The 277,633-nt window shown below is 40.2% G+C and overlaps 4 protein-coding genes across 15 annotated transcripts; 3 read left to right on the top strand and 1 right to left on the bottom strand.

Annotated features, from left to right (window-relative positions):
• Nucleotides 33,101-63,198, top strand: CC2D2B (coiled-coil and C2 domain containing 2B). 3 transcript variants are annotated; one of them, XM_005698267.2, is made up of 10 exons: nucleotides 33,101-33,121; nucleotides 38,059-38,157; nucleotides 39,977-40,174; nucleotides 41,874-41,963; nucleotides 45,444-45,557; nucleotides 50,140-50,274; nucleotides 50,646-50,768; nucleotides 58,039-58,097; nucleotides 60,102-60,279; nucleotides 62,871-63,198. In XM_005698267.2, the coding sequence occupies exons 1-10, from the start codon at nucleotides 33,101-33,103 to the stop codon at nucleotides 63,057-63,059; spliced, it is 1,206 nt and encodes a 401-aa protein (XP_005698324.2). In that variant the 3' UTR covers nucleotides 63,060-63,198. The 3 variants fall into 3 exon arrangements, 2 of the variants coding, with proteins under 2 accessions (XP_005698324.2, XP_005698325.2); XM_005698268.2 differs by lacking the exons at nucleotides 58,039-58,097; nucleotides 60,102-60,279; XR_001917300.1 differs by lacking the exons at nucleotides 33,101-33,121; nucleotides 38,059-38,157; nucleotides 41,874-41,963; ... (4 more) ...; nucleotides 60,102-60,279; nucleotides 62,871-63,198 and adding an exon at nucleotides 39,660-39,838 and having other exon boundaries at nucleotides 39,977-40,078.
• CCNJ (cyclin J) lies at nucleotides 75,149-91,372 on the top strand. 3 transcript variants are annotated; one of them, XM_018041687.1, is made up of 6 exons: nucleotides 75,149-75,335; nucleotides 75,989-76,098; nucleotides 81,101-81,311; nucleotides 88,507-88,806; nucleotides 88,930-89,053; nucleotides 89,683-91,372. In XM_018041687.1, exons 2-6 carry the CDS (start codon nucleotides 76,030-76,032, stop codon nucleotides 90,092-90,094), a joined length of 1,116 nt encoding a protein of 371 aa, XP_017897176.1. In that variant the 5' UTR covers nucleotides 75,149-75,335; nucleotides 75,989-76,029; the 3' UTR covers nucleotides 90,095-91,372. The 3 variants fall into 3 exon arrangements, with proteins under 3 accessions (XP_017897176.1, XP_017897175.1, XP_017897174.1); XM_018041686.1 differs by having other exon boundaries at nucleotides 88,927-89,053; nucleotides 89,683-91,371; XM_018041685.1 differs by having other exon boundaries at nucleotides 75,153-75,335; nucleotides 88,894-89,053; nucleotides 89,683-91,370.
• ZNF518A (zinc finger protein 518A) lies at nucleotides 148,696-176,516 on the top strand. Of its 7 annotated transcripts, none has more exons than XM_013975149.2 (5): nucleotides 148,696-148,846; nucleotides 151,305-151,390; nucleotides 166,667-166,814; nucleotides 170,165-170,288; nucleotides 170,433-176,516. In XM_013975149.2, the coding sequence occupies exon 5, from the start codon at nucleotides 170,567-170,569 to the stop codon at nucleotides 175,019-175,021; it is 4,455 nt and encodes a 1,484-aa protein (XP_013830603.2). In that variant the 5' UTR covers nucleotides 148,696-148,846; nucleotides 151,305-151,390; nucleotides 166,667-166,814; nucleotides 170,165-170,288; nucleotides 170,433-170,566; the 3' UTR covers nucleotides 175,022-176,516. The 7 variants fall into 7 exon arrangements, with proteins under 7 accessions (XP_013830603.2, XP_013830606.2, XP_013830604.2 ...); XM_013975152.2 differs by lacking the exon at nucleotides 148,696-148,846 and adding an exon at nucleotides 148,882-149,355; XM_013975150.2 differs by lacking the exon at nucleotides 148,696-148,846 and adding an exon at nucleotides 148,882-149,400.
• Nucleotides 183,473-260,779, bottom strand: BLNK (B-cell linker). 2 transcript variants are annotated; one of them, XM_018041590.1, is made up of 18 exons: nucleotides 260,525-260,767; nucleotides 239,509-239,574; nucleotides 235,472-235,521; nucleotides 223,201-223,241; nucleotides 218,863-218,925; nucleotides 218,531-218,687; nucleotides 215,419-215,582; nucleotides 211,128-211,209; nucleotides 209,883-209,954; nucleotides 198,629-198,701; nucleotides 196,673-196,700; nucleotides 195,830-195,872; nucleotides 194,641-194,728; nucleotides 194,028-194,059; nucleotides 188,098-188,174; nucleotides 187,118-187,201; nucleotides 186,050-186,205; nucleotides 183,473-183,845 (listed from the first exon to the last, which is right to left on the bottom strand). In XM_018041590.1, the coding sequence occupies exons 1-18, from the start codon at nucleotides 260,569-260,571 to the stop codon at nucleotides 183,726-183,728; spliced, it is 1,443 nt and encodes a 480-aa protein (XP_017897079.1). In that variant the 5' UTR covers nucleotides 260,572-260,767; the 3' UTR covers nucleotides 183,473-183,725. The 2 variants fall into 2 exon arrangements, with proteins under 2 accessions (XP_017897079.1, XP_017897080.1); XM_018041591.1 differs by lacking the exon at nucleotides 218,863-218,925 and having other exon boundaries at nucleotides 260,525-260,779.

Raw genomic sequence — 277,633 nt, 5'->3', positions numbered from 1 at the left:
TTGGGAGGAAGGTAAAAAAAAGACCACCAGGGAGATAGGAAGAATAAGTAATCTTTTGTCCCATACCCCTTTGAGAAGATTGTAGAGAAGATGGGCAGCTATGCTGGATGATCAGGGTGGAGAACAGAAGGGAATTTTATGTTTCAGCCTATGGCTTATCTTCCAACTAGTCTTTTACCTTCTGAAAATCAAGGTCAAATCTTAACTATCATTAGGTCAATTGACTTGTATCTGAGAAGATAGTCAATAAGTGTTGGTTGAGAGAATGAATGAATGGATGCCTTAGGAGTTCATATTAGTGAATGGATCCATTTTTTTCCCCAACAAGTGTTGTCATAGTAGCCCCAAGAAGTTAACCTTTCTGGCTGGCCTCTGATCTTTGGGTTCAGAGAAACAATGTCCTAGAAGAAAATAATATATAACCTAAAGCCTAAAGAGATCCACAAAGATCTTTAAGAGGACACAGCAAGGCTGTTGTCTTAGAGTCACCTGCTTGAGGTTATTGAGAACATAATGTGTGTGTGTGTGTGTGTGTGTGTGTTTTAAAAGTTTGAAAATATTTTTGAATTCTTGATGCAAGCTCCCTCGCCCCCATTCCTAAGTCCCTCAGTTTTTTCCTCTCATAAAACATCTTATAATGGGTGTGTTATAATCTCTTTAAGTTCTAATTTAGTAAAATAAATAGTTGAATGATTTATGGTACTTTAATTTTAGTTCTTTTTCTGTTTTTGAGTTAACATCTTTTTAAGGAAATTTCTTGATAGGCGAAATTTCTTATCTGTAGATAAAGGATAGGCAAATGTTATTGGGCTTAAAAATAGCATTTGTCCTCTAAAATTACCATATTTTAATATATCGAGGTATATTTTGAAAAGAATAATATTTTAAATCTGGTTTGCTTTTCAAGGGTCTCTTAAAGGTTTATTTAATTTTTAGGTACGAACAAAAGAGGAGAGCCAAAATTCAAAAGCTTAAATATTTTATTAAAATCTTATACAACGATAAACAGGTTTCTTGCACTTCAGTATCTCCTCTACAGTTTGATTTTAAAGTCATGTTTCAGCAAATTTTCAATATTCAGTTAATATATTGGCCTGAAACAATTTGCTTGGAGGTATGCCATTGTCATTTGATTTTGTATATTATTTTATACAATACATAATTTAAAATTTCTTGTCAGTTACTATTATAATTTTTTATATTAAGATATTAATATTTATAAATAATATACTTAAAATTCATCAGTAGTCTTTTATGCTTTAAGTACAAAATTATTTGATTTGCAGTTGTTCTAAATACTTCTTTCCTGCTATAATTCTTGCCAACCCTAGACATGCAGCATTACTCATTTATTAGTGAGGTGCAAGAGGTGAAAGAAGGTTGTTTAAACTATGAGTAGTATAGCAATTGTTAGTGTTGAATAATTTCTTCAAATTGCCCCAACCTTGGCTTGGTGATTTCAGTCTTTTGATATATTTGTTCATCTTTTAAAAAATTTTTTTTAAAGAATCTGATGAAGAAACACACATGTAGCAGACCCCTGATCCCTTCCCAAAGACCCCATCATAAGAATCCTGGCACTAAAAGAGGAAAATATGATAATGAAGACAAATTAGAAACAGTAATGGAGTCTAGACAACAAGTCTTGATGGCTAATGGAAGAGTTAAACTTGAACCTAAACCTGAAAGAAAAGTTAGGAGGAGTAAAGATTTGTGTTATATGAGTATGGAGTAGAGTCTGAGACATGGGGAGATTATTATTACAAATCTAAAGCAGTTATTTTTCAATGCCTAAAATAACTTTGTGCTATCCTTGATCAAAAGCTGTATTCATTTTATTCATCTGTGCTATTAAGTTACTATCATTTTTAAATGTACCTCTGTTGAAATTTTTAAATTAATTAATTTTAATTGGAGGCTAATTACTTTACAATATTATAGTGGTTTTTGCCATACATTGACATGAATCAGCCATGGGTGTACATTGTTGAAATTTTTATTTTGAAAATATACTGACTACTCTTTCCTACTATTGTACCTAAAATAAATTGTGATATCATAATCGCCCCCTCTCCCAAAATAGGTAAGTGTAGATTTTGAATCCTTCATCGTCATCAATTAGTACATTATCCTAACAAACTAAGAGGCAGAAAAAGAAATGAATCTATCTAGGGACAATTCACACCATTAACAGCTGCATGAATAGCTAAATAAATCTACATGCCCTTGATGAACACATACAAACCTACATTTCTAATTTTATTATTATTTTTCTTTACTCCTTCACTTCAGCCAAACTGAACTGAACTTCTTTGATTCTTTTCCCATATATTTTTGCAATTCCCTACTTAGGCTTTTTTAATATTACAGTTTCTCCACTTATAATGCCTGTTTTCATTCTCGACACATCATCTCAACTACACAGGTCTTGATAGCTGCCACTGGGGACAGATCGTCTCCTGGGAGATTCCAGGTGTCATTCTCGACCTTTACATCTGCTGCTGTCCAGGATCTGGCCTCCAAAATGAATTTGACAGTTCCATGAGAATGCATGGACCTAAACCCTAAACAAGTCTGCAAGATTAATGTGTAAAATCAGAATGCCAACTGAACATTTGAATATATTTGTCAGTTCATTGTCTCTTTTTAGTTAGCCAGTTTACTAATTTACAATAAGAAAGTTTTTTCAGAGATGTAAATACTTAAAATCCATTAGCTATAATTAGCTATAACCGCTGCAAAACCCTTCTGTATTAGCTATGCCTTTGGCAAAGGGACCAGTGTGTTGGCTTAAATTCACTCTTATAGGAACAGCATTTAGATGACCAGAAAAATACTTGTCTCTTTGTCTGTGTTTCTCTCTGTCTTGGTTATCTACTGTCCTTTTGGTTGGTACATACTTTTTTATCTTTTAAGGGGCATTTACCCTCCTTGATTTTCTTTTCTTTAGAGCACATATCACTGTTTCCCGAGACAATGATAACAGAGTATAAGTCAAAATAAGATTTTGCTATTGAAAAAACTTGGGTTTGTAGTTATGGCAGTGATGGAATTCTAGTAGAAAACACAGCGTACAGAATCATAAGACCTAATCAGTAGATGTCTGTAGAACAGCATACTCAGCGCCTCCCTTATTCCTTCTTCTGGGACTTTTCCTCCCTTCCCTGCTACACAGCTTATTTAATCTGTCCTTGGACTCAATGAACCAACAACTCTCCCTTTTTCTTAGGCACTTCAACCTGAGTTTCTATCACTTTTAATAAGAATTAATAGAGTTTCATATAGAGATTTCATTTCTTCATTTATAAAATGGGAAGAGTAATGGTCATTTCCTGTAATTTTTATCAGGTTTAAATAAGATAAAGGACTTTTAAAGTGCTACACAAAAGTAAGTTCTTTGGTTATTGTGTTATATGTACTGAATTCCCAGAACTATATTTCTAATCCTTTTATTCAATTGATTTTCTTTGAAACCAGTGAAAGGCACTATACTTTTAAACACATAAGATTACCTAATTTTATCATGTGGATCAAAGGCTCTAGAGAAATACCTATTTTACATTCTAGTATTTTTAAAAGAATTATGTTAGTGATGATCTTTGTTTTAGTTTTTTTCTATTTTGTACTTTCAGTGAGTTATCAATCATTTCTTTTACATTTAGGTTTATGAAATAAGTAAAAGGACGTGCTTATTGGCAAAACTATATTTACCCTTACCTAACAGCACAGAGTTGAAAAGCAAAACTATTTTGGAATATCTAGAATTTAGCTCTGATAAACTGGTCATACCTGCATATGGAGAAGTGGGAAGCAGTAAGTTTATTAAAAATATGTCTTCCCTCCTATTTCCTTCATGAGTTCTATATCCTAAATGACCCTGGGTCATTCATATGAATAAAGAATCCTATTCATAGAGTCACAAAATATGTTGGTAGATCCCAGGGGCTGGAGGTGGTGGGTTATGGGGTGGGAAGGGAGAATGAGGATTTAGGGTTCAGTGGGGACAGAGATTGAGTTTAGGAAGGTGAAAAATTTGGGAGCTGGTGAGAATTGCACAGCAGTGTGAGTGTACTTAGTGCCACTGAAATGTACAGTCAGTGAAGTGAAGTCGCTCAGACGTGTCCGACTCTTTGCCACCCCGTGGACCGTAGGCCACCAGGCTCCTGCATCCATGGGATTTCCCAGGCAAGAATACTGGAGCGGGTTGCCATTTCCTTCTCCAGGGGATCTTCCCAACCCAGGGATCGAACCTGGGTCTCCCACATTGTGGGCAAACGCTTTAACCTCTGAGCCACCAGGGAAGCCCAATGTACAGTTAAATGTTGTTAAAATAGTACATTTTACATTATGTGACCTTTACCACAATTAAACATTAAAAAGGAATCCTGTATTTACAGTGTTAGTTTAAAACTAATTAAGTTCTTCCAGAGAGTAAAGTAATTTTTAAAACTTTGACTTGAATCAAATCTTTGGGAAATCTAAGCTTTGGGACAAGCTCCTTTGCTTTTCCTAGGGCATCTGGGACAAGAGCACTGTGCTTCATGTAATGTGAGCTCCACACCTAAGTGGGGAGATTGCTCTGCCCCTACCTGACCTTTGAAGTGAAGTGAAAGTCTCTCAGTCATGTCCGACTTTTTGCAACCCCATGGACTATACAATCCATGGAATTCTCCAGGCCATTCCATTCTACAGGGATCGAACCCGGGTCTCCCGCATGGCAGGTGGATTCCTTATCAGCTGAGCCACCAGGGAAGCCCGCCAGATGGTCTGACCTTTAGTAAAGCCTGAAGATGTTCCAGGACATGTTGATTCATCTTTGAACTGAAAAGGGGAGGAAGGAAGAGGAGAGAGAAGAGAAGAGCTAAGAGAGAGAGGAAAGAAGAAGGGACTTTTTTTACTGCCTTTCAATTGATTTTCCTCCTCCTGCAGTTTTAAGTTAGCATGTCTGCCGGAATGCTGTCCTTGCTCTTCTCCCACAGGTCCCTTCTCTCTCGCCTTCCTTGGGGTGTTGTAATTGCTTTGTCCATCTGGTGAAAAGAAAGGGAGTATGAATGAGTGAGCAAGGAGGAGAGAGAAGGAAATAAGCGGCAAAGGAACAAGGAAAGTAGAGAAAATGAGGGAGGGATGTCGTCTGCTTAGATAAAGTCCAGATGAAGCAGAGAAGCAGGTTGTGGAGACCCAGGAGAAAAGACTTGGAAAAATTTGGGATGCACTAAGTACTTGGCAGAAGTTTCAAGAAAGATCACTGAGCTCTCTGGAGACTGAGAAAGAAGATGAGGAGAGGGAAAATATGGAAGAATGTAGGAAAGGAGCCAAACAGCAGCTCTTTTTCTGCTAGCATGCACGCTCAGTTGCTAGTTGTGTCAGATTCTTTGTGACCCTATGGACTGCAGCCCACCACGGAGTTTCCCAGGCAAGAATACTGAAGTGTGTTGCCATTTCCTGCTGCAGGGGATCTTTCTCCCCAGCCCCGTTACCTCCTGTCGGGGATCAAACCCACATCTCCTGATCTTACATTGGCAGGCAGACTCTTTACTACTGAACCACATTGGAAAGCCTTTTTTTGCTGCCAGTGGTTTTTTCCTTGCTGGCAGCCACTCCCAGAAAGAATGGTTAGAAAACGCGTTCACATAAATTCTCTCCCCTCTTGTTTGTAGTCTGTTGGAAACAGTCTGCCTTGAGGGATTTCGGGTAGGAGTTGAGGGAGAGCTGTAAGAAAAGAGCCTGCAGTCAGCATAAACTTTGTATTTCTGGGGTTCCAGGAACACGTAAAAGGGGAAAAAACTGTAATGTGCTCAAATATTCATATGTTTTTAATGCCGTTTTTAAACAGATGTGCCCTTTCTTCTTGAGGAAAATGGGACTGAAGAACTTTGTCTTTTGACATCAGGAAAACTAAGCTATTCTCTGTCATGGGCCTTAGATGAAAAGGGTGTTCCTCTGACACCTCTGTCACAGTCGTTACGATCTGCTTTCTGCAGGTAATAAACTTTATGCTTGAAAAATAATGCCAGTCTTCAGCAAAGCATCACACAAAGCCTACCAAAGGGAAACTAGATAAATGGTAGGAACAGTTTAGTTTACTTGGATGTTGCTTTATTTTTATTTGTGTTTGTAAATATATAAAGTATTTATTTTGTTTATAATCACGTGTCTTTATGTGTAAGAGAATGTGTCTTTTCAATGTTTAGGATTACAGCTACATGGATGATGACAGAGGCAGTTCCACAGTCCTTAGACTGTGTAGGCAAAGGCCAAGACTCCCAAGGATTTGATTTCTGGGACCTTTATCTCTCCCAGTCATTCTGGATTATGTAAAAAAAAAAATGATTTTTTGCATTATCAATTTGCTGGAAGAAATTGCCGGAGATAGAAATTTCATCTATATCTCACAACTTCCTAGAGAAATTGGAGTTAACTTGTAGACCCTATCCGCAAACAGTATTACTAGAAGTACAGTAGAATTCTATAAAAATGGTGATAATGCTGGCTTATATACTGTGCTGTGTTTGAGTAAGATGACACATATGAAGGGCCAAAAGATCTCATCATTAAAGAAATTAATGAATGATAATAAAAGGATAGCCTTTTTCCTCCCCATCTGAACACATATTTTTATTTTTATTTATTTATTTTTTTAAACACATATTTTTTAAAAAACAGGCTAGATCCAACTATATGACATTATGGAAAAGGCAAAACTAGGGAGACAGTAAAAATGTCATTGTTCACCAGGAATTAGGAAAAGGGAGGGATGAATAGGCAGAGCACACAGGATTTTTAGGGCAGTGAAACTACTCTGTATGGTACTGCAATTGTGGATACGTGCCATTATATGTTTGACAAAAATCCGTATAACATAGGACACCAAGAGTAAACCTTAGTGTAAATTATGGATTTTGAGTGCTAATGATGGGCTAGTATAGGTCCATGGATTATAACAAGTACAACTCTTTTATTGGCAACAAACATAATAAATTATAACTCTGATGCAGGATGTTGATAGTGAGGTAGGCTGTGTATGTGGAAACTGTACTTTATACCAATTTTGCTGTGATCCTAAAACTCCTTTTAAAAAATTCCTATTTTTAAAGTAAAATAATAACATTAAAAAAATATTCCTATAAATAATGTGGATTAAATAGGAAATCAAAACTGAAATTAGAGACTATTTTTAAAATAACAATGAGAACACTATCTACAAAACTTGTGGCATATAGCCAGAATCATAGCAAAAGTTCATAAGTGGTCTTCTTGCATACATGAGTGCTAAGTTGCTTCAGTCTTGAAGGAGGGTTGCCTTGACCTCTTCCCGAGTGGTCTTCTTGGTAAATAATAAAGAGTTTTAGAGAAAAAACTAAACCAATGTCAGTAGTACTCAGCAATTGATGTTGAAGAAACAGTAAGTGGATGTAGATTACTCATCAAAAAGCTTGACAGTAAGAAGAGGCTGAAAATAGAGAGAACAGAATCAAAGTATGGAGTTCTTAAAAACTGGGGGCAGTACTTATCTTCTAAAAGGAAGTGATGAAATTCATAGGAAAAGAGCCAGAAGGTATTAGAAAGAATATGAGATAAAGAAGCCACCTGCCAATACAGGCAAGGCAAGAGACTTGGGTTTGATCCCTGGGTTAGGAAGATCCCCTGGAGGAGGAAATGGCAACCCACTCCAGTATTCTTGCCTGGAGAATCCCATGGACAGAGGAGCCTGGTGGGCTACAGTCCATGGAGTCCCAAAGAGTCGGACACAACTGAAGCAGTTAGCACATGAACTCCTTCAGAGTCAGGATGATATTGAACCAGAACATAAGACAATAGCTATGGTTCTAGAGAAGAGGAAATATCTTTCCAAAGCAGAGAATGAGACAGAAATCGCAGTATACACAGAAATGTAATTTTGATGGATATGCCTGTTTTGCTAAGTAAATCAGGTCATTTTAGAAACCTGGAGCCAGGGCATTTTAGGAGAAAAATGGGTTGTCATCAGTCAGTCACTCAGTCATGTCCAGCTCTTTGTGACCCCATGGACTGCAGCACGCAGTGAGGAAGAACTAAAAAGCCTTTCAGTGAAAGTGAAAGAGGAGAGTGAAAAAAGTTGGCTTAAAGCTCAACATTCCGAAAACGAAGATCATGGCATCCGGTCCCATCACTTCATGGAAAATAGATGGGGAAACAGTGTCAGACTTTATTTTTTGGGCTCCAAAATATAATGCTTACTTAGTATAGAGTTTAAGATGACTTGTTTTGTTGTGTTATCATTAGCTCTGGGCTTAAAGGAAAAAAAAAAAAAGGCTGTAATGGGATAAGTTTTATGTGACTAAGACTAAGGAATGTAGAAAAAAAAGTTTGTTCTTTTCTCCCCTTTGAGAACCCCAGACCCCTGTCTCCTCCTCGGGGACCCCAGACTTCTTATCAACCTACCCAACAATTGACTCTCTCAGATTAATCATAAAAAATATGAATAGATACTGATGGAAAGTGGACAGTGTAAAATGTGTGTCCATGTTTGGGCTGACATTGTGGAATCTGAGTCAGACTGTATTATTGAAATCCTAGTTTATAGACTGGAATTTTTCTTGCATACTACATAGAAAGGATCTTAGAAATCTTTCAGTCTGAAGCTTTCTAATTCCACAAGGTGAAATGAATTACCCATGAAGAGAGAGATTAAGTAACTGGGATAATTGATGGCTGAAAAGAAACCCTTTCTGTTTGGGTTGAATTTCCTCTGCACTTTGCCTGTAGTTGAGGTCACCAAGATTGCACTCCCAGGTGTGCTAGTGGTAAAGAACCTGCCTGCCAGCGCAGGTAGACATAAGAGGTCAATCAGGAAGATCCCCTGGAGGAGGGCATGGCAACCCATTCCAGTGTCTTGCCTGGAGAATCCCATGGACAGAGGAGCTTGGCAGGCTGCAGTCCATAGGGTTGCACAGAGTCGGACATGACTGAATCGACTTAAGAACGCACTTAAGAGTACACTCTAGCCTGTCTTTCATAGCTCTCCAACTTCTAAAGATATGGCCTCATAGGACCAAACAAAGATATTCTTCTGACTCATACTTCCCAGTTAATTGTATTACATACTCTGTATTGTGTTTCAGCTATAAAGATATAGCCTAAAGATTCAAAGACTTTGATGCTTGGAGGGATTGCGGGCAGGAGGAGAAGGGGACGACAGAGGATAAGATGTCTGGATGGCATCACTGACTCGATGGACGTGAATCTGAGTGAACTCTGGGAGTTCGTGATGGACAGGGAGGCCTGGCGTGCTGCGATTCATGGGGTCGCAGAGTCGGACACGACTGAGCGACTGAACTGAACTGAAAGATTCTTTTTATATTGTGTATTATAGATAGCAAAGAGGAATATTTATGGACTTTACCCTTAAGACCTTTGTCTCTTAAGGGAGAGGTAGACATTTATCAAAAAACTATCATACAGTTAGAATGTGAGAAGAACCAGAGAAGATAGCACATCTGAGCCTTCTGTTTTATCCTTAAATGCAGAGGATGGATAAGCTTAATCTTCAAATAACTGTAATGGGTCAGTTCTACCCCATATAACAGATGTATCACCTGTATATTACATACAAATTCACAACATATTTTTCCTTATGTTAGTGTGTTAAGGAATGTAGATGCAAGAGGTGTTCCTGAAATTCCATGGCTTATTAATGCACAGAAGCTTTTTGAATGGGCCAATGAGGTCAGAATTGACCCAAATAACCCAGAATGTTCTGATTTAATGGAATTTATTACGGTAAGTTGTAGCAAAATATCTGTACTGTAAATATATTTATTAAGCTCTATACTCTTATGCTCCTCCATAGTTTGCAGTGTATTTTTCTAGGCACTAAGAGTCATTAAAAGTAAAAAAGGACAGAGTTTTCAGCCAGTTTACAGTAGTATGAGGCAGTTAGAAATTCAACAACTGGGAAAATGATTGGTACTCCGCTCCACCACTATTTAGCAGCCCTTGCTTGGTGCGTCCAGCAGAATAATCTCCAGGTTGACATCAGTTGTACATCTACTGAGTACCAGCCATATTATTAATTGCTGAGGACTTTAAAGATGATTCAAAGACATCCTCCTTCCCTCAAAGACTCTATTCACTTCTCCTGCTCCTGCTCATAGCCGACTGAACTGCTCTGTGTGCTCCCAAAATGCGTTCTTCATACTTTTATCCATGCCATTCCCTCTGCTTAGAAGGACACCTATATCAGCTATCTTACCCACCCTGCAGGTCTGCTAAATACTTCCTTGGCAACCTTGTTACCGAGTCCAAGCTCCCTATGCTTCCGCACAGGATAGGCCAGTGAATCGGGCAGATAAGCTGTTGAGGCAAGGAATATGGCTTTATTTGGAAAGCCAACTGACGGAGAAGATGGCAGACTAACATCTCAAATTACCATCTTGTCAGCATCTGGATGCCAGTTTCTTTTATGGATCAGAGATGGGGGGGTGGACATAAGGAAACAAAGTAAAAAGGCCATTTAATCTTGCAAGTGTCTCCTGGAATGGCAAGCTTCAGGCAGGGGGAAGTGTTAATTTCTTTCTTCCTGCCAGCCAGGTGTTCAGGGTTATGAACAAAGGCAGTTTAGCTTAAGTCCAGCAAAGGGGCAGGGTTCTTTGAGGCAGGCCATTATGTGTGATTATAATAACAATATCAACGGAAAGCAAGTCAAAGAAACAGTTTCAACATGAAGTCAAAATTGACTTCTCCCTGCAACAACTTCAGTTAGATATGGGCTTTTCTTTTCTTGCCCTCCTATTCTTCTTCTTCTTCTTTTTTTTTTTTTAATAACTCTTATGGATCTATTTATAAGACAGAGTTTGAGCAAGCTCCCAGAGATGGTGAAAGACAGGGAAGCCTGGCATGCTGCAGTCCATGGGATCGAAAAGAGTCAGACACGACTGAACAGCAGCAAATCGATCTATCATTCTGCCTTTACTGTAGTCCTTTGCCCATGTGCTTTATCTTTCCCTGTGGAACTACAGCTAGTAAATCTGTCTCTCTTATGGCACTAGCACTTTGCCTCTCATGTACTGTGTACTCACGTTTGCATTTACTGAATAAAGCAGTGCATAGATTATTGCAGTTAAGTTTCCTCAGATCATAGCTTCCCAACTGACATGCTGAATTGATTACTTACATAAAACTATTGAACTCCTCTCAGCTCATACAGCAACCGGATATAAAAAGCATCATCTTTTAGCCCATTGTACAGTAACATGTTTTCATTTTCTATATAAATCATGACCAACCAGGAAAAGGCTGAGAATCTATGTAGGCTAGATTCTGCATTTATTTTTTTCAGATTTTCTATTACAGATTCAGTTGTTCCATTTCCTGTTTATATTGCAATTCTCATATCTCGCAGTTTCTACTGTTTTGAGGTCTTGAATTAAAAAAAAATTATTTTAAGTAAAGACTTTACATTATTTGTATTTTACAGTACATAAAACATAAAGGACAGGATATCCCAAAGTATTTTCGTCTTGAACAGTTGCAAGATGAATTTAACTTTGCTTCTGAAGAGGAAATGAAAAAGAGTAAACGTTTCCAGCTATTGCAACTTAGAAGTGCTGGTCAATTAGATGTTTTCCTTCTGCAGCAAATGCCCCTTTATGATACAGAGATTCCAGATTTAGTCTTCCAGGTACTTGGTTTCTATTTGAATATTGCATTTTCTATGATAAGTTAACGTTTTGCTGCTTTAAATCTGTCTTAATTTCTTTAAAACTGACTATCTGTAGACAAAAATTTTCCCCTTAATTTTTTTTTTTTACTTGAAGTATATTGGATATACAGTGTTTATAAAAGATTTACAGGTGTATAGTATAGTGATTTACAACTTTTAAAGGTCATGTTCCATTTATAGTTATTCTCCAGGCAAGAATACTGGAGTGGGTTGAAAAGGAAATGGTAACCCACTGCACAGCACAGCACACCAGTACTCTTGCTTGGAGAATCCCATGGACAAAGGAGCCTGGCAGGCTACAGTCCATGGGGTCGCAAAGACTTGGATACGACTGAGTGACTCTCACTCACTCGTAGTTATCATGAAATACTGACTATATTCCCTCGGTTGTACAACATATCCTTGTAGTTCATTTTATACATAATAGTCTGTACCTCTTAATTTTTTATCCCTCTATTACCCCCCAATAAAATTTCAATAAATCAAAAAAAGCAATATGTTATATATAAATATATAATTGCACATCATAATCTCGTAGGGTTTATTTCTAGGTAACGGAGATAATCTAATTAAGGAATCTATTAATATAATTTACCACATTAACAGAATTAAGGAAGGAAAAAATATGCTCCTCTTAATAAATGCCCAAAAGGCACTTAATAATTTCAGTGCTCATTCATGATGAAAGCTTTTCGCATCTTAGAATTAGAAGAGAACTTCTTTAAACTGATTTAAAATATTCAGTATTTTGGATTTTTCTGCTGATGCAAACTGCTTTGAAAAGAAGTGTTTCAGGTCAATTGTAGAATTGCGGGAATGGGAGGAGAGATGAGGACACCTACACACCCATTGGATAATTAGAGGGAGTTTCAGAGTTAATTAGCCAGGAATGCAGAAATATACAGAAGTCGGGCAGAGCACAGGGCAGGACAGTGAAGCAAATCTTGTGTTGGTTTTTCCTGGACTCTGGTACTATGGTGGAGGTTTGGGAATATTAAACTTCCTGTGACATGTCCACACAGAGTAGGATTTTGCAAGAGCTAAGAACAAAACAAAAAACAAACCAAACCAAAAAACCTGTACAAAATAGGCAAGGTTTACATTACCACCCCAGAAAAATTAATATGTTCATGGTAAATGCACTTCCATTTAAGGGAATGTTTACAAATGTTGGACTCCTCTAGTTTTTAAACCCAATTCAAGGTCAATAAGGCTATATCATCCTTCAAGAGAAGAAATAGAGCCAGTGCCTAGGTGTCCCTGAGCAAATTCTGTCTCCAGCTTTCCAACATTCTGGAAAACCAGTTCCTTATAAACTATCCCTTGATTTGATTCAGTGCCTGATTATCTGTGTGGCTCTGAAACTGTTTGGTATAATGATCACTATCAGAAATCAGTTTCCTCATAGACTCCTACACAAACGTTGTACTTAGTAGCTAAACATCAGTTTTCCCATTAATCTCAACAACTTGAAAATGCCTGCTATCATCTCTACCAGTAAGAGCCAAAGCCTTAAGCCAGAAAGAAGAAAGGAAAGAAGAAAATTAGAATTGGAATAGAAGAGACAAACTGTCCATGTTTGCAGGAAATTCATTTGTCTATGTGGAAAACATAAGAGAATCTACAGCTAACTGTTCATGCTGACCATGCTAAGTAGCTTCAGTCATGTTTGACTCTTTGCGCTCTTATGGACTATAGTCCTCTAGGCTCCTCTGTCCATGGGATTCTCCAGACAAGGATACTGGAGTGCGGTGCCGTGCCCTCCTCCAGGAGATCTTCCCAGCCCAGGGATTGAACCCATTCTCTTATGTCTCCTGCACTGGCAGGCAGATTCTTTACCGCTAGTGCCACCTGCACACGTAATAAATTTGCTGAAGATAATATCCACTTTTAAGAATAAATAGCTACTTTTTTTATTTTAAAAGGAAAATTGTACCTCTATAATAGAGAAATCTAGTTGTTACCACCTTGGCTTAGTGATCCAGCTTAATCTTATTAAGGGCGGTAGGCAGAATAATGGCTCCCTAAAGATGTCTACTTCCTAATGCCCAGAACCTATGAAAATGTAATGTACCTTGCTTAAAATGGGAAGATTTTGGTTGATTATCTGGATGGACCTAATTTAATTGTATGAGCCTTTACAAGCAGAGAAAACTTTCCAATTAAGAGCAAAAGAAAGATCGCTTTTGCAATAGCAGGAGAAATCAGAGGAATTCCAATCATGAGAGGGACTCAGCATGTAGTTGTTGGCTCTGTGATTTAGTGGTCCACCTGTGAAGATTGGAGAGCAATCTCTAGATGCCAAGAGTGGGCCCGAACTGACAGCCAGTGAGGAAACAAGACCTCAGTTCTGTAACCATGAGATATTAGATTCTGCCAACCATCTAGATGAGCTTAGAAACAGATTCTTCTCAGAGTCTGCTGGTAAGAACCCAGCTGGCCTAAACCTTGGTATTAGCCTTGTGAAACCTGGAATAAATAGCTACTGCTAAGTCGCTTCAGTCATGTCCAACTCTGTGCCACCCCATAGATGGCAGCCCACCAGGCTCCCCAAGTAGATTGCCATTTCCTTCTCCAATGCATGAAAGTGAAAAGTGAAAGTGAAGTCCCTTAGTCGTGTCCGACTCTTAGCAACCCCATAGATGGCAGCCTACCAGGCTCCTCTGCCCATGGGATTTTCCAGGCAAGAGTACTGGAGTGGGTTTCCATTGCCTTCTCCGATAAGCTAACACCACTGTAAATAAGTCCATTTGTATCATGAGACAAGCTAGGCTTCTAACCTACAAAACTCTGAGATAATAAATTTGTGTTGTCTGGAGGCACTAAATCTGCGATACTTTTTTCCAGCAGCAATAGGAAACTAAAACATTGATAAAGGACAGGCAGATATTATTGCCTCCTAATGTGATACAACATGAAATACACAGCACTATGTGTTTGAAATACCCTTGTCAAAAATGTATTACCTGAATCAAATTAAGACTTTGTTTTTTTTTTTTACGAGAAATATGAGGAATAGAGAAACAAGTTAAATAGCACCGCAAGAACCAGTCAGACAAATATGAAATGTGGGACTACTGGCAAGGAAGTGCAACTATTTTTCTGTTACATTTTGATCTCTTTAAAAAGCCATCATTTTTAGACTTAAATAGACATTTCTCCAAAGAAGACATGCAAGTGGCCAACAAGTACATGAAGAGACAGATGCTCAATATTGTTATATGTTCAGTTCAGTTCAGTTCAGTCGCTCAGTCGTGTCTGACTCTTTGTGACCCCACGAATCACAGCACACCAGGCCTCCCTGTCCATCACCAACTCCTGGAGTTCACTCAAACTCATGTCCATCAAGTCGATGATGCCATCCAGCCATCTCATCCTCTGTCGTCCCCTTCTCCTGCCCCCGATCCCTCCCAGCATCAGGGTCTTTTCCAATGAGTCAATTTTTCTCATGAGGTGGCCAAAGTATTGGAGTTTCAGCTTTAGCATCAGTCCTTCCAATGAACACCCAGGGCTGATCTCCTTTAGAATGGACTGATTGGATCTCCTTGCAGTCCAAGGGACTCTCAAGAGTCTTCTCCAACACCACAGTTCAAAAGCATCAATTCTTTGGTGCTCAGCTTTCTTTATATTCCAACTCTCACAACCATACATGACCACAGGAAAAACCATAGCCTTGACTAGACAGACCTTTGTTGGCAAAGTAATATCTCTGCTTTTGAATATGCTGTCTAGGTTGGTCATAAATTTCCTTCCAAAGAGTTAAGCGTCTTAATTTCATGGCTGTTATATGTTAGAGAAATGCAAATCAAAACTACTATGAAGTATCACCTCACTCCAATCAGAGTAGCCATCATTAACAAGTCTACAAATAGAAAATGCTGGAGAGGGTGTGGAGAAAAGGGAACCTTCCTACACTGTTGGTGGGAATGTAAATTGGTGTAGTCTCTATGAAGAACAGTATGGAAGTTCCTTAAAAAAACTAAAAGTAGTGTTACCATATGATCCAGCAATCGCACTGCTTGGCATATATCCAGAGAAAACTCTTAATTCAAAAAGATACATGTGTCCCAATGTTCATAGCAGCAGTATTTATAATAGCAAGGCATGGAAGGAACCTAAATATGCATCTAATGGATAAAGAAGATGTCGTAGTGTATGTATACACTCGGCCATAAAAAATAACGAAGTAATTCCATTTGCAGCAACATAGATGGACCAAGAGATTATCACACTACATGATAATCGTGTCATAAGTCAGAAGGAAAAAGGCAAATGATACCATCTTCAACTTAGGAAATGCATTTCAAAGTCTTAAAAAAGAGAGCTGTGCATTTATGTGCTCATGCACGTATATCCCTTGATTTGCTAGGAATTTCCAGGCTGTAATCAGTAGCAGTTTTCTAGAATTGCATAAAGCTATCATTTGGCCGTCTTATGTAAAACTTGTTCTCAGTAAAATAAGATGAAAAAAAGATCCCACTTACATGTGGGATCTGAAAAAAAAGATAGAAAGCAACTTATTTTAAAAACAGAAATAAGACTCATGGACAGAGAAAACAAATTTACCAATACCAAAGGGGAAAGGAAATGGAGGAGGAGTAAATTAGGCATTTGAGATTAGCAGATACAAGCTACTATATAGAAAATCAATAAACAACAGGTTCCTACTGTATAACACAGGGAACTTTATCTATATCTTGTAATAACTTATAATGGGAAGAAATCTGAAAAAATATGAACAGTGATTGGTGGAAAAACAGCAGCAGTTGGTAAAATTTGGATATTACAATATTAAGTATATTAATAATTGAATTATAGATATATTGGGAAATTGTTAATTTTGTGGTCTGTGATTATGGCACTGGGAATGTGTCCATAGTATTTGGAGATTCATGCTGTAGTACTTATTTAAGAGTGAAGTGTCATGGTGCTATAATTTACACTGAGATATTTTAGCTGAAAAAAGAAAAGAAATAGATTAAACAAATGTGGCAAAATGTTAATTACTTAATCTAGAGAGTAAGTACATAGATTTTAACAGTCTTTCTCATTTTCTGTATGTTTGAAAAACTTGAGGAAAAATTAGAGACAAAAAATAAATAGCATTCTATACACCAATGAAAACCCACTAAAAATGTAATTTAGCAAAGATACACCTTACAGTAGCAATAAAAACTCTTAAATACACAGGAATATGTTTAACAAAACATGTACATAACTTAATGGAGAGAATTGTAGAACATTTTGAATGATGTAAAATTAGATTCAGACTTCACAAAAGAAACAAATACCATGTGTAATGAAGATTACCCATGAAATGCAAAACTCTATTTTTAAAATTAATTTTTATTGGAGTATAGTTGCATTACAGTATTGTGTTTCTACTGTACTGCAAAGTGAATCAGCTGTATGTATACATATATCCCCTCTCTGTGGGATTTCCTTCCCATTCAGGTGACAACAGAGCATCAAGTAGAGTTCCCGGTGCTATACAGCAGAGTCTCATTAGTTATCTGTTTTATACATAGCATCCATAGCATACATACGTCAATCCCAATCTCCCAATTCCTCCTCCTGCCCCACTCCCCTCCTTGGTATCCATACATTTGCTCTCTACATCTGTGTCTCTACTTCTGCTTTGAAATGCAAAACTTTAAATGGATATCTTAATCTTGGATAGGAAAGTATTTCTTAAACAAAGCACAAAAAGTATAAATTATAAAGAAGTAGAATAATTAACTTGATAATATTAAAATTTAAACCCCACAAATTAGGAAAAGAGATTTATAAGTTACATATTAGTTGATAAAAATTAACATCCAGAGTATTTAAGTAAATCTTATAATTTAATACTTTTTAAAGAAAATAAAGTGATATGAAATAGTAATATAATATGTTGTTTGTTTAGTCACTCAGTCATGTCTGACTCTTTTGTGACACCATGGACTATAGCCTGCCCAGCTCCTCTGTCCATGGAATTTCCCAGGCAAGAATGCTGGAGTAGGTTGCCGTTTCTTTCTCCAGGGTATCTTCCTGACCCAGAGATGGAACCTGCATCTCCTACATTGGCAGGTGAATTCTTTGCCACTGGGTCACCTGGGAAATAATATAATGTTGTTCATTCACTCAGTCATGTTCGACTCTTTGCAACCCCATGGACTGCAGCATGCCAGGCCTCCCTGTCCTTTACCATCTCCCAGGGTCTGCTCAAACTCATATCCATTGAGTCTGTGATGCCATCCAACCATCTCATCCTCTGTTGTCCCTTTCTCCTCCTACCTTCAATTTTTCCCAGCATCAGGATCTTTTCTAATGAGTCAGCTCTTCACATCAGGTGGCCAAAGTATTGGAGCTTTAGTTTGAGCATCAGTCCTTCCAATGAATATTCAGGATTGATTTCCTTTAGGATTGACTGGTTGGATCTCCTTGCTGTGCAAGGGACTCTCAAGAGTCTTCTGCAACACCACAGTTCAAAAGCATCAATTTTTCAATGCTCAACCCTCTTTATGGTCCAACTCTCACATCCATATATATAATATAATATATCCTTAGGTAAAAGTGGTTACTTGCCAACAGAATTAATTTCATGGTTTCTTTGCATAATTAGAAAAGCAAATTACTTTCAGATAATTTGTCTACTTTAAAGATACTTCATAATTTTTGTGTTGTCTTTAATGTTCTCTATAATATAAAATGATTTTTGTGTGCTTTAGGAATGCATCCCAGAAATGCAGATGTAATAGATGTTGGTTTATTTTAAATTATATAAATGAGGCATCCTGACAAATAATCGTACCAACTGCTATATGTAAAGTTACTGATTATGGTCAACATATTTTGATTACTTACTACATGCCACACACATTATAAATATTGTTTTAGTTAAATCTCACAGCAATTCTGTGACATGTTAATAGTAGTAATATTATTACCAAAGAGGAAACTGAGATCTTCAGTAGTTAATCAACTTTTCCCCAAACCACGCAGTTAGTAAATGGCAGGGCCAACTTGAATCTAGGACTGTGACCTTCAAAGCCCACCAATTTGAACATTATACTTTAATGTTAATACTTCCCATTTCTTTTGTTTCTAATGATACTAGGTAAATGGACACATGAAGACTAGTTCTCAGTTGTCTTTATATCTTCTTACCATTTTCTCAGTTGCAGTTTTTTTTTTCCTCAATCATTACTTAGTTTTAAAAGATGAATGAAACTCCTCCTAGAATAAAACAAAATATAACGGTTCTTTGCTAATTCTCAGAGGGAAGAATCTTAAAGAAACATTCTGTCCTCCCAATTCCATTATGTTGCCAATATCTCTTACAGATAAACTGAAATGAGTAGTTACTATTTCATTGCAGCATATCATATCTAAACTTTGTTACATTCAAGAAGTGAAACTAGGATATTATCCTGGTGGTCCAGTGGTTTAAAATTCTGCACTTCCTGGGCAGGGGGCGCAGCTTTGATCCTTGGCTGAGGAACTAAGATCCTGCATGCTGCATGGCATGGCCAAAAAAAAAAAAAAAAAAGTGAAACTAGTTTAATTTCTCTACTTACAGGAATATGAAAGTCAGATAGAAAAGGATATGTCCATTTCAGATGTGAATTCTATTACTGCACAAAGGATTAATTCTGCCAATTTTCTGGAAAAGGTAAACAACAACAAAATAACATTGTCAGTGTGTTTGAATTTAGTTTTGTGAAAACGAGTCTGCTGGATGCATAGCATAGCACTATACTCTTCCCAGAGAGTCAAGCGGGCAGACCTGGTTGCTCCTCACCTCTTTCTGATCACTAAGGGGTTTTCTGTTCTGTTCAGACTTCTTTTTCAGAGTGAGTTATTGACCATCTGTGAGTGTACGCAGTTGACGTGTATTATTGATGCAACAGTTACTTCAGTTGACAGCAATCTCATTATTAGAGAATATTCCAACTCTTTCTGTTCACACCCATCTCTTCTTGACCCTGAAAATTCACTTTGAGAAGTACACCAGCATTTTGCTGGATTCCCTAGTTTTATGAACAACTCATAATGCCACACACCACAGCAGTTCAGCAGACAATGGATGGAGGACCTGCTGGGAGCCAGGAAACAGTAGAGAAAGACATGCTTCAGATATTTACAGAACACCCTGCCAAAGCCTAAACGAAGTTTGAGGTGGAATCCCTCAATCAAATTCACTCCTGATTTCTTTCCACTGACCCCTCATCCTTCCACCCTAAGCTTCCAGAGCACAGGGACTGTATCTATAGATCCGCGATGCCCGGCACTGTGCTCTTCACTCAGGAAGTGTTGAGACACGTTGAGCAGTTAATGAGGTTAGGAATAAAACCAAAAGGCTGAGGAGATTTCTAAGACTTCTGCAAGAGTAGAATTGATAGCCCTTGCTATAGAGCACCAGAGAAGCCTTTCAAGACAACTTGAAAGCAGAGAGCCATGGAAAGATCTAAGAGTACACACCAAGTACCTCGTAAAGACAGGAGAGAAGGGACCTTGTGTGGCTAGGTGAGCCCTAGGCAGGTATGTGCAGACCTGTTCTGACCACCCCGTTTGTCTTTGGGCAAGTTATCTCTGCACTGAGTCCTGCTTTATTGTTCTATAAAAACAGACCATCAAAATGCCCACCTTGCTTTTCTTCGGAAGTAAAATGATAAAACTGCGAGTGCTGTGCTAGTTTATACTCTGTCCCTCTGAGAGCATGGTGGAAATGCAGACCACTGTAGCTATCATAGTCTGCTTCAGCACTTCCTATTTATCATCGGCAGGTGTTTGTCCCCACTCACCCTTGCCCCTCCTACACCTTCTTTGTTAAGTCCATGTGTGTGTGCCAGGTCACTTCAGTTGTGTCCGACTCTTTGTGACCTTGTGGGGTTTAGCCCACCAGGCTCCTCTGTCCATGGGACTCTAGGCAAGAATACTCCAGTGGGTTGCCATGCCCTCCTCCAGGGGATCTTCCTGACCCAGGGGTTGAACCCGCATCTTTTATGTCTCCTGCATTGGCTGGCGGGTTCTTTACCATTAGCACCGCCCGGAAAGCCCTACTAGCTCCATATTTCTTTAAAAAAGAGTTGAGAGGTGATTTAATAATGAGATTTATGTCTTAGGAAATAAAGAGGAGTTCTTATAAGAAAAGGGAACACATACCCTACTCATCCCTGCTCTTCTTTTTGATGGATAAGGAAGCCCAGGAGGGAGGGTAGTGAGGATCAGGAAGATGGTAAGAGCGCAAGTGTCTGAGGATTCTGGAGCTTCATGCAGGATCCTGCAAAGGAGTGTCAAGAACATTTTGTGATTGTGTTTCAGCTCCTTGTGAAGACGTCTTTGTTATCCAGAGATAGTTTCACGCTACAGGTTGAAGGATACTGACTCTAATTTTAGGTGCTGGAATCCTGGTTTGACATTGGAGGCCTCAAAGGGCCATGGGTGTTTAAATCTGTGAGTTATGTGGGTTAAGCTCCCTGTTGTGTTACTGGGGTAAGTGGTACCTGAGACTAGGATTAGAGCATTAAAGTCCCAGCACTCTCATGGATTGCTAGATAAAGTTTTGCTGAAATATTTGTATCTAAGAGGCCTGCAGCTCTCCTCAATCTGTCCCTTCCATTAATTTACTCAATAAATACTTACTGAGCATCTGCTCTTAATCAAGCATTATACTAGAGATTGGAATTACAGCAGTAAACAAGAGAGACTAAAATCCTTGACCTCCTAGGCATTCTAGAAGTCAGATAATGAACAAAATATTAGTGTATTAGATTGTGATATGTGCTCTAACAAGTAAAGCTGGAAAAGAGCACAGGTGTGTGTGTGTGTTGGGATGTGGGGTACAGTTTTCAATAAGATAATCAAGGAAAGCCCCCCAGAAGGTAACACCAACAAAAGACCTGAAAGCTGAGGGAGCTGGAGTTGGAGCTCCAAAAAGTTGGAGTTGTTGTGGGAGAAGAACATTGCAGGCTGATGGAACCGCATGTGAAAACTGAGACAGGAAGATGCGGAACCTGTGGCAGGAACAGCAAGGAGCTCAGTCTTTGTGCTGCCAGGGGAGCAAAAGAGAGAGAGAGAATGAGAGAAGGGGTGGGAGAAGGGAAAGAAAGAAGGAAAGGGAGGGAGGGCTCAAGCACAATAATGAGGTCAGAGGGGACAGGGATGTGGTTCACCTTCAAGGCAAGCTGTTTGTTGCTCATACAGGCTTCCCTGGTGGCTTAGACGGGAAAGAACCTGTCTGTAATGGAGGAGACCTGTGTTCAGTCCCTGGGTTGGGAAGATCCCCTGAAGAAGGGAATGGCAAACTACTCCAGTATTCTTGCCTGGGAAATGCTATAGACAGAGGAGCCTGGTGAGCTACAGCCCATGGGTTCACAAAGAGAGTAACACACACACACACACACACACACACACACAGCAGAGTAATTCTTAGGAATTCTGTTTTTCCCATTCTCCTACCACCTCATTTTCCTATATAATTTAAGCAGATCACTAGTCTCTAGGTTGGGCTTCCCAGGTGGTGCTAGTGGTAAAGAACCCTTCTGCCAGTGCAGGAAAGGTAAGAGATGCAGGTTTGATCCCTGGGTCGGGAAGATCCCCTGGAGGAGAGCATGGCAGCCCACTCCAGTATTCCTGCCTAGAGAATCCTGTGGACACAGGAGCCTGGTGGGCTACAGTCCGTAGGGTCGTAAAGAGTCAGACACAAGTGAAGCGACTTAGCACACGTGCGCGTTACACAATGTCTAGGCTACATTATCTCCAGGATGATTTGTGGCAGGACGGAAAGCAGAAATTTGCCTCAAGACACGCTTCTTCCTGGTTTCATTTCTAAAAGTCTACACCTGATGTGAAGGATGGGATCAGAGTAGAAAGGGAGGAATTTCCTTAGACTATAGAGAATTTCAGAGTCCTCAGAGGAACCAATTTCTGTGGGTTCTGCAAGCAGCACAGGCTTAGGGGAATGGCTCTGCTGAAGCACTGAATATCTTACCAAGCAGACAGAATGAGAACTTAAGGTCAGAATAGGATGAACTCAAAGGACATACAGAATGCGATGACATTTCTTTGTGGATCAAGATCTTTGTGTATACAAATGACTTCTGTAAAAACACATTCACAGGTAGTCATCTTTGGTGAAGACTCATTCTGTCTATGTGAATACTCTGAGTTAGGTTGAAAAAGAGATGAGAGGGTCATAATGAGAGTGTTAGGAATGATTTCGATAATGGTAGAAAACAGAACCATACTTTTACTTATCTAATTCCCCTTCCCATTCCTGACTTACAAAAAGTAAGAGTAACAAAAAAAAAAGAGTGATACCAGTAGCATTGTGTATACTTAATCTTAAAATATGAACTCTTCATTTCTTAAAAATATTTTTTGTAGATGAGAAGGTTGGTAATGAGAAGAATTGTCAAAGTTAGCAAATTTAACTTATCAGATATTGTGGCTGATTATGAAGAAATTATATCTGCAAGGTATGTATTAAAATTATTATTATTTAAGTCTGAAATATAAAGCTATAAGCTAGTTCCTCCAGAGTTCTCTTTTTATATTAATGTCAAAATCCAGTTACAAAGCATAAAATGAAATATAGTGGTTTAAATATTTTTAATAATTTTAAAATTCCATTTTGGACATATCTGTATGATTTATATTTTCAATTATATAGTATTTTAGTTTTTAAGCCTCTCCTTGTGGCAAGAAAAAAAAAGAAAGCAAAACACCTTTGTCCAAAATCAGTTTTGCTCTCAGATCTCCCTGTCCTGGGATTGATTCTGGAAAAATCATTGGTGGTAGCACCAAGCACTAAGCCTATAATCTCCCCCTTTCAAAACTGAATCCTCAGCAAGGACTGATAAAAGGACTCTGTGATCCACAAGCAGCTGCGGGGGAGCCTTTTGCTGAAGGAACTCAATTCTCGTACTGTCTTATCTGCGAGATTTAAGGGTAGGATCAGGAATTAGGGATGTTACATATCTGGGAAACCACTCTGGGGCCACTTGCAGATCCTTCGTATTAACAGGAAGGTTTTAATTGGTTTAGGATGCTGAGATATATTTTGGGGGAGGGGTTTCTATTCTAAAATATACCTTGAAGTAATTCTTCTATGAGCAAATGTTTTTTTAATGAAAACTTATTTTAAAAAATTTTTATTGGGGTATAGTTGATTTACAATGTTATGCTAGTTTCTGCTGTACAGCAAAGTGAATCTGTTATACATATACGTATATCCACTCTTTTAGATTCTTTTCCCATATAGGCCATTACAGAGTATTTAGTGGAGTTCCCTGTACTATACATACGTCCTTATTAGTTATCTATTTCATGTTTAGTAGTCATATATAGTGGCGTGTGTGGTGATGGACCGGGAAGCCTGGCATGCTACAGTCCATGGGGACTGCAAAGAGTCAGGCATGACTGAGTGACTGAACCGAACTGACAGTGATGTGTGTGTGTGAATGATGAAACCTTATTTTTTAACTTTTCATTTTACATTGGAGTACAGGTGATTAACAATGTTGTGTTAGTTTCAGGTGTACAACAAAGTGATTCAGTTAGACACATACATGTATCTATTCTTTTTCAAATTCTCTTCCTAATTAGGTTGTTACAGAATACTGAGCAGAGTTCCCTTTGCTGTACAGAAGGTCCTTGTTGTTTATCCGTTTTAAATATAACAGTGTGTACATGTCAACCCCAAACTCCCTAACTGTCCCCCTCAACCCTTCCCCGCTGGTAACCATAAGTTTGTTCTCTAAGTCTATGCGTCTGTTTCTGTTTTGTAAATAAGTTCATTTGTATGTGTTTTTGGATTCCACATATAAATGATATTACACAACATTTCTTTCTCTGACTTACTTTCCTCAGTATGACAGTCTCTAAGTCCATCCATGTTGCTGCAAATGGCCTTATTTCATTCTTCAATAGCTGAGTAATATTCCACTATATATATATTAAGAAACATCTATATATGTATATATACACATATATATGTGTATATATGCTACACCTTCTTAATCCATTCTCCTGTATATGGACATTGTGGCTGCTTCCATGTCTTGTCTATTGTAAACACACTGCAGTGAATGCTGGGGTGCATGTTCCCTTTCAGACCATGTATTTCTCTGGATACATGCCCAGGAGTGAGGTTACAGGATGATATGGTAGCTCTGTTTTTAGTTTCTTAAGGAACCTCCATACTGTTCTCCATAGTGGCTTCACAAATTTACATTCCCACCAACAGTGTAGGAGGGTTCTCTTCTCTTTCTACCCTCTCCAATGTTTATAGTTTCTGGGTTTTTTGATGATAGCCATTTTGTCTGGTGTGAGGTGATATCTTCTTCCAGTTTTGATTTGCATTTCTCTAATAATTAGCAATGTTGAACATCTTTTCATGTGCCTCTTGACCATCTATATGTCTTCTTTGGTGAAAATGTCTGTTTAAGTCTTCTGCCTCTTTTTTGATAGAGTTGTTTGTTTTGATGATGTTAAGCATCATGAGCTGTTTATAAATTTTGGAGACTAATCCCTTGGTCACATCATTTGCAAATATTTTTCCCAGTCTGTGAGCTGTCTTTTCATTTAGTTTATTGTTTCCTCTGCTGTGCAAAAACTTTTGAGTGTAATTAGGTCTTATTTGTTTATTTTTGTTTTTCCATTTCTATTACTCTGAGAGAGGGATTGAAGAAGATGTTGGTGCAATTTATGTCAGAGAGTGTTCTGCCTATGTTTTCCTCTAAGAGTGTTACAGTGTACAGTCTTACATTTAGGTCTTTAATCCATTTTGAATTTATTTTTGTGTATGATGTCAAAGAATGTCTAATGTCATTTTTTGCATGTAGCTGTCCAGTTTTCCCAGCACCATTTATTGAAGAGACTGTCTTGCCTGCATTGTTTATAGTCTTTCCTCCTTAGATTAATTGACCATAAGTACATGCGTCTATTTCTGGGTTTTCTGTCCTGTTTCATTGATCTGCATTTCTATTTTTGTGCCAGTACTATGCTGTTTGTGTGTGCCATGCTGTTTTGATGACTGTAACTTTGTAGAGTAGTCTGAAGTTTTTATTTTCAGTCTTTAGAGGAAAACAAGTGTGACCATAAAGTTATAATTCCATATAACTTTGTGTTTCCATGTAGGTTCCATATAGGTTTGTGTTGCCAGGAGTTGCAGCACTTTTAACTAACTCCTACTCAGAACTATGTAGAAATGATCAAGAGAATAATTCCTAAGAAATGAATACTCTTTTGAAATAACATCTTGTTTCATGGGATTACCTCTCCATGCCTTATATCTTCTTGGACCATATACCTAAAGAAAAAGGGGCAATCAGATGCTCTCTTAAAACACAGAATCCCTTCTACACTCAGAAAAAGATTATTTTCTGGAGTCTAAGACAGCTCTGTCTCTCCTACACAGTAAAGAGAACATGGTTCAGAATAATGACCTTATTGATAATAAATTTTAAAAATCATTATCTTTCAAATCTTAAGTTATTTTATATCAATCTGATTGACCACTTTTTAGCCAGTTGACATATGCAGTTTGTAAACTTCTTGAACAACGAAGAAAGTTAAAGCCTCAGAGGAAAGAAAGGAAAAAAGTGGCAGCACAGACTATCTGTGATAGAGATATTAAGATTCTTATCAGAATACTGAGAGCTTATAATATTCCTACAAGGAGAACAACAGTTAATAGGTAAGGCAATTGTACCAATTTTTGGAGTTACAAAAAATGTCTTAAATGTAAATTTCTAAACTATCTTTTTAATAAAACTTTGTACTTTATTCATGTTCTACATACAAAAGCTGAATGAGAGTTGAAATCTTCATTTGAATAGTCAAACTTAACGTCATTGCTATGTAGTAAAAGTTTGCAGAAGTTTGAGATGCCCGAAGTATCTTTAACATGTGTATTTTTGGGTACTTTATTAAATAAATGCTTTCTGTCCATATTCCCTATTTTGAAAACTTAAGCAGCTATTGCCAATTAATTATACTGTCCACTCACAGTGTTGGAAGTAGAATAGTAGAATACAGGAGAGAATAGGCTCCATTATGGACTTGTCATTTTAGGTGACTTCTATAAAAATCAGATCTTACCATCTCTTTTGCAGGCACTCAGAATGATGTGTTTTATCGGTGTTGCTTGGGCAGAGGATATGTGGGGTCAGAATGGTCAAATGAAGTCATCCTGAATATTTAGTATATCCTCAATATCAAGTGTCATATATTTAATCTCATATATAATTTATATATTGTAAATATTTCATACCCAGGTACCTAAGGGATACTGAGTATCCCTATCTACATTTAACACAGGTGTGTTCTACTTGCTTATTTTATGTTTATCCTGTGAATTCTACCTATGAGAAACATTTTGCTTACTAGCTACTAACCTACAGTTAAAACCTCTTAAAGGTTTTGCCTGTGTTTTGTAAATATGACTTTATTTATGACACACTTGATATTCTCAAAACAAATGCACATTTCAAGGCTGTTTTGTGAAATAAGGACCTTTTAAAATTACTACCATTTTCTGCAATAATTGGGCTTATTGGGCTTCCCTTGTGGCTCAGCTAGTAAAGAATACACCTACAATGGGGAGACCTGGGTTCAATTCCTGAGTTGAGAAGATTCCCTGGAGACGGGAAAGGCTACCCACTCCAGTATTCTGGCCTGGAGAATTCCATGGACTGTATAGTCCATGGGGTTGCAAAGAGTTGGACATGACTGAGTGACTTTCACTTTCTGCAAAAATTAATCTCTAAAAGAAAGAATACTGTAACACCAAAAATAGGAATAATACAGCTCCAAGTATTACCTACCCTATTTTTCCCTTTTTGCTGAGGATCAGTGAAGACTTTACTGCAGACTGGTTCCCATCCATAGCTTAGCACTGAGGAGCTGCCCTTTCAGAGTAGTGATATGAAGACCCAAAGCAAACTGTAAGATCCAGGGTAACTGACTTATCTATCTCTATAAGCATAAGCAGAAACCCAACAACATAGCACAGAAGCATAAGCATAAACACACCTACTCACACCAAAACAAATACTGAAATTAATTAAAATGTATGTTCCTATATTAATTTTCCTGAAGGTCCTTGGATATGCCTACTTATTTGATATCATCCATGTCTCGCCTCAGACATAAAGAAACAATCAAATCATTAACCTCAGATGAACTCTTAAATGAGGTAAGTATTTAACACTTCTCTAAAGCGCAGTTTTGATCATGTTTTCCCTGAATTGCAACTGGCCCCTAACTGGACTATCCATCGCTACTCTCTTGGGCTTCTAGTTTACTCTCCATAACACAGTCATGGGTGCTGTTTACATAATGTAATTCTAACCATTTCATTCTCTACTACCCTGCCCTCAGGGTCTATAGAATAAAATGCAAGCTCCTTAGAAAGTCTACCAAAATCTGTATTTACCTGGTTCTTATCTACCAATCAGCCAGCCACATTTCCCTCCACCCCACAGCAGTATCATATCACACTCCTGCGTTCTAGAAGTCCTCCATTCTTGCCCTTTCCTTTGCCTGGAATGGCCACCATACTAAATGTGTATGTGTTACTGGCCACATGAACTACTATTTAATGTTTCAAAGCTCAAGCCCATGCAATGTGTTCTCTGTGAAGTTCTCTTTGTCCTCACCCCCAAAAGTTTAATCATTCTCTCTCCTGAGTAACTATTACATCCTGAATATATTTCTTATGTTTCATTGCCATTATTTGCTTAACTGTTTGTTTTCTCCAGACAGACTTAAGATAAAAATCTTTACTGATATCCATGTATTTTTGAATCCTAGCAAAATCGTACCTGATATTAAATAGAATGAAATCTTAATTGAACGAATGAATGAATACATAATGGTTGTTTGAAAAATGAGAAAAACCAAACCATCTAGTTATCAGCCAGTAACTAATCTCTACCTTTAATCAACTATATAAAATATTACAAAAATCTAGTCAGTGTTTATCATGTGTTTCAGGATATTGTACACCCCTTTGTGGAAGTTTCTTTTCAGCACACTGTATACCAAACCAGCATTGCCAGTGGATCTCATCCATGCTGGAATGAAGAAATTAAAGTAGATTTTATGTAAGTTGGAGTCCATTTTTCCTTGACTTCTAAAACAAACCAATAACAGAATTATTTTCTTGAGCCATTTATTTAAAATAATGATTGATACAGGCTTAATTTTTAAGTTTTTAAATTATGAAGTGTGTTTACATAGATAATATATGCGTGTGTGCTAAGTTGCTTCAGTCATGTCTGACTCTTTGCAACCCTGTGAACTGTAGCCCACGAGGCCCCTCTGTCCGTGGGATTCTCTAGGCAAGAATACTGGAATGGGTTGCCCTGCCCTCCTCCAGGGGCTCTTCCCGACTCAAGAATTGAGCTCGCGTCTCCTGTGGCTCCTGCATTGCAGGCGGATTCTTGAGTCAGCAGGGAAGCCCCTATATAATGTACATGTAAATATAAGTTCTGAGGGAAAATGAATATTTGTGTATCTACCATTTAGCTTTAAAAATGGAGTGTTACCAGTAACTTTGAAGGCTCCACTGTGCCAGTACCTAACTGTATCCCCTTCCTATCTCCCCAGAGATAGCAACCATATCACCCTTGTGTTTATCCTTCCTTCTCTTTCTTTATGATTTTAAATCATAGATATTCATCCTTAGCTATGTTTTATTTATTTATGGATGCCTTTCAACTGTATATAAATTGAATTATCTTTTGCAACCTGTTTCTTTACTCTTCATTATTTTGAGAGATTTATGCATATTCATAACTATTTCTTCCTTCATTTTCACTTCATTTTAGTATTCCACTGTGTTAAAATGCCATAATTTATTTATTCTTTATCCTGTTGATGCACATTTGCCTGGTTTTAGTGTTTTGCTATTATGAATAATGTTGCTCTGAACATTTTTGTACTTGTTATCTGGAACACACATCTAAGAGTTTCTTTTTAAGACAGTAGTTCTCAGGCTATTTTGTGCACAGAAATCACTTGTATGACTTCTTTAAACAAATTGCTGGGCCCAACTCCATAGTTTCTAATTCAATAGCTCTAAAGTAGGGCTGATTTTAGTTTTTACTTTTAGGTTTATGCCTTTTTGCATTCATTTGTGTGTGTTACAAAGTTACAGTCTTGTCTGATTATCTTAGTACCATTTGTTGAAAAGATTATCCTTTTCTCATTAAGTTGCTTTGACACTTTTGTCAAATATCAATTGACTGTAAATAAAAGAATCAGCTTATGGAAAAAAAAAAAATAAATAAAGTAGGGCTGATACATAATTCCATTTCTAACAAGTTCCGGGTGTTACTGATGCTACTAGTCAGGAGACACTTTGAAACCCTCTGCTCCAGGATCCATATCCAGGAGTGGAATTGCTTCAACTTTACTATGTAATGTCAATTTTTTTCCCAAAGTGATTGTGCCAATATACACTCTCAGTATATAAGTTCCTATTGTGCCACATATTCAATAATATTTAATATTTTTTAAATTAATTTTTCTAATATGGTGGATTTAAAGTGATATTCTTACTGTGATTTAATTTACATTCCTGGATTTCTAATGAGATTGAGTTTCTTTTTCTTCCATTTTAAACAAACTGATAGACTTTATCATTTTTAGAGAGTTTAAGTTCCTAGTAAAATTGAGCAGAAAGCAGAATTCTTACATATCCTCTCCCTTCAACACACACACACACACACACACAGAGCTTCCCTAAGTGCCAGTGTGATACATTTCTTATGAAACAGACCATATTATGAGACAAAGTCCACAATTCACGTTACAATTCATTCTTTGTGTTGTACATTCTATGCGTGTGTACTCAGTTGCTTCAGTCATGTCCAACTGTTTGTGATTCTATGGACTGTAGCCCACCAGGCTCCTCTGTCCATGGGATTTCTCCAGGCAAGAATACTGGAGTGAGTTGCCATGGCTTCCTTCAGGTGATCTTCCTGACGCAGGAGTCGAACCTGTATCTCCCACATCTCCTGCAGTACAGGTAGATTTTTTTTACCACTAGTGTCACCTGGGAAGCCTTGTATGTTCCATGGGTTTTGTCAAGAATAGCAAGGAGAGATAGGAAAACCTCCCTCAGTGATCAATGCAAAGAAATAGAGGAAAACAATAGAATGGGGAAGATTAGAGATCTCTTCAAGAAAATTAGAGATACCAAGGGAACATTTCATGCAAAGATGAGCACCATAAAGGACAGAAATGGTATGGACCTAACAGAAGCAGAAGATATTAAGAAGAGGTGGCAACAATACACGAAGAACTATACAAAAAAGATCTTCATGACCCCGATAACCACGATGGTGTGATCACTCACCAAAGCCAGACATCCTGGAATGCAAAGTCAAGTGAGCCTTAGGAAGCATCACTACGAACAAAGGTAGTGGGGGTGATGAAATTCCAGTTGAGCTATTTCAGATCGTAAAACATGATGCTGTGAAAGTGCTGCACACAATATGCCAGCAAATCTGGAAAACTCAGCAGTGGCCACAGGACTGGAAAAGGTCAGTTTTCATTCCAATCCCAAAGAAAGGCAATGCCAAAGAATGCTCAAACTACCACACAGTTGCACTCATCTCACCCACTATCAAAGTAATGCTCAAAATTCTCCAAGCTAGGCTTTAACTGTACATGAACCATGAACTTCTAGATGTTCAAACTCGATTTAGAAAAGGCATAGGAACCAGAGTTCAAATTGCCAACATCCGTTGGATCATCGAAAAAGCAAGAGAGTTCCAGAAAAACATCTACTTTTGCTTTATTGACTATGCCAAAGCTTTTGACTGTGTGGATTACAACAAACTGGAAAATTCTTCAAGACCTGGGAATACCAGACCACCTTACCTACCTTCTGAGAAATCTGTATGCAGGTCAAGAAGCAACAATTAGAACTGGACATGGAACAACAGACTGATTCCAAATAGGGAAAGGAGTACGTCAAGGCTGTATACTGTCACCCTGCTTATTTAACTTATATGCAGAGTACACCATGCAAAATGCCGGGCTGGATGAAGCACAAGTTGAAATCAAGATTTCTGAGAGAAATACCAACAACCTCAGATATACAGATACCACCCTTATGGCAGGAAACAAAGAAGAACTAAAGAGCCTCTTGATGAAAGTGAAAGAGGAGAGTGAAAAAGTTGGCTTAAAACTCAACATTCAGAAAATTAAGATCATGGCATCCAGTCCCATCACTTCATGGCAAATAGATGGGGAAACAATGGAAATGGTGAGAGACTTTATTTTGGGGGGCTCCACAATCACTACAGATGGTGACTACAGCCATGAAATTAAAGGACGCTTGCTCCTTGGAAGGAAAGTTATGACCAACCTAGACAGCATATTATAAAGCAGAGACATTACTTTGCCAAAAAAGGTCCGTCTAGTCAAAGCTATGGTTTTTTCAGTAGTCGTGTATGGATGTGAGAGTTGGACTATAAAGAAAGTTGAGCATTGGAGAATTGATGCATTTGAACTGTGGTGTTGGAGAAGACTCTTGAGAGTCCCTTGGACTGCAAGGAGATCCAACCAGTCCATCCTAAAGGAAATCAATCCTGAATATTCATTGTAAAGACTGATGCTCCAATGCTTTGGCCACCTGATGCGAAGAACTGACTCATTGGAAAAGACCCTGATGCTGGGAAAGATTGAAGGCAGGAGGAGAAGGGGACGACAGAGGATGAGATGGTTGGATGGCATCACCAACACAATAGACACAAGTTTGAGTAAACTCCAGGAGTTGGTGATGGACAGGGAGGCCCGGCGTGCTGGAGTCCATGGGGTTGCAAAGAGTCGGACACGACTGAAGAACTGAACTGAACTGAACTGATACTCACTCCAGTATTCTTGCCTGGAGAATCTCATGAACAGAGGAGCCTGGTGGGTTACATTCCATAGGGTCACAAAGAGTTGGACATGACTGAAGAAACTTCGCGTGTGCGCATACCTGGGTATGTGCCCATAAGTGGGATTGCTGGGTCATATACAAATCTATTTTTAGATTTTTAAGGAACCTCCATACCGTTCTCCATAGTAGCTGTACCAATTTACATTCCCACCAACAGTGTAGGAGGGTTCCTTTTTCTCTACATCCTTTCCAGGATTTATTGTCTGTAGATTTTTTGATATTGAGTCTAATGAAAGATAACAGTCATCTTGAAAACACATAGCTTTTCTTAGCTTACACTTTATAAAAGAAAATAACACAGGTAATTTTATAGTCCTTTATGAATAATGATTTTATAAAATCAATTAAGCATCTGAATTTGTTTTCTTATTTACAGCTTACCAGGACATGATTGTAACTTCTCAAGTTTATCTAAAATAAAAGATAATATATATGTCAACATTTTTGATGAAATGATTATTGAAAAGCATGAGGTAAAGTAGAAAAATTATAATAATCAATGTTGAAATAATTCTAGGTTCAGACTGAATGAAGTCTGTGAACATATTTGTTAATTTGCTTTTAGATGCAGTGTCTATTTACAACATTTTCTAAAAGGGATATGGAACAACATGAAATAAAATCAGACATGTGACAAGTCAGTTCAAAAATAACAGAGATCATAAACCACACATAGGAAGAGGAGGGATAAATATACCAAGAATTTGGGGAAAGTAGGTTTCTGCAGTTGAACCTTATATCTACATGTGAACTTCCTGGTAGCGAAGCTTTAGCATATTTTCAAGGTTTGCTGCATTAAGCATATTTGCTATGATATATACTATGATATATACTGAATGTATATACTACGGTAAAAGTATATACATTAAGGTGCTTTACATTGTTTACTGAGATGTAGGTAAATCTCAAAAGCAATGGCTATGAACTACAGACAGGAATCAGGTGTACTGGTAGCTTTTTTTAAACTTCAGTGCTTTCCCAGATTCAAGTAAATGGTAGCAACACATCCAGGGCTTAGAAACTGAATACCATGGCTTCCTAGCTGGCATGTGATCACTGGAATCTCAATATTGTCTATTATGACCCTGAACTCCCTGGCATTTGTTCTTCTTAGAAGAAAAGAGAGATCAGATTAAAATGGGAGCCAGAATATATTACATTTTCTTTTGCAAGGTTTTTACATTTCTAAACTGGACTGTCTGCAAGAGGACCATTCAGTGAATTTTCTTAGTCAAGAAATGGCCCATGTTAAACTTTGTTGTGGTGGCTGTTCAGTCAATAAGTTGTGTCTGACTCTTTGTGACCCCATGGACTCCAGCACACCAAGCTCCCCTGTCCTTCACTATCTCCCAGAGTTTGTTCAGATTCATGTCCACTGAGCTGGTGATGCTATCTAACTGATGCCATTATTTCTTGGCAGTAAGCCAACATGATCCATAATTATGACAGCAAGGGAAAGGTGGTTGATGGAAAAGCACAAAATGAAGAAGAAAGCAAGACAGTATATGGGGAAAACTACAATGAATTGTCCTTTTTATCTCCCTTCTTTTTTCCTAGCTCTTTACTTCAGCCCAGATTAATAGTGTATATCTGTAATATTAACAGAAATTTTGAGTTTATAGATTTAAAAGAAATCACATTAACATCAATAATTTAAGGTCTTATTCTTATTCTACCTTCTACTCACAAAACCTCCACCAGTCCCTCGCAAAATTTTCTGGAAGCCTCCGAGGAGTCCTCATAATTGTGCTTAGACATGACTGTTAGCTATAGTCGTCAGTATGTGTGTTCTTTTGACTCAGCCCCCAAAGCTCTCAAAGCCACCGAAAAGAATCTCACCACCAGCACTGTTGACACTGCCCCTGATTATGATGCCACCATCTGTGCCAAGGGTGTTATCCCTCCAGTTATCCTTGAGCCCAAAGCTATCAAACTTCTGAATACTCAAGAGGCACTGGATTCTGTACAAACATGGGCCTATTTTCTCTGAATCCATATCACATATTGTGTATCTAGACTTTAAAGCAATAGTGTTTGTACACAAAATCTCACAGTAGAAGAGCTTCTCCAGCCACTGACCCTAATCATCAGGGGCCAAACCAAGGACAAGGGACCTAGTGGGGTTCAGTGTGCACCAACCCTTTCCGTGTCTTCATTGTCCTTTCTCCTCTTCTTGATTCCTAAACTCAACCCAACTGCTCTCATCTTCCCTAATTACAAGTAAAAATCAGTGGATATAAGTATATACAAGTACTGTGGAGCAGTTTGTTGCCTATGTCAGTCTTAACTCAAACAAGCAACATGCCTATCCCAAGAACTATTCTCTAACACCTTTCCCATATTCCCCCTATTTCAGCACTTTGACTGATGAAATGAAAAATGTAAATGGCTAAAAGTGAAGTGAGTTACAGAGTAAATGCCAGTGGGGTTAGTGGTGTTGGCAGTAAATGCCAAACCTTTTTTTGCCCAATACCCCACTACACTGTCTCTAATGTTTAAAAATAGCATTACTGAGAAGTAGTTGGCATACAGTAAGCTGCACATAAAGTGTGTATTTTGACAAATTTTGACATATATATATATACATGAAACCATCATCAAAGTCAAGGCAATGAATATATGCATCACTCTCAAAGGTTTCCCTCTGTCCTGTTAGAATACCTCCATCTTTCCCTTCCTTCCTCCTACCCCAGGAAACGATTCATCTGCTTTCAGTAACTATAGTTTATATTTTCTGGAATTTGATAGAAATGGTATCATACAGTTTTCACTCTTTTTTCCTTGGCATGGCAGCTTTCCTTCAGGGAAAAAAATTATTTTTAGATTTGTCTATGTTGTGTTATTTATCAAATAGTTCTTTACTTTTTATTGTATAGTGGTAGTCTGTTGAAAACACGCATTGTATTGTATGTTTAAATATTCACCTGTTGATGGACAAGTGGATTTTCTATGGCAGGGGTGAGAGGGCTATTATAAATAAAACTACCATGAGGATTTGTGTAGAAGTCTTACATACAAATGCTTTAATTTGGGGGACGGTAAATACATAGGAGTGAAATGACTGGATCATATGGTAAGTGGACACTTAAGAAACAAACTGTTTTTTCAAAGTGATTGTACCATTTTTTATTTCTACCAGCACTGTATGAGACTTCTAGTTCTTTCACATTCTTACAAGCATGTAGTCAGACTTGAAAATTTTAGCCATTCTAAAAAGCCTGTGGTTGTACCTCATTATAGTTTTAATTTGCATTTCCTAATGACTAATGAAGAGGAACTAAAAAGCCTCTTGGTGAAAGTGAAAGAGGAGAGTGAAAAAGTTGGCATAAAGCTCAACATTCAGAAAACTAAGATCATGGTATCTGGTCCCATCACTTCATGGGGAATAGATGGGGAAACAGTGGAAACAGTGTCAGACTTTATTTTGGAGGGGGCTCCAAAATCACTGCAAATGGTGACTGCAGCCATGAAATTAAAAGACGTTTACTCCTTGGAAGAAAAGTTATGACCAACCTAGATAGCATATTCAAAAGCAGAGACATTACTTTGCCAACAAAGTTCCGTCTAGTCAAGGCTATGATTTTTCCTGTGGTCATGTATGGATGTGAGAGTTGGACTGTGAAGAAAGCTGAGTGCCGAAGAATCGATGCTTTTGAACTGTGGTGTTGGAGAAGACTCGAGAGTCCCTTGGACTGCAAGGAGATCCAGCCAGTCCATTCTGAAGGAGATCAGCCCTGGGATTTCTTTGGAAGGAATGATGCTAAAGCTGAAACTCCAGTACTTTGGCCACCTCATGAGAAGAGTTGACTCACTGGAAAAGACTCTGATGCTGGGAGGGATTGGGGGCAGGAGGAGAAGGGGACAACAGAGGATGAGATGGCTGGATGGCATCACTGACTCAATGGACGTGAGTGTGAGTGAACTCCGGGAGATGGTGAGGAACAGGGAGGCCTGGTGTGCTGCGATTCATGGGGTCACAAAGAGTCGGACACGACTGAGTGACTGAACTGAACTGAACTGAATGACTAATGATGTTGGATGGCTTCCCTGGTGGTTCAGATGGTAAAGAATCTGCCTGCAATGCAGGAGACCTGGGTTTGATCCCTGGGTTGGAGAGATCCCCTGAAGAAGGGAATGGGAACCCATTCTAGTATTCTTGCCTGGAAAATTCCATAGACGAAGGGGCCTGGCGAGTCGCAGTCAGACATGACTGAGCAAGTAACGACACACAATGATGTTGAGCATTTTTTAATGAATTGCTCTTGGTGTCATGTTTTTTAGCTCTGATTTTATAACTCTTTATTAGAGTTACAGGGCTTCCCAGGTGGCGCTGGGGGTAAAGAACCTGCCTGCGAATGCAGGAAACGTAAGAGACTCAAGTTTCATCCCTTGGTAGGGAAGATCCCCTGGAGGAGGGCATAGCAACCCACTGCACTATTCTTGCCTGAAGAATCCTCATGGACACAGGAGCTTGGAGGGCCACAGTCCATTGGGTCACGCAGAGTCAGACATAACTGAAACAACTTAGCACACACACACACACACACACACACACACACACACACACACACTGGTAAGATTATATTCCTTCTTCATGAATTGATTGCTCTATTATTATGAAATATTCCTCTTTATCCCTGGCTACATTTCTTAATTCTTAAATCTACTTTGTATGTTATAAGTATAGTCACTTCGGCTTTCTTTTCATTGGTGTTTGTATGTATGGTGTATCTTTTCCTTTCTTTTCTTCTTATTTTTTCTTTTAATCTGTGTCTTTATATGTAAAATGAGTTTACTTTAGACAGTGTATAGTCTTGGGTCTTCCTTTTTTACTCAGTTAACAACCTCTATCTTTCAATGAATGGGTATTTATGTTTTGTGTAATTATTGACTTGGCTGGGTTCCATCTTCCTGTTTGCTTTCTACTTGTCCCATCTGTTTTTTATTCTTTTTTTCTTCCCTTTTTTGGATTAATAAAGTACTTTTATTATTCTGCTTTATTTTCACTATTGGCTTATTAGCTGTACTTTTTAAATTTCTTAATTGTTACTCTAGGTTTTATTATATATTACTGCACTTATCACAGTCTATAATATTATGCCACTCCACATACAGTGTAAGGAGAGGATATTATTACACTTCTGTTTCTACTCCTATGCTTTGTGTTAGTATTATTTTATCATATATTTTGCTTTTACTTATGTCATAAACTCTGCAACAGGTCATTATTGTTGCTTTAAATAGTCAATTATCTTTTAAAGAAACTTTTGAAAGTGAGAAAAAAACTTTTCTATTTACTCTTTGGTTTCTTTTTAAAATGAAAGAGAATTTATTATACTTACCTGCAAGTTTGTGTGAAGTTATTCATCACATGATGTAGAATAGTAATAGAAAACATTTATTTTAATAGGATCGCTGTTTCAAGAGCTGCAGTGCTCATTCATATATAAGAAAGAATTGGCTTGGATCCATTGTCTTCCCTTTCTCTGCTCTCCTACAACAATCTGAGGTAATAGAAAATGATTCTTTGCTAACTCTAAATTTTTGTCTCTGGCTAATAGAAACACTTACTGTTTTCTTTGAGTCAGATTTTGATCGGCAGGTTGATAAGTCAGTTGAAATGATCCTGTATGCAAGTGCCTCTTAGGTGTTGGAGTATTTGAAGATTTTAGCCATCTCTAGGAGATACCCACAAATTTATTTCATATATTTTTAGTGTTCATTGATGAAGAAAAGGACAGCTAACCATAGGTCTTAAAGCAACATTCATATTTGTTTATAATAGTTACATAATTCAAGATTCATACATTTTCTGAATAATGACATTGCTTCGTAACCATGGATTCCAGGATTCTATGCAATCACAGCATGTCACGTGGGAGCACGTTACAAATACAGGTGCTGCAGATAAAGAGCAAGGGAGATTTTAAGTTGTCGGAGGTATAGGGCTTCCTGTTGTAATCCCTGCAGTTACTTCTCAGTCTCAGGCCAGATGCTAGGATAGAGAAGTGGTTAGGAACCTGAGCTTCAAAGGAAGACTCGCCTGCATTGCGATCCTGGCCCTGCTACTCATTGGCTCTGTGGCCTGTCACAATTTCCTCACATGCTCTGAACTCATTTCCTTCTCTATAAAATGGAGATTAGTGGTGTCTACCTCATTGAATAATGTGATCTGTATCAAGCACTTGGAAGAATGCCTTATACATGCTGCTGCTGCTGCTGAGTCGCTTCAGTCGTGTCCGACTCTGTGCGACCCCAGAGATGGCAGCCCACCGGGCTCCCCTGTCCCTGGGATTCTCCAGACAAGAACACTGGAGTGGGTTGCCATTTCCTTCTCCCGTGCATGAAATTGAAAAGTGAAAGTGAAGTCGCTCAGTAGTGTTCAACTCTTCACAACCCCATGGACTGCAGCCTACCAGGCTCCTCTGCCCATGGGATTTTCCAGGCAAGAGTACTGGAGCGGGGTGCCATCGCCTTCTCCGCCTTATACATAGTAGGTGCTTAATAACTATTAATATTAGTTATGTTGTTAGTAGTAGTAGTTATTATTTTAAATTATCTCCTCACACACACACAAACATACACACATATACACACACGGTCCCTCCTCCAGTGGACTTTGGGTCATCTCTGCTTCTGTTCCATTTTTTTTCTTTCCAGACCCAGTGCAAAATGTAACATGGTCTTTTAGCATTTTTCTCTGAGCTTAAATTTGATTCTCTAAGAGTTTCTATCACTCTGGTATGTTAACTTGCTTTCTCATTTCATCCCTTTCTTACTTCTGCCTTTTCCACATACTACATATTACAGAGGGACCCAGGGTGTCAAGGTTGCTTGTGAGCAGACCATCATGGAAAACTTTATCATTCTTTGCAAGTCCCTATTAGTCGAATCAGCATGAACCCATGCAAGCCCATTTCCTGCAATGGAGTAGACTGAACTGAGCTATCTTTGACTGATGTTTATTTCCATCATGCAGAATCCATTCTGTTCATATACTCTTTCAGATTAGCGGAACATTTCAAGTAAATATTCCACCCTTTTTGCTTGGGTATACTTGGAGTAAGACTTATGTGTCTCCTAAAGAAGATTATAATGGACAGAATTTAAAAGAATGTACCTTCTTAAACATTTTTGCTACTATTGAACCTCAAATATCATATGCCATCTGTAGTCCGGCACTAGACAAGGTAGGCTTTCCACTGAATTATTTTCAGATATACTATCAAAGGAGTGTTAATTTCAAAGATGACAAAAATAAATGTTGGTTCAATTTGTTGGTGGGAACAGTATGGTAGCAAGTTGAAATATTTTGAACTTGATTCTAGTTTTCAGATCAAATAGACGTTTTGGAGAGAGCACGGATTTTTACAAAAGCTTGTAAGGCGTTATTTCCTAAACGAAGAATCACCACTACTGTTTTTAATGATGAAGGGATACAGATCTTAGTGATAAGATACATCAAGGCATTGAATCCACCTCAACAACTCCTGGATATGTTTCTTCATGATTCTAATGCAAGACTTGTAAGTGATATTTATGTTAGTAACTTCACTGAGATATTCACAAACCATATAATTTGCCCTTCTAAAGTATATAATTCAGTGGTTTTCACTATATACACCAAGTTGTGCAGCCATCACCACAGTAAATTTTAGAACATTTTGATCACTCTAAATTTATATTTATTTTAATTGGTTTATTTTTTAATATTAACTTTGAGTAAAACTTTCTTATTAAAATTGCTTTATCTTCGGAGACAGTTTCCTGAGAGAGATACCATCTGTGTTGCAATGTGTGCTCCTGAGTGTCTGGTGGAAGAAAACATTTCCTCCTGTTGCCCTTCACTCTGCCCACGTGTACTGAAGGTCACTGTTGCCACATCACTTCATGCAACCATACCAACTTCAAAATCTTTCTGTCAGACTTTGAAAAATGATGCAGAAAAATTCCTTTGATTTTCAGGCAGAATTGAAAGTTGTATTTCTAAAGAGATTGTGTCCTTCTAAGGATTGCTTCTTGTTGTGAAGAGGCTATGTTATCTTTTGCTCTGTAAACGGCCAACATAACACTTCTCACCTTCTGTGGCTTTATGCATATCTGTTATTTAACAGCTGACAAAAGAGACATGTACAGGTGTTCATTATGAACTCAGAAGAGGAGATAGCTTCTTTCACTTTGAGAAAGTGAAATGTGAAAGCAGAAATCTAGTCTCCCCTTTAAGGAAAAAAAAAAGCTTTGATTAACAGACATCTATGAAAAATCATTTATACCTTTTATTTATTCAGGCCTGATTGACTCAATTGACTCTCCTTAGAATATTTATATTATTCTTCCAGGATGAAGCTCTCACCTGAATTCTTTAAGCCAAAATCAAAAGTCCTAATTTAGATCACATTTTACTGCACTCTGCTTTTGGGTTTCTTCTTTTCCTATTTCCTGATACCAAAAGTCCAAGGAGATAATGATGCTCTCAGATTTCTTTTAAAGACAGTCTTTGTCTTTTAAAAAAAAGTAGAAAAAAATCCTAGCTCTTTTGCTTATCAGAAATTGTGAGCCGTGTTTAATTAACTGCATGAAGTCAGAAACACGATTAGTGTAGGAGGTCATAGTAGTGCATATATGGTAGCTACTGTAAATCAGTGAAAATGTTGGTGAACTGCCTGTGTTAACTCTGAGTCCTTATCTCCAGCCCTATAGGGGTAGGAGGCCACAACAGAAGTTCTGTTGTTTGTAAAAATAGGCTGCACCAATATCTTCTTGCTTCAGCAACTTATAACTGGATTTTATTAATAAAAATAATTCTGATGGATTTTGAACCTGAAAGAAAATCAAACTTTTGCTACTCTTCTACACGTTTTTTTCAATTTTCTTAAACAGTTATATTTTAAAGTATACATGTAATGTATCACATTAAAATTTTTGATTTATTATAGTGAAATGTAATGATTATTATACATGGTCTGGAGTCATGCTAATGGGCTTATTCCCAGAGACCCATATGTTGTGTTAGTGTGTGACCCATATATTATGTTAGTGTGTTAGTGTGGGCAGGTTATCTAGCACTCTAAGCTTGTTTCTTCTTTTGTAAAATAAAATTAATAATAGTGTGTATTTCAAAGGCTTGTAGGATATACTAAATTTGGTGATAATGCATGTAAAGCACTATGCTTGGTGATGGGCATATAGTATGCTCTTAATAAATCTTAGTTAATATCATTTTAGGACCTTGTTGCTCACTTTGTATCTTTGATTCCCATTATGCCTGATGCACTGGATGAAAATGATGGTTTTGATATATGGATGACATCAGAGGTAACCAATTACAATTTACAAATTTAAATGTATAATGTTTGCTTTTCTTTTAAAGAAATATTTCAAAAATATTATGCACTTATGTAGTAGCTTTCCTGATGCAGTTTGAAGGCATTTAATAATTTAATACACTCTTTTCATTCAGCTCTATAACAACCCATAGAAATAATTCTTAAAGACCAAAAATCTTGTTCAACTCTTTAAGTAGCTCAGAATATTCAGATTCAGCAGGAATTCCAGGAGTACAACATTATGACATTCTCCAGAGAGAAATATGAAATATGCCTTGTTCGCTATAGAGCTGGTTAGACCCAGAAGTCTAGGGGGAAATACCACCACTTCCCAGAAGCTTTCCCTAGTTTTCCCATATCTGAATGAAGAGCTTCCTTGGCACTTGGATTAAAATTGTATTTAGACTGGTTCCCATGCAATATTTGGGACATACTTAAACTAAAAACTATTTATTTGAAATTTAAATTGCTTTAGGCATCCCATCCCTCTCCCCAAAATCTGCCAATCCTAATTAGAACACTTCTTCCATTTCACCTTAAATTATATTTCAGTTCAGTCAGTTCAGTTCAGTCAGTTCAGTTCAGTCGCTCAGTCATGTCCGACTCTTTGCGACCCCATGAATCGCAGCATGCCAGGCCTCCCTGTCCATCACCATCTCCTAGAGCTCACTCAGACTCACGTCCATCGAGTCCATGATGCCATCCAGCCATCTCATCCTGGGTCGTCCCCTTCTCCTCCTGCCCCCAATCCCTCCCAGCATCAGAGTCTTTTCCAATGAGTCAACTCTTCGCATGAGGTGGCCAAAGTACTGGAGCTTCAGCTTTAGCATCATTCCTTCCAAAGAAATCCCTGGGTTGATCTCCTTCAGAATGGACTGGTTGGATCTCCTTGCAGTCCAAGGGACTCTCAAGAGTCTTCTCCAACACCACAGTTCAAAAGCATCAATTCTTCGGTGCTCAGCCTTCTTCACAGTCCAACTCTCGCATTTAGTTGGCCTAAACTAAATATACACTGGCCCTATACCCACACACTATATATATACATCCCAAGTTTAATCTCCTTGAATGAAAAGGTAAATTTGCACTTATCTAGAATGCTTAGAGGCTGGATTTGAGCTGAAATGGATTTAGAGAGCACAGGACTAATTTAATAGGTTAGTTACCCTGCCTTCTGCTAAATGAGAATAAGAGAGACACAAGCATGTAGTTTGTTTTAGGACCCAGTGGGTCAAATCTGGTAAAACTCAAAGAGATGTATATTAACTCTAGACTCTTCTGAGAGTCTTCAAACTAATCAGAATGTGTTACAATCCTGCAGAACATTGAAAGATGGCCTCTAAAGTAGCTAAAAATAACTATAAAAATAACCATTCTGGCAAATACCAGTGCTTCCAAGTGCCCTCCAAGCCAAACGGTACTCATAATCAACAGGTCACAACCGGCACAGGCTTCCTTTTGGCTGGTGTCTTCCCATTGCCATGAACTCTGGACTTGGGAACTCCCTGAGTGATGACTAATTAAATCGTCACAGGAGTTATTTCCTCTACCCAACATACAGTCTTCAAGCAAACCTTGGTTCAAATCCTACTTCAACCACCTGATACCTGATACCTTAAGTTATTCAGCTTCATTAGACCTCACTTTCCTCATCTGTGTCATAGAGGGATTTTGAAAGGATAGGCAGCTAGAACACAGTATGTTAGTTACCTTGTTGTTGTTGTTTGGTCGCTAAGTTGTATCCGATTCTTTGCAGCCCCCTGGACTGCAGCAACCAGGCTTCTCTATCCTTCACGACCTCCTGAGTTTGCTCACATTCATGTCTTTTGAGCTGGTGATGCTATCGTGCTGTCTAACTACCTCGTCCTCTGCTGCTGTCTTCTCTTTTTGCCTTCCATCTTTCCCAGCTTCAGAGTCTTTTCCAATGTTAGTTACCTACTCATTCATTCCCTCCTCCTCTTATGAGATGCAGTCAGGGGAACCTCCTTAGCCTGACATTGAAGACTGCTCATGTTCTGCTATTCATTCTCCTGTTCATCACACGTATCTTTCAGAAGAGCCGTGTTACCATTCTTCTTAACCTCTATCCCTCACCATCACATCCAGCCAGTGTGTACTAATGTGGCCACATCTGTTGTTAAACCATTGAAACACTGCCCGACTGACTGGTAAATAGTCACTCTGAGAGCTCCTGAGCTCCCCCTCCCCAAGCTCCCTGGCCACCACAGCCCTTTCTCTGGGACTAAGGAAACGGAAGCACGTGTCCAGTCTAAATGGTGCAGCCGAGTCTGCGTGTTGCAGCTGCTACTAAGCAGCAACACAGTATTGCCGTATGCACATGTGGGCCCGTATATTTTGTTAGATCCTTTGATTCTTCAAGAGAATCCAGAAATTCAGAGTTGTATGTGTGATCTTCCAATTTTTAAAAGCATTTTGGGGCCAAGCAAAACACACCTATAGACTGGAGCTGAATCATAGGCCGCAGGTCTGCCACCTGTGCTGTGCTTTTTCTCCCCTGCTGCAACTGCCTTACTAGGCACTCCGCATTTGATTACACTTACCCCTGCTGTTCAGGTCTTTCGGTTAAGGAAGTTTCCATCACTTTTCTTGATTGGGCTCCAACTCAGATCTCTTCTTCTAAGTTGAGAGCATTATATTGGTACAGGGCAGAGAGTGACTCCATTGACCAAAGGATTCTTTCCTCCAAAAACAGGTGATTTCCTATCAGATGAAGTTCCTTAAAATATTAGCCAATTTTGTTATTCAGTCACTGAGTCATGTTCAACTCTTTGTAACCCCACAGACTGCAGCATGCCAGGCTTCCCTGTCCGTCACCATCTCCTAGAGTTTGCTTAAACGCACATCCATTGAGTCAATGATGCCATCCAACCATCTCATCCTCTTTTGTCCCCTTCTCCTCCTGACCTCAGTCTTTCCCAGCATCAGGGTCTCTTCCAGTGAGTCAGCTGTTCACATCAGGTAGCCAAAATATTGGAGCTTCGCTTCAAATCAGCCCTTCCAATGAATATCCAGGATTGATTTTCTTTAGGATTGATTGGTTTAATCTCCTTGCTGTCTAAGGGACTCTAAAGAGTCTTTTCCAGCACCACAGTTCAAAACCATTTATTCTTTGGTGCTCAGCCCTGTTTTCCCAGGGTATTTGTCCCCCAAAAAAGCTGCCTCATTTTGGATGATAAAATTATTGGGTCGCAAAGTATTCACATTAATTGTCCCATAATAAAGGTGACCCTTATGTTCCAGGTTAATGTTCTCTCTTTCTAATGCCCTAATGTTTTAACAGGAAAAGTGTGTCAGAGTTTTAGGCTTTGCAGTCATCTTAGTGACCTGGCAAAAATGTGTGTGTAAGGGCGTGGAGGGGCCCTGAATTTGCTGGATGCTTGCACTACTCAACTCTCTCTCCTCCCCTCCCTTCCCTTTTTTTTTTTTTTGTCTTTGTTTTGTTTCACCTTAGCGCTGCATCAGTTTAGCTATTGGAAATAAGGAGGAGCATGCCATACTTCTCTGTAATTTCTTCCTGTATTTTGGAAAGAAAGCTTTGGTCCTTCTAGGAACCTCAGTGTTGGAAGTAAGTGTTGGACTTAATATTTAAATAGTGTAAACAAAATTGGGAGAAGGCAATGGCACCCCACTCCAGTACTCTTGCCTGGAAAATCCCATGGACGGAGGAGCCTGGTAGGCTGCAGTCCATGGGGTCGCTAAGGGTCGGACACAACTGAGTGACTTCACTTTGACTTTTTCACTTTCATGCATTGGAGAAGGAAATGGCAACCTACTCCAGTATCGTTGCCTAGAGAATCCCAGGGACAGGGGATCCTGGTGGGCTGCCATCTATGGGGTCGCACAGAGTAGGACACGACTGAAGCGACTTAGCAGCAGCAGCAGCAGCAAACAAAATTAATTAGCTTTCAGTTGCAAGTTTTAAAGACTTCAACTCCAAGTTTCCATTTTTTCACAAATTAATTAGGAAATTTCATAGGCAAACAAATATTTACTTAGGAGAATAATGTTGCTTCATCAAAATTTCCACAATGTAAAGAATGACTTCCTTTTGTTTTTCTTCTTTGTAAAGTAGTACAAATAATAGTGCTACTTCATGGCAGCAAATTTGGAAAACTCAGCAATGACCGCAGGACTGGAAAAGGTCTGTTTTCATTCCAATCTCAAAGAGAGACAATGCCAAAGAATGTTCAAACTACTGTAAAATTGTGCTCATTTCACATGCTAGCAAGGTTATGCTCAAAATCCTTCAAGCTATGCTTCAGCATTATGTGAACTGAGAACTTCCAAATGTACAAGCTAGGTTTCAAAGAGGCAGAGGAACCAGAGATCAAATTGCCAACATTTGTTGGATCATGGAGAAAGCAAGGGAGTTCCAGGAAAACATTTACTTTGCTTCACTGACAATGCTAAAGCCTTTGCCTGTGTGGATCACAACAAAATGTGGAAAATTCTGAAAGAGATGGGAATACTAGATCACTTTACCTGTTTCCTGTGAAACCTGTATGCGGGTCAAGAAGCAGCATTAGAACTGGACATGGAACAATTGACTGGTCAAAACTGGGAAAGAAATATGACATGGCTGTATATTGTCCCCCTGCTTATTTAACTTCTGTGTGTGAGTACATCATGCAAAATGCCGGACTGGATGGATCACAAGCTGGATTCAAGATTACTGGGAGAAATATCAATAACCTCAGATATGCAAATGATGCCACTCTAATGGCAGAAAGTGAAGAGGAACTAAAGAGCCTCTTGATGATGCTGAAAGAGAAGAGTGAAAAAGCTGACCTGAAAGTCAGTGTTAAAAAGCTAAGATCATGGCATCCAGACCCATTACTTCATGGCAAATAGACGGCGAAAAAGTGGAAGCAGTGACAGATTTTCTTCCTTGGACTCCAAAATCATTATGGACAGTGACTGCAGCCATGAAATTAAAAGATGCTTGCTTCTTGGAAGGAAAGCTACGAGAGACCCAGACAGTGTATTAAAAAGCAGAGATATCGCTTTGCCGACAAAGGTCTGTATAGTCAAAGCTATGGTTTTTCCAGTAGTTACATACAGATGTGAGAGCTGGACCATAAAGAATACTGAGCGCGGAAGAACTCTTGCTTTTAAATTGTGCTGGAGAAGACTCTTGAGAGTCCCTTGGACTACAAGAAGATCAAACTAGTCAATCTTAAAAGAAATCAACCCTGAATATTAACTGGAAGGAATGATGCGAAAGCTGAAGCTCCCATCCTTTGGCAACCTGATGTGAAGAGCTGACTCATGGGAAAGACCCTGATGCTGGGGAAGATTGAGGGCAAAAGGAGAAGAGGGTGGCAGAGAATGAGATGGTTACATAGTGTCACTGATACAATGGACATGAGTTTGAGCAAACTCTGGAAGATAGTGGAGGACAGAGTAACCTGGCATGCTGTATGTAGTTCATGGGGTCACAAAGAGTTGTACATGACTTAGCGACTGAACAACATGGGGTTACTAGAAATACTAAATTATGTGGTAAATATATGACACTGAGAGCAGTATCTGGTTTATGGAAAATGCTCAATAAGTGATGGGGGTTGGTGATGTAGCAATAGTTACATAGTGGTTGTTAACCATCATCACCATCATCATCTTTATATGTTCCTAGAATTATATTTTAAGATAATTAAGATGTACCTCTCCCTATTTTTCACTGCTCAAATTTTAATTGTGCAAGAAATGGGCCAGAAACTCACTAATTTGTACAGCTTAATTATCTGTTCAGTTCAGTTCAGTCGCTCAGTCGTGTCCGACTCTCTGTGACCCCATGAGTCGCAGCATGCCAGGCCTCCCTGTCCATCACCATGTCCCGGAGTTCACTCACACTCACGTCCATCGAGTCAGTGATGCCATCCAGCCATCTCATCCTCTGTCGTCCCCTTCTCCTCCTGCCCCCAATCCCTCCCAGCATCAAAGTCTTTTCCAGTGAGTCAACTCTTCGCATGAGGTGGCCAAAGTACTGGAGTTTCAGCTTCAGCATCAGTCCTTTCAAAGAAATCCCTGGGTTGATCTGCTTTAGAATGGACTGGTTGGATCTCCTTGCAGTCCAAGGGACTCTCAAGAGTCTTCTCCAACACCACAGTTCAAAAGCATCAATTCTTCAGCGCTCAGCCTTCTTCACAGTCCAACTCTCACATCCATACATGACCACAAGAAAAACCATAGCCTTGACTAGATGGACCTTAGTCGGCAAAGTAATGTCTCTGCTTTTGAATATGCTATCTAGGTTGGTCATAACTTTCCTTCCAAGGAGTAAGCGTCTTTTAATTTCATGGCTGCAATCACCATCTGCAGTGATTTTGGAGCCCCCAAAATAAAGTCTGACACTGTTTCCACTGTTTCCCCATCTATTTCCCATCAAACCTCCAGAAAGCTGCCTTATTAGGACTCTATTTCTATTTAATAAAATGAACTATATTGTAAGCGTTTAAAAAGTCCAGATTTTTTTTTGTCACGATCATTTATTTCTCTGTATTTCCTTTGCAAAACTGATTATTTCTGTGTCCTGTTTGTTAGCTGAAAGTTCAGTTCAGTTCCCGACTCTTTGAGACCCCGTGAACTGCAGCACGCCAGGCCTCCCTGTCCAAAATCTATGGCCAATTTCCCCATGTGATCGCTCTGCTGTAGCTTTGAGCACCACTAGATGGCAGTAAACAGTGAACAGTATTTTAACAAACATTTGTATTTGTACCTGTGAGTCAACACTGGGTGTCAGCACTTACCTATACAGTTCACCTTGGCTGTGTGGTTGAGGTGAAGCCTCTTTACCTGGGAAATCCCAGGGACAGAGGAGCCTAGCGGGCTACATACAGTCCATAGGGTCACAAAGAGTCAGACACAGCTGAGCAACTTTCACTTCACTAATAATGTTTACTAGCTGTATGATCTCAGCCTTATTTATTTTCTGAGCCTCACTTATCTACCCCCTCAAAGTGAAAGTGAAAGTCGCTCAGTTGTGTCCAACTCTTTGCGAGCCCATGGACTATACATTCCATGGAATTCTCCAGGCCAGAATACTGGAGTGGGTAGCCTTTCCCTACTCCAGGGGATCTTCCCAACCCAGAGATTGAACCCAGGTCTCCCCACATTGCAGGAGGATTCTTTACCAGCTGAGCCACAAGGGAAGCCCCCGCTCAAAGGAATAATGCTATTTACTGTTACCCTAGACATGTGGTTAACCTCTTATTCTTCATGTGAAAGGTGGGCATGATAATCATACCTACCTCACAGAAATTGGAATTAATTAAAGTGAGAAATTAAGTAAAATTAGCATGAGCACTGAGTACAGAACCTGAGGTACGTAAATGATAAATGTTAAGCAGTTATTATTATCATTACCTGAGGTTTTTATTTTTTGCTAAATAAGAAAGGTTTACACTTCAAAAGTATGTGCAGAGCAAAATAGTAACATAGTGACTACTTTTATTCCTCAAATGGTTTTTTGTTTAATTTCTCTCTGGCCTCTAATTCTAGATCTTGTTCTCAAAATTAATTTGATGGCTTTTTAACTTCACCTAGCTTTTCAGAGCCTTGGACTAACACCATAACTCTACATGGTGTTCACCCTTGATCTCTAAATATATTCTGCTTAAAGCAGGGCTAATCCATATAGCACCTTTGTGTGAGTTATACAAAAGTACCCCTATGCATTAGCACTAACTATTAGGAAATGTTCTTCATATACTGATTTCATCAGAACAACATATTTTATTGCTATGAGGGCGGCAACACTGGCTCATAAGTTCTCTCATTTGAACCCTCATGATAGCTTGGGCCTGTGGATTTCTATTGCTTTGGCTTTTCCCTTTTCAAAGAAATTGTAAATATTCTAAAAAAGGCTTTTAAAAGATCAGAGATACCAGGGAGTTTCCTGATGACATAGGGGTTATGATTCTGGGCTTTCGCTGCTGTGGCCTGAGTTCAGTCCCTGGTCAGGGAAAAAAGCCGTGCAGCATGGCCAATAAATAGATAAATCATACAGAATAAAGAATCTATAAGGTGATTGATAATATTATCTGTAAAAAGTCAGAGATAGCATATGCTTACACTACAATTTCCAATACAAAAATGAGTTAAATCAATCATCCACCAGAAATAATTTTAACTCTTTCTTTGGACAGGGGCCCGTGGCGTATGTATTAACTCAGGAAACTGATGAATATTTGCTTTGGAATCCATTAACTGGACAGTGTCATAAGCAGTTTGACCCATTTTGTCCGTTACAAGGTGTAGATTGTTTGTTTGATGGTGAAAACGTAAGTGTATTGGGTGAGGAGGGAAGATTTTGAGTTCTCTCCTCAGGAGTCAAACTTGTGGCTCTCTACCCTGACTATACATTAGAATCATGTGGAGACACTGAAGAAACCGTAGATGTTCAGTTAGAATCCCTGGGGTGTGGGGCCAAGGAAATCTTCCATCCCCAAAGCTCCTTGAGGTGATTCCGTAGTGCCTCCGGGGCTGAGAACCAATGAGCAGGCTTATGTTCACATGCCCCTGCAATTCTCTGCACCTCCTGCCTCAGAGCTGTCCTTGGTTTCTGCCACTTCACTGGGTAGAAAGACTGTAACCCACTATGGGCTTTGTACTCCCATGGGCCTACGCTGATTCTGTGTTAATGTTTTAATAGGTATGGTTTAATCTTCAGCAGAATAATTCACCAATGGCTGTGTATTTTGACTATTCAAAGGAAAGTTTCTGGAAACAGTTGCTTCCAAAAAATTATCAAGGAACAAAAACACAAAGCATTCAGGTAAATCACACTTTTCCAGGTGTGTCTCTATGAAAGTTACCATTGGTTCTGACCTTAGAGTTGTGATAGCTCTTGTTAGATTTATATAGCTGATTGCTTATTGAATGGTTTAGCAATATCAATAAAATCCAGTTTTCTCTGCCATCCAGCCTGACTTTGGGCTATGCTGGTCCTTTTCCTCTACTTGCAAAAGAAGAATTGGAAGAAGGCATCATCTTAATTGTGAATTTAGGTTTTAGAGTAAAATTTTTTAAGTGTTCATCATGAAACAGAAAATATAACGTCCAGATGGTGTAATAAGTTCTTACTTTGACCTTGCACTTCTACTACACATCCATGACAATAATAAAGTATAAAAATTGAAAAACAAAAGGCTTATCTGGGCTCTGAACCATGATGGGTATCTCGTGGAATAGAAATAGGACAGAAACACCATCAGTGAACAGGGCCCAAAGAGGATGGGAGCAAAGTCTAAAAGTGAGTCATGAAATCCAGGGAACCAGAGCCAGTCTCAGTTTTTGAAGCCAGAACTGTGATGGAGCTTCCCTACTTTACTCCTCTTGAGAGAAGATGAGAAAGGTAAGCTGCAGACCCATTACCTGGAGCTCAGGAGTTATGAGACCTAAGTACAGATCAGAGCATTAGGAACCAATCTAACCACCAGACGACTTGGCCAGGGACTCTGCGGTGTGCTCAGTATCACTTTGGGAAGACACCCAAATTCCATTTCAACAGCCGTTTCTGGATTGGCAGCCATGGTATATCAATGTGCAGGCAATTGCAAAATTCAAAAACCGGGAGCTATGACCCAGAGGAAGAAAGAGAGGGGGGATAAGGGAAAGAACAATGGAAAAATAGGAAGAAGATAATTCACAGAAGCAGAAACTCCAGAGCTCAGCCTCACTTGTACTGAGGGAAATATTATTTAAAATAAAACATGATTTCACATGTATAAGATTGGGAAACATTTTTTTAAGTGTGATCATATCAAATATTGGCAAACAGGCTGAGAAATAGTGGGAGTGTAAATTGCCATGAACTCTTTGAAAATCAATATGGTAAGGTTGCTAAAGTTGAAAAAGCTCAACCTTTGATCCTCCAATTCAGCTTCTAAGAATGTACGCTATCACAGAGAGACTAGCACAACAATGGTCATTACTGAATTGCTTGAAATAGGAAAAAAAAAAAAAGGAGACAATTTATCAACCAGAAAATGGGCACATAAGTTGTCAAGAACCCATACTATGAAATCTTATACGTGTGTATGTGTAAGTCACTCAGTCATGTCCGACTCTGTGACCCCATACGCTATAGCCCACCAGGCTCCTCTGTCCATGGAATTCTCCAGGCAAGAATACTGGAGTGAAAAAAAAAAAAAATACTGGAGTGGGTTGCCATTCCCTTCTCCAGGGGCTCTTCCTGACCCAGGGATCAAACCCAGGTCTCCTGCATTGCAAGCAGATTCTTTACTGTCTAAGCCACCAGGGAAACCCAAAATCTTCTATACAGTAATAAAAAAGAATATATGGAACTAATTTACTGTAGCTCTCAACTTGACTGTACATCCATGACATCAGAATCCCTGAGTGAAGAGCCCACACATTGGTGTTACTTAAAGCTCCCCAAGTGATTCCTGCAGTTGAGAACCACTGACCTAGAGCTGTTGTATCAACATGAGTGAATATAAAAAATGTAATGTTGAGCAAAGTAAAGAAGATGTGAAATGACAGATATATATGAAGTTTGAAAAATGTGTGTTTATATATAGATATATAAGTGAAATTGCTAGTTGCTCAGTCATGTCCAACTCTTTGTGACCCAATGGACTGTAGCCTTGCAGGCTCCTCTGTCCATGGATTTCTCCAGGCAAGAATACTGGAGTGGGTTACCATTTCCTATTCCAGGTGGTCTTTCCAACCCAGGTATCGAACTAGTGTTTTCTGCTTGGCAGGCAGAAAGAATACCATCTGAACCATCAGGGAAGCCCACAGATACGTAGTGATAGTATAAAAACTAGCATGAGAATGATAAACATCAAATTTAGGGTAAAGATTACCTTTGGAGAGAGAAAAAAGGGAAATGAGATCAGGGAGCAGTATATAGAGTACTTTAAGTCTATCAGTAATGTTTTACATCTTAAAAAAAAAAACATTTATTTATTTGGCTGTGCATGTGGGATCTAGTTCCCTGGCCAGGGATCAATCCCATCCTCCCTGTGTTGGGAGGGCAGAGTCTTAGCCACTGGATCACCAAGGAAGTTCCTACATCTTTTTGAAAAATCTAAAACAAATGGAGGTCTGGTCATAGCAAACATCCTTTTCCAACAACACAAGAGAAGACTCTACACATGGACATCACCAGATGGTCAACACCAAAATCAAGATTGATTATATTTTCTGCAGCCAAAGATGGAGAAGCTCTATACAGTCAACAAAAACAAGACCAGGAACTGACTGTGGCTCAGATCATGAACTCCTTATTACCAAATTCAGACTTAAAGAAAGTAGGGAAAACCGCTAGACCATTCAGGTATGACCTGAATCAAATCCCTTATGATTATACAATGGAAGTGAGAAATAGATTTAAGGGCCTAGATCTGATGGATAGAGTGCCTGATGAACTATGGAATGAGGTTTGTGACATTGTACAGGAGACAGGGATCAAGACCATCCCCATGGAAAAGAAATGCAAAAAAGCAAAATGGCTGTCTGGGGAGGCCTTACATATAGCTGGGAAAAGGAGAGAGGCAAAAAGCAAAGGAGAAAAGGAAAGATATAAGCATCTGAATGCAGAGTTCCAAAGAATAGCAAGAAGAGATAAGAAAGCCTTCTTCAGCGATCAATGCAAAAAAATCGAGGAAAACAACAGAATGGGAAAGACTAGAGATCTCGTCAAGAAAATTAGAGATACCAAGGGAACATTTCATGCAAAGATGGGCTTGATAAAGGACAGAAATGGTCTGGACCTAACAGAAGCAGAAGATATTAAGAAGAGGTGGCAAGAATACACGGAAGAACTGTACAAAAAAGATCATGACCCAGATAATCATGATGGTGTGATCACTCATCTAGAGCCAGACATCCTGGAATGTGAAGTCAAGTGGGCCTTAGAAAGCATCACTATGAACAAAGCTAGTGGAGGTGATGGAATTCCAGTTAAGCTATTTCAAATCCTGAAAGATGATGCTGTGAAAGTGCTGCACTCAATATGCCAACAAATTTGGAAAACTCAACAGTGGCCACAGGACTGGAAAAGGTCAGTTTTCATTCCAATCCCAAAGAAAGGCAATGCCAAAGAATGCTCAAACTACCACACAATTGCACTCATCTCACATGCTAGTAAAGTAATGCTCAGAATTCTCCAAGCCAGGCTTCAGCAATATGTGAACCGTGAACTTCCTGATGTTCAAGGTGGTTTTAGAAAAGGCAGAGGAACCAGAGATCAAATTGCCAACATCTGCTGGATCATGGAAAAAGCAAGAGAGTTCCAGAAAAACATCTATTTCTGCTTTATTGACTATACCAAAGCCTTTGACTGTGTGGATCACAATAAACTATGGAAAATTCTGAAAGACATGGGAATACCAGACCACCTGACCTGCCTCTTGAGAAATCTGCATGCAGGTCAGGAAGCAACAGTTAGAAGTGGACATGGAACAACAGACTGGTTCCAAATAGGAAAAGGAGTACGTCAAGGCTGTATATTGTCACCCTGCTTATTTAACTTCTATGCAGAGTACATCATGAGAAATGCTGGGCTGGAAGAAACACAAGCTGGAATCAAGATTTCTGGGAGAAATATCAATCACCTCAGATATGCAGATGACACCACCCTTATGGCAGAAAGTGAAGAGGAGCTAAAAAGCCTCTTGATGAAAGTGAAAAAGGAGAGTGAAAAAGTTGGCTTAAAGCTCAACATTCAGAAAACGAAGATCATGGCATCTGGTCCCATCACTTCATGGGAAATAGACGGGGAAACAGTGGAAACAGTGTCAGACTTTATTTTTTTTGGCTCCAAAATCACCGCAGATGGTGACTGCAGCGATGAAATTAAAAGACGCTTACTCCTTGGAAGAAAAGTTACCACCAACCTAGATAGCATATTCAAAAGCAGGGACATTACTTTGCCGACTAAGGTCTGTCTAGTCAAGGCTATGGTTTTTCCTGTGGTCATGTATGGATGTGAGAGTTGGACTGTGAAGAAGGCTGAGCACCGAAGAATTGATGCTTTTGAACTGTGGTGTTGGAGAAGACTCTTAAGAGTCCCTTGGACTGCAAGGAGATCCAACCAGTCCGTTCTGAAGGAGATCAGCCCTGGGATTTCTTTGGAGGAAATGATGCTGAGGCTGAAACTCCAGTACTTTGGCCACCTCATGCAAAAATTTGACTCATTGTAAAAGACTCTGATGCTGGGAGGGATTGGGGGCAGGAGGAGAAGGGGACGACAGAGGATGAGATGGCTGGATGGCATCTCTGACTCGATGGACATGAATCTGAGTGAACTTCGGGAGTTGGTGATGAACAGGGAGGCCTGGCGTGCTACGATTCATGGGGTCGCAAAGAGTCGGACACGACTTTGCAGTCCGCGGGGGTGCAAAGAGTTGGACAAAACTGAGCAACTGAACAGCAACTGTGTTTTTGGAGCTTGTGTTCTAGAGGAGGGAACAGAAGGAAAAAGCGCTTGGAGTAGAGAGAGAGAAATACCACTAAGAAGAAACGAATGTGCTTTGGGGAGCACACAGCACGAAACATGAGGGGAAGGGGAGCTTCAGGGGCTTCCTGGGGAAAAAAGTGATGTCCAGCAGTACAGTGGAGAGGGGTGAGCAGCAGGAGCTGGTCTAGATGAAGATTAGTGAAGAGAGTAGTCCCAGCACAAAGCAGAAACAGCAGGCTTGAAGACCTGCTGTTTGTGTGTTAGTCGCTTAGTCATGTCTGACTCTTTGCAACCCTATGGACTGTAGTCTGCCAGGCTCCTCTGTCCATGGGATTCTCCAGGCAAGGATACTGGAGTGGGTTGCCATGACCTTCTCCAGGGGATCTTCCCGACCCAAGGATCGAACTCAGGTCTACTGCACTGCAGGCAGATGAAGACCTGCAGGGCCAAGTGTCTGTCACAGAGCTGAAAGGCCAGCTTGGCTGCTACCAGAGGGTGAGTGGAGGTGAGCTGTGGTCCGGGTCAGGATTTGGGCATTTATTCTTCATTCAGCATCACCAAGGAAAGGGCTGCCGTTATCAAAATTGTATTTTTAAAAGCCACTCTGACTGAGAGTGGAAACTAAACCTTTTGTCAAGTTGAGTAATTAAACAGAAAACTCATAGTTGCATTTGACTTTCATCTTTACTGATTTCTTCCCTGTGGGTCAGTGGCCCTTGATCTTCTGCCTTGTCACACACATAACAGAATAAACCGCCATTTGTAGTGAATGCTGTTTTTTTTTTCCTGTTAATCACAATTGAGGACATAAATTTGTGAGAGAGAAATGGAGTTACAGGGAAGTCCTCTTCAAGTTTCAAAGGTTATAAATTCCCTGAAAGGGGCCTTTGCCCAAATGGGAAATAAACACTCCATAAACGTATTGGGTCAACATAACCCAGGCCTCTTTTTCAGGCCTGAAGGTGGTCTAACTAATCCACAGGAGTTGCCAGGTTAGGAGCACAGGGCAGTATTTTGGAGGAGCAGACAGTAATTGAGGACAGCAGTCAGGATTTGTTTTACCTGCCCTGTCTGCAATAGTTGGTGACCTCTGCAAGATGATGCTGGGTTTTAAGCTTTACTTTCTCCAGTATCTCATCTTCTGCCATGTTCTACTCTGGGCAAATTCACTGTGTCTGAGCATATCCTCTAATCTAGTGGTTCTCCAACCATGGCAGGCATCATAACCCTCTGGAGGGCTTGTTAGAAAGCAGTGTGCTAGGCTGTACCCTCAGAGAAGGCGATGGCACCCCACTCCAGTACTCTTGCCTGGAAAATCCCGTGGGCAGAGGAGCCTGGTAGGCTGCAGTCCATGGGGTCGCGAAGAGTCGGACACGACTGAGCGACTTCACTTTCACTTTTCACTTTCACCCGTTGGAGAAGGAAATGGCAACACACTCCAGTGTTCTTGCCTGGAGAATCCCAGGGACGGGGGAGCCTGGTGGGCTGCCGTCTATGGGGTCACACAGAGTCGGACACGACTGAAGTGACTTAGCAGCAGCAGCAGGCTGTACTCTCATAGTTGCTGAGTCAGTAGGTCTGAGGCTGCTGACTCAGCAACATTTTACTGCGGGGGCATCCCATTTTGGGAGCCACTGACTTAGATCAGGACATGATAGACTGACCCTCCTCAAATCACCCCCGAAATTTTCTGAGACCTGGAGTCCTAGCAAATGTTTCCTCCCTTACACTCATGAGGGGGAAGCATCTGTCCCTGTCTCTACAGAGCCTCTATTTCTCAGCTCATAAATATTCAACGTAAAGACTCTAACCCAGTCCCACTCCTCCATTCTTGTCTATGTGAGCCCTGCAGGGTGTTTGGGTAGGAGGGAGGGGGTTGGAGAAGTCTGCTCCTTGTCCCAGAAAATCCAGCTCAGCGGAGCAACATGGGGAAACACAGTAGAGCCTTGCTCTCTGCTGTTGCTGGGGTGCCTGAAGCAAAGACTTGAAGACAGCAGAGACTGAAATGGACGCTGTGTGTATGCTTGCATGTGTGCGCATGCACACCTGGGAACATGGAGGCCTGGCTCCTGCCTGCTGACAGAAACGAAGGAGGAGGATGATAAGCCATGTTAGAAGAGTAATATCTGGCCTTATTGAGCAATATGTGCCAGGCTTTACATGTATGACTTTATTTTAAAATCTTTGCATGACCCCAGGGAAGTAGATGCTCTTATTGTCCCTCTTTAAAAGATGTGGTAACCAAGACTCAAAGCGGTTAAGTAATTTCTCCAAAGTCACAGTTAATAAGCGGATGAGACCAGTATAGCTTACAGAGATTGTCTGATGGAATGAATAAGTATGCCAGGTTCTTATTTGAATAAACAAACAGTAGAGCTGTCTCATGAGAAATATCTTTCGTAAATCCATTTCCTGTTCCCTGCCCTGGTGAAGTAGTATTAAAATCAAAGGAAACACTGTGATCTGTGTTAGCTTTGTGCCCCTATTATTGAGTGTTTCTGCCACATGAGACAGGTTTAGGTTGCCCTTCCCCATTATGATCAGCACTCCAAGGGGTGACTGATATCAAGATGGCCTCCCCAGAATCTTTTCTCACTTTCAGTTTTCTGTATTTCAGCCTGAAGAAATAATTTATTCTGATACTAATAAGAGCATGGTAGAAGATCTAAAGAACAGGTATGATCTATATTTGTATGCTATGATTATCATGTTTTCTCCCTAATCTCCCATTCAGCCACCCTTCAATTCTGTAACCCAGTCTCTCAAAATACCTATAGGCTCAGCAACAGAAGCATGAAATGGAGATTTAATAGTTCCATTGAGTTGTCTGCCTCTTTGCATAAAAAAATCAGCCCCTCTGCTATCCACAATACTCCTTGAAAAAACATGCCAAGTTAAATACAGTTGCATGTGGACAACTCTGTGGGCTGCTATTGGGAAGTTCTCAACACACACCTGTTGAGCTTTATAGTAATAATCAATAGCTAACACTTCTTGAAAGAACAACAGGGTGTGGTAAAAAATCCGAGCTGGGTAGTAGAAATATCAGTACTGTCCCTGGTAGCCACCCTCATATACGTACTCCACACACACAAACACACACACACACCCTGAGGAGTTGCTCAGTCAAGCCCAAAGTGTCACAGCCTTTGCAGCAGACCTTGCTCCTACTCCAGATATGTCAGGAGCTTCTAGATCTGACTACTTCCAGTGACTCATGCTGACACAGCAGGCTGGCATGTAAGCTGCTACCAACTAATCAAAACTGAAAAGGACAAAAAGCATTTTGCCGCTCCCTTTTCTCACTAGCACATGACCCCCACCTCTTACTCCCCTTCTTCTTCCCCAGCTCTTAACCAAAAAAAAAAAAAAAGGAAGAAATGCACTAGGGAAATTGTCTCCAACTTTTAGTTTTCATCAGAATTGCTTCTGGAACTAAATATAGGTGCCAGAGTCCAGGATCAGACCTGTTGAGCCACTATCTGGAGGATAGTGAAGTATTTTGATAGAGTCCTACAGGTGATTCTGGTGTGTAGCCATGACTGAGACTCTCTGCAAACTCAGTACTTTATTAGACCCAGCCAAAAGGAGAGGCTCAACACACAACAATCCTCTGCAGAGGAAAGGCTTCCCACCAACCAGCTCAGCTGGGCTTCACTTTCTCCCTCCCTGGAACAGTTCCTCAGCAGGCACTGTTTCAGAGGCGGGGTAGATAGGTGAAACTCCCTGCCAGCATAGAGCATACATGTGGGGGAAATGATCAGATCAGGAGAAACTGATCATCATACTGATCAGTCCAGTGTCTCATTTCCTCCCAATTCCACTTGCTGGATTAACTGATCTAATAACCCCATTCCTACTAACATTACCCCAGATAAGATACCTGGATTTTTATAGAGCATTTCTTGGAAACAAGACATCTTATCATCAGAGGAGGCTCTTGGAGAACAAGAATGCCAACCCAGTAATCAGACGGTAGCAAATCACACCTAGTAGGCAGCTGTCTACACACAGGGAACTGGAAGAAAGAAGTGCCTTTGAGAACTAATTGCTGGCTACCCCAGGAAGCATCTTGCTTCCTCAAGCCAAGCAAGAGCCTGATCTCTCTCAAACCAGATTAATATGGTTGATGGCAGATATCCCTCACCACAGAGGTCTGGTTTTCTCCTACATCAAAAATGTATCATTTTTGAAAATTGTGAATGACTACATATTTTTAAAATTTATTGTTTTTATTTGGCTGTGTGGGGTCCTAGTTGCACCGTGAGTTGGGTCATGCGGGGTCTTTGGTTGCAGCTCATGGCCTCTCTAGTTGTAGCACACGGGCTCCAGAGCGCTTGGGCATTTTACTCAGTGGGGGGGTCTTAGTTCCTTGACCAGGGATTGAACCTGCATCCCTTGCATTACGGGTAGATTCTTAATCACTGGACCACCAGGGAAATCCCCACAAAGTATCATTCTCATACTTGAGTATATGCGACAAAACTTTTTTTTCACATTTATTAAATGAGTTGCATTTTATCATAAAATGACCTTTGCATTCTTACTAATGCAAGAAATCCCCAGGGAATTACCCCAAAGTATTATTCTCACACTTGAGTAAATGTAACAAAACTTTTTTTCACATTTATTAAATGAGTCGTAATTTATCATAAAATGATCTTTGCATTCTTACCTTAGGATTGAAAGAACTCTGAAGTGTAAAATAATGGAATGGCGGCCTAAACAGCCAACACGTTGGAATAGACAGTGTACTTTCATTTTACGACAGATTCTTCCTAAACTAGAACTTGGTACTGGAAGCTTTGTTTCATCTGAAGAAGAGAGTGAATTTGAAAGACTACTGCAATTTTATTGGGTTTGTATATGATTTAATGCATTAATGACATTTGTTTTATCTATGATGTTAATTGCCAGATGATAGTAATCTTAAAAACCCCTGAGATATCTTTTATCTTAATCTCATTGGGCTTCCCTTGTAGCTCAGCTGCAATGAGGGAGGCCTGGGTTCGATCCCTGGGTTGGGAAGATCCCCTGGATCTGGTAGGAAAGGCTACCCACTCCAGTATTCTGGACTGGAGAATTCCATGGACGGTATAGCCCATGGGGTCCCAAAGAGTCGGGCACAACTGAGCAACTTTCACTTCAAATCCACTTATGTTTAGACCAAGACTTTTCAAATGTAGTGAATAACTAGTACTGTGACCAGATTGCATGACATTTTCTTGGAATCAGTTTTATGATACACAAACCACAAACTTTGGAAAGAGAGGCCCAAAAGGAAATGACTTGCAACTAAGAAACTAAGAAATGATCTCTAGATGGTAGTAATAGGATGGATTCCCTGTCCTTGGTTCTGGGCAAGAGGACTTCAGGTAAGCTTTAATTACCTTCCATAAGCAAATTATTCTCAAATTTATACATCATAGCCTGGACTTCTGTTTTAACCTCCTCTCGTATATTCACCAGTGCATTTGACATCATCCTGGATGGTAAAAAGGCCTATCAAACTCAAGTCCATAATCAAACATGGCAGGCATTTGGTGTATTTTAAAGTCCTTCTTTTCTTCCCCTGAGTTCTGAGAATCCTCTCACCTCCTCTTGCCTATGAATTGTTGCAGTAGTTTTTGGAAGCCCCAGCCTCTCAAGAATGATATTCCTTCCCCCTTCCATCCTGTAGATCAGAAAATGTCCCCTAGAGAAAGCCTTGGGAAGAGGAAAGGAAGCTATCTGTTGAAAGTTGATACTTAGGCTGCCAGGGAGGGGTCTGCAGGCACTATTCATGAATAGGGAGGTAGTTGTTTTGTTTTGCTTTCTTTGTAATTGAATTAGGGGGTAAATAGATAAGCAAAGTATTATTAAGTATAAGCCAAGGTTTTAAACTTAGAGTTCCTTTGTGAAATTATCTGCTGTTTAATAACACAGATTCATAAATCTAGACTGAATCCTGTGGCTTGGGTTCAAATCCTGGCTCAACCACTCACTAACTTTGACCAAATTACCCAACTTTTCTATACGTTCTTACCCCATTGCACAAGATAAACAAGGATAAAACTAGTTAGCTATTTTGTGGTTGTGGTGAGGATTAGGTGAGTTGCTTAACCATAGCACCCAACACTTACTAAATGTTAACTACTATTTGTATTCCATGTGGCAGTCATTGTGCCATTCACTTGGGGTCATGACAGTAAATGAGACAGACAACATCTTGAGCATTCACAGAAACAATGGGCTTGTTAGAACAGAAATCATGAAATTGCAGTGTAATTTATTAAGTAAGCTAAGGAAGGATAGTGTACTGTGCAGTCACAAGGGAGGAGCACGTGAAGAGATTTAAAGATCAGAAAAGTAAGCAATCTGAGGCTTGAAAGCAGCTTATGATTGTCCTTTGTAAATTCTTTAATAGATAATTTTACATGAGACCCATGTCCCATATCATTTAATCCTGTCATCGGGAAGAGATTTAAAGATCAGAAAAGTAAGCAATCTGAGGCTTGAAAGCAGCTTATGATTGTCCTTTGTAAATTCTTTAATAGATAATTTTACATGAGACCCATGTCCCATATCATTTAATCCTGTCATCGGAGGAAATGAAAGTGAAAGTCCCTCAGTCATGTCCAACACTTTGCAACCCCATGGACTATACTGTCCATGGAATTCTCCAGGCCAGAATACTGGACTGAGTAGCTGTTCCCTTCTCCAGGGACTCTTCCCAACCCAGGAATTGAACCCAGGTCTCCCCCATTGTAGGTGTATTCTTTACTAGCTGAGCCACAAGGGAAGCCCAATCCTGTCATAGATATCAATAAATATAAAGTAAATCAATGTGAAATAAATTCTTCTGAAATGCTCTTTCAAATCATTTATATGACAAAGAATTTTCCTTCTTGGCAGTTTGCCATTGCAGAAAAAGTACAAGTATGTGGAATGTTAAATGTATAGACTCTGGCATTAGACAGACCTGGCTCGCTGCTCTCTCTATAAAGTGGGGTTATAGCAAAATCTGCCTCAAAGGGTTGTTTGAGGGTTAATTATATATGTGAAGTATTTAGCACTGTGCCTAGAACATAGTACATGCTCAGTCACTTCAGTTGTGTCTGACTCTGTGTGACCCTATGAACTGGAGCCTGCCAGGCTCCTCTGCATGGGATTCTCCAAGGCAAGAACACTGGAGTGGGTTGCCATACCTTCCTCCAAGGGATTTTCCCAGCCGAGGGATAGAACCTGTGGTGTCTCCTGTGTCTTCTGCATCACAGGCAAAGTCTTTACCGCTGAGCCAACCAGCAAGTCCCCTAGAACTTGGTAAACACCCACAAAATGATTGATAACTATTATTATTATTTTATGACTTCCATTTCTTTGAGGCTTCTGTAATCTCTTTTCATACAGTAATTCCCAACCACCTATATGATTGTAATGTGGGTTTATGTATTATTGTCTTTGGTCCAGGTCACAGGATTTCCTATCCAGATGCCATACACTGATGTACAGTCAGTTATTGATGCTGTGTATCAAACTGGAATTCATTCTTCTGAATTTCCACAGACAGAATTTGCTCTAGCTGTGTACATTCACCCCTACCCAAACAACATATTATCTGTGTGGGTCTATTTGGCTTCATTAGCTCGACATCAGTGAAAAGGAAAAAGATAGAAGAAGATGGTACATGGGCCCCCAACCAGGAGACAGACTTTTCTGGTGCTTGGGATTTTTCTGTTTATCTTCAAGTCCAGACAAGCGTGAGCCCAATTTTTGGCTCACTTATAGAGTAGGGGACAAGACTCACCGCCTGAGTTTCTGGGGACAAGTATAAATGACCTCCTCATCAGAGACCACATCAAGGAGGACCCTTCGGAAAGTCTGGCACCTGGGGTCACTGTCTACAGTAGGTTTATTCTGGGAAAGAAGTAATTCTGGCCTCTCTCTAAAGCCAGTGTTGCTCTAACTGGGGGGCCCCACCACCTCCATCAAAATCACTTGGAAAGCCCTATTGAAAATGCAAGTTCCCACATCCTATCCAGGACCTACTGAATCAGGATCTCTGAGAGTACAGCTCCAGAACCTACATTATTTAAAACAAGCTTCCCAGGCAATTCTCTCAACCAGTTAAGAATGAGAACCCTGCCTTACAGAATGCTATCATTACTAAAGTGAGGCTGATAACTTTGATGATGGTTCTGATGGAATTCCAGGCAGGAGTTATTCAAATAGAAACCCATGAGGTAAAAGATTATTTCACAGGTTAAGAATAAGAAGGAAATATGCCATGTTGGGTTAAGGACAGCTTCCAGGGGCTTCTTCAAAGTTTTGTCTTTATATACTATTGACCTAACGTCATTTCACCTCCAGGTATTTAGAAGGGACTCTCAGGAAACACTACCTAAATTCTTTCCTAATTCTGTGAGAAAGGGAGATAAAAGTCTTACCCGAATTTCAGAGTCCTCTTTATCTTAATGAGGAGCTCCCCATTCTGCCTCTGGCACTTTCTGCTGCTTTTCTTTTACAATGGTGCCCCAAAGAGACCCATCCAGGGCCTCGAGAAAGAGCAGATAGGGATCTAAGTAGAAAACACTGTACTTTATTGTATTTGTTCTGTACTTCATCGAGAAAAGTGTTCAAATAGTTTATGTAAATGTTACATAACAACTTATTTTTTAATCAAAGGATAGATTTCCAAAGGTTTATGAGAGAAATTTTATGAGGTTAAAGTAGGAAAAAGAAGATTCACTTCTCCCACTGTAGCAGCACTGGGGCCCCTTGAATCACTCTCAGAGAAGCAGAGAGCAAACCCCCAAGTTCATCCTCAGGGAACCCTCAGCCTAGATCCCCTCTCCCAATATGCCTGCAGAGGCCAGAGAAGACCTCATTTATTTGCAGGATGTTAGTCTCAGACCAAACTCAAGATTACTAGAGAAAAAGGGTATGTAGGTAAAGAGAATGTTTTTTCTGCAAGGTTAAAACTTCGTTATGTATGTCTTCTGGCATGCATCAGAAAATGATCAGAATTGTTTTTATTTGAATGTTTGTGTTTAAATGCTGTCGGAGGTTTTGTTATTAACAAGTTTCCCACATCAACTGGGGTAGCACAAAATGATATCTATGGAAAGACAAGTTTGCCAAATAAAGGCTGAACTCATGCGATTCATTTCTGTGCCATACTGAATGTTTACATAGTTATTTTGTTAATTTTGTTTGTGGTTTTAGAATTGATAGACCGCTGAAGAGTGAGGTGGAAAATGTTCATAGGCAAGTGTGCATTATATTCTGTATTGTATTCATTTTGAAATAGGTGTATGTGTTTTTCAACTAAAAATTTCACCTAAAAATTATATGATTGTAATGAACCATGTTTTTTTATTTGACTGTTTTAAAAGTACATGATATTAGATGTAATGTATAATTTTAAATTTTTTTGTTGTTCAGTCACTCAGTTGTGTCTGACTCTTTGCAACCTCATCCACAAATAATTCCAAAGCATCCATTATGTACCAGACACTTCAGTATGTGCTAGAGGACAGCATGAAGACATTCTTACATGGAAAACAGATCATAAGCAAATAAACAGTAAGTAGGTGAGATAATTCCAGGGTATAATGAGTGCTATAAAGTAAAGAAAAATGTTGGTGTAATGGAGAAGGACTTTGATGGGGATGGAGGGTATAAGCAGAGTAGTGGGAGAAGGCATCTCCACAGAGATAATGTTTTGAGCTGAGATTTAAAAGATGATTTATCAATTAGAATTGCATTCAGTTGCAAGGAACAGAAACCTAATCACAGTAACATAATCAAATAGGGATTACAGCACCATCAAATGCAAAGGAAGCAGCCCAGTTCTAGTGCAATAGCTTTGTGATGTCAGAAGTACATTAGCCTTCATCCATCTTTGCCACCATCTCTAAGGAACCTTCTGTCTTCTTCCTCAGTGGCTCTCAAACTTCAGCATGCAGAAGAATCACCTGAAGAGTTTGTTGAAACACACTTCTCTGGGCCTGACCTTCAGAGTTACTGATTCCCTGGATCTGGAGTGGGGCCTGAGAATTTGCATTTCTAACAAGTTCCCACGTGATACTGAGTCTGCTGACCCGGGAACCACAGAGGCTCTAACCTTACAGTCATTTCATTAAGAAAACGCAGACAGGGAGGGAGGAGGTAGAAGAGGCAGCTGGTTTAGCTCTTTTAAAAAGTTTTCTAGAAGACTGTGCCCATTAACTTCTACTTACATCCCTTGGCCAAAATTGCATCACTCCTAGCCACAAAAGAGGCTGGAGATCAAGTATTTTAAATAGACCCATTTCTCTCCCAATAAAATCAGTGTTCTCGTGGTGAGGAAGAGGGGAGGATGGCTATTGGATTAGGCATCTGTGGCTTCCATAGTTAAGAGGAAGCCAATCATGCAAAGACTTTTAGCAAAAGCATTTCAGGCAGAGGAGACGGCCTATGATTACAAAGCCCTCCAGTCCAGAAAAAGACTCACATGGAGAAGAAGGAGTAGTAGCCCATAAGGCTGGAGAGGCAGACAAGGACCAGGTCACATAGGTCATGGTAAAGAGTTCATATTTTACTCAAAGTGCAATAACAAATCAATCAAGTAACAGAATAAAGTAGTAGTTTTTCTTTTTTATATTTTAGAATATAAGCCCCATTCAGATGCAGTGCCAGGTCCCAGCTCTGTTTTCCACAGCTCTGTTTTCCACAACTGCCCACTCACCTTAGTACAAGCAGCCTTCGCCCTAGTGGGCAGCTGCACTAGGGGTAGAGGTGCCAGAGCGGGCGCTTGGCATGCTAAGGTGGTCATGAGAAACTGACCAGGGTCCTGGATAGTTTCAATCTGCCTCTTCGCCATTTCCAGTAGTAAACAGTATGGGCGCACTTTTCTCAAGCAGAGTCTAGGTTTCTTAAAGCCCTCCTGTTAGTCCACTGGTTTTCAAACCAGCTAACGAGACTCTTCCTGGTGTCAGACCCAAGGACTGGGTTGCCCAATATGTGGTTCAGTCTGTTTCCTCCACAGGGAAGCTCTGTCTCTCTCAGCCCATGTAATCCCCTGCTTTTCTGTGTCCCCTTCTAGAGGGACAGGTCCTGATTCTCTTCACTTCTTACCTAACTGAGTAGGGACCCTTCTTTACAGCCTTGATTGTATACGAGACTTTCTGACACTCTTCAGGTGTTTTCAATGAGATTGCTCCACAGGTAAATGTATTTTCAATGTGTACATAAGGGGAGGTGAGCTCGTTGTCCTTCTATTACACCATCTTAACCTCAGGCCACCTTGATATGCTTTTAACTTAAAACATTTACACCTGGATAATGATTGGAGTACATCATGAGAAACACTGGGCTGGAAGAAGCACAAGCTGGAATCAAGATTGCCGGGAGAAATATCAGCAACCTCAGATATGCAGATAACACCACCCTTATGGCAGAAAATGAAGAAGAACTAAAGAGCCTCTTGATGAAAGAGGAGAGAGAAAAAGTTGGCTTAAAGCTCAACATTCAGAAAATGAAGATCCTGGCATCTGGTCCCATAACTTCATGGCAAATAGATGGGGAAGCAGTGGAAACAGTGGCTGACTTTATTTTGGGGGGCTCCAAAATCACTGCAGATGGTGACTGCAACCATGAAATTAAAAGACTTACTCCTTAGAAGGAAAGTTATGACCAAGTTAGACAGCATATTAAAAAGCAGAGACATTACTTTGTCAACAAAGGTCCGTCTAGTCAAGGCTATGGTTTTTCCAGTAGTCATGTATGGATGTGAGAGTTGGACTATAAAGAAAGCTGAGCGCCAAAGAATTGATGCTTTTGAATTGTGGTGTTGGAGAAGACTCTTGAGAGTCCCTTGGACTGCAAGGAGATCCAACCAGTCCATCCTAAAGGAGATCAGTCCTGGGTGTTCATTGGAAGGACTGATGCTGAAGCTGAAACTCCAATACTTTGGCCACCTGATACAAAGAGCTGACTCATTTGAAAAGACTGATGCTGGGAAAGATTGAGAGCAGGAGAAGGGGACGGCAGGGGATGAGATGGTTAGATGGCATCACTGACTCAATGGACATGAGTTTGGGTAAACTCTGGGAGTTGGTGATGGACAGGGAGGCCTGGCGTGCTGCAGTTCATGGGGTCACAAAGAGTCGGACACAACTGAGTGACTGAATTGAACTGAACTGAATGATCAGAGCTTTATGAGGAGTGTTGGGCCTCTTTCATTGTAGAGAACTTTGCAGAATATCAAGTAACAGTGGCCTGCTGCAGGGGCAGGGGCGCTGGGTGCAGCAGACCTGGGTATGGCATAAGCCCTCATGAGGGAGGCGGCCATTAACTCCACCACAGAGCTGCCAGAATTTACACAGGACTAGGGAAACAGACTCTCTGAGGGCACAAACAAAACCTTGTGCACACCAGGACCCAGGAGAAAGGAGCAGTGACCCCACAAAAGACTGACCCAGACCTGCCCCTGAATGTCCAGCAGTCTCCAGCAGAGGCATGGGTCAGCGATGGCCTGCTGCATGGTTGGGGGCACTGAGTGCAGCAGTGTGTATATGGGACCTTTTGAAGGAGATCGCCATTATCTTCATTACCTCCACTATAGTTTGGCCTCAGGTCAAACAACAAGTAGAGAACACAGCCCTGCCCATCAACAGAAAATTGGATTAAAGATTTACTGAGCATGGCCCCAGCCATCAGAACAAGACCCAGTTTTCCCCACAGTCAGTGTCTCCCATCGGGAAGCTTCCATAAGCCTCTTATCCTTATCCATCAGAGGACAGACAGAATGAAAACCACAATCACAGAAGACTAATTAAACTGATCACATGGACCACACCCTTATTTAACTCAATGAAACTATTAGCCGTGCCTGTGTAGGGCCACCCAAGACTGATGGGTCATGGTGGAGAGCTCTGACAAAACGTGGTCCACTGGAGAAGGGAATGGCAAACCACTTCAATATTCTTTCCTTGAGAACCCCATGAACAGTATGAAAAAGCAAAAAGGACACTGAAAGATGAACTTCCCAGATCAGTAGTTGCCCAATATGCTACTGGAGAACAGTGGAGAAATAATTCCAGAAAGAATGACGAGATGGAGCCAAAGCAAAAACAACACCCAGTTGTGGATGTGACTGGTGATGGTAGTAAAGTCTGATGCTATAAAGAACAATGTTACATAGGAACCTAGAATGTTAGGTCCATGAATCAAGGTAAATTGGAAGTGGTCAAACAGGAGATGGCAAGAGTGAACGTGGACATTTTAGGAATCAGTGAACTAACATGGACTGGAATGGGTGAATTGAACTCAGATGACCATTATGTCTACAACTGTGGGGAAGAATCCCTTAGAAGAAATGGAGTAGCCCTCATAGTCAACAAAAGAGTGTGAAATGCAGTACTTGGATACAGTTTCAAAAATGACAGAATGATCTCTGTTCATTTCCAAGGCAAACCATTCAATATTATAGTAACCCAAATCTATGCCCCAACCAGTAATGCTGAAGAAGCTGAAGTTGAATGGTTCTATGAAGACCTATAAGACCTTCTAGAACTAACACCCCCCAAAGATGTCCTTTTCACTATAGGGGACTGGAATGCAAAAGTAGGAACTCAAGAGATACTTGGAGTAACAGGAAAATTTGGCCTTGGAGTACAAAATGAAGCAGTGCAAAGGCTAACAGTTTTACCAAGAGAACACACTGGTCATAGCAAACACCCTCTTGGAACAACACAAGAGAAGACTCTACACATGGACATCACCAGATGGTGAATACCAAAATCAGACTGATTCTATTCTTTGCAGCCAAAGATGGAGAAGCGCTATATACAATCAGCAAAAACAAGAGCAGGAGCTGACTGTGTCTCAGACCATGAACTCTGTATTGCAAAATTCAGACTTAAATTGAAGAAACTAGGGAAAACCACTAGACCATTCAGGTATGACCTAAATCAAATCCCTAACAATTATACAGTGAAAGTGACAAACAGATTCAAGGGATTAGATCTGGTAGAGTACCTGAAGAACTATGGACGGAGGTTCGTGACATTGTACAAGAGGCAGTGATCAAGACCATCCCCAAGAAAAAGAAATGGAAAAAGGCAAAACAGTTGTCTTGAGGAGGCCTTACAAATAGCTGAGAAAAGAAGAGAAGCTAAAGGCAAAGGAGAAAGGGAAAGAAATTCCCATTTGAATGCAGAGTTCCAAAGAATAGCAAGGAGAGATAAGCAACCCTTCCTCAGTGATCGATGCAATGCAAAGAAATAGAGGAAAACAAAGAGATCTAGAGATCTCTTCAAGAAAATTAGAGATACCAAGGGAACATTTCATGCAAAGATGGGCACAATAAAGGACAGAAATGGTATGGACCTAATGAAGCAGAAAATATTAAGAGGTGGCAACAATACACAGAAGAACTATACAAAAAAGATCTTAGTGACCCAGATAACTACAATGATGTGATCACTCACCTAGAGCCAGACATCCTGGAATGCAAAGTCAAGTGGGCCTTAGGAAATAACACTACTAACAAAGCTAGCGGAGGTGATAGAATTCCAGTTAAGCTATTTCAAATCCTGAAAGATGATGCTGTGAAAGTGCTGCACTCAATATGCCAGCAAATTTGGAAAACTCAGCAGTGGCCACAGGACTGGAAACGGTCAGTTTTCATTCCAATCCCAAAGAAAGGCAATGCCAAAGAATGCTCAAACTACCACACAGTTGCACTCATCTCACACGCCAGTAAAGTAATGCTCAAAATTCTCCAAGCCAGGCTTCAACAGTACATGAACTATGAACTTCCAGATGTTCAAGATGGATTTAGAAAAGCCAGAGGAACCAGAGGATCAAACTGCCAACATCTGTTGATTCATCAAAAAAGCAAGAGAGTTTAAAAAAAAAAATGCTTTATTGACTATACCAAAGCCTTTGACTGTGTGGATTACAACAAACTGGAAAATTCTGAAAGAGTTGGGAATACCAGACCGCCTGACCTGCCTCCTGAGAAATCTGTATCCAGGTCAAGAAGCAACAGTTAGAACTCGACATGGAACATCAGACTGGTTCCAAATAGGGAAAGGGATACATCAAGGCTGTATATTGTCACCCTGATTATTTAACTTAAATGCAGAGTACATCACGCGAAGTGCTTGGCTGGATGGAGCACAAGCTGGAATCAAGATTGCCGGGAAAAATATCAATAACTTCAGATATACAGATGACACCACCCTTACAGCAGAAAGCAAGGAAATAAAAAGCCTCTTGATGAAAGTGAAAGAGAGTGAAAAAGTTGCCTTAAAACTCAACATTCAGAAAACGAAGATCATGGCATCCAGCCCCATCACTTCATGGCAAACAGATGGGGAAACAATGGAAACAGTGACAGACTTTATTTTTGGAGGCTCCAAAATCACTGCAGATGGTGACTGCAGCCATGAAATTAAAAGACACTTACTCCTTGGAAGAAAAGCTATGACCAACCTAGGCAGCATATTATAAAGCAGAGACATTACTTTGCCAACAAAGGTCCGTCCAGTCAAAGCTATGGTTTTTCCAGTAGTCATGTATGGATGTGAGAGTTGGACCATAAACAAAGCTGAGCACTGAAGAATTGATACTTTTGAACTGTGGTGTTGGAGAAGACTCTTGAGAGTCCCTTGGACTGCAAGGAGATCCAACCAGTCCATCCTAAAGGAGATCAGTCCTGAATATTAATTGGAAGGACTGATGCTGAAGCTGAAGTTCCAATACTTTCACAACCTGATGGGAAGAACTGATTCATTGGAAAAGACCCTGATGCTGGGAAAGTTTGAAGGTGGGAGGAGAAGGGGATGACAGAGGATGAGATGGTTGGATGCCATCACCAACTCGATGGACATGAGTTTGAGCAAGCTCTGGGAGCTGGTAATGGACAGGGAAGCCTGGTGTGCTGCAGTCCATGGGGTTGAAAAGAGTCGGACATGGCTGAGCAACTGGACTGAACTGAACTGAACTGTAAAATGTGTATGGCAAGAGCAAAGAACCTGAAGTGGTAAAGTCAGAAGCAGTCTCTGTCATCACTCAGTTCACTTTCTGGAGGAGGAAGGAACTGCCCTGCCTTAAGGCCACTCCAGTAAGAAATAACTAATCAACAGCCAAGAGCCAAAGCCCAGGGCTTCTGACTTTGCATCTTGTGGAACAGGATGTAGTCATTGAAAGGAATGCTGAGTGTTCCGTTATGGAAGGTCCACCAGTATGTGTTGAATGACAAAAACTAGGTACATAACAGAGTGTAGTGTGTTCCAGTTTGTGACAAAATGGAGCAAGGAGATTATGTGCATCAGTTCAGTAAAGTCATTTAGTTGTGTCTGACTCTTTGCAACCCCATGGACTGCAGCACACCAGGCTTCCCTGTCCATCACCAGCTCCCGGAGCTTGCTCAAGCTCATGTCCATCGAGTCGGTGGTACCATGCAACCATCTCATCTTCCGTCATCCCCTTCTCCTCTCATCTTCAATCTTTCCTAGCATCAGGTCTTTTCAGATGAGTCAGTTCTTCACATCAGGTGGCCAGAGTATTGCAGTTACAGCTTCAATGTCAGTCCTTCCAATGAATATTCAGGATTGATTTCCTTTAGGAGTGACTGATCTCCTTGCTGTCCAAGGGACTCTCAAGAGTCTTCTCCAACACCACAGTTCAAAAGCATCAATTTCTTTGGCACTCAGCTTCTTTATAGTCCAACTCTCACATCCATACATGACTACTGGAAAAAACATAGCTTTGACTGGACGGACCTTTGTTGGCAAAGTAATGTCTCTGCTTTATAATATGCTGTCTAGGTTGGTCATAACTTTTCTTCCAAGGAGCAAGCGTCTTTTAATTTCATGGTCGCCATCTGCAGTGATTTTGGAGCCCCCAAAAATAAAGTCTGTGACTTTACATTGTTTTCCAATCCATTTGCCATGAAGTGATGGGACTGGATACCATGATCTTCGTTTTCTGAATGTTGAGCTTTTAGTCAGCTTTTTCACTCTTCTTTCACCAAGAGGCTCTTTAGTTCCTTTTCACTTTCTGCCATAAGGGTGTTGTCATCTGCATATCTGAGGTTATTGATATTTCTCCCAACAATCTTGATTTCAGCTTGTGCTTCATTCAGTCCCGCATTTCGCATGGTGTACTCTGGATATAAGTTAAATAATCAGGGTGACAATATATAGCCTTGATGTACTCCTTTCCCAATTTGGAACCAATTTGGATTATGTAATTGGGATTATGTACATGCGTGGTTATAAATATATCTGGATATCCCTGGAAGGAAACAAAAGCAAATAGTAATAATGTTGCCTTGATGAAGAACTGGGATCAAGGCAGAGAGGGAGATCGGATAGTCACTGAATAGTCTTATACTGTTTGAATATATTACCGTTTGCATGCATTCATTTGAATGATGAATGAATTGTTTAAATAAATATATATAAATATAGTTGCTTTACAATGTTGTGTTAGTTTCTGCTAACAGTGAAGTGAATCAGCTATATGTATCCATATATCCCCTCGTTTTTAGATTTTCATAAGTTTTGCCATTTTAACTTCCATCCTCTTATACCCTTACTGATCACTGCTTTTGAGATTTATCTCCTCTTCATTCCAGGTATCCTCTGCCCTCCAAACGCATCTTCTTCTTACAGCCTTTGCATTTACTGTTTCCCCTGCCCAGAACACAGCCTCCAGAAATCTGCATGCTCCCTCACCTCACTCAGGACTTTGCATACCCTACTTGTCATAAAACAATGCCCACCCACTGTCATTTCCTAGTCTCTTTTTATGTTCATTTATCTTCACAGCACTTAGCACTATGTGACTTTGTTGTTGCTGTTCATTTATTCTCTCCCTATTGGAATATAAACTCTATATATTCTATACAGAGAGCAGACTTTTATTTAGGAATTAAGCAAATACCTAAATTGTGTCCAGCTTGCTCTAAATGAATTAATGAAGAAATATAATAGACTTGGATTTAGGATTTTAGGGACACATTGGGCAGGTTATATTTTCCACCCCCCACCCTCAACACACACACAAACACTAAAATCAATACACATACCAGTCCTTTCATCATATCCAGAAATCCAACAGAATGATTTCTGAAGAAATAGCTCCCAATGAATAACATCTTCAAAGGAGAAACCATGAGAGACAGCCTACTTATTAAACTGATGATTACAGTCTGTGACCCATTTTTCTGAAAGAGGTCTTAAGTAGGCTCTGGACATTTAAGTCATTGGGAAGCCAAATTATTGTCATAAAGTTGCTTAGTGCACAAGAATTGGAGCCTGAGGAGGTAGGTACTATTTAACTGCCATCATAAATGGCATGGCGCTTTCAGCCTGATGTGGCCATCTCCTGTCCAGGGAACTAAGATGGGCCAAGAACAGCCTCTCCTCCGATGATGCTGGGCTAGACTGGGCTCTGCCAACTTCTGCTTGAGTTTTCCTTATCTTGTTATTGGTTCCTGTAGCCTGTGTCACATGGCTTACATATTGTACCTATTTGTAGCTGTTCTTTAAGTATCTGAAGATGTTATTGTGATAGCTAAAACTCAGATTCATGCAACCTACATTCATCACTTAATTGTAGATCTTCATCATGTATCTTCTGGGGCAAAGGATTCTAAGTAAAAGAATTAAGGCTTCATGATCTATTTTTTAATATTTAAAGAGGTTGATGAACATGTTCAGAAGTGAGGATCACTATCCTGGGTTGACCATCTACTTCTGGTCTGATATTCCACTAAACAGATTAAAGCACAATTGACTAGATTTTTTTCTAATCACATTTCGGGGCTTATATTGTTTTATCTGATGTTGAGAGTGTTTTCATAGTTTTGTTGTTTTCCTGATTTACCACCACAGATGGTTAATTACATCCACTACAGACTCGACAAGCCAGGTTATTAAAGGTAATCTTGGGCTGCGTCGCTCAGTCGTGTCCGACTCTTTGCGACCCCATGGACTGCAGCCTGCCAGGCTCCTCTGTCCATGGGGATTCTCCAGGCAACGATAGTGGAGTGGGTGGCCATGCCTTCCTTCATGGGATCTTCCCAACTCAGGTCTCCCGCATTGCAGGCAGATTCTTTACAGACTGAGTCACCAAGCTTACCTCCTTTCATTTAAAGCTTTGGGAATTTCTAAAGCAAAGGAAGTAAGGCGGGGGAAGAGATTACTTGGGTTTCTACAGGAAGGAATAAGGTTTGATGTGGAACCTAAGAGGCAGAATTTCACAGAGAAAGCATTTTAGGGGTTTCGGAAACGGGTAAAGCACATATGGAGGGACTGATAAGCCTACTGAGCAGCCCCCTCAGAGCTATGGGTCTGTTGTAACGTGAGATGAGGCCGAATCAATCCTTGCTGAGCGGGTTTTAAACGCCAAACTGAAGCATCGGAACTTTCCTCCTCCGCCTGGAGAGCAAGCGGAGGTTCTCAGCAGGTGAGAGGCATGACCGGATTGGCCAACGGATGGATGATCCGCATTATAATTTCTCCGGCGCGCTCTTCCGACCTCTGCCCACAGCGCAGGCCGGCTTCGCGGTAGGTGGTGTTGGGGCTCTCCGGTAAAGCGAACCGCGGGGCCGGCCAGAGATGCTGCCCGGTCCCGCTGGGGCCCCCAAGCCACTGCCGGGCGCTGCACCTGGGCCCGGCCCGGCCGCCGATTGGACGACTCCGGGTGACCCGGCTGTATCGCGAGACGAGATTGGCAGCGGCGGGTCCGCATGTGCCCCCGCGCTGGCTTTGTACGCGGAGCCGCCTGCCGGTCCTTTAACAATGGGCGGCGCGAGCGCCCTGGCGTTGGGTCGGAGCTGAGGCCGGCGCTTTGCTGCCGACTGTCCGCAGCATGAGCGGGGCCGGCGTTCCCCGCGTGTCGGCGGGGCTGGGCCTGTGAGGGCCGCGGTTCCGGGTAAGGGAGGCCGCCGTGGGAACCGGCAGGCCTGGGTTGGTGGCGGGGCACTGGAGCCGCCCGGCCCGGCCTTTTGTTCGCCTTTCTGGGGCCGCGCGATCCCGTGCGCTCCTCCGGATGAGGAGGCGGAGGCTTGGGTGCGCGCTGGGCCCGGCCGGGCCGCGGGGAGGCTACGGAGGAGGAGCGCGCGCCCGATCGTCTGCAGCGGGCACCCGGAGCCGGGCTGGCGTTCGTCTTCGGGCTTCTCGGCGGGAGGTTTTTACCTCAAGGGGTCTGTGAGTGCTGTCAAGTCTCGCTTCTCGGGGCTGGAGAATTCGAACCCGGGGCGCGGGGAGTCCCGAAGCTGGGCCTCCGGTCTAGCTTTTCCGAGTACGCGCCCGGGTTCGCGCGTAGGGAACTCGGGCCCGAGTTGGTCCCCTTTTGCCTGGCACCCGGTCCGGCAGTTCATCAGACAAGCTGGCTTCTCCTGACCGGGTAGCGTGGGCCTTCCGTGAGGCGTCAGGGAGTTGGTTTGGTCGGTGCTGGTTTTCGGACGAGTCAGGTGAAGATGAACAGTCACTATGGGTGGCCTGAGGTCACACCCCTCGGGCGGGGGGTGCGAAGGGGCGCGTGGAGGGAGCTGGCAGTGACCGCGTCTGGGGTGTGTCTTACAGACTGAAGTTGCCTCGTCTAGCCAGGCACGCCGCCGGATCCCATGGAGCTGGAGGCGCAGTGGTGGCGGGGACAGCTGGCTGCCGACATCCATCAAGCTCTTCGGTACAAGGTAACCGCTATGCCCCGACCTTTCGGTTCGGTGCCTCAATGCCAGTTAGTATGAATCTCGGCTCCCTGGAAAGCCTGGTCAGGGTCTTGAACCACTAGTTTCCAAATCAGAAAGGGCGAGTTTGCTTATTTGCTCGAGGTTAATTAACTTCTTGGCTTCTTCCCTGGGGTGTATCAGAAGAACCTGAAACTTGAATGAGGAGGTGGGTGGGGCGTGGTAGTTGAGAGAGGGAAGATGTGAAGGGACAGTCTGATGTGCTTGTTCCCAGGTGGAACATGGATTTGATATTGTATTTTATAAGATATGTGTGCTGGCTTTTTATTAGGCAGAGCAACCCTGCTTTCTTCTATAGCTGCTGTTGCGTGCAGCTGTCTGTTATGTCACATTTGTACAAAAGTAAATCCCCCAGCCTTTCCACCAACTTACTGTGAAACTTTGGACAAGTTACTTAAATTTCTGATTCCCAATTTCCTTATCTGTAAAATGATTAATAATAGAACGTGCTCTATGAAACGACTGTGAAGATTAAAATGAGGTAATACTTCAGATGTGCTCAGAACAATGATTGGCAGATAGTACGTACGCACCAAGAAAGTGATAATTTTGTTATTTTCTTCCTTTGAAACCCCAAGACTTGGGGGGTGTTCAGAAAACCTTAAGATAGGAGTTAGCTGCTCTTTCAGCTAATAACAAACAGGAGTAGACCTAGTGTATTTAAAAGATATTGGGGGAAAAATACACCTTTCTAGCACAATGCAAAGTTTGTTTATTGTTGCTGTCACATCTGTTTAACATGTCACTTCTGAGTCTTTTATAACTTTAATAGAAAGAGCCCAGATCCAAAATTAACTCAAACTTGACTTAATTTCACTGTGGATAGAAAGAACCATTATTATGTATAGAAAATTGGAAAGAAGCAAAACAGCTGACTCTTTAATAAAAAGGCTGCTGACTGTTGGAGTTGAGAGGTCCTGGGATGAGTTGTATCTTGATTTTTTTTTTAAAGAAAAACAGGTTAAATAGATTAGAAAACCTAATTCTGACTTAAACTATTACAATTGTACCCTTTTCTAAAGTTTGAGATTTCTAAATGCTGGTTGTTAATTCTAACATTCAGTCTCTTAGACACATTAAATACACCTCAGCTCCCTAATTGTACCATAGAAAAGTCTCAAGTATGGAATGGTTCTTTGGAATGTTAAGAGAGTTGCAGGTTTTCCACCTTGGAAATTGTTGAAATACTTTTGATTTTTTTGTTGTTGTTGTTTTTTATTTAGATATTATCTTTCAGTTTTAAATGGTCCTGTTTTCTAAGTGACAGTTCTTTATTCCTCTGGTGTATGGGGAAATTAATATCTGATGTTTAATGATACATATATTTTTTAATGACATGAAACTTAAGATTTTTCATGGTGATTTCCATGGTTTTTGATTCTTATATTTTATGTGTAATTTTAATCCTGAGTGATGAATTAATTTTATTAACTGAAGTTGGAAGTGCATTTTTCCAGCAAATTTATTGATGTTTTTGTTTATTGGTCTCTGGGGAGGATGCAAGGAATAAGACACAACCTGTACTAAACTTATGTACAAACTATCAGAGGATGAGCTAGAACAGGGCCTGAAAAAATGCCACTGAAAGTTGTGATGGACCACCTACCCCCTGCGACTGTGGGTTGTCTTTATTTTATCTTTAAGCATTGTGTAAGCCACATTCTTGTGATTTGACACAATGGCCACACTTGATAAAGAATTTGTTAATCAGTAAAACTTGAACCTGTGAAACTGGGGAGACCACTCTTTGTAGTACACTAAAGTCAAGGAAAGTTAACATGAACTTTTCTCACAGAGGATACATGTCAATTCCGGGCTATTAATTAGGTAATTTAGTTGGGTAGTCATATGCTTATTTATTCAACATATTTGTATGCCTACAGTGTACAAGGTGCTGTCAGGCATTAAAAGGGTAGTATGAGATAGACATGATCCTTGCCTTTAAGTAGTCTAATTTCATCTGAATTTAGGTCTTCTGTTGGACAGTTGCCATTTAGGCAGAGCGGAAGGTATTCTGTTTAGACCCAAGGTTTGTGGAGGAATAATTGATGTGACCAGCATTGAATCTACTGCTGCTGCTGCTAAGTCGCTTCAGTCGTGTCTGAATAGAGTAAAAATTACAGCAAATGAAAATCCTCTTCAACCCCAAATGCCAGCTATACTGTTTCCATTAAATACAATCACTTTTTCCTCAACAAAGCAGCTGTCCTCTAATACCCTGTGTCTTCTCTTTCTTCTCATTGTTTTGCTGTGTATACTAGTGTCTTAGGATGCTTGGGGAAATATTTTTAGGAGCCTTTATGACAGATAGAAACGATGCTAACTTTGTGATAAACATCAAGAAAATATCCCACAGAGTTGTGAGTATTCCTTCTATGCCTTAATTTTCATCCCGGCTGGACAGTTAACCCAGTTTGGGAATGGGATGGCATTTAGGGTGGTGAACTAACAAGGACCTGTGATTGGAGATGGAGATGACATGTTTAGATCTTTCTGTGCTTTGGTCCTGTGGGATCCTGAGAAGCAGACAGGAATAAGAGTGTTCAATTCTAGGGAATCAGGAATAGACATTAGAAAAAACTCAAAAGCTGAAAGAAGCATAGGTCATTTTCTCATGTGTATAACTGTACTACATGGACAAAGAACTAAATCTGACAGCCATATGATAAGCCCATGTCCTTTACCATTTGCAGTAATATAAAGAGAACGTATTGGATACACTTAACAATCTCCTAGTGGTGGCCCTTAGAGTTCTTGCTTTTGTTTTGTCTTCTTTTAGCCAAGTTAACGTAAAGTCCACCAGTGTCTTCCAACTATGTTCCCCTGTCCATCTGGCAAAACTATGGTGCCATTACCACAGCTAGGATAGTATTGACATCGATACAGTCAAGATGTAAAACATTCTCTGTACATTTATCACCACAAAGATCTTTCATCTTAACCTTTTATAGGCACAGCCTCTTTCCTCCCATCGTCATTCTCCCTTAACCTCTGGCAACCACTCATCTGTTCTTTATTTTTATAATTTTGTAATTTCAGGAATGTTACATAAGTGGAATTATGTACTACATGATTTGGGGGGATTCATTTTACCCACTCAGAATAATTCCCTGGAGATCCATCCAGGTTTTTGACATTAAGCTTTTTTATTCCACTCTTTTGCTACTAAAAACAGTGCTGTAAAGGCCCTCCTTATATGTAGGATAAATTCCTAGACCTGGTGTTGCTAAGTTAAAGGGTATCTGCAGTCTGCATTTTCAAAAATGTGTATTATCTAATCGCCCTTCAGAAGGTTATATGAGTTGTCAACCTGACCAGGAATACACGAGTTTCTGTATCCACTCTTGATAACATAAGCAAAAATTAATGAAATATAAAAAAATGATTGTTGAAAAAACTATGTAGTCATCCTTCAGTATCCACGGGAATTGGTTCTAGGATCCCTGTAAATACTGAAATTTGAGGATGCTCAAGTCCCTTATGTAAAGTGGAGTAGTGTTTGCATATATCGCATATATCCTACACACATCCTCTTGTATATTTTAAATCATCTCCAGATGATTTAATCATCCATGTTGCAGCATATATCAGAATTTCATTTCTTTTTAAGGCTGAATAGTATTCCACTGTATGTATATACTACATTTTGTTTATCAGTTCATCTGTTGATGAACACTGGAGTTGTTTGTTTCCACTTTTTGGCTCTTGTGGATAATACTGCTCTGAATATGGTTGCACAAATATCTGTCTGAGTCCCCAGTTTAACTTCTTTTGGGTATATATCTAAAGGTGAAATTGCTGGATCATGGTAAATCTACATTAATTTTTGGGGGTGGAATACTGTTGTTCACAGGGGCTATACAACTTTATATTCCTACCACTACACAAGGGTTCCATTTACTCTATATCTTTGTCAATACTTGTTAGTTTCTGTTTTCTCCATTTTCTTTTGGGGGATTTTTTTTTTTACAGTAGCAATTCTAATTGGTATGAAATGGTATCTCATAATGGTTTTGATTTGCATTTTCCTGATCATTAGTGATTTTGAGCATCATTATAGGTGCTTATTGGCCATTTGTACATCTTTGGAGAAATGTTTAGTCAAGTCCTTTGCTCGTTTTTCACTCGAGGTGTTTTGGATTTTGTTGATTTGTATGTATAAGAATTCTTTATGATCTGGATATTAACACTTTACCAGATATATGATTTGCAAATATTTTCTCCCATTCTGTGGGTTGCTTTTTCACTCTGATGAAACTGTCCTTTGATGCATAAAAGTGTTTTTTGGATGAAGTCTTAGCGTTTTTTTTACCTGTGCTTTTAGGATCATATCCATGTTACTTCCTTCCATTGTAATACCTGTTGGGTTTACTGTGGCATTGTGCTGAGCTCATAAAATGAATTTAGAATTCTTCCATCTTTCTGGATATTCTTTAATAGTATAGGAATTTTCTTATTTTAAAAAAATGAGAAACCAGATTAGAAGATACTAGTGGATCTTCAACATCCCTACAAGTATAACACAGTATGTATTATACTAGAAGCATGTCCATTTATTCATTACTTTCTAACTAAAAGCTTTGAGCATCTTTAGGGGATGTGTATGTATGGTTTGGTTAGTATTTTGGTAATGATGTTTTTCTGAAAATACGTGGTAGGGAAAACAGGATTCCATTATTAAAAATCTTGCTAAAATACATCTATTCCATAATGTAAGAAATACCTATAACTGGTAATGTCAGATGTGGTTAAGAATAAGGAGAAATGTTTAGTTCTAAATTTGAAATGCCATTCATTATCCTTCCACTCAGCTTTTTCATTTTTGTTTTTTACTCAAGAAAATGTTTTAGACAATGGTAACATTAGTATATTGGGGGGAAAGTGTCATTGCATTGAGGGGATAATTCTTCTACAGCCTATATTAGACTAAATGTTCTTCTTGATTTAGGAGCTGAAGTTGCCTTCCTACAAAGGCCAGTCCCCTCAACTAAGTCTCAGAAGATATTTTGCTGACTTGATTGCCATTGTGAGCAATCGTTTCACACTCTGCCCTTCTGCCCGACATCTTGCTGTCTATTTGCTGGACCTGTTTATGGATCGTTATGACATCTCTATCCAGCAGCTGCATTTAGTTGCACTTTCCTGTCTGCTTCTAGCAAGTAAGTATGAGTACAATCTACATGACTGGAAAATTCTGGTTTATAATTAAATAAATTTACTTAGAACTCGGTGAAATACCACCAAATTCCTTTCATTCCAGTTTACTAGTTTTGGAAAGTTTATGTTGAAAGTGCTTTTTGGCATAGTAGTTCTTAACCAGATATATTAAAAAGTGGCTCTGAAATCTTTCAAAAACATGTGTACCTGAGCCCTACAGCCTGAAGATTCTGATACAGATGTCTAGGTCATTCTGGATCTACTGACTCAGAATCTGCATCATGGGACCTGGATATTTTTTAACTTCTTAAAAATTTCAAAGGTGATTCTCATGTATCTTCCCAGTTGGGAACCATTGCCTTAAAGCAGTAGTTCTTAACCAAGAGCAGTTGTTGTGTCCCACTGGGGGATATTTGGCAATATGTGGAGACAGTTTGGGTTGTCATTACAACCGGGGAGGAAGCTAAACATCTGCAACACACAGAACAGCCCACACAACAAAGAATTATCTAGCCCAACATGTCAGTGGAGCTTAGGCTGAAAAACTCTGATAGGTGTCACACTCTTGTGTTGTTAGAATACCTTCTACTGACTAAGTGGTGATTTAGATTAATGAACTGAAGGTTCACATGCAATAGCTATACATGTGAAAACACTTGCTTTTACAGTAGGCAAAACTGCATAGTAAGCTGTAGGGTAGAATCTGTTAATGGGCCTTTTGGTGCCTTTTTCTCTTAACATCTTCCTGTGACGTATTTCATTGTTTGTTAGTATCTTGACTGAAGAGAAAGAGGGTGAGTAAAAGCATTGAAACTGAGATTTTTCTTCTCTTAGTATTCTGAAAAGATTGTATTTGTTGTTGAATCCACTATGTAGTGTTTTTTGTTTTTAATTATTCATGTCATTATAATGGAAATTTAAGTCCCACTTAAAGTGACATGTAGAAATACCGACTGCCTTCACCTCTAACCCCCACTTGAGAATTTAGGATCCAGTGTGACTGCTATCTAAGAAACATTCCTTCTGTACCCTACCACCAGAATTCTTTCTAAAACACCTTTGCATTTGACTGCAAATAAACCTAAAACCAAATGCAGGCCTGTGTGGTATCATTTATGATACTAGTCTTTTCTGCTTTTCTTTTCCTGTCCTTATTTTTCCTCTGATGACTTCAGCTCCCTGTTTTATCTCCTGGAAGGTCTTTTTGTAAACTATTTCAAATCTTCTGTGGACCAGGTTGAATATATATAAACACAGCCCAGTGATAACTTTCCACTACCTGTGGGTTAAGGTAGAAACTCCTTAATGTAACATTCGGAACCGTTCATCTGGACTCAGCCATCTTACTAGACTTTTCTTTCAACTCTGTCCCCATGTAACTTGAGTCAGATTCTTACCAGAATGGTATATTTCCTGAGTATCTGTCTTTCTCCTTTAATCTGTTGTCCTCTAAGATCTGTTCGTATCACCTGCTCCTCTCGCCACCATCCAGAAAGCCAGAGGTAATGTTTGTACATTTATAATTAACCTTTAACTTTTAATTAAGGTCTTATCCTTATAAGCAGTCATGTGTACAGTTCTGTGTTTCATCACTATGATGATTTGTGATGTAGTAGTTTGCATAGGGTTGGAAAAGCCCATACTTGACATGTCAAAAATGTGTGAGAATCTACACGGAATGGCTTCCTGATATCCTGTACAATATTAGTATATTATAGGATCGGTTATAGCTGAGAGACACAGGAAATCAAACATGCAAGTTAGGTTATTTTAAAATCTTAGGATCGGTAATGAAAAATTTTTTGCCTGCTGTGGCCATCACTGTCCTTCAATCACTACCAAGCCCTACCTGGTCTGTGCCTATGGACTGTGAAATTATGAATGATGGATAGTCAGTTCATAGACTGACTTATGTTTGTGACTAAAATTTACTAGTACCTTACAAAATGACTTGGGGATTATAAACTAGACATTTATAAACTACATGTTACAATCAGAGTTCACCAAGGTCTCTAGCTGAATACTCTAAAAGGAACTCTGGCCACCATGCAGAGCTAGGCATTGGTGCCAGGTTTCTGCAGTTTACACAGTTTGGGGAAAGGATCTTCTGTTTATGCACCACTTTAGGTTGATTGGAATGGCACTGTCAGTTCTTCTTTCTAAATTTTCTATAACTGTCAGTTTAAGGTTGTGATCAATTTATTTTATTGATGATTATTTGACTTAATCTGTGGTAGTATATAGTTACTTTTGACTTATTTTCTAGGAACTAGGCTTTAGGATTTGTGTTTACTGAGTTCAGATGAGAATTGTTTACTACCTATTACTAAACGAGTCAGATACCTCCTCCCTTTGTTTTACTGACCCCACCCTATTGTCTCTCAGAGAGAATTGCTTTTACATTGTTCTTCATCCACTGGAGAGTGGGAAAATGTGAGATAGGTGCCCCTTAGGGTCTCAGCTCCTCCCAAGTAGTCGCTGGTCAAACGGAATTCAAGCTATCAGCTCTTCAGTGGGGTCAGGAATCAAAGATGCTGGCCCTTAGTAGCCCACTGAAATCTCTTCTTCCAGTTAGTGAAGTCTAACTTTACTCCAACAGAAATGCTTAGGATGCTTATAAACCAGTAGTCTGTTTTTAGTATATGACATATGTTTTAAATTTGTGGAGTTCTTTCTACTGTTTCTTACATTCTTATACTATATCTTCTTATATTTGAATTCCAGTGTCAAGTCTCCAGTTAGTTATCATAAACTTGACTCAAACGATGCTTCTCTTGTCTCAGAATGATTAAACTCTGAATGTCCCCCTCCCCCAGCTGCTCCCTGCTTTGGGTTGGGCAGTCTGTGGTATAGAAGTGAAGAACAACTTACAGCTGACAGGACTCAGCAACAGCTGTCTTTTAGTTATTAAATAGGTTGGAAGGCTTTGGTAGTTTGGTTAAAAATGGAGCACAGCTTGTAAGTTTCAGGTACTAATGCATATCCAGCTGCTTGGATGTACACTATTAGAGGTAGGAAGAAAGGGCCTACAAACTGGAGAGTGGCATGTAGTATTTTTACAGCAAGGATTATGGGAAATCTATATGGATATAGAATTGAATTTCTTGTCAGCAATATGAATTTCAACAACCCTTGAGTCTTAGGTTTAGACTTCCCTGGTGGCTCAAGACCGTAAAGTGTCTGCCTACAACGTGGGAGACCTGGGTTCGATCCTTGGGTCAGGAAGATCCTCTGGAGAAGGAAATGGCGACCCACTCCAGTATTCTTGCCTGGAAAATCCCATGGACAGAGGAGCCTGGCAGACTACAGTCCATGGGGTTGCAAAGAGTCAGATACGACTGAGGAAGAAAGGGCCTACAAACTGGAGAGTGGCATGTAGTATTTTTACAGCAGGGATTATGGGAAATCTATATGGATATAGAATTGAATTTGTCAGTAATATGAATTTCAACAACCCTTGAGTCTTAGGTTACTTCTTATAAAATGAAAATAAAGACACTTAACCTTACAAACTTGTTGTAAGGATCAAGTAGGGTAGTATGTTTAAAAGCACATATGAAATTGAAACATAAAGGTTAGCATTGTAATGATTAATTCCTCCATAAGTGTTCTATAATCTTTAGTCTGGCTCCCTAGCCCCAAAGATTTTGACTCATTCCAGAAAAGACTGATTTGTCCTGGGAAGTTCTCAAACTCTTAACTCCTTGACACTCTTAACTCCTGGCTCCCTTGGCTCTCTGTAGAGAGCATGGAAGTGGTCTTAAACCCGAGACTTTTGATAATCTGCTCAAGGTATTGTGTGTGCTTAGTTGCTCCGACTCTTTGTGACCCCATGGACTGCAGCATGCCAGGCTTCTCTGTCCATGGGGGTTCTCCAGGAAAGAATACTGGAGTGGGTTGCCATGCCTTCCTCTAGGGGATTTTCCCAACCCAGAGATCAAATCCAGGTCTCCTGCATTGCAGGCGGATTTTTTACCATCTGAGCCACCAGGAAGCCTGTTCAAGGTTTTGTGTAACTAAGAAAAGATCTTAAAGTCAAGATGAAGTCAAAAGTGAGATTATAGGCTTTTAATAGCAAAAATTTGTGACAAGTGCTTGTTTCTTCTTGCTCACCAGTACTGGGTTGACAAAGCTTTTTACTATTTGATAGGTGAAAAACTGTATGTCACAGATGATTCTATTTATATATCGATTTTTAGTGAGAATAGAACCTTTTTTTTTCCCCTCTATGAATTCTGTCTTCTGGTTCCTTATCCATTTTTTTCTTATTAGACTGGTAGTCTTATAAATTTGTGAGAATTCCTAGTAAATATTAAGGATGACTTTTTTCTCCTTAGTAATAAAAGACAAAATGTGGGTTGGCAGAGATCACAGTGACATCTATCTGATCCATGCCCTACTACCACATACCTGCCATTCCCTCCTGACTTTGAATATGTGCTGGTTTCCATGGCAGATCTGAGCATTTCCTATAAAGGAAAGACAACCTGATGTTTTGTTTCTGGGGCCCCTGATTCTGTATTTTCTGGGAAGCAGATGTGAATTTCCTGTGCCCTTATTTCCTGTTAGGGACCTTTATCAATATAATCACATGGCTTCTGGTATTTCCTTTCAATTGAAGAAACTGATCTTTGTGATCTGTATGTGGTATTACGGATAAGTAGATTTAAAATAGTCATGCACATAGCATTCAGCACGATAAAAACTGTACATGAATGCAAGGACTCATGACATTGTCTCACATTTTGAATTCTTTTAACATCCATGCATCTGAGTATATTACTATATATAATGAAAAGTTTCCCCAAAAAACTAAACCTCAATTTAAATATCAAATATGGTTATTTATGTAGTATGCAAGTTATTTTTAACTTTGCAAATCAAGATGCAAAGACCTTCATACTTTTAATAGCCAAGTACTTTATAAATATAGAAACCCCATGGATCCTTAATAATATAGAAGCCTGTCTATTCTAGGAGTCCCCATTTAGCTTTGGTCTGGAAGCAGATTTGGGAATTCAGGCATAAATCTTCCATTTTGGGTTTGACTCAACTTAATTGCCCTTACATGAATTGGCCAACCTTGCTAACTTGGTTTCTTGAGCTGTGAAATTGGTCATATACAATTTTGTTTTCTGTGTTGAAAGGTTCAAGGAGATAATATGAAATATTTTCTTAATCCTTGAATTAAATAGTGAATTGTGGTATATTAATTTCTTCAAAGGAGCTTTAAACTCATTAACTTTTACAATATTCCTTTGAAGTTCAATGCCAGTATTGCTGCTGCTACACAAATAGAGTACTTTGAAAGCCTTAATGATTCATCCAGAGGGATTGAACTAAATTCCTAAGTCATTCTCCTTCTGAAGAATTCCAGTTTGTTATATAGAGAACAGTGGGTTCCTCTCTTATATTTATGCAGTGATCATACTGGATGACTGTCATTAAGACCACTGTAGTGCTTTCAGCTCTGCTAATAAATGCCATTGGCAAAACTTGTGAAATTCATCTGTATGTGATTTGAACTGGGAAGCATTATCTAGATTATTGAAAAGTCTGAATTATGTAAGTTTTTTTGATCCATTCATACTTGCAGCAATATTAAGAGTGGTTTAAATCTAACAAAGTTCAAAATTTCTGGAGTGGGAGTGAAATTTTAAACTCTTTGGACCTAGACTCAAAGTCATGAGCTTAGAGTGCCTGGCATAGGAGACAAACCTTCTACCCTAGTTCCCCCTCCCTAAGCCAAGACCAGGGTAGTTAGCAGTGTTTTTTCGCAGCCCCTAAGGCTGGCAGACTTGAACAGACCTCTCTGACTCCAGTATACTGAGCATCTGAGCTGAGTGGTTCTGGCCACTACCATTTGTTGTCAGAATTTCAATATATGGTTCTGAAAGAGAACCATTCCCAGTTTTCACAGGGAAACTGGTTTGATTTCTTCTGGTTTGGCAGTCTTTCTGGTCTTCTACAAAAAATGTTTTTAAATGAATAAAATAAAATTGTAAGATTTCCAAAGAAAACAAATATATTGAAATAAATATCAAAATAGTCAAACAAAATTTTATATAGTAATATATAACATTCTAACAGCTATAATTATGAACAAGTATAAAAACTATTGTGAGAAATTATAATAATTGCAGTATAATATAATTTTATACCTTAATATGAAAAAGAACATAAGGCTAGGAAGTGGAAGCTTTTAGTTTTAATATCCCTTCTTCTTTGGACAGTCATGGAACAAAAACCCAAAGAAACTTGAAGATAATTCTTTTGGTTCTATTGCTGTATTTGAAGAATCATGATAGTACTTGATACTTGAACTTTCTCCAGCCGTGACTTTTAGAAATACCTAAAATGAATAATTTATATTTAGTAAAATACTTGAAGGAAGTTAAAGTGCAAGATGATATGTAATCAATAGAAAAATCATTCAGATTTAGAGGGGCCATTTTATTCCTCAGCTGTACATATGGGTGAGTTTCATGAAAAGAAGTTAATGCCTTCCGATAACCAGGTTCAATATTTATGCCTATTCTGCCTTGAGTAAGGGGATATAAAAGTGGTATAAAGTATTTTCCCCTTTTTTAAATAACAGACTTGGCTAGATTTTTGGTTTAATTCAGAAGAGGAGGATTAGGGGTTTTTTGTAGAGTGGTAATGTTTGTGTTAGATGGTCACCTGTTTGTTTTTTTCCTTTATTTATATCTCTCTGAGATTTTGCTGAAAATATGCTGAGATGAAACTCTTGAAGCTTAGCTATGTTTTATTTCAGATAATTTTATGACATTAAATACTTGAAACTTTGTCCTAAAATAGTTTTTTTTACCAACCATCATCTGCCCTCATAAAGAAATTTTCTGAGAAGACTGAGCTGTTGAGATGGAAGTTATATTTTCAGTGGCACATAGGACTGTTTTCCTTACACAGTAGGACATAGATCAAAATGTTTACACGTTCCTTTTTTTTTTTTTAGGAGAGGGTAAAGGGTGTGGAACGGAGGCATTGAAAGAGAAAACAAGATTTGAGAACCACAGAGTTCTAGCACAGTTGTATCTACCCAGAGTAGGGAGAAAATGTCTTTGGATCTAAATCTTTGTACTAAGATAGCAGGTCCCATTTAAGTAACTAGACTTAACTTTGATCATTTGGCCTAATATTTTCTTTCTCTTGCTTTTATTTCCCTTTGCATATAAGGTAAATTTGAAGAAAAAGAAGATAGTGTGCCTAAGCTGGAGCAGCTCAACAGCCTGGGTTGTATGACTAATATGAATCTAGTATTAACAAAACAAAATTTGCTACATATGGAACTATTATTATTAGAAACCTTTCAGTGGAACCTTTGCCTTCCAACAGCTGCCCATTTCATTGAGTATTATCTCTCCGAAGCAGTACATGAAACAGATCTTCATGATGGCTGGCCAATGATTTGCTTGGAAAAAACTAAACTCTACATGGCCAAGTATGCAGATTACTTCCTGGAAGTATCTTTGCAAGGTGAGTTGATGTAGATGCCAGTAAGTGACTTGTGAGCTTGTGACTTGTGTATTCTGTTGCTTAAGTTCATTTTTGATGTCTCCACAGATTATGCCTTTCTAAATTATGCACCTTCTTTAGTAGCTGCAGCATGTGTGGCTTCTTCAAGGATTATACTTCGTCTTTCTCCAACGTGGCCTCCAAGACTGCATCGTCTTACTGCTTACTCCTGGGATTTCCTAGTGCAGTGCATTGAACGGCTATTGATGTAAGCCTCTGTTCTTTTGTTTGTAATTTCTTATTAACATTCTTCATGTAAAAGGGGCCTTGGAAACAAGTTCTCAAAGGCCGAGAGCTTTTAGGATACTTGCTCTGACAGCTTCCTGCTGCCATAAGCAAGCCCCTGGCAAGCAGTACTCAGTGGAGTACTGAGTGAAAGGGGAGTTTCTTTTGGTTGTTATCCAGGTAGAGGCTGTCATTGCTAGTATGATTCTGGGTACATAATAAGGAAAGGAGCTGCTCTTGTGTGAGTCCACAACTGTGAGATCATCCAGGTAAATCTTGCTCCAGTCCCCGTTTCTATATCTTTGGGGATATCTTGGTGGCCTCACAATTCAAAGTGGCAGTCATATTTAAGTGCTCATTGTGAACATAGCTCGCAAGCTGAAAAGAGCCCTCAAAGCCACTAGCAGCCAGTCCTCAAGGGTTATACCATGGGAAGGAACTTTCAGAAGGCTAAGAGTGAGTGCTGTTGTTGAAATTATGGTTGCAGTGACTGCTACCTGGGCAGTGGGGCAGTCCAAGGAGCCAGCTGTAAAGGAGTTGGGGGTGATGTGTGACTTTCTTGCAGATTTTTCTCAAGTAACATTATTAACAAGTCTCCTTTCTATGTTGCAGCGCTCATGATAATGATGTGAAAGAAGCAAACAAACAGAGAGGACAGGCAGGACCTCAGCCAGCACAACTAAGTATGTTCCAGACAGCCTCCCAGCCCTCCCGGGCAGTTCACTTTCAGCAACCTCAGTATCTCCATCAGACTCATCAGACCTCACTGCAGTATCGCCATCCTGTATCGGAACAACCAAGCTGTCAGCAGATTGTATCTACTACACACACCTCATCTTACACACTACCAACATGTCCTGCTGGCTTCCAAACTAGTGTTCAGGGCCTTGGGCATGTGCCAACTGGTGTTGGGATGTCACTGGCAATACCGGTAGAAGTTAAACCCTGTCTGAATGTTTCTTATAACCGGAGTTATCAGATAAATGAACATTATCCTTGCATTACTCAATGCTTTGAAAGGTGATTTTATGTGAAGGTAAGACCTGACCCAGACTGTTTGTGACTTGAAGCTCTGGGGCAAGCTTTTTGTAAAACTTCTCTTCAAAAGGAAAGGGATCCAAATTTCATCAGAGCTCTTCAGATACCAGCACCAGGAAGACTGACTATCCCTTCCAACACACCGTGACTATCTGGGAGGACTAAGGTAACACTGCAAACACTTTAACAGTGTATATGTCAAATCCTGTTAAAACAAATTTCTATATGCCACATTTTAAAGCCCCAAATGATGGTCCCAATATTTCAAAAATATTCAACCCAACAGAAAATTTGGACAGACTCCAAATTTGCTGTTTTAAGATTTGACCTGTGGTGGGCTCTGGGCCTAATGTTGGCTTCTATGTCAGAGATTAATGTTTATCTGTGGACTTGCCAAACATTCTTTTTATGAAGGAAAGTTACAGTATTAATTTTTGAAGAGATCCTTTTTTTTAGTCTCCAGTTTTGATTTATATTTTTGATCTGCATCTGCAAATGAATTTCTGACTAAGTTTCAACTCATGAATTTCTTTGCTATACCAGTCAGTGTGGTTAAAAAAATTTTTTTTAGATATTCTAAATAACTCCCTATCACAGATAATATAGGTATCTGGATTTATGTACTAAAATTAAGATTGGAGTAGATGTCTTAAAATCATGGTCATACATTTTTCTTGTTTTTCCCCTGTGATCAACCTCAAGTCTTTAGAATTAAACACATTTAACTCAGGGAATTTGTACTACTTGGAAACACTTAACTGTAATGCAACATGTTTTGGGAATGTTATAGTATGACTACCTTAATAACATAGGTTAGTAGACTCCTGCTAGAGTGTGTTTTCAAATGAGAACATAATTGTAGCGTAGAATGAATGAAGTGGTGGTTCCTGTCATTCATAATACACATACAAGTTTTGCATTTCTCAGTGCAATCAATGATTTATACTCAGATTTGATATTATTCTAAAAAAGGTTTTCAAGTAAAGGTGTAACTGTAGAATGTCAGTACTAGAATAAAGTCCCATAAGTTTGTTTTGAGGTGGAATGTGGCCAGGGTAGTTCTCAGGTTGTGCTAGAGCAGCACTTTGTTACATGGAAGACAGGTTTTATAAATAGCCTTTGAATCCAGCTAGTCAAGTTTAACGGAGAAGGCAATGGCACCCCACTCCAGTACTCTTGCCTGGAAAATCCCATGGATGGAGCCTGGTAGGCTGCAGTCCATGGGGTCGCTAAGAGTCGGGCACGACTGAGCGACTTCACTTTCACTTTTCAGTTTCATGCATTGGAGAAGGAAATGGCAACCCACTCCAGTGTTCTTGCCTGGAGAATCCCAGGGACGGGGGAGCCTGGTGGGCTGCCGTCTATGGGGTTGCACAGAGTCGGACATGACTGAAGTGACTTAGCAGCAGCAGCAGTCAAGTGTAAGCAGGCAAAGGTGACTTTCATTGGATTGGCCCCAGAACTGCCCTGGGACATTTCAGTATATTGGTAATGAGTGAAAACAGCAATAGGTCCTTACAGCAAGGGCAATTTGGAGGTAAAGAGTTTGGAGGAAATAAACTGAAAAAAGTAAAAAGAAAAAAAAAACCATTGTAATAACTGAAACTATATACATTGTGCTCTTATCTGTGGGAGAAGAGATTTGGTGGAGGGAAGCTTTCTGATAGAAAAATTAGTAAAGTGTGTCATTTTGTTTGTGTGTTTTTTTTTAAAGATAGCACTTGAATAGAAGGGAAACTGCATGGCAGGTATGTGACTGCCGTAATATGCATTGAAGACAAGCTTCTTATTATAAAGACGTTATGGGTATGCAGCAGGAGTCTCAATAATCAAGCCAATGGCTTTTGTTACGAAGGGAAGGGACTCATCACAGCAATGGATTGATCCAGATGGCTCCAGTAGACGAATGTGGGTGGGTGGCTTCTTCAGTTCTTACAGAATATCCTTTCCTTAAATGAAAGGTAACTTTTATCATTAGAGTACATAGGGCATGATATGGATTTATTAGTCTGGTAGATAAAATGAAAAACTACTCAGGTAAGAACACTCACTCATGGCAGATTTTTCAAGTATGAAAATTGTTTTCTGAAAGTATCATCACTTTTCTCTTTATAGAAGGCTGCTTATTGGATTTTGGTAGTCCTTACCTCAAGAGAACTTGAATTATTTGGGGGAAAGTGGGTTCAAAAGAGAATATATCATTCACATTCAGAACCTAGCAACCTGGAGTCCAATTTTCAGTATTTTAACTACCTCAATAATACTATGAATGTAAGATATTGGGATAAAGATCCCAACTTGAAACAACAACTGGTGCCTATGGTAATTTAAATGTCTTGTCAAATGCTTTTACTGATTGGTTTAAATGTCATTCTTGTTATAGAAGAATATGCCTTTTTAAAAAGCCTGTAACACTTTCCCAGTTTATATTTTAAAAAACTAAAGAACACTGGACTAATTTGGGGGAGGGGGGGCAGAGAGTAAAATAAATAATTGGTTACTATTGCTGCATACCCAGGGTAGGGTGGGATGGGGTGGTTGGAGAAACCAGTACTATTTTTAAAACATTAGGTTTCAGTATAAATACAGCTCACAACTGCTAGCTTTGGGGGGCTGTGGGTGGGGGGAGTTGTGTGGGTTTTGTTTTGTTTAATTTATTGATTAGTCTTTAAAGCAGGTTTTTTGGTTTTTGAGATTACCGGACCACCATTAAATGTGTACTGTGAAGAAATTAATGATATGTATAAAGGGCTTTACCAAAGTCCACTAAACACTACTCAAATATAGACTGCAAACCAAAATGTATCTGTTATGACATTAATTGCAAATAGCAAGTATGGTGCTAAAGTCCACACCAATGGAATTAGATGAGTGCTATGCACTTAATTTTAAAATAAAACTAGTTTTCGTTAAAGTGGTTTTGGTGTTTTGTTTTAAATATAAATTTGTATATTTGCAGCTTCATTAAATCATGTCATCATGTAAGTCAGACTTGGAATCATAATTACACTTATGAAGTAAAAGCTATCCCAATGAAGAATATCACCATAGTGGTGGGAAACATTTATCCATTGATTATGTATTCCATACAGCGGAGACCAGAGCCCACAGAAGTGTATTTGATACTACCTTTCTGGCCTTTTGAACTCAAAATAGTTATTAGAATGTTAGAATTGCAGTGTATAATTTGCAAAAGAATAATGCAAGCTGTAGAAAATTTGACGTCTGATTTCAAAAGTAGGAACGTGTGAAATGGCCAAAGGTGTGAGAAGGCACAGGGCTGACAGTGAGTGAGAATGGTCTGTTCAGTTAAGTATCATTGCTACTTAATTCAATGTAAAATTTAACAGATAAAATTTGTTTTGAAGAGTAAAATTTTTAGCAGGGTTAGGAAGTTACATCGATCAAAAGTATTTCTTTAATTTGTTCTATGTAATGTCACTTACTCTGGCACAGTGGCATGGTTTAGCAACAGTTAATATACATTGTTTGTTGTTGTTTGCACATTGTTAATACACATACACATTGTTTTTTAAGGCTGAATTTAAGAAAAGCAACAAGCATTCCAAACCGGGGCAGGTAGCTTTGCATTAAGGTGATTCTGAGTCCCATGTGATAAGTTTATATTCATCGATAACTCAGCTTATTAAGCCCATAGTGAAAGACATCTCCCTAGCCTCAAGCAGCTTACATTTAACTTGCCACTTGAAGAATTAGAATGGTTTATCATCCACAACTCAGTTTAAAATTATCTTGGTTAAGGGATCATTCAACTTGGTTTTTAAAATCTCTTATATTAAGGGGAAAAAATAGTTAAAAGCATCAAAACCAGGCTCCTGCTTCCTACGAGAAGGATACCTTCTACCCTATTCCTAACCCCCACCACCCCTTTTTCAATTAAAAATTTTTATGACTCTTTTTAAGAGCAGTTTCGTGTTCACAGCAAAATTGAGAAGATAACTTCTTCCTGCCCCTACACATGCACGGTCTCCCCCATTATCAACATCCCCACTAGAATGGTATATTTGTTACAAGTGATGAACCGACATAGTCACCCATTATGAACATTTTGGTTTACTCTTGGTGGTGCACATTCCTACTATCACCATTGTAAACTTATGAAGGTGCAATGGCATACAGTTACAAATGTGTAAGGTAAGGTAAGGTGAAGTCACTCAGTCGTGTCCGACTCTGCGACCCCGTGGACTGTAGCCTACCAGGCTCCTCCGTCCATGGGATCCTCCAGGCAAGAATACTGGAGTGGGTTGCCATTTCCTTCTCCAGGGGATCTTCCCGACCCAGGGATTGAACCCAGGTCTCCCACGTTGGAGGCAGATGCGTTAACCTCTGAGCACCAGGGAAGCCCTACAAATGTGTAATAGTATCTGTTCCACCATGTAGTCTCACTACTGGAAGTCTGCTCCACCCACTGGTTCTTCCTCATGCAATCCCCACCCCTTACCCCTAGGTAACCACTGATTTTTTTCCTTGTCCCATACTTTGCATTTTCTGGAATGTCATAGTTGGGATCATACAGTATGTGGCCTTTTCTTTCACTTAGTAATTATGTATTGAAGTTTCCTTCATGTCTTTTCATGGCTTGATAGTTCATTTTAGTGTTGAATAATATTCCACTGTTTGGGTGGATCACAGTTATCCGCTCACTTAAAAGGACACTGTGGTTGATTCCAAGTTCAGAAATTATGAACAAAGCTGCTGTATACATTCATGTGCAGGTTTTACTATAGACACAAGTTTTCAGCTCCAAGGAGTGAAACTGCTGAATCTTAGGATAAGAGCATGTCTAGTTTGTAAGAAACTACCAAACTGTCTTCCAGAGTGGCTCTAGCATTTTGTGTTCCCACCAGCAATGAATGACTTTTGTTCCACATCCTTGCCAGCATTTGGTGTTGTCAATGCTACAAATTTTAGTCATTCTAATAGGTGGGGGTTAATTTACATTTTCCTGATGACAATTGATGTGGAATATCATTTCATGTGCTTATCTGACAACTATATAATCTTTAATGAATTATCTGTCAAGGTCTTTAGCCCATTTTTAAGTCAGATTGTTTGCTGTATATTTTGGGGAATAGTCCTTTATTAGATGTATTTTGCAAATATTTTCTTCCAGTCTGTGGCTTGTCTTCTTAATCTCATGACATTGTCTTTTGTAGAGCAGAAGTTTTTAATTTTAATGAAGTCTAGTTTATCAGTCTGTCAGCACTTAAGAGAATTACAGATGCTGAAAGGCTGGCTCAGAATTCGCTAGCAGTCCAGTGCTTAGGACTCCATGCTTCCAACACCGGTGGCCCAGGTTTGCTCCCTGGTTAGGGAGCTAAGATTCCCACAAGCCATGCAGCATGGCCAAAAAAGAGCAGTTTGACTAAATAAATAGGTAAATGGAGGATATTATAAAGTCAAGGTATTACAAATGTAAATAACCATGGGAACAAAAATACAAACCTCACAAAAACCTACACACAAAAGACAAAGCAATGAGTCTATAGTAAAATTCTTTAAAAGATATAAATATGGAGAGTATAACTATGGCATAACTAAGAGCAAATATATCAAACTAATAAATGTAAATGAGCTAAACTCAACTATTTAGAGAAAAAGAATTTCAGACTGAATCACAAAGGAAAACTCAAATCTATGCCATATGAAAGACCTACAACAACAAAATGATTCACAAGGGTTGAAGACAGAAGGATGAGTAAAGAGATAAAAACAACCAGCAACTTCTTAATAATAGATGTGGCTGGATTCAGGCCTAAATCAGCAGGAAATGGGGTGGAATGGGGGCATTTGTAATGCTAAAGGTTACAATTCAAAATAAGGGTGAACAGTTACGAACTCTGGATCAAATAACCTTGCAACAATATTAAGTAAAATCTATAAAGGATATAAGGAAAAATAAAACAGGAGGAAACATTCATCTTGGTCCATGAGAGATCAGTAATTAAACAAAAGATAGAAAATCTTAACATATTGTGGTAGACTTAATTGACAAGGGCTTCTCTGGTTGCTCAGACAGTAAAGAATCTCCCTGCAGTGCAAGAGATTTGGGTTTCATCTCTGGGTCGGAAACCTGCAGTGCAAGAGATTTGGGTTTCATCTCTGGGTCGGAAAGATCCCCTGGAGAACGGAATGGCTACCAACACCAGTATTCTTGCCTGGAGAATTCCATGGATAGAGGAGCCTGGGGGACTACAGTCCATGGGGTAGCAGAATTGGACACAGCTGAGCAACTTAAGAAAGAAATGCCTTTTGAGAAGGGAAATGGTACAAACCTGGCATAACTAAGATGGACAGTATAACAAAGGATACTGACAGAGCCTGGCACCCATGCTAACAGCAAAACTCAGTCTTCTGAAGAGGCCTTAAACAGCTGCAACTGTTCTTTTTGACACATCAAAGTGACTAAGGTCAGAATACCTTGACTGGTCTTTTTGCTGGGTGCCAGCTCATCTGCAGCTCACCCCCACCGCCAAATAAAACCCATGGTTTCCAAACTACACAAATTCTCATTTTTTCCCTTGCTAGATGAAACTGATTCATTACTGGTTTCTTGTGTGTACAATAGTGTACTAATAATTATCTATATCTAAGTTTTCTTTGATAATATTAAGGTCTAATGTGAACTTCTATAAAATTTGACTGAATTAATCTATAAAGAAAACAATCAATTCCAAAAAGTAAAGATAGAAAACATGACTTTTCTCATGAAAGAGAAATGAACAAAATATATATATAATAGGACCTCCCCCCAAATCTCAAACAATTCTTGGATTAAATAAGAAATCCAAACGAAAATTTCAGAGTATCTACAAAATTGCTATCATGAAAATTCTAGAAACCAGGAACATCAGAATAATGCTAGAACAGTGCTCAGAAAAGTAACATCCAACTGAAAAAGTATGAGATATAACAAGTAAACAAAAACAAGGAATGAAGTAAAAGCAGAAACTAATGAATTACAAAAATGGAAAACATATGCATGCATGCATTGCAACCAGACTATAGAAAATAGTTTAAAAATTGGAAAGGAGGAGGTAGAATTAGCACCATTTGTAAATATGATTAAACACCTGGCAACTCCAAGATCATCAACGGAGAAACTATGACAGAGAATAAGCGAATTCAGTACACTGTCTAGGTACATAAATAAAATAGCTTTCATGTATACAAACAACCAGCAGTGAGATTTAACGAAAGATATACTCAATTACAATGGCCACCAAAAGAAGGTAAATGCCTAGCAATAAATACAAGAAATGTGCAAGATTGATATGAAGAAAACTTTAAAATACTTGTGACACATGAATCAGCATCATAACGATGTCAATTCTCCTTAAGTTAAATTTAACAATCTCTCAGGCTTTTTTTTTTTTAATGAACTGAACAAATAAGAAAGTCAGGGAATTTCTGAAAAAGGATAACGAAGGGAGATAAGCCCTCTGGCACATTAAAACATAAACTTGCAATAGATAAAACACTATGGTGCTGGCAAATGAATTGGTAGATAATTCAATAAAACAATAGAAATTCCAAAAATAAACCTAAATATATATTGAATTGAATATGTGATAAACAGCACCTGAAATCAGTAGAGGAAAACATGATTATTCAATAAATTGAGTTGGGTCAGTGGGTTGCCACCTGGAAAAAAAAAAAAAAACTGATACCCATCTCAAAAAATATGTATAAGGAATCTAAAAGCAATAAAATTTAGCTATAGAAATTAAAATCTTTTCAGCATGGCAAAAATCACCATGTGTGCTATGTGCTAAGTCACTGCAGTCCTGTCCAACTCTTGCGACCCCACTGACTATAGCCCACCAGGTTCTTCTGTCCATAGGGATTCTCCAGGCAAGAATACTGGAGTGGGTTGCCGTGACCTTCTGCAGAGGATCTTCCTGACTCAGGGATCGAACCCAAGTCTTCCATCTCCTGAGTTGGCAGCCAGGTTCTTTACCACTAGCACCACGTGGGAAACCCCCAAATCACCATAGTTAAAAGACAAATAATCACACGCGTCAAATATTTGCAACTAATCTCTAGGCAAGGACTAATTTTCTTAACATGCAAAGAGGGAGAGACATGAAGAGGCAGTTACCAGAAAAAGAAATACAAATATCTCTGAAGGAAAGATCTCTAACCTTATTAAGTTTGATGACGGTGTTGGTAAGGGAATAGGCTTTGTCTTACATGACTTATGATAGTGTCTGATTAAATAAAATTCTATGAAGGGCAATTTGGCAATCTGCATCAAAATTACAAACAAAAAAATATTCTAACTCAGAAATTCCACTTCTAGGACTTTATAGGTAGAGTTACATACATGTGAAATGAGCTAGGCACAAATCATTTATTTTACTATGGTTGATAAGAGCGAAAGATTATAAACAAATATTCATCAATAAAGGATTTCATTTTACTATTATAACTGTATATAAAAGAACAAACTATTTTTCTACATAAACTAATGTGGACAATCTCCAAGATATATCAGTGTGGAGTATTCTACCATGACACCAGTTCTCACAGGATAACATGAGTTATCTTTTTGTTTATTAATGTTCACAGCTTTTTTTTTCCTGATTGATCAACATGGAAAATTTTAAAAACAAAAAATATAAAGCAAAATAGCATAATTAATCATCTCTTTGGGGTATCCTTCCTGTACACACATAAATATTTACATGGTTTGCATATTGAACATGTAATTTTTTATTTTTGTGTTTCATTATGTGTCAGCAATGATTTATGAAATTAACATATATTCAAGTTAAAGTATATCCAAATATATTTTAGAATTGTTGGGACTGAATCATGTGAATACAAAATATTTTAATCATTTCCCAATGCTTTGAAACAAAAAATGCTCTAATGAATACATACTTTACCACTTTGCCTACAATGGGTATTATTATCAAATTTTTCATCTTTGTAAATATAACAGATGATCTCATTTTTATTAGCATTTCTGAAATTCTGAATATAGTTCAACAGCTTTGAATAAGTTTATTGGCCACTTATAATTCTCCTACGAAACGCTTGATTTCTTTGCTGATTTCTCTTTGGTTGTTCTAATTTTATTCATATAGTCAGGAATTAGCCTGTTAGCTATTTTATCTATTACAAATATTTTTACCAGTTAAAATTCTCTTTCAACTTAGTGTATAGTGTTGAGGGTACATCTTCCTTCACACAGTAAGATACTGTACACCTTTCTAGGTACTAAAATCTTTGGTGACTCATTACAATTTTTGAAAGCTTTCTTCAGATAGATCCTACACATTTTTCATATTTACTTCTGAGTATCTTTAAAAAACATTATCACAACTGTGAACGGGAATCATGACCCTGCATTTTGGAGCTTCCTTGGTGGTCTGGTGGTTAAAAATCTGCCTGCCAGTGAAGGGGACATGGATTCGATCCTTGGTCCAGGAACTGAGATCCCACAGGCCTTGGGGCACCGCAACCACTGGGGCCCACACAGCCTAGAGTCTATGCTCTACAACAAGCTATCTCAGTGAGAAGCCTGCGCAGTGCAACTAGAGAAAGCCCGCTCAAAGCAAAGACAGCACCGTCAAATTAAAAAAAAAAAACAAACACATAGAACCCTGCATTTTTATAAGGCAATAAAGGGGATTCTGGTGCAGATAGTCTTGAGACTGCACTTTGAAAAACTATGCCTCATATAATACAGAAACAAAGTACTTTTCCTGTACATGTATTTCTTTTCTTGAAGGTTCCCAAGAGAGCAGGTGACATCCTTTGGCCATTAGAAGGACACCTCACGGTAGAAAGGGCAGAGTTAAGTGGCAAACGGCTGCACATTGCAGCCATGCCCTTGTATTGTCTATGGATTATTCTTATACCTACCTCCATTCCTAGTAGTTAGGTTATTGGGGCTAGCATCACATCCAGGAAGGATGACAATCACAGCTAAAAGTCTGGATTTCTTATATCTGATGCCACTGGTTATATCTTAACCAGTGGTATCAGAAATGAGCTAGTGTCAATATATGTCCTCAAGTGATCTTTGATGATTATTCTTAACACCACTTCCAATTCTCTTACTGTTGTTTAGTCGCTATATCACATCCAATTCTTTGCAACCCTATGAACTGTGGCCCGTGGGCTCCTCTGTCCATGGGATTTCCCAGGCAAGAATACTGGAGTGGGGTGCCATTTCAGAGGATCTTGAGGGGATCTTCCCAACTCAGGGATCAAACCCACATCTTCTGCATTGCAGGCAGATTCTTTACCACTGAGCCACCTGGGAAGCCCAATATTCTTATTAAATACAATTCAACTACTAGGCTTCAGGCACTGTGTGGTATTAGAGGGAATACAAAGATGATTGCCCCAGAAGCCTTCATGTCTTCATAAGCAAGTGAAGTGAAGTGAAGTCACTCAGTCGTGTCCGACTCTTTGCGACCCCATGGACGGTAACCTACCAGGCTCCGTGGTCCATAGGATTTTCCAGGCAAGAATACTGGAGTGGGTTGCCATTTCCTTCTCCAGGGGATCTTCCCAACCCAGGGATTGTACCCGGGTCTCCTGCATTGCAGACAGACGCTTTATCGTCTGAGCCACTAGGGAAGCTTCCCTTGTGGCTCAGCTAGTAAAGAATCTGCCTGCAATGCGGGGGACCTGGGTTCGATCCCTGGGCTGGGAAGATCCCCTGGAGAAGGGAAAGGCCACCCACTCCAGTATTCTGGCCTAGAGAATTCCATGGGTTCATGGGGTTGCAAAGAATCGGACACGACTGAGCGACTTTAATAAGCAAACATCACCACTAATGTCCATTCTGACACACCAAGGTAATAAAGTGGCTCAGCAAATGTTACATGTCTTTGCTTCTGGCATGGACCTCATGGATTTCAGAAAGCAGGGAAGTGGCTGCTATAATCTGAGATGATAGGACCATATCCTTCAATGTCACACCTCTCACACAGCAGAAGGAAACGTGTTCATATCTTTAAGGAAACAATGCCTCTACTGCTCCTATTATCGAGGCATCACAAAAATGTCATCCTAGAAACCAAATATCTCCAAAAAGTATTGACAAACACATACTGAAAGGATTGCTTGGGTATGTGCTGAAGATTAGCAATTAGTACATTTAGGAAGACTCATGTTTTACAGATGTTCCTTCCAGCAAAGTGTGAAGTGAGAGCAGTTGTTGGATAATAGTGAGGCTAAAGCCAGCCCTCCCTCTCCCCTGCAACAAGCCTATCCACAAATCACTTTAGGGTATCCCGCTGGGTATGTTTAACTAGTTCAAAGACAATTATAATTTAATTTGACCATCTCAAAGGATGTTTGTCAAAGGGTTTAACATTGTTATTGCTGGGGAGTGGGCCTATGGATGATTTTTATTTTTCCTTTGTAATTTTGTCTGTGTTCTAACTTTTTCTATAATAAATATGGATTACTTTTACAACTGGGGAAAATGCATTTTGTTTATCTATCTTTTTAGAGAGAATAAAAAGCCCCTCAGATCAAATAGACTGATTGCTTCATTATCCCTCAAAGAAGTTAGAGATGAAAGCCTTAGTAAGTATTTCTATAGGTTTCTTTTTAATATGATCCCATTCTCAAAGTCCAAAGATGCATTACTTAGCAGCAAAGAATCAGCAGGCATCCAAGAAAAGTCATTTATATATCAACTTCACAATAAATCAATTCATTCTATATAGATACTCTAGGTGACCCAAAACACATAAAACCCAGATGTCTCTGGTTAATGTGATAATAACATCATCAAATAAAGCCCTCAAGAAGATGATGGTTTTCCACTTTGGAGAGGATACGTTTCAGCATAAAACAGCTTTGAAGTAGGGAAGCCCATGGAGAAGGCGATGGCACCCCACTCCAGCGTTCTTGCCTGGAGAATCCCAGGGACAGGGGAGCCTGGTGGGCTGCCATCTATGGGGTCACACAGAGTCGGACACAACTGAAGTGACTTAGCAACAGCAGCAGCAGGAAAGCCCAACAGACAGACATGTACTCCCACTATTTCCACAAAAGCAAAATAGTTTTTGCCAACTGTCAGAAACACAAAACCATAGTGTATAAATAGTGTAAATAAAACATGTTCTTTTTGTTCCATAACAGTATAAAATCATGTCATTTCCATCCAGATAGAAAGTTTTACCCCTCTAAATTCAAATAATCTAAGACTCCCCATGCCACCCTAGTATTTTTTAATAATTCCTATTTATTCTAGTTTTTGCCTGCCCTCGGTCTTCATTGCTTCATGAGGGTTTTTCTCTATTTGAGGTGTGTGGGCTTCTTCTTGTGGTGGCTTCTTTCATTGTGGAGCACAGGCTCTAGAATGCGTGAGTAGTTGCAGCATGTAGGATCTTCCTGGACAAGGGATGTACCCTGCATTGCAAGGAAGATTCTTAACCACTGGACCACCAGGGAAGCCCCCACTCCATAATTTTTTGATGTGATACATATAATCTTTTGTAATGACCTATTTTCTGGGCATCTGTAAAGCAGTGTGTTCTGTGGATGCTTTTGAACTCTGGCGCTAGAGAAAACTCTTGAGAGTCCCTTGGACTGCAAGGAGATCACACCTGTCAATCCTAAAGGAAATCAACCCTGAATATTCATTGGAAGGACTGATGCTGAAGCTGAAGCTCCAATACTTTTGGCCACCTGATGGGAAGAACTGACTCATTGGAAAAGACCCTGGTGCTGGGAAAGATTGAAGTCAGGAGGAGAAGGGGATGGCAGAGGATAAGATGGTTGGATGGCATCACTGACTCGATGGACATGAGTTTGAGCAAGCTCCGGGAGTTGTTGATAGACAGGGAAGCCTCGTATGCTGCAGTCCATGGGATCTCAAAGAGTTGGACGCTGAGCAACTGAACTGAACTAAGTTTGGGGGGTGGGGCGGAAATCTGCTCTACAGCAATATAACCAGAGCTCTTGCTATCTGACCTGAATTTCTAAGTTGAAGAATATCCTCTGATCTTGCATTTTGATGTTTCTACCTTATGCTGAGCTAATGTGTGGCTTCCCTTATTCTTTAGTTCTGCTGAAGCTGAAGTTCTAATACTTTGGCCACCTGATGCAAAAAGCCAACTCACTGGAAAAGACCCTGATGCTTGAAGACTGAAGGCAAAAGGAGAAGAGGGTAGCAGAGGATGAGATGGTTACGTAGCACCACTGATTCAATGGACATGAATTTGAGCGAACTCTGGGAGATAGTGGAGGACAGAGGAGCCTGGCATGCTGCAATCCATGGGGCTGCAAAGAGTCAGATATGACTCAGTGACTGAGCAACAACTCCGAGTGCTCTGTAGAAACCATTTCTGCATGATTGTTTTTATGACTTTGGAAGACTTTCTCTTGTATCTAGATAAGTACTTTGATAACAGATGCTAAGACAGAGATCTTCAGTAAGATTCAGCCTATCAAGAATCCTTTGGAGATGGTCAACCAAGGCACCATTTACTCAAATATCACCATTATCAACTTTAAAACAGCCCAGGTACTGTGGAGACAAGCATTTAGAGGAGAAAAAAAAACCTAATGCAAAATATTTAAGATCATCATACCTATTTATTTTGAATTTTTACTATCATGGTAGAAAAAGTCCATGTTTACACTTCATTCTCCAAAGCACTGTCATCACCAGAAATGTGTTAATCTCAGAATCCTATCCATAATTTTGCCAGCCAAGCCACCAGGGAAGCTAAAATTTGATCCAGAACTTTGGAAGAATATGGAAAATCCAACATGACAAAAGAAATCTAAAATGGCAGTATCCTAAAACTTTGGGGGATGACACTTTTTGTCAGTGCTAACAGGAGTTTACACAGGCTGTACAGAGACTACTTTGACTTTAAAGTCTGGTTTCTCTCATATAAGTTTATCATCATTACTCCATGAGGCACGTTTCCAAGCAGGTAGCTGTGACTAAGTTCAGTGTCTGGTTTAAAGTAGTAGAACTTCAGCTTCAGCAGAACTAAATAATAAGTGGAGCTACACATTAGCTCAGCATAACGTAGAAACGTCAAAATGTTTCTACCTATTCAGCCTATTCCAGGGCTCAGAATATTCAGACAGGGCTGTAGATAAGAAATGTATGACAAATTGTGTTTTCTACCCCATCACCCATACCCTCCTGCAGCCTCAGTAACAAAACCCCAGTTTTCACCTGGGTACATATGGTCACCTAGCCTAACCTCCCAGCCTCCCTTTCAGTTAGGTAGACCGCTATCACTGAGTTTCAGCCAATGAAATATAAGTGGAAGCACTCTTTGAGGCTTCTAGAAAATCTCCTTTAAAAGGGAGGGGGGGAAAAAAGGAGAAGGGGGAGATACATGCCCAAGGCCACATAACCGGTAAGTACTAAAGCCGGGATTCGAATTCCTGTGTGACTCCACTATAACCTAAGGGCATAGCAAAATCTTGTGAAGCATCTAGAGCAGAGTTGGGCAAGCTTAGGCCTGAAAGCTAAGGATATTTTTACATTTTTTAAATGGTTGAAAATTTTGTGTTTCCTGGCTTAGCTGGAAAAGTGTCAAGAGAGTTACTGAACCCAGGGATGAGTTCTTTCTATACTCTCTGTCTAGCCAAACCTACTCTGTCCATAAAATGGCTCAGGGGGAGAAGACAACTGGTTTGGAAGACAGTCTAAAGCAGTAGTTAAGAGCTTGGGTTCTAGTGGAAAACTGCTTGGGTTCATATTCTAGAGATATTACTCAGTAGACAGAAACTTCACTTTAGTTTCCTCATTTGCAAAATGGAAATAATAAAAATACCTACCTCACAAGGCTATTATGAAGACTTAAAAAGACAATTCCTTAAACTTAGAAGAACATCTGGAATATTGTGTACTGTAAGCACACAGTCCACATTCAGTTCAGTTCAGTCTCTTAGTTGTGTCTGACTCTTTGTGACCCCATGGACTTCAGCACACCAGGCTTCCCTGTGCAACACCAACTCCTGGAGCATACTCAAACTCATGTCCATCAAGTGGGTAATAACCACTCAACCGTCTCATCCTCTGTCATCCCCTTCTCCTCCTAACTTCAATCTTTCCCAGCATCAGGGTCTTTTCTAATGAGTCAGTTCTACCCATCAGGTGGCCAAAAGTATTGGAGCTTCAGCTTCAGCATCAGTCCTTCCAATTAGCATTCAGGACTGATTTCCTTTAAGAGTGACTGGTGTGATCTCCTTGCAGTCGAAGGGACTCTTAAGAGTCTTCTTCAATACCACAGTTCAAAAGCATCAATTCTTCAGCACCTCAGCTTTCTTTATGGTCCAACTCTCACATCCATACACGACTACAGGAAAAATCTTAGCTTTGACTAGACGGAACTTTGTCAGTAAAATAATGTTTCTGCTTTTTAATATGCTGTCTAGGTTGGTCATGGCTTTTCTTCCAAGGAGCAAGCATCTTTTAATTTCAAGGCTGCAGTCACCATCCACTGTGATTTTGGAGTCCAAGAAAATAAAGTCTGTCACTGTTTCCCCATCTATTTGCCATGAAGTGATGGGACCGGATAACATGATCTTAGTTTTTTGAATGTTGAGTTTTAAGTCAGCTTCTTCACTCTCCTCTTTCACTTTCATCAAGACGCTCTTTAGTTCTTCTTTGATTTCTGCCATAAGGGTGGTGTCATCTGCATATCTGAGGTTATTGATATTTCTCCTGGCAATCTTGATTCCAGCTTGAGCTTCATCCATGTCTGGCATTTCACATGAGGTACTCTGCATACAAGTTAAATATGCAGGGTGACAATATACAACCTTGGTGTACTCCTTTTCCAATTTGGAACCAGTCTGTTGTTCCATGTTTGGTTCTAACTGTTGCTTCTTGACTTGCATACACATTTCTCAGGAGGCAGGTGAGGTGGTCTGGTATTCCCATCTCTTTCAGAATTTTCCAGTTTATTGTGATCCACACAGTCAAAGGCTTTAGTGTAGTCAATGAAGAAGAAGAAGATGTTTTCCTGGCAATCTCTTGCTTTTTCTACGATCCAATGGATGTTGACAATTTGATCTCTGGTTCCTCTGTCTTTTCTAAATTCAGCTTGAACATCTGGAAGTTCTTGGTTCACATATTGTTGAAGCCTAGCTTGGAGAATTTTGAGCATTTCTTTGCTAGCATGTGAGGTGAGTGCAATTGTGCGGTAGTATGAATATTCTTTGGCATTGCCTTTCTTTGGGATTGGGATGAAAACTGACTTTTTCCAGTCCTGTGACCACTGCTGAGTTTTCCAAATTTGCTGGCATGTTGAGTGCAACACTTTCACAGCAATCATCTTTTAGGATTTAAAATAACTCAACTGGAATTCTATCGCCTCCACTAGCTTTGTTCATAGTAATGCTTCTTAAGGCTCGCTTGACTTTGCACTCCAGGATGTCTGGCTCTAGGTGAGTGATCACACCATCGTGGTTATCTGGGTCATGAAGATCTTTTATGTATAGTTCTTCTCTGTGTTCTTGCCACCTCTTCTTAGTATCTTCTGCTTCTGTTGGGTCCATACTATATCTGTCCTTTATTGTGCCCATCTTTGCATGAATTGTTCCCATGATATCTCTAATTTTCTTGAAGAGATCTCTAGTCTTTCCCATTCTATTCTTTTCCTTTATTTCTTTGCATTGATCACTAAGGCTTTGTTATCTCTCCTTGCTATTTTTTGGAACTCTGCATTCAGGTGAATATATCTTTCATTTTCTTCTTTTCCTTTCTCTTCTCTTCTTTTCTTAGCTATTTGTAAGGACTCCTCTGACAACCATTTTGCATTTTTTCCCCTTTGGGGATGGTTTTTTGTTGTTGTTGTTGTTTTTAATTTAAATTTATTTATTTTAATTGGAGGCTAATTACTTTACAATATTGTATTGGTTTTGCCATACATCAACATGAATCTGCCAAGGGTGTACATGTGTTCCCCATCCTGAATCCCCCTCTCACCTCCCTCCCCGTACCATACCTCCGGGTCATCCCAGTGCACCAGCCCCAAGCATCCTATATCCTTCATTGAACCTAGACTGGTGATTCATCTCTTATATGATATTATACAAATTTTAATGCCATTCTCCCAAATCATCCCACCCTCTCCCTCTCCCACAGAGTCCAAAAGACTGTTCTATACATCTGTGTCCCTTTTGCTGTCTCGTATACAGGGTTATCATTACCATCTTTCTAAATTTCATATATATGCATTAGTATACTGTATTGGTGTTTTTCTTTAGGGCTTACTTCACTCTGTATAATAGGCTCCAGTTTCATCCACCTCATTAGAACTGATTCAAATGTATTCTTTTTAATGGCTGAGTAATACTCCATTGTGTATATGTACCACAGCTTTCTTATCCATTCATCTGCTGATGAACATCTAGGTTGTTTTCATGTCCTGGCTATTATAAGCAGTGCTGTGATGAACATTGGGGTACACGTGTCTCTTTCGATTCTGGTTTCCTTGGTGTGTATGCCCAGCAGTGGGATTGTTGGGTCATAAGGCAGTTCTATTTCCAGTTTTTTAAGGAATCTCCACACTGTTCTCCATAGTGGCTGTACTAGTTTGCATTCCCACCAACAGTGTAAGAGAGTTCCCTTTTCTCCACGCCCTCTCCAGCATTTATTGCTTGTAGACTTTTGGATGGCAGCCATTCTGACTGGCATGAAATGATACCTCATTGTGGTTTTGATTTGCATTTCTCTGATAATGAGTGATGTTGAGCATTTTTTCATGTGTTTGTTAGCCATCTGTATGTCTTCTTTGGAGAAATGTGGCCCATTTTTTGATTGGGTCGTTGATTTTTCTGGAATCAAGCTGTACGAGTTGCTTGTAGATTTTTGAGATTCTTTGTCAGTTGCTTCATTTGCTATTATTTTCTCCCATTTAGAAGCCTGTCTTTTCACCTTGCTTATAGTTTCCTTTGTTGTGCAGAAGCTTTTAATTTTAATTAGGTCCCATGTGTTTATTTTTGCTTTTATTTCCGATATTCTTGGAGGTGGGTCATAGATGATCCTGCTGTGATTTATGTCGGAGAGTGTTTTGCCTATGTTCTCCTCTAGGAGTTTTATAGTTTCTGGTCTTACATTTAGATCTTTAATCCATTTTGAGTTTATTTTTGTGTATGGTGTTAAAAAGTGTTCTAGTTTCATCCTTTTACAAGTGGTTGACCAGTTTTCCCAGCACCACTTGTTAAAGAGATTGTCTTTAATCCATTGTATATTCTTGCCTCCTTTGTCAAAGATAAGGTGTCCATAGGTGCATGGATTTATCTCTGGGCTTTCTATTTTGTTCCATTTATCTATATTTCTGTCTTTGTGCCAGTACCATACTGTCTTGATGACTGTGGCTTTGTAATAGAGCCTGAAGTCAGGCAGGTTGATTCCTCCATTTCCATTCTTTCTCAAGATTGCTTTGGCTATTCGAGGTTTTTTGTATTTCCATACAAATTGTGAAATTATTTGTTCTAGCTCTGTGAAGAATACTGTTGGTAGCTTGATAGGGATTGCATTGAATCTATAGATTGCTTTGGGTAGCATACTCATTTTCACTATACTGATTCTTCTGATCCATGAACATGGTATATTTCTCTACCTGTTAATGTCCTCTTTGATTTCTTTCACCAGTGTTTTATAGTTTTCTATATATAGGTCTTTAGTTTCTTTAGGCAGATATATTCCTAAGTATTTTATTATTTTCATTGCAATGGTAAATGGAATTGTTTCCTTAATCTCTCTATTTTCTCATTATTAGTGTATAGGAATGCAAGAGATATCTGTGTGTTGATTTTGCATCCTGCAACTTTACTATATTCATTGATTAGCTCTAGTAATTTTCTGGTGGAGTCTTTAAGGTTTTCTATGTAGATGATCATGTCATCTGCAAACAGTGAGAGTTTTCCTTCTTCTTTTCCAATTTGGATTCCTTTTATTTCTTTTTCTGCTCTGATTGCTGTGGCCAAAACTTCCAAAACTATGTTGAATAGTAGTAGTGAAAGTGGGCACCCTTGTCTTGTTCCTGACTTTAGGGGAAATGCTTTCAATTTTTCACCATTGAGGATAATGTTTGCTGTGGGTTTGTCATATATAGCTTTTATTATGTTGAGGTATGTTCCTTCTATTCCTGCTTTCTGGAGAGTTTCTTAATCATAAATGGATGTTGAATTTTGTCAAAGGCTTGCTCTGCATCTATTGAGATAATCATATGGTTTTTATTTTTCAATTTGTTAATGTGGTATATTATATTGATTGATTTGCAGATATTGAAGAATCCTTGCATCCCTGGGATAAAGCCCACTTGGTCATGGTGTATGATCTTTTTAATGTGTTGTTGGATTCTAATTGCTAGAATTTTGTTAAGGATTTTTGCATCTATGTTCATCAGTGATATTGGCCTGTAGTTTTCTTTTTCTGTGGCATCTTTGTCAGGTTTTGATATTAGGGTGATTGTGGCCTCCTAGAATGAGTTTGGAAGTTTACCTTCCTCTGCAATTTTCTGGAAGAGTTTGAGTAGGATAGGTGTTAGCTCTTCTCAAAATTTTTGGTAGAATTCAGCTGGGAAGCCGTCTGGACCTGGGCTTTTGTTTGCTGAAAGATTTCTGATTACAGTTTTAATTTCTGTGCTTGTGATGAGTCTGTTAAGATTTTCTATTTCTTCCTGGTTCAGTTTTGGAAAGTTGTACTTTTCTAAGAATTTGTCCATTTCTTCCACGTTGTCCATTTTATTGGTATATAATTGCTAATAGTAGTCTCTTATGATCCTTTGTATTTCTGTTTTGTCTGTTGTGATCTCTCCATTTTCATTTCTAATTTTATTGATTTGATTTTTCTCCCTTTGTTTCTTGATGAGTCTGGCTAATGGTTTGTCAATTTTATTTATCCTTTCAAAGAACCAGTTTTTGGCTTTGTTCATTTTTGCTATGGTCTCTTTTGTTTCTTTTGCATTTATTTCTGCCCCAATTTTTAAGATTTATTTCCTTTTACTAACCCTGGGATTCTTCATTTCTTCCTTTTTTAGTTGCTTTAGGTGTAGAGTTAGATCATTTATTTGACTTTTTCTTATTTCTTGAGGTATGCCTGTATTGCTATGAAGTTTCCCCTTAGCACTGCTTTTACAGTGTCCCATAGGTTTTGGGTTGTTATGTTTTCATTTTCATTCATTTCTATGCATATTTTGATTTCTTTTTTTTTTATTTCTTCTGTGATTTGTTGGTTATTCAGCAGCGTGTTGTTCAGCCTCCATATGTTGGAATTGTTAATAGTTTTTCTCCTGTAATTGAGATCTAATCTTACTGCATTGTGGTCAGAAAAGATGCTTGGAATGATTTCAATTTTTTTGAATTTACCAAGGCTAGATTTATGGCCCAGGATGTGATCTATCCTGGAGAAGGTTCCGTGTGTGCTTGAGAAAAAGGTGAAATTCATTGTTTTGTGGTGAAATGTCCTATAGACATCAATTAAGTCTAACTGGCCTATTGTATCATTTAAAGTTTGTGTTTCCTTGTTAATTTTCTGTTTAGTTGATCTATCCATAGGTGTGAGTGGGGTATTAAAGTCTCCCACTATTATTGTGTTATTGTTAACTTCCTTGGGGATGGTTTTGATCACAGTTTCCTGTACAACGTTACAAACCTCTGTCCATAGTTCTTCAGACATTCTGTCTATCAGATCTAATCACTTGAATCTATTTGTCACTTCCACATGATTTGATTATAAGGGATTTGATTTAGATCATACCTGAATGGTCTAGTGGTTTTTCCTACTTTCTTCAATTTAAGTCTGAATTTAGCAATAAGAAGTTCATGATCTGAACCACAGTCAGCTCCTGGTCTTGTTTTTGCTGACTGTATAGAGTCATGTTAGCTATTATTATTATTTCTGATGTTGGGTTGGGTTTTATTGTATAGGTGCCACAAAAGGACAAGAGTGCAAGACTGTAGTCTCTGAAGTGATGGGAAGTGGAAAGCAGAAGAAACTAGCAGGGAAAGAGTAGTGTAATCAAGGGCCTGGAGTCCTTGAACCTGAAGTATAGATGCACTGGAAGTTATTCAGTTAGAAAGTTGGGAAAAAGGGCAGAAAGTAGTGACTGGCTTCACAGAAAGGTAAAGGTCATTGAATTTAAAGAGGACAAGCAAGTGAGAGGCCAGAATATTGGCTGGGTTTGTTGTTATTTAGTAGCTAAGTCCTTTCTGACTCTTGCCATCCCACGGACTGTAGCATGCCAGGCTCCTCTCTTCATGGGATTTTCCAAGCAAGAATACTGGAGGAGTCCCACTTGTTTATTTTTGTTTTTAGTTTCATTACTCTAGTAGGTGGGTCATAGAGGATTTTTGCTCTGATTTATGCCATAGACTGTTCTGCCTATGTTTTCCTCCTAAGAGTTTTATAGTTTCTGGTCTTATATTTAGGTCTTTAATCCATTTTGAGTTTATCTTTGTATATGGTGTTAGGAAGTATTCCAATTTCATTCATTTACATGTAGCTTCCAGTTTTCCCAGCACCACTTATTGAAGAGACTATCTTTTCTCCGCTGTATATTCTTGCCCTTTTTGTCAAAGGTAAGGTGCCCCTAGGTTCGTCGGTTTATCTCTGGGCTTTCTATCTTGTTCCATTGGTCTATATTTCTGTTTAAACTTAAAAACTATTGCACAGGAAAGGAAACTTTAAACAAGGTGAAGCAACAACCCCCAGAATAGCAGAAAATAATAGCAAATGAAACAATTGACAAAGGATTAATTTCCAAACTTCACAAGCAGTTCATTCAACTTAATATCAGAAGAACAGTCCAATCAAAAAGTGAGCAAAAGACCTAAATAGACATGTCTCCAAAGAAGATATACAGATGGCAAATAAACATATGAAAAGATGGTCAACATCGCTCATTATTAGAGAAATGCAAGTCAAAACTACAATGAGATATCACCTCACACGGGTCAGAATGGCCATTATCAAAAAGTTCTACAAACAATAAATGCTGGAGAGGGTGTGGAGAAAAGGGAAGGAACTCTCTTGCACTGTTGGTGGGAATGTAAATTGATACAACCACTATGGAAGACAGTATGGAAATTCCTTTAAAAATTAGGAATAAAACTACCATGTGTGTGCATATGTGCTAAGTCACTTCAGTCATGTCTGACTTTTTATGACCCTATGGACTGTAGCCTGCCAGGCTCCTCTGCCTATGAGATTCTCAGGTAAGAATACTGGAGTGGGTTGCCATGCCCTCCTCCAGGGGATCTTCTTGATCCAATGCTCAAACCTGCAGCTCTTGTGGCTCCTGCACTGCAGGTGGATTCTTTACTGCTGAGGTACTGGGGAAGCCCTAAACCTACTATATGACCTAACAATACCACTACTGGGCACATACCCTGAGAAAACCATAACTTTTGAAACAGACACATGTATCCCAATGTTCATTGCAGCACTATTTACAATAGCTAGGACATGGAAGCAACCTAGATGTCCATTGACAGATGAATGAATAAAGAAGCTGTGGTATGTAAATGCAATGGAAAATTACTTGGCCATAAAAAAGAAAGCATTTGAGTAAGTGTTAATGAGGTGGATGAACCTAGACCCTATTATACACAGTGAAGTAAGTCAGAAAGAGAAAAGCAAATATTGTATATTAACAGATATGTATGGACTCTAGAAAGAAGCTACTGATGAACCTATTTTCAGGGCAGCAGTGGAGACACAGAGATAACGAACAGACTTGTGGACATGGGGAGGTAGTGTGGGCGGGGTAGAAGAAGGTGGGACAAATGGAGAGAATAGCATGGAAAAATAAGCACTACCATATATAACATAGATGGCCAGTGGGAATTTGCTATATGACTCAGGGAGCTCAAATAGGTGTTCTGTGGCAACCTAGAGGAGTGGGATGTGGTGGGAGGTGGGAGAGAGGTTCAAGAAGGAGAGGACATATGTACACCCAAGGCTGATTCATGTTGATGTATGGCAGAAGCCAACACAATACTGTAAAACAATTATCCTTCAATTAAAAATAAATAAATTGGGACTTCCCTGGTGGTCCAGCGGTTAAGTGTCTACCTTCCCAGGCAGGGGACACGGGTTCAATTCCTGGTCAGGGAACTCAGATCCCCAAGTCACAGGGCAACTGAGCCTGTGTGCCACAACTACAGAAAAGCCTGCATGCTGCAGCGAAGATCCTGCATGCCACAACTAAGGCCTGATACAGCTAAAGATAATAAATTAAAAAAATAAGTTTTTTGAAAAAGAAAACAGCAACAAATAAAGAATACTGGAGGGGGTTGTCATTTCCTTCTCCAGGGGATCTTCCCAACCCAGGGATCAAACCCACATCTCCTGCATTGGCAGGCGAATTCTTTACCACTGAGTCACCAGGGAAGCCCCATTGGCTGGGTAACATATATGGAATTTTCAGTCACCTGGCTTAAAGGTGGGCTTGGGGAAAGAAGGGAAACTGAAAAGCAGATAGCAAAATCTTTGGTTAATGAAAGGAAATGAATGAGAAAGACATAAACACATAGAGTTAGAAGGTGATAGCCAATGTGAGCACATATAAAGATGAGAACTGGGGAGGGAGGAAGCCATAGGTGCCTCCTGACCCCAGGGAGTTGGTGGGAAAAGACCACAGATACAAGGTTGCTAAATATCTTGCAATGCTGAGGACCCAGTAGTGATGACCTGTCCTCTCCTATGTTAACACTGTCCCTACTGAGAAACACAGCCACCATGTTGTTGTAGTGATGACCTGTCCTCTCCTATGTTAACACTGTCCCTACTGAGAAACACAGCCACCATGTTGTTTAGTGTCTCCTCAAAGGAGCCTGGCACTTCAAAGTAGCAAAGCTCTATGAAGCACCTCTCCCCCTGCCCCAAATTTTAATATGCTCTGGAACTTCTGGGAAGAATCATCGGTGTCTCTCTCTACTCCATGCACACCTTCATCACAGGATGGATCATCATCACACTTGGGTTTAAACATCACTCTTACATAGGTACTGCCAGGGTTGCCACAAGGTGTTTCATCTTTCATGTTTATCTCTTAACCCTGAGTAAGCACTTCATAAGTGTCATTTGTTAAACAATAGACTTCTCACAGTCACCAAATTAGGAGGCAGAGTATAAAAATAATGTTCTGCCAATTAAAATGGGCCATAAGCATTTGAGCAACTAACTATAAAGACTGATTAGGTTAGAAAGGAAGTGTAATATTTCTTCACTAACTTGTGGGATAAATTTATGAATACTCCATATTAAAAGAATTCATGGCTGAGACCTCAAAGGAAAAAAAAAACCGAATCTGAAGAATAAGGTATTAGGGAATTTGTAAAACCCTTTACCTTCAATATACTAAACTAAAACCAAGACTGTCTTAAATTAGCATTCCATTCCATTTATATCCCTTGTTCTCTAAAAACTTTTAAAGAATTTACTTGCCTTAGAGATTAAATGCAATGCTTATAAATTCACATTTGCTGAAGGTAAATAATATTAAAAGCCTTTAAATTTTTGTTTCTAGTCCTCTTTTCAAGTATCTTGTGCCTTTCTGATTTTATTATTTTGTGTCACCGAGATTCTTGCCAAATGCCAATTTTCCAAGTCATTTATATTTGATATAAATTCTTAAAGATATAGAAAATATGCAAAATAAAGGGAATATATCCTAGGATTTCAGACTAGATGAATTCACAGCTGGCAGGGTAAGGGAGAGAAGTTTACTGTGACTTATTTACAGGAAAACAGAAAGATGGAGAAAAAAAGGTTCTGGAAATAGTAGAGATTTTAAAGAAAAAACTTTGAGGTAGTACAAAGCAATCATTAGGTGTATGCTAAGTTGCTTCAGTCTTGTCAAACTCTTTGTGACCCCATGGACTATAGCCCGCCAGGCTCTTCTGTCCATAGTATTTTCCAGGCAAGAATACTGGTATGTTGCCATTTCCTACTCCAGGGGATCTTCCCAACCCAGGGATCAAACCTGGGCCTCTTTTATCTCCTGCATTGGCAGGCGAGTTCTTTACCAGTAGTGTCACCTGGGAAACAGAGGGTACTTAATAAATTCTTCAGTTACTAAAATCAAAGAACATATTTGCTCCAAACTTAAAATGATAAATATCACTCCTTAGAGATAGAGAACTTAGAGAACTTATCAAACCTTTAGAGGAATAAACCTTTAATCAATCACTTTTTTAAAAACCTCAAAAAATGAACGGTTCTATTTGGATTAACAAAACAACTTCCTGTGGGCCCTTGGGCTTATTCTTCTTTGGGCTTTCGGATTCAGGAAAGTATACATTGATACAGTCTGTGAAAGGAAAAAGGTACTAAGAGGGGTGAAAATTATTCCCTCCTCATTAGCACACAAGCAGTAACCTATAAAGGAATTTAAAAAGTATTTTCTGTTAAAAAGGGTCCTGTAAAAAGCAAACTGATTGTAGAAATTCAGAGAAGTTACTGGTTAATGTTTATTCAGTAATAATGTGCTTAATTATATACAAACAGTTTATTTTACTGAGAGGAATTTTACTAGCTATGTAAGTGACTTTATTCCTATTTAGGAATATCAGTATTCAGTCTTATAAGTTAGATATATAGGCATACAGGCTTTCCAGAATTCTGTGAGGAAAATTATAGCTATAGTCATATTTAAGAACTGAGGGAATTCCCTGGCAGTCCAGTGGTCCTAACCAACTCAACTCTGTCATTGCCCAAGGGCCCAGGTTCAATTCCCAGTCAGGAAACTAAGATCTCACAAGCTGTGCAGCCAAAAAAAAAAAAAAAAAAAAAAAAAACAAACAACAACTGAAAGAACTGAAAGGATTTTGAACATTCTGAATCTATCCATCATCAAAATAAAACAACTGCGTGTGTCTCATGTTTAGACAAACCACTTTGCTGTTTTCAGGTAAGATACTGTTTGCTGATTTTCCTAAATGCCTTTCATGATACCTCATACTTTGATGGCTTTTCTGGCCACAGCAGAACACTTAGCTGATCTCCAGAGAACAGTCTATACAATTCTATAATGATCCCTGCACCCCACTTCCTGGTTCTAACTGAAAAAACAGACATCCTTAGACATAGTATAAATATAGTTGGAGTAATTTCTTTAGTTACATTATTTTACACTTGCCCACCTCCAAACTTAAAAAAACACTTTTCTGCCCATTCAAAATACGGTGCAGTTATAGTTTATTTTCATCATTCATAACTCAGACATATTTGAACATTTGGAAGAATGGCATGCTTAATCACCTCTAGAATACTCATACAAAATTAATAAACACATCAAATACCATATTCCAACTTCTGTTAAAATGAAGATATCTATGATTCCTTGTTAATAAGCCTATATGTTGGCATCTCAATGTTCATCATCCTCTTCAAGAAACAAAACATACTCCAAATTAACACAACATTGTGAATCAACTATACTTCATTGAAATTAAAAAAAAAATACACCAGATTTGATGACAATCAACAACAGTAAACAGAAAAGATGTCTGGAAAGAAAGACCACTATTTTTCAACAGCGTACTTCTGCATTCAAAAAATGTTAGCAATATATATATATATTTATTTTATATATATATATATTTTTTTTACTGCTAATATTATTATATTTTAAAGCAACTTCAAGTAAAACACAATTTTTTAAAAGCTGCATTTGTAATATGAAAAGATGATTTGCTTAATTCATTCAGCAAATATTTATTGAGTATTTATTACATGCTAGGCATTGCTCTAGGTACTGGGGATTCAAATGTGAAAAAGACAAACTTGGTTCTTACTTTTTTACTACCAAGAAGTGTTTTGGTAGGCTTTATCTTGAATCATTTACATTAAAAAATACATAAACTAGTAATAAAATGTTACAAAGCCACAGATGTCATAGAACTGGGGTTGAAAAGGAGCTCAGAGATCATCTATTGTCATCAATTCCAAGATGCATGTTATTTTACATTTTGGCATCACTGGTATCAGTCACATATTATAGTGTGGTCAGACCAGGGAGCCAGAGAGTTGTCACTGCCTGCACATGTACATCAAAGCTTAGGGAATGAGTGTCAAGGGCTTAGAAGAACATCCAAGAGATGTTGGTGAAGTTACCCTTTTAAGGATTTTTGATGATTCAGGATTCAATAAAATATAATAGTTAGAAGTGCTCATTTATTGCAGCAGAGGAGAATGAAAGTCATAGAGGTTAAATGATTTGCCCTAATTCACAAAGCACAATGGGTAAAACTAGAGTCCAGGTCTGAGTTCCATTCTCAGTTTTCTTCTAAGGGTTTAGCTAATGAAAGGAAAGTCTCTAGAATATGGCTATAATTTTAGGACCACTGGCAAAGATCTTAATCCCTCTTTGCCTCATTTCTCCATCTGTAAAACAGCAAGTTTAATAGACCTAACTAATGTGTTACTGTTAAGTATTAAGTGAGATAATGCATGTATAGTACTTAACACAGAGATTAGCATATGGTAAGGGCTCAAAAAAAAGTTAACTATTTGAGATCAAACTTTACATTTGGTAGGAAATAAACTTATCATCAAATATCCCACAAATACTGCTCACTCTATGAAGCCCACATCTAGTTCAGTTCAGTTCAGTCACTCAGTCGTGTAACTCCATGGACTGCAGCATGCCAAGCTTCCCTGTCCATCGCCAACTCCAGGAGCTTACCCAAACTCATGTCCATCGAGTCAGTGATGCTATCCAACCATCTCATCCTCTGTCATCCCCTTCTCCTGCCCTCAATCTTTCCCAGCATCAGGGTCTTCTGAAATGAGTCAGCTCTTTGCATCAGGTGGCCAAAGTATTGGAGTTTCAGCTTCGGCATCAGTCCTTCCAATGAATATTTAGGACTGATTTCCTTTAGGATGGACTGGTTGGGTCTCCTTGCAGTCCAAGGACTCTCAAGAGTCTTCTCCAATACCACAGTTCAAAAGCATCAATTCTTCGGCACTCAGTTTTCGTTATAGTCCAACTCTCACATCCATACATGACTACTGGAAAATCACAGCCTCGACTAGACAGACCTTTGTCGGCAAAGTAATGTCTCTGCTTTTTAATATGCTGTCGAGGTTGGTCATAACTTTCCTTTCAAGGAGCAAGCGTCTTTTAATTTCACAGCTGCAGTCACCATCTGCAGTGATTTTGGAGCCCCCCAAAATAAAGTCAACCACTGTTTCCACTGCTTCCCCATCTATTTGCCATGAAGTGATAGGACCAGACGCCATGATCTTCATTTTCTGAATGTTGAGCTTTAAGCCAACTTTTTTACTCTCATCTTTCACTTTCACCAAGAGGCTCTTTAGTTCTTCTTCACTTTCTGCCATAAGGGTGGTGTCATCTCTGAGGTTATTGGTATTTCTACCAGCAATCTTGATTCCAGCTTGTGCTTCTTCCAGCCCTGCATTTCTCATGATGGAGTCTGCATATAACTTAAATAAACAGGGTGACAATATACAGCCTTGACATACTCCTTTTCCTATTTGGAACAAGTCTGCTGTTCCATGTCCAGTTCTAACTGTTGCTTCCTAACCTGCACACAGGTTTCTTAAGAGGCAGGTCAGGTGGTCTGGTATTCCCATCTCCTGCAGAATTTTCCACAGTTTATTGTGATCCACACAGTCAAAGGCTTTGGCATAGTCAATAATGCAGAAGTAGATGTTTTGCTGGAACTCTTGCTTTTTCGATGATCCAGCGGACGTTGGCAATTTGATCTCTGGTTCCTCTGCCTTTTCTAAAACCAGCTTGAACATGCTGAAGTTCATGGTTCACATATTGCTGAAGCCTGGCTTGGAAAATTTTGAACATTACTTTACTAGAGTGTTAGATGAGTGCAGTTGTGTGGTAGTGGAGGTGCTGGAATTCCAGCTGAGCTATTTCAAATCCTTTAAAAAAGATGCTGTTAAAGTGCTGCACTCAATATGCCAGCAAATCTGAAAAACTCAGCAGTGACCACAGGACTGGAAAAGGTCAGTTTTCATCCCAATCCCAAAGAAAGGCAATGTGAAAGAATGTTTAAACTACCACACAATTGCACTCATCCCATATCTAATTGCTTGATTAAAATATTGGAAAACTAAACAGATGGGTCAAATGTTTGAACTGATTAGTGTAATAAAAATTTCCATCTTAACAATGCTTTGTCCAATCCATGTGGCACTGTGCCAAGAACCCAGGAAACCTGCCTGTAAGAAATCACACAAAAAGCAAAAAGTAAGAATATACCCCCATCCATGACCATCAAACTACTCTAATGTGTATAAATGTGTTTATAAACAATCTCAGATAACACATAAACAAGGGAAAACATTTAAAATACATTAACAGAGCATTCATTTTCAGTTCCTTTAAAATACTATTACAACCATATCTATTAATACTAGTGTAAAAACAAAGGGATTCTGGAGCTTAAAATACAGCATAGGGAGACGTGACTTTGCCAGAAGAGTGACAGTAATAACTGTTCATGATTTATATATTACTTTATATATCACAAAGCACTTTCTCATCCAATATCAACTCAGTGCTTTGCACACAGTATGTAATCGTAAAAACAAATCTGAGGGGCTTTCTACTGTCATTTTATTTTCTGTTCAAATAACAGAATATTTAGAGAGGTGGTAGACATTCACATTTCTTTTCTTCTTCATTTTAAAGACTTTTCTAGGTCAGCTCTTCTAATTTTGACACTTTAAGTGAAAATTCAAATTATAACACATTCTCAAATAATCTTGTTGTTTTATTATTTCTGGAACCCTTCCAATTAAAATGTGTAAACTACAACCTGGGGTTTGATTTGGGCTGTAAGATTCAATTAAGACGAGTCATTTTATAAAAGATTTGGCAATGTTCTTTCCCTGAATGATGCTTCAGTAAAACTGCTTCACAATGAACACAGAAGACTGATTTGATTGTTGAAGAGTGAATTAAATCTGTATCAAATTGCTCCAAAAAAGAAAACCCACTGTGATACCTTATATTAGACTCAATCTGCTTTAAATATGTTTCCGTGTTTTTGTTTCTATAAAAATAGTAATATTCTGTGTTTACACATTATCAGCTCATTACGTATTTCAAACAAATAAAAGTGGTTTTAACTGAGATTCTGAATCCAATACATACACAGGTAAGCATTTAAAAAAATAATTTTAACTACTAGGAAATGTTTATCAACTCACATCTGTTCTTGTTTCACTCGATGACAAAACCTATAGGGCACTCTCTGAAAGAACTAACTCTAATATAGGTATATCACCTAGAATTATTGTTGCATTTTCTGAAGCTTTTAGCAATTAAAGCCTTATCTTGAGGTAGAATTCTGGTGTCCCCGTGTTTCATCATAACTGCGCAGCAGCAACTTTCAACAATTCTGAGTACTTTAAATATTAGCCTGTTTTCTCATACCGCTCATTTTAAAAGAATGCTTTCGGTAAAAAAATGTCACAAGCATTTGTTATCCAAATTTAAACGTTAAAAGAAAACCACCACGTGACTCAACATGCGAACTTTCCCTCTTAAACTTGCTTGTATTTGGGATGTTAAAAAAAAAATCACATTCTACATATCCTAGATATTTTCGAGGATCAAATTCTACTGTTGAATAAGACGGGTCAGCAGAGAACAGTCCTGTGGTTTATTCTGAGAACTCCTTGGTGAGGAGCATGTCGGCCTCTAGGAAACCAGGCTCCAGAGGGGGCGGCAGTTCGGGGCTGCACTCTGGAGCGTACCCAGCTTGGCCGCCTCGGAAGTCCCCAGAGCTTCCCACTTCTCTCTTCTAGCCTCCCGCTCGCCCTTTCCTCTCCGGCCAGCCACTGCACTATCCACTCAGCTCCTGGACAGCAGGGCGTTACCGGAACAAAATCCCGGCACACAAAGAAGCGCTGGGTAAGAAGCGAGGCCCCACCCTGCCAAGAGGAGCGACCCCTCTAGGAAAACTTTCGTGCGTGCTAATCTCTTCAGTCCTATGGGACTCTTTGGGACCCCCACAGACTATAGCCACCTAGGCTCCTCTGTCCATAGGATTCTCCAGGCAAGAATGTTGGAGTGGGTTGCCATGCCTTTCTCCAGAGGATCTTCCCCAGCCAGGGATCAAACCCGGCTCTCTTCTTAAATCTGCTTTGGCAGCCGGGTTTTTTACTGCTACCACCTGGGAAGCTAGAAAAACTTGGCGGCAAGTTAATGGGAATCGCAGAGGCGCAGTTTTTAGGACTGTTTAGGACATCCTGCTGCCCAGCGACCTCATCTTTTGTTCTTTGACTGACTTCCTTGAAGTCCCAAACTCTGAGCGCTTTCTTTGCGAGCAACTCTTGACTTGATCTCCACCGCGATTCCCTCACTGATGGCAGCCATGATAACTGCATCCGGGTGTTTCAAAGAGTCGCACGCACATTCCCCCGGAAGTGACGCGATCGCGGAGGGATCGCGTTCGGCTGAGAGGGACTGAGGTGAAGAGACTGCCGGGAGCTGGCGCGGTAGGGAAGCTGTTTGTGGCCGGGAAAGGTTGGGGACTTGGTGACGACCTACTACCTGTAATACAAGTCACGTGTCTGGCATTGTGCTTAACACCAGCATTGCCATACCAGTTAATGGCTTCTTCAACAGTCCCAGGAGAAAGAAATATTACCGTTTCCATTTTATATACGAGGAAGTTAAGGCTAAGAGAGGGGAAGTGATTTAAGATCATAGAGCTAGTATTCCGTGAAGCTGGTCTAACTCCATCAGTTTGGCAGCAGGACCTGTGTTTGAAATCTCTCGTGCTTCCATTTTAAAAAGTTCAAACCCGGGTGCTTGTTATCCTGGTAAGCCTCTTCTGCAAGTGCTCTTCACCTTCAGCTCAGCATCCTGTTGCCGTTGAAGTGGGGCCAAGTCACAGCTCTTGTGCATTTTACTGTGGGCAGGAAGCTGAATGTATGCTCGGGTCACCGTCACTCTCCCAATGACCTCGGGTTTCGCTTGGCCCCGTATCCTTGACCCTACACTTAACCTCACAGCACAGGTTAACTGAGGAAGCTCACACTGGCTACTCAACTCAGGGAAACATCTTAACTCCTGTCAGGTACTCGTAAATTCAGGACTGTTAAAACAACTGGAGGTCACCATCACTGAATAGTCTCTGGCCTTGACAAAGGGCTGACAAGTGTTATATTGAACTTTCCACCAAGTCAACTATTTCTTCTGGTTTCCATTTCTTTAGACTGTAACCGAGAATTTTAACCGAGAATCAGTCCTTTGACCTTATGTCTACGTTAACCAGCCTTCAAATAACAAAGTGTGAATAGCCACTAAGGTCACAATTATGCATAGAAAAAGGCGCTAACAAATATATAAAATTTAACAGTGATAATACTTGAAGAATGGCAATTCAATCATTTCATCTTTTTTATATTCTATTTCCATATCTGCTATATTATTTCTTTTAATATGTACAAATTTAATATAGACAAATAGTAAAACCTTTTTGATTGCCTGTTATTATAATGGAGACAAAGATATATTGTCACATTTTTGACAAATGACAGTCCTTGGTGGAAGTCACGGAGGGGAATCCTCTGTTCTTGGAAGAATGTTGAGGTTTTATTGGGGTAAAATACAGTTTGGGTCAACAAACCTCATAGGAAAAATGAGGCAAATGAGTAACAACTGCTGTTTTTCACACACAGTAGAACTTTTGTATAAAAAGATACTATAACCAGAAGTTTTTCTTCTAAAGAAAAATGGGTGGAGGGAATTTGGGGTATTTAACATTTTGGAGAAGAAATGTAGGAAGCTATTTTTATTCTGCCCTCTTTGGGGTACAGATTTAAGCAATTTATCCTTTTCAGACTAAGCAAAATAAGACTTCATTCTCTGTTCTCTCTCTAAATTCCATTTCCTAATATTGCTTTTTAGTGATCTCTAAAGCAGTGGCACACTTGGAAAGGTGGTGGAAAGAAGAGAAAAATGAGAAAGACTCAGGGGAAGAAGAAAAGGTTGAGGAATAAAAGAAGCTGATATTGGCATTGAGGTTACTTTGGAATTCCAAGGTGGCATGTAGCAACTGTCTCATCCAAGTCCTGGCACAAGCCCAGTTGTCCACCCAAAGGTAGATTCACATATATAGTATCTGCACTCACACATTCAGCACCTACCATGATAACTCTGGGCAAAAATCACTCTGTACTTCTACAGATTACACATATATTTTAACAATACTGGGCATTGTTGAACAACAAGAAATGGAAAATCCCATCATTTTCCCTAGTGCTCCCTGTTACCATACTATTTCATTCATGCTCAATAGCCTAAATGGATATTGAACTAGAAGTTTTGCATGTAGCATTATAGTGCAACAACTATGAAACACCAACGTGAGGTGCTGCCCAGATACATGTTTTTGAAGGAAATATCTTCATATTAGTCTGGGTCCTCTGAGGGATGGTTGTTACGATGAAATTAAATGTGCAAGATTTTATTAGAGGAAAACACTTGTGAGGGAGAATGGGGGAGGGAGCCAGGGGAGGCTGGAAGAGCCATCAGACTGTGATGAAGTCTGAAACTGACTGAAGGAGAGAGGGAAGGAAGGTTGGTGGAAGTATCCTAGACTTCTACACAATCTAAGAAAGATTTAGCAGGGCTGTTGAGAATCCTTAAGCCAAAATCACTGTCAGAGGGATCCTAGGAGAGAGCCTGCCTCATTGTCTATGCTGCAGTCAGTCACTGGCTGGAGTAGCCCATGAGAAGCTTGGCTCTTAGTGCAAGAATCTAGGGCTTGCAGCTTCTAGGGCTTCTGGTCAATCTTGCTTCCTGTATTTGGTCATCACAATCCAAGAACTGATTTTTCAGTGGTTGGAACTTTTCACCAGTTTCAGGCTTAAAAGAAGATTTTGAAAGAGAGGATTTCATGACAAGCAGTTTAGGAGAGAGCCATTGTTATGCTTTCCCTCGCCCCTTCAGGTCTGGTGAGTGAGGCTTCAGTGGCACTACTCAGAGAGTTTGGTATATGTCCCCTTGCTTTTGGGAAGTTTGGAGGTATATGACCACATCTGGGAAATCGTAAGGGTGGGAGAAATGGGTCAGTTAGAAGTTTCGGCAGAGGAGCAAAGGAAGTTGTAGTCCCTCCCATTAGGACAGATGATGTTTGAGTGTTTCTTTTGCACTACATGTGGGCCATGTGAAAGGGAGAGCTTGCCTGGAGACTTTTTGACTTTCTCAAGAGGACTGCGTAGAAGGGATATGAGACTTCAACAGAGAGAATCTGTGTAGTTTGGATTATTAGAAAATCTAGAGCTGTAAATGGAGCAGTTAACTGGGGGAGATAGAATACATTGCCCATTTAGGGTGATCAACTTGTCCAAGTTTGCCTAGAACTCTCCTTGTTTTAGCACCAAAAATCTTGAGTTCCAGGAACCCTTCAGTCCTGGGTAATTCAGGATGATTGGTCATTCTACATGTCATAGAAGGAGGTATAGTCAGAAGGCACCCTAGCAGGGTGTCTCCAAGAACCCAAAAAATTGCTCATGAGAGTAAGAGATATCTCTGGTGTCTCTTCATATAAGGACACTAATCAGATCAGGGTCCCACTCTTATGACCTTGTTTTTATTGATTAATGTGGCTGCAGTGGGTTTTTAAGTTGCAGCTCTCAGAATCTTTAGTTACAGCATGTGAACTCTTGGTTGCAGTATGTGGGATCTTAGTTCCCCAACCAGAGATTGAAATCACATCCCCCTCATTGGTCACACAGAGTCTTAGCCACTGGGCCACCAGGGAAGTCCCTTATGACCTTATTAACTTGAATGATTTCCTCAGAGGCCTCATCTCCAAATGTGACAACACTGGGGGTTGGGGCTTCAACATATAAATTTTAGGAGGACACATTTGTTTTATAACACAGAGATGTATTTTTTAGTGAGGAGCATAAGAATATTAGGTCTGTTCCATGCCTCACACCCTTATGGAGAAGATATACTATATAGTGTATCTGTACCTTTTTGTGAACGAAGGTCAACATTATATTTGGAAATCTTTTCTGACACTTTAAGAGCTCTTCAGACATTATTTTAATCTTGTCAAAGTAAAGCAGGGCCCACTCAGAGAACTGTTTTCTTCTGTCCTATAGAGCAGAGTAAGTCACAAGCTAATGCTAACGCTACCTGATGTGTAGAGAAACCCACAACAGACTGTATATATGGTGATCAAGACTTGGACTAAACAGGGATTTAGCAAACCCTGGGCCTGTTCTGTGTGGTGCTGCTTGTATTTGTGAAATTTGACATTTTTTAAAAAAGTTACACAGGAGGGAGAGAGTAAAAGAGAGGAAAAAAAAAAGAGAGAAAACGAGAGGCAGAGAATTGGACATCTGTGTTCATAGAATTGGATGTTGGATGTCCACAACATTCTCTTGAGCACCTCCAGAAAGTCTGGCTGTTTAATTCCTTAAGGGCTTTAGTAGCTGGAACTAGGCACAGCTGTGAGCACAGAGTAATGGAAGGCTCTAAAATAAAAGTTATTTAAACATGACATACATTTATTTTTTTCTTTCAAGAAATCTGGATGAAATCAGATTGGGATTAATATGGTGATTCATGGGGTGAGGAGTCCAGGCTCTTGCTGTCTGGTGGCCCACTGTGTGTGGCTTTCATTTTCCAAAGTCATTTCAGTGTCCAAGATGGCTGCTAGAACTCTGGCCATTCCAGTGAATAGGAAGGACAAAGGAATCAAAAAGCACACTGTTTCTACTTAAGAACAATTCCCAAAAGTTGTATGCAAGCTTTTGCAAGAGAAGCTGGAAGAGATAGCTTTTTTTTAAAATTGAAGGTTCTCTCACTCTAGAACAGAGGTCCCACTTGTTTTTATAAATACAATTTTATTAGAATACAGCCCTGCACATTTTACCTATTGTCTGTAGCTACAGATTTTTAAATATATTATTAATGTAATTCACATGCCATACAATTCACTCATTTAAAATGTACAATTCAGTGACTTCTAGTCTGGTCACAGAACCATGCATCTTGCACCAATTTAGAATATTTGCATCACCTTGAACAGAAACCCCACACCGTTTCACTATTGTCCCTGAATCTCCCATCTCCCTTTCCCCTCCAAGATCTAAGCAACCAATTATCTACTTTCTATCTCTATAGATTTGTCTATCTTAGACTTTTCATATAAACTGAATCATACAATATGCAGTCCTTTGTGACTGGCTTCTTTCACTTCGAATAATATTGTTAAGGTTCACCCTAGTCATAGCATGTATTAATGTTTCATTTCTTCTTGTGGTGAAATAATACTCCATTGTATCGATATGCTGAGTATTGTTTATCCTTTCATCAGTTGATGGAAATTTGAGTTGTTTCTATCTTTTGACTATTGTGAATAAACCATCTATAAACATTCATCTATAAGCTTTTGCGTTGATGTATGTTTTCAGTTCTCTTACTGTATCTATCTCTTACTATACTATATATCTAGGAGTGAAATTACTGACTAGTATGCTATTTGAGAAATGGCTAGATTATTTTCCAAAGTGTCTATACTGCTTTACATTCCCATCAGCAGTGTATAAAGGTTTTGATTTTTGCACAGGCTTGTCATGCTTATTATTTTTTAAAAATTATAGTCAACCTAGTAGTTATGAAATGATATCTTACTATGGCTTTGGTTTGCATTTGTCTAGTAACTAAAGATATTAAACATCTTTTCGTGAGCTTATTGGCCATTTGCATATTTGCTATGGAGAAAAGTCTATACAGATCCTTTTTCCATTTTTCACTTAGATTATTTGTATCTTTTATATTGGATTATAATAGTTCTTTATATATTATAGATATAAATGCCTTATCAGAAATATAATTTTCAGATCTTTTTTTCCATTCTGCTGATTTTTTTTTTAACTTTCTTTTTGGTGCCCTTTGAGTTACAGATATTTGTAATTTTGATGATGATAAATTTATCTGTTTTTCCTTTTGTTGCTTCTGCTTTTGGTGTTGTCTAAAGCTGCTTTTGTGCTATAATAGCAGAGTTGAGAGTAGTTGTGACAGAGATCCATAGAGTCCTATGACCATATAGCAAGCCTAAAATATTCACTTATCTGGTCCTATGACCATATAGCAAGCCTAAAATATTCAATATCTGGTCCTTTCAGAAAAATTTGCCAACTCCTTCTCTAGAAATGGAGGGGAATGAATATATTGGGGAACTGCTAACAGTCTCTGTTATGAGGGATAGATTTTGACTCTGTGAAAGCTTTACTAAAGCATTCTAGTATAGTAATGTGCTAAGTAAAGTACCTCTTTTAATCTTATAATAAAAAGCCCTATTTTGCTTCATTGCCATTGAGAGGGTGCCAGATGCAACCAAGATTGTAGATCTTCTGTAGCTTCACTCTTCTGCTAGACTTTTTATCTGTTTAAAGTATTCATAGAATCACTGTCTTTACCATGATAGCAGTAGAGAGAGATGAATGAACTGGTAAGTTACTTAGTACCAAAGTACCACATTTTCATTTCTGCTCATATGAGCACAACACCTGGTGAGCCCAAGCTCAAGGTTAAGAGAATCACACTGAATATTGTGAATGACTGCTGTACTCATTGTAGTCTATTCGAGCCACTTCTAGAACTAGGACTGGTTAGAGAGAGATTTGGATCTGAGTACGTGTCTCCCAACACATGGATGTACAGTTTTAAAGAAAAAAGCCTAAGAGAAAAGTGGAGAAAACCCTATTGTTATTCTGGTTGTCCCTAAGGTTGGCTCTATGCCTCTACTAAGGTTGACTCTATGCCTCTACCATCTGAGATTTGTTTATGTGAGCAAATAAATCCTTCTTTTAATTTACTTGTTTACTTTGGATTTCTGATATTTGCAACCAAGAGACCTTCAACTGATATATAATGGGAACCTGCTGATACAGTTGTATTATTCATGCTAATAAGAAGTAACTTTTAGAAATAAGCATCTGAAAAATACAATAAGCTGTTTAATGTCAACTGTTTTGGAAGTAAATATCAACTACCAATATCCATTTTCTTCTGTTCCTCCTGGGCACACAACCAGACTATATTTCCCAACATACCTTGTTTCTAGATGGCTTTATAAGTTACCAGTGGAATTGGAAAGAAGTAATGTGCATTATTTTTAGATTGTGATGATTAAGAATAGGTGTTGGCTTCTTTATTTTTCCTAGTTTTCTTTTTCTGAAGTCCAAATGTGGAGAATTTGGTGGACTCTGAGCCCCCTGGGGGAAGTGGAGACCCTAGTTATAGGAAACCTAGATCCCTAAGTGTCTGCATGGAACACTCCTCTCTCTTAACCCACATTGGACTGGGACACAAGAAAGCAATAATCCTTTGTTCTGTTAAGACACTGCAAGAAAACAAACAAACCTACTTTGACTAATACATCAACAGCTTTAAAATGCTTCTTTATGGATTTTGATCGAACTGACTGATTTGGGAAAAAATATTAAAGATATCAACCATCTAAATAAATGTGATTACGATTTAACCAAGATTTATGAGAAATAATATAGTACTACAGTTGGTGGTAGTCACTTCTGCTACAGGGTTTAAGGGCTTCCCTAGTGGCTCAGTTGGTAAAGACTGCCTGCAATGCAGGAGACCCAGGTTCAATCCCTAGGTTGGGAAGATCCCTTAGATAAGGGAATGGCAACCCACTCCAGTACTTTTGCCTGGAGAATCCCAGGGACAGAGGAGCCTGTCAGGCTACAGTCCATGGAGTCACAAAGAGTTGGACGCAACTGAGCGACTAAGAACCCATTCACAGTTACATGCTAGTTCCCAGTTTGTGGAATGATTCCCAGCAATGCTTAAAGATTAGTTGTTACCTATGGACTGTGTGAATATGAAGACATGGATGATTTAGAAAATATTCAATAACCTTGATGACAGTGCAAAAGTTTTCACTGTGGATGTCTGTTACTGGAATCTTTCATCATTTATCTTGTTCTAAACAGATTCTCTTGAGGCAGGAGAATTCAGAGTACCGATCTGAGTGCCACATATGTGGTTTTTTTAATAAACCATTTTCCTTACTACTTCCTTCTCCACCTAGAACAAACAGATAAGTTCTGTTTGGATAGTTCCATGAAATTTCTGATGAAGCTGCAGGGGTCAGCTTTCTCTAGCTTAACCACTATCACTAGCCCTAGACTTGGATAGCAGAAGCATAGCAGTGAAATAGTGTAAAGGTGACATGTAAATAGGAACCAAGATAAGAGATGGATAGAAAAAGTTATGAGAATTTTTATTTTTTTAATTTATTTTATTGGAATAGTTTTACAATATAATTTCTACTGTACAGCAAAGTGATTGTTATATATGTATTCTTTTTCATATTCTTTTCCATTATGGTTTACATTTGTCTCCTTTATCCTTTCATGTGTTGATGGACATTTAGGTTGTTTCTATATCTTGGCTAAATAGTGCTGCAATGTACAGTGGGGTGCATGTATCTTTTTGAATCAGGGTTTTCTCTGAATATATACTCAGGAGTGGGATTGCAGGATCATATGGCAACTCTGGAACCTCTATCCTGTTCTCTATAGGGGCTGCATCAGTTTACATTCCTCCCAACAGTGTAGGACAGTTTCCTTTTCTCCACACCGTCTCCAGCATTTGTTATGTGTAGGCTTTTTAATGATGGCCTTTCTGACTGGTGTGAGGTGGTACCTCATTGTAGTTTTGATTTGCATTTCAGATCTGAGAATTTTTATCTCTTGATTCTGAGAGTTTCTGAGACCCAGTAACATTCCTGCCCTTCCAGTAGTTGTATGTTTAACTCTTCCTTTCATTGCAAATATCATACCTTAGTTTTTTTTCCAATAAATGTATCTTTTTCAAACTAGCTTGTTTGTTTGAAATGAAAAAAGAGACAGTACATACATAATCACTGGGAAAAAAAACTATTATGCAAGAAGTGAGGGATTTCTCTTTCCATCTTAGTATTTCCGTTATACTGAGTAAACTACTCTTAATGTATTTGATTAATATCTTCTCATATTCTTTGTAGGCATGTTACACATATGAAATCATATCAATATACAATTACTTTCATTTGCATTTCACTGTTTTACTTAGAAATCTATTGTGGAATTCTTTCTATATTAAGATATATACTATTCGTGACCCTATAGACTGTAGCCCACTAGGCTCCTCTGTCCAGGGAATTTTCCAGTTAAGAATACTGGAGTGGGTTCCCATTTCCTCCTCCAGGGGATCTTCCCAGGGATCGAACCCACATCTCTTATGTCTCCTGCATAGGCAGGTGGGTTCTTTTCCACTAGCACCACCTGGGAAACCCCAAGATATATATAATATACTTCATATTTTTAATAGGTATATAATATTCTATTAGGTGGTTATACCCCCAGTTTATTTAATTTCCTATGAATATTCAAAAGATGTTAACAATTACATGGTATTACAAAACAAAGATATAAAATTCTTTCATTCATTTATTAATTCATCAAAAATTATGGTGTCCATACTAAGTGCCTGGCAACTTTCTAGGCACAGTAATTTCTATAGTTTCTATTTGTGGGAGGGGAAGAAATAAACAAGAGAACAGATAAATGTGAACTAAATAATTTCATCTAGTGATAAGTCTTGTGAAGACAATACAACATGGAGATTTGAAAGAGTGAAAAGTTTGGGTACAGAACTTACTGAGTTTGGGGGATCTGGGCCTTTTGCTCGTGGGTGACATTTGACCTAAATCCTGAGTGATATAAAGGAAGCAGCCCTGTGACATCCCAGCAGAGGGCACACCAACAGCACAGATCCTACTGGAGTTAAAATGAGAAGAAATGAGGCCAGAGTATCAGTTACAGTTCTCAGTTACAACTAGTAGAAACCAATGTAATTGTTAAAGGAGAAAAGGAATTTACTGAAAAAATATCTGGTAGCTCATAGAATCTTTAGGATTACCAGACTGACTCAGCAAGATAAACTCCCCCAAATCCTACCACAGAACTGGTCTAGTGGGGATGTGACCACTGTGACTGCTGGCTATGGACCAGCAGTGAGTGTATGGACCACCAAGACCATATGGTGTCTTGCACCAATGACAATAATTCTACTTCTGGCTCTGAAATTTCAATGTACCTGCCACCATTCCCCCCTGGCCCTGTCCCACTGCTGTCTTTATTTGCAATACTAGTTTCTAATTTAAAGCTTGTAGAAGTGATACACTCATGTAAATGCTAAATATGTTTCTTTCCACATTTGTAGTGATATTTCTATAGACTAAATTTCTAGAGCTGTTGGGTTTAAAGGGAAGCACATCTAGATTTTTGATAGGTACTGCTAAATCACCTCTCCCTAAAATGTTGTCATGATTTATACTATAAACAGTAGATGAGTATGTCAATTTCCTCAAAGCCATATCAATTCTAGATCTGTGTTTTACGGTAGTTTTGTTAATTTAGATCCACCTGGACATGATTCTGGCTGTATGACTTAGTAATTGTGTCATTGGGCAAGGTAGTCCATTCTCTGGGTTTCCATTACCTTGTAGATATGATATAGAAATAATGACCACATTGCTGAGACTTTTAGTTGTTCCTTGATATCAATTTCCCCTTCTGCACTCATACCCCAGATTTTTACTTAGATCTAGAGCCATCCAGAGTCAATACTAATTTGCTAGTTTCTTTTAGTCATAGCCAGCATTAAAACCTGCAGAATGGGTATCAGCTGTGTGCAATAATATCCTGCAGCTAATAGTGAATCACTTTTTAAAGAAATACTGCATCATAAACAGAGAATGTATTGTATTATATTGTAATGTAGTGTATTGTACAGAGAATGACACTTGATAGAAAAGCTCAGATATTTATGCCTCTGAGTTAAAGTGATCAAGAACAGATTCAATGTGAAGAAAATGTTTAAATACCTGGGATGATTTATTTTGCTTACATATTCCTTTTTATTTATGCACAGAAGTGATATGTAACTAAGTTCATATATAAGTAAATAATAAAAATTGTAAATGATAAGCGTTCAGTTCAGTCATTCAGTCGTGTCTAATGCTTTGCAACCACATGGACTGCACCATGCCAGCTCCTGGAGATTGCTCAAATTCATGTACATCAAGTTGGTGATGCCATTCAACCATCTCATCCTCGACTGTCCCCTTCTCTTCCTGCCTTCAATCCTTTCCAGCATCAGGGTCTTTTCTAATGAGTCAGTTCTTCCCATCAGGTGGCCAAAAGTATTGGAGCTTCAGCTTCAGCATGTCCTTCCAATTAATATTCAGGACTGATTTCCTTTAGGATTTATTGGTTTGATTTCCTTGCAGTGCAACGGACTCTCAAGAGTCTTTTCAACGACATAGTTCAAAAGCATAAGTTCTTCAGTGCTCAGCTTTCTTTATAGTCCAACTCTCACATCCATACATGACTACTGGAAAAACCTTAGCTTTGACTAGATGAACCTTTGTAGGTAAAGTAATGTTTCTGATTTTTAATATGCTGTCTAGTTTTGTCATAGCTTTTTTTTCAAGGAACAAGCATCTTTTAATTTCATGGCTGCAGTCACCATCCACAGTGATTTTGAAGCCCAAGAAAATAAAGTCTGTCACTGTTTCCATTGTTTCCCCATCTATTTGCCATAAAGTAATGGGACCAGATACCATGATCTTGGTTTTTTGAATGTTGAGTTTTAAGGCAACTTTTTCACTATCTTTCACTTTCATCAAGAGGCTCTTTAGTTCTTCTTTGCTTTCTGCCATAAGGGTGGTGTCATCTGCATATCTGAGGTTATTGATATTTCTCCTGGCAATCTTGATTCCAGCTCGTGTGTCATCCATCCCAGCATTTTGCATGATGTACTCTGCATTCTAAAGGATATCAGCGCTGGGTGTTCTTTGGAAGGAATGATGCTAAAGCTGAAACTCCAGTACTTTGGCCACCTCATGTGAAGAGTTGACTCACTGGAAAAGACTCTAATGCTGGGAGGGATTGGGGGCAGGAGGAAAAGGGGACAACAGAGGATGAGATGGCTGGATGGCATCATCGACTCGATGGACGTGAGTTTGAGTGAACTCCGGGAGATGGTGATGGACAGGGAGGCCCGGCGTGCTGCGATTCATGGGGTTGCAAAGAGTTGGATGTGACTGAACTGAACTGAACTGAACTGAACTCTGCATATAAGTTAAATAAGCAGGATGACAACATAGAGTCTTGATGTACTCCTTTCCCAATTTGCAACCAGTCTGTTGTTCCATGTCCGGTTCTAACTGTTGCTTCTATACAGATTTCTCAGGAGGCAGGTAAGGTGGTCTGGTATTCCCATCTCTTTCAGAATTTTCCACAGTTTATTGTGATCCACATAGTCAAAGGCTTTAGTGTAGTCAGTGAAGCAGAAGTAGATGTTTTCCTGGCAATCTCTTGATTTTTCTGTGATCCAATGGATGTTGACAGTTTGATTGCTGGTTCCTCTGCCTTTTCTAAATCCAACTTGAACATTTGGAACTTCTTGGTTCACGTACTGTTGAAGCCTAGCTTGGAGAATTTTGAGCATTACTTTGCTAGTGTGTGAGATGAGTGCAATTGTGTGGTAGTTTGAACATTCTTTGGCATTGCCTTTCTTTGGAATTTGAATGAAAACTGACCTTTTCCAGTCCTGTGGCCATTGCTGAATGTTCAGAATTTGCTGGCATATTGAGTGCAGCACTTTCACAGCATCATCTTTTAGGATTTGAAATAGCTCAGCTGGATTTCCATCACTTCCGCCAGCTTTGTTTGTAGTGATGACTCCTAAGGCCCTCTTGCCTTCACACTCCAGGATGTCTGGCTCTAGGTGAGTGATCACACTATCACGGTTTTCTGGGTCACGAAGATCTTTTTTGTATAGTTCTTCTGTGTATTCTTGCCACCTATTCTTAGTATCGTCTGCTTCTGTTAGGTCCATACTGTATCTGTCCTTTATTGTGCCCATCTTTGCATGAAATGTTCCCTTGGTATTTCTAATTTTCTTGAAGAGATCTCTATTCTTTCCCATTCTATTGTTTTCCTCTATTTCTTTGCATTGATCACTTAGGAAGGCTTTCTTATCTCTCTTTGCTATTTTTTGGAACTCTGCAAATAAGCATTGTCACAATTTAATTGGGAATTTTTAAAATATTCTTAGATTCAATTAAGAAATAAACAATAATGATCTCAAATGTCCATTCTTGCCACCTTCTACAGTAATTGAAAATATCCTGTGCCTGCACCAATTATTCTGTGTTGGTGTGGTGTGTCTAGCTCACATGCCTTCAAATTTAGAAAAACAATACTCAGGGAGCTTCATTAAGGACCTGCATTAAGGAGACTCACGCATACCTAGTCCTGATCAAGATATAAAGTTTTGGACTTTGAACTCATGCTGTAATGGGATGAATCTTTTGAGGGTGAGTGTGTTTTGCATATGAATGGGACAGAGGATGGAATGTAATAGCCAGCTAACAAGATGGCCTCCATTTGTTCTAGTCTCTTAGTATTAACACATTTAGGTAGCTCCCTCCCACACTGAATACTGTTGACCTCTATAACTTGCAGGATATTGCCAAAATGAGGGAGTATGACTTCTGAGACTTTGCCATAAAAGACAATAGCTTTCATCTTGTGTTCACTTGGATCAAATACTTTGGTAGAATCCAGCTGCCATGCCAGGAGGGCACTTAGCCATCCCTATGGACAGGATCACGTGGCATTGCTTGATTCATCTGATAATAATCAGCCCTATTTGTTAATACTTGCCAGCCATGCGAGAAAGGCAAAGGAGAAAAGGTAAGATATACCCAAAGAATAGCAAGGAGAGATAAGAAAGCCTTCTTAAGTGAACAATGCAAAGAAATAGAGGAAAACAGTAGGATGGAAAAGACTAGAGATCTCTTCAAGAACATTTCATGCAAAGATGAGCACAATAAAGGACAGAATGGTAAGGACCTAACAGAAGCAGAAGATATTAGGAAGAGGTGGCAAGAATAATAGGAATAATACACAGAACTATCCAAAAAAGATCTTAATGACCCAGATAATCATGATGGTGTGATCACTCACTTAGAGCCAGACTGGAGTGTGAAGTCAGGTGGGCCTTAGGAAGCACCGCTACAAACAAAGCTAGTGGAGGTGATGGAATTCCAGTTAAGCTATTTCAAATCCTAAAAGATGATGCTGTGAAAGTGCTGCACTCAATATGCCAGCAAATTTGGAAAACTCAGCAGTGGTCACAGGACTGGAAAAGGTCAGTTTTCATTCCAATTCCAAAGAAAGGCAATGCCAAAGAATGCTCAAACTACCACACAATTGCACTCATCTCACACGTTAGTAAAGTAATGCTCAAAATTCTCCAAGCCAGGCTTCAGCAATACGTGAACCGTGAACTTCAGCATGTTCAAGTTGGTTTTAGAAAAGGCAGAGGAACCAGAGATCAAATTGCCAACATCCGCTGGATCATGGAAAAAGCAAGAGAGTTCCAGAAAAAAATCTATTGCTGTTTTATTGACTATGCCAAAGCCTTTGACTGTGTGGATCACAATAAACTGTGGAAAATTCTGCAGGAGATGGGAATACCAGACCACCTGACCTACCTCTTGAGAAACCTGTATGCAGGTCAGGAAGGAACAGTTAGAACTGGACATGAAACAACAGACTGGTTCCAAATAGGAAAAGGAGTACATCAAGGCTGTATATTGTCACCCTGCTTATTTAACTTATATGCAGAGTACATCATGAGAAACACTGGATTGGAAGAAGCACAAGCTGGAATCAAGGTTGCCGAGAGAAATATCAATCACCTCAGATATGCAGATGGCACCACCCTTATGGCAGAAAGTGAAGAAGAACTAAAGAGCCTCTTGATGAAAGTGAAAGAGGAGAGTGAAAAAGTTGGCTTAAAGCTCAACATTCAGAAAACGAAGATCATGGCATCTGGTCCCATCACTTCATGGGAAATAGATGGGGAAACAGTGGGAACAGTGGCTGACTTTATTTTGGGGGACTCCAAAATCACTGCAGATGGTGGTTGCAGCCATGAAATTAAAAGACACTTCCTCTTTTAAGGAAAGTTATGACCAACCTAGACAGCATATTAAAAAGCAGAAACATTACTTTGTCAACAAAGATCTGTCTAGTCAAGGCTATGGTTTTTCCAGTAGTCATGTATGGATGTGAGAGTTGGACTATAAAGAAAGCTGAGCAATGAAGAATTGACCCTTTTGAATTGTGGTGTTGGAGAAGACTCTTGAGAGTCCCTTGGACTGGAAGGAGATCCAACCAGTCCATCATAAAGAAGATCAGTCCTGGGTGTTCATTGGAAGGATTGATGTTGAAGCTGAAACTCCAGTACTTTGGCCACCGGATGCACAGAGCTGACTCATTGGAAAAGACCCTGGTGCTGGGAAAGATTGAGGGCAGGAGGAGAAGGGTTCGAGAGGATGAGGTGGTTGGATGGCATCACTGACTCAATGGACATGAGTTTGCGTGAACTCCGGGAGATGGTGATGGACAGGGAGGCCTGGCGTGCTGTGGTTCATGGGGTCGCCGAGTCAGACACGACTGAGTGACTGAACTGAACTGAACTGAAGTATTTTTTATTTCTGCACCTTTCTCTGTGTCTCTCTGTCTTTCTTCTCTCTATATATATGTGTGTGTGTGTGTGTGTATTTTTTGAGAGACCATGCTGTGCAAAGCATGCAGGATTTTATTAATAGTCCCCCTACTAGGGACTGAAACCACACCCCCTGCAGTGGAAGAGAAGAGGATTCTTAATCATTGGACCTCCAGAGAAGTTCCTGTTTTTAAAAAGCATTTTGTTAAAAAAATTTTAATGAACTACTCACTCAGGACAACAGCTACATAAAAACACCAGTTCTTGGCAGCTGTGTTGTGACAGATGCACTGAAGACAGTTGCTGGGTTGGTACTTGTCTATCCCTGTGGAGTCATTTTTCTCTGCTCTCCATTTGGAATTGTTACCCCTCTCCCTTATCAGCAATACTTTTTAAAAATATAAAACATTTTTGAAATTTTAGGCAGCACTTTTCAGGATTTGATACTGGGAGATGTCTCTCTACACATAGACTCTACCCAGAATTTTTCAGGAGGCATTCAAATGTTTAAATTCTAAGTGTATTTTCTCTGAATTCAGATTCACTGTTACTTTTATGAAAACAGTGGTGTTTCTTCTAGAAAAGCTGGCCATTGAAGCATGCTTCTATAAAATACAACTCTTACTACAAAGACTATGTGACTATGAAGTTTACCGTGAGAACACTGATTCTGCAAAAAGTCATCTCTTTCCAGATAGATATACATATATGCCTCTTTAAGATGTTGGTTAAACAAATGTTTGTGAAATCTCCATATTCTTCAAGAGGAAGAGGGAACTACCAATCAACACAGCAAACTTTCTATTTTAAGGTTATTTATTACTCCAGGTCGAAGACTTTCCTAACAATTGGAATATGAACAGGGCAGCATTGAAATGGTTATAGATGACTTTCAGTGAAACCTCATTTACATGAGATGAAATTAAAGAATATTAAAACTTACTGGGGAACTTTCCCAGTGGTCCAGTGGTTAAGACTCTGCACTCCCAATGCAGGGGGCATGGGTTCAGTCCCTGGTCTGGGAATTAAGATCCTGCATGCCACAGGGTGTGGCCAAAAAATTTAAAAAAGAAACTTATTGGAAATGTTTTCTTTGAAACAAGACTACAGCAGTTTGCATATAATAAAAATTACAGACTCAGGGTTATCAAATAGAGATGGAATTATTTGACAGTGAAGGAGAAGAAAAGATTTGACATGACTTATAACTCACTTCTTACCGTTTTCCATCTTAGAATAATTTACCTTTCTAAAAATTACTAAGTGAAGTGAAGTTGCTCAGTCATGTCCGACTCTTTTGCAAACCCATGAACTGTAGCCTACCAGGCTCTTCAGTCCATGGAATTTTCCAGGCAAGAATACTGGAGTTGGTTGCCATTTCCTTCTCCAGGGGATCTTCCCAACCCAGGGATCGAACCCTGGTCTTCCACATTGTAGGCAGACACTTTACCATCTGAGCCATAAATGTTGCTTCATTTTTTGTTTTTCACTTTAAATTTTTATAAATTTTGAGGTAAGTGATGGGTATTTTTCAATAACTTATTTTTGGCTGCCACTCTATTTGTATTTAAATGATAGGTGTAATAATTATATTTTCTAAAAATTGTGTTTTGTATGCCATTTTTTGACATGTTTTTAGGTTATTATATTTGCAATGTATTTATATTTAGTTTCTCTATTTTAAAACTTTTGTTAAACTGGAAAATTTTAAAGAAAATACCCATCCTAATACCCATATTTCAATACTATGTGAAGTGAAATACACTCCTATTTATACTGTCATTTTATCCTAGTTTTGGAATCATTAGGTTTTAGGGTATTGATTCCAGGAAATGTGTTAGGACTTTCTTTATGTCTTAAAATATTTTCAAGTTTTCCATCCCATTTCTCTATTCTTAGCTTTTTAAGTGGAGGAGTATATAAATTAGATAAAGTTTGATTGTTTTATTTTCAAATATATATCCTTACTAATTTTCTTCTGCTTGCCCTATCAGTTTTTGATAAAGGAATTTAAATTTTTCTCTCTATGATTGTGGATTTCTCAGTTTTTTCTTAGTTTTTGCTTTAAAAATTCCAATTTTAGTTTGTTATGTGTAAGTTCAGGATTGTGACATCTTCTTGGTTGATTGTTCCTTGTATTGTTACTTATAGTGACTCTTTAAATGATATTTTGGACTCATGTTAATATTTTAAGCCTATCTTTTTTTAGTTTAATATTTTCTTGGTGTATCTTTATATTCTTTACTTTCAAACATTATAGTTTTTGTTTTAGGTTTTCTTTTGTCAGCAACATAAAGATGAAATTTATTTTTGTGACATATTCTGAGAATCTCTCTTTCTATATGCAAACAATATGTTGAAATGCTTATTGATATATTTAGACTTATTTTTTTACCATAGTACTTGCCTTTTTATTTACCACCATTTATCTTTGTATCTCTATATTTTCCTTCATTATGTTGTATTGAAAAATTTTACTGCCTTTTAATCCTTTCCTGATTTGGAAACTATGGACTGTATCGTATTCTTTTAATAGTAATGCTTAATTTTTCATGTAGTACATAGTATGTAATTTTTCTGACAATGCCTGTAATTACTCAGTATTTCTATCTTTCTTCCGAACACCTAATAACTTTTATCCACTGAACACCAATCTTGTAGTTGTTGCATAGGTTGTTTCAACTTTTTTCAAAGCTAAGATTTTTTTAAGAGTTATTAATTTGCAGAAATACATTGTAAATTTCAGAGCTCACCATTTTTATTAAATCTCACACCTTTCCTGTAGGTTTACTTATCTTCTGGCTAAAATTCATTCTTTTAATAGTATTTTTAGAGGGGACGTATGGTGAATAAATTTACTTAATCTTCATAGAATGATAAATATCTTTATTTTGCCTTTGTATAATAGTTTAGCTAGAATCCTAGGTTAACATTCACCATCTCTTAATATTTCAAAAAAGTTATGCCATTGTTTTTGGCATTTAGTATGCTATTGAAAAATTTGTCTTTAGGTTGTCATTCATTTGTATTTATTCTGTCTTTTCTCACTGAAAATTCTAAGCGATTTTCTCTCTTGATATTTAAAATTTTCAATATCTCCAGGTATCTTTTATTTATTCTATTGAGGGTTTGTGATACATTTTTAAATGAAGGGCTCATATTTGTTCAATTCACAAAAATGTTTAGATTTTATCCTTTTAAATACTGCTTTTCCACCATTAACACACTTGCATATTTTTTGTACTCCTCCAACAGATGTATGTGTTGGAGACACTCAATTTATTCTCCATGTCCATTATCTGTTTTTTCAGTGGCGAGTCCCTGAGACTCTTCACTGAGACTGATATCCTGACCACTCAGGGTACTTACGGACCAGCTTGCCAGCCGATGGGACCAGACCCCGCTGCTGCAACTGGGACCCTTTTGTCCCTGGTCTCCTCCTGGCATGGACAACTGGTCAGAGTATCCTGAGCAGGCAAAGAACAAGAGACATTACTGACCTCTCTCTCCTTCCTTTTCTCTTTCCTCTTCTTAACCCTTCCTGTCCTACCTTTTTTTCTTTTTCTCATCTCCGTCTCCTGGACTCAGGAGTCCAGTTGAAGGACCTCAGCCTGAGCTGAGAGTTGGAGGCCTATCACTTGCTTGGCAGAGAACTTGAATTCTGGTTCTGTTCTGGTCTGGTTTCTGGTTTGAATTCTGGTTCCATTCTGGTCTGGTCTGGTTTCTGGTAGGGCCGAGTTCCAATCCTTCCTTCCCTGGAGCTCCAGGGTAAAGTCTGGTAATGCCTGGGTATCTGCAGGTGGCAAGAGACATCTATAAGGCCGCCTCTTTTGACCACCACCACCCCCACCCCACACCCCGCCTTCCTCCCCCTCTTCTTTCAACCTGGCCTCCATTCCTCCCTTTGAAATCTTTGAATACCTGAGATATTTTCATTTACTCTGTTCATACTTGGATCTGAAGTTCTGCGTCTCTATAGGAGGTTTTCTGAGAGACTGCAATCTTGTATTTTAAGAGAGTGTCTGATTAGGATAGCTGGGCATGTGTGTGTGTTCTGTGTTGTGATTTGTGATGGCCATTTTGCTTTATGTGCCTGCCATTTTGTTTAGACCTGCTGCCATTTTTAAATTTTTTTATTTAATTATTTATTTTTTTTTTTGCCATTTTTTTAGAGCTTGATTTTCTCTCCCTGTGCCTTGAGACCAGGGCTCTCAGAAATACTAATCTAGACCATCTCTAATTCCTGAGACTAAGGGGAAAATGGGAAGAAGCTTCTAAACATTTTATTTATTCCAACTGTTATTTATAAACTGGTGAATTTTATATTGTAATACCTGATTCATGACTAAGTTTAGATGATGAAGTTAAATCTGGCATTGAGGCTGTCTGGATATGTGTGTGTCTCAGTGTGTGTCTTTGTCTCTGGATAATATTATTGAGATTAATTAGTAAATGTGCTCTATTTAATTGGCTTAAAGAAAAGTAAGTGCTTACAAATCAAACAATTGCAAATTAAACTAAATGAATTTCAAGTTCACGTGAACTGGAAAATGTTCAACAGTGAATTATTACCTGGTAATATAGACATGTCTTTAGAACCATCAATAGGTAAAATACTTCTGTTATACCTAGATTTACTAGAGGTCAAATAAGACTGTATTCTATTGATTGCAAATTTGTTAATAAAAAAAAGGAACACAATGTGGGAAAAACTTTTAAGGGAAGTGTTTTTGGTAAAAGAAGGTATGAAAAATGGAAAACTGCTGAAATAAGTGAGTTATGCATGATGAGGGGCTTCCCTGGTAGCTCAGCTGGTAAAGAATCCACCTGCAATGCAGGAGACTCTGGTTTGATTCCTGGGTTGGGAAGATCCCCTGGAGGAGGGCATGGCAACCCACTCCAGTATTCTTGTCTGGAGAATCCCCATGGACAGAGGAGCCTGGCGGGCTACAGTCCTTGGGGTTGCAAAGAATCAGACATGACTGAGCAACTAAACAAGCATATTTGCTGCATTTTGAGAAAATTCCTCAGAGCTATCTTCACATTTATTCTCTTTTCTATTGTAGCCGCTGTAGACCTTGCTGCTGCTGCGGCTAAGTCACTTCAGTCATGTCCGACTCTGTGCGACCCCATAGACAGCAGCCCACCAGGCTCCCCCGTCCCTGGGATTCTCCAGGCAAGAACACTGGAGTGGGTTGCTATTTCCTTCTCCAATGCATGAAAGTGAAAAGTGAAAGTGAAGTCGCTCAGTCGTGTCCGACTCTTAGTGACCCCGTGGACTGCAGCCAACCAGGCTCCTCTGCCCATGGATTTTCCAGGCAAGAGTACTGGAGTGGGGTGCCATTGCCTTCTCCAAGACCTTATCCTGTCTGTATTATGTTATTTCAGTGGCTATTCCAGGATTTTCCAATTGTATTTTAAAATGATTCTTTTAAAATATCAACTTGTTTATGTTTCATTTCTTTCTGCTTCATAATTCTTTGCCTGTTCTTAGTAACATCATTCCTTCATTAATTTTTGTGTGTGAGGCAGTTCATTTTCTTCCAGAGTGAATTTATGTACTGAAGTTTAATCTTATAGGCTACTTTTATAACATTTAGATGGAGTTTGGAATTTAATTCAGTGAGAAGGTTATCTTTTGTTTGTTCTCTCTCTTTTGCTCTTTGCTCACATTTTCCTGCCTAGTTATTTTGAAGCTGTCTTTTTCAGCCAGTCCTATCCCTGTGGAATGGAACAAGATTTTCTATTACAGATTACAAGCCTTTGGTTCCAGAGTAAATTGAGACTATCACAGTTCCTGCATAGAGCCACTGGAAGATTTTGTTTTCTCCCTGGAACTTTCTTTTATTATTATTTAGGATTTTCTTCTTTCTCCTGATTCACATCCACTATGTCCTGGTTTCCATGTCTTACTCTTTTTTGGTTTACTCCCTCATTTTAGTGAATCATTACCTTTTTGGGAAAGAGTACATGTTCTGAAAATGTATTGATTCTATTCATATGCTTAATTGATAGTTTGGTTGTAGAACCCTATGTTGGAAAAAAATTGAAAGGTATTTAGACTTTGAAGGTATTACTTCACTTTTAGTTAGCCATTTGTGTTATCATTGAGGAATCTGATTCTATTTTTATTTCCAATATTTTGTATGTGACCTACTTTTTCTCTTTGAAAGATTTTAGACTTTTTATATCCTGATTTTCTGGATTTCACCATGATTTATCTTGGTATAGTCATTTGGGTGAGCATTCAATGAGTAATTTCAGTGTAAATTCATGCCCTTCAACTCTGAGACATTTTCTTATATTTTTTATATAGTGATTTCTTCTCATTTCTCTTTTCTCATTTTCTGGAATTCCTATTAATTGGATATTAGATTTTAATTTTTAAATATTTTTCATTTTTTAATTCTAAATTTTTTTTCTGTTGGGGGACAGTTTGTACAATTTTATCTTCAAACTATTTATTAAATATTTAAGAGCATTCTTTTAATTGTCAAGAGTGCCTTCTTGGCCTTGGGATATTCCTTTTTGATAGTATTTCTGCTCTTCTTTCACTATCTTTTCTTATATATCTGAGTATAAAATACTGATTTTGTTTTGTTTTGCTTTCTTCTGCCTGCTGCATTGTCTCTATTCTGTTACTTTTTCTGTTCTTTTTTTTTACCAAAAAATATTTCTTTTTTAAAAAATCTGTATTTTGGGAGCTTTTTCTTAAATTTCTTGCTATCCTGGGCTCCCTAAAGTTTTTGTATTTAAAGGCAAGGCACTTGAATATTGATTGGATTGCTTATTGATTAGTGGGCTTTATTGAAAGAACTTAAACATCAATCTCGGTGAGCATTTTTCTTGAATTTTTCCATTTCTTTCAATCCCTGGGTAGGGAAGATCCCCTGGAGAAGGAAATGGCACTCCACTCAGTACTATTGCCTGGAAAATCCCATGTATGGAGGAGCCTGGTAGGCTACAGTCCATGGGGCTGCAAAGAGTCAGACACGACTGAGCAACTTCACTAGAGGGGAGAAAAGGCAATGGTGTAATTTCAATATACATCTGGGCATTCTTTCATTTAAGTCCATTGGATCTCCACCCTTTGTCCTAAGGACCAGTTCCTTTCGCATTTCTCTCGTTACTTATTTTTGAGTATCATTGGCCATGTTGGGGATAGGATCAATTGTGAAGACCTATGATCTATGATAGATATTTCTCACTCTCAGCTGATTTATTCAGTAAGTGGAAAACTGACTCTCAGAATAATACCTCCCTTTTCTTCTGTGGTCTAGTATTCCCTCCAGGTTTCTCCTACTGTTGGGAAATCAACGAAATTAAAAGTGTCTTGCTTCTAAACTCTCCTTCAGCTTCTCTTCTTTGCCTTTTTGCCTACTTAAAAAATATTTTACTATGGAAAATATAAAAATGTAATGCATATTCAAAAAGTAGACAGAATTTTATAATGGTTCCTTCTATGCCCATCTTCCAGGGTGAACAGTTATCAACTCAAGGCCAATCTTATCTCATCCATACCCTCACCTGTACCTCTACCTCTTTATTTTGAAGTAAACCTTCAATACATTATCAGTTTCATCTATAAATATTTCAGCGTGATAAACTTTTAAAACATAACAGTATGTACATTACACCTAAAAAATTAACAAGATAGTTCTTAATATCAAATACTCTCAGCTTCAAATTTCCAGTTGTCTCAAACATGTCTTAAGTGTATTTTGTCTTTTTGCTTGAATCCAATAAACCTCTCCTTGTATTTTATGTTTTTGAAGGGAGTATTTAGAGAAATTTTCAGGTTGATTTAGCTTGGAAATTGTAGAATAATGAGCCATGATAATCTACTCCTACAAGTTCTTATGTGTAATTTAGTGGTATTAACATGGTGCAGTGTCACTGGTCTCACAGAAATTAGGTTGATCCTATTAAAAAAAAAAACAACTTTCCAGGACTCCCCTTGGTGGCTCAGTGGTAACATGCAGGGGACATAGGTTCAATCTCTGGTGTGGAAAGATTCCACATAAGTCTGCATGCTGCAACTAAGATCTGATGCAGCCAAATAATTTTTTTTTAAAAGCTTTCCAAAAAACATCAAACTAATTCAGGTAGTATTGAATTTCCAACAACAACAACAAAAAAGGAAAATCCTATACTTTTATTCTTTTAAAATTTAAAATAGTGAAATGTACTATTCATATAAAAGAGTATACAGAGGAGTATATATAACATATGTATATACCAGGTTTGTTCTTAAATATAATTAGCTACCTTTCAGTTCCCTCTTTTAATTTTTCTAAGGCCTTTAGTTATCTGTACCCTCTGTTCTATTGCCCTCAGGATACAGAGGTTCTTAGAATTTTATATAACTGGGGACAAGGAAAGATGCCCTAAAATATTTATGTGAGGCCAATATAGTTTATATAGTTTAACTTTTCTTCACAGTCAAATATTCTATCCACTGAAACTAAGAAAGAGGGACTTTAATATCTTTAATAAAAACTTAATAAAAATAGCAGCATATCCAAAGTGTTGGTCATCTAGGAAGTCTGAGTTGCAAGAAAACTGACAGGGATGCCTACTCCAGCAAAATCTTTCTCATCACCTGTGATAGTGTCTGAAGTCCCACATTTGTCTTTGCTCTGTTTAATCATGGAATCTTTTAGATATTCAAGATTCTCCCTTCCTACTTGTCACTCCATGAGGGGTCATGTCTTTTTTTTTTTTTTTTTTAACATTCCAATACAACTTTATTTACACAGACAGGTAAACTAGATTTGATCGGTGGGTTTGCAGACCATGTGCACTTGGCTGTAAAGAACCTTGAAGCCATCAAAACTGGTTGCACCGGTGTCCCAAAGATTGATAAGGGCTCCATTCTGTCCCCTCCAAGAAGGACAAAAGTCAAGTTTTATTCAAATTATTTTGTATGGTGCTTTGGTGTTTTGATGTGCTTTTGAATGAGTGATCTCAATCCTCCCTTTTGTCCCTTCTCCCCTCTTTCTGTGTATATATCTCTAAATGCTTCCCATTCTTCTTCATCCTGTCCCTTGAACTCACCAAATTGGATGATTTTAGAGTGAGGCTCGGAGAAGGCAATGGCACCCCACTCCAGTACTCTTGCCTGGAAAATCCCATGGACGGAGGAGCCTGGTAGGCTGCAGTCCATGGGGTCGCTAAGAGTCGGACACGACTGAGCGACTTCACTTTCACTTTTCACTTTCATGCATTGGAGAAGGAAATGGCAACCTACTCCAGTGTTCTTGCCTGAAGAATCCCAGGGACAGGGGAGCCTTGTGGGCTGCCGTCTATGGGGTCGCACAGAGTCGGACATGACTGAAGTGACTTAGCAGCAGCAGCAGCAGCGGCAGAATGAGGCTCTTCCACATTCATCCTTGCTAAAATCTTGGCTTCCTTTTAGGGCCCTCATCTATACAAGGGTAAGAGGCAATGTGCACTAGTATAAAGAGCACTTGTCTAGGTCACTGGGCAGAGCATGCCACCAGATTGCTGTGTGACTTTGAGTAAATTACCTAACCTCTCTGAGCCTTCCTTTGCTCATCTGTCAAATGAAGGAGTTGGTTAGTAATCTCTAGAATCCTTCCAGCTCTAAGCTTGTGATTTTAGGAAGCTGCAGCTTAAACTCTTGACAACTGTTTGAGGTCATTAACTAGGATGTCACTTACAGACCTTAATGAAACTGCCAGGAGGCCACAGAAATTAGTCACATGATCTTCTGTAGTTGGCACCCTTCTGAAGCTGGGTGGGTAGGGTTACCAGCTAACTTCAAGAAATCTGAGAGCATATCCCACTAAGGGGAAAAAAGGAACACAAATGACTCCAGGAGGGGTCATGTCTTATCATTAGTACAGTTTCTGGCACATAGTAAGTGTTCAAGGAAATATCTGCTGAATCAATATTAAGTATCAAACTTTGCAAAGGACATTTGGGAAGCATAATACTTGAAGCTCATGTTCAACTAACACTTGTTTGATAATTGAAGAGAGTAATCAACCTATAATTTTTTAACCAAGAAATGTGAGCACTTGAAGCTAGATCACCCAGGCTCTTGGTATCTCTATTTTTCCAATTCTGGTTGCACTAGATTTTTGTAGGTAGGAGTTTGGACTTGAATTGAGAGATCAGCAAAAAGGGAGACAGTCATTTTAAAGAGAATTTTTCTCTTTAAATTAATACCATTTATATCTTTAATTATGAATGTAGTAATTATTTGTATAATGCTTATCAAACAATTACTAGAAGTGTGCATACGTTTTTGTAAGTGCATATATAACCTTGCTATCCCTAGAGTGAAATCGCTAGAGTGAAATGTAATTTCCACTATATATTAACTATCTTCGTGAGGTACAAAATATTCCAGAATCCTTTCTTAAGCTGTTTCAATATTCTCTATATTCTGTCTCACTCTTTTAACCATCGTTTTCCCTTCCTTTCTGTTTCCTTCCCTTTTTGTGTGCTAACCTTAATGTCCTAAAAAGAGGGCAAGAGTGGATGGTGGTTGTGTGATTCAGATAGAAGAAGAAAATATGGAAGAAACAAGTTTGGGATCATATAAATACACAATCTAATTCTTTCAAAACATGTAGGTTTGCAAGGATTTTTAGGTGAATATATAATGCAAGAGTGAAGTTGTAATGTGTGTACTTCAGAAAAGAGGGGTGAACTTTTTTAATGTGAAAAACAAAAAGCAAAAAATTACATCGAAACACAAAATAACTTCGTCTTCCCAATTATCATCTTTTTTGCTATTAGAAACCTAGCTTCTCATTCTTCTGTGATGTGTGCGCATGTCTGACGTGTATGAAAATGAAGACGGGTGAGAGGAGAACGATGTTTAACGCAAAATAAAATCCATGTTGTAAACATGTTCTTCATTCCATATTTGCATTCCTTTCTGTATCTATGGAAGACTTCTGTTTGTGTTTTATACAGGCATACTGGTAGAAGATATATAAACACGCCGATTGTGTACTACCACTCATTTGCTTTTTCCAAGAGGAATCATGTAGACTAGTAGAGAGTGATAAGAAAAGCCCTTAAAGGCAAAGGGAGGATTCCACAGAATACATTTTTTATTAAAGGATGGAGACAGTCTTGTGCTACGGTTACATGTCGATGTTTTCAAAAGCATACTCTAAGAGAATGAAAAATGTTTACAATAAACATTTTTAAAGTTCTTTTTCTTTTTTCAGTCATAAACAGCAAATGTACTTCCTAATAATGTATGGAACATAAAAGATACGAAGCAAAAATTCGATCGTAGTATCACTTTTACTATTTAGGCATATCCCTCCGCTCCAGTTGGGTTATTATTATTATTATTTTCATTTTTAAAAAGGCAGTTTCCGCCTCCACCCCCTCCCGAGGAAAGTAATTTATGTAAAAAAGTGAGGTCAATTAATAGGCTTAATTTCAGAAATCCACTAAAGGACAGAAGAGCGTACTGGCCCCTGGGGTAAACCTAATCATATTAATTGACTTCTTTGTCCAGCCCTATGTGAGGGAAGGATTCCTTTGATGGGGATGAGAGGCTTCCTTGTTGAACGCTGGTTTTCAGATACCTTATTAAATATGTCATGTTTGGGGTTGACTATGTCTTCCAGAGCTGCTTGTGGCAGCTTCCTTCATTGACCTGAGCTGCAATGGCTGCTACACCCTGCGTGCCAAAAGCAAAGGGTGGGGGAGACGCCATTTGCAAAGCCGGAAATGATTAAAATTTCAGGCTGAGACCATTCCCAGTAAGCAAAGGTTTGCCAAGAGCATAGTTCCTGCTTCTGGTGTCTTCTCTGAGGAGCACAGAGTGGACGTGTGTCTCTCACTCCATTGGCAGTAGGCTCTCCCCACCGCTTGGTAAGCCAGACGGGGAGCGAGCCACTACTGTGGCAGACACCCGGGAAGCGCGCTTAATTAGGAAGGTCAGCGGCAAGGCCAGCTCAGTGGCCTAGTCTAACCAGGGTGAGGGGCGGACCCTGCCGGCCTCCGTCCTCTTCCGCTCGACTCAGGTGCGGCGCGGATCCCTCCGCCGCAGTAAGCGCTCCCGGTAGCGCTCAGATCGGCTTTTCGGCAATACCCGGATGGAAGCATAATGGCCGCCATCAGGGACTCGCAGGCAATGGGGACCACGACAGGTATTCCCCGAGAGCGGGGCCGCTCAGGCCTGTTAGGATGCCGGGACTTGTAGAGAACCAGTCAGGGGGCAAAGGGCGAGTTTGTGGGGGCTGCAAAGCCCCCACGAACTCGCTCGGGGCTCCGCCTCTTGTGATAGGAAGCGTCTGTTAAATAGTCCCGGCCATTCAGCGCTTCCGCCTAACTTGTCGCAAAGTTTTTCTAGAGAAGTCAGTCCTTTGACTCGGCGCTCTAGCAGCCTGCCAGAGCTAATCTTCAGCGTTTTAGGCTGGGCTTGCTTTACGTCGGGGCTTTTTGAACTCCGCACTCTCCCACAGTCCAGGAGCTGGAGCGGGAACGCGGCTCAGTGTGCCTCCGCGCGCCCGAGGGGTAGCCGAGCCCCGGAGGAAGGGGCGGATCGGGCGCGGTGTTTGGGACGGAGCGGGGCGCGCGGCGCTCGAAGCACTTACTCGGCGCGTTCCGGGACTGGTGGAGACTGCATGGGTGCCCCTCAGACCGCACCCTTCGAGCTGTAGGTTCGCAGGCCCAAGGCAGCCCGACTCGACGGCTCCCCATTGTGGGTTCAGTTTGTGGTCTTTGGAGCTCTTTTTTTTTTCTTCCAGATATTCTCACCTCTCTGGCGCGCGTTCCCTTCTCCAGAGTTGGCCAAGGGCGCTCTTCCGTGCAGACCCCAACCACACCCAGTGGCAGATGGATTTCTTTGTAACTGGCTTTCTTACTCGTAGGGTCCATTTTGACTCTGTTCTTAACATAATGGTCCTCATTGTCAAGTAGACAGTCTTCTTAGAAGACTATGGTAATTGAAAATATATAAGGTGACTGTATATAAGGTAAATGTTGTAACTCTTAAGTAGACCTATGAAGCAGATACGGTAGCTTTAAGGGTCTGAGTGCAAAAATTAAGGTTCAGGTTTTTTTTAAGGTTTAAATTTGGGAGCATTTAGCGTTTGTGAGCTATTAGCGAAAACATTTGTTGGGTATGTTTGGCTATAAAAACTTAAAACTGTAGAAAAATAAATTAAGTCAGTGTTTAAAGAATACATAATAATATTGAACTTTACACGGTTGTCACAGTGATGAAACATGCCACCAAACTGTATATCAGGGAGAGAATTTTCTTAACTTTGAGCGTCTATGTTTTGGGCTTAGTGTATTGATAAGGTTGAATTGTTTTTCAAGCAGGAAGGGATCTGACTTCAGTGTATTCTAAAGTTTTTGTCTTCAAGTTGAACATTTAGCAACCACTTAAATTGATTCAATGAGATACCCTAACGTCTTTCAGAGTTTAACTGCAGAACAGTTGAAATGGATTCATTATCTTTCAGCAAAACAGAATTTTCTTGAAATTCAATAAGACATTGCCTTCTGTTAACATTTTCAGGGGGTTAGCATTTCACGAGGACGATAAGCATAGTAGACCACGTTGATTTTTGTTAAAATTCTTGTAAATACAAGTTCCAGATTTAGAAAATTAATAAGAGTGTGGAGAAGGAGAAAATGTAGCTATCAAACCTGTTTTGCATGTCCAACTTTTTCTTAATTGTTGCCATGGAAGTAAGTATAAATATCAGTTCAGAACGTTTTATGTCTTTTTAGGGAAGGATAAAAGGACAGCAACCAGAGTAAATAATCTGCTTTGCACATTGATAATGTATGAGCTTTTAAATGCTTGAGATTTTTATCATCACACTTCAGATCCTCTCCTGTCCTCTTTGGTAGCAGTAGCAGTATGGTGTATTGTGATCCCCAAAGTGTTTATATCTTGAAACATTCCAGATGAGATATATTTTAGAATAAGTCTGCAATTTGCCTTTGCTCTTTTAATTGACTTTTATTGTTTACTTTTCTGTTTGTAATTGTTCATGTTCAAGCATTGTGTACTGTAGATCACCTAATACAACTTTTTTTTTTAGTGGTGAAAGAATTGGACCTTTCCCAGTTTCCTTCAGTGATGCTACTAAAAGTTTTTGGCAAAACACTATAAACAAAAGAAAAGACTTAAAGTTGAAAATTTTCTTAATTATCTTATCCCAGGTGTGTAGGCTATGAGTATTTCGGTTCTGTGTTGGGTATTGACTTCACATGGTGAGCAATTTTCATGGACCTTAGAAATGAGAATTAAGAGGTAGCATTGTCATGGTAGGATATCTGGGTTGGAATCAGATCCAGATTCTAATTCTCGCTTTGTGAGTTGGGACAAGACATTTTCCCTATCGTGTAATAAGTGAAGATAATGAGGTTGATTTTAAGCTCCCTTCTAAGCTTTGAGTTTTGTGACTTTTGTAAATTTATGACATGTTATCACTGAATGTCAATGATAGGTTATTTAAGTGCAGAGATTTTTTTTCCCCCAAATTTATATACCTGTGTTGACTATGAAGCCTAATTGAATCAAAAGCGTAAGAACATTTTTTTGTGTTTTTGCAGTCAAAGTTTTAAAACTTTGGTCTTCATTTCCAGATATCATCTCTTCTTTTGATCACTGTTCCTGATTGTGGCTTTATCCAAGCATTAAATTGTGTGCCTTTTGTTCCTTGAAGAAAGAGGTATGGTGAAGATTGAAGTACTATAGTATACAATCTATTAAATAGTAAGTTAATATGTTCTAATATTAGACTGAATTGAATAATTATATGAGTTTTCCTAAGTTATAGTTTTGTTTTTGGCCTAAGTATAATATACACATGGGTTTTCATGTTAATGTAAGCAAAAAAAGTAGGTTTTTTCATAGTGGAAGTTTTAATACTTCATTAGAAATCTAAAGATGATTTTAACTCTTATCATCCTGCTAAATGTAAAGATGACATTACAGGGCTCCTGGATAGTGAATGATGAAGATAAATATGGTAGGAAGATGTTTTGAAGCTGTATAAATGGTCAGAAGAGTGTTTGTGTTTTGTTCTAGTAAGTGCAAAGTAATGCACCCAAAGAAAAATTATCTAATGTATATTTGTATTGTGATTAATGATATCAACATTCTGAGTCAGAAAAGGGACGCTATAGAGTTAAGACTGGTTTCCTGGAAACAGTCATCTGAGTATCCTGGTATGGACAAAAAGACGGAAAAATACCTACCAACAAATCCATGGTGATGTAAGGAACGTTTTGCACTCAGTGGAAAATACCGTACCTTGTACGAAAACATGGCTTGTCTCTCTGTTGAAACACAGGTGTCTCTGCTGTTTTGTATTCAGTAGGTTCTGGGATATCACAGTATCATACAGTTCATCTCACCAGATGTATACCCATAACTATAACTCTGGTATAAATGATACCAGGTTATCATTTATGTTCCTTTACCTGTGTCATTTCTTCTTATATGATATTTATTTGATCTCTTACCATTTGAGATTCACATGGATACTGTGCTGCTCCTGAGTAGAGAAAGTAAATACCAAGTGCCAGGAGTGTTCTTTACTAGGTGTGAGCCAAACTACTCAGAAAAAGTAACATGATGAACAATGAGAGCTTCAAATATAATGAATAAGAGATTGCTGTATGGTGACTGACCAAAATGATTTGAATTATTTGAACTTAAAAATTGTGAACAAAATCTGACTAAAATTTTAAGATCGTGATTGATATGATTGCTTGAAACAGATGTCGGAATGTTGGAATGCAGGGTCATGACTTGAAGCTTAGGAAAATTAAGTGGGTTTCACATGGGTCTCATTTCAAGAAGTACTAATAGCTGAAAACTTATATTGGCTCTTTGGAAAGTCAACTAGTTTCAGAATAATGGTAAAGTCATCACCAATTCCTAATTAATTGCTAGTTGTTGGAGGTTATGGCTGGCAGAAGATGTGTGTGTGTATATATATATATATATACACGTGTGTGTGTGTGTGTATGTGTATGTGTGTGCGCGCGCATGTATGTTGTTTCATTAGCTCAGTATCTCTTCATTTGGGAATCATCTATTCCCTGTTATGAGTAGTTGGTGGCTTACCATATCAGTCCGTCTTACACCTCGGCCCAGTCATCCTTGTTGCAACAATGATTACCTGTTACTCAAGTAGAGCCAATCAAAATCCTTTGAAATTGATGTATAAACGCTGTGAAAAAGGTGATCCCTTTTCTCAAACATTGTTAATCTGGGAGGATGCTAGTGACTTTCTTTCCCATGCATATGAGAATCCTATCTGTAGTAGGTGAAAGTGAAGCCATATTGAGATGGGTGATGGATGGAGATAGAGTACTACTTTTAGTCTCAGGAACGATGGTATCAGATATGTGCGGTTTTCTTTTGATTCTGTCTGCTAGCTTGCTGTCCTTTCCAGTCCCTGGGGCCAAAATTCTGCATATAAATTAGTTTGAATTGGATTGTAGCAGAAAACATCCTGGTGAATATATGGCCCTTAGGAATTTAAGATCTGTAACTTCAAGTTGGTCATTCGTATCCATCCACAGTTTGCCCTTTTCCTCTACCTTATAAGAGCTATTCTTTAGTCATACATGCATGCATTCATTCACGGTACATGTATTTAGTCCTTTGTTCAACCTACAAATATTTATTGAATACATAATAGTATGTACAAGTATGTGCACCTGCCTGTATAGGCGAGAATTATACATATTAGACTGAGTGGATGGTGGGCTTTCTGTAATACAGCACATTTTTATGTGTTACCTAGATCAACAAGCACGTGTTGAGAATAATCCATACTGTACTTAGCTTTTTAGTAATATATAAGAGGATGTCTTTGTCTTCAGAGTGCTTATAGTTCAGTTAAGGCATCCAGATTGATGTACGTGAAACATAAACAGCTTAAAAGGATAAATGAACTCACAGTTTTATGGGTTGTAAGTCTGAGTTCTGATAGAAGGTTAGTGAGGGCAGGCCCAGTCTAGGAAAGTTTTTTGAAGAAGGTATAATTTCAAATGGATTTTGACTTTAGAATTGGGTTTTGATAGACATAAAGAGTAATTGAAGAACAGATGGAATGATTGAGGGCTGATCCGAGATGGGTAGGAGATTGGTTTGACAGTAACAATTTGTATTTTGGGTAAATGAGAGATAATGGGGAATAAGGCTGGCTGTTTTAGGTAAACCTATATATGAGGTATTTGGAAAGCCAGGCAGAAATTTTGCTTCTTTTTACTGAAGTGGAGCTTTCTTTGAGTAAAATGCTTGTATTTCTTTCAGTGTGATGCCATTTTGTAATGCTAAGATATAAAATAAGTTTATTCAAGTGGGTGTACCTTTATTTGTCATGGAAAAGATCTTGCTGCTAATCCATCCATCTGCCTTGAAAATTTTTAAAAAAGTAATGAACCTGAAATACTGTTCTTTGTTTTTATGTGCAGCTAGTTTATTTCTTCTTACTGACTCCTTTTTGAAAGATGCCCTAGTACAGTGGCAAAACATACCCCATCCCTAGAGATAAAGCTAGTTCAAAACGAATGTAGCATTAGTTATAAAAACATTTGAAAAGAGATAAGGAGTGAAATTAAAGTAATGTTTGATTACTCCAGATATTAGGAATGATGTATAGGTTAATGTGTCATTCTCATTAAATGCTGTTGTATTCTAGTATACCAGGGTTGGCTGACTTTGGCTGTAAATGACTAGGTGGTATATACTTGAGGTTTTATGGGCCATACAGTTTCTGTTGCACCTGTCAGTTGTTGTGTAACACCAAAGCAGCCATAGGCAATATGTAAATGAATGTGGCTGTGTTCCAGTGAAACTGAATTTACAAAAACAGGCAGCAGGCCAGAACTGACTGTTGACTATAGTTTGCCAACCCCTGTCGTAGACTTAATGAGACATTTCATTCTACAACCTCTCACAATAACATCTACCCACCTGCTGACATCTTTTTCCTTCTCTCCGGTAACTGTAGATGAATTATCTTTATTCTTTTCTAAGTTCAACTCTCCCACTTGTTCACTAGATTACATTTCTTCTCACTTACTGAAGGACATTACTTTGTTCTTGTTCATTGTTCAGTTGCTCAGTTGTGTCCAACTCTTTGCTGCCCCATGGACTGCAGCATGCCAGGCTTCTCTGTCCGTCACCGTCTCCTAAAGTTTGCGCAAACTCATGTCCATCGAGTCAGTGATGCCATACAACTATCTCGTCCTCTGTCATCCCCTTCTCTTGCCTTCATTCTTTCCCAGCATCAGGGTCTTTTTTAATAAGTCAGCTCTTTGTATCAGGTGGCCTAAGTATTGGAGCTTGAAGGACATTGCCACTGCATTTCGTTTCTTTCTCTCTTCCATCAGTGATTTTAACAATTTTACTGGGTCATTTCTTATAAGCATGCAATCATACTATCATTTCTTTTACCTTTAAAAAACAAACAAAAAATTCCCAACTCCTCTGTTTCTTGGTCCGTTGTAGTAAAATTCCTTGAAAGAGTTATCTGTACTACATCTCTGCTTCTCTTAAATGCATCCCATTTTCTCTTAAATTAATACTTGTGAACCTTTCTCTATAACTCCACTTGAAACCATTCTAATCAGTGTCACCAGCACCCTTGACATAAAGTCCAGTGGTCAGTTCTCAGTGTTCATCTTATTTGACAGAGGTGATTCTGGAACCACTTTCTTCAGTTTGCTTTGAGGGTACCAGTCTCCTAATTTACCTTCATTCTCACTGGTCTTTTCTTTCAGTCATACCAGCTCATCTCTTTTTCCTCTAAATGTTACAACATCTCAAGGCTCGGGCCTTGGACTTCTTTCTTTTTTTTACTTATCCTTTGGTGATTTCATCCAGTTCTACCTATAAAAATAACACACACATGCACATTATACAGACACAGTAATAATTCTTCCAATTTTATCTTAGACCTAGAGCTCTATATTCAGTTACACATCCCATGTTTCCCCTTGGATGTCAACTAAATATCTCAGATTCTACATGGCCAAGACCAAACTCTTGATATACTTTCCAAACCTACCACCCTCACACCATCTTTCATTAGTAAATAACAACTCATTTCTTCCAGTTGGTGAGGTCAGAACTTTCAGAGTTATCCTTGATGTGTTTCTTTCTCTCGTGGACCAAATTTAGTCTGTTAGCAAATCCTGTAGTCTCAGTCTTCAAAGTATGTTCAAAATCTGACCATTGCATCATTGTCTTTACCAAGTTACCATCTCTTACCTGGGTAGTTGTAGTATAATAATCTCCAAGGTGATCTCCTTGCTTCTGTTTTTGTGTGTATGCTAAGTCACTTCAGTCATGTCCAACTCCATGTGACTGCAGCCTGCCAGGCTCCTCTGTCCATGAGATTCTCCAGGCCAGAGTACTGGAGTGGGTTGCCATTTCCTCCTCCAGGGGATCTTCCTGACCCAGGGATTGAACCTGCTTCTCTTACATCTATCTGCCTTGGCAGGCAAGTTCTTTACCAGTAGAACTACCTGAGAAGCTTCTGTTTTTAAGCTCCTTCTCAAATACCATGTTCTTAACATAGCAGCCAGAGTGATCTTTTTAAAAAACAACTTAGCTCATGTTACTTCTCTACCCAAAATGCTCCAGCAGCTTTCTTCATGGTTTCTTTGATCTCATCTTCCTCTGGTTGCTTTCCCTATGGTGCTTTCTGTTCCCATCGTACTGACTGTCTTCTTGCTATTCCTCAAACGTGTTAGGCATGCTGCATACTCAGGATGTTGGCACTTTTTCTTTTTTAGAATGCTGTCTGCTTCAACTCCTTAAGATCTTAGCTCAAATAAGACCTTTTCAAGTGAGGTCTCCCTGACTTTGTATTTAAAATTGGAATTCTCTGGTTCCGCCTCTCCTTCCCTGCTTTATTTTTCTCCACAGCACTTGTCACCTTTGACTATATTATATGATTTACCTACATTGTTTATTATCTAAATAATCAGAGTGTTAGCTCCATGACGGGAGGGATTTTTGTCTGTTTCATTCACTGCTGTATTCCCAGTGTTTAGAACAAAGACTGGCACATATTTGGTGCTAGCTGCAAGCCCAGCACTGTACAAGATGCTGGCCATATGGCCAAAAACCTGATAGATATAGTCCATATACTTACATAGCACTTATTCCAGTGGTGGAGACAGATGGGAAATAAATTGACAAATACATAAATATTTCCAGAGGGGAAAATGTGATAGAAAAATAAATATGAGGGGCTAAAAGAGAAAACAGTTTTTTTGTTTGTTTGAGGAAGGAATGGCTTATAGGTTGAGGAAAGCCTCTCTGAGATGATGACATTTGAACTGCCTAAAAAATAAGAGGAATCTACTCATTTGAGGAATGGAAGAGAGACTGTTTCAAGCAGGGAGTAGCAGGTGCAGAGAAAGCCCTGAGATAAGAAAGATAGGAGAGAAGTATTTGAGAAACTGAGAGACTCTATATATGGTGGCTTGTGCTGTGTGCTTAGTCGCTCAGTCATGTCCAACTCTTTGTGAATCCATGGACTGTAACCTGCCAGGCTCTTGTCCATGAGAATTCTCCAGGCAAGGATACTGGTGTGGCTTGCCATGCCCTCCTCCAGGGGATCTTCCCAATCCAAGGATTGAACCCAGGTCTCCCACATTGCAGGTGGATTCTTTACCATCTGAGCCACCAGGGAAGCCCTGGAGTATATTTACAGATGGGGAGAGTGGTGTGAGATGAAGTTGAAGACAGGTCCAGGACCATATGTCACTGTTCCTTGCAGGCCTTGGCCGAGAGATTGTATTTTAGTTGCTAAGTACTTTGGGAAGCCCCTAAGGAATTTTAAGTGGAGAACACTGTGATTTATTTTATATATTAAGATCACTTTTGCTCCATTGTGGAGAATGGATTCAGAGAAGGGTGATGGGCAAGGGGCAAGCATGAATGCCAGTTAGGAAGACTATCATTTTAATCCAAGTTAGAGATGACAGTGGGCTAAGATGATGCCAGTGGGGATGGAGAGAAGAAAATAATAAACGAATTAGAATGTGTTACCCAGTCTTGTTACACAGTCCTGTGTACCCAGTCTTCTTGGGTTTTGTGAGGGATAAATATGAAATAGAACTTGTCTTTAAGAAGCTTATAAGTTTTCTTGGGAGGTAAAACTTAAGGAAATGATAACTATAAAACAGTTTGTAGTAAAATGATGCACAGTGGCTGTCCTTTAAATGGGTATTCAGAGAAGGGAGAGATCAGTGTGTGTTGCAGAAGATTTCATGTCCGTATAGAAAGTAGAATTAGAAAAGAAGTTTGACCAGAGTTGAGTGAAGAGGCAGAGAAGTGGATGATAAGCCTGGTGAAAGGAAACAGTATGAACATAAAGTAAAGAAAAGTGGATATGTAGGAGAGCAGAAAGCATCATATATATTGGGCTGTGTGTGTATATTCAGTGAACAGTTGTAGTTTCAGAGAGTAATAAGGAATAAGATTCATCTGAACCAGAAACTGCTTCTGTGTTTTAATTTTTATTTTAAACTCCTTCATTGTATACATGTGTCCCCAGCCTACCTTAGTGGTATGTGGCTCATACGTACGCTAGCATTTTTAGTATTTCTGTATCTGTATTTGATCACATTTGCATACTTAACCTTTTTTTCTTTTCTCTTTTTTTGTGTTTAAGATGGTCATTAGGCCACAGTGATTTGAAGGGAGCCAACTTCAATATAAATTTCTATATAATTTAATCTTTTACTTTTTAAAAATATGATAGGCATTAGCTTCTGGGGTAAACTTTTGACAGTTTAAACAGCTACAAAAAGAGTAAGCCCAAAATGTTCTAAGTCATGAAAAGATAATAGTTATTATTTTGAAGACACTAAAATAGATCCTGCTTTGAAAATAAGAGTTTTCGTTTTTTTGTGTGTTCTTTACTTTTTTCAGTAAGCTCTTCCTGCTGCATGCTCTTGGTTTTATCTCTAGTTGCATATTTATATGACCATTCTGCACTCGGTTTTCTCTGCAGAAAAAAATTCAATTAAGTCAAGAAATACAATAGTTTTGAGAAATAATGACTAGTTAGTTTTCCTAACTGTGTAATGTGACAAGTTACAGAGCTATATGCTGAGTCACAAATAGGGTCAGTTAAACTCAAGAAGTTTTTAGTTCTTTGTTTAATGTTAAAGCAACTGGAATGTTGTAAGTAGCACATAGATTCTTCCTTTTTAATACATTTACACTAAAACTGAACACTGTAGAATGTCTTTGCTTTTTAATCTGTTAAAGAAAATAAACAAAACTCTTTAGAAATGGTTCTTTTGATTCGCTCAAGTCTTTATCCTTGGCATTTTACTTTGGGAATCATCTTTTTAAAAGTTTCTCTGTACCTACTGTGTGATTCCTAATGTATGCTAACACTGCCAGTTCTCTGGTTCCTCTCTTTTATTTGGATTGTCACTTAGTTCTCTTAGTTTTCTCCCTTCTGTTTTTACTCTCTTCCTCGAATATATCTTGCTTTCTGTTTTCTAGTAGCATTCTATACTATTTCTAAAATACTGCTTTTGTAACTCTGCTCATGAACTGACAAGAATGGCTCCTTGTTACCTTTCATTTCAAGTTCAGATTTGTCCTCTACGGTCCTCTTAATTAACCTTCCCATTTTCTCTATAATCTAGATTTTACAGTTCTTGCAGTGTTTCTTTTTTGTTTTTCTGAACTCAATAACCTTTGCTCCTTTCTTACGTGTTTAAGCCCCAGTACTCTCTAAAGGATTGTCATAAAATCTACCTTTCTGTGAAGTAGATACAGCCAACATTGATTTGTTAACTTAAAGTCTTGAGAACCTTTAGTTATAAGTAATACCTAGTAGCTTAAGTTATTACACTAGTGTCAGCTGAAAAGTGAAAGTCACTCAGTCATGTCCGACTCCTTCCGACCTCATGGGCCCATGGAATTCTCCAGTCCAGGATACTAGAGTGGGTAGCTGTTCCCTTCTCCAGGGGATCTTCCCAACCCAGGGATCGAACCCAGGTCTCCTGCATTGCCGGTGGATTCTTTACCAGTTGAGCCACAAGGGAAGCCCGCCAGCTGAAAAGGGGGAATGATATTGGGGTTGACCAAAATATTTGTTCAGGTTTTTCCAGAACATCTTACCGAAAAACCCAAATGAACTTGTTGGCCAACCCAATATTGAAAGTGAAAGTGAAGTCGTCTCCGACTCTTTGCGACCCCATGGAATGGAGCCTACCAGGATCCTCAGTCCATGGGATTTTCCAGGCAAGAATACTGGAGTGGGTTGCCATTTCCTTTTCCAGGGGACCTTCCCGACCCGGGGGTCTAATCCGGGTCTCCCACATTGTAGGAAGACACTTTACCATCTGAGCTACCAGGGAAGCCCATTACCTAGAATTCAAGGGCAGGAATATGGGCTCCTGCTGCTAAGTTGCTTCAGTTGTGTCTGACTCTGTGCGACCCCATAGACGGCAGCCCACCAGGCTTCCCCCGTCCCTGGGATTCTCCAGGTAAGAATACTGGAATGGGTTGCCTTTTCCTTCTCCAGTGCATGAAAATGAAAAGTGAAAATGAAGTCGCTCAGTCGTGCCCAACTCTTAGCAACCCCATGGACTGCAGCCTACCAGGATCCTCTATCCATGGGGTTTTCCAAGCAAAAGAATACTGGAGTGGGGTGGGAATATGGGCAGTTCAGTTCAGTCGCTCAGTCGTGTCCGACTCTTTGCGACCCCATGAATCGCAGCACGCCAGGCCTCCCTGTCCATCACCATCTCCCGGAGTTCACTCAAACTCAGGTCCATCGAGTCCGTGATGCCATCCAGCCATCTCATCTTCTGTCGTCCCCTTCTCCTCCTGCCCCCAATCCCTCCCAGCATCAGAATCTTCCAATGAGTCAACTCTTCGCATGAGGTGGCCAAAGTACTGGAGTTTCAGCTTTAGCATCATTCCTTCCAAAGAACACCGAGGGCTGATCTCCTTTAGGATGGACTGATTGGATCTCCTTGCAGTCCAAGGGACTCTCAAGAGTCTTCTCCAACACCACAGTTCAAAAGCATCAATTCTTTGGCACTCGGCTTTCTTCACAGTCCAACTCTCGTATTCATACACGACCGCTGGAAAAACCATGGCCTTGACTAAATGGACCTTAGTTGGCAAAGTAATGTCTCTGCTTTTGAATATGCTATCTAGGTTGGTCATGACTTTTCTTCCAAGGAGTAAGCGTCTTTTAATTTCATGGCTGCAGTCACCATCTGCAGTGATTATGGAGCCCAAAAAGATAAAATCTGACACTGTTTCCCCATCTGCTGCTGCTAAGTCACTTCAGTCGTGTCCGACTCTGTGCGACCCTGTAGACGGCAGCCCACCAGTCTCCGCCGTCCCTGGGATTCTCCAGGCAAGAACACTGGAGTGGGTTGCCATTTCCTTCTCCAATGCGTGAAAGTGAAAAGTGAACTCTGTCAGTCATGTCCGACTCTGAGACCCCTGGCTCCTCGGTCCATGGGATTTTCCAGGCAAGAGTATTGGAGTGGATGATGGGACTGGATGCCATGATCTTAGTTTTCTGAATGTTGAGCTTTAAGCCAATTTTTTCCACTATCCTCTTCACTTTCATCAAGAGGCTTTTTAGTTCCTCTTCACTTTCTGCCATAAGGGTGGTGTCATCTGCATGTCTGAGGTTATTGATATTTCTCCCAGCAATCTTTTTTTTTTCCCCTGGCAATCTTGATTCCAGCTTGTGCTTCCTCCAGCCTAGCGATTCTCATGATGTACTCTGCATGTAAGTTAAATAAGCAGGGTGACAATATACAGCCTTGACGTCCTCCTTTCCCTATTTGGAACCAGTCTGTTGTTCCATGTCCAGTTCTCACCGTTGCTTCCTGACCCGCATACAGATTTCTCAAGAGGCAGGTCAGGTGGTCTGGTATTCCCAACTCTTTCAGAATTTTCCACAGTTTATTGTGATCCACAGTCAATGGCTTTGGTATAGTCAATATAGCAGAAATCGATGTTGTTCTGAAACTTTCTTGCTTTTTCGATGATCCAGCGGATGTTGGCAATTTGATCTCTGGTTTTCTGCCTTTTCTAAAACCAGCTTGAACATGCTGAAGTTCACAGTTCACATATTGCTGAATCCTGGCTTGGAGAATTTTGAGCATTACTTTACTAGCGTGTGAGATGAGTGCAATTGTGTGGTAGTTTGAACATTCTTTGGCATTGCCTTTCTTTGGAATTGGAATGAAAACTGACCTTTTCCAGTCCTGTGGCCACTGCTGAGTTTTCCAAATTTGCTGGCATATTGAGTGCAGCGCTTTCACAGCATCATCTTTCAGGATTTGAAACAGCTCAAATGGAATTCCATCACCTCCACTAGCTTTGTTCGTAGTGATGCTTTCTAAGGCCCACTTGACTTCACATTCCAGGATGTCTGGCTCTAGGTGAGTGATCACATCATTGTAGTTATCTGGGTCACTAAGGTCTTTTTTGTATAATTCTTCTGTGTATCGTTGCCACCTCTTAATATTTTCTGCTTCGTTAGGTCCATACTGTTTCTGTCCTTTATTGTGCCCATCTTTGCATGAAATGTTCCCTTGGTGTCTCTAATTTTCTTGAAGAGATCTCTAGTTTTTCCCATTCTGTTGTTTTCCTCTATTTCTTTGCTTTGATCACTGGGGAAGGCTTTCTTATCTCTCCTTGCTATTCTTTGGAACTTTGCATTCAGATGCTTATATCTTTCCTTTTCTCCTTTGCTTTTCACTTCTCCTTTTCACAGCTATTTGTAAGGCCTCCCCAGCCAGCCATTTTGCTTTTTTGCATTTCTTTTCCATGGGGATGGTCTTGATTCCTGTCTCCTGTACAGTGTCACGAACCTCAGTCCATAGTTCATCAGGCACTCTATCAGATCTAGTCCCTTAAATCTATTTCTCACTTCCACTGTATAATCATAAGGGATTTGATTTAGGTCATACCTGAATGGTCTAGTGGTTTTCCCTACTTTCTTCAATATAAGTCTCAATTTGGCAATAAGGAGTTCATGATCTGAGCCACAGTCAGCTCCTGGTCTTGGGAATATGGGCAGGTCTCAGTAAAAACTTGTAGTCATATTACTCTCTAGGTTTTAGTCAAGGTTCTTAGGAGATCTGATGATTACTTTCCTTTTGTTTTGGTTTGTTTTGTTTTTGTGTTGTTTTATCTTGTTTTGCTTTGCTCTGCTGTCATTCCTTAAAAAAATTTTTTTAATCTGTTATCATTAGCTTAAAGGGTATCTTTACTATAGACTTCTTTGTTTACAAACATGTACTCATAGGATCTTTTCTTCTGATGTAAAAATGCGGATCTTCCCTGTTAATTTAAAAATATACTAAATGCCTTAATCTGCAACTTCCGTTTTTGAAAACTAAAAAAATTTCACAAGTCAATTCAATACATAAACTTCATTCTTTATGTTTTCATGTGGATATTCCATAATTTACTTAATCATTTTCCTATTCATGGACACTTAAGTGCTTAAGATAGGTATTTAAGATACATATCTATATGTTTTGCTTTTATTTCTGTAGGATAGATTGTTAAAAGTAAATTTCTGGGGGAGTATATTTTTAAAATGTGACCGAAGTTGGTTTTTTCCAAGGAAAACATAAACTGCCAAAAGTGATTCAAGCAGTAGAAAACTCAAAGATCCTAGAAACCAGAGAAGAACTTGCAAAGATTGTCATGTCTAAACTTTAAAGATGTCCCAGGCCCATATGGTATATTTGCACAGTCTGTGTAATTTTAAAGAGTGGGCATGTCCAGAGCAGATGAAATGATAGAAGGTATCCTCACTGATTTTACAAATTTCTCCATACCAAATCAAAACTTAATGAGAGGACTAAAAAAGAAAATAAAAATAGATAAAATTTTGTCAGATTAAAACCAGTGCTTTATTAAAGAATAATATTAAAGAATAATAACTAATGCAAAAACAGTTCAACATTATACTTATTTATTTCTTTGTACAGTATATAGAAAAAAATCAAATTTAGATTGATGTTATAATTTTTATTCTTTTAACAGTGTACCTAGATCAGGAATCATATTATTAACTAAATACCACTTGTTTTCTATATAAAATACAGACAACTTTTTTTGTATAACAACAGTGCATATATAACTGCTATTTTGGTGGTGCCGGTATTTTAGATAACTTTATGGCTCTCAAAATTAATTGTTAAAAGAAATTTCTTAGCATGAATTTATGAAGAACAGTGACTGTCTGATAGCATAGTTCTTCATTATCTGAGTATTGCATTTGCCGTTAGCTTTGTACCTGTTAACAGTCTTTTCTGAAGTGATGTGATCGGGCACTTCTGTGCTGATAAGAGGAGTGTGTTGAATATACCTGTTTGGTTTTAACTTCTTGTCCACCTTTAGTGTCAACATTCTTCAGTTTTTTTATTGGCGTCACGTTTACTATTTTGAGTTTGTTCAGGAAAACTTAGTTCATTTACCTCAAACTCACTTGCTATGAGAATTCCAAAAGTTTCATGGATTCATGCTGCTTTTTCTTAAAGTTTCATAATAGTGTGATTCTTGTTGCATGCAAATGTTAGGCTATTTGTTTGTGCTATGATAAGGAAGTATGCCAGTGTGGAGGCTATAGTAATCCAAGGACATTTTAAGAAACACTGACCCAAGGATAACCAGTGATCACTATAAATGTATTTTATGTATATATGCTTGACTACTAAGAGTTTTTAGGGCTCCATGTGTCTGTTTATTCATCTGTTCTCTACCATCTATTAACGGTTGAACAAATTAAATCCTGATATGGCTATTGTTTTGATTTTTTTTTTCGCTTAATGTGTCTTCCCTATTACTAAGTGTGGATTTACAGTGTTGTTTTAAAAATTGAAGAATATTCCATTGAATAGAAATACCATTATTTATTTATTGGTAGGCTTTTAATTATTTTTAATGTTGTGACTTTGTAAACAGTGCTCCCATGAACATCTGATTATTACTTTTAGGATAGATTTCTAGGGGTGAATCAGAAGTTAAAGTACTTTCTCCCCAGGCATATATGTAGATGTAGATATATTTTGTTTATATTATTTTATGAAATTATAATGTTTGTAATACGTATATTTTACAAACTGTTTTTATGAAAGTTCTGTCAGATTATTCCTATTGTTAGTATATCATAGTATGTCTCTTACCAGAAAATAAAATTTTAAAAAGAAAGCATACAAACAAGTTCAAATTTTTATTGTTGGATTCAACAGACAAACTTAACACTGTAAAATTGCTGTTTTAGTTTCTAAATGCTTATTATCAGTTTCTGTACAAATATTGTAATGGACTGGTGACAGATGGCTCTTGTATTATCAGCAGACCACATTTTTAGTAGCAGTGTTTTAGCCCTGTTTTAACTGGGGCATGGGATGGGGTTTGTGTCTCATATGTATATGGTCATTTAATCCTCTAGCTTTTGCTGTGGTGCCCACACTTTCTCAGCTGTGCTGGTATCCTGTATATCAGAAATTATGTTTTACTTTTCTGCAGAGAATACCTATGACTTCTGTGGTGGGGGAATAACAGTAACCTAGCATGACGGAGTGGGGAAGAGAATCTTAGCATCCAAGCAGAACTCAAGCAGCTTCTCCAGATTTCTGTTTTAGCTTCCTCTTCCTCTTTCTTCCCATCTCAGAGTTACTTGGTGCTGCCAGTTCCTACGTCTTTTGAAGATTCAGAGTATAAAATGGGTTAGCTCTTAGTTTCTCCCTCTCTCTGCCTGATTGTGTAAGGTCATTTACTATCTACTTACCTGCTTTCCAGTATCTAGAATTTTGTTGTTATTGTCACTTCTTCTGTTTCCCATTGTTATTTTTTAAGGGCTTCTTATATATTTGTCATTTTTCTTAACTGTATTTACAAAAAAATTATACTTTTGTAGATGTTACAGTTGACAGATACTTCTTCTGTATCACAATATTTATAGTTACTTTTCTGACTAAAATTTGATTTTTGCTGTATTAATATTTACTTAAAACTTCTTTCTAGAAAAAGTACATATATAGTATATTCTCTGAATCTTCCCATATCTGAAATTGTGTTTTTCTCCCATATGTGAGAGTTTTCCTGGGTGTAGAATTAATTCTTGAGTTAATTATTTTCCCTAGAACTCTAAAACTGTTACTTCATTGTCTTCTAGCATTTAGAATTGTGAGTAAAATGTCTGATTAATATTGTTGTCTGCTTTAAGTTGGTGTTGGGAATATCTTTTTAAAAAACTCCCTGTCCACCTTTTTTTGTTAAAACTTCATTTTTACCCTTTAAACTGAAACATTTTACTAGAATAAGTTTAGATATTGAGTTTTATTTTCTTATACACTAAAAATCTTGCCTGGCATTTGGGGAGCCTTTGATTTTGAAAATTCAAGGCTTTTTAAAAAAAGAAAGCAATAACTCAATGTAATTTTTTCCTCTTGTTTTCAAAACCGTTATTTCTCCCCCATCTACTTTGTTCTTTTTCCTGGCAGCACTTTTGTTGTTGTTGTGTTGTTTTCCCCTCGGTATCCTAGCTCAGGTCTTACTGAGATTGCCAATCATTACTTTATTTTTTTGGTAAACCTTTCTCCTTTTTCCTGCAGTAACTTTAACTGTAATTTTGCTTCTCATGCTGGATGAGAGAATGGGTGAGGTTCAATCATTTTCCCTTTTTTGAGCTGCTGCGTCCAGTGACGTTTCTACCGGCTATCTTTTTAGATGTCATCGGGAGCTGAGATGTATTGTTGGAGAATAAACCAAGATTTTCTTAGTGTTTTGGTTAGACAGAGTTGGGAAAGTTAACATAATTTTTTCTGACATCTTAGAGATACTAATTGACTTATAGGTAGGAAGAGCAGCACTTTTAAACAGAACAAGATGGTCATGGGTTTAGGAAGATGTATTTTTATTCAGAAATGATGCCTCTTTACATCTCTCCTGACAGCTGGTGCTAGCAACTCTCAATCCCGTCTCGTCTCTGGACCCAGCTCAAAGCTCTGGATTTGTTTCCTTCCCATACCTGAGCTGGAGCCTTCTGTCACCCCAAAGTGCTTCATGCAGTCTTCCTCTCAAGCCCTCACTTCTCTCCCAAGGTATGTATAAGAGACGGAGTGGCTGGAATCAATACTTCTCTACTTAGGACGTGATGGACCCTACCTGCATTTGGTTGAATGAATGTCCTTCATTCAACCAGGGAATTGTGCTTCCTCTTTGAAAGTGGTGCTATAAAAGGGTTGCTATATCAGCATTTGTTTTCATTCTTCTCTCTCTGGACCTTCCTTAACCTTCCAAACACCTTGTGGCATCTGTATGGAATATATTTTAGATTCTTGACATTTTCTAGAACCTTTAAAATTATGTTTTTTAGTTTATATTTAGCAGTTGGGAGAGGAAGACCATCAAATGGCTTGAGTTGCCATCTTGATGCAGCAAACACTCTGGGTTACTTTTTAAAGGGCCAGTCATACTTTAAACAAATAGTATTATTTTAAGGCTTGAGAAGATGTTGGTCATCTTATGAGATAATAATACATATATAGAAGGCGGTAATTTAAATAAAGGATTTAAAGTCAGTAATCCTTGTTAGTAAGATAGAGAGTGGTCTGTAGTGAAAGAGTATTAGCTAGTAGGTTGAATGATTAAAATTATAATAAAATTACTTTCCTTTTTAAAAAAATGGAACACATTTTTTCCCCATAGGTAGCAATCCTTAAAAATTTGGTACCAGGTGTTGTGTTTGATTGCTTTCACAGAAAACAGGTTGAACATAGTTGAAGACAAAAGAGATTCTCCAAACTTAAAATTTGAGGGCAAATAAACCCCAAGATACATAAAATACTAATCTCTATTGGTGCCTATACATGTCATATATTAAATATAAAAAATAGTCACATTCAACATTAATTTATTAGCATTTATCAGACTTAAGTAAAAGCTAAATGGATTTCTTAATAAGGTGGTTCCTTTTTTCAGTGTTGTTTTGTCTGTGAGGAAAGGACTTGCACTGTGATGGGTGAACTGTGTGACATCTGTTTTGGCTGCCATGCATCCTATTTATTTTCTGCTTTAAATTTTTTTAATTTTATTGCTGGATGGTCAAGTCTGAATAAGCCAAGTATTAACATAAGTATATGCTCCACCTCATCCTTTAGATTATAAGCTGCATTTAAGGGTGGCGACCATGTTTCTGGAATCTCTCAGTAGCACTCATCAAAATGTATCACATTTATAGTAGATTTTTTTTTAGTATTAGTTGATTGAATTATTTAAATCATACACTTGTTGTCAACCTTTGGGATATGTGTTTTCATGAGAAAAATTTTAAATTATATAGGTATTTTGAAATGAAGTTGATGATATTTAGAAATTTTATCAAAATATGTATTTTTTAGCATTACATATAAATTTTTGGACATGTAACATATACTATAAGAAGCAGTTTGCCTTTTGTAATGAAACCTGTGATACAGACTCCTCTTGATTATATATAGAAATAGAAAAGCCTGGGTATTGATAGTCTGGAATGACCACAATATGATATTCTGGCAAATGTGGAAGACTCATTACTCAATGTGCTTAAGAAGTTTCACATATTTGAGCCCCATGCTCAGAGTCTGGTGTAGTGAAAACACCATAGTTGATTATGATGCTTGTCACTGTTGAGAATGTGACACTCTGTAGAGAATTTTCTTAGTTGTTGTGAAGTATCCACAAGGTTATCACTGAACTTTTTTCTAGTCCTTTATTATTTTTCTCACTTTTAAAGAAAAAGTTTTACGTTTAGCTTTAAATAATATAGTAAAAAGTTTCACATTTTTTACTGTATTAGGAATAATATATTAAAAAAAAAATTTCAGGAAACTCAAACACTTCTAATGAATTCATTTTCAGGTTAGTATGTGTGTATATATATATATATATATATAAAAAATACTGAAGGTGTGCTTTTAGACAGAACCAAATTTTTAAGTTTGAGAAATATTCAAAGGGCCTCTTAATAGTAATGTAATGTAACTTTTAATTATATTCCCTCAGTGAAGGATTTTTAAAACAGTGAAGTTCCTAGTTACTTAGATTAATTGGAATTCAGAGGTGAGACCTTTGGATAGACATTATGGATGAAGCTTACTGTGATTTATACTTTAGTTTTTTAGCTTATCTAATTATTAGTTATATACATATTTAAGAACATGAAAGTAAGAAAATATTTCTTGTAATACACCATTTGATATTTTTGCTACTGAACCTTTGGTGCTCAGATTCCATTCTCAGCAATATATTGTCGTATCTATTTGTTTATTTTTTGGCTGTGTCATGCAACATATGGGATCCTAGTTCCCTGACAAGGGATTGAACCCACACCCTCTACATCAAAAGCTTGGAGTTTTAACCACTGAACCACTGAACATCTTTTTAATTCTATAGTTTTTTTGTCCTCTGCACCTTGTCATAATGTCTCATACATGGTAAGTACATATAGTAATGGTGGTAGCTACAGTTTATATGGTACCTTATAGGATGCTGTTACATAGTTAGGGGTAATTTTCTTTCTTCTTCTTTTTTTTTTTTTTTTTATTTTATAGGTGAAGAAACTAAAACACAGAGACTGAGATTTGCTTAGAGTAATGCAAACCAGTAATTTTTTAAATTAAGGGAGGCAAATGGTAATGAGTACATTCTAAAATGCCAAGGACTTTCCTTGCTGCCATCTGCCTTAGTTCTAGGGATAAAAAAAGAAAAAGCCAAAATGGTAGGGAACCAGAAAGGTAGTAAGTAGATTTAGAAGGCAATGGCAACCCACACCAGTACTCTTGCCTGGAAAATCCCATGGACGGAGGAGCCTGGTAGGCTGTGGTCTATGGGGTCGCTGAGAGTTGGACACAACTGAGCAACTTTACTTTCACTTTTCACTTTCATGCATTGGAGAAGGAGATGGCAACCCACTCCAGTGTTCTTGCCTGGAGAATCCCAGGAACGGAGGAGCCTGGTGGGTTGCCGTCTACAGGGTCGCACAGAGTCGGACACGACTGAAGTGACTTAGCAGTAGCAGCAGCAGGGAAATGTACTCCTCCTTTTAATGTCTTCTTTTTTTAACCAGTTAGTCATGATAACTTGAGAGGGTAGATAATATCTTTTTGTTATTGTTATTGTTAGATGAGGGAAACTTTTATTTTAAACATAAATTATCCCTGAGGCACTAGGAAAGTTGAAAATCCACAGAGAAGTCTGTTGAAATTCTCACAATGTAATAGCTATAGGGTCAACTAAGTAACTGAGAAAGTTAATGGTCTATGTGTATAATTGGAACCATGTGTGTAAGTAGAACTTAAGTTTATAGGGCTCTCTTATTGAGATTTTTTAAAAATTGTTTAAAAACTATAGTGTCAAGTTAACATAAAATCTTAGAGCTTAAAGGTGTTTATCCAATTGTGGTTTTCTTTAGATGAGAAAACTGAGGTGCAGAGAAGTCAAACCTTGCCCAGTGTCACAGAGCAGAGCCGAAAGTAACGCTTGTATTTCCTGAGGTCCAGATTAGTATTATTTCTACTTCAGACTATTACTTTTTGGTAAGCTACTCTTAAATTACTTAACAGGTCTTTTACATCTTTTATTTGTTTGATCAGCATTCTTGCTTTGTGTCAAAATGAACTTTAAAATGAATTTTACTGATACTTCTGTGATGAAAATTTCAGTTCTTTGTTTAATTTTAGGTGAGTTAATGTGGGGAAAATCCTGGTATTCTGAAGATGTTGCGGCACAGTATTGTTTCCTGTTCAAATTACAAGTAACTTCAAGAATTTTCAGGAAAAAAAGAATTGGGATTGTTTTGTTTTGTTATTAAATCATGCCATCTGAACAGAAACATTTATTTTTTGATGAAAAACAAAATACTTTAAAAAAAGATTATGACGTGAAAAATGAGGTAGTTGATAGTCTCAGATCAAAAACTTCGGAACCAAAATTTCAGAACCAACTTAAACCAAACATTTCAGAAAGTAGTTTTCATTATGGACTAAAAAATGTGAAAATTGTTTTGCCGAAGATAAATATTCCAAATGAAGTCCTATTGAAACATGAAGTTGACAAATACAGAAAATTATTTCAGCATAAGCCACAGACTGCAAGAAAATCTATCAATGTAAAGACTGTAAGCTCTGTGGAAGAGTGTATGTTGCTTCATCAGTCTGAGAGAGTTGACGAAGGTATAAAAATGTCTGCAAAAATACTCAATTTCAATTGTTTAAAGTGCCGAGATAGCACTCGGTATAGCCCAAATGATTTGCAGAAACACTTTCAAATGTGGCACCATGGTGAATTACCTTCCTATCCTTGTGAGATGTGCAGTTTTTCAGCAAATGACTTCCAGGTATTTAAACAACATAGACGGACTCATAGAATCACGTTAGTAAAATGTGACATTTGTAACAACGAGAATTTATATACTTTATTAGACTTAACAAAGCATTTTTCATCCACACATTGTGTAAATGGTACTTTTCAGTGTGAAAAGTGTGAGTTCTCCACCCAGGATGTTGGCACATTTGTTCAGCATATCCACAGACACAACGAAATCCTTTATAAGTGTGGTAAATGCCATTATATATGTCTAACCAAAGGAGAGCTTCAGAAGCACCTTTATATTCATTCTGGTACCTTTCCCTTCACTTGTCAATATTGTAGCTATGGTGCTACCAGGAGAGAGCACCTTGTAAGACATGTTATAACTTTGCACAAAGAACATTTATATGCGAAAGAAAAACTGGAAAAGGACAAATATGAAAAAAGGATGGCGAAGTCTTCTGCAGGACTTAAACTAATACTGAAAAGATACAAAATAGGTGCATCAAGGAAGACATTCTGGAAACGCAAGAAAGTCAACAATGCAAGTGACAGAAGTATAGAAAAAAATACTCAAGTGCTTAAAAAAGTGAACAGAACACAGGCTACATCTGAAGACCCAAGCCATCTTGTTCAGGAACATTTAAGTGAAGAAAAGCATGAAAGACTATACTGTGAGAATAATGATAAACCTGCTGAGTCAGAGTCAGAAAAACCAACTCTTCTGTCCACTGGACAATGTAATGGAGCTCAAGAGGGATCAAATTCTGCTTCAAGTTTCTTGAAGACTGCTGTACAAGGACCTACAGTGTTAATGATAAAAAACAACAGAATAACAATTCCTGCTAACTACAGTGCTAAGTTTATGGGCTTCAAGATGGTGGATGGAAAACAGCATATTGTAATAAAACTGTTGCCTACCAGTAAACAGAATTTATATTTACCAGGCTCACAGTCAGGTGCTGCAAGGGAAAGTACTGCAGTTATGCAGCCCCAGACTTTGGATACCACTGCATTTTTAACAGGAGTACCAACTGAGTTAAATGACACAGTTTGCATGAAAGCAGCTCCTTCATTTTCATCTTCATCTCCTGTACTTTCAGGGAAAGTAATTTCAGAAAAAGAAATGGCTTTGCTATCTCAGACAAGTAATAATATTCCAGCAGTGGATGATGAAAAAGGTGTATCTCCTTCACCAGTAGAGTCAGACTTGATTACAGCATCAGTGAATTTGACCACAAAAGTAGAAACAAGAGATAATGTTGACTTATGGGGCAGTCATATTACTCAATGTCACCCTGAGGTGTTAGGTACTACAGTTAAAAGTCCAGATAAAGTCAGATGTACTGCCAAACCAAATTCATACAACAGTGGAGATATGCATAATTATTGCATTAATTATATCAACTCTGAGTTACCTGTTGAATCTTCCAGTCAAGGATCATTACCTTTTCATAATTACTCAAAAGTGAATAATTCTAATAAACGTCGTAGGTTTTCAGGAACAGCAATGTGTGAAAACCCTCAAAGAGAATCTTCATCCAGCAAGACAGTTTTAACTGAGTCAGTTTTATCACTAGTGAGGAAGGAGAGCTCAAACCCAGATAGCCTGTTAGCATCTATTAGTCTTTTAAATAGTAAAGATGGAACTTTAAAAACACAAGCTGAAATAGAAGAACAGTGTGTTTTAGAAAAAGGACAGAACGTTGATGGACAAAACCTATACACTAATGAAAATAAAAGTTTAGAGAGCATGACTGAAAAGCCTAAATGGGATGGCATTTCTAATGTTGAGTCACCTATGATGCCTAGGATCACATCTGTTTTCTCACTCCAGAGCCAGCAGGCATCAGAATTTTTGCCACCTGAACTAAACCAGTTACTACTAGATGTATTAAAAGCAAAACCTGATGTAAAACAAGACTCTAGTAACAGTCCAGATAAAGATGTTCCACTTCAGTGTGCCCAGTCTTTTCAGGAACATGGGGGAGAAAACAAAATAGTTGAATCTTCAAAAGACTTGAAAGTACGAGGCCTTTTCCCGATTCCATCTGGTAGTATGGGAACTAATATGCCTACAAATGATCTGAATTTAAACTGTAGTGGAAAAGAAAAGCAAATGCTGTCACAGGATGTGAGAGATTCAGAGAAGACCCCTAGAAGTTATGGTTTTGGCACATTGCCTAAGACTCAGTCAGATGCAATAATTACACAGCAGCTCGTAAAAGACAAACTACGAGCCACAACACATTCTTTATATGTGCATAATCCACTAAATTCAGAACCAAGAAAGGCTATATTTGTTCAGACTCCAAAAGGCTTTTTTGTACCCTTGCACTTTGCTAGTAACCCTGGATTACATGTTTCAAGAAGACCATTGGTTAATACACAAGGTATCCCTGCCCCTCTCCTTTTAAACAAGAAACCGGGAATGATTTTAACATTTAATAATGGGAAACTTGAAGGTGTTTCTGCTGTCAAAACTGAGAGTGCTCAAGCTTGTGGAACTACAACTAAGGAACCTTGCAGAGCACCTTTCTTAAAAGTAGAACCAAACAGTAATTGTCTGACCCCTGCACTTTGTTCCAGCATTGGCAGCTGTGTGAGCATGAAAAGTAGCCCAGAAAATACTTTGTCATTAAAAGGCCCTTATATTATTAAAACGCCAGCAAATTCTTCAGTGAAAGCTGTTCCTACTCATAATATAATTCCTGAGCATCAGGGCACTAAGTTGAATATCTCCACTTCAATAAAACCACAGAACAAGATTTTTCCAAAACCACCTCTTTATACCTTTTTGCCTGATGGCAAACAAGCTGTTTTTTTAAAGTGTGTGATGCCAAATAAGACTGAGCTGCTTAAACCTAAATTAGTCCAAAATAGTACTTGCTTGAAAAATATACAGCCAAAGAAACCTGAAGGAACACCACAAAAAATATTGCTGAAAATTTTTAACCCTGTTTTAAATGTGACTGCTGCTAGTAATCTGTCAGTAAGCAACACTGGATCCTCATTGCAGAAAGACAGTGTACCATCTAACCAGACTACAGGACAGCAGAAAGAGCCAGAATCTTCTAGAGATGCCTTACCTTTCTTACTAGATGATATGATGCCAGCAAACGAAATTGTGATAACTTCTACTGCAACATGCCCAGAATCTTCTGAGGAGCCAATATGTATCAGCAACCATTCAGATGCCAGGGTATTAAGGTGTAAAACAAATTGTACAATTGAGAGAAACTTCAATAAGAAAAAGACTTCGAAAAGAAAAGTTTCAAGAATAAAAAGTCATGTAAGAAGTCAGGATTCTGAAACTGCCTTTGTATCTAGAAACAGAAACTGTAAACGCAAGTGTAGAGATAGTTACCAAGAACCTCCAAGAAAAAAAGCCTTACACAGAAAGTGTAAAGAAAAAGCAAAGCCTGAAAGTATCCCTGAATCATTTGAATTCAACAGACCTAGGCTTTCAAAAGATACAGTCAGAACTCTGCGGCTTTTCCCCTTTAGTTCCAAACAGCTTGTGAAATGTCCTAGGAGAAACCAACCAGTTGTAGTTTTGAATCATCCTGATGCAGATTCCCCAGAAGTAGTAAATGTAATGAAAACTGTTGCTAAATTTAATGGACGTGTTCTTAAGGTTTCATTGTCGAAAAGAACTATCGATGCTTTACTGAAGCCGGTTTGTTGTAACCCTTCTGAAATAACTTACGACGATTTTCCTAAGAGGCACAAAACATTTAAACCTGTTAGTTCTGTGAAGGAAAGATTTGTGCTAAAGTTAACTCTCAAAAAGACAAGCAAAAACAATTATCAGATTGTGAAAACTACCTCTGAAAATATTCTGAAAGCTAAATTTAACTGTTGGTTTTGTGGTAGAGTGTTTGACAATCAGGATGCTTGGGCTGGTCATGGACAGAGGCATTTAATGGAAGCTACTCGTGATTGGAACATGTTAGAATGATTACCAAGGAAAAGTAAAATTACCTTACAAGAAAATAGTGAGTTGGGTTACTCCATGCAGACATTTTTTACTTCAATATAGCACCAAAGTTAAACATTTAAAAGTTAGCTGTATTTCATGGATGAGCAAAAGTTTCAGTGTTGCATTTGAAAATGCACATTAGTTGCATCAGTGCACATTAGTTTTGAAAGAAACTAATCACAGATTTACTTTGATTTAATTTTTTTAAATATGTGTTTTTGGGAAGTTAAGGCTAAAGAAAACTATGATGAAACAGTTTTCCCAGTTTAGTGACTGTTAGTAAAGAGAGTAGCAGCTGACAGCCCCATTCCCTCTCTTCCACTATCCTTATGAATCTTGATAACTATAGCTCCTCTGAAAAGGTTGAGAGCTCTTTCACTAAGCAACCGAAGGAGTTTCTCGTCATTCATGAAGATACTCTAAGAGAGCTTAGGTAAAGAACTTACTCTCCTGCAAGATGTAGTTCTTTTGAAGGTAACTAGGCTCCATTGAGAGTACATTTAACTCACTACAATTACACCTCATATGATGGTTGGTAAAAGTTTTTGATGAGTAGGTCTTTTTTCCTTGTAAGCTGTCTGGCTCATCATTGAGTGGAACACCTTTCCAAGGAGATTTTCTAAATGGCTCTCGTGTTGCAGTAGATGGGCAGTCTTGAGAGAAGAATTAATCTCTCCATCTAGTTTGAAGTTCATTTAAAGAACTTAAATATTTTTCTGAATTTGATTATACTCACCCTGCATTCCTTTTATTTAAGTTGTTTGTTCCATCATAAACCAAGTGGCCAATTTTTTTCTTGGTTGCCATCCCTTTAAAAAGAGTGAAACGTAGAAGCACTTCCAAGGGAATGGCTTTTCTCGAAAATTAAAAATTACTCCTCAGAAACAATATTTTGAAGCAAGATTAACAAAGTGAATCATACTTTTGTGTTTATTATTAGTGTCTGAATATGTCCAGTTGGGACAAACCATTTTTTGTTAGCAACGTTTCAGTATGACTGACAACCCAAAGCAGATTATGTACTGGTTGTTTGCAGTTGGAAATGAAGAAGCATTAATAGTGGACTCAGTGACAATGCATAAAACTTCAGGACAGATTCTGAAGGGATATGCCCAACAGGTAGAATTTTAAAAAGGAATGTTTCCATGACAACAGAATCATTGATTTAAACTTCTCACTTTGTAAGTTTGGGTCAAATTTTGTTGGATCATTGGGTAATGGGGTTCTTATATTAAAAAATTACTATATAATTTTTGTTACATTGTTACTACAAGTGTTATGATGTTTTTCATTGATTGAATGAAAACTTCAGGGCTTCTCTTCTGTATATAACAAAGAATTTAAACCTGTACATATTTTTGTACCTTTCAGTTATGTAAATTTTGCACAGAAAGTTTTTGAGATAAAAAGTTTATTTTCTTTCAATTTAGTTCTGTGCATGCACTAATAAAACTCATTGTTTAATTTAAAAGGAGTATATAAGACTTTACCCATGTTATTTTGGGGGGTTTTATTTCAGATGTATAATTTTTTTTTTATATATATAAATTCAGTTTTCAGGGATTGAACACTATTGTTAGCAAGTGCCTAAAAGATGTGAAACAGTTTACATACGTCAACTGTATAGGTCCCAAATGGGCCTTTTCCCCCAATAGTTTTATTTTAAAGAAAGCCATACATAGACGCTTCAAGCTATCTTGCTATGCACATTATACATGTACTGTTTTTGTGCAGTTTGTCTACTTTCTTAGAAGTGAAGTATTTTTTGTATAAAACCTGTTACAATTGTGTTTCTTAAATTGAGCCTAAGAATGGAGTTGATTGGAAATATACAATATATATTAATAATGTGTATGGTGTTTGAAGACTGGTAAGCATTGTTAATTTCTGTAACAAACATTTTCTTCCATTAAATTTATCTTGTTTGTGTTTACATATTTTTCTTTTACTGTGCTGAATTCAAATGGGAATTTTATTCTAGTGGGAAATATTTACTTTTCAAAACTTTTTTTTTTCAATGCTAGTGAATGCACAATAAAATATGGGCTTCCCCCACCCCCAAAGTTATAGGTGAAATTTTGTTTTAGAAGGGTAGTACGTATTACAGTATAACTATGCTGGTTAAAAAAACAGCCACAGGGAGACGTCCCTGGCTGTCCAGTGATTAAGACTTCGCCTTCCAATGCAGGGGGTATGGGCTTGATCCCTGGTAGGGAAGCTAAAATCCTACATGCCTCAGGGCCAAAAGACCAAAACAGAAGCATATATATTGTAACAAATTTAATAAAGACTTTAAAAATGGTCCACATCAAAAAATCTTGAAAAGACACAGGGTTATGTTCTTCAGTACCCTAACAACAATAAAACTGAAATGTGGCTGTGTTATGGTTAGATTCACCTGTGAATACAGAAGGGAGAGGAGGAACTATCTTGCCACTGTTTGCAGCAGTATAAAAATATACTTAAAAAAAAATAATGCTAATGTTGAAATACATATTTTTTGCCTTAAGGTTTTAAAAGCTATTTTTTAAAACTTTATGCACCAGTTCCTCTACTGCTGCTAAGTCACTTAGGTCATGTCTGACTCTGTGGGACCCCATAGAGGGCAGCCCACCAGGCTTCTCTGTCCCTGGGATTCTCCAGGCAAGAACATTGGAGTGGGTTGCCATTTCCTTCTCCAATGCATGAAAGTGAAAAGTGAAAGTGAAGTTGCTCAGTCGTGTCTGACTCCCAGCGACCCCATGGACTGCAGCCTACCAGGCTCCTCCGTCCATGGGATTTTCCAGGCCAGAGTACTGGAGTGGGGTGCCATTACCTTCTCCAGTGCATAAAAGTGAAAAGTGAAAGTGAAGTCGCTCAGTTGTGTCCAACTTCCACAAACCCCATGGACTGCAGCCCACCAGGCTCCTCTGTCCGTGGGAGTTTCCAGGCAAGAGTACTTGAGTGAGTTGCCATTGCCAGTTCCTCTAGTTGGTACCTTTTATGAGGTGTTTTTTTTTAACTTAGGTTATTCTGAAGGAAAACCTACTTGAAGCCTCTATTGCCATAGCAGGAAATCTGAAAATAGAAACCTCTATCCTTCTTTCCTCCTAGCTGAAAGTTAGCTAAAGAAGGTTTTTAAAAACAGTATTCATTAATTCAAAGTTCTTAGTACAACTGGAAGAGTTGGTGTTACTTTTTCAATCCAGCTCCTGGGTAAGGAGTTTTTCATTTTTTCCTACTTAGTCCTTCTCCATTGAAAAGGGCCTATTTGTCATTTACTTAAACTAATAGTTTAACTCTTCAGAGTTTATAGTCTTACTAAGTATTCAGCACAGATTGAAATGTAGTTATTTTTAAGAATTTCATTTTTATTAAGGAGTCAACAAGATAACTAAAGGGTCTTAACAAATAACTTAGGCTTTGTAGGCCATTAGTTTCTGTTATAACTACTTACCTGTTGTCATGCTGAAACAGCAATAAACAACATGTGAATGAGTGTGCCTATTTTTTTTTAATTAGTTTCTTCATTTTATTAAAACTTCGTTTAAAAAAATTGTCAGTGGGCTTAATCTGGCCCATCAGATGGTTTTTCCAGCCCTTGCTTTCTCTCATAGATGTGTTCTTAGGTTGAGATTTTTATTCAAAATAGAATTTTAAGAGAGTTTTTTGTGATTCACAGCAACTATAAAAAGGTTCAAAGTATTGAAACTAAATGTGTGTAGATAACGGTTACCACCATAGATGTATTTGTTAAAAAATGTAGTGAAGGTGATGAAAACAATTAGTAGATAGGCCTTTTGTGTGCTAAGAGTAATGCAATTTATGGAGGGATCAAAAATCAAACAATTGCTATGAGAATTTATGTTCAGATTAGATGAGAAATAGATACTAGTTCTTTTAGTGCTTTGAAATCCGTAGTGAGAAAAAGTAATAGAAATTGTGTAAGATGGGGGGAAATGGAGGTGAGCTGAAAACAGAATATAGTATAAATTCTGTGCAGCTCACTTAATGATTATTTCTTGATAAGTGATTCCTTTCACCATTGACATCTGCCTACTGAGGATTTGTCCCATTTGTGTTGAGGTATTGGCTCTGTTCCTTGCCACAGCCTTTGTTATGAACCTTGTTTTGAGCAAAGTGCCTTGGGGAATCTCATCTGTTGAAGCTTACTGACGGATGTTAGTTAAGAGTGTGGTATTTGCAGAAGAATTTCCCTATAGTGGAGAATTGAAATATAGGATCAACTTCGTTGATTTTGGTGTTCATTGCTTTAAGTATGCTCCCTTTAATAATTGGAAAATTAAGAAGTAGTCAGTATCTTAGAAGAGGTGTGTGATAAAGTCTTTGAATTATTTTCTGAGTATTTCTCTAAAATGGTTTCTGTTAATAAATGCCTCTAGTTTAAAAATCTTTTTTCTTTAAAAAGTGAATATCATAAATTATGATACTGTAAATTTGAATAGGACTTCCCAGGTGGCTCAGTGATAAAGAATTTGCCTGCAGTGTAGGAAACATGGGTTATATCTCTGGGTCGGGAAGCTTCCCTGGAGGAGATGGCAACCCACTCCAGTATTCCTACCTGGGAAATCATGGTCAAATGAGCCTGGGGGACTACAGTCCATGGGATCACATAAGAATTGGACATGAGTTAGCAACTAAACAACAAATCTGAATAATGTAGGAAGAATGTTAATGTACTTCAGTTTTGAAAATCATAATTTTAGTCAATGCCAAGAATGTACTTATTTTAAAATGCTAATTTCTAATAGATATTTTTAATATGTTAAAAGATTTCTTCCCTAATACTTTAGAGTCCTTCAACCTAAAATGAAGGTTATATTCAGGTTGCAATTCACATTGCCTCTTTCAATTAAGAAATGTAGGTGCCTGCTCTCTTCAATTATTTCACATTACTAATATTGTTACTGTAGGAAAACAAAATGAAAACTTGGAGAGAGTTTTGCAAATGACTATTTCAATATTTTGAAAATCCAGAAGAGTACATTGAGAAATAGTTAGCTTTGTGAACACTTAACAGTCATTTAGAAGGCAATAAAGGAAGACCCATTTATAATAGCCACAAAATAAAGATCACGTGAATCTGCCAAAAGGAAAACCAAGCTGGGAGAAATGTTTCTGGGTATAAGATTAAATGTAGCACTCTTTGGTTGGTCTCGTTTTCCATGCCTGTGACCTGCAGACGGGTTATATCAAATAGGCAGTGGCAGCTGGGTAGTGGTGCTCATTGCGCCACTTGCAATTCCTGCAATATAAGGGACAGGACAGGACAGCTACAGAAGTGTGTAGCCCCATTTTACCCCACAGCTTGTAACAGACCTACCTGCTCTGGTTAGATTGGCAGTCATGTGACAGTTTACATCTCCCAGGTTTCTGCGGCAGAAGAGCTATTGTATATACGTTAACAGCTAGTGAACCTTGGCACATTCTACTCTCCTTCCATGCCCTTCCCAACCACCAACACAGCTGTTTGACAGGGAACATTCAATGAAGAGCCAAATTCCCAACACTCCCTCTCCCCACAACCTGCGCTATTGCACAGAGGCACAGAGTTTCTGTTCAGGGGAAGGTTGGAGTGAGCATCAAAGACTTGGTAACACACTGTCTGTTGCAAGGGGCCTGACTTTATCTGGATCAGATTGGAGTAGTTTATACCCTATAGTATTGTTGAAAACAGTAGAGCAATCATCTAGCAATTATTGAAGGCCAACAATTGCTGGTGATACCAGTAGCTATCAGTGAGAAGCTTAAAGCTTCTCTTTCTCTTGAGAGAAAATCTGGATAAAACTAGACATCCCTTGTAATCAGAAAGGATGTGTGTGTGCTCAAATCTGCAACCACGTAAGAACAACTCTGGCTGAATGTAGGGCAAAACTTGTAAACTCCCTGAACAGTGAAAGAAATTCCAAGCCATACACAAATCCAATGTAAAGGGTGTAAATCTCACTGATTCAGGAGTCTTAAGCACAACCTCTGATCAATCAGAGTGTGTGCGTGTCAGTCGCTCAGTCATGTTCTACTGTTTGTGATTCCATGAACTAAAGCCCACCAGGCTTTTCTGTCCATGAAATTCTCCAGACAAGAATACTGAAGTGGATAGCCATTTTTTTCTCCAGGGGATCTTCCCAACCCAGGGATCGAACCCAGGTCTCTTGCATTGTAGGTGGATTCTTTACTGTCTGAGCTACCAGGGAAGCCTGATCAATCAGTGGCTAATGACTAAATAGTGTCAACTCAGAGGCAACCCCTAGGCAGTCAGACTTAAGGATAAAACTGAGGGGGAAACAAGTTGACCACTGACATCAGAGGCTGCATACTGTGGGGACAGACTTGGTGAATTAGTTCAGCCAAGTTACTAAAAAGCAAGTCCAGAGTAGGGGACGAGTATACAGAGATCCTGCAATATTATTATAATAACTAAAATTATAAAAACTAAACTGTCTAGTTTTCAACATAAAATTAGACCTTCAAAGAAAGTGTGATATACCAGGGAAAAGGGCACTAGAAACTTCATTTGAGGGGTTCCAGATGTAGGGTGAATGTTAAGCAGCTATTATAAATATGTTCAAAGACCTAAAGGAAACCAGATTTAAAGTATTTAAGTATTTCTGACAGTGTCATATCAAGTGGAAAATATCAATAAGATAGAAATTACAAAAAAAGAACAAAATGAAAATTTTTTAGTTGAAAAGTACAATGACCAAAGTGAAAAATTTAATAGAGAGGCTCAACTGTTGATTTGAACTGGCAGAAGAATCAGCAAATTTGAAGATCAATAAGAGATTTGAAATACGAAGCACAGACAGAAAAAAGAATGAAGAAAAGCAGTCACACCACATACACAAAATGGATTATAAACCTAAATATAAGCAAAAACTATAAATCTTGTAGAAGTAAGATTTATGACCATTGTTTAGTCGAAGCCTTCTTAGAATGACACCAAAATCACAAGTGAAAAAACGAGAGAAAAAAGATACCTCAGTTATTGGAAGACATTGTAAAGTTGATCTGTTTCACCTAGTTTGGATTAATACAGATTTTATTTCAATTTTCATTTTTTAGAAACTTTGCTCTACATAGCTTTATCTCTCCACCCCCAATGCTATTATTGTCATAGATTATAGCTTTATAAATTGTGTGCCCATCAAGGCAGATTTATAATTATTACTTTCTGCATTTTTTTAAAATTAGAAGGGGAAAAAGTTACAAATAAAAATTACATAGTTTTTTTTTTTTGTCCTTTATATTTACCTATGCTGGTGTTTGTATTTACATTTATCAGTTCTGTGTTTTCTTTGTGTAGAATTGCATTACTAAGTAGTATCCTTTAAACTTGAAGGACTTTTTTTGGACAGCAGATCTGCTAGCAATGTTTACCTGAAAATGTGCTAACTTCCTTTTTGAAAACTAGTTTTGCTGAATACAGAATCCTTGAGTGGCAATTTTTTCTATGCAGGACTTTGACTATGTCATCTCACTGCCATTTGGCTTCCATGGTTTCTGACAAGAAATCAGCTGTTCTTATTGAGAGCCCTTCATATGTGAAGAGTCACTTTGCTCTTGCTGCTTTTAGGATTCTCTGTCTTCCAGTAGTTTAATTATGATATTCCTGGTTTTTTCCTTTTTTTTTTTTTAACAGTTTATCCTACTTGAAGTTCATGAAGCTCTTTGGGTTGGTAGACTAATTTTTTTTTAATCAAATTGGGGGAGTTTTTATTATTCAGATATTCTTTCTGACGCTTTTTCTTCTCTGCTTTGGAGACTCACATTTTGAATACTCTACCATGCTTGATAGCGTTCCAGAGGTCTCTAAGGCTCTGTTCATGTCTCTCTCTTTTTATCTTTCTCTTTCTCAGTATAGACAATGTTAATTGATTTATCTTTAAGCTCGTGGATTCTTTCTTCTGCCTGCTCAGATCTGTTGCTGAGCCCCTCTAGTGAATTTTTCATGTCAGTTATTTTACTTTTCAGCTCTATATAAAGTTATAGAATTAACTTGCTGAAAGTCTGTATCTGTATACATCTCTTGTTGGAATTTATATTAATCTTGAGCACTCAAAATGGGGAAGGGAATGTCAACCAACTCCAGTTTTCTTGCCTGGAGAATTCCACGGACAGACCATGAGGTCGTAGAGAGTCAGACACAGCTGAGCAACTAATGCACACACACACAAAAGAACCATTACATCCCCCTTATCTGCACTTATGAATATCATACATTATTATTTTATTTTATACATATTAAAATTTTAAACAGGACATAATTGTCAAGCACTGACAGTAGACACCCTAGTTACATTAGTGCACCAGGACTATTGTGGTGGCCTAAATTTTTAGCAGCTTTGTTTTATCCAAGAATATCATTTTCTTATTTTGGAAGTAAAGTGTTATTTTCTTACATGACCGAAAATACTTTACGCCTTTTTTTTTAATAGAGACATTTATTTGGAGAATATTGGTAGCATATTCTCAGCCTCACCAGATATTAACAATTTTTCAGTTCAGGTAATAGAACAAGTCCTTGTGAGTTTCTTATAAGGAAATCCACAGCTTCCTCATCTGTTTTATTATTGGATGATTCATAACCCAAAATATGAACTTTGGGGGCTTTTTCCTTAAAAGTGGAAGTAGGGAAAATATCTGAAGCAATGATGTTGACTTCCTTTTAAAAATGTTTTTTAATTTATGGAACTTTAACTGCATATTTCAGTCTTGTGGAGTCTTTTGTGTTATTCTGACTGTCAATAAGAACCAGGGGGCTGTGCTGATGATTCTTGATGATTTCAGCAACACTTCCAAAGTACTAGAACAAGAAAACGTAGATGAATTATACATTGGAACTTATATTAACCTTGAGCTCTACTCCTCCCGTATTCTCCCACTCTTTCAGGTTAGTCAAAGTTACTATTCCCAGCTGACATTTTATCCAAAAAAGACTAAATTAACAAAGGCCACAACCTTTGAGGTGTCAGACCCTGGCCAGTCAATAAGATTAAAAACACAACTGACATCCTCAATTAGTATAACTACTTAGAGAAATTACTTTGTTATGTTGTAATATTTTGTTTTTTTATTTAACATCAAATATAAAACTGTCATACATTGAATTTGTCTATCTTTATAAAACATAGACTGTCTGTTATGTTGCATATCTTAGATACAAGGATTGATGTAATAAATTAATCTTAGAATTTAGTGTCAAGAGAGTTATTTCCCAGATTAATTCATGCTTGTTTTTGTGTTTTTTTTTTTAACGAGAAAAACTTTATAAACCCTCATATATCCATTTTTGCTTTAGCGCCTAATAAATTTAGAGCTAAATTAGTGTCTGATTAATAATGGAATTTCATGCAAGGCTGTTACTATACATACTTATTTTTCTGTATATTAATTTCTATTGTCTATTAGTTTTAATTTAAGGCTATCACAATTTTTTTCTGAAAAGTAATCAATGTTTTAAATGAAGGATATAATGAATGTAACACAGACCATGAAATGATATGCATCAATTATACAAAAGTGCTACAAGCTCACAATTATCAAATAAAGCCTTTTAGGGTCATTTTTTAAAAAGTGATAATTGTTTTGCAACACTGCTTTATAATTTAGCAATAATCATCAATTGATTTTTAGTTTTTCATATAAAGATAAACATCTAGAATAAAAAGTGTTTAAAAGCCTTCATTAATTATTTGGATAACTTCCAAACAGTATATATTAAATAAATATTCAGAATATTAGTCAGTTTTTCAAATGAAACACCAGTTGTGTTCTCGATAACTGGCTTCTGAATAGTAGGTCAGGGAGGAGAGGTGAGAGACAGAGACTTCCAAGTACCTTTAGTCTTTATTTCTTACTTTCTCTTCAGTCATTTCCCCATCTTGTGCTTGCCAGTGAATTTTTTATGATACTCATAAAGACATTCATTCTGTTTGTTTGGCACAGCATATTGTTAAACTGAATGTAGTTGGAGGTTAAATTTATGGACTAACAAACCAAGAAATGAAATAGCACAACCTCTTTGCAGTGAATTCCAAATGAAAAAGTGTGTTCTGAACCCAGGAAATACGGGAGAGTTGCTATGCTTACACAAATAAGCATCTCACTCTGTCCTTATGCTCTTCTGAATATTTTTGAGTATTACTTTGTTGCAGTTTGGGGATTGAAATATTTGAAGTAGGGGGTTGACCTGAGTTGAAATATTTGAAGTAAGGAGTGGAGTTGAGGCCTTTTTGTAATATTTTTGTTATTTAAAATACTTTTAATATCCCATATTTAAGGTATAAGCTTATACACATATTTCTGATTTAATTGAATAAAGAATTGAACATAACTTAGTTGCAGTTTCCCCTTAACACTCCTTTTTTCTGTCTACATTAATTCAGTGTATTTGGAATATTCACACATGGACTGAAAAACAATGTGTTTGATAACTCAAAATCCATGATCAATAAAATAAAGCAAATATAGCATATCAAAGCAATAAAATACTCAATATATATCCACATAATGCTGAAACAGTTGCAAAAAAGTTAATCATGTAGATACTTTTTCTACCCCAAAATACTCAAACACAAAGACAAACAGACTTTTTAAGATATCCACATGCTTAATATCATATAACCAAAGTTTTAATTTTTCAATTCAAATTTTCAGTATCTGTGACAAACAATATTTTTATTGTAGATAATTTAAGTAAACGTTTTAAAGGACTGTCATATTTCTAGATGCTAGTATAATAATATGTGTTTATTTTAATATCCATAGGCCAGATATCTGGGGAGTGGGGTGACACTCCGAGCTATTCATTCTGGGATAGGGATGAAGATTCTTTAACCCAAGAAGAATCATTGTTTACCAGAGTTTTCTAGCAGGACAAGGAAGTCTAAAGCCCCTCTAAGAGCTCAAAATTTATCTGAGAGTATTTCAGGACCACTAAAAAGGACAGCTCCTGCATCCACCTTTAAGCCTTTTACAGAAGGATTGGATTAGAGAGAAATTACTGACCTCTTCACCAGTTTTCTTTCGGCCCAAAGCATACTGTTTTGTTGCTTCAATAAATCGCACAGGGATATTATATACTCTCTTATTAAAAAATACAACTAATGTATATGGCTGTTTGGAATCATGGCCAGAGCTCTTCCGAATAAGAAATGATCCATCCTGTTTATTAAAAGAATAATTAAGATTAGTGTTAACTTGTATTTCCATAGGTTAAAAATCAGTTTATGAAAATACCTATATTATATTCAAAAGGTAATTATTTAGGCATATGATTTTTATTACTGATTAGAACTTGTTTTATTTTCTGAGAAAATACTTCAGTAAAATATATACTTATAGAAAACTCTGAATGAGGTCAGTGCTAGTTTTTGAGGCACTGAAGATACTAAGTTTATAGGATCTGGAAATGTGTGAAGGGACACATTAAGGTCAAATCTAAGGGGCACTCTTGAACTAGGAACCATGTTCACAAGTTACCTATGAATAAGAAAACATATTAGACAAATTCCATTCAAAAGCACTATAAGAAGAAAGAAGACACTGGGAACCAAAACATTTCAACTGATAGCACATGGAACTCTGCTCAGTGTTATGTGGCAGCCTGGATGGGAGGGGAGTTTATGAGAGAACGGATACATGTATATGTATCCATATTTGTATGGATATACACAACATTATTTGTTGATCAATTGTACCCCAATACAAAATAAAAAGTTTTAAAAAATGTAACATGGCATTCCAAATTTAATTAAATATCTTTTAAAATATTATAGAATCGTAAATTCAAAAATTATGAACAAAAGGTGGACCAAAAACAGCAAGGAAAAATACAATGAGTTGATTAAACTCAGGAAAGAAGTTGAAGAGAAAGCAAAACTATCTCAGAAATGAAGAAGAAACTATAAGGAGGGCATGGTAACCCACTCCAGTATTCTTGCCTGGAGAATCCCCATGGACAGAGGAGCCTGGCAGTCCGTGGGGTTGCAGAGAGTCGGACAAGCACACATTCTCAGGGTGACAACTGTGCCAGTACAGGCTGAAGACAGAATATGAGATTTAAAACAGTCAGACCTTGTTTGATCTGTATAATGCCTCTTCAGCTGACTTTCGATCACAGGCACCAGCATACCACGGCTTACAGTGAACATCCGCTTCCTGTGAACGAGAAGGCATCGTTAAGCATGAGATGGCACTTCAATGACACTGTAGTTTCTGCACTAGAAACAAAGTCTGCATCACCAGAAAGACCTAACTACATTTGGACCAGTAATCTGAAAATGAGTTTTATGCTTCTTTTGCTCAGCCTGGAGAATCCCAGGGATGGGGGAGCCTGGTGGGCTGCCATCTATGGGGTCGCATAGAGTCGGACACGACTGAAGCGAATTAGCAGCAGCAGCAGCAGCAGCAGCAAGGATGACATAATTTTCCCATTTAGCCTTAGGGGCTGGACTTAATACTTGAACATGAAAACTAAGTTGTGCCAGATTCCTGAACCATTTATTCCTTTCTCCTAAATAAGTTACCATCTCGCTTTCTACTATTATCTTATTGTTGTTGCTACGTGGACTGTTCTGTAATTTACAAAGCATGTTTACAAATATCTTATTTGATTCTTACAACCACTTTGAAGGCAAGATAAATATCTGCCATCATCCTTATTTTAAATTTGAGAAAGCTTAGAGACTTGCCCTTTCTCTGTCTTTTTTTTAAAACTGCTGTTTTATGTGTTTTAATATCATATGCCTCCACAGATCTATTCTGAGAAAATTACATAGTTTAAATAGAATCTATGTGAGAGGGAGAACAATAAAAACAGCACACGTCTTTGCTAGTTTTGAAGAAGCACCAATGGTTATTTACAGCATCCAGAACACAAATTAGAATACATGGAGTGAGGTCTTGACAACTGGGGGGAAAAATGTATTCTGTACCCATCAGCAAACAACAACTCACAAGCCAACTTAAAATAGAAGGTGTTCTCAAGTTTCACTTCCAAATCTCTCTTATAAGAAGGCATGCCCTTTCCTGCAGTTTATGAGTTCATTTCATACCTGTTCTGACAAACTAGAGTTAGATGAAAAGCTGGGTGGTGGGCCATCCATGGTTGGGCTTCCCCCTTCTGGAAATCCTGAAAAGGATTTGAAAAGTCAGTGGATCCTGTTATATCTCGATCGGTTACTATGCCTGTATGTTAGCACTGTGGTGGGTGCTGCAAGGAGCATACACACACTGAAAAATCACACACACCAAAAAATCCTTAAGAGTATTGCTTCTCAAAGTGTGGCCTGAGGACCCTGGGGATCCCCAAGATTCTTTCAAGGGATTTGCAAGGCCTTTTCTAAATACGTATCTCTGTGAAGCCCAATTTTCTTCGTATACTTCAACCAATAAAACATACTGTAACAGGTTGAATGTAGATGCAGATTTGAGAATTCGGCTGTCTCTGTTACTGCAGGCATTTAATAAATTTTAAAAGTGTAAAGCGACGCCACTCTTCTCACTAAATCTTTTTTTAAAATATTTTTTCATAGAAATATGTTACTTATAAATGTAATAAGTTTAACATTTTTTAAAAGGGTTAATAAATTTTTAAAATGTCTTTTAATTAACACATTATTACTAGAAAGAAACACATAAACCATAGTTCTTTGGGTCTGCAGTGCTTTTAAGAGTGTTAGAATGGTCCTGAGGTCAAAATGATTGAGAATTGCTGCTTTAAGTACAAACTCCATCTAAATGTGGAGACATGAAATGGAGAAAATACTTGGCTGTATTCATTCATTCAAAAGCTTTGGGAATATACAGCTGTCAACAAAACAGCAAAATATCCCTCCCTCCTCAAGCTTAAACTTTAATGGAGTGAGATAGGCAATAAAGATATAAGTAAACATACATATAATATTACAGAGTCATAATGGTATGAAGAATAGACAGGGGAGCGGCGGTGGGTAGCTGTGGGCAAGTAGTATGTTTATATAGACAAGTCAGGGAGACTTCACTGAGGTGACACCTGAGTAAGATCTGCAGCTGGAGAGGGAGCAGGCATGTGTATATCTCAGGGAAGGATGTTCCAGGCATAGGAAACAGTGAATGCAAGGGTCTGGCAAATTTGAGGAATAGAGAGGTAGCCACTGTGCCTGGGGAGCAGTGAGAAAAGGGGAGAAGAATAAGGAATGAAGTCAGACAGGAGGTGGGGAACGGGCAAGGTTTGTGGGACTCCTGGGACACTTAACATGACTTGAGCTTTAACAAGCATGGCATGGGAAGCTTTTGGAGGGTTTTGAACAGAATAGTAAAATTGTCTGCCTGTCTTTTAATAAGGTCACTCTGGCTCCAGGGCTGAAAATAGAGAGAAGGGGGTAAGAACAGCGAGAGGAGACCAGTTGTGTGTTGCAAACCCAGACGGGAGATGACGGTGCCTTGAAGCAGACAGTATCAGTGGGAGTAGCAACAGTGATTGGATTCTGAACATATTGTGAAGGAACAGTTGGAAGGAGTGTGAGGAAAGCAAGCGAAGGGTCATGGGTGACTCTAAGGTTTTGACCAGAGCAACGAGAGTTGTCCTTCCTTAGGAGGGAAAGTCACTTAGAGGAACCAAGTGCTTCAGATAAAATCCTGGATGTTCAAAGGTGAGAGCCACCATTGTTAACAGGAGGGAGCAGTGTGGCAGGCCCAGCAAGGTTAGGTATGAAGGAAGGCTGTCTTCTAACAGATGGGGACAATACTCCCAGATGGGAACAACATAAGAGGTGGCCACGTGCTTCTAAGGTACATAGTACAAGGTGGTACACATGGACATCACCAGATGGTCAACCCCGAATTCAGACTGATTATATTCTTTGCAGCCAAAGATGGAGAAGCTCTATACAGTCAACAAAAATAAGACCGGGAGCTGACTGTGGCTCAGATCATGAACTCCTTATTACCAAGTTCAGACTCAAATTGAAGAAAGTAGGGAAAACTGCTAGACCATTCAGGTATGACCTAAATCAAATCCCTTATGATTATACAGTGGAAGTGAGAAATAGATTTAAAGGCCTAGATCTGACAGATAGAGTGCCTGATGAACTATGGAATGAGGTTCGTGACATTGTACAGGAGACAGGGATCAAGACCATCCCCATGGAAAAGAAATGCAAAAAAGCACAATGGCTGTCTGGGGAGGCCTTACATATAGCTGGGAAAAGGAGAGAGGCGAAAAGCAAAGGAGAAAAGGAAAGATATAAGCATCTGAATGCAGAGTTCCAAAGAATAGCAAGAAGAGATAAGAAAGCCTTCTTCAGCGATCAATGCAAAGAAACAGAGGAAAAGAACAGAATGGGAAAGACTAGAGATCTCTTCAAGAAAATCAGAGATACCAAGGGAACATTTCATGCAAAGATGGGCACAATAAAGGACAGAAATGGTATGGACCTAACAGAAGCAGAAAATATTAAGAATAGGTGGCAAGAATACACGGAAGAACTGTACAAAAAAGATCTTCACGACCAGATAATCATGATGATGTGATTACTAATCTAGAGCCAGACATCTTGGAATGTGAAGTCAAGTGGGCCTTAGAAAGCATCACTACGAACAAAGCTAATGGAGGTGATGGAATTCTAGTTGAGCTGTTTCAAATCCTGAAAGATGATGCTGTGAAAGTGCTGCACTCAATATGCCAGCAAATTTGGAAAACTCAGCAGTGGCCACAGGACTGGAAAAGGTCAGTTTTCATTCCAATTCCAAAGAAAGGCAATGCCAAAGAATGCTCAAACTACCACACAATTGCACTCATCTCACATGCTAGTAAAGTAATGCTCAAAATTCTCCAAGCCAAGCTTCAGCAATGCGTGAACCATGAACTCCCTGAGGTTAAAGATGGTTTTAGAAAAGGCAGAGGAACCAGAGATCAAATTGCCAACATCCACTGGATCGTGGAAAAAGCAAGAGAGTTCCAGAAAAACATCTATTTCTGCTTTATTGACTATGCCAAAGCCTTTGACTGTGTGGATCACAAGAAACTGTGGAAAATTCTGAAAGAGATGGGAATACCAGACCACCTGACCTGCCTCTTGAGAAATCTGTATGCAGGTCAGGAAGCAACAGTTAGAACTGGACATGGAACAACAGACTGGTTCCAAATAGGAAAAGGAGTACGTCAAGGCTGTATATTGTCACCCTGCTTATTTAACTTCTATGCAGAGTACATCATGAGAAACGCTGGACTGGAAGAAACACAAGCTGGAATCAAGACTGCCGGGAGAAATATCAATAACCTCAGATATGCAGATGACACCACCCTTATGGCAGAAAGTGAAGAGGAGCTAAAAAGCCTCTTGATGAAAGTGAAAGAGGAGAGTGCAAAAGTTGGCTTAAAGCTCAACACTCAGAAAACGAAGATCGTGGCATCTGGTCCCATCACTTCATGGGAAATAGATGGGGAAACAGTGGGAAAAGTGTCAGACTTTATTTTGGGGGGCTCCAAAATCACTGCAGATGGTGACTGCAGCCATGAAATTAAAAGACACTTACTCCTTGGAAGAAAAGTTATGACCAACCTAGATAACATATTCAAAAGCAGAGACATTACTTTGCTGACTAAGGTCCGTCTAGTCAAGGCTATGGTTTTTCTTGTGGTCTTGTATGGATGTGAGAGTTGGACTGTGAAGAGGTCTGAGGGCCAAAAGATTGATGCTTTTGAACTGTGGTGTTGGAGAAGACTCTTGAAAGTCCCTTGGACTGCAAGGAGATCCAACCAGTCCATTCTGAAGGAGATCAGCCCTGGGGTTTCTTTGGAAGGAATGATGCTAAAGCTGAAACTCCAGTACTTTGGCCACCTCATGCGAAGAGTTGACTCATTGTAAAAGACTCTGATGCTGGGAGGGATTGGGGGCAGGAGGAGAAGGGGACAACAGAGGATGAGATGGCTGGATGGCATCACGGACTCGATCGACGTGAGTCTGAGTGAGCTCCGGGAGATGGTGATGGACAGTGAGGCCTGGCGTGCTGCGATTCATGGGGTCGCAAAGAGTCGGACACGAGTGAGCGACTGAACTGAACTGAACTGAAGGGTTTCCACAGTTTGGGCAGCTGAGGGAGTTCAAGGCTGACATTTTCTGATCCCTGGATATGTGCTAGTCCTGTTCTGTTTTCCGAGTCTTAGCTCATTTTCCCCTCACATGTGCCCTATGTAGGAGGAGCTCTCAGACCCTGTTTTATAGATAAGGTCTTACCCGGCCACTGCAGCCCTCACTGCCTCCATTCCTGTCTGTGCCCACCCCCTGCCTCTTTGCTTCATTTTTCTTTACCGTATGACTTATCTAGTTGTTTATGTTTCCTATCTCCTCCAGTAGAATAGAAGCTCCACAAGGGAGGGACTCATTTGTTTTGTTCACTGCTGTAGCCCCTGTGTCTAGAATCAGTTCAGTTCAGTTGCTCAGTCATGTCTGACTCTTTGTGACCCCATGAACTATAGCACGCCAGGCCTCCCTGTCCACCACCAACTCCCGGAGTTTACTCAGACTCATGTCCATCGAGTCGGTGATGCCATCCAACCATCTCATCCTCTGTTGTCCCCTTCTCCTCTGGCCTTCAGTCTCCCAGCATCAGGCTCTTTTCAAATGAGTCAGTTCTTCACATCAGGTGGCCAAAGAATTGGAGCTTCAGCTTCAGCATCAGTCCTTCCAGTGAATATTCAGGACTTAGTTCTTTTGGGATGGACTGGTGGGATCTCCTTGTAGTTCAAGGGACTGTCAAGAGTCTTCCCCAACACCACAGTTCAAATGCATCAATTCTTCGGCGCTCAGCTTTCTTTATAGTGCAACTCTCACATCCATACATGACCACTGGAAAAACCATAGCCTTGACTAGACGGACCTTTGTTGGCAAAGTAATGTCTCTGCTTTTCAATATGCTGTCTAGGTTGGTCATAACTTTTCTTCTAAGAAGCAAGTGTCTTTTAATTTCATGGTTGCAGTCATCATCTACAGTGATTTGGGAGCCCCTCAAAATAAAGTCTGTCACTGTTTCCATTGTTTTCCCATCTATTTGCCATGAAGTGATGGCACCAGATAACATGATCTTAGTTTCCTGAATGTTGAGTGTCTAGAATAGTGCCTGGCATATAGCAGATGGTTAATAAGTATTTGCTAATTGAAAGAATGACTTGGGTTAAAAAACAGTAAAGGGTATAATAAAACTTTACATAGTAAAAAAAAAAAAATTCTATAGCTACACCATTTCACTTTGTGTTCAGAATTTTAGAAAAGTTATATTTTGTTTCATTTATTTAAGATGAATCAACATCCAGTTAAAACCTAGTAAACAGATTTATGTTTATTTAAACACATGTAAATTTTATATACAATAATTATATTCTTTATTTAAATGTATCAAATCTCAAATACTTTGGAATATTTTTCATGTTATCCATGTCAGGAAGGGTTTTGTTTTGTGTTTTCATTTTTTCCCCTAGATTAAGGAGAAAGCAAATCGAGGTTTGGGTAATTGTGTTCTGTGAGCCTGATTTCATATATTTTTAAGGTATTGTATTATTTGCCTTGGGAAAATTATTCAGATATTTTCTAAATCTTCTTTTCAGGGTACCTTTTATAGATACATTTTATAATAATTAAAAGGTATTTTAGATTTAATTTAAATATCATTTATTGAAGACCTTCTATGTATCAAGCACAATATGTTGTTTTACTTAATCATCTTATTTTGAAAAAAGTTATATTGTTGTGAAAAAAATTAAATAAATGATGATCAGTAAAATAATCAAAACTAAAAAGGAAAAAAGTAAGAATGATCCCAAATCTATTTACTTTTTGGAACAGCTCTATTAAATAAGTATTCTTGGCCCCATTTTACAGATGAGGAAGCAAGCTGGAGAGAATACTCCACTGGAAGAGGCAGTATTTCCCTGGACCCCTGGGTAGAGACATGAAGAGCCAGCTCACACAATAGATATTGCTCTTCCTGCCTTCATTGTACTTACTTGGCAGAGGTATGGGTTTTTGATGAACTGCCCTGAAAGGAAGAAATTCAGATTAATTAAAGGGCAATGCACAAGATGAATAAGTTTCACTTTTTATTTGCACTGAAAATACTCTGAACAGGTGCATCACAAAGGATCAACAGGAAGAACCAATAAACCATATCTAAAGACAGGAGAGGCACTACAGCCTTCAAGAGAAGTAAGATTATTCCCTTTAGTTTCTTTAAAAGAAGGAGGGTTAGCTTGTGTTAGATTTTACTTCAGTCCAATAATTAACGGAAATATTAGTTAAGTCTCTGTGATTCTAAGCAGTTCTTTTAAAGTTGTTGCTTACTTAACATTTTTTAAAAATTTAATTGCAAAGCTGCTGCTGCTGCTGCTGCTAGGTCGCTTCAGTCATGTCCGACTCTGCGACCCCATGGACTGCAGCCTACCAGGCTCCTCCGTCCATGGGATTTTCCAGGCAAGAGTACTGGAGTGGGGTGCCATTGCCTTCTCCAACTGCAAAGCAATAAAATACTAAATCTTTACTGATCACTATAAGCGAGTGTTTCTGTGCAGTATGACAATACAGATGTTAAGGAAACGTATTTTCAAAGGAAAAGATTCTTACTTCTGGGCAGGAGGAGGAAACACCGGTGACTGCATATTTTCTTGTCTGTGACTAGATCCCCGGTGGCGTTCAGCAGGTATAGGTTTTTCTGCATTAAGGAAATGATTATATTAGGATTAGAAGGAAATGTCTGTCCCCATGCCCAAACCCAGTATCAACTGAGAAGAACTGAGTTTGGTCAAATGTCTTCCCATGAGCAAGTCTTTCACCAAGAAGCTCTGAAGCCATGAAATTTGCTCAGAGTTGTACTTACTTCCTGTAGAGGCTCACTCTAAGGCTTCACTATCACTCCAAGCTCCCTGCTCAGCAGGCATGGAAGACTATAAAGAATGGAAGGATAGCAAGCCAAAAGCATCAGAGGAAAGGCAGAGGAAAGCAAGACAACAAGAGAGGAGTCTGGAGGAAAGATGTGGGAAATGATGGAAGAGACCCAGCAGAGCAATGAAAGCAGACAGGTGAGTCATAACACACATTCAGAAAATGTCTACCATCCATCGTCAGAGACAGGTATGCCCGTGTTAACTCAGGAAATGGTAGCTTTTAACATTGAGTACCTTCAAGTGTGGCATTAGATGGGTACAAAGCTTTCATTTCTATGTAGTGTTTTAGGTCTTGAGATTATGAATGATTCTTCTGGGTTTTTTTCCTCCCAGTAGTTTTCAAATTCAAATTTTTTTAAATGGGAAAATTCTAATAGAAAGTACACATGGTTATGATAAAGGAAAGGAAGCCTTTGAAGGTGTACTAAGAAGATAGATATTTGAACTCAGGAAACATTATTTTGAAAACTTAGCATAAGAACTTGTTCAAACCAACAGATTTGTTAAAATTTCATTACTTAACTTACCCATTAATTCTGAGACATTGGAATGGTTCTAAATCAGTCTGCACACCTATGTAAGGTTGTGGTACAGTTTCTGGCAAATCATATCTGTCTACAGACAGGCAGGTTTGGGGCATGTCGACTGTGGCCTACTGCACAGATGTAGCTTGGCAAGCCCAGGTCCTGATCAGCTTTGCTACTCACTACTCATGGCAAAGTAAAGACTGTTCTGTTTAAAAATTGAGCTTTATGTTTACAATTGCCTTATAAATAATGAAAGAAATTTAGAAATATATTTGTATACAAATTTTTAATCAAAATAACTTGTAGAGGACATGCTCTTCCATCAAAGTAATATAGATTTACCTTCGCAAACACTTGAGACATTCTGTTGAGAGGCAACTGGAGTCTATTTAAAAAAAAAAAAGTAAGGATCTTCAATACAGTGGTACGTGGAAATAAAAGTCAAAACAATAATATTAAAATAAATACTGGAGAGAATATTTCTTTGATGCATGGCTTTTCTTTCAATGACAAGAGCAACCATTAAAAACACACAGTCCTCAGCTCAACCTTTGCATCAGTTGACAATGGACCAGCAGTGTGTCATGGAAGGAGCAGTGTCACTTTGGTGTGGGGTCTTCCCAGTCTGTCAGCAGGGCTGGAAGAAGGCATGGCCCCCCAGCAGCTGCTGGGCAGTAGCGCCTGTGCAGTGGAAATCTGGCTTCTGGCTTAGGTCTCAGAACCCCACTGTCTTGGTGTTTGTGGTTGTAAATGTCAGGCTACAGTGTAGATACCAGGTCAGGATGGGGTTCCTTAAATAGTGGGCTGGCTCAGGTTCCCCACGTTCTGGCCAGAATCTGAGTGTAGTCAGGACTGTGTGTCTGATGTACAGTTGTCAGTCATTAGCTCCCAGGCCAGCAGGTGGGGAAGCAGACCCAGGGCTTCCCAAGGGGAAGGCAGAGGTCACAAGAGGCAGGGAGCCTGGCCCCTGCAGCCACTTACTCAGTGAAGCCACAGGCTTCCTGGAGGATGGGACCCTCCCATCTTCCCTGCCTAACTGAGGATTCCAAGATTCTCTTGGACTATCCAGGCAGCAACAAGATTGCTGTGTTCCTTTTAGCTGAAAGCATTGTCAACTTTAAATAAATGGATAAGAATGAACAACGCAGGAAATATGAAGCACATTTAAATACACAATTAACTTACTGTCTTCAGTGGCATAGCTGTTTTCTTCCTGGGGGATAAAAAGAGATTGACTTTGTTAAAACACAGTAGAGATAAAGAGGAGCTGACAACTTATCATTTTACTCTCAAATATAAACTAGAATAATGAAAGTGATACAAGTGTCTAAGAAGATGATCCATGAAGGGCAGAGAGGGGCAGAAACAGGATTCAGTCATGATCTTCTGAACCTCAGATAGCGTCCGCTGACAGATGGCCAAGGGGTTAATGGGGATAAACAGGAGAGCCAGTTACCAGGGAGTCAAGATAACTGAGCTCTTGCTCCAGTTCTGCAATGAATTACTCTGTGACCTCAGGCCTCTCTCTTGGCTATGAGGGCCAGTCTGAGCTTTAGTTTCCTCATCTGTAATGTAAGGACCACAAATAGTATTTTCAAAGGTGCATGGAGATCCCTCCCTTCCCCCAACAGCACCCCAGGGCTACTGTCTGGGGCAGGAGGGTGAAGACGTGAGGGTGGCCAAGCAGGTGTGTTTGGCAGCCAGCGCCTCCCCATGCCAGTGGCCCTCCAGCCTCTGGTGACTCCTCTCTACTGGACATCTGCCTAGAATTTCACTCCAAACAGATAAACCCAAGACAAATGGCATGTTTGAAAACCACTGCGACCTCTGGTCCTGAGGGTTCTTGCATGAGCTAACATACCAGTTTGTCTTAGTTCAATAGAGACTGGACTCTAATGTTGTGCAATGTACTTAGTTGCTCAGTCATTTCTGAGTCTTTGTGACCCCATGGACTGTAGCTTGCCAGGCTCACCTGTCCATGGGGATTCTCCAGGCAAGAATACTGGAGTGGGTTGCCATTCCCTCCTCCAGGGGATCGTCCCAATCCAGGGATCAAACTCAGGTCTGCATTACAGGCAGATTCTTTACCATCTGAGCCACAAGGGAAGCTAAGGCTTTATAATTGTCATCTGCATTCATTCTAAATACTGGCTTTCTCTCTATCTCTCACTTTGTTTCAGCTGAGAGCTGGATGATTGGGGGAAGGATACTAACAATTCCCAATTCCTGGTACTGGGTTAGACTATTCACATGTTATTTAAACCCCACACTGTCCTTTTTAAGTGGGTATTTTTATTACATTTTAGAGATTATGAGACTAAGTAACGTCTGAAGGGATAAAACTAAGCCAAGAGAGAAGTGTGCACAGTTTTGCCTAATAAACCCCTGAAATTAAAAGCTTCTTTGCTTTACTCAAAGGCAGAATTAAGACTATAACCATGCAGGCCAGCCTTGGACACATTTAAGTGTGCTTTTAAAATAGCCTGTTGAGCCAATATGACATTACTGGGTCACTGTTTGTAGTATTAACACATTAGAGCACTCACCCAACAGTTTACAAAGTTCTTCTAAGTTCAGTGAGAAAGAATGACCCTCTCATCTCCATTTTGAAAGGAACCTTAGCAGTGTTGCTTTGACTGAACACCCCGTACAAGCTGCTCTGTGTACTCATTTGTTTACAGATCACTAACTACTTGGAAGAGAAGCCAAGGAGTAGAAAGGAGGAATGAAACCTGCTTATGGGTCTTAAAATATTCAAGCTCTGGAGCTTCTGTTTTGTGGAGCACAAGCCACTGAGCTCAAGATTTAACTGACAGCTTATGGGAGGAAAGACCACTAGTTTTTGATGTCAGCAGGGGCACCCAAAGTCCAACTTGGAGCATGCCTTGGACATGGAGATGAGTAGGGCAGGAGGGTCATTGCACACTCCAGGAGCACACCTATTGTAATGTTAGGTGTGCCTGCATCTGAGCTTGGGCACGTGTGCTCTTCTGGATGGAAATAGCAGAAAGACACCTGCCCCTCTTGGGCTCCCAGATACTCAGGCAGGACTCCTTTGTGGATTCCAGGCAGGCAGCTCACAGCAGTGATAGAGACTAGTTACTTAAATCACAGAGTTGCTTCTCTGCAACAGGAACTTACCCAGCCCTGGGCAGTGGGGATGGTGCAGCAGGCAAAGAAGCTGACTTGGAGTCCCAGGCTCCACTCTTGCGACCTGCACAGACATATACACAGGTCAGTCTCTGGGCCTGATGGCACAGTGAGCTGGCCTTGCTGGCAGGCTCAAAACACATGCACATTTTTTGTTACTTTCAGTTAAGCATATATAAGTAGTTACGTTGAAGTTTGGGGGGAAAACCTATCACAGGCAAAGGTAATGAAATACTTTTTAAAATGCCAATTTATAAGCTCAGAACTGGGGTGTTAATTAGGAACTCCCATCCTAACATTGCTAAATGACCTCTCCTTGTCCTTATGGGACAAGTTAAGAACCTCTGATTCTATGGGCTCAGTGAGAGCTCACAAGGGTTCATATGGGAGGGGGCTCACACTTGCATCTATAATCATTGCACATATGTGCACACCAGAGATACCCAGAGTCAGAGGGGCACAGACCCACCACTCCTGATCACACCTAGAGATACCAGTCATTCCTAACTGTGCATACTTACACAGTACACACACCTCACCTCACATTTGGAGGACACTTATTCATTCATCTCTGTATTCTCAGGGCCTTTACCCATTGCACAAATAGACACATTGAGAGAAGCAGCAAGCTGTTATCGAAATCTCATCTTCTGAAGCCACAAAAGGGATCGAAAAGGCCTTGTCCACTGTGCCCACTTCCCTTCTCCCTACTTGACCATCATTATGAGAGCGGAAGGTGAGAGACTGGAAAGGGAGCAGGCCTGGAAGGGGAGAGGCCTGAGCTAAGCCAGCCCCCTCAGCATCTCCTGGCTGCCTCCTCTCAAGCTGATATTCGCCTGCCTGGACCTTACTGCTCAGGGATATGAAGGCTCTCTATTGAATTAAGTTGAACTGAATGAATATTTTAATTAAGAACCTACGACATTTACAAGTTCACAGTTCCCAATGGACTTAAAGGGGATATGCTATAAATGTAGGTTGGACTTGCCCTCAGTCTGTATTATTTGAGTTTGCAAGATAAAGCACACATAAGCAAACGGTGAGGGGATAATCTATTACTAAGAATTATTGAGAGCCTGGTATGTGTAAAGCGCTTGGAAGTACTATGTTAGCTGCTGTGGAAGAGCCGAGTAGGCCTCTGCCTTCTCAGAATTTACAAGGGAATACAAAGGCACCCCACACCACCTCATCAGACAGGGCCACCTATTCCAAACACAAAAAAGGGGGAAAGGCCTTGAAAAGTAATAAGTGCAGACGTCATAAAGTTCATTCTCATGTACTTCACTAGAGTCCTTCAGGCTCTCGCTCAGAGCCCATTGACTTTCTTTCTACACACAGTCCTTACAAAAGGGCTAATTTCCATCAGCTCTCACCAGCGGCATCTGCAAAAGGAGAGGCCGCTCCCATGTAACTCTTACTTAGTTGTAACCTGACCCTGACATGATTTTTTTTAAAACACTTTGAAAAAGAAGCTACACTTGAAATTTTTAACATTTCCCGTGTCAGTAAACTGCAATATCAACTGAATATGTAGTAGTATGAGTCCAACTGTGTTTCATTAGCTAGAGCATCAAGTTGATATTGCTCTTCAAATTCTCAATATTTAAGACTGACATTGTGAGTGGGAGGTGCTTTCTTTGTGAAATACCCTTGTCTTGACTACCTAAATTTCAAGGGACTGAAGCAACTTAGCACACACATGCACGAACATGTAGAGAATTAACCAGATTCCCAGCTGGTGCTGTACTTGCATGCTAAGTTGCTTCAGTCATGTCTGACTCTTTGCAACCCCATGGATTGTAGCCCTTTGCCCCATGGACCGAAGAGCCTGGCGGGCTACAGTCCATGGGGTTGCAGAGTCGGACATGACTTAGCAGCTGGGCAATCACTAAGCAAAGTAAAATTATTGCTGGAAAGGGATTGAAAGTATTTGATGGTCAAAAGCATTGAGTAAAGTGAAAGGAGTGAGATGGAAAAGACTACACATTATATGACTCCATCTGTATGAATGTTCATAAAAGATAACTCTATAGCAAGAGAAAGCAGATCAGAATACCCAGGGCTGAGCATGGGAACATCATTGACCAAAAACGGGCATCAAGGCTCTTTTGGAGTTGGGGTGGACATGGTAAATTTCTAAAGTGGATTGTAGTGTTGGTTACAAAACTCTGCAAATGTAATGATTTTTTAAAACCATTGAATTATACATGTAAAATGAATGAGTTTTATGACTTATGCTAGTTATAACTCATAAAGGATCTCAGTAAATATGATTATTGCTATTTTCATCTTATCCTCTTGTTATCAACCACTTCAGTGTCTCTAGATGCTGGGCACTGGGCCAGGTACTTCACATGTGTCACTTATGAGCCTCCCATGGGATCAAGGGAGTAAACAGGGGCTCCCCTGTTAAGGGGAAGGTCCACTGCCGAAAGCTAAGGTTATTCGTGTTGAAAGCCGAGGCTGGCCGTATCCTCTCCAGTCAAAAATCTCATAATGTTCCCCTGGGGGCATGATTGGGCTGTCAGACTCACTTGCTGCTTCTCCCTGTTGTGGGGAAAGATTAGTGAAATAGAGGGGTGCTTTTGTGGATGCCCATGGGAGGATGGAAAATGACTCCTCCAAGGCCAGTGACCCTTCCTGTCACTCTGGCTGAAGTCAGACCCTTGGGCATGGCTCGGGAAGGACAACATCATACCCTCCTTACTGCCAGGATCCCCACTTCCTGGTAAAGTTGAATTCTTGGTTGGAAAACTCCAAGGCAGAAATGGGGGATGCAGCAGAAGGACATGTGTCCAAAAGCATACTAACAAAAGAGAAAAATCAGCTCTGTTTAAATCACAGTGAGCAAAAAATTATGCTAATTTAAAATTATTTATTTATTTATTTGGCTTCGCTAGGTCTTAGTTGCGCATGCAAGATCTTCAGTTGTGGCACGCGAAATCCTTAGTTGCAGCATGTGGGATCTAGTTCCCTGACCAAGGATCAAACCTAAGCCCCCTGCACTAGGAGGTCAGAGTCTTAGCCACTGGATCACAAGGGAAGTCCCTATGTTAATGTTTGATTTAACAGCACAAGCTTTGCATAAGCTGCTGGTTACTAAGTTTTCTTAACTGGGAAAACAATGTACCCTTAGTTTTTCCTTCTACCACATGTATTTTATACTGTTCATACTGTTCAAGGGGTTCTCAAGGCGAGGATGCTGAAGTGGTTTGCCATTCCCCTCTCCAGTTGGACCATGTTTTGTCAGAACTCTCCACCATGACCCATCCGTCTTGAGTGGCCCTACATGGCATCACTCACAGTTTCATTGAGTTAGACAAGAGTGAACATCGACATTTTAGGAATCAGTGAACTAAAATGGACTGGAATGGGCAAATTTAATTCAGATGACCATTATATATACTACTGTGTGCAAGAATGCCTTCATAGTCAACAAAAGAGTTGGAAATGCAGTACTTGAGTGCAATCTCAAAAGCAACAGAATGATCTCTGCTTGTTTCCAAGGCAGGCCATTCAATACCACAGTAATCCAAGTCTATGCCCCAACCAGTAATGCTGAAGAAGCTGGAGTTGAACAGTTCTATGAAGACCTACAAGATCTTCCAGAACTAACACCCAAAAAAGATGTCTTTTTCATCATAGGGGACTGGAATGCAAAAGTAGGAAGTCAAGAGATACCTGGAGTAACAGGCAAATTTGGCCTTGCAGTACAGAATGAAGCAGGGCAAAGACTAACAGAGTTTTGTCAAGAGAACTCACTGGTCATAGCAAACACCCTCTTCCAACAACACAAGAGAAGACTCTTCACATGGACATCACCAGATCATCAATACCAAAATCAGATTGATTATATCCTTTGCAGCCAAAGATGGAGAAGCTCTATACAGTCAGCAAAAACAAGACCGGGAGCTGACTGTGGCTCAGATCATGAACTCCTTATTGCAAAATTCAGACTTAAATTGAAGAAAATAGGGAAAACCACTAGACCATTCAGATATGACCAAAATAAAATCCCTAGAGATTATACAGTGGAAGTGACAAATAGACTCAAAGGATTAGAACTGATAGACAGAGTGCCTGAAGATCTATGGACAGAGGTTCTTGACATTATACAGGCGGCAGGGATCAAGACCATCCCCAAGAAAAAGAAATGCAAAAACCACAGTGGTTTTCTGAGGAGGCCTTACAAATAGCTAAGAAAAGAAGAAAAGCTATAGGCAAAGGAGAAAAGGAAACATACACCCATTTGAATGCAGAGTTCCAAAGAACAGCAAGGAGAGATAAGAAAGCCTTCCTCATTGATCAATGCTAAGAAATGAGGGAAAACAATAGAATGGAAAGACTAGAGATCTCATCAAGAAAAGTAGAGATACCAAAGGAATATTTCATGCAAAGATGTGTGCAATAGAGGACAGAAATGGTATGGACCTAACAGAAGTAGAAGATATTAAGACAAAAGGTGACAAAAATACACAGAAGAGCTATTCAAAAAAGATCTTCATGACCCAGATAACCATGATGGTGTGATCACTCACCTAGAGCCAGACATCCTGGAATGTGAAGTCAAGTGGGCTTTAGGAAGCATCACTACAAACTATGGTAGTGGAGGTGATGGAACTCCAGTTGAGTTATTTCAGATCCTAAAAGATGATGCTGTGGAAGTGTGGCACTCAATATGCCGACAAATTTTGAACACTCAGCAGTGGCCACAGAACTGGAAAAGGTCAGTTTTCATTCTAATCCCAAAGAGTGTTCAAACTACTGCACTGCACTCATCTCACACGCTAGCAAAGTAATGCTCAAATTTTTCCAAGCCAAGCTTCAACAGTACATGAACTGTGAATTTCCAGATGTTCAAGCTGGATTTAGAAAAGCCAAAGGAATCAGAGATCAAATTGCCAGCATCTGTTCGATCATCGAAAAAGCAAGAGAGTGCCAGAGAAAGATCTGCTTCTGCATTATTGATTATGCCAATGCCTTTGACTGTGGATCACAACAAACTGTGGAAAATTCTGAAAGAGATGGGAATACCAGACCACCTCACCTGCTTCTTGAGAAATCTGTATGCAGGTCAAGAAGCAACAGTTAGAACTGGACATGGAAGAATAGACTGGTTCCAAATTGGGAAAGGAGTACGTCAAGGCTGTATATTGTCACCCTGCTTATTTAACTTCTATGCAGGGTACATCATGCGAAATGCTGGACTGGAAGAAGCACAAGCTGGAATCAAGATTGCTGGGAGAAATATCAATAACCTCAGATATACAAATGACACCACCCTTATGGCAGAAAGTGAAGACAAACTAAAGAGCCTCTTGATGAAAGTGAAAGAGGAAAATGAAAAAACTGGCTTAAAACTCAACATTCAAAAAGCTAAGATCATGGCATCTGGTCCCATCACTTCATGGCAATGGAGAATGCCATGGCATGGGGAAACAATGGAAACAGTGAGAGACTTTATTTGGGGGGGGGGCTCCAAAATCACTGCAGATGGTGACTGCAGCCATGAAATTAAAAGACAATTGCTCTTTGGAAGAAAAGCTATGACCAACTTAGACAGCATATTAAAAAGCAGAGACATTATTTTGCCAACAAAGGTCTGTCTAGTCAAATCTATGGTTTTTCCAGTAGTCATGTATGGATGTGAGAGTTGGACTATAAAGAAAGCTGAGCACTGAAAAATTGATGCTTTTGAATTGTGGTGTTGGAGAAGACTCTTGACAGTCCCTTGGACTGCAAGGAGATCCAACCAGTCAATCATAAAGGAAATCAGTCCTGAATGTTCATTGGAAGGACTGATGCTGAAGCTGAAACTCCAATACTTTGGCCACCTGACGTGAAGAACTGACTCTTTGGAAGAGACCCTGATGGTGGGAAATATTGAAGGCAGGAGGAGAAGGGGATGACAGAGGATGAGATGGTTGGATGGCATCACCGAGCTGATGGACATGGGTTTGAGCAAGCTCTGGGAGTTGGTGATGGACAGGGAGGCCTGGCATGCTGCAATTCATGGGGTCGCAAAGAGTTGGACACGACTGAGCGACTGAACTAAACAGAACTGAACTGAGCAACTGAACTGAACCAAACTTAACATGTATTTTATGAATCATCCTTTATTCTGTTTTACATATGATGTTGCTAAATTTCCCTATTCTTAATAATCCAGTGTTGACATTGTAAGCCTTTGGGATTTAATCTCTTTTAGCTGTTATAGACACCCTATATATATCGTTAGTGGGGCTTGCACACTAGCTGAAGCATCCTATACTCTCATGCACTGCTTGAATCCTGACAAAATGCATAAAGACATTGTATTTAATAACTTCAGAACAATTTGGGCTACAGGTAAAATTCAACTTGCACACTAGCAAGGAACTGTAAATTCCAAAACTCTGCTCACTGCCCGCCCCCCATTTTAGGAAATAAAGAAATAAGAATATTTTAAAATGCAGTTTTCTTAGAGGATGCTCAGAAATACATGCCTTGAGTACCACCTTCTGACAAAAGTACAGAATCAACCAGACCTTGAACCACCTTCTAAATGCACTGCTGCTGCTGCTGCTGCTGCTGAGTCGCTTCAGTCGTGTCCGACTCTGTGCGACCCCACAGACGGCAGCCCACCAGGCTCCCCCGTCCCTGGGATTCTCCAGGCAAGAACACTGGAGTGGGTTGCCATTTCCTTCTCCAATGCATGAAAGTGAAAAGTGAAGTTGCTCAGTCGTGTCCGACTCTTAGTGACCCCATGGACTGCAGCCCACCAGGCTCCTCCATCCATGGGATTTTCCAGGCAAGAATACTGGAGTGGGGGTGCCACTGCCTTCTCCAATCACAATGGGCGACTGTCTTTCAGTTTGTTTAGACCAGTGGTTCTGAACGGGGAGTGATTTTGTCTCCCTCCTCCAGGCAGTGACTGGAGACATCTTTGCCAATCACTGTTGAAGAAGGGGGTATACTGGCATCTAGTGGGCAGGGGCTAGAGATGCTGCTGAACAGCCCGCAATGCACAGCACAGCCCCCACAAGAAGCACCTAGCCCCAAGCGCCAACTGTGCTGAGGCTGGAAAAATGTGATTTAGAGTAAAACTTTATACGGAAAGAAAGGAACACTTCCCTGAGATGTGCACAGGCTGCTCTATCAGACTGGTCTTGAATTAAGGCAGATTGAACAAGTGATTCTGGACAACAATAATAATAATAATAAATCACAAAGAGCTTGTATTTTATGTATGACTCATATCTTTTTACTCATTTAATGCTCACAGTATCCTGAGGCATAGGTGCCATTTTCTTAATTTTTTTCAGTAGGGGAAACAGACAGGGGGATTACTTAGCTTGCTTGAAGGCTAGTATCTAGTGAGTGTCAGAGCCAAGGCTTGGACCGTCTGGCTTTGGAGTCTGGGCTAAGTCCCACTACTGTGCTTCCCAGGATGGAACACTGAGAGAGAAAGCCTGTCTTTGCGCCTAATCCAGTGCGTGATCCTTGGCCAGCACCATACTAGCCATCAAAGAGCCAAGAGCAACATTAACCAGAAACAAGTGTCAAGCTTCCCTTATAGCTCAGTTGGTAAAGAATCTGCCTGCAATGCAGGAGATTCCAGTTCAATTACTGGGTCAGGAAGATCCACTGGAGAAGGGATAGGCTACCCACTCCAGGATTCTGCAGTATGGGAGACTTGGGTTCGATCCCTGGGTTGGGAAGATCCCCTGGATAAGGGAAAGGCTACCCATTTAGTATTCTGGCCTAGAGAATTCCATGGACTGTATAGTCCCAGACACAACTGAGTGACTTTCACTTTTAAGTGTCACGGTGGGGTATTTTGATAGGGACACCTGAAAACTTAGCACTGTCATGATGCCTATAGGGCACTTTCTGAAGCCTTTAAAGGGCAATGGTTCGATTACTCAAAGACATAGGCCAGGAGTCTGATTATTCATTTTACAAAAATCATCTCTGAAAACTATACTGTTTGCATACTCAGAAACTCCCTCTAAATGTTCAGGTTTGTTCCTTAAGTTAACTCACTTCCTTCTTCCTCCTGAACTTTCTTCTGTCTATATCCAACAGTCATTTAACCAAGAAATTATTTTCTTGTTCAAGTTTGGTTTCTGCATCTGATGCCTCTAGTGATAAAATTTAGCTACGCTAGATTAATGTAAAACTAATGAATAGGAAATCTAGTGGGCTAATGCCTTCATAATGGGGCCATATAATTCCTTAAAGACAGTCAGAGTTGGGGGGCTCAATTGCTCTCAATCAACTGACCCACCTACCATTTCAGCACCTGCTCTGAGCAGGACCTGTCTAGGCCCTAGAAACACAAGTATGAGCAAGGCATGGAGCTGAGAGTCTCACAGGAAAGACAGAGATCTCAGGAAGGATAGGGGATAAACGGGAAGTGCAGGGTACAATAGGCGCGTACACCGAGGGGATCTAGCCCACTGTGGTATCAGGAAAGGCCTCCTGTGTCAGCAATACTAAGGCAGTGTCTTCAAGGAGCTTGCAACATACTTAGGGAGATTAGACTGAGACCCAAAGCAATTGGAGAATAGGTGCAGGCTGAGTATAAGTGGGATGAGACTTATGGCAAAGAAAAGCTCTCCGAGGGATAAAAAAACATAGGAGGTTTCCAGGAGGGGAGACTTCAAGCTGGACTTTGAAGGATGTGTAGAATTTGCTGTCATAAAAGTGAGAACACAAACAAATGCCAGAAGGCAGGACCCATGAAAAACAGGCTGATTGGAGTATCACGTGTGTTTTAGGAAGAAAACGTCCATGTAAGGCAAGAAGAGCATTTTAAGTGTAAGCGCCAGAGAGAAATAAACTATTGTTCTAAAGGAGTGCTTAAACCTTCATTTATCTGTTTCAATGAAACATTTTCTATTCCAGTAATGACAGCACTTCTCCTGAGTTATCACAGGTCAGGAGTCTCTATTTCAGTTGGGAAGAAAGCAACCTCTCCATGATGTTTTAGGTTGGTGTGTTGACATTTGTTCCCAGGAATGAAGATGAGCTGGATAAAATGACTCTGACCACTATGCTGCTGGTATAAAGAGCTCGCGGGTTCTGAGGGTGAGGAGAAGTAAGAACTTGTGAAGAGGGTGAGCAATTGCACAGGGAATGAGTCTAGGAAAACATACTAAAAATACTCTTCTTTCATTTTCTCTCAAGGACCATGTCACTGAAAGCAGAGGTCGGTCTCCCAATCTCTGTGTTGAGCCTTCAGGTCTGGGAGAGAAGGGAGTGTGTGTGTGTGTGTGTGTGTGTGTGTGTGTGTGTGTTGGGTACCCAGTTGGGGAGAGGATGAGGAGGAGAGCTGTGGAGGAGGCTCTTACGTCTCTCTGTGCTGTGATAGGGTGAGGGGACACTTTTGAGCTGTGGTGTTGGAGAAGACTCTTGAGAGTCCCTTGGACTGCAAGGAGATCCAACCAGTCCATTCTGAAGGAGATCAGCCCTGGGATTTCTTTGGAAGGAATGATGCTAAAGCTGAAACTCCAGTACTTTGGCCACCTCATGCGAAGAGCTGACTCATTGGAAAAGACTCTGATGCTGGGAGGGATTGGAGGCAAGAGGAAAAGGGGACGACAGAAGATGAGATGGCTGGATGGCATCACCGACTCCATGGACGTGAGTTGGAGTGAACTCCGGGAGACGGTGATGGACAGGGAGGCCTGGCGTGCTGCAATTCATGGGGTCACAAAGAGTCGGACACGACTGAGAGACTGAACTGAACTGAACTGATGGGCGTTACTCAGCGCTGTGGGTCTCAGTCTGGGAGTTGCCAGACCCTACAGAAGAAGGTCCCTTGGAGAAGGAAATGACAACCCAGTCCAGTATTCTTGCCTGGAAAATTCCATGACCAGAGGAGCCCGGTGGGCTACAGTTCATGAGGTCGCAAAAAGAGTTGGACATGACTGAGTGACTAAACAGCAGCAACAGGAGACACTTAGGAACCACTGGGAGTTCATGGTTTGGGTAGGGATGGCATGGTACAAACTGTGTAATGGGATGAAGCTAGCAACATTTGGAAGGGTCAGAAGCTCATCTCAGTGACTGAGGAAGAGCCTAGAGGCAAGGATGTGCTTAGTGGACTCTGTTAAGACAGAAGGTATGAAGTGTTAAAGAAAGTCTGGTTAAGGTGGTGACAACTAATATAGAAGAGCTGCTGCTGCTGCTGCTAAGTCGCTTCAGTCGTGTCCGACTCTGTGCGACCCCATAGACGGCAGCCCACCAGGCTCCCCCGCCCCTGGGATTCTCCAGGCGAGAACACTGGAGCGGGTTGCCATTGCCTTTTCCAATGCATGAAAATGAAGTCGCTCAGTCGTGTCCAACTCTTTGCGACCCCATGGACTGCAGCCTACCAGGCTCCTCCATCCACGGGATTTTCCAGGCAAGAGTACTGGAGTGGGGTGCCATTGCCTTCTCCGAAACAGAAGAGCAAATTCAGGAAAAAGGCAATAGGATTGGGAAAGAGCACAAGCACGCTGAGACGTGGAGCCCGGAGGCTGAGGTGTAAAGAGGGATAGGAATGCCCAAAGGGTAGGAGTGATGGGCGCGCTGAGCTTGCGGTGGTGGGAAGGAAGGAGCGTTAGGTCTGGACACCAGAGGGTTATTAGCTTAGACCACCAAAGCGAATACAGGAGAATGGATACACCCGAAAGAAGTGAAAAATAATGGTCTGCTGAGCACCTACTGTATGCCAGGCACTTAAGAATTTCCCACTCCCATTTTCAGAATTCTGCTGTCTCAGGGCTAGGGCTGTTATCTCCATTTACAGATGAGAAAATGTGATGCTTGGAGAGGTGAAGTACAAACCCAGCGCGATACAGTTGAGAATGGGGAGCACTGGAATGCTTGGCTCAGAACCCAAGTTCTTAACCTGCACGATATCCTGCCAGAAGAGCAGAGGGCTGAGGCTGACCTGTGCAGGCATCCTCAGTCAGGGGAGGGGAAGAGGAGGAGAAACCAGTGAAGTGCCCAGAGAGGTCAGATGAAGACCAGGGTGTGGCTGTTGGAGACGCAGGGACGTGGGGACGAGGGTCCCCCACACAGGTGCCACCACACAGTGGATGAACGCGAAAAGTCTCTGTTGCTACTTATGAAGACATTTGGATATACAAGGGATTGCTTCATAACATTTGTTCTGAGTTGTTTATCTTATTTAGAGTGGATTGAAAGCCAAATCCCCAAATGTAATCATTTCACAATAAAAAAACAAAAACACCAAATCATATGTATATCCTACCTGGAGCTGTCCCTGGAGGAGAGGCTGACTTTGAGGAGTTATTCGGCTTGATTGATCTATTTACGACAGGAGCTGAAACACACAATCATATATATATTAGGGTTATGTGTATATATTGCAGACACAGTCTACTGATGGAGATTTGCACTTATGGAAAAATGCATGGTAGAAATAATGGTCTAGACTGGATAATTTGCAAAGAATGGGAGACACACTTAATTAAGCACACAAGCCATTAAAAGTAGCCTTTTCAGAAGAAAAAATGAAACATTTTTCGAATGAATATGTTAATAATTAAAGTGAATACTTGCTTGGAATTTCATTTGCCAAACTGGGGGTCTCAGAGATGAAAGAGTTTGTTTTTCATCAGGGGAACATGTATTAAACTAACAAGTGGAGGGGCCAAATTAATAGCCCTGCCTTCCCTGCCACACATCATTTCTCTTGGATTTTGTAGGTTTGGGGGTATGGGGGCATTTCATTTGTACTTGTTGTTTTGTGGTTATGGGTGAATTCAGGAATCCTGGAGGGCCTAGACTTTGTTGTTGATATTTAGGGCGTGAAGGAGAGGGCTGTGACGTGATGACACCGTAAAACCTGAGTACCGCTACTTCGGAGTCAGGTTTATTAGATGAATAGCGTTACTTGAAGAGGCAGCATTTATACAGGATTATATTCTCCATAGCGACTATGTCCAAAGTAATCCTGTGGGTACGTGGCATGGGCTTTTAAAGATAATTTATTTGTAACTGCATTTGTTACTTCTTGAAGGATTTACAAATGAAATGTTTCTTGTGGGCCTGACGTAGCACTAAGTTTTAAAGAATTGGAACACAGAGCATATTTCATTCTTTCATTTCTCAGTCCTCTGCAGAAATTATTCCTGGTACAATATTTGTAAGGTTAGCCTGGTGGCTCATGACCTCATTAGTATTAGATTTTATGAGAAATCTATTCTTAGTGAAGAGCTAAAGAGAAGAACCTAGGTGCTTTTATAATTTGGGAAGACAGTATTAAATCATGGAAGAGGATGGAGAAAGAAGAATCAAGGTTGAAAAACACAAGCATGGGTTGCTCACTATGCTCTCTGATGGACCAGCCACTCAACCAAAGAAGGCAAATGCTGTGGCCGTGGAGCAGAGGGGTCTCAGCAGCATCATGTCTGAGCCCTTTGGTACTTGCGAGCAAATAATGCCCCAGTCAACTGGTAGAAGTTTTCAGGTGCTTAAAACTGCAAACTCTTGCCTTTTTCAGATGGGACTGAACTGTCTTCTGTGGGATGAATATAGTTTTCATCTTCATCTTCCACAGGGACCACATAATCAGCCTAAAAGAAATACAGAAATGCTGTACATTTGCAGTTTATTGGATAAGAAAGAGTGATATTAAGAAATTTTTCATAATCCATATACCATTAAACGTTATGATGTAAAGTGATTTGGTTACTTCTAGTATATTCACAGAGTGCAACCATCACAACAATTATCTTTAGAACATTGTCATCACTGCCAAAAGGAACCCTGTGCCCAGTAGTCACTCCTAACCGCCCCCTCCCCTGACCCAGTCAACCATGAACCTTCTTTCTGTCTTTAAGAACTGCCCATTCGGGACATTTTATGTAAATAGAATCATACACTATTAAAATATGCAGTCTTTTGTGATTTCTTATGACAGTAATTTCAAGGATTAGCCACGTTGTACTACGTATCACTACTTCATTTCCTTTTATGGACAAATCATATTCCATTGTATGATTATACCCCATTTTACTTACTGTTTCTACCTTGGGGCTGTTATAAGTAATGATATGAACATTAATGTACAAATTTTGTGTAGATGGACATTTTTCTTGGGAATATACCTAAAGATGGAATTTCTGGATCATATTGTAGCTCTATATTTAATAGTTTGAGTAACAGTTGTTTTCCAAAGTGGCTGCACTAATTTTTCATTACCACTAGCAATGTATAAGGGTTCCAATTACTCCACATATTCATCAGTACTTGTTATTGTCTTCTTTTTTATTATAAGCATCCTTGTAGGTATGAAGTGGTATCTAACTGTAATTTTGATTTGCATTTTCCTGATGGTTAATGACACTAAGCATCTTTTTGTCTGCTTATTGGCCATTTATATATATTCTTCAGAGAAAAATCTATTCCATCCCTTTGTCCACTTTTAATCTGGTTGTTTATCCTTTTTATCTTTAGATGATTAAAGTTCTTTAAATGTTCTAGATATAAATTTTTATAGATATATAATTTGCAAAAAAAATTCTCTCATTCTATAGGTTGTCCTTTACTTTCTTTGTGGCATCATTTACAGCACAAAATTTTACATTTTAAAGTACATTTTATCTATTTTTTCTTTTGTTTTATCTAAGAAACCATTGCCTATTCCAAGGTCATAAAGATTTATACCTATGTTTTCTTCCAAGAATTTTATAGTTTTGTTAATAGCTCTTATACTCAGTCCTATGATCCATTTTTATCTAATTTTTTAAGATATGATGTGAGATAGGAGCTCAATTTCATTCTTTTGAAAACAGTGGATGACTTTATTTTGGGGGGCTTCAAAATCACTGCAGATGGTGATTGCAACCATGAAATTAAAAGACGTTTACTCCTTGGAAGGAAAGTTATGACCAACCTAGACAGCATATTGAAAAGCAGAGACATTACTTTGTCAACAAAGGTCCGTCTAGTCAAGGCTGTGATTTTTCCACTGGTCATGTATGAATGTGAGAGTTGGACTACAAAGAAATCTGAGCGCCAAAGAATTGATGCTTTTGAACTGTGGTGTTGGAGAAGACTCTTGAGAGTCCCCTGGACTTCAGGAGATATAACCAGTCCATCCTAAAGGAAATCAGTCCTGAATATTCATTGGAAGGACTGATGCTGAAGCTGAAACTCCAATACTTTGGCCACCTGATGCGAAAAGCTGACACATTTGAAAAGACCCTGATGGTGGGAAAGATTGAGGTCAGGAGGAGAAGGGGACGACAGAGGATGAGATGGTTGGATGGCATCACTGACTCAATGGACGTGGGTTTGGGTGGACTCCGGGAGCTGGTGATGGACAGGGAGGCCTGGTGTGCTGCGGTTCATGGGGTCACAAAGAGTCGGACACAACTGAGCGACTGAACTGAACTGAACCGATACAGTTATCTTAGAACTATTTGTCTAAAAGAGTGATTTTTCCTATTAAATTGTCTTGGCACCTTTGCCAATAATCAATTGACCATAAATATGGGGAGGGAGTGATTTTGTAAGAGTTATTAAATGTCCACTTGAGTTTCTTCCTTAATACATTTCATGTGAAAATTTAACAGCTTCACATACATTATTTCACTGAATTCTTTCAATAATACCTACCTATTAAGTTAGGTATTTTTTAAATTTTATTTATCCTTATAAATAAAGGATAAGGAATTTGAGATGAGGAATTTGAGAAAAGTTGAGTAATCTGTCCAAGGTCAAATAAAATCACAAAACTGATACCGTGCAAGGACAGGTCCTGGGTCTGTGCTCTGGGCACCAGTGAATCCCTTGAACATTTGTGTTGAATGAAGGGCTGGCCTTTTGTCAGCGGATGCTGGAGAGGTAGTCCAGGACGGCCATGTAGCACCTGGGCTCTAGCATCTCATGATCTGGGTCCAAATGCTGGCTCTAGCATACAGCTCTTCAACCTTGGACAAGTTTTTCAACCCCTCCTCACCTCATCTGTACCATTTCCTCCTCTGTAATGGGGGTGATAATAGCACGTACTTCATAGGGTTGCTCTGAGGGTGTGATGAGATAATACACACAGAGGGCTCAGATCACCAGCCGATACACAGTGCTTGTCAAGTGCTAGACCCTCCTGTCATTACAGGGCAGTTGCTCCTCCACCCCCCGCCCCAACTCTCTGCTCAGCCTGTAACCCATATTTTGCCTGTAACCTGTATGGCAGAGCTACACACTTTTATTTGTGCTTGTATTTGACTTCTTCCTTTCCTATCTAATGTCTTGGCCAGATCTTAATGTCTTCTATTTCTTTTTTAACTCTTCCTCATCTTGATTGCCCATCTCCTCATTCCAGAATGTATCTCCTCCAGTCATCCCCTTTCCCCGCTGGTTCAGACTTGCCTGAGCCACCGCCACAAAGCTGTTATTAGCAAAACTCGGCCTCTCCCCACTGGGGTCCACCTCCAGTTATTCACAGAAATGCAGAGCCTCACGTAACTCACAGTCTTCATTTGTATTCTGTGTCTGAGTTGGTATCTTCCTATAGACCCTCTGAATGCTGGAAGAATTCACAGTGAGACCTTAACCGATGGTCTCCCTACCGTGTCCCATGCTCAGATTCTCCTTGCCACCTGTTCACACCCTGAAAGGGCATCATCCCCTCGGACTGACAGACAGACTGAGGATTGACAAACCAAATTCATTCTCAGTCTGCTGACCTCCTGACTTAAATTGTCCCTGGAGAGGGGGGTCATAACCTCAAGTGCTTACAGGCAGGCATGGAATAGCAACTGGGCATGTGCAGAGTCAGGCTGTGTCCACGCCTTGTATCAGTGGTGAAGATGATGACAAATGGAAACAGGGGCCGGGGAGTCTCAGCTGAGTTGGAAGGGTGCCATGAGGCTCAGCTGCTTCGAGGCCATGACTGGCCATGTGTTGACAGGCCTTTGGTTTTCAGGAGAAACTAGAAAAGCAGATTTTATAAATAATCTAGAATATGGTAGAAAGGAATCCAATTTATACAATACATAGAATGCTTCTTTGTGTGAGACACTGAGTTTAGTTAAGTATTTATATTCCTTTCTTAAATCTTTAAAGGAACCTGAAGAGATGAAAAGATGAGACTCAGAGAGGTTATCTGATACCTGCTGCTGCTGCTGCTGCTGCTAAGTCACTTCAGTTGTGTCCAACTCTGTGCGACCCCATAGATGGCAGCCCACTGGGCTCCCCCGTCCCTGGGATTCTCCAGGCAAGAACACTGGAGTGAGTTGCCATTTCTTTCTCCAATGCATGAAAGTGAAAGTGAAGTCGCTCAGTCGTGTCCAACCCTCAGCGACCCCATGGACTGTAGCCTTCCAGGCTCCTCCATCCATGGAATTTTCCAGGCAAGAGTACCGGAGTGGGTTGCCATTGCCTTCTCCATCTGATACCTAAAGTCACACAACTAGTAAGTGTGAAGTGGGAATTTGGGCCTGGATGCTGCCTCTATTTTATTTAAAAAGTCTCTCCTTTATGTCTCCTGTTGGGCTACAAATTATACTAAGGTGGAAAAGAAGGTCATTTCACAGCATGTTTGTAAGCTATAGGTTTTATCACCTATAGGCATTTAGAAACAGTTGCTTCTTCAAGAAGCTGCGGTACCATTATGTCTGGTGATGGTTAAGAGTTGCCTTTAATGTTGTTTTCTTTCTTAGCCTGTTGCACTTGTGTACTCAGTCGCTCAGTCATGTACGACTCTTTGCGACCTCCTGGCCCCTGCATCCAGCCTTCCCCGTGGTCTGGGCAGGCTTCCCCGGACAGATTTACTTTACCTCATCCTCAAGGAGCTCTTTGGGTTTGGGTGGGACTTGAGGTTTATGCAGTGAAGTGTTGGCCGGCAGAGAGGTGGCCAGTCTCGCTTTTGCCGAAGGCCAGTTGGGTTTACTGGGAAGAGTCTTGCTGAAGGGTGGAGACTGCCTCTGGCTTGATCGGTTGTCTTGAGAGGAACAGCAAGAACAACAAAACATAAGATGAAAGGGTTCTGGATCATTTCCTGGGCAGAAGCCACCGAGTTCTAGAAAGTAGAAAACTACCAGCATCCATGTAGCCAACATGCTATTGACTGGGGCATTCCTTTAAAGAGTATGACAGGCAACAATTTCAACAACCCATTGACCTACATTATAAAAACCAGAACAGTATCCTCCCAGGGAGCCATGAAACCCACAGACCCAGGAGAGCTGACAGTCCAAGCATGCGGCTAAATAGAGTAGATGGTGACCTTGGCAGTGTCGGGGGCTAAGGGGAACAGTAATCCTCAGTGGGTTCACTTTGCTTCCTGAAGCCTTAAGTGCGATGATTCTCAATCCTGCTTACACATACGAGCCACCTGTGAAAGTGAATGTGTTAGTTGCTAAGTCATGTCTGACTCTTTGTAACTCCATGGACTCTACCCGCCAGGCTCCTCCATCCATAGGATTTTTCCAGACAAGAATACTGGAGTGGATTGCCATTTCCTTCTCCAGGGGATCTTCCTGACCCAGGAATCCAACCTGGGTCTCCCACATTGCAGGCAGACTCTTTACTATATGAGCTACAAGGGAAGCCCCTAGGAACCACCTAGGAGCTTTAAAAAAAATGCCAAGGCCCCACCCCAAACATGCAGTTTAAAACTTCTGGTGAGGGACCTTTCATTATAGGTTTTAAAAGTTCCCCAGGTTATTCTAAGGTATATGCAGGTCGCAACTACTCATCTGGTAAAACTACACATTCCTCCCCTCAATGGTTTCCTTGAATGGGGGGGGAGGCGGGGAGTTGTGAATCCCCTGGTCCAGGGCCATCCTCAGCAACTGTTGCGGAAGGAGTCCAGTCTCTGAAGTCGAGGGCCCTGGGTTCAGTCCCCTGCTCTCCACCCACCAGCTGCCCTCCTTTGGGCCTCTTCTTCTTTATGTCACCTCTCTGGGACTCACATTCCTCATTTTAAAGATGAAGGTGGCTAATTATCCACTTCAGAGAGTTATTGTAGGGGTTAGGAAGAAAACAACAAAGGCAGGGGGAACATTGTGTCTGACAGACAATGCCTAGTAAACAGAACTAACCTTACCTGCGTCATGTGATGGAGGGCTTAGGCAACAGGGGTCTACCCAGTTGATCTGTGAGCGCAGATTCTGACTGATCCATTGTAAGAAAATCTTAGCATGGGAATAACCTGGTGGGTTCCCCATCCTGGAACAGCGCAGGTGCCTACACTGGCTCCCTGCTTCCTCTGGCCCTGGCTCAATGCAGCAGCCCCTGCCTCTGCCTGCCCTGCTCTGCTCTTGTCCTGGGGCCTGGTCCAGCTCTCAGCCCATGCTTCTGTATCGCTGAAGTTGTGTGGTTCACTTCACATTGGGTGCCTCCCAGGAGCCTCTTTCCGGTAGTGTAGCTGTGTTAAGGCACCAAGGCATCTACTCTGCTGTGCCTGTGACAGTTTTTATAGCTTTATTGGCAGCTCCTGGAGTTTACTGAGATTTCTTAACATAAGATTTAAGCCCAGCAGAAGTAGCAAAGCACAGAAAACAGGCTCTGAAGAGAATGACCTGGAATGAGCCGCTTGTGTGTGCGCATGCTCAGTCACGTCTAACTCTTTACAACCCCACGGACTGACTGTAGCCTGCCAGGCTCCTCTGTCCATGAGATCCTCCAGGCAAGAAAACTGGAGTGCGTTGCCATTTCCTCCTCCAGGGGATCGTCCCAACCCAGGGATCGAACTTACCCCTTGTGTCTTGTGCATTGGCAGGCAGATTCTTTACCACTAACGTCACCTGGGAAGCCCATAGGAGCTGCTTAATCTGCCCCTCTCCCCACCCCCAGCTTGAATGGTTGTCTCCTGGTCTGTAAAACGGGCCTGGTGCAGCTCCTTCCTTCCTGAGGTTGTTGCCATGACTGAAGGAGGTCACAAATTGCGTGGTGGTGTGTGGAGCAGAGTGATGAAGAGCTAAGACTGGAGGCTGAGTGGCCCAGCTTGCGTGCCAGTTCTGCCACTTATAAAACCTTGGCCCAGTGAATTCCCTCTTCCGAGCATCTCCTTTTTCCTTTGTGATCGTCAAGAAGGTGAAAGCAAAGCGCTAAGTTGTGAACTGTAAAAAGTCTGGGAGTGCGTCTGTCTTGCTAGCTGCTGAGCATAGCCCTGGCACACAGCAGGTGCTCAGTAAGTGAATTGTTGCACAAAGCAAGGGACAGGACCTGGCACCCACAAGGAGGCAGTTAACTACAAGGATCCCTTCACTCCCAGGGGTGCCAGGGTGAGCACCACAGACACAAGCCCTTCCTCGCCTTTGTTGAACTTTAGTCACTTGTTAGAATGGAACACAGACTTCTTGGAGGGGCATTAAAAGCTACACTCAGGCCTGGAGAACACACCTAAGACGCGTCCATTTAATTCATGAGCCTCATTCTCGCCCTAGAGCTCTTTACTGCTCCCCCCTCCCCACAGGTAAGAGTCTGGAGTCTAGACTCAGAGCTCTCTACAGCCTGCCGATGTGGGGGCGGGGTGAGAGAGGAAGGAGGGGCCTTAGCAAACACAGATCCTGGCAGCTCTCCTTGTCCTGTACAGTCATCTCAAGAGAAATGTCAGAGCTTGAGTGTAGGAAGCTGGAGGAGAAGCAGCGACTAATCTCAGGATTGCCTTCTCTGGGGACTACAGGAAATGAGGTGGGGTGGGGTTGGGAGCCACGTGGGGTGTGGTCGCTTTATCTTTTGCCTGTTTTCAGCATTCCCAGTTTGCAAAGGTTACCCCCTCCTTCCCCAAAGGGCAAGCTTTCCAGCAGGGGGCTCCAGTACCTGTGAGTGACCAGATGACCCCCTTGGAGGTGGTGAGAGAGCTGCCCACCACCCTGCAACCTCGGCCCGACCCGCTCCCTGCTGCCCTGGAGGCGGAGTGCCCAAGGTCCGGCAGGGACTCACCTACGTACTCGCCCCTGGCGAAGGGCAGGGCGGGGTGAACTGTCCGTGTCTCCTGCTCCGCAGGGGGCGGCTCGTAGCTGTCGTCCCCGGCCTCCTCAGCTGGCAGCACGTACATCTCTGAGTCCGAGTGCTCATCTGGGTTTTCATAGTCGCTGTCCTGCGAGTGCAGACACCATGCTCAGGGCCGCATGCATTTTTAAGGGGCCAGAGCTGCTCCCCCAGCAGAGGGGCGAGAAAGCGAGGCTGGGAGGGGCTGGCTAAGCAGGGTTAGGCAGCTGTTAGTGGCAACGCTGGGGTTGAAGCCAGGCCTTTTTGTTTCCAAAGTGTATCACCTGGACTGTATCCTGGGGAAACGTGTGGGCATCTAACCCCGAGGGTGGCTGAATTCTGTGTGTCTGCAAAGAACAGCCAGAGGTAAAATATATCTCGAGGAGACAGAAAAAGGACCCAATAAAATAAAATAGCCAAATAGGTTTTATTAACCATAACGTTGATGGTTGAGGAAAATGTAAGTTTATTAAGAGAGGGTAAGAGGAAGCTCAGGAACACAGACACCTTTGAGGAGATGAGGTCTGTTTGTTTTAAACAAAGCTGGAAAGCTTCAGGGATGAGGACTTCAAACCGATTCGGTCCATTCTCTTTCTTTTTTGAAATCTTGAGGCACTTATGCCAACTAAGACTTTTATTATTAGTAGTATTTAAGTTTATTTTTTTGGCCACACTGCATGGCGTGCAGGATCTTAGTTCCCTGATTGAACCTATGCCCCCTGCAGGGGAAGCTCAGAGCCTTAACCACTGGACCACCAGAGAAATCCCTCTTTCTGTTTCTTTTTTTAATATGCATTTTATTTAAGTCCATCTTGAAAATACATTGACCCAGTCCAAAGTTCACGCAGTTCACAAGGAGGAAGGTCTTCCCAGCTGCTCAGTTCCTCTCCCCTCAGGCAAATAGAGCTACTAGCTTCTTGTGCATTTTGTGTGATTTTTTTTTTTTCTGTATGCAGCGCACACGTATATTAACATACTCATGTGCAGGAAATCTTTGATTCAGGACTTAAGAAGTCCTCTGACTTCTGTGTCCACTGTTCCCACACACCGCCTGACACAATGCTTCATCCAAACACGATTTTCCACTGAATCGATGATGCACCTGCCTTTTGGTCTGACAATTGTGTAACATTAAAATGGATGTTGGGCTTCCTTCAGAGCTGAATCCTCAGGGCCCGTGACGGGGCCAGCCCATGATAGGCACCCAGGATGTTAGGAACAGGCAGAGGAGTCAATGAGTGAGCACTGCGCTTTCCTTCTCAGCTGGAAGGGAGATGGAGGGTAAGGGGTGGGAGAAGGAAAGAGAAAGGAGGCTGAAGAGAGCGTTTCCCAGGTGGCTGGAGGCGCCTGGGAGAGAGACGAAAAGGAGGAGAGAGCCCAGAGGAGGGTGCTTCTCCTTAACCCTGGCGTGGGGGAGACAGGAAGGGACACATGAGAAAACCACTGTAGGGAGATTTTCCAAAACCCTAGGTCAGAAATAGCAGATGGGAATGTAAAAATAGGCTGAATAAAATAATGATAATAGTGATTATTATTATAACCAACATTTGTATGCACTGCATACCTCACTGACCCCTCACCACAAGCATAGGAGATAGTATTTTTTTTAATCCCATTTTACAGTTGAGGAAACTGAGGCACAGAGGAGTTGAGTAATTCTGAGTCTGCAATCTGTGATCTGGGGAAATCAGTGATGATTCCCAGGCAGGGGGCCTGGGAGATAGAGTAGGAGTGAAAGGGTGGGCTGGAGGGGAGGCTTAAGAGGGCAAGACCCTGGCTTCCTAAGCCAGGGACCCTCTTTCCAGGCCAAGGACCTGATCGCTGCTGTTGTGACATTCCAGGGTGATGTCAGTATGAATACTGAGAAACAGTTGCTTTAATAGACATTCAGAAAGTGAAAGAACCAGTGGGCAGCCAGACACATGTGCCTGAGCTGGGGATGGCGTGGGCATCCCACTTTGTTTCAGTTTTTTCTCGGAGCAGAGGTGGGCTTCATGGACTTAATTACCTGGAGGCTGAGGATTGGTGTGCATAATGGGGAGGGTTCTGGAGTCCTTGCCGCCCCTCCAGCAGAGCAGTCTGACTGAGAGGAACAGGTGGGCAGAGGTGGCAGAGAGAGTATAGGAAGAGAGACCCCATGTCAGCTGTTCCTAGCAGCCATCCTCCGACACAGGCCTGCCCACCAGACTGTGCCCAGCATGAAGACCGGACTGAGATGCAAATCTAGGACCCAGCACAGGACCTGCTACAGGGTAGGTGCCCACCCACCGTAATTGGAATGGATGCGTGCATTGATGCTGCCTGGGCTCTGAGGGGACTGAGGAGGAGGGAATGGCTGCCTAGAAGTCCTGAGCTGGCCCTTCATTTGGAAAGTCTTTTTGTGGGAGATGTACCACGAGCCTCTCCTACTTAAGCACCATAGAATGCATTGAATGCCTTCTCATCAAGAGAATTACAAGAGAATCTGTTCAAACTTCTGAGAGTTTTAAAGAATCCTCCCCCAACAAGTTATTCTAAATTATGACAAAATTCATTTGTTAATTCATTAATTCACTCAGTACTTGAGGAAGTGCAATACTTTGGACAGTCTGATGGGAACTCTGAAGGGAGGGACTGTGTTATCAGACAAAAATCTTGCCAAATTGACCATTCCTTCATTCATTTAATCAGAATTTATTCACCTACTCTGTACCAGCTTGACTCTGAGCATAGTCCCCGGCCTCACAGAGCTTATATGTTAGCAGGAGAGACCAACAACAAACAAATAATTAATAATAAATAAATAATCAGGTGAATGAAAATCTGTCCCTGGTGACGGGCACTGAAGGGGGGTTCAGAGAAGGGTGCACAGGTCTGCATGGGTCGAATGTCATCAGGTCTGGAGGCTTTATCAACAAGTCTGGATTTCATTCCGTGTACAAAGGGAATCCAATAAGGATAGTGAATGACTGTGAGTGAATGTTCAGTCAATTCGTGTTACAGCTGATGGGCTTTCCTGGAGTCTCAGTAGGTAAAAAATCCACCTGCAAGGCAGGAGACTTGGGTTCGATCCCTGGGTCTGGAAGATCCCCCTGAGAAAGAGATGGCAACCCACTCCAGTAATCTTGCCTGGGAAATCCCATGGAGAGGGGAGCCTGCTGGGCTACAGTCCATGGGGTCGCACAGAGCCGGGCGCAAGATAGCGACTGAACCACCACCATAGCCGGTACTTCCGTTTTGGTTGTTTGACTTGGGGACATAAGTCATTCCCTCCTCTTCAGGCTGATTTTATTTTATGTTTTCTAAGTCCCCAATGTGTGTTCTTTTCATCCAGCGAGCGAGCTCAGTTTTCTTGGCTGCCTGGTCCAGCTTCTTCAACTTTGCTTCAGATGTGACTTGGTGGTGCTGCCAGCAGGGGGCGCAGCTGCAGCGCTTCTGAGGGATCAGTGCCTCCCTCAGAAGTTCCTCCCTCAGGAGCTCCATGTCTGAGTGACCCACAGAGAGGCCACCTCCTCCCTTCTTTATAAAAATCTTTTCTCTGCAGTTGAAAAGGGAAGAACTCCGGTCTCCTAATACTCTGAATAAAATCCAGGCGTGTGTAAACAGTGTGGAGCTGGGCTCAGGCTGAGTTCTGGGCACTGGACAGGAGTCCTGGGTTCTCATTCTACTGGGCCTTTGAGAAATTGAGACTGTTAGCAGGTCATTTTCATGCTCTTGGCCTCAGTTTCCACAGGGGATATGCGGTTGTATGGAGGCCCTCTGGGACCCCTTCCAGACATGAAGCTCACAGACTAGAGAAGACTAACTTTCTGCGGGAATACGATATATGAGGAATTATCATCGTGCCCAGGAGTTTTTAGGATGTCTTGTCTCTTGAAGACTCAGCCCCAAAGAGCTCTATGGGCTGCAGAGCCGTCTAGAAGGGGTTCACAGTTAATTCAGACAGACCACTCCAGTGTCGTCAGGTCAGGGAGGGCCCTCTCAACCTGAAGCCCTCCGAGTCTGTTCATATCCTCTTGGTCATAGCAAGCCTCTTGGGTTTGAAAAACCTGGTTCTGAGAGCTGGGTTTGACTTCTTGAACCACAAGTACTTGCCCTCTCCATGCCTTGGTTTCTTTGCCTATAAAATGGGCAGGACTGATGTCCAAACTGTTTAACCACTAATATGGCTCAGGTGCTGACCATGACCTTGAGGAGTGTCCCAGAGGCTCCCTGATGCGCCAGGCATTCACGCTTCAGTGGTTGGTTTGATTAGGGCTCCTGGCAGGGACCAAGCAGTGATGGGGCACTGGGGAATTCAGGGCAAAAGCATTTGCTAACTGATTGGGAAATATTCAAACACTTAAACATCTTTTTTTGGTTCTGAATACCAGTAGAAAATGGGGATAAGAATGCCGACTCATAGGGCTGTGGTGAGGATTACATGAAACGGTAGGTGTAAAGCTCCTAGCCCAGCACAATGTGGTGCTGGCCCAAGTCAGCCTAGTGTGTCTTACCTATTGGTGGCCCTTCCAGCCCAGCTATCTCCCCTCTGTGATGGGCAGCTGACCACCAGCATTTCATTCAGAAACAAGTCCTTATAAAGACCTCCCAGGGGCCATGGTGAAAATGGTACCCTTCTCATCCCAGGAACAAATACTCACGAAGTCATCTGACCACTGCTCCTCTTCATCGGCTGGTCTCTCTGAAATGGCATGTTGGAAGCAAAATGAACAATAGAAATTTTTGCCGGCCAGCTCTGCCCTGTCCACGAGCACCCTGTACCTGCCTGCCCTGCCCTTGGGCCACATGCTCCCATCTGCTAGGCCTGAAACAGTTATTACAGTCATCTCACATTCATTCCTTTTGAATCTTTTTCTAAAAAACAGTCAATTTTTGAAGTATTAGTAAAAGTCCCACTAGGGCAGAGAAATGGTAACTCTGACCCTTAACGTCTTTGTCAAGGGACATTTTTGAACCTTGGAATAGCAATCCATACTGTCCTGCTTCCTCATATATTTTTTTAATCAACACGTGGATGGTGTAGTAGGAAGAGCCCTGGACAGGGAGTCAGAGAGACCTAAATTCTCATCCAGGCTGTAACTTCTCTGGACCTCTTCAATTTTTAGATCTATAATATAAAATTCAAGATCTCTAAAAGGGGATCACTTCCACTCTCTGGCTCTAACACTGACTTTTTTATTAAAATTTTTTTTCCCCATGTGTTACTACATGCTGGGCAATATTATCAGAGCTTCATAGTCACTTCATTTTCTCAAAAACCGTATGAGGAAACTGAGGCCTAGAGAAGATAAATCATTTGCCCAAGATCATGTAGTAAACGGTAAAGTCAGGAGTTGAGCCCTGCAGGTTGACTGACTTCCAAGTGCATGCTCGGAACCTCAGCGCCACGCTGCTCCTGCTGGCCTTAGGCTCCAGGGTGCAGCCACCATGCTGCTCTTGCTGGCTTTGGGCCCCAGGGTGCAGCCACCATGCTGCTCCTGCTGGCCTTAGGCCCCAGGGTGCAGCCACTGTCTTAGGCTCTCCAGCAGGTGTAAAAATGGATGTGGCAGGTCTTGAGCAGCTTGTGATCTTGAAGAATGAAATAGGCCTGGATTATGATAGCCAAGGAGACTCTTTGACCCCTTTTCCTCCAAAACACATTTAGAGTTTGAGAAGCTTAGCATCAATCCCATCACATAAACTGACCTTAGAGGCTAAATAAAATTCTCTCAATTAGGCCCAAGTTCAGATGGTAGAGTGGCTTCAATGACTGCACCATAGAGGACCACATCTCTCTGCCTACCCCACTGAGCCATTGCGGCTAGAGGACTTGGTGGATGGGTCCCTGAATCCCCCAGAACCTCAATAGAAACTTTTCTTGCCATTTCTGCCACAGGAGACCACTGACTCCAGCTCTAGGCAATTCCACAGAGGCACAAGGAAAAGAATTATGGAGATGAAGTGAGAGCAGGAAGGAGGTCTTGTATCAGAACGACCACATTTTAAGAAATGACAGCAACAGCAACTCTCTCTTGGGAAAAACATGATAGACACAAAGGAGGAGCTTCATTCTACAAGTGGATCAAACTTTGACATGAACAGAAAATAATTCTTATGAAATTATTCTCTGGGCTGACCTATACCAAATGACAGTGCACTCTGATCACTAAGTTGCCAAGAATCCTTGGAAGAATAGGCGAACAAGTCTTCCCAATATGCCAATATTGCCCCAATGGGAGTACATTCCTAATACCTTAAGTCTGAGGATAACTGAAGGTCAAAATGTACAGCAGCAAGATGCTATTGTGTGAACCATTTAAAACAGAAACATTTATAAAATATTTTTATAAGACACACTTCCTTGGCTTGGTCAGCCCTGGAGTCAGGATCCGCTTGATCATCAGCTAGTACAAAAAGCAGTTGTAGCTGTCATCTAACTAGTTTTCCTGTCTCTATGATCTTCAATTCATCCTTCCAACTGTTTCTAGTTATTTTCTTAAAATAGAAATTGGCTCATGCTGCCCCTTTCCTGAAGAATCATCATTGGCTCCCTATGGGATAAAGTCAAGCTTCTGTGTCAACACATTCACACACCTGTACCTACTCTCCCTCCCTTGCTCACTTACAGTGATGCCGGAGAGCTTGCCCCTCCATCCTGGGCTTTTGATAGTTCTCCGCTCTGCTCATGCTGCTCCCCCAGCCCATCTCCCTCCTTCCGTGGAAACCCCTGGCGTCCCTCCTCCATGAGGTCCTCTCCAGTCCCTCTGGGTTATGGGTTATGACCTCGTAGATGCTGCTGGCACCTTGTGACATGTACTTCATCTGACCTAAGAGACACAATTTAGTGTCTGTACTGAAAAGCAAGCCCTATTTATCTTTGGGTCTGGATGCCATTTTGCATTTGTAATTCTGCACTAATACTGAAATAAAAGCATAAGCCAGTAAATGAATTGAATGAGTGAAAATGAGGATAGTAATAAGAGATTCCATCATTGAATATTTCCTGCGTGCTGGGTGCTATGTATTTCTTTGTTTATCGTCAAAACAGTCTCCGTCGTAGTTGCCTTATTATCTGTTTTATAGTCCAGGAAACTGAGGCTAAGAGAGGTTGCAAAACCTGTCTGAGGCACACGGCTAGTGAGTGTGGGGACTGGATTGGAGGCCAGGCTGTGTTGGCTTCTGCAGCTGAAATCTCATGTGAACGGCCTGGCCCTTCACTGAGCATTCAGATAAAACCCAGGAGAAACAGGCATTGTGGTGCATTGAGACAGAAAACAGAGAAAAGCATCAGGAGGTAGAGGCTATTTGCGTGGCGCTCCACCTTCCCCCAGCTACATCTGTCCTCTGGCACAGCGTCACACTTATCAAGCCATTGCCCAGACCAAAAAGCATAGCAATCCAAAGTACTAGATCCAAGAAGCGGGAGGTTTTCCAGCATCTCAGGGCGACTACCAATGTGTGTGTGTGGTAGTTTTAGACCCAAGCTCCCTGGGTTCAAATCCTGGCTCTGTTCTTTATTACCTGCTTGGCAATGGACCAGTACCTCAATTGTTTAAAGCTCAACTTCCTCGTCTGTAAAACAAGGATAAGAATAGTGCTGCCTCATGTTTTTATGAGAATCAAGTAATATAATACATGTGAAATGTTTTGCAAAGCCTGACCGCATTAAATGCTATGTTAATGTTACTCATTGTTGTCTTAATAAATCCTCAAAATGATACCAATTCAATTTCACTCTAATGGTAATCACACAGCATTTTTACCACAAAGAAATGGATCCAAGAACTCTCTAGTATGTAGCCAGTGAAATTTTCAGGAGGGTAAGTTCAAGCTGAATATGAGCCAGATGGTGTGGGGTTGCAGCCCCTCCTAGGGAGCTGAGATGTTGGTTGGGCCTCCTTGTCAGGGAAAGCCTTTTCTGTTGTGTTATGTAACTGGTTTGGGGTTTAGCCTCTATTTACCGTGTCATAATCCCAGGCTTCCCTGGTGGCTCAGATGTTAAAGAATCTGCCTGGAATGCAGGAGACCCGGGTTCAATCCCTGGGTCAGGAAGATCCCCTGAAGAAGGAAATGGCAACCCACTCCAGTATTCTTGCCTGGAGAATTCCATGGACAGAGGAGCCTGGTGAGCTACAGTCCTTTGGGTCTCAAAGAGCTGGACACAACTGAGCATGCACACACACACACACACACACGCATAATTCTCACAATAACCTGAGGGATGGACATACTTATCACCAGATAAGGAATGTGAGGCTCAAGGAAGTTACAAAACTTTCCTAGGTTCAGTGATTATGGGGCAAAGCCAGGATTCTGACCCAGGCCTAAAGACCCCAGAGGCTGAGATCTCACTGAGCCCAGCCTCTACATGAAATAAAAGACCTAGAGTCTAGAGAAACTTTCACAGATCAGACTGAGGACAATCTGAGGTGGTATAAAATTTCCTGGTGTATGTCCAGCAGCCGATCATAATTCCAGGTGCTGAGGGAATTTGGAGAAACGTGCACTCGTTGAGGGCCGAGAGGTTACCGAGGCTGTGTGCCCAAGGCAGGCTGCAACTAGGCCTTAAAGGAGAATGGTGATGAAGGAGGGCGTCCTCCTTCCACCCTCAAGATGGGGGTTTAGGTGTCAGTCCCAGAAGCACAGCTTAGCCAGTGGAAGGAAGGGGCATCCTATGGATGCACAGCCATGCACAGAATGGATGAGCTGCACTGGAGAATCACAGGGAAATATGCTGACAGGTAAACAAAGCTCGGTTTGCTGCCAGCCAGGGGGATGCTCCAGCCTCAGTGGGTACTGCAGTTTCCAGTGACAGGGTGGAGAGGGGGAGGCTGACAAGGATGGAGTCTGAGTAACTCGACAACCCACTCCAGTATTCTTGCCTGGAAAATCCCGTGGACAGGGGAGCCTCATGGGCTACAGTCCAAAAGGTCACAGAGTCAGACACGATTGATGACTAATACAAAGGTGTGATGAGACAGAGTCTGAACCAGCCTGGAGGTTCTTGGGAATGGGGAGAGATGGCTGGAAGGACAGTAAAGGACTCTGTGTTGAGAGCTTGAGGGAAAGGGTAAAAGGAGAGGGTGTGGATGTAGTCTCTTGCTTGGGTGTCCTCAGGGGCACCAGAAACCCTGGGTGGACCTGGTGTCCTCCGAGTGGTGGGCACTGAGGTGCACTCCACAACTGCCTGTCCACACATGTCCTCCACTCTGGCCCTGATCTCACTCTAGAGGCTGTGCTCTGGGCCACTGGGCCCTGCACAGTTCTCCTCTTGCAGGGCGGGATGCAAGCAACCAGTGGGGAGACTTGCAGTGCGACACAGGAAGAGGAGAGGAAGGAGGGTGGTCTAGCTGCGGTGGTGGGGACAGACACAGGGAAGGAACGGAAAGCGGAACTACCGAGGCTGCGGGGGAGGCAGCCAGCTGACAGTCCCTCTGGGTACACCCAGAGGAGAAAGGGATGTGACTTAGTGTGTGGAGCTGAGGCCAAAGCTAGCCTCTGCCAGACCAACTGGGAGTGGTGACTTGCACTAAATCCTTAACATCTTAGAAATTCCCTTTATCTGTATGATCATTCACCTTTCACAGGGCCCTGTGAATGTGTATGTGTATGCAGAAATGGGGGGAAGGGTCCTGGCTCTGTTATCAGCTGTCTGTATGACCCCGGGCACTCACTGTGGCTCTCTGCTCTCCAGTGTCCCTAAGATGAGAAGTTTGGGCTGGGTGATATTTCAGGACTTTCTAGGTTTTAAAATACCTTTGAGTACAAGTTTCATTCCTCTATTCTTAGTTGCATGAGTCAGAACTAATGTTGAATACAGCTCTTCCCATGTTCAGCTTTGCTGGTACCAGTTAGAAGTAACCAGGGAGACGAAAGATCAAATGAATGCTAGCTTTACTAGTGACACCAGGACAGGAGAAAAAGCAAGCTATATTTCATTCTCAAAAGCAAGTTATATTTCAGGCAAAGGGTTGTTATGCATGCTTTGTGCTTCTGTGGAGGGCATTTACTCAGCGATCGCTTTCTAAGTATCTTCCTTTGCCCTGAGGTCTCCCCACTTTATCATTGTTCTGATCTCCTCCCTGCATGACATCAGTGGGGGAGGAGAAGGTGGCCCTCTGGGGACATGACAACAGCCCCTGGGTATCAGGGCTCCAGCGTGCAGGGAGAGAGGACTGTTCAGTTCTGACCTCTGGAGTGTTTGCAGAGTGACCGGAGGAGCTTCTGCAGTGACCCCATAAGACTCCGGGTGCCCCACAACTGATCTCCCCTTCCCACCCTCCCTCTCTAGTCAGACCTCAGACTCAGAGATACAGGAAGCTGTTCAACTCTGAAAGTTCAAGAAGCAGGTGGCTACTTGAACTTAATATTAGAAGCTCTGGGGCTTTCAGGATAATAAATAAGAAATATCCTGGAAAAGTGTAACCATCCTAAATTGGGTTAAAGGGAGGAACAATGGAATGGAAGCCTGGGGTGGGTCTTTTTTAGTGGACAGGTTACTGAATGTTCCTGAGACACAGTTCCCTCATTTGTGAAACCAAGATAGCCGTTTCTCTTTAATGCACTAATGAGAGTTTAGGGTGCTAGTGGTAAAGAACCCACCTGCCAATTCAGGAGACATAAGAGTTTGATCCCTGGGTCAGGAAGATCCCCTGGAGGAGGAAAGGGCAACCCACTCCAGTATTCATGTCTGGAGAATACCATGGACAGAAGAGCCTGGAAGGCTACAATCCAGAGGGTCACAAAGAATCAGACACGACTGAAGTAACTTAGCACAAGCACAATGAGAGATTAAATGAGCAAAGCTATGGTTTTTTCAGTAGTTATGTATTGATGTGAAAGCTGGACCATAAAGAAAGCTGTTCAGGTCAGTTCAGTCGCTCAGTCATGTCTGACTCTTTGCAACGCCATGAACCGCAGCACGCCAGGCTTCCCTGTCCATCACCAACTCCTGGAGTCCACCCAAACCCATATCCATAGAGTCGATGATGCCATCCAACCATCTCATCCTCTGTCATCCGCTTCTCCTCCTGCCTTCAATCTTTCCCAGCATCAGGGTCTTTTCAAATGAGTCAGCTCTTCGCATGAGGTGGCCAAAGTATTGGAGTTTCAGCTTCAACATCAGTCCTTCCAACGAACACCCAGGACTGACCTCCTTTAGGTTGGACGAGTTGGATCTCCTTGCAGTCCAAGGGACTCTCAAGAGTCTTCTCCAACACCACATTTCAAAAGCATCAATTCTTCGTTGCTCAGCTTTCTTTATAGTCCAACTGTCACATCCATACATAACTATTGGAAAGAAAGCTGAGTGGTGAAGAATTGATACTTTTGAACTATGGTGTTGGAAAAGACTCTTGAGATTCCCTTAGACTGCAAGGAGATCCAACAAGTCAATCCTAAAGGAAATCAGTCCTGAATGGTCATTGGAAGGACTGATGCTGAAGTTGAAACTCCAATACTTTGGCGACATGATGTGAAGAGCTGACTAATTAAAAAAGACCTTGATCCTAGGAAAGATTGAAGGCAGGAGGAGAAGGGGATGACAGAGGATGAGATAGTTGGACAACATCACTAACTCGCTGGACATGAGTTTGAGCAAGCTCCAGGAGTTGGTGATGGACAAGAAAATCTGGCATGCCGCAGTCCATGGGTTCACAAAGAGTTGGACATGACTGAGTGAATGAACTGAACTGAACTGAACTGAATGTCTATAAAGAGCTTAGCACAACATCCAGGTCAGAGTAAATACCCAGTATGTTCTGAATAGTTTCCCTTCCCCAGTCAATGCCAGCTGCGCAGGAATAATACAGTTTGCTTGGTGGACAGTGATGTTCCTGCAAACAATGTTCTTTCCTCACAGCCCAAGTAGATTGTGGGGTCTGGAGTGAAAGCAGTAGGCTGCACACTGGCCTAACCTGCTTGCATCTGTAGGAGGTCCAGGCCTCCAGTGTTTGTAAGATTCAAGCTTTGTCCTTCCACCTTCTAATGAGAGGGACTGTGATGATGCTTCTGCTGACCTCTAGGGGGCTCTGGCCATTTCTATCCTCTGCTTTCTGAAGGTCAGCATCACCAAGGTCAACACACTCTCCACCTTGGCTTAATGGGTTTGGGAAGCCATTAGCTTCTGGGACTGGACAGAGAACATTAATCTATTAGCCAGAGCAAACAGGTGGGGCTGCTTCAGAAGTCTTGGGTGGACCAAATCTGCATAGGTCTCTCGGAAGCACTTGACTGGCTTTCTGGACTCAGGAGGTCTGGTGGGCTAGTATCTCCAAACACTGGGGCCTCCAATGTCCTTGAAGACTCTGTGGGTTCAGGGGAAACTGTCAGGGCTGGTTTCTGAGGCCCCAGCTTGCAGCTGCACAAGGACCTCAAGGCTCAGGAGAAATAGCCTGAAATGCTCTGGGGCATGAGTTGTTGGGGGGGCAGGAAGTGGCAAGGGGGGTATTAACTGCAGGTGATGATGGTAGTCTTGCCAAAAGGACCTTTTCCAGGGATTGAGTGTAAAAGCAGGGAGACTAGGCAAGACTATATTGGTCTGTTGCAACAATAGGATACATTTTGGAGATTCTAGAATTTCAGTAGATTTGTCTTTCAGTTTAGGAGAATCAATAAGGACAGAGTTGGTGATTTATAGCAGGCCTTCTCAAATTTAATATACATTCAAACTCTCTGGAGTTCTTGTTAAAACACAAATTCTGATACAGTAGTTCTAGGGTGGAGCAGAGATTCTGCATTTCTAACAAGCTCTTGGGTGATGCTGATGCTGCCAGGCTAGGAATTACATTTCTGGGGCTTCCCTGGTGGCTCAGACGGTAAAGAATCTGCCTGCAGTGTGGGCGACCTGGGTTCGATCCTGGGTGGGGAAGATCCCTTGGAGAAGGAACTGGCGACTCACTTCAGTACTGTTGCCTGGAGAAATCCACAGAGAAGCCTGGTGGGCTACTGTCCATAGGGTCACACAGAGTCGGATGTGACTGAGCGACTAGCACGTACACACCCACATGCATTCACACCCACACACACACAGAGCAAAGACTTAGAAGACCTGACCACATTTCAGTGTCATAAGAGAGATTAAGTACAAAGGTACTGACATAAAGACTATTTGGGGAGTTTCAGGGAAGAGAGCAGGTATCCGAGGTCAAGCAACGGAACATTTCTGAGCATCAGGGAGATTGAAAGCGGTGGAGTCCTAAAGTTAGGGAAGATTAGGAGAGACTGCTTCATCACTAGGCCCTGGGCTCACAGGACTTGTTTCTGCCAGAGTGTTGGCTCTGGTGAGAACCTAACAGGTTTTCTGGTTCAGCCCTGCATGATTGAGAAACTAGAAAAGAGTTGTCCAAGGTTACACAGCCATTTAGTGGCTGAACCTTGAAGGATCTTGTTTGTGGGTCCTCTTGATGATGATGTAAAACCATGAAAATATTTAAGCAAAGGTATTTCAGAACAGTTCTCTGGTGGAGACTGAAAAGGCCCCATGAAATTAATAATTCAGGAGACTACTTAGAGGCTTTTGTTCTAGGATAAGCAAGAGATGAGCAGAGTCTGAGCTATAACTTTGTAAATAGAAAGAGGCAAAAATATTTGAGAGATATTTAAAGAGAATAAATAAGATTTCGAGTTTTTTTTTTTTTTTTAAGAGGTTGAGTGAAGAGGAGGAATCAAGAATGATCTCCAGCATGTGTGGTTAGGCAAAAGGGTAAGTAAATCGTGAATGCTCCCTGTCTTCTGCCCAAGTGAAAGGTAGAGGAAAAGAAGGGACCTGGGCGAGGGGGTGAACGTCTAAGGAGACAGTTGAATGTGAGAGGACCATCAGGAGACATCCATCCTAAAGTCAGACAGATCGAATTGCCTGAGCTCCTAATGTTTGTGTTTAGCATCTCCAGTGCCATTGGGTCATCTACAAAGTAACAAATGTTCCTGCTAACTCTCCAGGTTTCAAATTGAATGGCACCCTCTCAGAGAGACCTTCCCTGACTACTCAAGCTGTTTCCCTACCCTTACAGATTCCCTATCAGTGTGTCTGCCATCTTCCTTCACAGAAGTTACCACGTTTGGATATTTGTGTTTACCAGTTTGCATTCTGATTTATTATCTGGTTCCCCACTAGTCATTAGATTCTTTTAGGTACAGGACTATATTTTGTTTCTCATTATATATCTAGCACAGTGAGCATCAAACAGGACATTAGTGTAATATTTGTGGAGGTAATCAAAGAATGTGTGGTAGAGCTGAAGCACCTGGAGATGTTTATTTTAGAAAGAAACCATTCAAATGACCTAACATCTTATTCTATTCCTTGAAGTTGCACAGAACAACTCTATTTCCACTTTTTAAAATTTTTTAAATCTTGCACTGTGTGGCTACCAGGACAGACTTAGGAAGCCACAGGAAAGGGATCACATCTACATTGCTCCAGGGCTGTCTCTTCCTCATGGGCTCAAACAAGCTTGGGAGGTCATCACAGGAGGTTTCCAAGTGGAAAGGGAGCCCTGTGTGTGGTGTGTGGGAGTGGGGTAACTTTAAGCAATGGATTGGATGTTAGACTATATGACCTCTGGCCCCCTTTTAAACCTGAGGTCCCATGATTCCACATTTTTCAGTCAAGCCTTTGGGCTTAACAGGTGCAGTCTACTTTGATTTCTTTTCTTTTTTGGAACTCTGGGGGGCGGGGGGAAATGTATTTGTTTTTATCAATTTTTGATTAGGTAGATTTTAGACAAGACGGGGTATGTTCAAGGTGATATGGCCATAGACAAACTGGGTAGATTTTAAAGGTCAGGGTACTTAATTCTTTTAGCTCCAAATTGCAAAGGAATCCCCAGCCATTCTCTAGACTTGCTGACTGATTGGCATTGTGAGGTCAATAAATCCTCTCTCACCTAGAGAGTTCTAAAAGTGGGTCCCGTGAGTCAGTGACCAGACTTGGTATGCCAGTCAGCATTTCTCACTGTGATAAAATTTCATTAGTGCTCAAGGAAAACTCAACTATCTGATTTAATACTATCTTAATCAGTGGTAGAAAAAATATAAAATAGTCATCATTCTTTAAGGTTGAGATTTGGTTTCAGTTGTCATTCTGTAGAGGAGGAGTTATCATCAGTGTCTGTAGTCTTGTGGTTCTCAGTGAGGGCTGGATAGACCTGTCCACATCCAGGACATCCTTATATTTTAGAAAGTAAATGAGATTTTAGACCTACCTGCCCAATGCATCTTTTCTAGACAAGGAAATTGTGATGGAAAATCTATTTAGTTTCAGTTCAGTTCAGTTCAGTCACTCAGTCATGTCCAACTCTTTTTGACCCCATGGACTGCAGCACACCAGGCTTCCCTGTCTATCACCAACTTCTGGAGTTACTCAAACTCATGTCCATCAAGTCAGTGATGCCATCCAACCATTTCATCCTCTGTTGTCCCCTTCTCCTCCTGCCCTCAATCTTTCCCAGCATCAGGGGCTTTTCAAATGAGTCAGCTCTTTGCATGAGGTGGCCAAAGTCTTGGAGTTTCAGCTTCAACATCAGTCCTTCCAATGAACACCCAGGATTGACCTCCTTTAGGATGGACTGGTTGGATCTCCTTGCAATCCAAGGGACTCTCAAGAGTCTTCTCCAACACTTCAAAAGTATCAATTCTTTGGTGCTCAGCTTTCTTTATAGTCCAACTCTCACATCCATACATGACTATTGGTAAAACCATAGCTTTGACTAGACGGACCTTTGTTGGCAAAGTAATATCTCTGATTTTTAATATGCTGTCTAGGTTGGTCATAGCTTTTCTTCCAAGGAACATCTACAGTGATTGTGGAGCCCTAAAAAAATAAAGTCTCTCACTGTTTCCCCATCTATTTGCCATGAACTGATGGGACTGGATGTCATGATCTTAGTTTTCTGAATGTTGAGTTTTAAACCAACTTTTTTACTCTCCTCTTTCACTTTCATCAAGAGGCTCTTTAGTTCTTCACTTTCTTCCAGAAGAGTGGTGTTATCTGCATATCTGAGGTTATTGATATTTCTCCTGGAAATCTTGATTCCAGTTTGTGCTTCCTCCAGCCCAGTGTTTCTCATGATGCACTCTGCATATAAGTTAAATAAGCAGGGTGACAATATACAGCCTTGACGTACTCCTTTCCCAGTTTGGAACCAGCCTGTTGTTCCATGTCCAGTTCTAACTGTTACTTCTTGATCTGCAAACAGATTTCTCAGGAGGCAGGTCAGGTGGTCTGGTATTCCCATCTCTTGAAGAATTTTCCATAGTTTGTTGTGATCCTCACAGTCAAAGGTTTTGGTGTACTTAGCTTTCTATTGTCATAAACCTACCAATCTCCAGACTAACTCCTCTCTCTTGACAAAGTTAATCCTAGTTGGAATGGGGTTGCAGGGTTAAAACTTGGAGAAGATTGAGAAACTACGAGCCATCAGTAATTTATTTCATGTACGCTGCCCCCCTGCCCCCGCCAACCTCATGGACCCTCAAGTATCTATTTTAACAATTCTCTATCTAGGAAGCCATCCATTCCCTACTTCTGCCACATTCTCCACCTCAAATTAGATTAAATACTGTTGCTATGTTCTTCTATAGAACTTTGTGCTTCCCCATCACACTGAATTGTAATTGCTTTTAAAATCATCCATCTTCCCTTCTAGACTATAATTTCTGTGAGTATGGAGACCATATCTATCTTATTTTCATTGTATTTTTACCGAAGGCTCTGTATATGCCTGTCACATGGAAGTTGATACATATTTGATAAATAGATGAGTGGGTGGATGGATGGACAGAAGGACTACTATATTTCCACTATACACACATTACTCTTAAAATTAGAATGGGCTCCTTTGTTTTCAAATGAGTAGAACATGTTCCCTTTTCAAGAAGGAATTATGAACATTAGGTTAGTCAAGAGTCCAAGTAGTTTAGAAATACTCTTACCTGGGGCATAGTCCCTCCGAGGAACACTTGGAGGTGCTTTGACTTTCAGCCTGTAGATAACCAATTAGACAGATGGTCAGTGAGTAGGACAACTGTTGTCAAGGCCCATAATATAAGCAGGTTTAGAGATAATGGGTAGATAACTAACAGAATAATGGTTTCTTTCGAACTCATCACACTGAAAAACTAAATGTACTGTAAATGTAGTGAAGCCATTAGTCAGTATTTCCTGCCTCTGCCCCTCCCCCCAGTGCACAGTGTGGCTGTGACTCGGCAAAGGTGAGGTGGGGAGGGCAAAGGTGAGGTCGGAAGGTGGACGGGCTCTGAGAGGTCAGAATACTAGTAAGTCCAGAGATCAGAGATTCAAGGACAATAAATGATTGGTTTGATAGGAAGGTAAGAGAAGATGAACTCTATTTTAATAAATAATTCAATAAATGCTTTAAATAATAAGAAAAATGAGCTATAATCAGCTAAAATGCTGAACTAAAATGTCGTAGGTTGGGATGAAATTATTTTTTGCGCTATTGAAAAAAATGCCAAATAAGTGAGCAGTGAGTGTCTCCAGGCTGAGGATTGTGATGTTTAGATAAAAGTTGAATTGTTTCAAGCACTCTCAAAACTACTATATTTATGCATATATAAAATATTCTGAATATTCACAAAGCTTTCCCATTCATTAAAAGGAAAAAACTAAAATTACATTTCAAAACATATCCCAGTTTTTAGGCTTTTTACAACTTTTGACAATACTTTCCCTTCCATTATTTGAAATGTGTAAGTTTGTAGTAAGTTATTATTTTTAATAATAGTTAGCATGTTATGTAAGAATGCTTTGCTTAGTGAAATTTAGACCTATATAAATAAAACCTATATAAAACCCAGTAGCCTTCATTTACTGAAACATCACATCTGTTTACATAAGCTGTGTATAAGCTAACCACTGGGGCTTCCTAGATGGAACTAGTGTTAAAGAACTCGCCTACCAATGCAGGACCCACAAGAGACACAGGTTCGATCCCTGGGTTGAGAAGATCCCCTGGAGGAGGGTGTGAACCCACTCCAGCACTACCAGTACTATTGCCTGAAGAATCCCATGGACAGAGGAGCCTGGAGGGATACAGTCCATGGGGTCACAAAGAGTTGGACACCATTGAAGTGGCTTAGAGCACACACACACACACACACACACACACACACAAGGTAACCATTACATACAAAAATATTTCATTTTGGGGGAAAAGGTGGTACAGAAAATCATGCTTGATTACAAAAAAAAAAAAAAAAGCTGATAAACCAGAACTGTAATGTTGTAAAAATATGATTAATTATATTTGCCTAGAAATTTTTTTTTTGTTTCCTGAAGACTCTCCAGCTATTGTTTCATTTGATTCTCAGCAAGCCAATAGGGCCTGCTGGGAAGACATTGTTGTTAGGCCTAGGATGAGGTCCAGATAGAGAGACTGTCTATGGTAGTGAAGGGAAGAAAAACCAAAACAAAACAGGATCTGGTGCCAGGTCTGTTCATGGAACAGTAAGATTTCAAAAAGCACAAACCAACCATTATATGTTATTGCCGTCTTTTCAAAAAAAAGAAAAGAAAGGATATTTTAATACCCCTGAAAGTGTGAGGTCATCATCTCAGAATAAAGGAGCAATTCAAGAAAGGATCCTTGATCACTGAACATCGACCAGAGATAAGAGGTGTCATTTGGGCCTCGTTGAGCAACCAGCAGCTGCACGCCAACCCTCAACTCTTTACGGGCCTTCTTTTCTCATTCAGCCATGAACTGGTGACAACTCTGTCATGCTCTCGTGTTAGGAAACCAGTGTGCTCAACTGTGCTTCCTCCTTTGAAGGTGGCACCTGTGGCTTGGTTTTGAGCCAGAGCCTAAGTTCGGGGCACTTCAACCCAAAACAGCCATTGACTTCACCAAAGTGATGACTGGGGCAGTCATATTTTCCAAATAGAGAAGGAAACATAGTTTGTCAAGTATTAGGGGAGAGTGGGCAGAATGAAATAGAAATTATCTGGGAAAATTTGAGCTCCGTGGTTGCTGTAAATGGAATAAGGAGACATTTTATACAGACGTCATATTATTGAAAGAATTGGTATATTGTAAAATTGGCAATTGTGAGATAATTAATCTAGAATTGCTAGTGATGGAAACAATGACTGGCAGGGTTCTCTCATTTCAATGAGATTCTATATGTATTAGAAATAAGAAATGGAAATAGTCACACACACATCTCCAAGTCATAGGACAGCCCATGAAGACAGGTTCTTCTCCTGTATGAGATGACCACTGTCCCTCAGGCAGAATATCATTTTAACTATTTTGTGATGACCAGTTACACATACTGAAACTCATTTACACTGTATAGCCTAAAAACACCATGAAAAGTGATTTATTACTCTTAAATTTAGCAACGGCTAAAAAAGAAAAAAAAAAAATACTCTGCTCTGAAGCCACAAGGAAATGAACATTTATCCACTGTTAGTAGTACCTGCAATTCAGGAGACCTAAGTTGGGAAGTTCGGTTCCTAAGTTGGGAAGATCCCCTAGAGGAGGAAATGGCAACCCACTTCAATATTCTTGCTTGGAGAACCCCATGGACAAAGGTCCCTGGCAGGCTACAGTTCATGAGGTTGCAAGAGTCAGGCCTGACTTAATGACCAAACCACCACCAACCAGTAGTACAAAATTTGGGGGCAGCAATTTGGTAATATCAACCAAAATCTCAAGGGCACAAATCCTATCCAGAAGCTAGAGATTTCACTTCATTAGTTTTCTGCTATACTCAAAAGTATGCAGAGGATATTTATTGAAGTATTATTTATGCCAGGTAAACTAAAAGAAATGGCCATAAAACTTTCATAGATATTATCAAATTGTCTTCCAAAAATGTACATTTAAACTCCTACTCCTACTTCAAAGAAATCCACCAGTATATAGGTGGTTAAATAAATGATAATATATTTATAGTAGACTATTAATTATCTGTTTAAAAGGTTTATGGTTATTTTTATGTGCTAGCAAAGAAAAATGCCCACTATATAGCATTAATTAAAACCAACAAACAAAGCAATTTGGTAGAATGTGTGTGTGGCATGATGCCACTCATGATGAAACTGTATGCATGTATGTAATGTATATTTAGGGACTACAACTATGCCAATTCGTGTATGTGTGTGTGTAAACATACACATACAGATATTTATACCAAACTCACTCATGCTGTGTCCATTTCTGGGGAGCAGGTTAGGGTGAGAACAGGAGAGGGTGAGAGATTTTTACTTCATGCAATTCTGAACTCTGATTTTTTCCCCTAGTGAATCTGTATTACTTTCATAAAAAAAAAAAAAAAGCCTTAAACAAAAACTTAACAGAATACCATTTCCCCTTTCCTCTTGAGTTAAATTTCGAGTGGCAAATTCAGGTATGCATAATGTTCAATTTCTATTCTCTGCAAAAACAAAAACAAAACGTGAGAGGTGTGTGTCTGTGTGTGTGTATGTGTACGAAGATTTGGAATTCTAACTTTCCTTCTCCAAGTGTCCATTGAAAATACCATTTCAAGGTCATAATTGAAAAAGCAGAAATCAAAACATGGAAAACAGTTATGGCATCCTAAAAAAATCAGGCTATGTTCTTGCAATTTCTCTTTTGAATTTCTCCAAAACAGAAACGCATCCTGGTGGCCCTTAGCTAAGTGGTCAAAGAAGCTGATTGTCTGGCTTCTATAAACGTCTCTTTTGTTGTTTGCCAAGCACCTCGAATGACATAACTCAGCTGTCCGGGAGTGAGAGAGAAAAGCAAGGTGCCTGAGTACCAGCCGCGCATTCACCATGTTTCCTGAGTGTGGGTCTGACCACCATGACTCTAGCCGTGAGTAAGAACGTGTCACATGCTAGAGAGGTTGTCATTTCTCACCCAGGTAACAGGGAACTTCGTTTTCTTCCACTTACTGCAGGCTGGCATAAGGTGTTATTTACATAAATAAGCGCTCACATAGTGCTATGGCATCTGACTTACTTTTTGATCTTGTTCATTATTCCGCCTTCATTGTTCTTGATATCATGGACCATCTTTTGAAGTTGCCTGTAAGAAATGAAGTGAAACATAAAATATTAATAGCTAGGTTGATTTTTAAGTCTACTATCCTTCTTAAGTACAAGAAAAAAGCCCCAGATAAATAAACCCCAAGTAGCATGAATTATATTCTATTCAATTAAGCTGGCCATTTACTACTTGAGCAGAGGGAAGGTGTGACTGAGTCTATAAGGAGTGTGGTCATTGGGCCATGCATTGACCCACTGAAGTCTGGGTTAGTCACAGGCTCTAGGAGAAATTCTGATTCCCAGATCTGTCTGCTGTGAGGAGTCATAAGCTATCAGAAGCCTCACCATTTATTACTTACTGTCCTCAGACCGTACAAAGATGGAGCTACCTTGAAGAACACAGCATAGACAGAAATCAGGCTTAAGATTTGTTGTGAGGAGGTTAACTTTACTAGGTAGAATCTGGACAAATTGTCACTTAAAAGTCATACATACACAGAAGTCATAAAGAAACTGATGAATGAATCTGGTTGCACAACTATTTGAAACTTCTGCAGAGCAAAAAGTAATGTGCACAAAAGATAAATACATGCTGGAAGAAACGTTTGCAGCACGTATAAGAACTACATGTTTTGATTTAAAAAGCATCTTTCTGCTGCTGTTGCTAAGTCACTTCAGTCGTGCCCGACTCTGTGCGACCCCACAGACAGCAGCCCACCAGGCTCCCCAAGTGGATTGCCATTTCCTTCTCCAATGCATGAAAGTGAAAAGTGAAAGTGAAGTCGCTCAGTCGTGTCCGACTCTTAGCGACCCCATGGACTGCAGCCTACCAGGCTGCTCTGTCCATGGGATTTTCCAGGCAAGAGTACTGGAGTGGAAAAAAGCATCTTACAACTCAGTAAAAAAAAAAAGCTTAACAATTCAATAGAAAAATGAGCAAAAGATGTGAACACAGAGCTAACAGAAAAAAAAAATACAAGTAACCAACAGATCGATAAAAAGTTAATTGATATCACTTATATTTAAAGAAATCTAAATGGGAACAGTGAGGTATAATATTCTGATTATCAGACTGGCAAAACTTAATAAGTATAATAATCCCCAGGGTTGGCAAGTATATAAGAATACAGATATTCTTGGGAATATAAATTAATACAACCAGTATCTGTCAAAATGTAAAACCACCTTGCCTTTTGACCTGGAAGTCCCACTGCTAGGAATTTACCTTATGAACATAGTCACAAACTATACAAACATACATATCAATGTTTATTCCAGATAGATGTAATAACTCTAATCCTTTCTGCCTCTCCCACCGAAACACCTGGAAACAACCTAAATACCCATTGATTATTAAAAGGGAACTTCTTAAATACACATTGATAAAGCCATAAATGGCATACCACAGGCCATAAAATATACATCTCTATTGCTAATATGTAAAAAAAAATCTTGAGATATTATTAAGTTAAATGAAAATGGAGGATGAGATGAAAGAAAAGAAAGGAGGAAAATTCAGAATATGCATGTATGTTTTTGTAGGAAAAAAAGACATATATACATGTGTGCTGGCATGTGCCTAGCTTTGTAGAAGGATATGCAAAAAATTGTTACATGGTTGTTTTCAAGGCCAATTGTAGTTAGAAAAATTTATGAATTAGAAAAATGTCAGCATATAGGACCATGTTTTGTTTTCTTCATAATGACTTTCTAATTTAAAATACATCTAAATAAAATTTCACATGGTTCTGCCTTGAAAGAGTAACATACATGAATTTACCTTTCAGGCAAGGCTTTCCTTTCTTCTGAGGAAACAGTTTCATTGGAAACAATCCATTTCAGGATTGATTAGGAAGAAACTGAATAATTTCAAGTGGGGAGCAGAGGGCACACCAGTTGTAAGCCAGCTATAACCAAGTGGAGTGTCTTCACCCTACCTAATGCCTAACTGGACTGAAGGGCAAAATGAACTGGAGTGAAGGATCCTACCAGAGGTTCGTGAAGAGTGGGACACAGGCAGAGTAATAGGGAGCCAGAGGCTGATTTGTATAAGTGACTTTGCTGTAGGTGTAAATAGTCATATGTAAATTGTTGCAGAAAAGTTTGATGTAATTTTTTCAATTATTCAGCTAGGTAGTTGATGCTTCTTGGCATTTCATAATTACTTTTAATTATAGCAGTTCATAGGGTCGCAAAAAGTCAGACACGACTAAGCGACTGAACTGAACTGATAGATTATTAAAATAATTATAATCTATAATTTTAGCAAATGGTTGAATTGTTTCACAAACTACGTGTTTTGTGTTTAAATTTTTTTCCCCTCTCTGCATCTCATTCACTCAAATCCTGCCATCCACAGACTGCTCAGTTTCAGGGGCCAACCTTGTTACGTGGTACAAGTCAGCATCCCCCAGACTGAGAAGATGTGGTGATATCCTCAGCTCACTTTATCAACTCTTCACACACCGTGTGATGCACAGCTTTTGCTGCCTTTTTTAGTATCTTCCACTCCATTTTGGAGCACTTTTGGTCCTCTAGCACAACTTGGAGGATATGCAATAGCAAAGAAATATGTAACTGGACTGTTTCAGGAGAGGATGCTCTTGAGTTGAACGACAGTTGCTTCACTGTGATAAGCCGTGTGTGGGTGAAAATAGGTAAGGGATAAAGTAGCTGCAGTTTGATTATCCCTTTCAGAGATATTCTTTCAAGGCTAGGAGAAGGATAATGGGATCTCAATGTTTTCATCTTTTAAAGTTGTGAAGAGATAGCCATGCTTATGTTAACAAAATGCAATGAAGGAAATGGCTTGTCTACACATATCTGCATTTTAAAATAGCATTAATATGTTATTTTTAAGCAGTATGACATTTTCACATTCAAAATAGTGAGCAGGTCATATAAATAATTATTATTCCTTATATAAACCAAGCTGAATATTATATTCTCTCCTTTCCTGTTGTTGTAAATTTTTTTTCAAGCTTTTGGGTTAATATCAATAAACTTAGCTATTTACCAACACACTGGAGTAATGTGGCCCTGACTGAACCAGGATCTCATTTAGATCCCATGATATCTTGAGAGAGGAAAGATCATTGAAAGTTACAAGAAGCTTTTTGTTTTCAAACAAAAGTTTAGAGGCTTTAGAATCTGGCCGACTGGTGGTTCTCACACTAAACTGTACCAGAATCACCCAGAGTTCCTTGGAAACCCAGAGTTTCACTCCAACCCCTGGGGTTTCTGATCGGGCAGGTCTGTGGCAGGGCTGGAGAATTTGGGTTTCCTACAAGTCCCCAGGCGGTGCTGACTCTACCTGTCAGGAGCCCACCCTTTGAGCACAACTGTGATTGTTGTTGCTGTGATGATCATACCCTTTTCCACTGCAAACCTTTCAGTTGTGCCAAAGAAAGCAAATACCTGCTTGCAGAAAATTAAAATCCTCATTAACCCAAGTGCAGAGTTTCAGACAGAGAAACTGATTGGTCAGTTGGGTAACCCAATCTGGACTCATGCTTTACTAGACGGTCACTTCTTTATGGGACTTGATTTTTCTCTGTGTGAATTTAGACTACCTGGTGCCTGTGTATCTTTGTTTATCTTACAGCCATATGCTTTTTTCTTGAACCATAGTTTGCAGCAGCTGCAGAGTGGAGATAAAGGGCTTATGTGCCCCTCATTCTGTGCAATAATCCAAAAGCTACCAGACCCACTCCCAGCAGAGCACCTGGCTGAGATGTTGCCATTCCTAATACGGTGCTCTAACATGGAAGAACATAGAATGTGGTGCTGTTAGGACTAAGACACGGCCATAGCCCCATCTATGGGGGATGGGCTGCCTCACTGTCGCTTATCCTGCAGACTCTAGTCTAGAAACTGCAAGTGGGGGAAATGAGGATGTGGTAGACAGGTCCTGGGCTCTGGTACCAGGATGTCTCCTGTCTTCTTGGGGCCTCCTGGTTGCTGGTCCCTCGACTACAGGTTGAGTTGACCCCTAGAAGCATTCATTCTCAGCATGCAGAGGCGAGCTGGCCCTTGAAGTATTCTCTGGCTGGGAGCAAAGCAGAGAGAGCCTGAGGTAGGGTCCAGGGCACTGAGTGAAGCCTTGACTAGTAACAAAAATAAATCGTTCTTTGTGATATACTTCCCTTTTCTTATTCCTCAAACTTCAGTGAAGTTTTATTACACATTCATAACTCTCTTAGGACTGTGAGGAAATAAGGGATGGGTCTGTGGCCAGAGGTGGAAGGAGCCCAAGAAATCCAGATGGAACCTAGAGGATGCCATCTGCACCAGGATGGCCCCTAGGAGACTGGTGAATGGATCTGGAGATAGGCGAGAGCCAGGGGGAAGATGTGGGAGGTACAAGCAGCCTGGGACTCCCAGAATCCCCAGCGCAGGGAGTCTGTAAAAGAGGGATAGGACTAGTGTAATTTGAATGGCAAAAGACAACCATTTTTCTTTTCTTTTCTGGACTCAGAGGCAACTAGTGGCTGGTTGCATATGTTGCATAGTTTTTAATTTCTGATGATTTCTAGTTAAAAATGTGATATATGCTAAGTCAAAGGATTCAGTCTGAAAAGACTACATAAGGTATGATTCCACCTGGAATATGGAAAAGACAAAACCATAGAGATGGTAAAAAGATTAGTGGTTGTCAGGAGTTCAGGAAGAGGGAAGGAAGGATGAGTAGGTGGAACAGAGGATTTTTAGGACAGTGAAACCATTTTCTATGCTAGGCTGTAGGCAATAGCTGGTCACTGTAGAATGAGCTTGGATAGATATTCTCCAGACCAGAAGGTACTCCAGAATTGGTTTTTATTGTTGCTGTTGTTGGTGGTTCTGGGGTGTTTTTTCATTTGTTTTTTGGTAGTGGCAGGGAGGGTTGACTGAAAATGCTCCCCAGCATGGTGACTGGCTTGGAAGGATGGACTGGTGGGATGCAGAGCTCTACTAGAACCAGGGTGGGCATGAAGTTCACTGGAAAGGCAGCTGCATATAGCCAGACCATCAAAGAGTACTCCAAGTAAAGTCATATTTCATTAATACCTTTCTAATAATTTTTATTAAATATAGATGATTTGAAAGATGGTATCATCTGCAAGAAGTGCTTTCTTTAAAGTTTTGTAGAAAAAACCCAGAAAATCTTGTTTTTAGCTCCGTAGTGCACTCACAGAGAACCATGAGAAGGCAGGCTTTATGACGTTTTTTTCACTGTTTTTTGAGAAAAGGTGGACTGCAAAGCAACGTTTATCTGAGAAAATCCCTATTTAATCTGGATTTAGGAATGGATTAAAGAAGGCTTCATATTCAAGCAACTCTTCACAAACAAAAAGAACAAGGCAAATCCTTCCTCCTTCTTCATCCCCACATCCTAACCTCAAGCCCAGTTCTGGAGCTTCATCCTTTCAGTATGAACTAGGCTGGTTCTTCTCCTGCAACCAAGATCCAAGCCTACAGCTTCCCCTTCACACCAGGACAAAGCTGCCTCTGGCAATGTACCTCTCCAGCCCATGCTCTGAAGGCTTGTCTGGGTCTATTCAGCTTACGTTTCTAAAACCCAGCTTTCACCAGGCTGCTCTCTCTTCTAGGGCCTACAGCAGTTCTCCGGTGTCTGCTGAACCAAGCCTGGCTTTTTGTCTTGACCGAGAGTTATTCAGCCTCTCTCTGAACTGTGAATTATCCACATCTACTCGGTTGGGTACTCTTAAGACATCCATCTGCTCTCCTCACAACTGGCCTGGCATCTCCAACTTATATGTTTCTAAGATCAGTTTGGAGTAGAAATCTCTAATGCTTTATTTGGTATACATATAGAGGCAAAAAAAATCCAGTCTCTTGACTACTTCATACCATGAACAGACTTTTAAAAATGCAGTGATCATCTCTAGGTCTGCTTAGCTGACTTCCTCCTTTTTCAGGAGTTTTAATGATCTCACTTATTGACTCAGGACTTATTTTTAACATGCTACTAGTCATTTATGGTATATTTTGTTATTAAATTTAATAAGTAATTAAATAATCTGATGTTCTTGAAATTTCCAACTTAAAAAAATTTTTTTTCTCTGACTATTCATGTCCTCTCACTAGTTATATCAATTCATATTTAGACAAATTTTACCCTTCTCTTTACCCTCCTGTTCACTTCTACAGCTACAGCCATTGTGATCTCAGGATGATAGACTATGCCAGTGCCCCAACCCCATCTTTTCTTAAAAATTAACTTTTAATTTTATATTAAAGTATAGTTGATAATTCTGTGCTAGGTTCAGGTGTACAGCAAAGCAGCTCAGCTATACACATGTATCTGCTGCTGCTGCAGAGTCACTTCAGTCATGTCTGACTCTGTGCGACCCCATAGACGGCAGCCCACCAGGCTCCCCCGTCCCTGAGATTTTCCAGGCAAGAGTACTGGAATGGGGTGCCATTGCCTTCTCCGATACACATGTATCTACTCCCTTTCAAATTCTCCTTGTATTCAGATTGCCACATAATATTGAGCAGAGTTCTCTGTGCTACACAGTAGGTCCCTGCCAGTCATCCACTTTAAATATAGCAGTGTGTACATGTCAATCCCAAGCCCCCTATTTGTCCCCCGCCAACCAGTCTCCCCTGCCATCACAAGTTCACTCTCCAAGTTTATGAGTCCATTTCTGTTTTGTAAATAATTTCATTTGCATCATTTTTTCTTAGATTCCTCATATAAGCAATATCATACGATATGTCTGTCTCTGTGTCTGACTTCACTCAGTACGGCAATCTCTAGGGCCATCCATGTTGCTGCAAGTGGCATTATTTCATTCTTTTTATGGCTGAGTAACAGTCATTATATATAGGTACCCCATCTTCTCTATCCTTTCCTCCTTGTTTCCCCATCTTGCCTCCTTCCCTTTAGCCTCTCCCCTTCTCCAGGTTCATTTTCCTAAATTCCTCCTTTTATCATGTCACTCCACTCATGGATAGTCATTGATGTCTCCCTGTTTCTTGCAGGATAAGGTACACACTCATTATCTTGGCTATCAAAGATCTTCAAAATCTGGATACAACTAAACGTTTTAGGGGCTTCCCTGGTGGCTTAGACGGTAAAAAATCTGCCTACAGTGCAGGAGACTCAGGTTCAATCCGTGGGTTGGGAAGATTCCCTGGAGAAAGGAATGGCAACCCACTCCAGTATTTTTGCCTTGAGAATCCCATGGACAGAGGAGCCTGGTTGGCTATAGTCCATGATGCCACAAAAGAGTCGGGCACAATTTAGTGACTAAACAACAACAACTGACTTGAGGGTGGGGTCTTCCCCTTAAAATTTAATATTATCATTTGTTTTATGCAAGACATGTATTTGTTTTAGTTATTCCACAGTAGTCAGTGAGCAGACCAAGCAAGGCACGTGTGGATTCAGAGCTACTATGATACAAGCCCTGCCTCTGGTGATGTAGGAGGAAGGTCCCTTCTGCCCCCGTATCACACAACAGAAACATCTGACCTGTGTCAGACCGAAGGGCAGAGAGAGAGAGATGGGGCGGGAGGTGGGGGGTGCGGGGCGGGGGAGCATCTCTAATTCACACAAAATAATTTCCCTTTGGATAATTTCTGTCTCAAAACTGAAGTCTCTGGCTACGGACGGTCATTTGGAACAGAATGCCGCTTTTGAGTGGCTGTTCTGTTTTTTGCTTGCAGCAGCCCTTGTCCCCTCACTAGCTTCCCTCCTCCTTCCTACAGCCTGGCCCAGCTTCCTCCAGGCCGGCCTTCCTGTGGCATTATCGGTGTTATATTTAGATTTGCGAATTCAGCAACCAAAGGCCCTTCCTTCTGGAGAGTGTGTCCATGGTGAAGCTGGCATAGAAGTTTTGGTAAGTCCTTTCCACCATAGGATGCCTCAAAATGGTCTCCCCCAGCCCCATTCACAGACTCAGATACAAGGCCCAGGAGACCCCAGTGCTGGGCTCAGACCACACAGGTCTGAAACTCCTAGTTTTGCCTGTCATCAAGGTAGTCACAGAAGTCTGATGGTGAGAGAGACTTTAGGAATATCCTAGGTCAACCTCCTCTTGGAAGGGAGGACATTAAATTCCAAAGAAATTCGGCCACTGTCCCCAGATTAATTCTGAGGATTCCCCCAGATCTTTCCCTCACATGCCGCTCCATCCTTTCCACATGTGGGCCAAATTTCCTGTTCAAGAACCAGCCTTTCCACAGCAGGGATGTGCCCTCCAGTTTATACCGCAGCCCAGAGCCATGCTTACAAGTCCAGGCCCAGAGAGCCAGGCCAGCGGTCAACTGGATAATCAATGGCACTGCGGTGAATGCCCGCACTCACTGAGCATGTATTGTGTGCCAGGTACTTTGCGTGTATCATCTCATCTAGCCCTCACAGCCTGGTGATATAGGTCCTATTGTTATCCCATTTAAAAAATAACCGCATAACATTAAATTTTTGATAACTAGTGTTAAGTGAGTGTGCAGTCAGTAGTAGTGTATTCACATACACATTGTATATTCACATTGTTGTGATTATCTCAACTTTTATAGTGAGGAAATACTTGCTCAGGTAGCAACTTGCCCCAGGTCCTACATCTAGTGAACAATAGAGCTGGGATTTGAAATCGGGCCGTCCAACTCCAGAACCCAAGCTCGCAACCAGCCCTGCATGACATGTGCTGCCTTGTCTCAGCTTGGCCCCTCGCCAGGGTGGATGGCCAGCTTCTGCATGTGCCCTTTGGGGCACCTTCCTCTCTGTCCCTGGAGAAGGCATCCAGTTCCTCCCCCAGCCAAGGGTGTTTACTGAGGACATGTGCTCCCACTGCTGCCCCGCGACAAGTCTTCCCCGCTCAACTTGTTGCTGGAAGGCTGCGTGGGCTCTGCAGGGCCTGTTTCAGTCTTTAGGGAGGGGCAGAGAAGAAAGAGGAAGGGACAGAAGGCAAGGGGAGGGAGAAACAGAGAGGGTAGTGCACGCAGGTGGCAGGAAGGAATAGGGCAAGGGCTCTCAGGTGCAGAATGTGCTCGGAAGTAGAGTGCCTGGGCTCAGCTGCAAGGAGACCTGGGTACCTATCCCCGTGCGCCCCTCTCATCACCCTAGTCCAAAAGGCCACCTAAGAGTCCTGGAGTGGGGGCATCTGTGCACCTTCTGTGTAAGCATCTCATGGCCTGGGTTGTCTCACTAACCCCCTAGGAACCAGAGAAAGTAATTTGCAAGTTTCTCCAGACACTCTACCATTTCTTTTTTCTCACTGAGATCTGCAAATACTTTGTGGTTGTCTTTGATGTGTCTAGACGGCGGATCTCAGTTATAAGCAGACAGAAACTGGGCTGACTTGGCACAACCAGGAATAAAGAGGATCCTAGAACCCTGAGTCCTTTCCAAAAAAAAAAACTCCTGGTGCACTTGACCCTATCAGAGGCAGTTAGGCATGAGACACACTGCCCTGCCACGGATGAGACGACAGGAAAGTAGGTTAAATTAGCTGCACAGAGGTCCTGGGAGATTTGTCCCTTGATGTGACAGCAGAAGTGTCAGGCTCTCGGCTCCCTGATTTTAAGGGTCTGTAGGGATGTAGCACTTTCCTTTATCTCTCTGGTGCTGGCTGTCACTCACCCACATAGTGTGGAGGACCTGGGGTAAAGGGAAACTTCTTCCTAGAATATGTGGGAGCAGGTTGTGGAAAGTAAAAAAATTCAAGGAGGCTCTTGGGTTTGGAAGAGCCCCTGGAGCTCATGTTATCTAACCCTGTCACTGTGCCGGGCTCTGATTTGTTTCTTGTTCTAACCAGGTGCTGACAGCTGGAATTTTGTGATGTTTTCAGTCTTTCCTCTAACAACATGAAAATTATTGTGTAAAGCAGATGATTCTCAAATTTGTAAGACTGCATGACAAGTAATTCTAATCATTTTCGGAAAATTCTGAAAATGTAATTTTGGAACAGAGGTGTGTTTAAAGAAAAAATTAACCTTAGTTGGGGGGAAAATTGAAACTTGGCTGTGTCTACATGTTACACCCCACTTGTCTGAGCAATCATTTCTATAACTAAAAACAAAGATATTTTTCTGGGAGTAAATTTTCAAGGAGTGATATTGCAAGAATGGTATTTCTGATACATCAAAAAAAATCTGCCTCAAGCTCATCATTTCTTTGGGATCTGAGTGAAAAAAGTATTGGAAAATATCATATGGAGAGATTGAAGTGGAAGGAAGCATTGTCATTCTTAAATGTTTACCCTACAGGAACATTTATTAATAATATATATATTTTTGGTGGGGTGGCCACACTGCTCAGCTTGTGGGATCTTCGTTCCCTGATCGGGGAGCTAACCCAGGCCCTTGGCAGTGAGAATGCTGAGTCTCACCACCAGACCATCAGGGAATTCCCCAATAATACATCTAAAAAAAAAATGCTTTGACACAGTATCTAATTGGTCAAATGAAATGATCATGGATCCCCATAATATAATATTTTACAGTAAATACACAAAATAATTTTATTAGCAAAAATTCTTCATTCAACTATTTCAATATTCAACTTAGTGAATAGTAAGTAAATTTAGTAAATTCACAGTGCTGTGCAGTTACCACCACTATCTCATTGCAGAACAGTTCATCAACCCAAAAGGAAGCCTCAAACCCACTAAGTAGTTACTAGCAATTTTAAAGCAGATGTTTTTCCCCTACTATACTTTTGAGGCACACAAATAGCTTTTGTTTTAATCATGTTAAGAATTGTTTTCATCATTCATCAAATGAATTCGATTCAGTTATCTGGGATTGGTTGGGCAACTATGATAATCTGTTGATAGGATGATAATAGGAAATAAAGTTTTCTGCTGTAAAAAGAGGACTTTGACCTTGAGCAGGGTGTAAAGACAATTTAAGAAGCAAAATAGTCACATACATGTAGAGGGCTCGGTTTTCCAGTGATTTGCTGGTGGTGGTGGTGTTCAATTGCTCAGTTGCGTCCTACTCTATGCAACCCCATGGACTGCAGCATGACAGACTTTCCTGTCCTTCACCATCTCCTGTAGTTTGCGAAGACCCATGTCTGTTGAGTCACCGTTGCCGTCCAATCATCCTCTGTCGTCCAATCATCTCGTCCTCTGTCGTCCCCTTCTCCTGCCCTCAATCTTTCCCCGTGTCTGGGTCTTTTCCAGTGAGTCTGCTCTTTGCATCAGGTGGCCAAAATATTGGAGCTTCAGCTTCAACATCAGTCCTTCCAATGAATATTCAAGACTGATTTCCTTTAGGATTGATTGGTTTGATCTTCTCACAGTCCAAGGGACTCTCAAGAGTCTTCCCCAGCACAATTAAAAAGCGTCAGTTCTTCAGCAATCAGCCTATTTTATGGTCCAACTCTCACACCTGTACATAACTAGTGGAAAAGCCATAGCTTTGACTATACAGACCTTTGTCGGCAAAGTGATGTCTCTGCTTTTTAATACACTGTCTAGATTTATCATAGCTTTTCTCCCAAGGAGGAAGTGTTTTAATTTTGTGGTTGTAGTCAACATTTGCAGTGATTTTGGAGCCCAAGGAAATAAAATCTGCCACCGTTTCCACTTTTTCCCCATCTATTTGCTGTGAAGTGATAGGATCAGATGCCATGATTTTAGTTTTTTGAGTGTTGAGTTTTAAGTCAGCTTTTCCACTCACCTTTTATCATGCTCAAAAAGCTCTTTAGGGGTCTTCCTGACCAGAGATCAAACCCTGTGTTGCAGGCAGATTCTTTACCATCTGAGCCACCAGGCTGTTTTCAATTTGTATTACATTTGCCATTTTCCTTTTTGAAAGTATTTTTCATGTTTGTATTTGATTCCACTGTAGTTGTGCTAAAACTGACGGTTTCCTTCCTGCCTAGGATTGGGTATGGTCATTAATATGCCAAACATGTTTAAAAGGTTATTCTTCACCCTGCAGCTTTTTACATTTTGAACCAAGTAAAGTTGTAAACAACAGCATAATCAACGAGGGAGGACATTTCTTTCTGCCTTTGAGCTTAGCCCTCTAACCCTGTTGCCCAAGCACCATAGTTATAGCCTCCCTTGACTTAGGTGTTGTCTCCCTCCTCTGACCTTTCTCACCTTCTTTTCACCACTTTCCTGAACAATGTTCCCTTCTTGCAGCTAACAACCATGGATCGAGCCACATCTGTGTGGGAGACAGATGAGCACAGCTCTCTGCCCCCACGATGAGCTGTTAGATTCCGGCCTGGGTGTTAGTGATGGCAAAGAGCTTAATGCCTGAACCTACTACAGTGATGTTTAATCTTGAGCCAGGACTCTAAGATACTGCTTTATCACAGAAGGATGTCTCTCTAAGGACACAATTGGGGGCAACAGCAGAGCCCAGGCCAGGAGGGATTTGTGGGACATTCTCTGAACCCTTCCTCTCTATTTAATACATTTATGGTTACAACACCCCTATTAGGTTATATGGGCTTCCCAGGTGACTCAGTGGTAAAGAATCCATGTGCCAGTGCTAGAGATATAGCAGACATGGGTTGGATCCCTGGGTTGGGAAGATCCCCTGGAGGAGGAAAGAGCAACCCACTCCAGTATTCTTGCCTGGGAAATCCCATGGACAGAGGAGCCTGGTGAGCTACAGTCCGTGGGTTTGAAAAGATTCAGACATGACTGTGTAACTGAACGAGCATTATGTTATTTATTATTATTCTCATTTTCCTGAAAAGCTGAGGCTAAAAAGGATTAAGTAATCTTCTCAGAGACCAAGACCTATGGAGTACAGAGCAAGTCAAACCTAGGTCTGCCTGATTCCAAAATTCAGCAAAAACAAACAAACAAACACTTTTCCTGCGCACTTCTTAAATTATACCACATGGTCCTTTATACTTAGTCTATGCATAAGACCAACTCTGCTCTTTTTAATTATGACTCACTCTCAGATTACATGAACTATTGTGAGAACATTCCTTGAAAAATATATAGTATCATAGGGTACCAAACATGCCTGCGTCAGTGTGAAATTCAAGTTTGGACTTGGAAGCAGGTAATAGCATGAAACACTGACAGCAATATTCTGTAGGGCCTCATTGGGATTTCTGACTAGTAAATTATTTGCTTTTTAATTTAAAAAGAGTCTCAGAAAAACATAGAATACAGACTAAGCTAAAATGTTTTACTAGCCAGTAAATAACACAGAAAAAAAAGAGGTATACATGGTCTGCTCTTCCTCCCTACTCACAGGCAAGCATGGAGGCATAGTTCTAGACTGGGCTTTGTTAGTGTGAGCTTATATAGGTAACATCACATCATGGGCATTTTACCTGAGGGAGTACAGAGGTGGTTTCTCCGTTTTACCTGCCAAGGAAACCCTTCTGATTTGGAGGCTAGGGAGAGGAGGGGAGGAGGCTTCTCCACCGACGTTTGTCCTGACATATTGCAGGGGGAGCAGGTTCAGCCAAGGGGGCTCATGGAACTTGTGACCATCAGTGGCTACATAATTTCCAGAGCCCAGTGTAAAATGCAAATACAGGGCTCCTAGTTGAGAATCCAAGACTGCAACAGCAGAGTGCTGAAACAAGCATGGGGGCTGTGAGACCGCATGGCGCTTGCCTTGAAAACTCGGTGACCTGTGCTGCAGGTTCCCTACACTTCAAGGAGGGTTGAAATCTGGTGGCAATCTAGGACGCCCAGCTAGCCTTCTGGGAGGCAGGGATGCCCTGGGAGTAACGAGCTTCTTTCTCAGGAAAGTGGCAGACAGGGAAGCACTTTCCATCTAGGACATGCAACATGTCCCTAAGCTGGCTTCCATGCTTTGCTGTGGAAATGAGCACTGGAACAGCCATGCTGGACTAAGAGACTACTTCCAGTTTGGGGACCTAGGCCATGATGCTGTAAAAGGGTTGTGAATACACCCAAGTGGAAAATCAGTCTACAGATATAGCTGCTGATGGATGACCTTTCAGAAGGGAGATGAGGCAGGACAGGTAGGAGCAGGCAGGTTAGACCGGGAGGAGCAGCTGCAAGGGAGGAGCTGTTGGGAGCAGGCAGTCCCCAACTGTAGCACTAAGTACAGGTGTGGGAAGGAAGACATATGCCTGCCCGCCGAGGGGTGTAGAGCTGAGGATGGGAGCGCATGACACAGAAAGAGGCTCAGCCCATAGCAGGAGGGGTGGCTCCCTGAGAGAGGGTGTCCACTGCAGGCCAGGTAACCTGTGTGCCAATGTCAGCTGCTTCCTTGCAGTGTGCTAGGGACCCTTAAGGTCAGTGGGACCTGGTAGACAGCAAGCCAGGGTCACACTTCAGGGTTCACAGCTCCTTTGATCTTGAGGCAGGACCTCGATGGGGGCTGGAATTCCACCAATCTGCAGGGGGGACCCATTTCTGGAACAATGAGTGTGCCATCCTCTTAACCTCTGATCGTGTGCTCGGTTCCTGGAGGCTGAGAAAGCCCAGCAAGTACATGGAATGAGAAAACTGAAGCTGTTACGGAGAGCTTAGATATCAGCACCTAAAAGAGCAAATAGAGAGCTGCAAGGTCATCTTAAAGAAGAAGAATGGTTCCAGGTCAGTTGAGATTTAAAGGACCTGGCAAATCCAAATCACAAGGCAAGACATGCAATGTATCTGATGGGGAGGCAGTGGTAGCCCCAGTGACCACTAGCCTATAAAATCAGAGTCTATCTGATATTTATCCTAACTCTCGTGGTTTCCACTCAAGTTGCCCAGTCTACTTGAAGAGGTAGAAACAGAGTATTCCAAAGTTGACCTGATGTCTGGAAATCTTTTCCTGCTTTCATTTCTCTACTTAGGAGAGAATAACCTATGCTTTAGTGATTCATGTAGTTCCTGCCATTTAGCTTCGTTTGACACTAAAAATTCTTTTTTCAAAAACAACTCATTGACATACAAACTCAAGAACTTCTGGACTTTCTGCTTGGCAATCACTGACCCACATCATCCCAGACAGAGGAAAATCAGTCCAGCAAGCAGAGGCCACATCAATGGCAAAGATACGTATTATATATTCTAAACTTTAATACATACTGCACTCTAAGTATATACAAGTGAACCTGTGCTTCTCATTCAACATAAAATTCATTCCACTTGATTTGAATCAGAGTTTTCCAACTATAGCACCGTTGACATTTTTGTGCCAGATAATACTTTGCTGTGAGGATTACTCTGCACAGTTCAGGATGTTCAACAGTGTTTCTGGCATCTACCAACTACACGTGAGCAGCAACCCTACCCCATGTGTGATTGTCAGATACCGCCTGGAGGGCAAAACTGTCCCTGGTGGAGAACCACTCATCTAAGTGGTGCAGCTACGTCTGGAAGAAGGGCAGGGTAAGACAGCTTCTAGGGGATTTATTAAAAAGCCAAAGAAAAGCCATCCAGTGTTTCAATTTCTCTATAATAAGACATTACTTAATTTCTTTTTTTTTCCTTATTCATGTTCTTTAACAAGCCCAGATGCCTTGATGTCATCACAGGAGGGCAATAGTAAGATCTTCTTTGAAAATGCACCAAACAAGTAAATTCTTCACAGAACAGATGAGCTTAATCATCTGTGAGGAAAACCAAAAGATTATAAATGTGTGCTTAAAACATTTGGGTACCAGCCCAATCTCTTCCTATCCAGTGATGTAAGAGGCAGGGCTGGAATGTGATTGTGGCTCAGTTCTCGGAAACCTAATTAATTGTATCGTAGCCCATTTGGGAACATATTCACGAAGAGGAAGGAACTGTTCAGCCAGGGCACACATTGCTCAGATGATCATTGGCTCCAGGAGAGAGGGCGCCTTGAATATGTAGACTCTGGTTTAGTGTTTTCCTGGCAGAGCTGTGCCCAGATGAGAGTGGATGAGAGAGTGCCTTGAGGTTTCCTAGCTGATGGTCCTGAAATCCACAAACACTAAGCAAATTTCTAACGTGGCTCTCATATAGCTTGCCCATGAGAAGAAAGAGACCTGTCTGAGAATTCCATCCATTGGTAGGACACAAGTTAGTCCAGTTGAGCAGGTTCTCAGTAGACACAATGCAGGTGAGCAGTGGGAAGAGAACAGGGAATCATACTTCCTGGAAGTCTATCTTATCTCTGACATTAGATGCTGTGCTTCCTCTGCGCCCTCTCATATCAGCACTGGCCTCTGACCTAAAGCTTATAAAGAATGATAAGAGCGATGTCCCAGACGCACTTATATTCAGGCTGTGCTCTGTCCACCATGATGAGCCCCTGGGCTCTTCTTGCCACTCCAGTTTAAAGGGGGTTGGACCTACTGCCATGAGTAGGAAGAGACATACCAAACAGTCACTTGTGAAGGGTGGGTTGAAGTACTGATTGTCGCGTTTACTTTTTCTTTACTCGTTATACTGGCCATATGACAAATATTCTGGATGCTTTAGCCCATGTCTTCAGAACACACCTGTGAGGAAGGTATCTCCAGTTTTATTTGACAGTTGAGAAAACTGAGGCTTAGAGAAGTTTTGAGTGACATCATCAGGACCCATAGCTGGCAATTGGAACCCTTCCCTTTTGGGAACTGGTTGCTTTGTCCTTCTAAAACATATCATAGCTATCTTCTAGATGATGTATCTGCATGCTGTCTAGTTGAATCCTCTGACCCCAGTGTTCACAGTTGGACAGTTTTCAAAAAGTTTGTAAGAAAAGTGTTTGAAAGTGTTTTGAAAACTATCTCAAATAAGTTGATCATTCCATCAGGACATAGTTCCTGAAGGTCATGGGATGAAATGGTAGCATCAGAAGATGTAACATTTCAAGTATGGTTTTCATGCCTAAAGGACCACACAGCATCAGAGCTGAGAGGGACTTTGAGAATAATCAGATCCAAACTTCTCATTTTGTAGCTAGGGGACACAAGGGTGATGAAGACCTATCCAGGAAGGGGTGGTGGAAAAAGAAGAAAAGGGCGTGTATGGAAGTATCATGAAATAAAGACTAGAGGGTGTGGTAGGTGAGTGGAAGTACAGAAGGCAGGATGAATCAGACTTAGGGTTAATGGTGACACCATTGACAGAAATAGAGAGGGCCACAGAGGAAGCTGGGGACAGAAAGGTGAAAAGAAGATAAATTCGTTTCTGAAGAAGTGAACTGGAAAAGTTAAGTTACTGGAAACTCCAGCTGAGGATTCCAAGACCTGAGAAGAAAAGTCATGTCCCAGGATCTGTCAAATAGGATCTCCAAGTGAGAGCCTTCGTTGTGAGACCCAGACACCCATGACAGGGCTCTGTCATGCTTGACAGTTTATTAGCCACTTAGATGAAGGCAGAGAAAGGGTGTTTGTCACGTCTACAGTCCATGCAAAGATGAATGCCACAGATGTCAGAATCAACAGGTAAAATAGCAAAAATAGCTAAAAAGAAGAACTGAAACTGACATGAAATTTATCAAGGATCCATGTAAAGTGCTCTTTTTCTGTTCAGAAAGTCAATTGCACACCTATAGAATTAATAAGAATAACAATAAAGGTACTAAATAACCACCATTTTTCAATTCAATAATTATTGTGTGCCAGGATCGCTCTAACCCTTGCAGCAGCCCTATGAGATTGGTGCTATTATTGTCTCTATCTTTTTAGCTGAAGAAACTGGGACCGGGAAGGTTAAGCACAGTTTCCTGAAGTCACACATATGTTAATTTGACTGAAAAATACCATAATCTTACACCAATAAGATAAGGATTAGGGAGACTTGGCTTATTTATGCCCGTCAAAGACTTTTCGCATTTGTAAAAAATAAGTGAATATATATTTGTGGGGGCTAGAAAGAAAAATGCACAAGCATAGGTGGATAAGTCAAACTCAATGTTTTGTGGCAGCCTGGATGGGAGGGGAGTTTGGGGGAGAATGGATACATGTATATGTATGGCTGAGTCCCTTTGCTGTCCACCTGAAACCATCACAACATTGTTAATTGGTTATACTCCAATATAAAAGAAAAAGCTTAAAAAAGTTTATGTAAAACATAAAAATTCCTTCACAAACTAGTTTCACTAACTTGAAAGAAATATAATCAGTGTGATTCAGGATTGTAAATGTTGAAACGCTTATCCAGAACAGTAATATTTTTGTGAACAGGAATATTTACTGTGGAAGGATTGAGACATCAGGTCTGAGGTGCTTTTCTGGTGGTATTGTTACCTTATAAAATCCAGGGAAAATCATGGCTGAGAATCTACTAAAAGATTCTGTAAGTTTTTGGATTCCCATGAACAGAGAAACCAACTTCACGTAGTGCCTCAAGGGGAGAAAAAAAATAAAAAATCTGTGCTCACACATTTCTGTGGTCACATACAATGGAGCCACTTCGCTTTTTTCAACTCTTCAATAGTAGGAACTCAGACTTGACTATTATCCCCAGCTGTCCATCTCAGAAGGTCCATCTGGAACCTTGCCATTCTCCTTCATTTTGAGACTCTCCTCTTTCCTTCCAATCTTTCCTGCCCTCCTTTCCTGGTTGATTCTGCTTTTTCTTCCTCCTGGTCACTCCTTCTGCCTCTAATCTCTTTTCAGCCCTAGATCAAGGTCATCCCTTTACACTCCCTCTACCCCAGAAGGACACTCACTCTCTCTCTATTTTTCTGGCTGATAATTTAAGCAAAGTATGTTTAAGTGCTGATAAACTTAAGAATATGGACTCAGCTCTTCACTTATACTATCATTCAATGCCAAATAATTGCACAGCTGTCAATCTTCCGCAGTGATATTAACCAGTCAAGACAGAGGGTGCAAACCAAAAAGATCAACAATTCATTTACCTATGCCCGGCCATCCCATCTAATTACAGCAAATATTTTAAATGGTGCTTCAGGTTCATTGTGTTTACAATTTCATTTCTTTGAACAGTTCCACATCAAGAGTGCACTTTTTATCAGAACTGGTCAATTCCGTAAAAACAACTCTAACCAAGTAGGGGGAAAAAGTTACTTCTGCTTGAGCAGATGAATGTAGTATATGATTATCCACAATACAATTTCAGTTTTCCACCCTCTAATCTATGGTTGTACGTTGTCTGTTGATAGCTCTGTGGCAAAGCTGGACTTTGTCCCTGAGGGAGCAATTATAAAGTGATTTAGGTTCTATTGCCCTCCTCTATTTAAAATCTCATCTGGATTTCCTGAAAGAAGTTCTAAAACTTAGTACAGCCCTAGGTTATGGAATATCCCTGAAAAGGACCTTCTACACCTTCTTGTTCCTTTGAGAGAAACCCTCAAAGTTTCTTGGTCAAGTCGTTGCTTCCCTCTCCCTGCTGACTGCTCTGCCCCAAGTCCAGGCCAGTAGCATTAGAGGCTTGGGTTACTTAGCTGCCCCCCTCTCACTGAGCATCCTTGACAACCTCCCTGAAGCCTGTTGGCATGACATCTGTAACAGTGTAAACTGTTCTCCAGCTCTGTGCGGCCAGAGCCCTCACAATCCTTTATGATATGGCTGCACCCTACGTGTCTAACCTCGTCAGGAGCTTCTGGCCCCACATGCCTACTCTACAGCCTCTGCTGGGAAGGAAGTTCTCACCATCCTACAAATGGACCTACTCAAGGCCAGCTCCAAGCGTCCGGTTCCCCAACTTCTTTTTATCTTACGTGCCTCTCAAAGACTAGCTCTTTATTTATTTTGTCTTATTGAGGTAACATTGGTTTATCACACTATGTAAGTTTCACATTTACAGCCTTATATTTCCTACTTCTATATACATCATAGCGTGCTCACCACCAAAAATGTAGTTTCCATCCGTCACCATACACTTGACTTCTTTCACCCACTTCAGCCCCCCACCCTCTCCCTGCCCCTTCCTTTCTGGTAACCACTACTTGGCTCTCCATATTTATATGTTCATTTGTATTTGGTTTGGTTTGTTCATTTACTTTGACAAAGCCTAGTGCTTGATGCATCTTCTATGCTAAAACATCTCCGGCTACTCCGATTCATTTCTTACACTCGTTGAGCCACTTACTACTTGCACGATTTTATCTGCCCCCTCCCATGATGGTGTAGCAATGTGAGAAAAGGGCAGGACCTTCTTGTCTCCCATTAGGGCCGATCATTCAGCAGCACTTACCAACATGCCCTCAAAGGGACCTACCGCAGCCATGCTGCCTCCTGATTTTAGACTAGCAGTTTGTTTCAAACTATCATTTACCGAGGGCCTACCAGGTATATAACCCATATTGTAACTGTCAAGGACTGTCCCTTGGCCATTCCCAGGCTAATTGCCCTTAAATTCTGTCTCAACAACCCTAATTCTGTAGCTCCTTATCATTTGTGATAACTTCCTTGCTACACGTGTCACATCAACCCATGAAAAAATGAAGTTTAAAGGGTAGCTGAAATATAAAACACTCATTGAACACCTAAAAGTTCCCGTGTCCAAAAGTCTTGATATTGTTGCAATGAGACAAAAAGAAAATTTTCAAAATAAAAATTTGGAAAGTCTTTTTCTTTTTTTTCTCATAGCTCAGAGGAGTTTCTTGATTCTTGCCCCTTGGGTCCCTTCTGGTTTATTTATTTTTCCTAAGTGGTTTATTTAATCTTTTTATAGATAATTGTTGCACTGACATGAAGACTGGAAAAATAAATCTAATTTCCCTAAAACACTTGTGATATACAGCCACAAAATAAATGAGACAGTAAAACTATAATGAATACAAATCATTACAACAATCCTTAGCATTAAATAGAAATCCACAATGAAAACTTTCAGTACTCAGATTAAATCAAACTTTTTTTTAGAAAAGCCGTGTTTAAAGTCTCCAAGCTGACCACTGGAGAATCTAAGCCCTTGGCTTTTCTTTTTTATTGTCTCTTCAAAACTTTACATTTTAATCCACCACTGGCAAAGTCGGCTAAATTAAGCCCACTTGTTCCTACACATTTCTTTAAAAACACAGTCCACTTCCCTATAGCAATTGACACTCGGCTTTCTTAGAACAAGCAAAGTATCCCAGCATTTCAGTATTTCTGATATGCTGTAAAATCATTGAAAAAAAAAAGGAGAAGAAGAAGGAAAAGTATTGGATGGCAAAAATCTTACCTCAACTTCTGACTGGCGGGGACAGTTATTTTATTAAGCTTATCCATTCTTTTTGTAACTATACGAGTCACAAATCACTGTCCAGTGGTCACGTCAGCAGTCCCTGGCCGTCCTCGGGAGTAGCATGGTAAGCCTGTGATCTCAAGGGTCCCAGTCACTTGAGTCTGGTTTCTGAGAGTGCAGGCTGCTGGCAAACACCTCTGTACTAAGGAGAAGTAAAACTTGCTCGAGCACATAGCCAAGTTTCATGTTTCTAATCATGTGATCTGCGTAGCCAGCCAGCTTGGCTGATTACTCTACATTGTGTAAACTTTAATAGTGAAACCTATTGGACATGCAAATTTCCTTTGAGCTGCTTTCTTCTATAACCAGATTTGTAACCAGGTCAGGGCAAGCTTCTGACTGGTCACTACTTCCTGTTGTCCTGAACACAGATAGCCCTTGTTTTCAGCAGGTGTCGTGCTGTCCCTTTCCTGGGCTCAAGGAAAAGCAGAATAATCATTTCCATCTGAAAGTCTCTTTGGGACTTCCTGCTCATTTGCCTGAAGTCGTGGATAAGCTTTTCCACTTAAAGGATCATTCTATGAAAATGGCATTTTTGTGCAGTTTCTCTTTGCTCTGCTCCCCCACATATTTTAAAATAAATATCAAGTGGTAACAGTTTACTTCAAGAGTTAGAATTTAGTTATCCTGAAGAGCTACGTAAAATGGGAAGACAATTCTCTAGGTACGGTTGTTACGGATAGAGACAGGAGATCTGGGAAAGGGGAGAGGTTGTCCACTGTACAGGGTGGACACCTTATCAGGTTGGTGGTGTCAGGAGGTGTGCTGATATCCAGATGTTATCAAACAAAATCAAGATGTACCCCAAAGTCAGCTGAGAACAAATCTAACAACCTCCCAGCAAGGCTGTTCTGACATCAGGCCATTGGGAGGTCCCCTGAAGGGCAGGTGCCACTTTCCTCACTGCCTTTGTCCCCTCCTGCCCTCATCTCCTGCTCACTTTCAGCCCTTTACCAGTCCCAGTGATGGCCAGACATGGGAGCAGTAAGGGGTACCCTGGAACAGTGGGGGGAAACACACCTGCATGGGCTGAACCCATCCCAAGGGGTCCACTTCCCTCCTGGAAGACTTGACAGTTCTTTTTTTACCTCTTCTGAAACCTTCGAACGTGTCTGTTCGAAGAGCAGGAGGCAGTTTAGTGTCAGGGAGGAAGAAAATAAGAAAGACGTTCCTTTTGTACCTGGACACTCTTCCTTGTCTCCAGTAGGAATGCTCTGCTCATCTTTACAAAGTTGGCATATGTTTCCCACATGTATCCAGGTGACCAGTCCTCTCCTGGGCCTGAAGAACACACAGAAAGGGCTGAGCAGAGCGATCCCTGTTACCTCTCCTGTTATAGACCCAAAGTCTGGCTGAAGATAGAGGGAGAAAAGGGAGGAAGAGGCGAAAAACAAGAGAGCTGGAGGAAAAGCGGTGGGGGGTGGGGGTGGGAGGGAAGAAGAGGCAGAAGAAGGAAAAAAGAGGAGGAGGATGGTGAGGCAGCGGTGGCAGTGGGAAATGGATGTGGTAGATGGATCCCTTTCCTGTGCTGCTTCTTTGCCCACACAGAGGTTCTGTATTTCTCCAGGTAAATCTTGATTATTCGCATTCATGTACTGCCTCTGGATTTCTAGCTCAACCTGATGGTCAGGAGCAGAGTCCTCAGGGCTATTGAAGGGTGGGGCCCTTCTGCTCAGACGAACTATGGAATTCGCCAAGCTAGTAAGAGGGCAGATCATCTTCCACGAGAAAAATATAAATGCTTGATTCATCCATTTGTTTATTTCCCCCAAAATGCAGCTCAGTTTTCTTGCAGTATATCTCAAAGGAGTTCTGCATCTTTGTCCCTCCTCTCCTCACGGTTCTTAACTGAAAGGAACTAGTAGACTAGGAGGGTGAAGGCACGTAGAATGTCATCAGGATCGGGAAAAATGAGCTCCACTGAGGGGGATGGTCATCGTCTTGTTCCTTCTATATTACTGTAAAGTGCACTCCATTGGCTGCTTTGCTCTCAACCAACAACTCTGTTCAGCACCTGGGCTGGCAACTTATTTCCCCAGAGAAGAGGACCAAGGGCAAGAGTTACACTTCTGCTTTTTCTTTTTACAGCCACATGTCTTTCTTCTTTTTACTGTGTCTAGTCTGACATGATAAAAATGAGAGTCTGCTTTTCCAGACTGGACATTTTATCCCATGTGGTATGTAGCATGATAACCATGATGTTCCAAACTGGCAGGACTGCTGTGCAGCTATAATCAGCTTCCCATGAAGGTCAATGCAAGCATGGAAATGGAAGACACCAAATCTTAGCTGATAACTTGTGAACGGAAGGAGACCACACAACATGGTTTCTTTCCATAGCACGTGGAGATCGACAAAGCATGATAAACACTCAGTCTCGATCTACACAGCACAGTGAACATGAAAATTAATTAATTACTATTAATAGATGAAAATGGATAGTACCAATCTTAAAGAAAAATTGGAACTCCTATACGTTGCTGATAAAAATATAACTAGGCACAATCACTTTGGAAACAGCTTAGTATTAGTTAATACATTTGATGGGATATGTACCAATGACCAGCATGAGGTCATGATATAGCATTGTGTCAGAACACTCCAAGTATACCATGTACGCCAAGGTCATATGCAAGAATTGTCATTGAAACACCCTTTCTAATGGAAAATTAAGCAGCACTGGGAACAACTCAATTGCCCATCAACAGGAAAATGAATAAATTAACTGTGGCATATTCATGCAATTCAATGGTGAAAATGAGTGAACTACAATTGATCAGCATGGATAAATAACAAAAATAATCTGAGCAATAAAGGCAAGTTAGAGAAGATCATACACCATGATTCCAATTATGTTTAGGTCTGTTCGTGTTTGAGCTTGGTCATATCTGACTCTTTGCAACTCCATGGGCTGTAGCCCACCAGGCTCCTCCAAACATGGAATTTTCCTGGCAGGAATACTTGAGTGGGTTGTCATTTCCTACTCCAGGGGATCTTCCCAACCCAGGGATTGAAGCCACATCCCCTATGTCCTCTACATTGCAGGCGGTTCTTTACCCACTGAGTATATTAAGGTTCAATTCAGTTCAGTTCAGTTGCTCAATTGTGTCCGACTCTTTGCGACTCCTTGGACTGCAGCACACCAGGCTTCCCTGTCCATCACCAACTCCCAGAGCTTGCTCAAACTCATGTCCATTGAGTCAGAGATGCCATCACACTATAGTTCAAAAGCAAGCATTCTTCAGCGCTCAGCTTTCTTTATAGTCCAACTCTCCCATCCATACATGACTACTGGAAAAACCATAACTTTGACTACATGGACCTTTGTTGGCAGAGTAATGTCTCTGCTTTTAAATATGCTGTTTAGGTTGCTCATAGCTTATCTTCCAAGGAGCAAGGTTAAAGACATGTAAAACTAATTAATTACTTAGGACATAAATGGTCAAACCAAGGGAGGGAATGATAAATGTAAAATTCAGGTGAATTGTTACCAGGAGTAGAATCGGGGTGAAGGGATACACAGGACTTCAAAGGCAATGGTAGCGTTCTATTTCTTAAGTTGTGTGGTGGGTCTACAGGTACTTGTTGTAGGTATTAAATAATTAAGAAAATTATGTAAATTAACATCTGCTCTAGAGCTATGCGGCAAAGCCAGGACAACCACCGCCCCCCCCGCCCAAGTCTCAGTTAGCCCTATGAAATGGTGAAGTTTGAGAACAAGAAGACATTATACTGGAGTTTGGGGATGAGACCGATCACCACTGGTTTCTCTTGAGCTCTTTTCCATGCCTACAAAGGTCCATATATACAAAGTTATGGTTTTTCCAGTAGTTATGTATGGATAGGAGAGCTGGACAATAAAAAAGGCTGATCATCGAATATTAACGCCTTCCCACTGTGGTGCTGGAGAAGTCTCTTGAGAGTCCCTTGAATGGCATGGAGATCAAATCAGTCAATTCTAAAAGAAATAACCCTGAATATTCATTGGAAGGACTGATACTGAAGCTGAAGCTCCAATACTTTGTTTACCTGATGTGAAGAACTGACTCATTGGAAAAGACCCTAATGCTGAGAAAGGCTGAAGGAAGGAGAAGGGGATGATAGAGGATAAGATGGTTGGGTGGCATCATTGACTCAATGGACATGAGTTTGAGCAAGCTCCAGGAGATGGTGAAGGACAGGGAAGCCTGGCATGCTGCAGTCCATGGGGTCACAAAGAGTAGGACACGACTGAGAGACTGAACAACAAATTTTCCATGTATCCATTAATGCCAACTAACAGCATGCTTCTCGGATGTTTTTATGTCCCTGTACTATGACACCATTCATTTTACATGTGAAGAAACTGATTCATAGAGAGGTTAAGTAACTGACCCAAAGTTCTACCACTGCTCAGTGTTGGGATTCAATCCTGAGCTTGTTTCCATAGTCTAATCTGACAATCACAGAGCTTTGCTGTCACAGAGAGATCTGTAATTCAGCAGAAGGCCCTGCCCTGCCTTAACCATGACCTCAGGGGAATCACTTAATCTCCTCAACGTCAACTTCCATTTTTTGTGGATGAGAAAGGGTATTCAAGGAGGATTCAGACTCATTCTGACTTGGCGTTTGGACATGGGCCAATGGGCTTCCCTTGTGGCTCAGCTGGTAGAGAATCTGCCTGCAATGCGGAAGACCTGGGTTCATTTCCTGGGTTGGGAAGATCCCCTGGAGAAGGGAAAGGCTACCCACTCTAGTATTCTGGCCTGGAGAATTCCATGGACTATATAGTCCATGAGATCACAAAGAGTCGGACACGACTGAGAGACTTTCAGTTCAGTACAGAAATTGGTTTCCATCCGTGGAAACACTCATAGCTTCCAGAAGAGGTACCTTTGATGCACTATGCTAGATTGCTTCCCAAAGTAAGGCTAGTTGGTTGTGGCAGTTGACAGAGCCTTGGAAGTAGTCCAAGTCCTCACTGAAACTGGAAGGTCAGCCACGGTTCACTCCCTCTGGTCTGCCACCCACCTGCTAATGGCTTTTCCCCTGCCAGGGCTGGTTTAGGCAAATTGCCAAAGGAAGTAGGCAAGGCGTGGCATTGATATATACAGTGTGGCTCTTTGCTTCTAATCATAACTATTCCCGTGAAGATTAGCCCCACAGCTCTATGAAAGGGGTACTGCTGTGATTCATGACGTGAAGTCTGAGCCTCAGATAGGTGACAACACTTACCTAAGGCCACTCAGTCTTCATGATCCATGAGCCAGGGCCCTTTAACCCCCAAACTATTCATTTTCTTTCCCCTGTGCTGGCCCTCTTTCTTGGGGTGGAGTTGGGGAGGCTGTCATACAGGAACAGTGGCCCTGGTGGCTTTCTGACACCTGCAGGCTTAGGTGGCAGGAGTTTGCTGTTGGTCAGGCCCATGCCTCGTTAGTTGGCCAGTGCCAGTTAAGGGCCCAGATGGAGGAAGATCTGGGAGGAAGTTAGGGAGCCTGGGTAAACCACCGGCAAAAAATAACAGAAGAGGCCAGGTAAAGGCCAAGAGGAAACAGGAAGTGAGGCAGATGCTGCTCATGGTCCATCTGCTCTCCTTTGTGGGGAAGGGGCAAGAAGGGAGGAAGAGGGAAGAAGACAGCACATCTGTGACTTGAACAAATGGGCAAAGGCTCTTTGAAGCTCGGGGCTTCACTTTCGTGAGACAAATCAGTTCCCTATTTTATCTGTTCAATAAACTAAATACTCTTTTCAAATATTTATTTGCTTATTTTGTTTTTGCCTGTGCTGGGTCTTCGTTGCTGTGTATGGGCTTTCTCTAGTTGTGGCTAGACTCTAGTTTTATGCATGGGCTTCTCATTGGCACACAGGCTTAGTTGCCTCCCGGCATGTGGAAGCCTCCCAGACCAGGGATAGAACCCATGTTCCCTGCATCAGCAGGCAGATTCTTTACCACTGGACCACCAGGGACGTCCTAAACTCAATATTCTGTATATCAAATTGCCTGGAGTGCAGTATCTGTTTTACGAGGGGAACAACTTAGAAGAAAACAGTCCAATAATCAGTTCTAGTCCTTGGTCAGTTAGAGCATTACAATAGCCTGTTGTTAGGACAGGTGACTCCTTGCCCATATCTCACCTTCACCTTCTCCCTTGCCTTCAGCCCACAGAGCCAGTCTGCCGACAGGACTCTCCTTTGTAATCTTTCCACCTTCACTCTGCTCTCACTCCACCCTACATCCTCACCTGGATCACTCCTCAGCCTCCTGCTTCTTCTCCGTGGCGAGATGCACACCCACTCTCATTCCGGGCTGTGTTTCCAACTGCTGACTCTTAAAAAGGATTTCAGAGAGTTTTCCTTTCTTTCAGAACCAAGTATAAATGTCATTCATGCCCTGCCACTGAGTCTCACCTTGGCGATCCATCTTATTCCTGGCTAATTCCCTGCACATGACCATCCTTTTGGGCAGACTGGTTCTCAAACATCCACTCTCCTTATCAGTCACATGGACCAGCCACCAGCCAGAAACTGCCATCCAAAGGCAAGGCGGGAGGCAGATATGTGGGGTTCTAGACAGTCAAGAGGTCAGGTCTTCCCTGTTAGTCAGGGCCATGAAGAAGCCAGAGAGCAGGCAAGGGTGGAGAGGATTTGTCCAAGGAATGGGTGCATCAGAAAAGTAGAAAGCCAAGATAAGGCTCAGAGCCTGCAGGGGTTGAGGTCCTGAATGCCAGGAGAAGTCCTTGATAACAGATGTGGGAACTGTTGATTAGAATTTTCTATTACCTTTTATCTGAAGCTTGACTAGTCTCCCAATCTTCCTACCCAAACAGACTATCTAGATTCAGAGGGCCCCCAATAAAAGCAGACTTGAGCAAATGGGGAGACAATTTATGTTCTTGCATAGAATGCCTCAATGTCATGAATGCCATTACGTCCAATTTAATGTATAAGTTTAATGTGATGCCGAGAAAAGTAGCAAGATCCTCTTCTCCAACCATGCCAGAGGCAAGTAGACTCTACAGTTCCTTTGTTTATAAAGACAAGCAAAAGTTGCCAAGACATCTCTGACAAAGATCAAGGAAGCGGAAGGAGACAGACTTTTCAAATTTAAAGCACGCTGTGCGTGCGTACGAGTATGCTAAGTTGCTTCAGGCAGGCAGTCAGTTCAGTCGCTCAGTTATGTCGACTCTTTGCGACCCCAAGGACTGCAACATGCCAGGCTTCCCTATCCATCACTAACCCCCAAAGCTTACTCAAACTCATGTCCATCGAGTTGGTAATGCCATCCAACCATCTCATCCTCTGTCGTCCCCTTCTCCTGCCTTCAATTTTTCCCAGCATCAGGGTATTTTCAGTCATGTCCAACTCTTTTGTGACCCCATGGACTGTAGCCCACCAGGCTCCTCTGTCCGTGGGATTCTCCAGGCAAGAATACTGGAGTGGGTTGCCATGCCCTCCACCAGCGGATCTTCCCTACCCAGGGATCAAGCCCGTGTCCCTTGCATTTCCTGCATTAGCAGGCAGATTCTTTACCACTAGAGCACCTGGGAAGCCCAAAGTATGCTATGAAGCCTCTCTAATAAAAATGGCATGGTATTTCTGCATGACCACTGGAACTAAAGAGAAAGTGTAGACACAAATCAGAAAAATGTAAGGAGATTAATTTTTATGAATGTGGCATACCTAATAGGAAAAAGCTGGACTTTTTAATAAGCAGGGCAATTGCAAAGCCACTTAGGAAAAAGATAAAACTTAGATTTACACCTCAAACCATTTGAAAAACTCCCAATGGATCAGAAATCTAACTATAAATATAAAGCCATACCTGTACCAAAAGAAGACATCGTTAAATTTTTTATAACCATGTCTATGACTTAAAATCCAGAAGCAATCAGAGAAGGATTAATAAATTTAACTAGAAAAGCATAAAGAACTTTTTCATGGGGGAAGAAAGTATTATCAACAATATCAAAAGACAAAGGACAAATTGGGAGTAAAGAATTGCCTCATGGGTCACAGATAAAAGATTACTCTCCCTAATAGATAAAGACTTACTAAAAATTGAGATGGAAAAAATGTGGGCAAAACCCAAGACCTTGAAAAGCCTTTAGATGGATGAAAAGGTGCTTAATCCATCTCCTATTAAGAGGAAGTTTATAACCAGAACATATAGATGTTTACATATCAGATTTTAAAAGTCTGAAAGTCTGATAGGAAGTTCTTAGGAAACAGGTGCTCTTTGCTAATAACATGTTATAATCCTCATGGAGGGGAACTGGGGATATCTAACTTTAAAATAGATGCATTGACTTTGTAACCCAGCAATCTCAATTTGGGGAGAAGGCAATGGCACCCCACTCCAGTACTCTTGCCTGGAAAATCCTATGGATGGAGGAGCCTGGTAGGCTGCAATCCATGGGATCGTGAAGAGTCAAACACAACTGAGCGACTTCACCTTCACTTTTCGCTTTCATGCATTGGAGAAGGAAATGGCAACCCACTCCAGTGTTCTTGCCTGGAGAATCCCAGAGACGGGGGAGCCTGGTGGGCTTCCGTCTATGGGGTCACACAGAGTCGGACACGACTGAAGCGACTTAGCAGCAGCTCCTGAAGATACACTTTCACATACACATGTGTACAACATCTGCACAGAATCATTTATTTTAGTTTTATTTGCAGCAACCAAAATTGGAAAAACCTAAATGCTTTACAGTGGGGAACTGGTTAAATCAATTTTAGTTCATCCTTACAGCAGAGTTCTGTGAAGTCATAAAAATGGTGTGACCGCTGGGATATGACAAGTGGAATAGACAAGGTCAGGACAGTATAAGCTCCTTCTTTTTTTTAAAAAAAGAAGATACAGGAAACATACACACTTATCTTTGCAAGAAAGAAGAAAGAAAGTGAAGTTGCTCAGTTGTGTCCGATTCTTTGTGACCCCATGGTCCACCAGGCTCCTCCATCCATGGAATTTTCCAGGCAAGAGTGCTGGAGTGGGTTGCCATTTCCTTCTCCAGGGGATCTTCCTGACCGAGGGATAAAACCTAGGTCTCCTGCATTGCAGGCAGACGCTTTACCATCTGAGCCACTAGAAGGATAAATCATAAACTAATACAAATTATCACCTATAGGAGGCAGAAGGGAACTGGAAATAGAGCAGAAGTGGTACAGCTTGATTCTCTGGATCTATCTTTTCAGTTTTGACTTTTAAGCTAGATAATGGTTTGACATACATTAGAAGCAAAATTAGCGCAAAAAATTTAAAAAGGCAAACTTTAGAATAAAAATAAATAGAAACAAATGAATGTAAATAATAACATACCTTGGAAAAGAGAATTATTTTGACTTTTGAACATAATCCTCTGTGCATCCTCAGTGAAATATAGTCTAAAAATGAAACTGTTCCAAAGAAATCTCAAACTCTACTTCATATTTTCAGTAATAAAGTGTGTATTACAATTTTGAAGTGTTTTTGTATAATGTAGATAAAGCTAATAAATACATTAATATTAGTAGAAGCAAATGTTCTTAGTATGAGGGGAGAAATACAAACATAAAATCAAAGAAAAACGTGGTAATGTTAAATTTATTAGAAGTATCAATCTGAACTGATGATTTCCTAGTATAAAATATTGAAAGGACCTTAAAGCAATGATATTCCAGATTTTAAACACATGAAAAGTTGCTCAATTATAATTTTATCAAGAAACAGACAGAATCCCCACTGGCAGGAGCTAGTAGCTAGAAGGAAGGGTTGATTTCAGGTCTGGAATGTAGACAACAGAACATGAACATGGAACATTTTGTGCCAAAAAACACAGACACATTCAGGAAAGTGAATGGGTGGGGAGGGCATCAAAGACATGGGAGCAGATCTTTGAAGGTGATTTGAGCAACAGAAATGAATAATGACTGTAATTTATTTTAAAATGTTGAACAAATTAACATTCACTGGCCTACAATAATAAAACCAAAACCCAAAGCCATTTGCCACAATTAGAGATAACTAGTCCATCAACTCCTTACTCACTTAATTTTAATAAATTAAAAAGGAATGAAGTATCTTTTAAAAGAGGAATTGAAAATCTTCCTTGATCTTCTAAGAATGCTAGCTTATAGTAAATGTAGAAAGAATTACAGAATAAGAAAAGTCATCATTTTGCAACTTCAAATAAATAATTGATTAAGGTGAGGATCATCGATTAATACTGAAACTAGGAGGTGAAATGTTGAGGGAAAGGATATCCTCAGGGTGTAAAGGCTCCTCTCAAGGGCTGCTAGCTAATTGTGAAGGGAAAAAACAATGTTTGCAGAGATGAAATCTAGCTGTCATTGCTTTGAGTGATCAAACTCAGTAGGAGCCATACTTCTTCCTAACGTGATACAAAACTAAATGCATTTCACTAAGAAGCATTGTTGCCACAATTGTTTGATCCCAATTGAATCAGTTTTTAGACCTAACTTCCCATTTGCAGAAAGTGAACATAAAGTTAATCATCCAAACTAAGGTACTTTTGAGAGTGAAAGATGACTCATTTAACAATTACACTAGGGCTACGTGTTCAGACAGGCAGGACATTCCCAGATAAACCAAAAGTCTTGCCCAGTTTACAGGAAGTAAAGGTGATAGAGAAACAAATTGGGCAGCACTAAGAGGAATGAATACAATTTTTAAAAATCCAGATGTGGGGAATTCTACAAGATAACCACCTGGGTTAAAAAAAAAAAAAAAAGATAAAAAGAGACAGAGTGGTGATGTTCACTCAAGTGTCATAACAGCCAAGTGCAATGCATGAACTCGAATAGGATGCTGGTGGAAAGAAACGAACTCTAGAAGATATTTGGGGACCATTGGGAACATTTTAATATGGTCTGGTGATTAGATGATACTAGAATTGTTAACATTCTTAAGAATGGTTATGGTATTGAGGTAGTATAGAAAGATCTTTATAAGGCTTATAAGGACACTTTGGGGAGGCTTAATGTCTGCAGCTTACTTTCAAATTATTTGGGAAAAAAATTGTTAGCAATGACAAGCTAGTGGTAGGTATACAGGAATTTATAGTACCATTCTTTCAGCTTTTCTATACATTTGACATTTTCATGTAAGAGTTTAAAAAATGGCAGGACTCCAAATGTTTGGCAACCTCAAGCCCCTCTGCAGAGCCATCAGGGATGCTGGAACTGCCCGGTGTCCCAGGCCTCCTCATTAATGCCCTCTCCATCAAAAAGATAATGCTGCTCAGGAATCCCCAGGCACAGTCTTTCCATCTCCCTTTTATGGCCCCAATTTTGACCATTTTCTAACTTCCTGTGGCCTGTCCAAGTCCCACTCACCTTCAAGGTACATTCCTCCTGGAAGCTTGTCCTGTCTTCTGATCCACCTGGGCCGCTACTCTGACCTCCTCAAGCCTTGGTTCTTGGACCACAGTCTTTACTTTTAGCCATATGTCAACTTTCTAATATATTATTTTCCTAAGTATGTATCCTATTACCTTGATGAGATTATGAACATTCCAGTGAAAAGACTATTCTATTTTTTTGGTCTTTCTCTAGAGCAAGCACAAAACTATACTATTATTTGCATATAATAAATGCTTTCTGAATTAAGCCTGACGGTTATTAAAAGATATGTACAAATAAAGTAAAAATTATGTGAGATGCAACTACTATTCCAATTCAGGAACTGAATCGATGTTAAAAATTACTGACATTGGGGTTTCTCTGGTGATCCAGTGGTTATGACCTCACTTTCCAACGCAGGGCTTCCCAGGTGACTCAAGTGGTAAAAAAAAATCTGCCTCCCGCTGTGGGAGATGTGGAACCCACTTCAATATTCTTGCCTGAAGAATCCCGTGGATGGAGGAGCCTGGCGGGCTGTTATAGGATCACAAAGAGTCGGATCCGGCTAAGCATGCTGGCACCTTCCAATGCAGGGGATGTGAGTCCCTGGTTGGGGAGCTAAGATCCCACACGCTCCAAGGCCAAAATACCGAAACACTGAACAGAAACAATATTGTAACAAGTTCAATGAAGACTAATAAATAATCATTGACATTGCTGGTGTCACGTGTAAGGAGTCTGGCAGTTGTCACTCCATCCTAACAATAGTGAAAAACTGAACAGACTGAAAGAAATCAATAATTCTTCTTTGTTCTGTAAGAGGAAGGATACAGTGCAAACAACTGCCCCCAAGGCTGGAGAGGCAGACAAGTGAATACAGGTCATCACGACTTACTAGGGCAGAAACTTGCTGGCAAAACTGGCAAGTTCACTGTAGGAACAAGTGAGGGTGCAGAAAAGCCTAAACTGTGATTGATGAGTTGCTGGAGGCTCAGTGGGGACAACTCGAGAGTTAAAAACTGCAGCAGGACCCAGGCTTAAGGAGACCCCAACAATATTGTGAGATTTACCTTTAGGAGTGTGACAAAGTTCCCACAGTAAATAGCAGAGAAAAATCCCCTTGAGTTTCCGGTCAGGGTGGAGAAAAGAAAACATTTTGAAATAAATCAGAGCACTCCATTAGTAGCAAGCCCTGCCCCCAGTGGAAACTAGGTAACCACAGCCTAACCTTCTGGTGTATTATCAGAGCCCAACTGACCTGGGAAAGGGAAGTACCCAATTCCAGCTCACTTGAGTCATGCTGTTCCACCTAAGGGAGACGAATAAAAAAGAGAAGCGTTTCTGAAGTTCATGGTCCGGGGGAATAGGTTCACTGAACAGCTGAGACCTCATTCTAGGACTGCAGAATGTTCCCCCTCCCCCAAACCTCACTACCATGGAACTAAAGGCCTATTTACAGCAGTTCCTTTTACCTCATACATAATGTCTAGCTGTCAAAAAAATAAATTACAAGGCATACCAAAAGGCAAAACCCCACAATCTAAAGAGACATAGCAAACATTATAGCCAGACATGGCAGAGATATTGGAATTATCAGACCAGAAATTAAAACATCTATAATTAACATGTTAGCGGCTCAAATGGATAAAGGAACCAGCATGCAAAATCAGGTAGGCAATGTAAACAGAGAGACAGAACTCCTAAGAAAGAGTCGAAAAGAAATGTAAGACATTAAAAACCACTGGGACGGAAATAAAGAATGCTTTTGATGGACTTATTTGTAGACTGAACTTGGCTCAAGAAGGAATCTCAAAGCTAGAGTAGATTTCAATAGAATCCTCAAATCTGAAAAGCCAAGAGGACAAAGATTGGGAAAAAACAAAAACAAAAAACCCAACCCAGAACAGAGTACTCAAGGATTATGGGATAACTAAAACAGTTGTAGCATATGCAGTGAGAATACCAGAAGGAGAAGAAAGAGAAGGACTTTATCAGACAAAGAAAAATTGAGGGAACTTGTTGCCAGTAGAATTGCCTTGCAAGAACAGTTGAAATAAGTTCTTTGTTGTTGTTTAGTTGATAAGTTGTGTCCAGTCCTTTTGCGACCCCATGGACTGTAACCCACCAGGCTCCTCCGTCCATGGGATTTCCCAGGCAAGAATACTGGAGTGGGTTACTATTTCCTTCTCCAGGGGATCTTTCCCACCCAGGGATCGAACCTGTGTCTCTTGCACTGGCAGACAGTTTCTTTACCACTGAGGCACCAGGGAAGCCCAAATAAGTTCTCTAGAGAGAAGGAAAATAATATTGGTCAAAATCATTTTATAGAAAGTAAGGAGGGGCACTGAAGCAGGAATGGGTAAAGGTAAAATGAAAACTTTTATTTTTCTTATTCTTAATCGGTCTAACAGATAACAGTTTATTCAAAATAATGTCAACAGTGTATGTGTGTTTAAGTACACGTTTTATGTATATGCTTTGTTGTTGTTCAGTCGCCGTGTCCAATTCTTTGCGACCCCAGGAACTGCAGCACACCAGGATTCCCTGTCCCTCACCATCTCCCGGACTTTGCCCAAGTTCATGTCCATTGAATCAGTGATGCCATCCTACCATTTTATCCTCTGTCACCCTCTTCTCCTGCCTTCAATCTTTCCCAGCATCAAGGTCTTTTTCAGTGAATATGGTTATGCATGCTTATGTATAAGTGAAATGAATGACAATAATACAAAGGATGAGAGGAAATAAATTAGAATTATTTTATTATAATGTACTGACACTACTTGTGAAGTGGCATAGTGTTATTTTAAAGTGGAATTTTATTAGCTATACATATATATACTGCATACTCTAGCTCAATCGCAAAGAAAAGCAAAGAAAGACGTATAAGCAATACGGTAAGAAAGAAAAAAATGGAATCACATTAATCAATCACTCGATTAAAGCCATGAATGGCAGAACTTTCCTGGGCTGAACAGGTTACAGAGTTTTATAGTAAACATTATGATTAGGACTGTTTTTCACACTCTGGGCCTCTTGGTTAATTCCTTACAGGTTGGATGGCTATGGCTCAGTGGGTTGCTGGATCTAGTTCATATCAGCTTTTGAGAAACAACTGTTAAAACTCTTTGTGAGCCTGTTGCTAACAGTCATTGTTTGAAAGAGATAAATTATTTAAGCATACAATTAAGTAGTAATTAAAACAAAGGTAATAGATACTCAAAACCCTTATTTCCTAGTTATTTTATTACATTTTGCTTTTATCTGTGCTCTTGAGGTTATTTATTTATTTATTTATTTATTTTTGCATTTAGGATTGACTGGTTTGATCTCCTTTCTTTCTTTCTTTTTTTTTTTTTTAGTATCTCTTAATTTTTATTTTTACTTTATTTTACTTTACAATACTGTATTGGTTTTGCCATACATTGACATGAATCCAGCACAGGTGTATATGTGTTCCCAAACATGAACCCCCCTCCCACCTCCCTCCCCATAACATCTCTCTGGGTCATCACCATGCACCAGCCCCAAGCATGCTGTATCCTGTGTCGGACATAGACTGGCGATTCGATTCTTACATGATAGTATACATGTTACAATGCCATTCTCCCAAATCATCCCACCCTCTCCCTCTCCCTCAGAGTCCAAAAGTCCGTTATACACATCTGTGTCTTTTTTGCTGTCTTGTCTTGAGGTTATTTAAATCCATTTTATCTCTGACTGTGGTGGAAGGACCATGTGATGGTGATTCTACCTTACCATCACAGCAACATGAGGTTGGAGCTTGAAATCAGCTATGGTGGAAATGTTTCAGTTCTGTTCAGTCGCTTAGTCATGTCCGACTCTTTGCGACCCCATGAATTGCAGCACGCCAGGCCTCCCTGTCCATCACCATCTCCCAGAGTTCACTCAGACTCACGTTCATCAAGTCCATGATGCCATCCAGCCATCTCATCCTCTGTCGTCCCCTTCTCCTCCTGCCCCCAATCCTTCCCAGCATCAGAGTCTTTTCCAATGAGTTGACTCATTGAGGTGGCCAAAGTACTGGAGTTTCAGCTTTAGCATCATTCCTTCCAAAGAACACCCAGGGCTGATCTCCTTCAGAATGGACTGGTTGGATCTCCTTAATTGGCAAATATCTCAGATGGGTTTGTTTTTGTTTTTTTTTTTTTGAGAGCCAATTATTAAACATTCACCAGGATACCACTGTTCTATTTCAGCCTCACAGACCCCCAGGCTCAAGTACAACAGAATCATGACAGCACCTTCAAAAGTGAGATCTACCCTGATTGGATATTTTGGTCACATCTCTTCCCTGAACCAAACTCCAGAGTCAGAGGGAGAGTGGTAACCTGTGCTCCATCCTGGACCTCAGTCAGAGGCTATCCTATGCGCTATAGCCTAAGTCAGAGGCTATCATGTGGTTGATCCCCACATAAAAATCAGAAGCTTTCACTGGAAGAAGGGAGTTTGTCTATTAGAGAAACTTCAAAATATTATCACCATAGCACATAAAGCAGTGGCTTCCATGCAATCTCCATCTTACCTAACCCACCTCAAAGTGTCTTTTCACCATTCATCTTGAGCAAGAAGCAAGTGGTTCTGGACCAACAAAGTAAATGGTGGGAGACGGGAAGGTTCTGATCTGAAACCTTGTCCCCACAGTCTCCAATATTCCCCTTTGGCAGAATGATGTCCCCACTATGTCCCCTAATATTGTTTCTTCTGCTCACAGCTTGCTTCCTGCTTAGATAAATGAAATACACATTCTTGTGTTGTGTGGGTTCCTGAGACTTAAAAAAATCAATTTAAATGATTTCTTCCTGTGATGGGTCCTAGTCAAGTGAAGGAGACATACAAATACATAATTACACAGAGATGTGAAGTATGCTTTCTTAGAGATATTTATAAGCTGTGCTGAGAGCTAGTGGGGAAGTGAGGAAAATGGGGACAGTTCCCCAGAGAAGAGGACCTGAGCTGGCATTTTACGTACAAGTAGGAAGTTCCCTGTGTGGCAGGAAAGGCACAAAGGGAACTTTCTATACCAAAGGAACAGTGGGAGTTGTGGTACCACAAGGTCAAAGGGCTTTATTTATCCCTTCTCTCTTTTTCTCCAATACTTTTGACATCTCAGGAAAATTTCCCTTCCTCTCTTGCTCTCCATTCTATTCTGTGCCCAAAATAGAACCCAACCATGGAAGTTGGCAGCAAATCACTGTGGTTTGCACCCCTTCTTGCATGGGGGACGGAGAACACCAAGGCTTTGAATTGAACTTCCGAGGAGCCTAGGTTATGGAAATGACCCTTGATCACCCTGGAATCTCCAGTTACGCCTATAGTACTGCCTCCTCAGATGAAACCCACTCCTCTTCAAGCACAAACATTCAAAGCGAACAAGTTCTTCCTTTGTTAGTTCTTCTCTTTGGCTCAGTTACTATATTGCAGAGTCGTTTTCTATTTTCATCACCAGAGCAGACATTTTTCCAACAGTCTTTTTGAGCCTGGGGACCAAAGCACCATTTATAGCTTTGCTTCTATGGGGAACAGTGCTTTCAAGTTCCAAACAACAGGCTTACAAATAAATTATTGAACTCACACTGCTTTTAAGCAATGAGCTTCCTGTAATGTTTTGTACACTTCAGTGCTAGAGGCTAGTGTGTGTGTGTGTTTAAAAATTTCTAAATATGGGTGCCAGGTGTTACATTTTCAGACTGACCAAGTGTAACTTTT

This window comes from Capra hircus, chromosome 26 (genome assembly GCF_001704415.2).
Source record: "Capra hircus breed San Clemente chromosome 26, ASM170441v1, whole genome shotgun sequence".
In the NCBI taxonomy this organism is placed as follows: domain Eukaryota; kingdom Metazoa; phylum Chordata; class Mammalia; order Artiodactyla; family Bovidae; genus Capra; species Capra hircus.
The sequence above is the reverse complement of the archived record's forward strand: the minus strand, read 5'-3'. Positions and strand labels throughout refer to the sequence as shown.

Excerpts from the sequence above, each read along its gene's own strand:
- CC2D2B (XM_005698267.2), top strand. The coding sequence starts at position 33,101 with ATGATTATTGAAAAGCATGAG. Across the intron at positions 50,275-50,645 it reads GTTTGTTTGATGGTGAAAAC|GTATGGTTTAATCTTCAGCA; the intron begins GTAAGTGTATTG and ends ATGTTTTAATAG. Across the intron at positions 58,098-60,101 it reads GTAGAAGATCTAAAGAACAG|GATTGAAAGAACTCTGAAGT; the intron begins GTATGATCTATA and ends TTCTTACCTTAG.
- CCNJ (XM_018041685.1), top strand. The coding sequence starts at position 76,030 with ATGGAGCTGGAGGCGCAGTGGTGGCGGGGACAGCTGGCTGCCGACATC. Across the intron at positions 81,312-88,506 it reads TTCCTGTCTGCTTCTAGCAA|GTAAATTTGAAGAAAAAGAA; the intron begins GTAAGTATGAGT and ends TTTGCATATAAG. Across the intron at positions 88,807-88,893 it reads CCTGGAAGTATCTTTGCAAG|ATTATGCCTTTCTAAATTAT; the intron begins GTGAGTTGATGT and ends ATGTCTCCACAG.
- ZNF518A (XM_013975149.2), top strand. The coding sequence starts at position 170,567 with ATGCCATCTGAACAGAAACATTTATTTTTTGATGAAAAACAAAATACT.
- BLNK (XM_018041590.1), bottom strand. The coding sequence starts at position 260,571 with ATGGATAAGCTTAATAAAATAACTGTCCCCGCCAGTCAGAAGTTGAG. Across the intron at positions 198,702-209,882 it reads TCCTCCAGGGACAGCTCCAG|GTCGCAAGAGTGGAGCCTGG; the intron begins GTAGGATATACA and ends ATGTCTGTGCAG. Across the intron at positions 194,729-195,829 it reads TGTCTCAAGTGTTTGCGAAG|AAAAACCTATACCTGCTGAA; the intron begins GTAAATCTATAT and ends TCCTTAATGCAG.